We start from the raw sequence: 210,844 nt of genomic DNA on the forward strand, positions 1-210,844 counted from the left end.
CGTTAGCATTTAGCGTTAGCATTAGCGTTAGCATCCAGCACGCAACATTAACAAAAACATAAAAGCCTTCAAATAAAATCATTTACCTTTGAAGAACTTCTGATGTTTTCAATGAGGATACTCTCAGTTAGATAGCAGATGCTCAGTTTTTCCAAAAAGATTCCTTGTGTATTAGAAATAGCTCCGTTTTATACATCACATTTGGCTACCAAAAAAAATCCATAAATTCAGTCCTCAAAACGCAAACTTTTTTCCAAATTAACTCCATAATATCGACTGAAAACATGGCAAACGTTTTTTAGAATCAAGCCTCAAGGTGTTTTTCACATATCTCTTCATTGATACATCGTTCTTGGACACATGCTTTCTCTCCTGAATCCCAGGAGAAAATGACCGCACCTGAAGATTACGCACAAATTTAGACAAAGGACACCGGGCGGACCTCTGGAAAATGTAGTCTCTTATGGCCAATCTTCCAATGATATGCCTACAAATACGTCACAATGCTGCTAAGACCTTGGGCGAACGACAGAAAGTGTAGGCTCATTCCTTGCGCAATCACAGCCATATAAGGAGAGAATGGAAAACAGAGCTTCAGAAATTCTGCTAATTCCTGGGTGATGCATCATCTTGGTTTCGCCTGTAGAATGAGTTCTGGGGCACTTACAGACAAAATCTTTGCAGATTCTGAAACTTCAGAGTGTTTTCTTTCCAAAACTGTCAAGAATATGCATAGTCGAGCATCTTTTCGTGACAAAATATCGCGCTTAAAACGGGAACGTTTTTTATCCAAAAATGAAATAGCGCCCCTAGAGCTCTAAGAGGTTAACAATCATTTTCCCACCTCTCCCACACTAACTTTACAAAATTCAAACACTGCACTGCTTTTCTTTCCGTATTTGTTTTTTATACATACATATAATTGCTCACTTTTTGTTGTGGGCATTTCCTGCCTAAGTTTGCCCACTTTGCAAATTAAATAATAATTAAAATAATTGGCAACATCAAATGGTTTTGTGATGAATAAGCCATCTGATTCGATAAAAGACGGAGTTGAATTTGTCTTTCTGCCCATAATTTAATTTAAAGTTCAAGTTTTTTCCCATTCTTTATATCATTGATCTTGGCTTCATAACAAATGTTCTTCTTTTTGTTGAGTTTAGTCACAAAATGTCTCAATTTGCAGTAAGTAAGCCAGTTAGATGTACAGGCAGACTTATTAGCCACTCCTTTTGCCCCAACTCTTTCAACCATACAGTTTTTTAATTCCGCATCAATCCATGGAGCCTTAACTGTCAGTTTCTGAACAGGTGCATGTTTATCAATCGGAAGAAGCAATTTCATAAATGCATCAAGTGCAGTGTCTGGATGCTCCTCAATCACATCAGACCAACAAATATTTTTAACATCATCCACATAAGAGTCACAGCAAAATCGTTTGTATGATCTCTTATACACTATTTTAGGCCCAGCTGTTCGAAATGTGGCTTTCCTGGATATAGCCACTATATTGTGATCACTGCATTCAATGGGTACGGCTATAGCTTTAGAACAAAGTTCTACAGCATTAGGAAAAATGTGATGGATACATGTTGATGATCTTGTTTGTGTAGTGTTTGTAAACACCCTGGTAGGTTGATTAATAACCTGAACCAGATTACAGGCACTGGCGACAGTAAGAAGCTTCCTCTTGAGCGGACAGCTTGATGAACACCAGTCAATATTCAGGTCCCCAAGAAAGTAGACCTCTCTGTTTACATCACATACACTATCAAGCATTTCACACATATTATTTAGATAGACTGCTAGCACTTGGCGGCCTATAGCAACACCCCAAAAGAAAAGGCTTTAGATGTGCCAAGTGAACCTGCAACCACAACACTTCAATAACACTTGACAAAATATATTCTCTAAGCATTACAGGGATATGGCTCTGAATATATACAGCAACTCCTCCCCCATAAGCATTTCTGTCTCTTCTATAAATGTTATATCCTTGTATTGCTACTGATGTATCATCAGCAGCAATTGTGTGTAGGCCAGTGACCAAAAAAATCTAAATGTTATACATTTCAAATTCAGCCTGTAATACAACAACATTTGGAAAAAGTAAAGGGGTGTGAATACTTTCTGAAGGCACTGTATAAAAAGCAGGCATACAGGCATCCAGTTACTGTTCGATTGAACGTTAGAATGGGCAAAACGAGTGACCTAAGCGACTTTGAGTGCGGTGTAATCATGTGGCAGGTGCACAGGATCCAGTATCTCAAATGGTCATGCTCATGGGTATTTCACGCACGACAGTGTTTAGGGTTTACAGAGAATGGTGCGACAAACAACATCCAGTTAGCGGCAGTCCTGTGGGAAAAAACTGGTCATTGATGAGAGTGGTCAAAAGGATAATGGTAAGAATCGTGCAAGCTAATAGGCGGGCCACAAACAGACATAATAACGGTGCAGTACAACAGTGGTGTGCAGAACGGCATCTCGGAATGCAGAACTCACCGATCCTTGACACGGATGGGCTATCGCATCTGATGACCACACTGGGTTCCACTCCTATCAGCTAAAAACAAGAAGCGGCTCCAATGGGCACGCAATGGCGTACACTGGAAAATTGAGGAGTGAAAAAACATTGGCTGGAACACGACAGCAAGTTCAGTTTAATCGAGTGGCCTGCGCAGACCCCAAACCTCAACCCAATGGAGCATCTTTGGGATGAGATGGAACGGGCTGTTCACAGCATGAATGTGCTGCTGTCCAATCTGCAGCAACTGCGTAATGCCATTGCATCAGCTTGGACCAACATCCCTGTGGAATGTTTCCGACACCTTGTAGAATGCCCTGAAGAATTCAGACTGTTAAAGAGGGAAAGGGGGGTCCGACCCGGTACTAGATGTGTACCTAATAAATTGTCCGGTGAGTGTGTGTTGCATCCATGTTGAGAAAAACAACTCTGCAAATATTTTTAATATTTAAAACTACTGAAAATGTTCACACAGTTGGTTCACTAAATTATTTTATTTCTGTCTTTGATGGGATGAACTCAACATTGTAAAGGTTGACTATTATTGACATATATAGTGGCATTTAAGTGCAATTTAAAAGTTGCATTTAGCAAACTAATCATGTCAAACTTCTGTTGTGGGTTAAATGATAACAGAGCATTCAAATGACTTCTTCAAACAATAAATAAATGGCATAACAGGCCTCAGAATGACATTTAAAACTGTGAAGATATGAATATTACAGGTCAAATCAAGCACCTTAGAAGTTGAGAAGCTACTAATTCCTTTGGGGCAGGCCTCAGGGTGGATACTTGCTGCTGCGGTGCTTTGTCGCTGCTCTGGCAGTCAGTAGCGAGTGCCAAAGCCATGGATTTCCAGTTTGGGGATGTCCCTCTCGTTAGAGAACTCGGCGTGGTCAATGCGTGAGCTGGGACTCCCCACCTTACTCAGCCACACCTTCCTACGGAAAGAGAGAGAAAAGGCCCACAATTCCGAGTCAAAACAACACCTCACAAACTGTCACTGGTATTCAAAACCAGGACTATAAAAGACACGCAACATGATTTTCAGTTTCAGGCAATAATCTCTTCTGATAATATTGTATGTAGTTCAGGTGTTTTAATGAGGCTTTTGGGACTACTCCATTGATTCCATTGTACTGGACTAAACAAAATAAAGGGCAGACAATGTATTAAACAATCTATTTGACCCAGGTCTGGTGTCAATGCATTGACAGACATAACAATAAATATTGCCAGCTACAGCCAAGATTTGGCTGTAATAGGCCATATGTTTTGAGTCCCCAGCATAACGCAAACACAATGGGAGCAATTCATGTTGGTGATAATCTTCTCCTGGGTACAAGCGATGAGCTACCACCAGAGGACCTATGTTCCCTCTCCTCGCAGTCTGTACGCTACATCCCTCATGCTGTATTCAAGTGAATCAAGAGGTCACTAAATGCATTATGGTCCTCTGAAGGCCCATCACTCCATTCTTATTGAATGAGTGCGAGCAGGAAGGCGCACCGGTTGGCAGTCGGAAGCTTTTTTTCAAGGTGCGTCTGTGTTGAGACTGCCGGGAAACATCTTGCGTTGGAGGCTAAGATGGCGGAAATTGACTAACAACCAAAGAGAGATGTATGTGTCGTTGCCATGGAAGAGATGTCTCATTCTCTCTTACAAGGGTGCATTGATATTCCCTTTCAATGAAATACAAGTAATTCTACTGGTGGTTCACAAGGCTATGTATTATCAAGTTGAGCACAGAGAGTGTCTGAGCTTTGGGAATACAGGATTTTTTTAAAAGCCTAGAAAATACAGACTACCCAGTAATAAAAAAAATGCTATCTAGTTAACTCTGAGAATGTTATAATGCTGTCAAATATGTTGATTATTGTGCATTGTCCCTGACATAAACTATATAAATAACTCAAATGTTATCAATACTGACATTGTAAATATAGGATACACACCAAGGTGTATAAAATAGAAAAAAAAACACTGAAAATTACAAATCTACTAAATAAAAAAATAAACGCAACATGTAACGTGTTGGTCCCATGTTTCATGAGCTGCAATGAAAGGTCCCAGAATTGTTGCATACGCAAATCTGGCTTCTTCACCTGCGGGATCATCTGAGACCAGCCACCCGCAGCTGATGAAACTGAGGATTACTTATATCTGTAATAAAGCCCTTTTTTGGGGGGGAAAAAATAGCCATCCCCTCCCATGGCTGCGCCCCTGCCCAGTCATGTGAACTCCATAGATTAGGGCCTAATCAATTTATTTAAATTGACTGATATCCTTATATGAACTGTGTAACTCAGTAAAATCTTTGAAATTGTTGCATTTATATTTGTTGTTCAATATACATTGACAAACTACTATAGCACATTTCTGAATCACAGACCACACACACACACAGAGCATTTTAAATAGGTACCACATTCAGACACAGGCTATTACAGTATTATACACAATGTATTAAGTGCATAGATCTGCCCAGTTTTTCAGGAAACTAAACCCTAACAAAAGAAAACAGGGAAATTTGAAAATAATTGCACTTGCTAGCTGCCGAGGGAGGGAGGTATTTAGTCAAATGAATCCTTTATGAACACCCACCCTTGCTTGTTTACATTTCCCTATCTCACATATCTGAGTGGTCGCCAGAGGAAGACCTTTATTGGATGTCTATAACCTTTCTTTCCCCTTTGCGTTTTCTATAGAGGTGTGAGTAAGAGCTTTGAAAACATGCTCCTTCTCTCTCACTCTACCACATCCGCTGGTCAATAACACCCCCCCCCCCCCCCCCCCCCATGTATACACAGTGGAGCCCATCTGTGTTCTCAAGCGCAGGCTGCTACTCATTGTTTTCAAGGGAAGAACTGGGAGGTTCCAACCCTCTCACTGGTTTGGGGAAGTTAGATAGCATTGAAAGTAGTGGGGGGGGGGGGGGGTTCCCACATTGCTGTTCCTGTAAAGTGCCTTCATCGTAAAGTGGTACCATTACTTTGTGTACTGCTTGACAAGAGCTCTTTGAGACATAGCTAGATCTAACATTCCAACAACATCTTGGATTAGTTCAAATTAAGCTAGCCTTATCTCCACACTACTGAAAAGGATCAATTCAGATACAAGGCCCCAAAAAAAACAGATAAAGTGATGAAGTGGTAGATATCAGGACTAAGACATGGAACAAAAGGAGTTAAGTCAGCAGACTAGCAATTCCAACCCTGCCAAAGAGAGGTGGAAAGTAAGACAGGGGAAATATTTATTGTTCATGAAAGAGAGAAAAAAGAGGGGGGAATGCAGGCAGACTCCAGCAGATTCCAACCCCGCCTGCTCTGTCTGTTTCAATATTTAATGACCAAACACATTTCTGTTCTCACATCTCGTGTTCGCAGGCCGGAGTGAAAAGGAACACTTTTTTTTTGTGCAGCAAAAGCTCAACCCTCAAAAGGCAATGTCAGGCACAGTTGAATGACTACAAACACTGCAGTGTGTACATAAAAAAAATACACATACTTCAAGAGGAACCCTCCCCCCAAATTTCAGAGCTAGATAAATACTATATAGCCAATGGGTGGAGGAGCTGCCCAGAGAGATTCATGTTAAGGTAGTTTAGGGTAGTTTTTATAATGTACCATTTTTCATCACGTAGCACATTTACCATTATGTAAGTCACAATACAATAGAAATTAGAAACAAGCCAAAGGATTTGGAGGATCCATTGCAATCAATCTCTCTCTCTCACACACACACACACACACACACACACAGTGAAAGGAAATACTCCCCTGCTGGCCGGACCCTCCTCCAGCTCTCCAGTACATCTTGTTCCCATTTCCCAGTTCGTAGAGAACCTGGTGATGTAATCCACAGCTCGACCCAGGCTGACTTACTTTCCCATGTACCTCGGTTTTAGGAACTACAGGCTGAGCCACACCCACCAAACAGGTCAGGGAAGTAGTAAGATGAAGTTGCCCCTCAACACTGATCTGAAGTCAGTTTAGCGTCCTTTAGTTTTGTGCAAGCATGGGCAAAAGGGAGTTCCCTGAGATAAACAAATGAGAAGCCGGCACACGGAATATTGCTGCTCCCCAGTGCTTTATTTCTGCACCCAAATACTAATTCCTTTTTCTCAGTAATATCCATTAGTCCAGCACCGGTATTCGCAAGTTTAGGATGTGCATATCACCCTTCTTTTCTTCAAGAGGGAGTTTCTACCATACACCAGTCTATTCCTTTTAAATCCATGAGGGGGAGTTTGTGAGCGCACCTTTTGGGGATACACAATCAGACCACAGCCTGTGACTAGGCATGGGAAGCTCTATTCTAGAGTATTCCATGGGGCAGGGATCATCAACTAGATTCAGATGTGTGCCAATTCCTTCTTGAGCAGATGGTCAGGGGGCCCGAACATACTAAAAAAATATGTTTTAGACTGCAAATTGCCCGCAAGAAGCACAAACAGATATAACATTTGACTAAAACATAATCCTTTCAAACATTGCTTACATTTGTATATGATCACATATATCTCTCTATTAAATCCCCCCCCAAAAACCCACCAGTTGGGGAACCCTGGCATTTGGTAAGGCTGGGCATATGATGACACCTACTGGCAAAGTACTACTTTGCATTCTCAATATACAAAGGTATTATCTCTAGTAAAGACAGTAAGTAAGTAAAAATGTATGTCCTCTGTTAAGCTCTCACAAGTGTGATGATATTAAAGTAGCTGCATGGTGTCAGTGATACTCTTGCCTGGTTTCAACCAATGTAACTGCTCTGAGGTATGCCTACATTTTATTACGTTTTTTTGCACTGATTCTTGCATAGGCTCGATGTACACTCACTGGACTCTCACCACACACTCACACATACTACACTGACTAACACACACACACACACACATTGAAGCCACACACACTCAAAAATTCACACTCTTCACATACGCTGCTGCTACTCTCTGTTTAGCTATAGTCACTTTACCTCTACCTACATATTACCTCAATTACCTTGACTAACCCCGTACCCTTGCACATTGACTCAGTACCCGTACCCCTTTTATATAGGCTCATAATTGTTATTTTATTGTGTTACTGTTTTTCCTTTAGTTTATTTAGCATATGTTTCTTACTTTATTACAACTTTGCATTGTTGGCTAAGGGCTTGTAAGTAAGCATTTCACAGCAACCTGCATGTGCAAAAAACTATTTTATTTGATACATGTAGTATAGCTATCATTAAACACTTTACTTACATGTATGAAGCGGTATTAGCTGTTAAAAGCATGTATGAGCCTTTATGATTAGAATAAGGCTTATAATATGTTCTCTCTCTGTGTGGCAACCAACTCAAAAACTGTCTTTAAATGGTAATGCAAAATAAAAAATATTGAGTGTTGTGATGCTGATGGCTAAATTCCATTGAACCAGCATTGCAGTATCATATAAAAATTCCCCCAACAGATTGGGGTGCTGTAAAAAAAATTTAAAAAAATAATAATAACAGGTAGACCCACCCCTCAGGTAGCTGATTTGTTTATAGAATAAGATGTGTTCAGCAGAGGAGGCTGGTTTGACGCCGTTCCATTGATTCCTTTACAAACATTTCAATGAGCCCTTCCTCCTACAGCTCCTCCCACCAGCCTCTTCTGGTGTGCAGTAGTTTGTAAACCAAGGCATTGCTTAATGCAGTAAAATGGAATGATTCATTGAATCGTGTCCTGTCTAATGAATTGTATTGTCTATCTCAGAGTGGACTTACATTTCCTTGACCTTGTCATGGGGCCCCTGTAACTGGCCAACCACGGTTCCTTCTCTTGTGTTCTTCACCCAGCCATTAACACCCAGCTTCTTCCCCTGGTCTTCTGTGTACTGGAAAACAAAGGACCAAAAGAAAGGAAGGAAAAATGGCACGGGGGTGTCATGTCAGTGCAGTAACTGGGGTTATCTTCTTATAAAGATAACACTGTACAATGTATTTTAGAAACGGAACCAAAGATTCTCTACACTGTGTGTGGGCTACATGAAAATGCTAACACACTTCACTTTATCAGTACGTATGGAACACAGAATTTAAAAATAAGAGTACAGTTAGATGAAAGAGGGGAAAATACTAACACATTGCAAATCAAAATGGAATGTGATAGGTTTTAAAATATATATTTTGTTCTACTTTTATTTGATTGTTTAAAAAAAACATTTTCCTCAACATGTAAAAGGCTAAGTGAAGTTGCTCACCATTCTGAAGCAAACACCTGTAAGAACAAAAGAAACATGAAAAGAAATAGGGGTAATTCATATCCAAATATTCCCGATTAGCTATATCTTGCTTTATTGACTTGATGACCTGATCCTTTCAAGAGACTAGTAACTGTAGAGAATCCAAAGGGCCATACACTGTCCTCTTTGGATCTCATTCAAACCATTGACCACAGCACGGCCAATGTGTACAACAGTCCTGACGCGTGTAATACGGTTTTGGAAACATCAGAAATTCTACTTTCATATCACGCCCAAATATTTTTTTCAAATGCAAAATATACACTTACTGTGCACCGTTTTAACACAGATTATAATTCCCTTTACCTGAACTATGACACTTCCTGAGCTAATGGAATCAAAGGCAAACCAAAATTATAACATTGTCTCGAAGCTATTACACTTCTTCCCCTGGTCTTTTTTTGTGTATCTTTTATATTTGTGAAGTTATTTTGGGATGATAATTAAATTCGCAATCAAGGATAAATTGTTTTTAATTAAGAGCATTTCATGCCTAGATCAATTCCCCTCAACAATATTCATGGGCTAACTTGCACCGTGCCATAGGAGGAAACAATTGCATTTGAAAATATGGATAGCAGCATGCTATGTTTCGGTTGCACAGTGAAAATTGTTACCAAACTTGCCTACTCAGTGAATCTACTTCAGGCAGTGTGCATTGTGTGAGTTGACCATTTTACATACAGGCACAGGCTCACCCCCCAAGGCAGACAACTAAACATGCGCAGGGTAGCCTAGTCAGCCTACCTACCCTGGACGTTCCCGAATATCTCGAAATCTACAGAGGCAAGCTTTTCACCTCCAACATCAACGTTGGTAGACATGGCAAGTAAAATAACCACTAAGGATAAAACTAAACTATATAGGCTTTCCACACTACCCATGCAATAAACCCAGGCCCTCTCCCGGCTAACGGATGTAGCTACTTTAGTTGCTTTCCTCAAAGATAAGTCTGAGCTATGCCCTGCTCACTGCCACCATTTTTTCTTCTGTTTATGCGTCTTCTTCTAATTTAAGCAACTTTAGTGGTGAATTACTACCACCTACTGGACCAGACAGAGAAGGTCTAAAACCTGCCTAATCTCGGAAACCCTGATCTTAAATCATGCGTAACTGCGTCAGATCCTCCATACTGTCTGTCCACGAGAGGTTAAACCCTGTGATAATATTTGTTTTTGTGGGGGGCCTATATTTGTCCTGTTACTGGTAATGTATTATTTTGCATATCCCAACTCCCCCTGAGACACCCACAATTATAAAGGACCTCTGGGGCAATTAGGACTAAAGGCCATGCTCAAAGGTACAGCAAAATAAATATCTACATATATTTTTTTCCTTTGTCTGCTCCAGTATTCAAACAGCAACCTTTACAGTTACTGGCTCAACACTCTGACCTCAAGGCTACCTGCCATCCCTTATTCTGATGTTTAGCTGATGTTTAGCTGACACTGAGTTTGTGCTCAAGTACTCAAATTTTAATGTTAGCTGTCCCCCATGGCGGAAGCACCCCAGCTGCTGGTAGAAAAAGGTTGAGAAACATTGATTTAGCATACATATTGGACGGTACAAAACTATCTGTAGATGAAGTCTCAATAAAAGGATGGAAAATATTTTATTTAGATCTTCATTCTTTATGCATTAGGGTTCTGGTTGGCTCAGTTGGTAGAGCATACAACTTGCAATACCAGGGCTGTCGGTTCAGTTGCCATGGGGGCTCAGTATGAAAATGAATGCACTTACTACTATAAATTGCTCTGGATAGAGTATTTACTATAATGTTTTGAAGGTACAGTTGGTTCTGTAGATCAGTGAAACAAAATCCTAATTTAATGAATTTACGTTTTATTGTATAAGGTCACTAAATGTGAGTAATTTCAAACAGTACATTGGAATGGATATTTTACAGTAATGTGCATAATTCTCAACTCATAGGTAACAGCTTTGAACATGTTCCAACATTTGTTGAAAAAATAAACAGGCTACAGTATATTTTCACGTATCAGTATTACCAGTACTGCAAATAACACATATAATTTTTCAAGTTTACAGTATATTTTGCCTCCTGTGTTAAAAAAAAGTATTTTATTGCAGAGATGTCAATCCCAACTAGGGCTTGAACCCACGACCTTGAACCTGTCAACCCAACAGCATAGCCGTTACGCTAAGAGATATAGATTTCTTCAATATAGGATGGGTTGTCTGTAGAATGCTTCACTGCTCCACGTACCTCGAGAGGGCCACAACCAGGGGCCCATCCCATCCACTACTTACACGGATGTTGCAAATGGCGACAGTGCAACGTCCTATAGGTGTCTCGAAAGGTCTCCTAAATAGGATTTACCCACTTGGGGAGATCATAATTAGGGTCCCTACAATATTATGATGGCGATTTATCTTGACTGTGAATGCCAATGTGGATATATGACTCGTGATGAGCAATGTGGCCTATCAATCTTAAAATAAGCCCCTTTGACACTTGTTCAGGAGGGTCGGCCACAAATATTTGGCCATGTGCATTTTCCGAAAGTAAAAAGAAACTATCTGATCAACAGTCTATTCCCACCACCATTTTTTTTTAAACTTAGAGTTACGAGAAAATAACTATTTCTTAAGCAATCATTTTGCTAGGACTGTCTGGGAGGGGTCTGAGTGAGGAGGGGAAAACTGAAAACTAGCTGTTATTGACAAAGAGGTTTGGAACTCTCTTTGTTATTGATCTATTAACCAATTTACCGCTTGGTGATCTCACCATGGAAAGCCGAAACTTCTGCACATGCAAACCTGCTGATTAGAAGGTCCTGTGTATATTGTATTTCCAAACAGCAACTAACACTGATCAAATTCAGTCACACTTTTACAGTGTTAGTTTCATCAGCTGTTGTACAATATGAAAAAAATGAATTTTGACTGCACCGGTCTTTTAAAATAATACTCAAACTGTGCAGCACCTAGCTCAAATCAACGCTATTGATCAAGCAGTTTGTGAGAGGGTTGGCAAAGGAATGGTATTGTGGTTCAGTTTTGTTGTATTCCTGCCCCTGCAGGAGTAAAGGGAAATGATAGAGTAGATCTAATCACAAAGGGTGCAGTGAAAAATAATATAGTGGATCCGTTGGGTAGAGGTGTGGTAAAAACATTGATTAAAAAAGACTGGGTTGGATTGCTGGCAGAGACAATGGGATTTGAGTAGTAGACATTTCAATAGTATAAGGACATCTGTACGGGAGGTAGTGTCATATATTGGTAACAGAAAGGAGGAAGTTGTCTTGTGCAAGATGAGATCTTACGGGATTAAACTCTTCTTTAAATGTATACTGAAACAGGACACTGGAATGTGCAATGGGTGTATGATAGATACAACTTTTGAGAATGATTGATTATTGTGAAGTGTATTAGCGAGCAGGCGCTCCACGTTAAACGAATGGGGACAAGAGAGTTGAAATGTTCTGCTCTTAAGGAAAGGAGAAAGGAGTGATTACTGGGGTATTAATAAATGTGAAAGTTGACCAACCGAAGGGGAAGATTCCCGGTGTTGGTGATGCTCGTCATTAGGTGTCGTGAGAGGTGAAACAGAAGAGCTGTTGTCTTTTGAGTTTTGATGTTGTCTTTTCCCGACAAAGTGATGTTAGGATATATAAGTTATTCTGTATGAGCTTTTGTGCCGAATACATTAAGTTGTTACAGCTGTCAAGCTTAGGGGCATGTGGCAGCAGTGTGTAGGAGGGAGGTTCCCACATGTGAGAAGTGTGCAGAAGGGCATGAGACAAAGAAATGTGTGGCATTGGGGAATGTAGTGGTATGTGTTAATTGTAGGGGTGCCCATGGGGATGGGTATCAGAAATGTCCAGTGCGAGAGAGGCAGGTTGAGGTTTCCAGGGTTAGAGTAGTGCAGAAGTTGTCACATGCTGAGGCAGTGAAGAAAGTAAAGGAAGATGGGTCAATGGGGAGCGATCCTGAGAGTGGTGTCAGTAGTAGATATGTACCAGTACAGAGGGATATATATGCCAACAAGTGATATATGCTTCAATAAGATTGGATGTTTAGCGTTTTATAGCAATGGTTATTAACCAATGGAACATAAGTCGAAGAAAATTGAGGGTGTGGTGGCAGCTGCATAGAGGTATTTGGGTGTATGAGACTTGACGTGAGAATAGTTACAGGGTGTGTTGAGTGGTGGTGTGCCCTCTTTTCAGGCTGTTGGCCCGAGGAAGGACTAGAGAGATTTAAATAGTGGAGTAGGGTCGTGGGATTTTAGTGAGTGTAGTGTATTTGTTGATTTATTTAGTTTTTTCAAGCAAGGTATAGGGGACTTGTATGGAATGCTGTTAAACCTCAAAGAAGTAGTTTGGGACAGAGCTTAACAATATATTTATTTAACTAGACAAGTCAGTTAAGAACAATTTCTTATTTACGGCCTACCCCAGCCAATTGGGCACCACCCTATGGGACTCCCAATCACAGCCAGATTCGATACAGCCTGGATTTGAACTAGGTATTGTAGTGATGCTTCCTGCACTGAGATGCAGTGCCTTAGACCAACCACTGTGCCACTTGGGAGGCCCTGTAGTAAGAGGCTAGACCTGCTATCTCTTTAAGGTTCAGGTGTTACTTGTTTTTATAGCCTTTTTAGTATATTCTATCCCCTTTGTCACCCCATCTGTTTTAAATCATTTTTTTATTACTTTTGAGTGTAGTTGTATTTTGAACTTATGTGTTTGGAGTGACTGCCAGCTCCGTCACAGATTTAGATTGGAGAGTTAGTTTGATAGGGTCAGAGAGGTTGGCCAGGGATAGGATTTGGGTGGGGGATTAGTAAGGTTTGTAAGGCTTTATTTTATTAGAAATACTGGGTTAAGTAAGAATGTGGCGATAGAGTTATTGGATGTGTGGAGTGGTAATGTGTTTTCCTTTCAGGTAGGTGGCGATGTATGCACCTTTCAGTTGGTTACGATCCACAAGTGCACATTTTAAAGAAGAAGAATCAGCTCGCGAGCTACTTCCTTCTACAGAAGCCAATAAGAATTTAGTAAATGGGCACGAGGCATCTCCTGACTGAAGTTCATGGTCTGTTGTCGTTGCAGAGCGTTAGTAAGTTGTTTCAAAATTATCCTACAAAGTTATTTTTGCCCTGACGAAACAGCATGTATCACTCATATGAATAGTTACATATTTAATTGCAAATATAACGTTATGTAATGAATCTCCGTTGCACACGTTTGCTGTGTAGATCAATATAGTATTTGCTTGAAACAACAATTTTGCACGCTGAATAGTTAAAACAAAAGAGTATGATTCTAGCTATTGAATTAACTTGCAAATGAATAACAAAGTACGATAGGAAAGTGTTTTTTAAAGGAAATGTCATGCGAGGAAATGTCATGGTAAAAAAGAGATGAGGTTGACATGCCTTCAATTCTTGTCAAACCTAGCCCAATATGGTACTAAAGGAGCCTAACATTACTCCTTAGTCCAAGGACCGCACCTCAGTTTCTAGATGCACTATGCAGAAATCGCTCAGCCATTTCCTGGTTGCTAAAATCTAATCGTTTACCTAATCTCAGTTTATGTAACTAACAAGAAAGTACAGTAACTCAGTAAAATCTTTGAAATTGTTTCATGTTGCGTTTTATATTTTTGTTCAGTATCTAATTTGCAACTATAGTTTGATGCAGGTAGATTCTCTTCTGTCATAACTTGTTGCCCCAGAAGACGAAAGTAGTGCTCACCAGAATGTCTTACATCGATGAAATGAATGCATTAGTAATCTAATTGACACCTGTAAAGTTGTATGTTTTGTTTAGGGACCGGCGGAGAACGCAATAACTCAAAAACAGTGGAAAGATGGGTCCTGTGCAAAATGGTAAAATGTCATCAGTTTGACCAGTTTTAAGGAAATTTAAAAGCTGAGAAAATTAAGAAACGTTTTTGATTAGACTTCTGTTAGTTTTGGGTGCATATTTTGTGGTTGAAATACTGTCTGCTTCCATAAGTGTCAAAGATAACACATTACACGCAGATTCATATTTTCTCTAGAGATGCTGAAAGAATGAAATCATATTTCTCCACTCATGTTCCTGAGATAATCAACATTTGTATAGTTTTACTGCAAGAAATGCATAATTCTGCTGGAGTTAATATTATATTACGATATGTGAGAGGTTGTAGGCCTACAGTCAGTCTGTATTTCAGTTACTATTCCATTTAACCCATATACATTTAAATGACTATTCTGCAAAGGGTGGCTACTTTAAAAAATCTCAAATATATAATAGAAAATAGTAAAAATAAAGAAAAACCCTGGAATGAGTAGGTGTGTCTGAACTTTTGACTGGTACTGTATATTTGCGCACATCTGACCTAATCACCACAGTGACCTAATCCATTTCGGAGGCCTAGACTAAAAGCCAATTTATGCTTGATCTGAAAATGTGGTCGGAGGCTCCATATGAAGGGTGTGACGCATTTGCTGAGCCTTCAAAGGCATGCAGATGCCAAATCGAGCTCCGTACCGCATAGCTATGTGCTTCCCAAATGTTCTAACAAAGCGGAGGGCTCTGTATAGCTCCGCATTGACATGCTTGGATCCTGTATGAACACAAACTCACTTTCTTGACAACAACTCTGCACTGCTCAGTGAAGCAGGAATGCCCTGACTTCTACTGAGGCCATATCACCTTAACTGCTGCATGGCCAATGCAGATGTCGGATTGAACATGCACTCAGATGCACAATGCACTTCTCTCTCCAGAATGTGCTCTCTCCCGCCAATTTGTGCACATTCATTGTTTCATAACTTCATTGTGTGAATTTTTGCATTTGAGTGTTAGTGTATATCAATTCCCTATTACACACCACCGTTAAACCCTATGATTTCTAATCTACAATGTTTGTTACTCTGCTTACCATAATTTATTTGAATGCATTCAATATTATTATTCCAGTCTTCCCGGACACATTGTATGCTGAGTGGACACATTGTATGCAGAGTGAGAGACCTATGCTACACTTGTGAGAAACATTCCATTTACGAGTTTTGTCAATTTAGTCATTGTCTTTTGTTTGGACCTCTCCTGTCAATGTTAAGTAAGGACGCGCATGCATAGAAGTAGGCCTATAGGTTACCTGGCCTGAGTGCAAATGTAGGCATATAAATGTGCACATTTGGGGATCTGATAATATTTCTGATTGGCTTAACACACCACCACACACCACCTGTGAAGCTTCTCAAAGTAATGTTTTCTTTACCTCACAGCAAGCAAACAGTATGTTTTTACATCCATTGATAATTACAATAGTTCCTCAATGTATTTGAAAAATCTTTCCAGCTCTCTCCCTTTTGATAAATGTCATAAAATAAGTTACTTATTAGTGCTTGACTTGGACTGAAATAAGTCCCTGTACTCATGTTGGGTGCTGGCACTGTTTATTTAGATGCAGGAGCTCCACAATACTTGTGAACTAATATTCTATAAGAGTAACAGCAGTAGACAATTTGAGGTGATGGTAATCACTTCCGGTGAGCTCCTGCCCAAGTCAAGCACTGCTTCTTATCCCTTGCGCAAATAGCCTACAGTTGTCTGTCCCGAGCTAACTGGTGCACAAAATCTGAGGGCCCAGAATATTTATTCAATGTTGCAAGTTCCCTCGTGCAAGCTTTGGGCTGGACCCAAGTTAATAGTTGATACAATATTAAACATTTTGTTACACATTTTCAACTATGTGATTTATAAGATATTTATTTTTATCAGGATATTTTCTACATCAGACAGCAAGTTTTTAGTTGTTGGCAATAGAAGGCACTTTTTAGGTTTGTGTCATTTGGATAGAATTTTGATTAACCACATGACAATGATTATGAGATATGAAGACGTTCTAATAACTTTTTCACAAAATTTGCACATGAACACCATAACTGGCATGCAGATCGTTAGAAATGGTAAGATAAATTGGCATTCAACATGAGAATGCAGATTCCTTGTGTAGCCTATTACTGGCAACTTCAGGAGAGTAATGGCAGAATCTGCGAAAGCCAGCAAGAGCGGAAGGAGAATAGTTGGTTAAGGATAAGTTTTTTTTTTTTTTTTTTTCTTCTCTTCTGATTATCTACATCTCTGGTGCCCTCTTGAGGCATTTGACTTATTTAATCAAACCTCAAAGCATCAGACAAGCTCAATGTATGTAGTTGATTTTATTAAAACACACAGGATGTCTATCAAATCAACTTTTATTTGTCACATGTGCCAAATCCAACCAGTGTAGACCTTAGAGTGAAATGCTTACTTTTACCAGCCCTTAAACAACAATGCAGTTTGAAGAAAAATAAGTTGAGTAAAAAAATGGATAAGTTAAAAATAACAAATATTTAAAGAGCAGCAGTAAAATAACAGTAGCGAGGCTATATACAGGGGGTACCGGTACAGAGTCAATGTACAGGGGCACAGGTTAGTTGAGGTAATATGTACATGTAGGTAGAGTTAAAGTGACTATGCACAGAAAATAAACAGATAGTAGCAGCACTGTAAAAGGGGGTAGGGGGATAGTCTATGAAGCCATATGATTAGCTGTTCAGGAGTCTTATGGCTTGGGGGTAGAAGTGGTTAAGAAGCCTTTTGGACCTAGATTTGGTGCTCCGGTACCACTTACCCTGCAGAGAACAATGTTTATGATTAGGGTGGCTGGAGTCTCTGACAATTTTTAGGGCCTTCCTCTGACACCGCTTGGTATAGAGTTCCTGGACTGCAGGATTCTTGGCCCCGGTACTGGGCTGTACGCACTATCCTCTGTAGTGCCTTGCGGTCGGAGGCTGAGCAGTCGCCATACCAGGCAGTTGCCATGCAACCATTCAGGATGCTCTCGATGGTGTAGTTGTAGAACGTTTTGAGGATCTGAGGACCCATGCCATATCTATTCAGTCTCCTGAGGGGGAATAGTTTTTGTCGTGCCCTCTTCACAACTGTATTGGTGTGTTTGGACCATGATAGTTAGTTGGTGATGTGGACACCAAGGAATTTGAAGCTCTCAACCTGCTCCACTACAGCCCTGTCGATGAGAATGGGGGCGTGCTTGGTCCTCTTTTTCCTGTAGTCCACAAATGTCTCCATTGTCTTGATCACGTTGAGGGAGAGGTTGTTATCGGTGATCAGGCCACTGTTGTTTCGTCTGCAAACTTAATGATGGTGTTGGAGTCGTGCCTGGCCATGCAGTCATAGGTGAACAGGAAGTACAGGAGGGGACTGAGCACGCACCCCTGGGGGGGGCTCCAGTGTTGAGGATCAGTGTGGCAGATGTGTTGATACCTACCCTTACCACCTGGGGCGGCCCGTCAGGAAGTCCAGGATCCAGTTTCAGAGGGAGGTGTTTAGTCCCAGGGGCCGTAGCTTAGTGAGATTGCGTCATCTGTGGATCTATTGGAGTGGATCTAGGGTTTCTAGGATGATGGTATTGAACTGAGCCATGACCAGCCTTTCAAGCACTTCATGTCTACAGATGTGAGTGCTACGGGTTGGTAGTCGTTTAGGCGGGTTACCTTGGTTTTCTTGGGCGCAGGGACTATGGTGGTCTGTTTGAAACATGTTGGTATTACAGACTCAGTCAGGGACAGGTTGAAAATATCTGCGCCAACACTTGCCAGTTGGTCAGCGCATGCTCAGTGTACACGTCCTGGTAAATCGTCTGGCCCTGCGACCTTGGGAATGTTGACCTGTTTAAAAGGCTTACTCACATCGGCTACGGAGAGCGTGATCACACAGTTGTCCGGAACAGCCAATGCTCTAATGCACGCTTCATTGTTGCTTGCCTCAAATTGAGCATAGAAGTAATTTAGCTAGTCTGGTAGGCTTGTGTCACTGGACAGCTCGCAGCTGTATTTCCCTTTTGTAGTCTGTAATAGTGTTCAAGCCTTTTCACATCCGAGGAGCGTCTGAGCCGGTATTGACGCTTTGCCTGTTTTATGGTTCGTCTGAGGGCATAGTGGGATTTCTTATAAGCGTCCGGGTTAGGGTCTCGCTCCTTGAAAGCGGCAACTCTACCCTTTAGCTCAGTGCGGATGTTGCCTGTAATCCTTGGCTCCTGGTTGGGGTATGTACTAGAGGTCGACCGATTATGATTTTTCATCGCCGATACCGATTATTGGAGGACCCAAAAAGCCGATTTCGATTAATCGGCCAATTTCTTATTTTTTTACATTTGTAATGATGACAATTACAACAATACTGAATGAACACTTATTTTAACATAATATAACACATCAATAAAATCAATTTAGCCTCAAGTAAATAATGAAACATGTTCAATTTGGTTTAAATAATGCAAAAACAAAGTGTTGGAGAAGAAAGTAAAAGTGCAATATATGCTATGTAAGAAAGCTAATGTTTCAGTTCTTGCTCAGAACATGAGAACATATGAAAGCTGGTGGTTCCTTTTAACATGAGTCTTCAATATTCCAAGTTAAGAAGTTTTAGGTTGTAGTTATTATAGGAATTATAGGACTATTTCCCTCTATACCATTTGTATTTCATTAACCTTTGACTATTGGATATTCTTATAGACACTTTAGTATTGCCAGTGTAACAGTATAGCTTCCGTCCCTCTCCTCGCTCCTCCCTGGGCTCGAACCAGCAACACAACGACAATTAGCGCACGCTAACTAGATAGCCATTTCACTTCGGTTACACGAGCCTCATCTCGGGAGTTGATAGGCTTGAAGTCGTAAACAGCGCAATGCTTGACGCACAACAAAGAGCTGCTGGCAAAACGCACGAAAGTGCTGTTTGAATGAATGTTTACTCGCCTGCTTCTGCCTACCACCGTCAGTCAGATACTTAGATACTTGTATGCTCAGTCAGATTATATGCAACGCAGGACACGCTAGATAATATCTAGTAATATAATCAACCATGTGTAGTTAACTAGTGATTATGATTGATTGTTTTTTATAAGATACGTTTAATACTAGCTAGCAACTTACCTTGGTTTACTGCATTCGTGTAACAGGCAGTCTTCTTGTGGAGTGCAACGAGAGAGGCAGGTCGTTATTGCGTTGGACTACTTAACTGTAAGGTTGCAAGATTGGATCCCCCGGGCTGACAAGGTGATAATCTGTCGTTCTGCCCCTGACCAAGGCAGTTAACCCATCGTTCCTAGGCTGTCATTGAAAATAAGAATGTGTTCTTAACTGACTTGCCTAGTTAAATAAAGGTATAAAAAAATATATTTTGGCAAATCGGTGCCCAAAAATACAGATTTCCGATTGTTATGAAAACTTGAAATTGTCCCAAATTAATCGGCCATTCCGATTAATCGGTCGACCTCTAGTATGTACGCACGGTCACTGTGGGGACGACATCATCAATGTACTTATTGAAGAAGCCAATGACTGATATGATGTACTCCTCAATGCCATTGGAATATGTTCTGGGATTCTTCCGGTCTGTGCTAGCAAAACAGTCCTGTAGCATCGGCGCCATCTGACCAGTTCGTTATTGACCGAGTCACTGCTTCCTGCTTTAGTTTTTGCTTGTAAGCAGGACTCAGTAGGATAGAATTATGGTCAGATTAGCCAAATGAAGGGTGAGGGGGAGCTTTGTACACGTCTCTGTGTGTGGAGTAAAGGTGGTCTAGAGTTTTATTTATTTAAAAAAAAAAAAATTCTCCTCCCCTCTAGTTGCACGTTTAACATGCTGGTAGAAATGAGGTACAACGGATTTTAAGGCCACCAGGAGCGCTGCCTCGATTAGCGTTTTCCTGTTTGTTTATGGTCTTACTCAGCTCATTGAGTGCGGTTTTGGTGCCAGTATCGGTTTGTGGTGGTAAATAGACAGCTACGATAAATAGTGTGGTCTAAGCTTATCATGAGATTCTCTATCTCAGGCGCAAAACCTAGAGACTTCCTTAATATTAGATTTCGTGCACCAGCTGATTACAAATATACACAGACCGCCACACCTTGTCTTACTGGAGGTGGCTGTTCTATCTTGTCGATGCAGCGTAAACCACTCCAACTGTATGTTATTCATGTCGTTGTTCAACTATGCCTCGGTGAAACATAAGATATTACAGTTTGTAATGTCCCGTTGGTAGGATATTCTTTATCGTAGCTCGTCTATTTTGTTGTCAAATGATTTTACGTTGGCTAATAGGACTGATGGTTGAGGCAGATTACCCACTAGCCGTCGGCTCCTTAGAAGGCACCCCGACCTACGTCCCCGATATCTCTTTCTCATGCGAATTACAGGGATTTGGGCCTTGTGAGGTGTCTGAAGTAAATCCTTTGCGTCCGACTCGTTAAAGAAAAAATATTTGTCCAGTACAAGGTGAATAGTTGCTGTCCTGATATCCAGATGCTCTTTTCGGTCATAAGAAGAAAAAAAACACACACAATAGCACAATTGGTTAGGCGCCGTAAAACGGCAGCCATCTCCTCCGGCGCCGTTCTTTCACTTTATAGAAAAATACAACCCTAGCACCTTTTCCCCCACTTTTATGGAATACAACATTGTATTATAAAGTCATACAAGTTTTACTGTGCAATGAAGTTTCAAATGCATTCTGTCATTACTAAATGTGTAATGTGATAGGTATTTTGACATAAAAAAGACAAACATTTAATGAATAAAATATTGAATCAGTCTTCATCAAATGAAGGGAATGATACAATCTTTAGTAGAAGGGAATCTGATTTAATTGGTCCTCAACTCGCGGCTCAGACACATCATTCACGAAAAATGTTGATAGCGCTGAGTTAACCTGGGCCAGAGTAGTTTATTTCTGAAGGATTCGTTGCCCTAGACATTGACCTGGCTAAAAGGTGAGCCACTTTTGTGGTGCTGGTTGTCCCAAGTTGAACTCCGATTTGACTAAAGTTACCTCGCTAACTCTAACCAAGTACGTAGTATAGGGCTTTGGGGTGTGAGAATACCTGCTGCAGCTGATAATGCAATTTTACCCAACCAATAAACATCTTTCACACACAAACATCAAACATTTCACAATAATAAAGCATTATGTTGCCTAAATGTGTATTTAAGACCATTCCACCACTGTTTTGGGGTAATACATCCACCACGGCAACTTCAACTCTACCTTGACTGTGATCTTAACAACAATAATGACATTGTTTTTGTTCATATGCAGAATTACCTGTAGAATTAAACACTGCATCATCATGGGCCGCCTGGATGGGAAAGTCATTGTGTTGTCAGCAGGAGCCCAGGGCATTGGAAGAGCTGCAGCCATTGTAATATTTACTTAATTTACCATTCACCACACAGCTAGGCTACATTTGCTAAACAAGTATACACTGAGTGTACAATACATTAGGGACACCTTCCTAATATTGGGTTGCACCCCCTTTTGCCATCAGAAGAGCCTCAATTAATCGGGGCATGGACGCTACAAGGTGTTGAACGCGTTCCACAGGGATGCTGGCCCATGTTGACGCCATTGTTTCCCACAGTTGTCAAGTTGGCTGGATGTCCTTTGGATGGTGGACCATTCTTGATACACACAACTGTTGCGCATGAAAACCCATGCAGCGTTGCAATTCTTGACACACTCAAACCAGTGCGCCTGGCCCCCACTACCATACCCAATTCAAAGGAACTTAAATATTTTGTCTTGCAAATACACAATCCATGACTCGAGGCTTAAAATTACTTCTTTAACCTGTCTCGTCCCCTTCATCTACACTGATTTGAAGTGGATTACACAAGTGACACCAATAAGGGACCATAGCTTTCACCTGGATTTATCTGGTCAGTCTGTCATGGATAGAGCAGGTTTCCTAATGTTTTGTACACTCAGTGTAGATATGGTGAATTACATTTTTAAGGCTCTCAGAAACACCCTCTGACGGGGGTCGGCAACAAGCAGCCCACTTGCCAAATTCGTCCTATTAGCATTTTGTTTAGGCCTCCCAAAGACTGTAACCAAGAATTCCATTCCAAACTATTCCCACAAATGGAGACCTATGTGATCATGTCTCAATTGAGGTATGATATTTTTGCATCTATTTGGGTTTACTTGCAGTCAATTTACACGGCTAAACCTAGTTGCCTACCCCTACTCTAAGACTTGTACAATGATGTAAAGTATTCATGATGTATTCATTTGAACATTTTACTGATATTGAGTGAACTGTAAATAACCATGAAAGTAATATTCTGTCATTTTAACTGTAGGCCTTTGCCAAAGAAGGAGCTCAAGTCACCGCAACAGATATCAATGGAGAGAAGCTGAAGGAACTGGATGGCCACCCTGGTACAGTTTATTTTTGTTTACTACCTTTCAATTACTGGGCATCCTAAGAATTAAGATGTGCCCTTCATTCATATCAAATCTTAAAGACATTAGTTTGAATGCAATACCCCCAGTACACCCCAATGAATGTTCCTGTTCTATAGAGTCTATAGAGTCCTGCCACTGTTTTGGTGAACTGCTGAGAGATGGGGCTGGAGAAATGTAACTACTCTCAGGTTCATAGAAGGAACTATGTGAGGATTGACCATCCGTGATATCAAAAGTATAGTTTTAACCATGTTTGTTTACAAATTACATTGTTTACAACAAAAAAATGTAATATAAAGCTTATATTTGGGGTTCTGATGGGGTATCTATATTATACCGTGAGCCACAAAATTGCAGTGGGATGGATCTCCTACAATTTTGCTTACATTTTCTTCATTTTAGGCTCAAAAGAAGCATGTCATCTGGGGAAATGCAACTGGCCACGTTGTTTTGAATTGCAGTCTCACATTTTCAAACTTTTCTTTAGACATATTATACATTTGAAAGGAGGTAAAGAGGGGAGATAACCTGGAAGGGTTAACTCTGGAAAGAAACCCCGGTCTCTGGCGGGGAGTTGCATATGTGATGAGCACAGGGAGAGTTACCACTCAGCCATAGTTAAATTTTCAACCATATAATTGTTCAATATTGCAAACACAGGGTGATATTTTTACATGAGCAAATGAACCATAATGTTTTAAATAAACCGGAAGTTGCAAAAAAGCTTATTAGCAGCCTGAACTTGTGCTTTGCAGTGGGGGCTATTGAGTGAACGATTCTGTGATGGTTCCAGTCCACAAAGATGAAATGACATTGAATTGGATTGGAAAGGATACGTTTATTAATTTAAAAGTGCAAAATTGATGTACCATTTGCAAATTTCCCCTTTAAGTTATTAACGCTTACCTTTTGAGGATAGCAAAACCCAGGTGTTTTCAAAGGCTACATTAAAACAATGTCCATGGTTTAATCTCTAACCATACTGTTTAGGTGTAATGGGTAGTTTTTTTTAGGGGTTATGAACTGCTGTTATTACAATACATTCCAATGCTTAAATGCATTTCTACGACACATGTGCAATGATCACAGTACATGACCCAACCATGCTTATGTTTGAGGCATGGGTGTTTAGTTATGGTAGATATTCCTCCCAAAGTGAGTTACTTAAAAGGGACAGTGTACTGCTTTTCTTCCGTGCACGTTCATCTTCCCACACTACTGATGTATTAAAGAGATGCAGCGGGATCTTTTTCAAATCTCGCGATTTGGACATGAAGTGCCTATGTATGGTTCATACATGCATTATATACCATCGGGTGTCCTGTCCTAGTGGATCAAGCTACTCAACATTTCATGCTTGTGCCCTACACGTTCGTTCCTTCCAATTTGTGGCTGCGCTCTGAAGGTACACTGGGTTGTCCACATGCTTAGATATTTTGGATAACAGCGAGAATAAATGGATAAAATGAATGCAACAGAAGTTAGAATGCTGCCGATATTAAAGTTATAGTATATCTATAGTATACAGATTTTGGATAATTAAATACTTATCCAAAATGTACCAGCCTGTGGGCCTGAAAGCAAAAAGTAAATCAATTATATAATTTGTGTGTGGGGCTTTAGCTGGGATTGTTCTTTAGAGTCAAGTATATATGTCAAGGCCTCAATTGTTCCTTGATTAGCACCATTCATTCTCGCTGTCGATAATTGTTATAACGTCTAATAGTAACTGTATCCACTTTAAGAAACATAATATATGCAAAGTATTGAATATTTAAATTTCTAAATTAATTTTTACTTTGCCCCAGAAGAATTTAACTAAAGGGCACTCCCACTTAAATACAGTGTGCGAACAAACTGAGCATTTTATAAATGAATGGTTGGGATTACGGGATGCCAAGGTAATATTTTTCCATATTCTGTTCCAGTTAAAGGGTTGTTCCGATTCAATTAGATCTGTGGAACATACTTTTTTTTTAATGGCTAGCTCATAATGAGCTTTCCAGATGTTTATATATTTTTGAGATCAGTTATTTCGGGAGCCCAGAGTTTATTTATAAAACCAATAATTGGATGGTTCGGTAGTTTGGTTTCCCAAGGGACTCCATAAGCCAGTGTAGCTGACCTAAGTTGTCAATATAGAAAAAAGGAGTTGTCTGATAATGTGCATGTATCTTTCATATCTTGGAATGTTCTCAAACTATTACTGTCCATGATATCGGTAAGTGTACTGATTCTACATTTGGACCAAAGGCCACCCTCCAAATCGCAAGGCATTATTGTGAAATATTGGGAGTATGGCCATGCCATTTTGATTCCAAGTGAAATTGTTTTTAAATTTTTCGCCAAATAGAAATTGTGTTAGCAATAATGGGACCAAAGCGTGATATAGGAGACACTATACTAAGAAAAATCATGTCTAAACCAATTTAGGATGGGGCGAAATGCTCGTGCCTGGAAATACAATTTAAACTTTCCTCCGGATAATCCTCCTACTTCTTTACTTCTGTAAACTACAGAAATTCAGCCGTGACAATATATTCATTTTGACTATAATGTGATGGTTAAAGCAACTGGGTTTATTAAAGTTTTTAATTGTAATTTTTTTTAACCTTTTTCTCCCCAATTTCGTGATATCCAATTGGTAGTTAGTATTGTCCCATCGCTGCAACTCCCGTACGGACTCGGGAGAGGCGAAGGTCGAGAGCCATGCATCCTCCGAAACGTGACCCTGCCAAGCCACTCTGCTTCTTGAAACACTGCTCGGTTAATCCGGAAGCCAGCCGCACCAATGTGATAGAGGGAACGCTATACAACTGGAGACCAAAGTCAGCATGCATGCGCCCGGCCCGCCACAAGGAGTCGCTAGAGCACGATGGGACAAGGACATCCCGGTCGGCCAAACCCTCCTCTAACCCGGACGACGCAGGGCCGATTGTGCGCCGCCTCATGTGACACAGCCTGGGATTGAACCCGGGTCTGTAGTGACACCTCTAGCAATGCGTTGCGGTGTCTTAGTCCGCTGCCCTTCTCGGGAGGCCCCCTGTTAAAGTTTCTGCCAATGGTTTTATCTAAGGAAGGAAATGTATATGGGTTTTTCTATAAATAATGGGGCCAATATGTGACATTGTGATCCACATTTGTAAATGGTTTGGAACTAAAATAAGGATTTTCATGCAGTTCCACTGGTGTACTTGCAAATTGGCCCATAACTCCACCTGTACAGCCTAGGACTATACATCCTTTAAGTGGTGTTCATACAGACATTGACAAGTCAAATTCAAGGAGTTTCAGAGATATTTTCAACCACTTAATTGTAATTCAAGGACCTCAATGTTATATAATTGTACATAAATAGGGCCTAATACACCCCCAACTTTAAGAATATATATATTTTGTAGGCCTTGCCAATGTATTGATATTTAAACAGTGGTGGTTGGTGCCGTTTAAGTTAAGGGAGGATGATACTTTTGAGCATGGCCTTATTTTTATTACAGCATGTTGGATGACAGTCATTCATATTCCATTCAATGTAACATCGATAGGTTTAGGCTACTACATGATACTCAAATTGTCCCAGCAGCTATCATGAGGTTGCTACAACCTAGCCTATAAATGAAAGTTTACAACATACAGTTTGTACAGAATTGTACATACACCTTAGCCAAATACATTTAAACTCAGTTTTTCACAATTCCTGACATTTAATCCTACTAAAAATTCCCTGTCTTAGGTCAGTTAGGAACACTGCTTCAGCTTTTTTTTCTTTCGTCACATTCAGTGGGCAGAAGTTTACATACACTCACTTAGTATTTGGTAGCATTTATTTACAGACAAGATTATTTCACTTATAATTCACTGTATCACAATTCCAGTGGGTCAGAAGTTTACGTACACTATGTAGACTGTGCCTTTTTTAAACAGGTTGGAAAATTCCAGAAAATAATGTCATGGCTTTAAAAGCTTCTGATAGGCTAATTGACATAATGGTGCACTTCACGAAATAGATGGCATCATGAGGCATGAACATTGTGGATTTATTGAAGCAACATCTCAAGACATCAGTCAGGAAGTTATAGCTTGGTCGCAAATGAATCTTCCAAATGAACAATGACCCCAAGCAATCTTCCGAAGTCTTCCGAAGTTGTGGCAAAATGGCTTAAGGACAACAAAGTCAAGGTATTGGAGTGGCCGTCACAAAGCCCTGACCTCAATCTTATAGAAAATATGTAGGCAGAACTGAAAAGGCGTGTGCAGCAAGGAGGCCTACAAACCTGACTCAGTTACGCCAGCATTGTCAGGAGGAATGGGACAAAATACACCCAACTTATTGTGGGAAGTTTGTGGAAAGCTACCCAAAATGTTTGACCGAAGTTAAGCATTTTAAAGGCGATGCTACCAAATACTAAGTGAGTGTATGTAAACTTCTGACCCACTGGGAATGTGGTGAAAGAAATAAACGCTGAAATAAATCAATTCCTCTACTATTCTGGGATTTCACATTCTTAAAATACAGTGGTGATCCTAACTGACCTAAGACGGGGAAGTTTTTTTTACATGTCAGGAATTGTGAAGAACTGAGTTTAAATGTATTTGGCTAAGGTGTATGTAAACTTCCGACTTCAACTGTAATTTATTCCAACATTTTAAATAGACCATAGGAGGAATACTGTCCCAATCAGGTAATGTGCCTTTATTCATGCTATTCAATGCTCTTTTGAGTTTGAGAAAGGTGGCTTCCTCTGTTGAGAGTTTTGAATTATTTTAGAAAAATACTTAGTTTTGCTTGGTATGGATATACAATCAGAGGTTTAGTTATTTATAGGAGGAGAATCTTAGATTAATTATGGTTGTGATAATAATTCCCCTGTTTTAGTAGTTGCTATATTAGCTCATTGCTCATTACTGCATAGCTTGTTGTCCAGTAAACAACTGGTTACCGTGGAAGTAATGGTTGAGTCTTACTCGATGGATGGTAAATTCGTCTCTATCTTATCAATAAAATGAAGTTCTGTCTTGACTTTGGAAAGCGTAATAGCTACCTGGTCTGAAAAGTGTTTGTCGAGAACGCTCCAACACAGTTAACATTTCCAAATCTATGTAGAACTTTTAAAATCTAGACACATCACTTCACGTGATCCAGCCCGCATCCACCTATGGTTTTTGTGGCTAATCTGACGTATATCTCCTAGGTATCAAAACTAAGGTGGTGGATGTGACCAAGAAGGACCAAGTGGAAGCGCTGGCCAAGGAGTTTGACCACATAGATGTGCTGTTCAATGTTGCCGGGTATTTTTTATGTTTTTTCCTGTTCCTTTTTCACTTGTATCTTTATTTATGTATTTTGAGGGATTGATTCAAGTATATCGATGACACACTGAATTAATTAAAGTCAGATCAGATGTGTTGTACCATCACACACCATTTTCCAAAAGGTGCCCCCTGTACCGAAGTAGCTAGGGCACTATCTACATTTTATTTTGTGTAAACCAGGAAAATTATTTGTCTTCACATTTTCCCTCTCCACGTAGGGAACCTGCACAATTTCAACAGGTCACATTTCACACTTTTTAAGACTACTGCAAACACAATTTAAAGGGTTACTTCGGGATTTTGGCAATCCAAAATTGACCACTACCCATCACCCCTCCCAGGTTTGTCCATCACGGCTCCATCCTGGACTGCGAGGAGGCGGACTGGGACTTCACCATGAACGTCAACGTCCGCAGCATGTACCTCATGAGCAGGGCTTTCCTACCCAAGGTGACCAACCATCCCGCCGCTTTACTCCACCGACCTCTGACCCCAGAATTAAGGAAGACACAGTCCTCACCATATGAATTTCAACTGTGAAGCTACAGTGCCTTCAGAAAGTATTCATAACCCTTGACTTATTTTACATTTTGTTGTTACAGCCTAAATTCAGAAACAGTCCTGTAGCTTAGCATCTGCTTCATCTGACAACTTTTTTGTATACAGAGTCACTGGTGCTTCCTGCGTTAATGTTTGCTTGTAATCAGGAATCAGGAGGATAGAGTTGTGGTCGGATTTACCAAATGTAGGGAGAGCTTGGTGCGTGTCTCTGTCTCAGCTATTCATTTTCTTTATCAATATATATTTTTCAAATCTACAAACAATTCCACTTTGTCATTATGGGGTATTGTGTGTAGATCAGTTACCCAGTCTAATACATTTTAAATTCAGGCTGTAACACAACAAAATGTGGAAAAAGTAAAGGGGTGTGAATACTTTCTGAAGGAACTACATTTATTTTATGCCAATATTTTTAATTTGAGATTAAATTATGAATATGAGATGACTGTACAGAATGTCACTTTTTTTTAAGGTATTGTCATTTCTATCTGTTTTACCATTTAGAAATTAAGGCACTATGTATGAAGTGTTTCACCCCCCTCCCTGAAGAAATCACAAGTATTTGGATAACTTCACTTATAGTATGTCAAGTAATCCAAAGAATTGTATTTGATCCTTATGGTGGATGCGTGGATCCCTTGCACACAATGACTGCATCAAATTTGTGACACTAGGGCCTCCCGAGTGGCACAGTCTAAGGCACTGCATCGCTGTGCCACTAGAGATCCTGGTTCGAGTCCAGGCTCTGTCGCAAACGGCCGTGACCGGCAGACCCATGGAGCAGCGCACAATTGGCCCAGCGTTGTCCGGGTTAGGGGAGGGTTTTGTATGGGAGTTGTAGCGATGGGACAAGACTTTAACTACCCATTTGGATACCACGAAATTGAAAAAATATATAATAATACAGGAAAATAACTTAAATGTTTCTAAATACGAGTCATCGGATTATCTCTCATTCCATGATGGGTATATAGCCATGGATTTCTGTAATGTAACATTTTTAGTAATTTAGCAGACTCTTATCCAGACCAATTTACAGGAGCGATTAGGGTTAAGTGCCTTGCTCAAGGGCACAGACAGATTTTTCACCTAGTCTACTCTAGGCTACCTGCCAGGTTCTGGCTAAAATTATGTCATAGCCTACATACTGTAGATAAAAAAAATGAGATGTCTGCTCACTGTTTTGCTGCTGCCAAAAAAACTTTTAATAAAGCTTTTGTGATTTAAGATTTATTTCAAAGCGGTCTCACGAGCCAAACCCTTTATCGATTTGTTTTGACTACTTGGCGAATGCATTGGCCATGATCGTGTAGGGGCATTCTTTTTGTAGTTACTGCAGCAGATATTGTAGTGGAATTGTCTTTTAAATTGGATCACTTACTTGGATAACACTGTCCTGTTGATCAACAATTTTTTTTCTCAACTCAGATGTTGGCCAAGAAGTCTGGGAATATCATTAACATGGCGTCTGTGGCCTCCAGTATAAAAGGTAAGGATTTTTTTTTTTTTTGTAATAATGAACTAAAATTTAAATGCAACATGCAACAAAGTTGTGCACAACATTTGAAAGAAGATTTTTGTGCGTATGGAACGTTTGTGTACAGGGTTGGGTAGGTTACTTTCTAAATGTAATCTGTTACAGTTGCTTGTTACTTGTCCAAAATTGTAATCAGTAACAACTTTTGGATTACCCAAACTCGGTAACGTATTCTGATTACATTCTGTTACTTTTAGAGTTCTTTCCCCTTAAGAGACATTAGAAGACAAAAATGTATGTTACCAATTAAACGGTACATATTGCAGGATAAACCAATGTTAAAGTTTACATAGCTGGCCATATATGGATGTAAAATTTTACTTTATGGGTTGGTTATGTAGGCTTCTTCTAACCCATCGCTTTCTACTAATTATAACAATATGATTTAAATTATATCTTTACATTAAAAACCAAAGTCGATCAGAATTCCAATAAATGTTATACCCCTTGATCTTCAAGAATAGGACTTGGAAATATGGAAGTATAGATTAGTCAAATTGTTTTACCTGAGCATAACTACTCTGTTTATGATTTTGTTGTTATGGAGGACTGAATGGGCTCATTGATTCAAGTTAAAAAATAACTGCTGCGTTCATGGAATGGCATTCTTTGAGCACTACTGAAAGTGCTATTTACACTGGGAAAAGAAATGCCATATGTTTACTTTTTTGTTGGTGACAACAAAATATCTTCATAATATGAAGTTGTTTAAAGGGCAAATCCACAGATGAAACAGTAACATAACGGTCGCCCCGCCTCTGTTTTGGTAAAAAACTGAGGGATGGGACTGGATAAATGTAACCATTCTCAGATTAATAGACAACTATGGATGCAAGGACTGACCATCCATTATATCAAAATGATTGTTTTCACCATGTTATGAGGCTACACAGTGTTTGTTTACGTTTACAAATATTGGAGAAAAACTAGCTTATATTTTGGGTTTTCATGGAGTGTGACAGTTGAACTAAGCTCATGAGGCATTTAAGTTATATTCCTCAAGTGTGTGTATGTATGTATGTGTATATACACACACACACACACACACACACACACACACACACACACACACACACACACACACACACACACACACACACACACACACACACACACACACAAAAAAAAAACTGGTCAAAAAAATAAAGGGAACACTTAAACAACACAATGTAACTCCAAGTCAATCACACTTCTGTGAAATCAAACTGTCCACTTAGGAAGCAACACTGATTGACAATACATTTCACATGCTGTTGTGCAAATGGAATAGACAACAGGTGGAAATTATAGGCAATTAGCAAGACACCCCCAATAAAGGAGTGGTTCTGCAGGTGGTGACCACAGACCACTTCTCAGTTCCTATGCTTCCTGGCTGATGTTTTGGTCACTTTTGAATGCTGGCGGTGCTTTCACTCTAGTGGTAGCATGAGACGGAGTCTACAACCCACACAAGTGGCTCAGGTAGTGCAGCTCATCCAGGATGGCACATCAATTCGAGCTGTGGCAAGAAGGTTTGCTGTGTCTGTCAGCGTAGTGTCCAGAGCATGGAGGCGCTACCAGGAGACAGGCCAGTACATCAGGAGACGTGGAGGAGGCCGTAGGAGGGCAACATCCTCCAGCATGACCGGTTTGGCGGTGGGCCAGTCATGGTGTGGGGTGGCATTTTTTTGGGGGGCCGCACAGCCCTCCATGTGCTCGCCAGAGGTAGCCTGACTGCCATTAGGTACCGAGATGAGATCCTCAGACCCCTTGTGAGACCATATGCTGGTGCGGTTGGCCCTGGGTTCCTCCTAATGCAAGACAATGCTAGACCTCGTGTGGCTGGAGTGTGTCAGCAGTTCCTGCAAGAGGAAGGTGTTGATGCTATGGACTGGCCCGCCCGTTCCCCAGACCTGAATCCAATTGAGCATATCTGGGACATCATGTCTTGCTCCATCCACCAACAGACTGTCCAGGAGTTGGCGGATGCTTTAGTCCAGGTCTGGGAGGAGATCCCTCAGGAGACCGTCCGCCACCTCATCAGGAGCTTGAACAGGCGTTGTAGGGAGGTCATACAGGCACGTGGAGGCCACACACACTACTGAGAGCCTCATTTGGACTTGTTTTAAGGACATTACATCAAAGTTAGATCAGCCTGTAGTGTGGTTTTCCACTTTAATTTTGAGTGTGACTCCAAATCCAGACCTCCATGGGTTGATAAATTTGATTTCCATTGATAATTTTTGTGTGATTTTGTTGTCAGCACATTCAACTATGTAAAGAAAAACAAAAAAGTATTTAATAAGAATATTTCATTCAGATCTAGGATGTTATCCTAGTGTTCCCTTTATTTTTATATATATATAATTCGTCCAAAAATGGATGTAGCAACTACAGATTGCCCCTTTTTTAAGTCTATCAAAAGTGTGCGAGTTTGAGCATGTGTCCATTAGGCCTATGCTTTTTTTTTTAATCAGACCCACTTTTATTTCATAGGTTGGGATCCACACTATGCAGCTGTTGCAAGAGCGCATTTTTCTCTGGTTGTCCACTGGTTTAAAAAACAATGATTGATGGGCAGCTTAAACTTCTTGAATTCAACCATTATTGGGTTCAAATACACATTTAGATTCGTGAACGGACATCCACAACAAGCACAATTCATGAGGTGCAAATAGCTAAATGAGAGAACAGCAGTGTGATTCACATCAATGCGCTATGTAGATATCAATAATAAGTGATATCCGTATCGCCGCACACTACACCTTACCATCCTTTATTCAAATTGGATAGTCATTGAATGCCGACAGCAGTCGCACCATTGGAAGCCATAGCTTGGACTGTAGCCTACAAAAGCCTATTCATGGTCTTTTCCCGCGATCCATCAAACACATTTGGTGTCATCATAGTGGTCTCTGACTTGTGGTCACACTCACTCAGGTGGAACAAACTTAAACTTGTGCCTTTTTTCAATGCTGATTTGAATGTCATTTAGAAACAGAATTGCCAAAGATTTTTTTTCAGCGAACATCCTTTCTGGATTTAGAAGTAATCCTCAAAGTAATCGTATAGTTTTTCAAAAGTATCTGTAATCCGATTACAATATTTTAGCTGGTAACAGGTTAGTTACCATTTTTTTGTAATCCCTTACATGTAATCCGTTACTCCCCAACCCTGAGTATGTATTTATGTATGGTAATTCATCTTGAACATCCAATGAAATTTGGTCACAGTCCACAGTCTACTCTATCCAATCCTCTGACTATGTATTTAGTCAAGCAAAACATGTGGTTGCGTGTGTTCCCTCCATAGGTGTGGTGAATCGATGCGTGTACAGCACCTCCAAAGCTGCTGTCATTGGGCTCACCAAATCTATAGCAGCCGATTTTCTCGAGCAAGGCATTCGCTGTAACTGCGTATGTCCTGGTAAGCACTGCACCCTACATTCCTTGTGTAAAATCTGATTAACATGCCTTTCCTTTTTAATCATACCCTAGCATGACTCACGAATGGCATGATCTGTGTTAGATTATAACACAAACACTGCTTACAGGCCCTGCTTACAGGAATGCTATACTGGACAGGGAACTTTTGTCAATCATGATACGCTCCCATTTATTTAAATGAAACCTGGGCATAAGCCGTGTGGCTCTGCGAGTGGCTCGCGCTGCTCAGCTTAAAATTACGCTCGGGTTATATTTTCAAGAATTTAACATGCCGCTCACACCAAAGACAAGTTCACAGTACAGAGATGTCTCCCTGTGAAAAGTGTATTGTTTTTTGTTTAATCATTGTGATCTACCATTCACTGTATAAAGAATAGGGATTATGTGCAAAATGTAAGTGTCCTCTCTGCTAAACAGGGACCGTGGACACCCCGTCTCTGAGGGGGAGAATCCAGGCTCAGCCTAATCCAGAACAGGTACTCTCTATCTTCCACAACTACTGTCATATTGTTTTAGTGTATAACAGGACAGCCTAAAATAAGGTCACTGTGCACCATATGTCTGTGCATTAATTGATAAATAAATAATAATTTACAGATTTGTCAGTGTTGCATGTACAAAGTACCAACGCTGACTAGATTCGATGGCTATTTTACGTGGCCCTTTTAACCCACCGCGGGAAACGCTCCATTAGAAAGATGCCAATAGTAAATATATTTTACTGCTTCATCTCTGCAGGCCCTAAAAGACTTCATGGCGAGACAGAAGACGGGACGAATGTGCACTGCCGAGGAGGTGGCACACCTCTGTGTCTACCTGGCCTCAGACGAGGTGAGCGCATTCATGGTCTGCAGAGCCCACAGCAACACCAACAAAAAGTATCTGAATGTTGGGTTAATGTTTTTTTTGTTACCGTGCGTTAGCATGCCACTGGGTGCTTAATGACAGCTGATGTAGCCAGGGGTTTAGTTATGTTCTTCAACAATTTATTTGAAACATCTGTTAAGCTAAGTTATGACGTTGTCGCCCTTATGACTGCTTCCAAGAAGGCTCAAGGTCATTGGCCACAGATGAAATTACATCAAATGATGTTATATGTACAGTAGATTTGATTGGACTGATCATGTCCAAGTAAAGTGTAACTGTTTATTCCACCTCCCTCTAGTCTGCCTATGTCACTGGAACTGAGCATATCATTGATGGAGGATGGAGGCTCTGAAGAACCTACGGTACAGAGCACAAGGAAGCTCGAGAAACCTGCCACGAGTTACTGTTAGTTACAGTAATAGAAATTTCAGTGGCCTATGCCTTATATGGAATGCCAAAATCTTGACTTATTTTGAAATCATACAGAAGCTGCTGACATTTTTACAGATTTTTCAAATTTTTCATGAAGTGTTTGATTATGTGGTGTACATTCAATATAGTCTCTAAGAATAATGACTTCTGGTTTCCTTGTTTTGTAGCACCAAAAGTACCTCGTAAGTGTACAATAATATACTGTAATCAACTAGTTTTAAACATCCATCTCATTGTACATGTGATTTTGAGCTCATTGACACAATGATTACATATAGCTAATAAACACAATGCAATACTTGACTTACTTTTGTAACTTTTTTTTATTTTTTTATTTAATGTGTTGTAACTGCTCATTTGTGAAGCATAATCACTATTGTTTTTAGTGTTTGGGTCTTTGCAAGCAGTTGATTGGCTGAGTGAAACCAATCATGTGACAACCGCTATCCTGTGCCGTCACACTGTGTATAGCTTTAACGTTTTTTTCTCTGTGATCCTCTGTGTGTGTGAAAGTTACTCCAGCTTATAGCGTCTCAACCCAGCAGCCTCCTGCTCCAGTTGTTCCAGGAGTCCTTTAGTCAAACTCACTTCAGTCTTCTCCTGGGCTCAGAGCGCCTTCTCTCAATAGTGCTGATCAGCTCAGTAAAGATCCTCACAGTTATCCACTGCTGCCTGTGCAGAGCCTTTCAAGTGCCTAGCACACAGCTCAGATACCATGCATCAAATCAAGTTTGTCACGTGTGCTGAATACAACCTTACAGTGAAATGCTTACTTACAGGCTCTAACCAATAGTGCAAAAAAGGTATTAGGTGAACAATAGGTAGGTAGAGAAATAAAATAACAGTAAAAAGACAGGTTATATACAGTAGCGAGGCTATAAAAGGAGCGAGGCTACATACAGACACCGGTTCGTCAGGCTGATTGAGGTAGTATGTAGATATGGTTAAAGTGACTATACATATATGTTGAACAGAGCGTAGCAGTAGTGTAAAAGAGGGGTTGGTGGATGGGACAATGCAGATAGCCCAGTTAGCCACTGTGCGGGAGCACTGGTTGGTCGGCCCAATTGAGGTAGTATGTACATGAATGTATAGTTAAAGTGACTATGCATAAATGATAAACAGAGTAGCAGCAACGTAAAAATAGGGGTTGGGGGGGGGGGGGGGGTCTCATGCCCCACGACATGACACCAGGGGTTTCTTTCCAAGTCCAGAACAAACTCTGGGAAACGCACAATATTACATAGAGCCATGACTACATGGAACTATATTCCAAGCAGTAAAATCAGGTTTAAAATGTTTTAAAACTATTTCTTATGGTACAATGCGGACTGTGAAGAGACATACAGGCGCACACACACAAGCGTACGCACTACACACACACATACATTGTAATGTTGTATTATACATTTTGTATTGTAGATATGTAGTGGTGTAATGTGTTGTATGATGTACTGTTTCATTTAGATTAAAGCATTTTTTATTTATTTTTTATATCTTGTTTGGACACCAGGAAGAGACGGCAGAAAATAGAATGTGACATCATTTGAAAGCTACAGCCCTTTTGGATATTGAACTCAAATCATACTGCTGGCGATGTAAGAATCCCCCCCCCCCCCAACGGTCATAAATCGTGCGCATGATCATAGTCATAGAGTATGCAATGTAGGTTAAGTCACCAAAAGAGCAAACATTTAGTGTGCATGGAAAGGGTACACCCTTGGTGGTCATCGTAAAGCAACGCATTTACTTCTCCATCCACATTACCTTGTATGCACCGTTGATTTGATTTATTAGGATCCCCGTTAGCCGACGCCAATGGCGACATCTAGTCTTACTTGTGTCCGACAAATAACGAACGACAATACAGACCAAAGTTGTTTACAATAGGAAAGTGAATGCGAAAATAAGTTAACTCACTTGTAAATGTCTTATTTTTTGTTATTCAGTAACTTGAAACCTAATTTCAGGCTTAAATCAATTGGACAACCTTTTCTGGCGCAAAGGTGTTTTAGGGACCGTCGTAAAAGTGCAATACCGGTGATTGCATGTAAGCAAATAAATGTTTTGTCTTTCCCATCGAGGAGGATTAGCCCTATACGAATATTACACACACTGTAAAGGAACTTCAGTCGCTAAATGGCCCAAATTGTTTTATTGGTTACCTGTAACTACTGCTATATTTGACCCATTTACAAGGATACTATTCAAAAGCTTCCTATCCATTGGAGATGTAAAAACCACAATATGAAGTCACTGACCTGCCCCCCCCCCCCCCCCTCCACACACACACACGCACCCTAGCCATGCTACATTCCTTAGAATTCCAATTCACCACTTCCCTGATTTCATAAGCATATTTCTTGTGATAGGTCTGCAGTGCCTTCAGAAAGTATTCAGACCCCTTGACTTTACTCACATTTTGTTAGGTTCCAGCCTTATTCTAAAATTGATTAAATAGTTTTTTCCCCTCATCAATCTGAACACAATACCCCATAATGACAAAGCAAAAACATTTTTTTTTTAATTTCTGGAAATCTGGGGATTTTTTTCAGCGGCAGGGACTGGGAGCCTAGTCAGGATTGGGGCAAAGATGAACAGAGCAAAGTACAGAGAGATATTTGATGACAACCTACTCCAGATCTCTCAGGAACACAGACTGGGGCAAAGGTTCACCTTCCAACAGGACAACAACCCTAAGCACACGGCCAAGACAACGCAGGAGTGGTTTTGGGACAATGTTTTTGAGTGGCCCAGCCAGAGCCCGTACTTGAACCCGATCGAACATCTCTGGAGAGACCTGAAAATAGCTGTTCAGCGACGCTCACCATTCAACCTGACAGAGCTTGAGAGGATCTGCCGAGAGGAATGGGAGAAACTCCCTAAATACAGGTGTGCCAAGCTTGTAGTGTCATACAGAAGACTCGAAGCTGCCAAAGTTGCTTCAACAAAGTACTGAGTAAAGGGTCTGAATAATTATATAAATGTAATTTTCAGTTTTTTTTATTTTATACATTTGCAGAAAAAATAAATGTTTCTTTGTCATTATGGGGTGTTGTGTAACAAAATGCTGAAAAAGGGAAGGGGTCTGAATACTTTGCGAATGCACTGTATACAGTGGTGACCCGTCATTCAGGGCAGAGCCCCACCTGTTTTGAGCCCCACATTTTTAGCAAAATAATAATAAAATAAAAATATCCATACTTTTTGGGGGGAGGCTTGTCTGTTTTGCATGTTATTTTGGCATTAATACATATCAAATATCAGTTTACAAACAATGTCAAAAACAATCATTCAGTTATTAAAGCTGCATACACACATGGTCTCTTTTTTGTTTTCTCCAGTAAGGCAGCTCCAAAATGCAGGTGTTTCAACATAGCTTAATGCTTTTGTGGTGGTGGGGCGAGCCAGCAGAAAATGTAGGCATTGACCGTGATTGGCTCAGTGTTAGGTATTTGGTATTTTATTAGGATCCCCATTTGCTGTTGTACTCTTCCTGGGGTCCACACAAAACATGAAACATAATACAGAAAATCAATAGACAAGAACAGCTCAAGGACAGAACTACATACATTTATTTTAAAGGCACACGTAGCCTACATATCAATGCATACACACAAACTATTTAGGTCAAATAGGGGAGAGGTGTTGTGCCGCAAGCTGTTACTTTATCTGTTTTTTGAAACCAGGTTGTCTGTTTAATTGAGCAATATGAGATGGAAGGAGGTTCCATGCAATATGGGCTCTATATAATACTGTACGCTTTCTTGAATTTGTTCTGGATTTGGGGACTGAGAAAAGTCTGGCATGTCTGGCATGTCTGGTGTTCTGTCACTCATTGGGATAGTACGTCATCACCAAGTTTAAGTCCTTTGTAAGGGTAGACATCCAAATTGTCAGCCCTTTGTGTCCTGCCATAGAGTTATATTACAAGTGACCTTCCAAGAAGGCTCAAAGTCATTGGCCACAGATAAAATGACATCAAATTACGTTATATGTACAGTAGATTTGATTGGACTGATCATGTCAACATCTTACTTTAAAGTCTTAGCTAGCAGTCATCATCATGAATCAAGTTGATAATCTACTGGCAAATTATTTTTTATCCCTGTCATATGAAGAGAAATGATGAAGAGAAATTATAAATAACACGTATCCGTGCTCATCGGCCAGCGACAGAATTCAGAACATGGGCCGTTCTTACAGTGTACTCCCAGTACAACAAGTCAGAACCATAGGATACATAAAGGGGGCATGTAAACATACAGTATGTTGAAATGTACAAACTATGGCATAAGCGGACGACAAGTATTTTACTGTACTTTATATGATGATTTAAGAGAAACCATGTTTGAAAAAATGCAACAACAAAAAACAGAACTCATTTTATTTCTAAAGCTTGGAAGGCGTGACAAGATAAGTTGTTTGGCTGAAATGTTTTTGTTTTGCTTTTCAATTGTTTTAATTTCAGTAGGAATGCAATTAGGTATGTAGGTATGTGTGCAAATAAAAGTATGATACTTTTATTTGGATACAACAATACAACAGTGTCTTATTAGCCCGTGTGGGCAGGCCATCATGAAGATGCATGACACTATAATAAAATCATTCAATCATATATTTCCTACCTAGGTTTTTTTTCTACCAATTCCAAAAGATTCTACCAAATCTTTACCCTCTTGTGATTTGTGTTCTATTATTTTTTTGCCACTAGGTGGAGGCTTTGACTACAGTACCGCTTACCCTGTCGACCTACTTGTATTGACAGCCAAACCTCTGTTTCCTTGCTTAAAGTCTTCCCTTATCCCTATGACCAATGTACATTTCCATTCCGCCTGTGTCATTGTTTTGACGAAGGCCATTGATGAATCCTGAAACATTTTGCTTAAGTTTTTAATGGTGAACGAGCTCTGCGCCTTTCCTTTTCCATTATGATACAATAGTCAATATACTCAAATCAAATCACATTTTATTAGTCACATGCGCCGAATACAATAGGTGTAGACCTTACAGTGAAATGCTTACTTACGAGCCCCTAACCGACAGTGCAGTTTAAAAAAATATGAATAAAAATAAGAGAAAAGTATCTAGTAATTAAATTACTCGCTTTTTTTTTCGCCTTCCACTTCTTTCCACATTTTAAAACGAACATTTCATAGTTTAAGGTCACTATGACCACTCTTAAATTCCTTCACCCCAAATGCTGACTTGCCTCTGCATGAAGTGAACTGTGCAGACTATATGGTTAGACATTTAGTATTACACACCAAATGGTCCTGGAAGTGGTGTATGGTCTAATCCCAAGTCTACCCCTAGACCCTATACCCTATAGATCTGAGTGGATACCCTATAGAACTAGTGTATTTGCTCGAGTAGGTGCAACAATTTAGTTAAGTTACCTCTCCCCACCCCAAGTGGTTGCACCCCACAATTTGGTAAACGATGACTCAGTGGATAATGACTCAATTCAAAAGGAATAGAGACAAGGTAGTACAAAGTGTGCATATGTTTATTAAACTTTAAAGTACCTAATACACATTATAAATTGGGTGGTTCGAGCCCTGAATGCTGACTGGCTGACAGCCGTGGTACATCAGACCGTATACCACGGGTATGACAAATCATTTATTTTCACTGCTCTAATTGCGTTGTGCTTAAGAACAGTCCTTGCCATGGTACATTGGCCATATACCACATCCTCTCGTGCATTATTGCTTAAATAACCTATCAATTTGGGAAATAAATATACTAATAAATATCAAATACAGTAATTACATAAATGTCACACATTTCTAATTTAAAATCACAAAATAATCTGAAAACCTACAACAATCCTTTGTAAATTCACATTAATGTCACATTGACAATGTCACATTAACAGTTGGGTGTAAGTCTTCATAAACATGTTGAAATTTAGCAATAGTAAAGAAAAGCCATATTAAACACCAACTCATCTAACAGTCATTCTGCATTCTGGCTACTTATTAAACCCCCCTAAAGATTGACTTTAAAACCACTCAAAATATAAATCATAGCATTTATATATTCACTGTAGGCCTGCCTATAGATGTTTTGCACATAAAACATTTTGGAATTCAGGAAAATAGAATGCAAAAATGTTAATTGCATATTAAATTGTAAATAACTACTTAAATTCAATGAGTAAATTCAATGTGTGCTATACCTTTGAAACTTCATCACTGTGTAATTGTAAAAACATGTTGATGGCACTATTTCACTTTCTAGCTCTCATTAAACGTACAATTTCTGGCTTTTTTGTTGGTGGTTCCGAAAAAAAGATAGGACAATGTCGGGGAAGCTACTGTGAAAACATAGTTCACCAAGCTACCAATTACTTCATACTGGAAAAATGTATACACTAAAGCTAACCTTGAAAAAAATGGTTTACTTCTTAAAGTTCATTTTAAAAAGTAGTACATCCAAAATACTTTCTGATAAATTATCATATTGAAATCTGAAATGCCAAAGACCACACTCATGTCATTTGGACAGGAAGCTATTGAAAAGGAAATCTGTACATTAATTAATAACCACAGGTCAGGAATTGTGAAAAAACAAAAGGTGTACCCTTTATAAGAGAGGTCGAAGAACCCACCACATTGTAGATCTATAGCTCATATGGACAGTGATCTCTTGAAAATGATATCTATCACAGGAAATATTAATGGGAAATCAGTTAATAAATGAAAAATTGCATTTCTAATGGGTGCACTATGGAGGAGGGAGGTCAGTGACCAAACATCAAGTGGTTATACATGTACAGTTGAAGTCGGAAGTTTACATACACCTTAGCCAAATACATTTAAACTCAGTTTTTCACAATTCCTGACAATTAATCATAATACAAAATCCCTGTCATAAGTCAGTTAGGATCACCACTTTATTTTAAGAATGTGAAATGTCAGAATAATAGTAGAGAGAATTATTTATTTCAGCTTTTATTTCTTTCATCACGTTCCCAGTGGGTCAGAAGTTTACATACACTCAATATGTATTTGGTAGCATTGCCTTTAAATTGTTTAACTTTGGTCAAACGTCTCGGGTAGCCTTCCACAAGCTTCCCACAATAAGTTGGGTGAATTTTGGCCCATTCCTCCTGACAGAGCTGGTGTAACTGAGTCAGGTTTGTAGGACTTCTTGCTCGCACAGGCTTTTTCAGTTCTGCCCACCATTTTTCTATGGGATTGAGGTCAGGGCTTTGTGATGGCCACTCCAATAGCTTGACTTTGTTGTCCTTAAGCCATTTTGCCACAACTTTGGAAGTATGCTTGGGGTCATTGTCCATTTGGAAGACCCATTTGCGACCAAGCTTTAACTTAACCTGACTGATGTCTTGAGATGTTGCTTCAACATATTCACAAAATGTTCCTACCACATGATGCCATCTATTTTGTGAAGTGCATGAGTCCCTCCTGCAGCAAAGCACCCCCACAACATGATGCTGCCCCGTGCTTCACGGTTGGGATGGCTTGCAAGCTTCCCCCTTTTTCCTCCAACAAACATAAGGATGGTCATTATGGCCAACCAGATATTTTTGTTTCATCAGACCAGAGGACATTTCTCCAAAAAGTACGATCTTTGTCCCCATGTGCAGTTGTAAACCGTAGTCTGGCTTTTTTATGGCGGTTTTGGAGCAGTGGCTTCTTCCTTGCTGAGTGGCCTTTCAGGTTATGTCGATACAGGAGTTGTTTCACTGTGGATATAGATACTTTTGTACCTGTTTCCTCCAGCATCTTCACAAGATCCTTTGCTGTTGTTCTGGGATTGATTTTCACTTTTTGCACCAAAGTACATTAATCTCTAGGAGACAGAACGTGTCTCCTTTCTGAACGGTATGACGGCTGCGCGGTCCCATGGTGTTTATACCTGCATACTTGTCACGCCCTGGTCTAAGTATTTAGTGTTTTTCTTCATGTATTGGGTCAGGCCAATGGCATGGGGTTTTTGTATTGTGGTGTGTTTTGTCTTGGGGTTTTGGTGTGTATGTATTGGGATTGTAGCTAGTGGGGTTATCTAGCAAAGTCTATGGCTGTCTGGAGTGGTTCTCAATCAGAGGCAGGTGTTTATCGTTGTCTCTGATTGGGAACCATATTTAGGCAGCCATATTCTTTGAGTTTGTTGTGGGTGATTGTCCTTAGTGTCTTGATGTCCTTGTGCTGTGTGTATGTGCACCAGTATTAGGCTGTTTCGGTTTTCGTAACGTTTATTGTTTTGTAGTGTTTGTATTTAGATTCATGTTGCTTCAGTTTAATAAACATGGATCGCAATCTACACGCCGCATTTTGGTCCGACTCTCCTTCACAAACAGAAAACCGTGACAATACTATTGTTTGTACAGATGAACGTGGTACCTTCAGGCGTTTGGAAATTGCTCCCAAGGATGAACCAGACTTGTGGAGGTCAACAATTATTTTTCTGAGGTCTATGCTGATTTCTTTAGATTTTCCCATGATGTCAAGCAAAGAGGCACTGAGTTTGAAGCTAGGCCTTGAAATACATCCACAGGTCCACCTCCATTTGACTCAAATTATGTCAATTAGCCTATCAGAAGCTTCTAAAGCCATGACATAATTTTCTGGAATTGTCCAAGCTGTTTAAAGGCACAGTCAACCTAGTGTATGTACATTTCTGACCCGCTGGAATTGTCATACAGTGAATCATAAATTAAATAATCTTTCTGTAAACAATTGTTGGAAAAATTACCACAAAGTAGATGTCTTAACCGACTTGCCAAAACTATAGTTTGTTAACAAGATATTTGTGGAGTGGATAAAAAACAAATTTTATTGACTCCAACCTAAGTGTATGTAAACTTCTGACTTCAACTGTATATGTTGGACTGGAAGCTATTGAAAATGTGATCTGTACGTCAATTTATAGCCATAGCTCCAATAGGATAAATATTTTTAGAAAATCAAAGAGGATTCATTTTGAAAATTCACTATAATAACAGAGGTCAAGGAACACAACACACTTCTCTGTAGATCTCTAGCACATGTGGATCAGAAGCCAATCAAAATTATATATATTTATAATCTGTTAATTTTAAAATGGGAATTCTAATGGATGCATCATGGATTAGGGACATCAGTCACTTTGCTACAATTGATTTTAGCTCTCTAGGTCATGCAAGTAGGCTGCAGTAGTTTTTGTATGAGTGAGAAAGATCATATTTATGTTTTTTGAGTTCGTATTTTTTCATAAAATCAATTACAAATAAACAATCACATTTTTAAATGTAATTATTGTGGGGGTTAAAAGGCTGTACCTTGCTTTCTATCATCATCTGATTCTAGATAATTCACCCTAATCATCTTAAAACCGCCCGTCAAAAAGGTATTGACGAGCTAACTCCGAATATCAAACCAATATCCCCAATTTGTTTTTTTACTGCGATACTTTCTTGGCCGCTTCATTAAGCAACAGTAACGCTGATTTTGTCCAGTTTATCTTCTACACAGAAAGCCATTTGAAATCTTCAAATGTGTAAAACGAAGACAAGATTGAATTCTAAATATCTGTTTTATACAGTGCATTCGGAAAGTATTCAGACCCCTTGAGTTTTTTCACATTTTGTTACGTTACAGCCTTATTCTAAAATGGATTAAATTCCCCCCCCCCCCCCCCCCCCCCCATTAATCTACACACAATACCCCAAATTTATAAAAAATAGAAAAATTCAATATCACATTTACAAAAATGTAAAGCCAAACCTTTAATATAAAAATTCTTATGAAATAAGAACAAAGGATGTGCAGCATGTGTCTCTCCCTTCTGAACAGTTTAAAGTTGGTTTGAAGTTTCTAGGCGATGTCAGGGCTGGCCATAGACATATAAGCGATATAAGCGGAACTCAGTCAAGGTCTCAACTTACTCTTGAGAGTTAGAACAATAGAATACACAAGGTGCAATTTAAAAATGTGGTTGTGCATCAGTCACTTAATTAGCCCATGTCTGCTAAAAAAATATGAAATGTTAAGTTAGTCTAGCCAGCTATCTAATCATGTCCGAATTACCGACCGAGCATGAAGGTCATGTGCCCAGCGACTTCCAGCGGGCCCCCATTGATTTTGCTACTCACTCTTACTCAGATATCATATTAACAGGGCAATAGTCATGGCAAAATGTGTAGAATTTCAGGAAATTAGCCTTAAAACTGCAAAAATCCCCATGACAAAATGTGTAGAATTGCAGAAAACTTGCTTTAAAACTACAACATTTTCTCTACGCAACATGGCAAAATGTGTAGAATAGCAGGACATTTACTTTAAAACTTAAAGGGCCAAATGCAGCCATTTTTATATTAATATCAAAAAATTTCTAGGTAACAAGGAAGTACCTTACTGTGATTGTTTTCCATTAAAATAGTTCAAAGAGCAATTTCTCAAGCAAGAATTTCACTAAGACTGTCTGGGAGTGGTCTGAGTGGGAAGCGGAAAACTGAAAACTAGCTGTCATTGGCAGAGAGGTTTGGAATTTTCTTTCTTATTGGTCTATTGACTAATTTACTGCCTGGTGTTGTCACAGGCTTTCAAACATATCTTACACTAAACTGGGATTATCATCACTTTCACAATTTCACAGTATTATTCCAACCTCATAGTGTGGAAATATATATAAAACACTGGAAAATCTCATTTTTTACTGCACTTATCTTAAATGTTCTCTTCCCTGTCAAAGGCTAGGGTGATGTGGTCAAAGGGTTATTTAAATGTAACATTGTGATCTTGCACTTTGTTGACGGTCCCTAACTACACTGAAAAAAATATATAAATGCAACATGTAAAGTGTTGGTCTCATGTTTCATCAAATAAAAGATCCCAGAAATGTTTCATTTGCAGAAAAAGCTTATTTCTCTGAAAATGTGTGCACAAATTTGATTACATCCCTGTTAGTGAGCATTTCTCCTTTGCCAAGATAATCCATCCACCTGACAGGTGTGGAATATCAAGAAGCTTGTTAAACAGCATGGTCATTACACAGGTGCACCTTGTGCTGGGGACAATAAAAGGCCCCTCTAAAATGTGCAGTTTTGTCACAAAACACAATGCCACAGATGTCTCAAAATTTGAGGGAGTGTGCAATTTTATTTTACTAGGCAAGTCATTTAAGAAAAAATGCAGCGATTTTTATATCAATATCAAATCATTTCTAGGTAACAAGGAAGTACCTTACTGTGATTGTTTTCCATTAAAATTGTCAAAAATTAACTAAAATATAATCTAAGCAAAGATCAATTTCTCAAGCAAGAATTTCACTAAGACTGTCTGGGAGTGGTCTGAGTGGGAAGCGGAAAACTGAAAACTAGCTGTCATTGGCAGAGAGGTTTGGAATTTTCTTTCTTATTGGTCTATTGTCTAATTACTGCCTGGTGCTGTCACAGGCTTTCAAACATATCTTACACTAAAAGGGGATTATCATCACTTTCACAATTTCACAGTATTATTCCAACCTCATAGTGTGGAAATATATATAAAACACTGGAAAATCATTTTTTTTTACTGCACTTAGCTTAAATGTTCTCTTCCCTGTCAAAGGCCTGGGTGATGTGGTCAAAGGGTTATTGAAATGTAAGCTTATTTCTCTGAAATTTTGTGCACAAATTTGATTACATCCCTGTTAGTGAGCATTTCTCCTTTGCCAAGATAATCCATCCACCTAACAGGTGTGGAATGTCAAGAAGCTTGTTAAACAGCATGATCATTACACAGGTGCACCTTGTGCTGGCCACTCTAAAATGTGCAGTTTTGTCACAAAACACAATGCCCAACCGGCCTCACAACCAAAGACCACGTGTATGGCGTTGTGTGAGTGAGCGGTTTGCTGATGTCAACATTGTGAACAGAGTGCCCCATGGTGGCGGTGGGGTTATGGTATTGGCAGGCATGAGCTATGGACAATGAACACAATTGCATTTTATCGATGGCGATTTAAATGCACAGAGATACCGTGACGAGGCCCATTGTCGTGCCATTCATCCGCCGCCATTACCTCATATTTCAGTATGATAATGCACGGCACAATGTCGCAAGGATATGTACACAATTCATGGAAGCTGAAAATGTCTTAGTTCTTCCATGGCCTGCATACTCACCAGACATGTCACATATTGAGCATGTCTGGGATGCTCTGGATTGACGTGTAGGACAACGTGTTCCAGTTCCCGCCAATATCCAGAAACTTTGCACAGCCATTGAAGATGATTGGGACAACATTCCACAGGCCACAATCAACATCCTGATAAACTCTATGCAAAGGAGATGTGTTGCACTGCATGAGGCAAATGGTGGTCACACCAGATACTGACATTTTTATTTCTGATCCACATGGCTTCCTTTTTCTTTTAAGGTATATGTGACCAACAGTTGCATATTTGTATTCCAAGAAATCCATAGTTTAGGGCCTAATGAATTTATTTCAACTGACTGATTTCCTTATATGAACTGTAACTCAAGTGAAATCTTTGAAATTGATGCATATTGTGTTTTTTAGTTCAGTATAGGTGCATTGACTTATGCGTACACCGTAGCCATGTTATTACAAGCTCGGTTCAGAATTGGGAAAATAAGACCTGAGCAATAATGTACACTTTTTTTCACTTCATGAAGAGCCCAATCTGAGGTCTGTACCTTTGAATGCTCGAATGTCCGGAGAATATTGAATATCAAATAAACGTTTTACCACGGTAAAAAAAAAACTTACATATTTCTAAGCTACAATGAGTGCTTGTTCATAATTTAAAACAATTATAATATTAAAGTGAAATTAGTTGAAACGTATTAAAGTTTATTTTGTCCCAGGGCAGGCTCAAGTCATCATCTTCATGCCACACCTGCGCGAACCCAGAGAACGGGCAGTCGTTGCCTGGTAACGGGATGCGTTTCCTTGGAGTGTATGAATGAACAACATGCAGAGAGCTAGCTTAGCTACTGGAGCTAGCCAGCTGTCAGTGTCCTAACAAATGAGTCGCAGACATTTGGAAATAACAATCTTGTGTATTATAACTAAGCGCTTTTGACTAACGGGACAGGAAACATGGAGGTAAGTTGTGCTGGTTTGTATAGCTAGCTAGATAGCTAAACGCTACGTTTTGTTTTGCCAAAACAAAAGCAACAGTGCAACAGGTGCCAAATTACTGTACGTTAGCTAACTTTGTCTTCCGCTGGGTAGTATTCATTAGTGGACACAGCAGAAAAACGTTTAGCAAAGGATAACAAACACAAGGCTTTCTTGTTGGAAAACTTCAGTCGGTTTTCTGGCGTCTAGTTGGTGACGAGTGAATAATCACCTACTGTATCGTGACTGTCTGTACTCTGTGTGTGCAGAAAGCTCTCAATCTGATTCAAACTCCATTCACCAGCAGCAGCTCTGTAAGCGTTCGGCCTAATTCAAAATACTTTCGTTGATCGCCAAATATGAAGTTTCGTGGAGCAACTATATTAATTTAAGGCCGGTATGCACTTCCAAAAAAAGGTCTACATAAAAAATTGACAAGCAATGCCTTTTCAGCACCTCCAATGACAGTACATACCGGTCATAACATGTAAATTAAGATAATTGCTTAGCGAAACTCCATATTTGGTGATCAACGACGAACGTATTTTGACATTAAAACGCATACAGCGCTGGTGAATGGGAGTTTGAATCAGCTTTCTGGGCGAGAGGTCTCTAACGCACAGAAAGATAGATACTGGTTCGGGATTGCAGTATGTTGACGTTGCAGAACTGTCAAGATTTCTTCGTTAACTTTATTTTTCGTCCAATAATTTTTATTCATGTCACTGCATTTCTATAATAGGCTTATAGTAACTAGTGACAGTTAAGAATCAATATATCTTTATTGTCACAATCAGGTCATGTGTAGTATAGTCAGGGCAAAAAACAAGATCAACTGCAACAGATACACATAAGATGAATAGAAAACAGATCAGCTACAGTAGTTATTGCAGGAGTGAAACCATACAGAGAACATAATGTGTCAATTTCAGTGCCTTGCAATTAGCTTACTCTCTCAGATTTGACAAGTGCTTGATTGCAGTTTGTGTGTCCTTTCCCAGGATAAAGGTCAAAAGCCAGAAGCAGATGAGAACAGTTTTGAATCACTGGAGAAGGAGTTCCAGGAGGTTCTCGATGAGCTGGTGGGAGACAAGAGCCTGGACAAATTCCGGGTTGAATATGAGAAACTGACCAATGCCCTGAAGAAGTCCCACGAGAGCGAGAAGAGGCTGATGACAAAATGCAGGGAGCTGAATGCAGAGATAGTGTCCAATTCAGTAAAAGTTGCTACTGCACTGAAGTTGTCCCAGGAAGATCAAACAACTATAACTTCTCTGAAGAAGGTAGGCCTTTTATGGTGAAAACATGAGTAGCTGCAGAGATGTGTAATAGGCCTACAGCCTAAGGTTAGGACGAAGGTTGTCATTAGTGTTGTTGCCAATAAGCTCTTGTAGGCTATTATGGAGTAAAATATTCACACTTCATTTTGAGCAGAATAGAGCAGTGTTTTAGAGTTGTGCTTTGTTTCAACATGTCCCAGATTTGTCATAGTAATATGGCCATACTGTACAATTGAACACTTTTTTTTCTTTTAGGAAATAGAAAAGGCTTGGAAAATGGTTGATGCAGCCCACGATAAAGAGCTCAGAGCAAAAGAGACAATTCAAACATTGAAACATGAAATTTCAAATCTAACAAAACTTGTTGAACAAGGTGCTGGCTTGTCCGTGGGTCAAGAACATGGGTGAGTTGAGTTGTGCACACTCACACTGTAAATTGTCCACTTCCTTTGAATTAACCAATTCACTAGAGATTATTGTCATACCTGAAGGCCTACATACAATGCTTAATTTGAGCCGAATCCTGCCGGAACAAGATCCCGCAGTTTTGGACTGCTTCGTTTTGGCACCTCTTTGCCTGGATCCGGTACCTCATGGCATGACAAACATTTCCTCTATTTGCAATGTAAAAATAAAAATATCCTAGTTAGGCTATATCAAGTTGCCTCAACGTTAATTCTCCTGCCCCCTAAAAAACGTTATGGAAAAACTTAGATTTTCAGCCTGCACTTATTCTGAGAATTGATTCGTGTTGGGCTGGGTCCGGGTTTAAGTTTGTACAACATTGTAGCCTATGTTTTGGGACCAACCCTTGTCCATTGCTGTGGTGAGAGAGAGAAGCATGCACCTGTATCTCTCACAGAACTACATTGAGATTCTATTTTTGTGATCTCTCTGCTCTGATAGACATGTGTCTGTAACTCTCCATCTTGCCAGCATTGCACTTCATCATAAAAATATAAATAGGCCCTATTATAAGTATTGTAATTGAAATACAAGTTCAGTATAATGACTCTAGGGGGACAACACTATTTTACAAAGTATCTTGAGAGATAATGGCACGAGTGCATCGGCCATTACTGGTGAGTGCACATCCACTAGCCTATCTTCATCATTGGGTGGCTCAGTCGTTTATATTGATCTCAGTTTGTCAATGTCAGAGTAGCCTGTCATATCGGTAATTTCTGTGGTCCAAAAAAAAGTTATGTCAAATGATGTAGAATTGCATGAAATGCACTTATAAAAGGACATTTTTGTGTGCAAGAAACGCTTCTGCTCTAGGCTACTCTATGCCACGATGCAAATATGGCATAGAGTGGATGTGCTTCTATGGATGTGCAGGATTCTCTATTTACACATAGTCTCTGGTCTACTCGTAGAGAACAGACTACTCTGGAGAATATAGTGCTCGTTTGATAAAGGTCAATCAAAGCTGAATCAATATCTGCAAGATCACATAATGCCAAATATAATAGCATAGTATAAAGCTACTGTAAGACAAAAAACACCACAGAACACGATATTTCCACGGTGACGGGAAGGGGCGGTTACCTACGGATCCTCAGCCTACAAATTAAGCACTGCCTACATCTCTAGATAACGATAACATTAGAGGAGTTTCAACTGAAATCTAATTTGTTTTTCAGTGTAAATGATCTGCTGAAAATCAAAGAGGAACTAACCAAGGAAAGAGATGAACTGCTTACGGAAGTGGTGACACTACGAAAGAATCTAACAAAGGCCACCGCCAGTCAACAAGAGATGGAGGTTCAAAAAGAAAAGGCGATGGAAACCATATCTCAGGTAATGCAGAAACTCAACATCACCATTTTTAAAAAATGTATGTGGTGCATTTGCTTTACCTTCACTTAACTGGCAGGTAAGGCTTTAGTTATTAGGTAGGTATTATGGCCATACACTTGGTAGTTGTCTGGATCCTGACTCTGTAATTGTTTATAATTTCAGTCCTCATTTCCATTCGGTTGCAAATAAACCAGTAGGCTTTATTTGCTGTACAGTGTGTCTTGGCACATCTAGCCCTAAATTAAGTGGGGCCTTATTATATAGTAAGTCCACTCCAGTGCCTGCTTTCTGTCAAAATACTTGCTAGTAACAACATTGTTTTTATCCTATATTCTGTCCAACATAGCTCCAGCAAGACATTCAGGTTCGTCAGAACGAGTGCTCGCGGGAGACACGGCGGAAGGAGAAGCTGGAGAAGGAAGTGAAGCAGCTGCACACAGACCTGGACACCAAGCAGTCGGACATTAAAGTGCTGAACCTGCAGAGCCAGCGCAGCAAAGAGGAGCAGCAGAGGCTGGAGCAGCAGCTGCGGGAGCAGAAGGTGAGGCCGTGACCAGGGGTGATGTCCCACCCGCCCTCCCTGTCCACCGGTCCTCTCCCTTCCCCTCCATCCTCCAATCTTTTCACAGATGGGCTGGCGAGGGAACACCAACTTGAGAGATGGTGCCAGTCGTACACACATGGAATACAACTTTTACATGTATGCTTTAGGGGGATTAGATTTAATGTGTGATTTGATTTGTGCCGTTTGTCCCCTCGCAGATTCTCAATGAGCGGGCCACAAAGGAGCTGGAGCAACTGCAAGTGAGAAACACCAAACTCCAGCAGGAGAATGAACAGAATGCCCTGAGTTTGGAGCAGCTCTCCCTCGACACACAGCAAAGGGCATCTGACCTTAAGGTAAAGTGTGTGTGTGTGTGTGTGTGTGTGTGTGTGTGTGTGTGTGTGTGTGTGTGTGTGTGTGTGTGTGTGTGTGTGTGTGTGTGTGTGTGTGTGTGTGTGTGTGAAGCTCCACATATGACAGAAACCAATAGAGAGCCCTCACAAAGTGCTGCCTACTGTTGATCGAAACATCATTCCAGTAAAACCTTTTATTAATCATGGGACCCTGTTTTTCGCACACCATTGCAAGGCAGCACATATGGGCCCATATTCACAAAGTGTGGCAAAGTAGGAGTGTAAGGATCGATGCTGGAGACGAGAAGCAGGTACAGGGAGTAAACATTTAATAAAACACGGACATGAAACAGAACAGGAACAGCGTCTGGACAGGGGCAAAAACAACAACATCAATGCTGACATAGGGAACAAACTGAGGAGCAGACAGATATCGAGGGGATAATCAACAAAGCAATGGAGTCCAGGTGAGTCCAATATTGCATAATGATGGTGACAGGCGTGCGTAATGAAGGGCAGCCTGGCGCTCGAGAGGGGGAGCGGGAGCAAGCGTGACAGTACTCCCCCTCTAGGGGCGGCACCCGGCGTACCACCTGGGCGAGCTTGACGGGATGGCCGAGGCATGGGCGCTGGACAAGCTGGCTGAGGCGTGGGAGACAACGAAAATTGGACAGGAGCCCTAATGTCAGCAACACAATAAATACCTATTCTCTCTCTCTCTCTGACCCCCCACCCCCTCTCTCTTTCTCTCTCTCTTCTCATCTCTCTTCCTCCCTCCTTTTGTTCCCACCTCCTCAGATGAAGGAGGAGGAGGTGAATCAGATGCGTCAGGAGATTGCCAAACTAACAAAGATGAGAGAGGCCACTCAGCGGAAGTTCCGACAGACGGAGGATCAGAAGTTGGAAGTGGAGCAGCAGAGGGACATGCTGAAAAACCAGATCGCTGGCCTGGAGAGAGGCAAGGATACACACACACTATGCACACTCACAGGACAATAAATACACACTATATACACACTCACACAACACCACACATGCACACATATACAGTGCCTTGCGAAAGTATTCGGCCCCCTTGAACTTTGCGACCTTTTGCCACATTTCAGGCTTCAAACATAAAGATATAAAACTGTATTTTTTTGTGAAGAATCAACAACAAGTGGGACACAATCATGAAGTGGAACGACATTTATTGGATATTTCAAACTTTTTTAACAAATCAAAAACTGAAAAATTGAGCGTGCAAAATTATTCAGCCCCCTTAAGTTAATACTTTGTAGCGCCACCTTTTGCTGCGATTACAGCTGTAAGCCGCTTGGGGTATGTCTCTATCAGTTTTGCACATCGAGAGACTGAAATTTTTTCCCATTCCTCCTTGCAAAACAGCTCGAGCTCAGTGAGGTTGGATGGAGAGCATTTGTGAACAGCAGTTTTCAGTTCTTTCCACAGATTCTCGATTGGATTCAGGTCTGGACTTTGACTTGGCCATTCTAACACCTGGATATGTTTATTTTTGAACCATTCCATTGTAGATTTTGCTTTATGTTTTGGATCATTGTCTTGTTGGAAGACAAATCTCCGTCCCAGTCTCAGGTCTTTTACAGACTCCATCAGGTTTTCTTCCAGAATGGTCCTGTATTTGGCTCCATCCATCTTCCCATCAATTTTAACCATCTTCCCTGTCCCTGCTGAAGAAAAGCAGGCCCAAACCATGATGCTGCCACCACCATGTTTGACAGTGGGGATGGTGTGTTCAGCTGTGTTGCTTTTACGCCAAACATAACGTTTTGCATTGTTGCCAAAAAGTTCAATTTTGGTTTCATCTGACCAGACCACCTTCTTCCACATGTTTGGTGTGTCTCCCAGGTGGCTTGTGGCAAACTTTAAACAACACTTTTTATGGATATCTTTAAGAAATGGCTTTCTTCTTGCCACTCTTCCATAAAGGCCAGATTTGTGCAATATACGACTGATTGTTGTCCTATGGACAGAGTCTCCCACCTCAGCTGTAGATCTCTGCAGTTCATCCAGAGTGATCATGGGCCTCTTGGCTGCATCTCTGATCAGTCTTCTCCTTGTATGAGCTGAAAGTTTAGAGGGACGGCCAGGTCTTGGTAGATTTGCAGTGGTCTGATACTCCTTCCATTTCAATATTATCGCTTGCACAGTGCTCCTTGGGATGTTTAAAGCTTGGGAAATCTTTTTGTATCCAAATTCGGCTTTAAACTTCTTCACAACAGTATCTCGGACCTGCCTGGTGTGTTCCTTGTTCTTCATGATGCTCTCTGCGCTTTTAACGGACCTCTGAGACTATCACAGTGCAGGTGCATTTATACGGAGACTTGATTACACACAGGTGGATTGTATTTATCATCATTAGTCATTTAGGTCAACATTGGATCATTCAGAGATCCTCACTGAACTTCTGGAGAGAGTTTGCTGCACTGAAAGTAAAGGGGCTGAATAATTTTGCACGCCCAATTTTTCAGTTTTTGATTTGTTAAAAAAGTTTGAAATATCCAATAAATGTCGTTCCACTTCACGATTGTGTCCCACTTGTTGTTGATTCTTCACAAAAAAATACAGTTTTATATCTTTATGTTTGAAGCCTGAAATGTGGCAAAAGGTCGCAAAGTTCAAGGGGGCCGAATACTTTCGCAAGGCACTGTATCCCGGGATTGAACCCGGATCTGTAGTGACGCTTCTAGCACTGTGATGCAGTTCCTTAGACCGCTGCTCCTCTCGGGAGGCCAAATGCACTCTTTTTGACAGGAAGATGCCATTTTTTCTTACCTTTTAGTAACTCTGAAAATATTAAATGTAGTGGTTCCGTTGTGGTGGGGTTTGTGTGCAAGGTACATCAATTATGTATACAGAATTTCTGTCATTCTCTCTCACTCAAAAACATTAACCATGTGAACAGAAATGGAGTCCTCCAAAAAGCAGATGGAGATTGACAAGAAAGGCATTGACGAACTGGTGCGGGAAAGAGACATCCTGAACAAGGTATGTAGAGAATAATATAATTTAGCAGACACTTTTATTTGAAGCAACTTGCAGAACTGTCAACATTGACAGTGACAAACATCCAGTGTGTACCCCATGCAGAAATCAAACCGACAACCCCGGCATTGCCAGCACCTACTACTACATGACATTATGTGCATAGCCTATCATGTTGCAGGTCTTGTTTAGCATGATTTGTTTCATTAGACACATCTTAATGTGACAAACGTGCACCAAGCACACTCTCATCTGCTCATAACCCATTGTTAAAGTGTGTTTGTGTTTGTTTGTGCATGTACATTTGTGTGTGTGTGTGTTTGTTTTGTGCGTGTTTGCATGCACGTGTGTGTGTACATTGTAGAACATGATCAAGGCAGCTAATGCCACGGAGAAGCAGCTGAATGTAGTGAAGCTCCATGAGCAGTCCAAGAAGAACCTGGACCAGGAGATCATGAACTACCGCGACGAGGCCCAGAAGCAGCGCAAGATCATCTACCAGCTAGAGAAGGAGCGTGACCGCTATATCAACGAGGCCAGCGACCTCACACACAAGGTGCACTAAGATAGCTCAGGGATGAGTGGAGAGACCAGGGGCCTCATTTATAAACGCTGCATATGTACAAAATATTATATTTTGCGTGCAAAACATAACATGCACCCGTTTTCAGTGCATTTATAAAAACTGAACTTGCCTGGAGAATGTGCTTACCTCCACGCAAAGTTCAGACCATCCAAAGCACAACTTCTTGCTACTTAGAGTAATTATTGCATTGCAAGCAGGCAAGTAAGTACTTTGTGCAAATGAGGAATGGTTAGGTTGACACGCTGTTCATAAAACAACAACAACAGAAAAACATAATGACAAAACAAATGCTTTTTGTCGTTACTAAGAAGAGCGAACATCTATTTACTTTATATTTGCAATCTAATTGATAACTAGGAATTATTGAACCTTTATTTAGGCTGGGTAGTTCCATTGAGACCAAGGACTCTTTTACAAGGATGCCCTGCCATGACAAGACCAAGCAGTTAAAAGCCGTTTTACTTATATCTGTGGTGACAAAAGGAGTTTCAAGATTTATCCATCCCTTTGACTGGATATGGTATCTCGTACATCTATTAGTAACGACAAAGACAGTACAGTATGAAGATAGGCAGAAACTGCTTTTCCAATAGAAATCCCCAAAGATGAAAACATTGTGGTAACACTTCCAAAACATTTGATAGAATGTGCCATTGCTTGTTTTTGGTGAAACTGTTCTGGCTTAATTTCAGTATACGTCCAAATTATACAGAAAATAGGGTGTTATTAATCACCATAAAAGCTGAAAGTTTTCCTGGCGAATAAATAATGCTCATTCACATGCACACAGTTTTAGGACGGGGCTGATTTTATAGTGAGAAACATGCGTATGTATGGTGTACGCCAAGTTTATGAATCTCAAATGTTTTTTTATAAGTAATGGGTTTTCAGAAATGGGTGACGTAGATATTTAGTGTGAGAATTACACAATGCTTATCAATGAGGTGCCCAGAGTGCTGGCAGGTCTTATTCGTTGTGATCTAAAGGGCATAGCTGATCCTAAATCCACGTTGGATACATAACAGCCCCAGGGATTTAGGCTCAGTTACATACTGTACCAGTAATGTAGCACTAGCATTAATGTTGATGAAGCAGAGAAAATGGGAGGGAACTCCATTTGAACATTGCAGTTTATCAATTAGGATTTCAACACAGAAGACGAGATAATGTGATATGCGACGTGTGTTGCAACAGACTAAACATTGTTACATGTGGAGAAAATTTGAACATTACAGTTTATCATTTAGGACTACAACAAGCCGGTATTGTGTCTAGGTTGTCTTTTATAAACACTTAGCTATCAGCTTCTGGTTACGTAAGCCCATGTGTTATATTAAGTCCCAAACTAAACCCCCTCTTGGGATGATTTTTTGTTCTCTCTGTTCTTTTCTTCCACAGGTGCTCCAACACATGGAGGACATTAAAATGAGGGAGATGCAGATCTTTGAGTACAAGAAGAAGATTGCAGAGGCAGAGACCAAGCTCAAACAGCAGCAGAACCTCTATGAGGCGGTCCGATCTGATCGGAACCTCTACAGCAAGAACCTCATCGAAGCCCAGGTTGGATTTACATAGGAGTAGTCAGTCGTGTGGACAGGCAGGCAGGTGATTGTCCGGTCTGTCGACTCACTCATTCACTCTCCGCCCTCTCTTTCAGGATGAGATTACAGAGATGAAGAGGAAACTGAAGATCATGAACCATCAGATTGACCAGCTAAGGGAGGAGATCAACAGCAAAGAGTCTGCCCTGGTCAAGGAGCACCTGGAGTTCCAGCGAGTGGAGAAAGAGAAGGAGGCTCTGAAGGTAATTTACTATGCCGTGCTCACTGTGTGAGTGGCTGAAGTAACTACTGTGCAAATGTACTTTTTAGTCTGGGAACCCATTGGTGTAACTAGTCATTGAGCATTTTGTTTTACTCAAATATTAACACCAACCTGCTTTAGCTCTTTCAATCACACCAGGGTGACACCCATCCTGCCTTCTTGAAGCAAATGCTGCATTCCAAATGGCACCTAATTCCCTTTTATAGTGCACAACTTTTGACCAAGGCCCAAAGTGTTATCTTTTTCTTTACCCCTCATTTACCTCATTTTCAAATTCAAATTTTAAGTATAGGCCGTCTTTCCATTCCTCCCATAGGCCGAGCTCCAGAAAATGAAGCAGCAGGCTCAGGAGACTAAGCAGTTTATCGACAACCAGGAGGCCGAGGAGAGAAAGCTGCTCAAGATCATATCCGACGCTGATGCTGAGCGGCTCAGACAGAAGAAAGAATTGGATCAGGTAAGGGACAGAGAGAGGGATGGAAAGGTGGCTGGCTGCCTGCTTTCACTGAGAACTCACTGCCCATTCAAAGAGACAAATAGTACTGTCATAGCGATAAAATAGTGCTGATTTGAATTAAGGGGCGGGCCCTTCCAGTAGAGGCCTGGGATGGAGAGAGATGTTTTCATCAGCCAGCAGATCTGTCATGCCTTGGTGGTCACGCATCACATGTTTCAAAAAACATTGTGTTGATGTGGCTGCAGAAGGTGACAGAGGTGCAGCTTTTCATTTCTTCCTAATGAGGTTTGTCTTTGAATGTATGAGACCAAGTAAAACATTCTATAAATGTGACTTTCTAGGAAATAGCAGGTCATTTAGCAGGTCATCTACCAGTATCCATTTAGATGGAAAATAATCAAACACGTTATCACAAAGGGCCAATATCACAAATATGTTTTATTTCTAAATGTATTTTTACAGTCTTTGATCAAAGTAACCTGAGGTTTTTGTTGTTTGCTCTTTTGCCATCACCGTCTTGTAGGTGATCAGCGAGCGAGATATCCTGGGCACTCAGCTGGTGCGACGAAACGATGAGCTGGCCCTACTCTACGAGAAGATCAAGATCCAGCAGTCCATGCTGAACAAGGGAGAGATCCAGTACAACCAGAGGGTGGAGGACATTCGCCTCCTCAAGATGGAGATCAAGAAACTCAGACGGGAGAAGGGCATCCTGGCCAAGACTGTGGCTAATGTGGAAGACTTAAGGTGAGATTGAAAGAGGAAGAGAGAGAGGGAGTAAGAGAAAGACAGAGGTAGAGAGTGAGAGATTGCAAGACAGCAAGAAAGTGAGGGGGCGAGACAGAGGGTGGGAGACGCTGATATAGACAGAGCGCAGGGGGGACATAGGGAAACAGAGGAAGATTGAGACAAATTTCACTTGGACTCCGAAGAAAGCTCAAGCTAGATTTATTCAACCATTTGATGATACAAGCACATATATTTCTAACCTACTAGGCAGGGTCAACTCCTTGCACATCTACATAGCCAATGCATCTACGTTGCTAGGCAGGAACTAACTTGGTTCCTCTCAACTGGTATAGTCATGGCCTTGCCTGATGCTAGAACCTTTGTAGGCGTGGAAGTGAATGTGTGTGAGATAGGACTGTAGTAGGATGGTTGTTGGGGTGGGCCCCTCTGGCCCCCCTCCAAGAGGTTTCTTCTCACTTCTTCTGTTGACTTGGACCTCAAGTCGAATGCCTCGCTCCTCCCTGGTTCCGCAGCTGGCCTGCTTTATCAAAGACTAACTGTTGCCCTTCGCCTCCCTCATTAACTTTCCATACACGTTCCTTATTCACCTTTCAATGACACAGAACATAACCTTTTATTGCTAGGGGTTCCGCTACCAGAACATTTCAACAACATCTGGTGAAATGGCAGAGCGCGAAATTCCCAAAGAATTATTCGAAATATTTAACTTTCATACATTCACAAGTCCAATACACCAAATTAAAGCTTAACTTCTTGTTAATCTAGCCACCGTGTCAGATTTCAAAAAGGCTTTAGGGTGAAAGCAAACCATGCAATTATCTGAGGACAGCACCCCATCAAACAAACACATGACAATCATAATTCACCCTGCAAGGCGCGACACAAAAGTCAGAAATAACGATATAATTCATGTTGGCACTCAAATATGTCCCATAAACATCATAAATGGTCCTTTTGTTCAATAAATTCCGTCGTTATATCTCCAAAATGTCCATTTATTTGGCACGTTTGATTTAAAAAAAAAACACTGGTTCCAACTCGCACAACATGACTACAAATGATCTAATAAGTTACCTGTAATCTTGATCCAAACATTTCAAACAACTTTCCTAATACAACGTTAGGTATTTTTTAACGTAAATAATCAATAAAATTTAAGACTGGATAAACTGTGTTCAATACCGGATGAAAACAAAGTGGAGTGAGCTTTCAGGTCGTGCGCCCCAACCACAACAGTACACTAGACTCGACCCTCGTTCTGAACAGCCATACTTCTTCATCACCCAAAGAAAACATCAACCAATTTCTAAAGACTGTTGACATCCAGTGGAAGCGATAGGAACTGCAAGCAAGTGCCTTAGAAATCTAGATCCGCATAGAAAACCCATTGAAAACACTGTCACCTAAAAAAATATATATATCTGGGTTTCGCCTGCCAAATAAGTTCTGTTATACTCACAGACATTATTTTGACAGTTTTAGAAACGTTAGTGTTTTCTATCCAAATCTACCAATTATATGCATATCCTAGCTTCTGGGCCTGAGTAGCAGGCAGTTTACTTTGGGCATGCTTTTCATCCAAAGTTCCGAATGCTGCCCCCTATGCTAAAAAAGATAAACAGTTATCATATATGTTATGTAATCAATAAGTTATTATATAGTGACAGGAATAAGTATATTTCAAATTAGAACCCAACACCGTTCGAAGAGCACAGCACACTAAACTCCTAATCAATGTCTGTAATTTGTGCAAAATTCTTAATAACTTTTCTTTTCACATTATTTCACTATTTAAATTGTTTTTGTGGTACAAAAGTGCACAGATCTGTGCAGCAGGAATATTTCTGCATTGCTCAGTTTACATTGCTGTCTTATTCATCGGCATTGATTTGCTTTATTGTGAACCTGTTGATATCTGCAGCCCACAAAAGGTCACCATAGTGGCATTTTCTGGACATCTGCCATGAACAAAAATTTGAATTGATACAGGCTTGCCAATGTTTTTACATCCTTAATGATTAATGAAAATAATGGAATTGAAGTCTGTTTTCAATCTATTCTCCACTTGAATTTGTGGTCATAAAATATGTGATGAGGAAATGCCATGACATTTGATGCCCTTTTTGGGGTTTTGTGACAGACGTGAGGTTTACCACATGCAGAAGGAGCTGCTCAAAGAGAGGACAAGGTGCAGAGCCTTGGAGGAGGAGCTGGAGAATCCTATGAATGTACATCGTTGGAGAAGGCTGGAGGTGTGTGTGTGTGTGTGTGTGTGTGTGTGTGTGTGTGTGTGTGTGTGTGTGTGCATATTTTGTGAGTGCTTGGGCTCAAAAACATTTAGACCTGTTTCAGTACATTAACTTCTTAATGCTTCGGCCTAGCTTCTGTGAGACATAGCCAGAGAACCTATTTAGGGTTATACATTAATTCCTCTTATTTGACTTTCTTCAGGCCAGCGACCCAAGCACCTATGAGTTGATCCAGAAGATTCACTCTTTACAGAGGCGTCTGATAACCAAGAGTGAGGAGGTGGTGGAGAAAGAGCTTTTATTACAGGTAAACTCCAGATAAATCTGTCTTATCCTGTTGGCTACCCAAACACCAGGTGCTCCCACAGGGAGTAGGTTGGGTCACTGCAGAAATCAATGGAAGCCTGGGAGAATTGTTTCACTACTTCTTAATCATAACTTTCAGAAATTAGCATGGACTGCATACACTGAGTATACCAAACATTAGGAACACCTTCCTAATAATGAGTTGCAAGTTGCAACCCCCCCCCCGCCCCCCTTTTGCCCTCACAACAGCCTCAATTCGTCGGGACATGGTTGAGTGAAAAACCCAGCAGCGTTGCAGTTCTAGACAAAAACCAGTGCGCCTGGCACCTACTACTATACCCCGTTCAAAGGCACTTAAACCTTTTGTCTTGCCCATTCACCTTCTGAATGGCACACATGCACAATCCATATCTCAATTGTTTCGAGGCTTAAAAATCCTTCTTTAAAACCCTTTCCTGGAGTCAAATGACCTAGTGGCCTTATTTTTCATAATTTCTAAATTAATAAACATTATTTATTTTTTTACGCTGAAAATCTGGTGTTTCTATGTCAAACAGTTTTGATATATTTCTGTCCTCTGTGATATATAAAGTGTAATATTAGAAAGCAAACTAAAAATGAAGTACATTTCAACTCTATATGTGACATGGTATACAGGTGTCTTATTTTTTGTAAGGCCATAAACACCATGTTTATGGCTCACCATGTGTTTATTTTATCTTTATTTAACCAGGCAAGTCAGTTAAGAACAAATTCTTATTTTCAATGACGGCCTGGGAACAGTGGGTTAACTGCATGTTCAGGGGCAGAACGACAGATTTGTACCTTGTCAGCTCGGGGGTTTGAACTCACAACCTTCCGGTTACTAGTCCAACGCTCTAACCACTAGGCTACCCTGCCGCCCCAAATGTGTGTGAGGTGTATACTTTTGTTTCAAAGTAGATTTCTTTAAGACTGCCAAGAGACACTGATTTAGCCCACTGCAGTAAAATGTTAACCTGTCTCCTCTCCTTCATCTACACTGATTGAAGTGGATTTAAGTGACATCAATAAGGGATCATAGTTTTCAGCTGGATTCACCTGGTCACTCTATGTCATGGAAAGAGCAGGTGTTCTTAATTTTTATATACTCGGTGTAGATACAGTATGCAAATATGTAAATAATGGGTGGGTCGAGAGCTGGTAAGGAGGCGCCCAGTGGGATGTGTGCACATTTTTAAAGAGCCCATCTGAATGTTTCGCTGCCTAACGTCCCCTCTCTTCCACTTAAATGCTCAGGAGAAGGAGAAGCTGTACGTGGAGCTGAAGCACATTCTGTCCCGGCAGCCTGGACCGGAGGCAGCCGAGCAGCTTCAAATCTACCAGCAAACACTGAGGCAGAAGACAAAACAGCTCAAGGTCCTCTGTGCCTTTCATCTTCTTTTTGTACATCCCTCGTCTGTCTGTCTGCCTCTCTCTCTCTCTCTACTTCCAAGCAGCTCTGACCACTGGCAGAGAAATGGCCACTTCAGATACAGCAGGACCATGCACAGGCTTGCGAGCCAAGCTCACAGGCCCAGTGTAACTTTTTCCCTGCTATGTCATTTTCAGTTTAGTCCTATGCTGCTGCTTGAAGTTGATTTATTTTAGATGTCCTTTTAATCCCCCACATCCAGGCTTTGTCATCAGAGCTGAACATGTATGAGTCCCAGACACAGGAGTACAAGTATGAGATTGAGAGACTGGCCCATGAGCTGCAGAACATCAAGAAGAAGTACCTCAATCAGAAACGCAAAGAACAGCAGTGCAGGTAAAGATTATCCTGGTATAGTACTTACCAACCACGTGAATCACACTTGAGCTCATTCTGGGGTTTCTGATCTAAACTGATTGAACTGTTCAAGTAGGGCTTGGTGATATATCAAATTAATTTGAGTGTATATTTTTGTGCGATATTCCAAATGCCTGTATCGCAAGAATCAAGGTTTTGTTATTTTTCATTTTTATGATTGTTTATGTCCGCTTGTTCTCATGTTTTATTTTTGGTCTCATCTCCTTTACTCCTCTGTGCTGTGTGCACCTTCCCATTTGCACCAGAGATCTGTATATAATGACGAGTTGCACATCTCCGCCCTAACAATGGGAGTTGTTGTCACAAAGGTGGGAAGGCAGGTGACTAGCTTAGGTCCAAAATAAGCCCATAGAAACACATTGGCCTTATTTTGGACAGATTTTAGCGAGAGTGGAACCTCTCGCTTTGCCTCTTGCTCTATGGTTTACACACACACCAAGCCCCTCTCCCCATGCCACTCACGCCAACAAAGTTCAGAGATCACATCTTCTCTGACAAGTGGTTTCAACTCGCTATTTGTATTTGAGGTTTGGTCCAACAGAATCGGTCATCTGGACACCAAAACACATGTAGACATTATTTTACTAAAATAGAGAAGTTAACTTTTTGAACAATATCCTTTTTATGTTTCAACTACTCAAATTGCGCACAGAGCAGACACTACTAAAACAAGAGTATCAATTAACATTGATTTGCGAAAATGAATACTCAGTTTGTCGCAGGACATTAGGGTACCGCTTGCAGCATTTTAACCAAATACTGTTATACTAGCTGGCTAGTCTGTGTTTTATAAACCTGCAATAAGCATAAAACACAATTATACAGTTGAAGTCGGAAGTTTACATACAGTCGTGGCCAAAAGTTTTGAGAATGACACAAATATTAATTTTCACAGTCTGCTGCCTCAGTTTGTTTGATGGTCAATTTGCATATACTCCAGAATGTTATGAAGATTGATCAGATGAATTGCAATTCATTGCAAAGTCCCTCTTGCCATGCAAATGAACTGAATTCAAAAAACATTTCCACTGCATGTCAGCCCTGCCACAAAAGGACCAGCTGACATCATGTCAGTGATTCTCTCATTAACACAGGTGTGAGTGTTGACGAGGACAAGGCTGGAGATCACTCTGTCATGCTGATTGAGTTCGAATAACAGACTGGAAGCTTCAAAAGGAGGGTGGTGCTTGGAATCACTGTTCTTCCTCTGTCAACCATGGTCATTGCTTTGCACAAAAAGGGCTTCACAGGCAAGGATATTGCTGCCAGTAAGTTTGCACATAAATCAACCATTCATCAGATCTTTAAGAACTTCAAGGAGAGCGGTTCAATTGTTGTGAAGAAGGCTTCAGGGCGCCCAAGAAAGCTTCTGATAGGCTAATTGACATCATTTGAGTCAATTGGAGGTGGACCTGTGGATGTATTTCAAGGCCTATCTTCAAACCTAGTGCCTCTTTGCTTGACATCATGGGAAAATAAAAATAAATCAGCCAAGACCTCAGAAAAATAATTGTTGACCTCCACAAGTCTGGTTCATCCTTGGGAGCAATTTCCAAATGCCTGAAGGTACCACGTTCATCTGTACAAACAATAGTACACAAGTATAAACACCATGGGACCACGCAGCCGTCATACTGCTAAGGAAGGAGACGCCTTCTGTCTCCTAGAGATGAACGTACTTTGGTGCGAAAAATGCAAATCAATCCCAGAATAACAGCAAATGACCCTGTGAAGATGCTGGAGGAAATGGGTACAAAGTATCTATATCCACAACAGTAAAATGAGTCCAATGTCGACATAACCTGAAAGGCCGCTCAACAAGGAAGAAGCTACTGCTCCAAAACTGCCAAAATAAAGCCAGACTACGGTTTACAACTGCACATGGGGTCAAAGATCGTACTTTTTTGGAGAAATGTCCTCTGGTCTGATGAAATAAAAATAGAACTGTTTAGCCATGATAACCACCGTTATGTTTGGAGGAAAAAGGGGGAGGCTTGCAAGCCGATGAACACCATCCCAACCGTGAAGCATGGGGGTGGGAACATCATGTTGTGGGGGTGCTTTGCTGCAGGTGGGACTGGTGCACTTCACAAAATAGATGGAATCATGAAGTAGGAAAGTTGTGGATATATTGAGGCAACATCTCAAGACATCAGTCAGGAAGTTAAAGCTTGGTCGCAAATGGGTCTTCCAAATGGACAATGACCCCAAGCATACTTCCAAAGTTGTGGCAAAATGGCTTAAGGACAACAAAGTCAAGCTTTTGGAATGGCCATCACAAAGCCCTGACCTCAATCTCATAGAAAAATGGTGGGTAGAACTGAAAAAGCGTGTGAGAGCAAAGATGCCTACAAACCTGACTCAGTTACACCAGCTCTGTCAGGAGGAATGGGCCAAAATTCACCCAACTTATTGTGGGAAGCTTGTGGAAGGCTACCCAAAACATTTGACCTAAGGTAACCAATTTAAAGGTGATGCTACCAAATACATATTGAGTGTATGTAAACTTCTGACCCACTGGGAATGTGGTGAAAGAAATAAAAGCTGAAATAAATCATTCTCTCTACTATTATTCTGACATTTCACATTCTTAAGAAACAAGTGGTGATCCTAACTGACTTAAAACAGGGGATTTTTATTAGGATTAATTGTCAGGAATTGTGAGAAACTGATTTTAAATGTATTTGTCTAAGGTGTATGTAAACTTCCGACTTCAACTGTATAATTTATGGTACAGTATGTCTGAAGCCATCACTGATCACCCACCTCACATTGAAGGTCATCATCAGTTAGGATCATGCATTCAAAGACACTCACTTCAATTTCGCAACCCTTGTACATAGGGCTGGGTGATACGGCTTAAAAATCATATCTACATTAAAAAAAAAAATGTTAATGACCCCAACCTAAGTGTATGTAAACTTCCGACTGCAACTGTATTTAGTATAGTTCTATAAGAAAAAATATAACTTTTTAAACGTTTTACAATTTTTATTTTTCTGAAATTCACTGATGAGACTCAACTGCTCAAATCAAAAATGCTGGGAAGACGACCAGAGAATCAATTAGCTAGAGCTTAGGGCGACCTTACCGTGTGTGTGTGTGTGTGTGTGCGTGTGTTGACGGAGCAACTATTAAATGCTTCTGCATGTGTCTGTGTGACAGATTTCCTGGAACTCTCTTGTGTGTCCGCAGGGAGAAAGAGAGGAGCCTGGCCCAGGTGGGACAGTCGGTGATCCTGCCACAGCGCAGCGATGGTCCATGCTTCACCGGTGGAGGCTTCAGTCTTAAACAGCCTGGCAAAATCACCACCTAGAGGGAGAGACAAGAAGCTCCCTCCAGCCTTACAACGTCTTGACACACTGCCTCTTATTACCACTCATAGGACACTCATCGTTGTCGATACTGTTTTTAAGAGCTCTTATAAAGGAAAAATTAATATTACCAGAGTTGGACTGTGATTTTATTCAATAAAATCTTACTTCACGTATCAGTCTGGCCTCCAATATTTGTTTGAAGTTAGAAAATGGCGAGTCCAGTCAGCGTTCTCTCAGAAAGAAATGTGTGGGTTTAGGATAACCTCGGAAACCCTGAACTAAAATATTGTGTAATTGCGTCAGATGCTCCATTAGGTTCTGGAGAAAGGTGAATGAGAAAATTATACTAACGAGACTAGTGAAATCTCCACCCTGCTAAATGGAAACTCTCAGCCAAAGCCCTCAACCACTTCTGAAAACTTTGTTTGAAATCATTGCTTGAAATCCCCATCCCCACTTTAAGCACCACATCACACAATCGTAATATGTCCAAATAACCAGTGATGTAAAAACCAAAGCACAGGAAATACTGCACTTTAGTCGTCACATCAGTCTTTTGACAGACGTTACGATACCATTTATGTAATCTCTCCTAATCTCTGTCCACGAGAGATTAGGTTTAGGACAACAACCCACACAGCCAAATACTGCACTTTTAAATATTGGTTAAAGGTGCTCTAATCGCTGACAAATTAGTTTTTAATAATGCCCCTCATTACAAGCGTGGGCTCTTAGGCTGATACTGTATGTGAAGTGTACAGAAAGGTGAGTAGCTAAACTTATTTATGACAATTTCAAATTCATAGTTTTCCTGAATTATGAAAAGCAATTTGGAAGTGTTTGCACTACAGAGGTAGCCATTATGGTTCTGATCCTGCTGGTTATCTATTAAAGTTTGAATGTATTTTTGTGTGCTCCATCCTGTTGTGGTTATCAGTCTGCCAAGCATGCACACCATGAACTGATTAACAATCTGGCCTTAATGGAAACATGTACTCTTTATCTCTACCCGGTACAACCAGAAGAGGACTAGCCACCACTTAGAGCCTGCTTCCTCTTTGGTTCCTTCTTTCTAGGGTGGTCACTTAGTATCTGCTTCTGTATTGCTTGCTCTTTGGTGTTTTAGGCTGGGTATCTGTAAAGCACTTTGTGACAATTGCTGATGTAAAAAGGGCTATATAAAGCCAATTTGATTGATTCAAGGGGAAATGAGCAGTTGCTACATTTTTGGATTTATATATTAATGATATGTACCCATTTGATTTTTGAAGAATATAATTTATAAGTATATCATAATTCAAACCATTGATGATGTTCTTTTCTACACAGAAGATCATTCACAATTATTGCCTGATGATTTTCCTTGATGTTTTCCTGAACTTCCCAATAACTTTCGGGAAGCATTTCAGTTACTGCTAACCATACTTCGGACTGAAATATGAAATACTGTCAAAAATATTGTCAGACTGATTTGTAATAGACTGCCATAGCCTCAAACAAAAGGAAATATTGGCTGTTGATTACATTCTTTTTTTCACATGGTGGGGTCATGATAAAGTTCTTATATCAAAAAAGTTTGGGAACCACTGTTCTAGCGGTTCGTGACAAACAGCGCCAGATACCATTACAAGCCAGTAGAGATTACCTCAACACTGTCATGCCTAGATAGAATAAAGCTTATATCAAATTGACGTCAGAAGTGGAAATGTTTATATTTTAGCTAACACGAACCCTTTTTCCTAATCGTAACCTAATTATCCTAACCTTCTACATGAATTATCCTAACCTGCTGCGTATATTCTCCTAATCTTGCCTGACGACTCGCCCTGAATTTAATTCCGCTGCTCTATTGATCGCTACACACTGTACAGTACATTTGTTCAGAATCTGCCACCCTAGAAGTATTTTGTGTGACTTCAAACTGACAAACACAAATTCATAAGCGTTTGGATTGTCTCTAACAAACTGGCTCTGGCCCAACCCATCAGTTTCTGGGACCAATTAGAACAGTCAGAATGTATTCACATTCTAGAAATCGTAAGGGCTCTCCTCATGGAAAGCGATGTGGAGTCAATTCTGACAAACTGTATACTATTTAGTCACAACCCCACAACCCAGATAACCCCTGATCGAAAAGTGAATTATACAGTCTTTTGAGCAATGTTATTTTTTACAAGTTTTAAGTTTGTTTTGTTTTACGACAGCAAGTGTTTATCAGCATCACCGTGTTCCAAGTTTTTTTTTTTGTCAAAATCCGTGTGAAGGCTGATTTGGTTGATACTAAGATCCAAGCGACCATGATTCTCCGATCCCAAGAACTGAGTTACTAACACCCATTAGACTTGATAGGCAGAACTACAGTACCAGTCAAAAGTTTGGACACACCTACTTTTTCAAGGTTTTTTCTTTATTTTTACTATTTTCTACATTATTGAATAATAGTGAAAACATCAAAGCTATGAAATAACACATGGAATCATGTAGTAACCAAAGAAATGTTAAATCAAAATATATTTTATATTTGAGATTCTTCAAAGTAGCCACCCTTTGCCTTGATGACAGCTTTGCACATTATTGGCATCCTCTCAACCAGCTTCATGAGGTAGTCACCTGGAATGCATTTCAATTTAGGTGTGCCTTGTTAAAAGTTCATTTGTGGAATTTCATTCCTTCATAATGCGTTTAAGCCAGTCAGTTGTGTTGTGACAAGGTATACAGAAGATAGCCCTATTTGGTAAAAGACCAAGTCCATATTATGGCAAGAACAGCTCAAATAAGAAAAGAGAAATGACAGTCCATCATTAAGACATGAAGGTCAGTCAATCCGAAGGAATTTCAAGAGCATTTCTTCAAGTGCAGTCGCAAAAACCATCAAGCGCTATGATGAAACTAGCTCTAATGAGGACCACCACAGGAAAGGAAGACCCAGAGACATCTGCTTAAGAGGATACATTCATTAGAGTTACAGTACCAGCCTCAGATTGCAGCACAAATAAATGTTTCACAGAGTTAAAGTAACAGACACATCTCAACATCAACTGTTCAGAGGAGACTGCGTGAATCAGGCCTTCATGGTCGAATTGCTGCAAAGAAACCACTACTAGAGGACACAAATAATAAGAACAGACTTGCTTAGGCCAAGAAACACAATGGGCATTAGACCGGTGAAAATCTGTCAAAATGTGAGATTTTTGGTTTCAACCGCTGTGTCTTTGTCAGATGCAGAGTAGGTGAACGGATTATCTCCGCATGTGTTGTTCCCACCGTGAAGTATGGAGGAGGAGGTGTGATGGTGTGGGGGTGTTTTTTTAGTGACACTGTCTGTGATGTATTTAGAATTTAAGACAGACTTAACCAACATGGCTACCACAGCACTCTCAAATGTATGAGAGAGCTTCCTACTGCCTGAGCTATGTTGTTGATGTAAATTGAGAAGGCCGTGGGGCCTAGGATCGAGCCTTGGGGTACTCCCTTGGTGACAGGCAGTGGCTGAGACAGCAGATTTTCTGACTTTATACACTGCACTCCTTGAGAGAGGTAGTTAGCAAACCAGGCCAAAGCCCCTCAGAGACACCAATACTCCTTAGCCGGCCCACAAGAATGGAATGGTCTATCATACCCAAGTCAATAAAAATAGCAGCAAAACATTGCTTAGAATCAAGGGCAATGGTGACATTATTGAGGACCTTTAAGGTTGCAGTGACATGTCCATAACCTGAGCGGAAACCAGATTGCATACCAGAGAGAATACTATAGACATCAAGAAAGCCAGTCAGTTGATTATTGACAAGTTTTTTCAACACTTTTGATAAACAGGGCAAAATATAAATAGGCCTATAACAGTTAGGATCAGCTTGATCTCCCCCTTTAAATAAAGGACGAACCGTGGCTGCCTTCCAAGCAGTGGGAACCTCCCCAGAAAAGAGAGACTGAGATAGGCTTGACGATGATAGGGGCAGCAACCTTAAAGATAAAAGGGTCTAAACCATCTGACCCAGATGTTTTTTGGGGGTTAGGTTTCAGGAGCTCCTTTAGCACCTCGGACTCAGTGACTGCCTACAGGGAGAAACTTTGTAGTGGGGCAGGGGAAAAAGAGGGAGAAGCATCGGGATAGTCGCATTAGAAGGGGTGGGAGATGAGGAAATGTTGGATGGGCAAGGAGGCATGGCTGAGTAAAATAAGAATCCTGATTTAATGAAGTGGTGATTAAAGAGCTCAGCCATGTGCTTCTTGTCAGTAACAACAACATCATCAACATTAAGGGACATGGGCAGCTGTGAGAAGGAGTGTTTATTCTCCAGGTCTTTAACCGTTTTCCAGAACTTCTTGGAGTTAGACCCACAGAGAGAGAACTGCTCCTTAAAGTAACTAACTTTGGCCTTCCAGATAGTTTGAGTGCACTTATTTCTTATTTGCCTGAACGAGAGCCAGTCAGCCTGAGTATGCGTGTGCCGAGTAACTCTGCAAGATCACGGTCGAACCAGGGGCTGAACCTGTTTTTAATTCTCATTTTCTTTATGGGGGCGTGGTCGTTAACAATACCACTGAAAATATCAAAAAAGAAGGTCCAAGCGTCTTCGACAGAGTGGATAAAGCTGATTCTATACCATTTTACAGAGGCCAGTTCATGAAGGAAGGCTTGCTCATTAAAGTTTTTTAGCAAGCGTCTATGACAAATCAGGACAGGGCATTTCACTGAGCAGCCATTAGGATTATTTGTGGAGATAACCTTTTCTGGGTGTTTGGAGTCATACCTTGTGGGATTGGAAATAATCTGAGAAAGATTTAGGGAGTCCCATTACTTTCGGACTTGGTCAAGTGGTTTAAGCATGTCCCAGATTAGGCCACCTAGCAAGACAAATTTACTTAGTGCAAGGGGCCAGGAGAGAGCTTAGGGCAGGTAGGGTACAGACCGGTGCTGATGGAGGACGATAGCACCCAGCAACAGTCAACAAAGAGCTATTTGAAAGTTGAATGCTTAAAACCAGCAAATCAAATTGTTTGGGGACAGACTTGGTGAAGACAACCGAGCACAGTAGGTGATTTTTGGTAAATATTGCCACTCCCCCACCTTTGGAAGATCTGTCTTGCCGAACAAGGTTATAGCCAGAAAGGTTAACATCAGCATTCAACACACTCTTCCTTATCCACCTCTGTCATTTTTTTTTTTTAACCTTTATTTAACCAGGAAAAGCCCATTGAGACCTAAAGTCTCATTTTCAAGGGAGACCTGGCAAATAATGCAGCAACTACTAGTACATTACAGAATTAAAACATACAACAATACAATACAACAACATGATCCAGCCAAAAAAAGCATTTAGACTCCTCGGTAACAGAGTCTCCCATCAATATTTTAAATTAATTCAGTGCCACTAACATATCTAGATGAAGCATGGATTGTAGATTATTCCATGCATCTGGTGCACAAGAAGAGAAGGCAGTCTTGCCTAATACTGTGAATGTCCTGGGGATTTTAATAAGTAGCAACCACCTAGCAGACGGGTATGGTAACTGCTGGTGGTGAAGGAGACCAGACTACAGAGGTAAAGAGGGCATTCACCCAAAAGGGCTTTGTAGATGAACACATACAAATGTATCTTTCTATGCATATAAAGTGAGGTCCAACCCACCATTTGGTACAATGTGCAATGGTGGGTGAGTGACTTGGCATTTGTAATAAAGCGCGAGGATGCATGATTAACAGAGTCCAGTCTCTGTAAGAAGGAGGAGGCTGCATATGCATATACAACAAGTCACCATAATAAATTACAGAGAGAAAGGTGGCCTGAACAAGCTTCTTTCTAGCCATAAGCGGGAAGCAAGCCTCATTACGAAAATAAAAACCCAATTTCAATTTAAGCTTTGTCACAAGATTATCCACATGAACTTTAAAGGACAACTTGTCATCCAACCAAATACCTAGGTATTTGTAGGATGACACTTTCCAATGGATAAGCCACCAGATGTGACAATTTTAACATTCTCTGGCAGAGTTCTAGCTCTGGTAAAGGTCATGAATTTAGTATTTTGTATATTCAAGACCAGTTTGAGACCATAAAGGGAGGCCTGCAGTGACTGGACAGCAGTCTGGAGCTCTTCAACAGCCTGAACCAGAGAAGGAGCACATGAAAATATAACTGTATCATCTGCATATAGATGTAACTTTGCTGGTTACATCCCGTTTCCAAAATCATTAATAAAAATTGAGAACAACACAGGAGCTAAAATTGAACCTTGGGGCACACCTCTATTAATCTCAAGAAAGCTAGACTTATGATTGTCAGTATATACACATTGTGTTCTGTCAGAAAGATAGTTCCTAAACCAATTTACTGCCCCTTCACTGAGACCAATGTTTCTGAGTCTAGCTAGTAACAATTCATGGTCAACTGAATCAAAGGCCTTTGATAAATCCACAATGTTGCTTTTTATCAAGACCATTAATGATGTCGTTTGCCACTGCCATAGCTGCAGTTGTGGTGCTATGCCCCGATCTAAAGCCAGACTGCTTCAGTGTCTTTAGATATTTTTGTCAGATGTTACTATGAAAGTATAATTACAAGCATTTCATAAGTGTCAAAGGCCTTTATTGACAATTACATGAAGTTGATGCAAAGAGTCAATATTTGCAATGTTGACCCTTCTTTTTCAAGACCTCTGCAATCCGCCCTGGCATGCTGTCAATTAACTTCTGGGCCACATCCTGACTGATGGCAGCCCATTCTTGCATAATCAATGCTTGGAGTTTGTCAGAATTTGTGGGGTTTTGTTTGTCCACCCGCCTCTTGAGGATTGACCACAAGTTCATTTTGACTTGTTTTAAGGACATTACATCAAAGTTGGATCAGCCTGTAGTGTGGTTTTCCACTTTAATTTTGAGTGTGACTCCAAATCCAGACCTCAATGGGTTGATACATTTGATTTCCATTGATAATTTTTGTGTGATTTTGTCGTCAGCACATTCAACTATGTAAAGAAAAAAGTATTTAATAAGAATATTCCGTTCATTCAGATCTAGGATGTGTTATTTTAGTGTTCCCTTTATTTTTTTTGAGCAGTGTATATAGCTCCAACTGTTTATAACTATCAAGTCAATGTTATCTCATTTGTCAGTATTCTCAAGAGGTATTCTTTTTAAAAATAACATTTTAGTTAGGGCAAGCACACAGAAAAATTATATTTGATTTTGCACTTCACTTGGACATTAGCACACCTAAAGACCTTTCTCAGACAAGTGTAGGTCAGGAAATTATTTCAGGTGCAGAGAGCGTTTCATTCAAGCATTACAATATTTTTTCTAGAGTCTAACCATATGTAATGCACCCAAAATAAAGTACGGCCGCAAGGCCACCTATTCAGACGGCCATGACAAGTATTTCAGTGATTGCACACAGACTGCACACCTTTACCTTTGACCTTAGATGAGCTGCCACCATGGCCCTCTGTGCAGAGGAGATGGCGGAAACGGATGTTTTATTTGAAACCGACGGTGCTTCAGGTGAAGATGAGAGCACAGAGTGAGAATAAGTGGGTTACAGTTGTGAAAAAGAAAGGAAACGAGAAGTAAAGGAGTGTTGAAATCCAAGCCTAGTCTAGATACGTTTTTGGATTGTGTGTCTGCGGAGCAGAAGAAGTGTGCTGTGCATCTCAAAAAGATATCGTAGTGGAATGTTTTGTGTATGGATTTTCTAAGCAGGGCACATATCAAGAGGGTTATCTCTGGGATGGGGCATGAAGTAAATGCAGATTGTATAACTGAAGACCTTGATGGAGTGCTTGGTGCACATCAACTGACCCATATGGTGGATGGAGTAAAGACATTTGCCTCATCAAACTATTGTTCTTTGATGAAGAGTCTCTCCTTTCTCATGTAAAGTTAGGTTTCATGAAATACCCTGTAAGAGCTTTCGTGCACAAGCCCCTTCAGTGTCATAACTGCAAAATATATGGTATTTTGTCAAGTGTGTGCAGATGGGAAGAGTATCGTATGCCAGCTGAGTTGAAATGCTGCAATTGTGGTGACGAACATACGCTCAAAGGAGACAGAGGTGGTAAGAGTAAGTGCTCTCCAGAGGGTCTCCTATCTGGACGTGATGAGAAGAGGGAAGGAGCGAGTCGTGGTGAAGAAACAATGGTAGTAGAGACACCACCAGTGAAGGTTTCACACCAACTAAGGGATCATGATACATTAAATGTTAAAAGGGTGGGATTTGTGTCATTTATTGCAATAGTCATCAACTGTAAAGCACAGGAAAGAGTCAGAGAAATTGGATTGGACTGTGACTGAATGAGGGGGGTGGGTTTTGCTTGTTGAAGCCCTTGTCTATTTTTGTATTTTGTATGATATCGTTTCCCCCTTTTTTCGGCAATGTTTGGTATTTTCTCGCTCAACAGCCCATCCAGTTGGTGGCGGTAATGCCCCTTTAACATTTGATGCCAACCGCCGTTAAACTCCACCGAAGAAGAAGAGCTGCCAACATGGCGGCGCACATGAGACGCTTGACACATTGGTACAGAGCAGTGATAAACAATAATTTAACATCACTTTCAAGCGTCAGAGGATATTTATCAAGGTCATATTCTCAGGTTCAAACAGACTTTTCGTCTAATCGTGTGCGGCGTACGTTCACAGATTTTTTTCATGAACTCTACCAACACATAATTGTGCCATCCTCCCCTGTTCGTCCGCGGGGAGACCCGAGTCTCCTGTTTGTCAACGCAGGCATGAACCAGGTAAATTGAACAATCATCGGTCGGTTTTCACATGAAGTATTATCTATATTATTGAATACAGTAGACACTAATTTGATTATTGGCAAGGGGCTATAGCGAAGAAAGCTAGCCTCATGCATGACACTGGAGATTTGACACCTCTGACAGTTCTGTTGCTCTATGGGTGTACAGTCCCGCGTGAACAACAGCATTGAGCGAGTGTAGACAATACATAGGCCTACTAGCTAGCTATCTAAAGGCAATTCCAGTCAAATGCAGATTTGTGTATTGTTGACTGTCAGCTGATTTTTTTGTGTATACATACCATACCTTTGGCCATGCATCAAATGCCTTCATAGCTTTTTTGGGGTGCTTCAACTTCACTGGCTCTGAGTTGGAATGATGCCTCTCTTCTCCTCTTCACTTAGTTCAAGCCTATTTTCCTTGGAGCAGCAGACCCGCGCAGTGAAATGGCCACATACCGGCGGGTGGTGAATAGTCAGAAGTGTGTCCGGGCTGGGGGTAAACACAACGACCTGGAAGATGTTGGTCGAGATGTCTACCACCACACCTTCTTTGAGATGTTAGGAAACTGGTCCTTTGGCGATTACTTCAAGGTGTGTGACATACATGTCGCTGTGATCTATGATGCCATAGCAGTTTAAAAGGCAGGTTTAAAAGTGTCTCTGTGCAGGAGGAAGCGTGCATCATGGCTTGGCGTCTACTCACAGAGGAGTACAGGATTCCTCCAGAACGCCTCTACGTCTCATACTTTGCCGGTGATGCCACCTCTGGTTTGCCAGCAGATGAGGAAACGCGCCACATCTGGCTAAGCTTGGGGTATGAAAGCCATAGTTTCCTCTCCAAGATAATAACAACTTCCTGACTCATTTGTGTTTTGATCCTTTGCCATTCTCTTTTTTGGTTGATGTTTTTGTTTGTAGAGTGCCCTCTGATCACCTCCTGCCATTTGGGATGAAGGACAACTTTTGGGAGATGGGGGAGATTGGCCCCTGTGGCCCCTGCACAGAGATCCACTATGACCACATTGGGGGCCGTAACGCAGCCTCGCTGGTCAATGCAGACAGTCCTGATGTGGTCGAGATTTGGAACCTGGTCTTCATGCAATACAACAGGTGCTATACCTACTACCAGGGGCTTATAGTTTGGGTTTTAATTAACCATACTAAATGCTATTTAGAACATGCTGTTTAGTATAAAAACTTTGCAGGAAGCAACAAATATCAACATTCTAGACTCATTCATAGGAATGCATCATCTAATGCACAACTGCGTTGTTTCCCACCGTGTGTACATTTTGGTACAACTCATCCTCATTACTGAATATAAATAGTGTACAGTGAATTCATACTAAATGAAAAGCTTAAATTAGTTTGACTTCCTGGCATTTAAAACATAATACATTTTTTGTCATGTAACATGCTATAAAAATTTATGTTTTTGCATACCCAATCGAAGTAGTATTTAGAATGCAAGTTTGGGTATTCGGACAAGCCCACTTGCGAACTCATTTCATTTTTATTTCAGCCAAGGTCTCATGTATCAAAGATAAACAAACACAAACACTTTTGGCACACACAGCTTGCTAGTTAGGAACAATTTCTGCTAATGCTCATGCACTCTAACCTTGGCAGAGGATGGTAGCAAGACGATAACATCTTTACATTATTATGTGATGAAAATATATTCCATCTGGAGTTCACTCTACTATGGACTGTTATACTTTTTCCATGACTGAATCAAATTACTAGGGTGGATTGTGTGTCTGTGTTTATAAGCCTATGTCTGACTCCTTGCGTTTGGCTGTTCCAGAGAGGCAGATCACAGCTTACGGTCACTCCCCCAGTTCAGCGTGGACACTGGCATGGGTCTGGAGCGACTGGTGACCGTTCTCCAAGGACAACGTTCCAACTACGACACTGACCTCTTTACCCCTCTGCTGTCTGCTATACAACAGGTAAGTTTAGTTTGTTTGCAGATAATTAGGTACAATAAGATAGAGGATTGAATAAAAACATTTAAGAAATTAAACAAAATACATGTGCAGGTGAGGAAGAGAAGCCGTCATTTTTATTTAACCTTTATTTTATCTGGGAGTCATACTGAGATCAAGGTCTCTTTTACAGGTGAGCCCTGAATTACATAAATTACAGAAAACACACACATCAAAATCTAAATACAAAATGCAAGCAGGAAGAAAGAAAAACACGGCCATAAAAAACGAACACATTCATGAGTAGTAAGATCCTTAATCAGCTTTGTGAATTGCCCCCAAAGGCACCATAACATAAAATGTAAGAACATTTAGAAGATTGTTCCACAGATAAGGTGCAAGGAAACAACTAAAAGCTGATTTACCTAACTCAGTATAGACCAAAGGAACTTCCAGAGTTAACCATCCCTGAGACCGGATGTGGTAACTTGTATGTCTAAAGTTTAGTAACGATGTTTTTGTAAAAGTTCTTTAAAAATGAAAACATAGCAATGTATCAACCTACTTGACATCAAAGAGGGCCTTTCCAACTTTCTGGTAGAGAATGCAGTGATGAGTACTAAAATTGTAGGGCGTGCTAAAGCGCAGTGCGCTATGATACACTGCATCTAACGGCTTTAATGAAGTGGCGTTCATATAGATTATGTCGCCATAGTCTACCGATAGGAACGTCAAATGAATAATCTGCTTTCTGCATTTTTTTTCCCGAGAGGCAGGACCTATTTTTATTGAAGAATCCCATTTTTATTCTCAGCTTCTTAACTAACTCATCAATATGCTTTTTAAAATACAGCTTTTCATCTATCCAGATGCTAAGATATTTTTAAGCACGGACACGATCAATATGGACACCATCCAAAGTACATATGCTTAAATCATCAGACATATTTTTATGTGCTCTAGAGAAAAACATATACATAGTTTTACTTGCATTCAGTACTAATTCTGGTTAATAAAGTTTTTCTGTAATACAATGAAGGCAGACTGTATTTCAGACCAATCGTGGGGGACAATAGCATACACAACAGTATCATCGGCATACAAGTGCAGGTTACAATTATTTACAGACAAAGTTGATATTGTTAATGTAAAAAGTACAGGACCCAGAATCGACCCCTGCAGGAAATATCCAGGAAACCTGATTTAACGCCATCTGTAGATATACATTGAGTTCTATCTGTCTAGAAATGATTATATATTACCAGTCAAAAGTTTGGACACACCTACTCGTTCCAGGGTTTTTCCTTATTTGGACTATTTTATACAATGTAGAAGACATCACAACTATGAAATAAAACATATGGAATCATGTAGTAACCAAAAAAGTGTTAAACAAATCGAAATATATTTTATATTTGATATTCTTCAAAGTAGCCACCCTTTGCCTTGATGACAGCTTTGCACGCTCTTGGCATTCACTCAACCACCAGCTTCACCTGGTGCAGAAGCCGGATGTGGAGGTCCTGGGCTGGCGTGGTTACACGTGATCTGCGGGTGTGAGGCCAGTTGGAAGTACTGCCAAATTCTCTAAAATGACATTGAAGGCGACTTATGGTAGAGAAATTATCAATCAATTATATGGCAACAGCTCTGGTGGACATTTCTGCAGTCAGCATGCCAACAGCGTACCATTTGCATGCTCCCTCAAAACATCTGTGGCATTGTGTTCTGTGACAAAACTGCACATTTTAGAGTGGACTTTTTTGTCCCCAGCACAAGGCGTAATGATCATGCTGTTTAATCAGCTTCTTGATATGCCACACTTGTCAGGTGGATGGATTTACCTTGGCAAATCAGAAATGCTCACTAACAGGGATAAAAATACATTTGTCCACCAAATTAGAGAAATAAGCTTTTTGTGCGTATGGACACTTCTGGGATATTTTATTTCAGTTCATGAAACATTAGACCAACACTTTACATGTTGCGTTTATATTTTTGTTCAGTATAGAATACATTTCAAAGATAAGAAGGATCTTAGCTGAGAATTAATCAAGATTACATTTTTGGCAAGAAAGATAATGAACTAAACCTTCCCTACATAGGTAAAGAGAAAAAAAAGTTGCTCAATTTGTATCTGATTGTCCAAATTATGTGTCATAATTAATTTCACAATGAACTGCTATGGCTCTGTTGCTCCCACGGGATTAAATGAATGTTCACTGACGTCTATATCTTTCTTACAGGAGAGTATTCGTGCCAACTTATTTGTCTGTTTTGTAGTTTGGTTTGTTTCTTTTTCTCATTTAGTTATCATCTAAATCCATCTAGCGCTCCAATTGCCCTGAGTATAGAGGGAGGACTGGAGAGGCGGATGTGGGCAAAGTGGACATGGCATACCGCGTTGTTGCTGACCACGTGCGCACCCTGTCTGTCTGCATTGCTGACGGAGTCTACCCGGGCATGTCTGGGGCCGAGTGAGTCAAACTGCTGTTAGTCTCTTGCTGCACCATGCGCCGATTATGGCTCATGCACAACAGGCAATCTGAAAAATGCCAGACTTACTAAGCATTTCCACTTCATTGAGGAAGGGAATGATAACACCTAAAGGTATAAAAAAAACACGGTAGTTAACACTAGAACAGCCTGGCCTTTGAGCCTATAAGTACCCGCTAGAGAACGTTGAGTGTTACTAGGCATCCCCGGCGTCCCCTTTAGCATCAGATGCATATCAACCCGCAAGGTGCCCAAATATAAGCACCAACGGGTGATAAATAGAGCATAAACAGTTGTGAAGCATGAATAAATATTCATGGGAATATATCCATGTAAAAAATATAACAACTGTTATTTGTTTAGATAGAGTCAAGGATATGTTTTGTGTAATTCTACAAAGTTTGAGTGAGAAATATGCTATTGGAATAATATACACTTGGTTGTGTTTATAAAGGCCTTAGGCAACATTAGAATACTAAAAAGCTATTATTTCAAAGAACATAATAGCATTTTCCCTTGTTTATTTTACTCTAGGCTATAAGTTAAAACTAAAAACCACTAGTTCAAGTCCATCACAAATAATTCCTTTTATAATTTCATTTTGGCAGATTAAAAGAAACATTGTGTAAAATAAGAAAATGTATTTAGAAAAAAAACAACAGAATATCATATTTTAAGTTTATTATGTTACTAGTGTTGTGACGTTGTATCGACGTTGTACTGCTGTTCATCGAATGATTAACTGTTTATAATTATGTGATTAAATGAATCAGGTCATCATTAACTCAGTAACCTGGGGCACCATGGGAAAGTTTGTTTTTATTGAGTTTCCATTTCCCAAATTAACTCAAAAGAATATCAATATCGATTTTACAACAGTCGCTAATTAATCGATTTCCTCTACAGTCTCATCCTGAACGTCGCATAATCCAGGAATCTGTACAAACCCGAGTCCCACTAAATGAGTCCTTACCACACCAATTGAGATGATTATTTATTTACTAACAAGCTAAACTGATAATATAAGATACACAAACACACAGTCTAGGCTATTGATTAGAACTTAGTACAATGAAATAGGTCCCCAGCAGGCCAACACAATATGACACACAAAATGTGAATATAGAAAGAGAGAGTGCATGAGAGAAAAGCACACTTGGATACATTTGTAAACTATGCTTACAAATTACCCCTAACACCTTGCCCCGAACTGCAGCTCTTATGGGTCAGAATATAACGATGTAATTATCTCCTCGTGGACCGAGTTCCGACTTCTCCTCTGATGACGACACTTCTGTTGTTACCGGGTGTAAGTCTCTGATTGTCCACACGATGTCAGTGTCCTTTCTCTTAATGGTCTGTTTCCTCACGCTTGTTCTGTAAGAGGGTCTTCTGAGGACGATCAGCCGTGTAGATGGTTCCAGCGTGGGAATGAAAGCAGTGTAGGCACACGATTCATTGGAGAGAATAACGGGGTGGTCCTGCTTGAATTCACCTTAGATACAGTTACAGTTACTCAACCGTAGCATTGATTTTTTTTGAGTTTCTTTTGTCTTCTTCAACCTCGTGTTGCGTTTTGGGGTTGCGACTACTCGGACCTTGGCTGCAGTGCGTGGTTACCTAGTTTGATATGTAAATTCTTAACTCACGTGTTTTATACCCTCGGGTCAGAAAGTGGCTTTTCCGTCTTTATGGCAAATTCTCTTGGGCGTCACTAGTTACGAGTCAAGGTCTGAATTTGACTCAGATCCAATTTAGTCAACTGACTTCACATTTCATCTTTAAAAAAAACATTCTCTTTGATCTGGACATTTTCCACATAATGTACAGTATGCAAACATCAGGTACATATTATGAAAACTCTTCAAGTTACAATGTTTTCGTTATAATGTTGTCATTTAACTTTTAATAACATAACAAAAGCGACATTAATTTTCATATTCCATCTATCGTCGTTACCACCATTTTGGCTGACGAAACATATTGTCCCCAAGTCCATTTATTGCATGTGACTGTTCTGAGGTAGGTTCTCCATAGGCCCATCATACATTCCATTCACACTGAGAGGACAAAGGGATTTTGTCTGCCGCCTTAAGATTTACAATGAGCGTGAGGTGTCATAAAACCCCCCCACCTCCATATCTCTTGATTTCTCTTGATCTCTCCCCCAGAAAGATGTCTCTGTAGGATTGTGGTCCACAGTAACCTGATCCGAACAGGCCAGTAGAAACTGCAGAATATGCTCTTTCTTATAGAAATCAAAACGTTTTACCTGCATGTGACTGATGGAGGATTTGATAGTGATGCTCCTTGCCCTGCGTCTGTCAATTACAAGATGTAATTCTTCATGTACAATTTGACAACTGATAGTATTGTCACTCATCAGACTATTGTCAATTGAATCTTGTCTATAGGCTTACTGTTATCATGTGTTAAATGAGTTTCGGTATAGTTTGTGTAGTTTCGGTGGGCAGGCTGAGTGGCATCATTTATTTTCCCTCGCTCCTCAACTTGGATAGAGTCAAGGATATGTTTAGCATTATTCTGAAGGCCTGCTGCAACACGTAGCATGTTATTATTTCCCTTACAATAAATGTGATTCACAATAGAGTTATAGTTAATCAAATGTAAAAGAGAATAGTATCAACCCACAAGGTGCACGGGGGAATTATTAACATGAGCGCCAACACTGATAAATAGACATAATACAAACTCATCATTACACTACTGTTGTTCTAAATTAACTCAACTACGTAACCCTCCTTATCATTCAAATTTTAAATTTGACCGTGGAGTAATGTGCACAGTTATTACCCATTCATCCATTTGTCATTCAGTGGGCTGGCATCGTTTGCTTCCCTTCGCTCGTCAACTCAGATAGTCAAGGATATGTTTTGCCTTATTCTGAAAGGCCTACTGCAACACATAGCGTGTTTTTGTTTTCCCTTACAATACGTTTGAATAATTATAGTACATAGTAAATATAAATAAAGTAATAAATAAAGTAAATAAAACAGTCCCATAGCAGCTTATTTGTACAAAGTAAAACTTCAAAGAGAATGATATCAACCCATAAGGCTGATGAATAGGCATAACACAAACTCATCATTACAGTATTGTCTTTGTAATTTAAATCAACCTCTTCACCCTCATTATCATTCAGTTTGGCCTAATTTAAATTCCATTGTGAAGGAAGGTGAACAATTATTGCCCATTCATCCATTTGTCATTCATTCAGTGAGGAGAGAGAGAGACACGTCAGTGCCTGGCTGTGTACCAATGTCCTACAGCGCATTGTTTCGGCGGGTTAAGTTGGGAATAGGTGTGAATAAAACAGGCAAAAAGTCTCTAAAGGCTGTTTCTGATTTCAAAATTCGGACAAATGACCAATGTAAAATACAAATATTTAGGATAAGTCAGGGGAGTAGCAGGACTTACTTTTTCCGGGGGGGGGGGGGGGGGGGGGATTTTATTTTATTTATAAAATCAAACGTCAGTGGCCATTGGCATATGGCGGTTCTAGAGTTAAAGGTTAAATTAACTGAGAGTAATATTTCAATCTAAAATTAACATATCTCAATCCCAAAGATTGAGAAAGAAGATTGAAATGTTTGGGATTGAGACATATAGCTGAATCTACAAAATAGACTGTGGGGAGGTCTGAACACATCTGACAATAATCTGACAATTGTCATTTTCATTCTCTTTCAATTATTGTGTTTGTGCGTGCTTTTGTGTGTGCCTGCTGCAGATTGGTTTTACGCCGTATCCTCCGGCGAGCTGTGAGGTTCAGCACTGAGGTACTGCAGGCCCCTGAGGGAGCGCTGGCAAGCCTGGTACCCACAGTTGCCCACATCCTGGTGAGTTGGGCTGTGATATCAGACTTGTGTCATTATGGTCTTGATCCTCTCTCATCCACATCTTTTCTACAGGGTGATGCTTATCCTGAACTGCATAAAGAGTCAGATAGGGTAAGTGATTACCATGAAATGAGAGAAATTACATCAACAACACGTTTAATGACGGTTATACACCAGGAAGTAAAGTTCTTGCAAATAAAATAAAGTCTTGCATATACAAACTTCCTGACATTTCGTACACAGCCATTCACTTGAGACACTTTCTCAGATGAGTGGCAAGGAAGGTAAGGAGTGGCAAGGAAGGTATCTATTTGATTTATTTTCAGATCATGGATATAATCAATGAAAACGAGGCCCAATTCCTGTCCTCTCTGAAGCAGGGGCGCAGAGTGATTGACAGGACACTCCAGAGATTGGAGAACAATGCCACTCTATTCCCAGGTCAGCTTCAGTACTAGGATACAGTACTGGGATAGGGTATGGTTTGTAAAAGGGTATTTGTGGTATACATTTTTGGGCCAATTTATTTCAGTAGTCAATCCTTGTGTGTGTGTGTGTGTGTGTGTGTGTGTGTGTGTGTGTGTGTGTGTGTGTGTGTGTGTGTGTGTGCTTATCTCCTAGTGCCTGTGGCCTGGTCTCTGCATCGTAACTTGGGCTTTCCTCTGGATCTCATTGGACTAATGCTGGAGGAGCAGGGCTTGAGTGTTGACCAACGGGCCCTTGATGTGTTGGCCATTGAAAATGAAAATGTAACTACAGTCAGTGCTTTTCCTCTCCTTTTCTATACATGAAGCCAATATTGCTAGTCTAATCTAGCTTAATGAAGCTGCATAGCAAAATACTAAAAAGTAAATGTCCAATGTTTCCAGATGTCTATGAAATATCACATGTTATTAATTACCCTGAGGGAAATAGTTTCCCTTCCAAAAATGGGTAATTAAGTATTTCTGTGTTTGAATGGCGGGGACATACCCCAACAACAGTATGGTGGGCGTATAACGGTCATTAAAAATATTCATGTGAGGAGACTGCTGATTGATGAGCCAACATGACTTCATGTGCTATGAGGATATTGCAAGCATTTTTGAAACGGCCTGTTTGAGATTCAACTTTGAGGTGGAGTTCTTGTGTCTTTTCTCTAATTTATGCTTTGGCCACACGAGTCAAAAACAATATTTGGGTATGAGTTGAATGTGAGATTGTCACTGGACAGTTGCTTCAAACATTACACTTTTATGATTTTATCATACATTAGTTTGTTCCTTTACTCAACACTGAATTATTTAATGAGTACTACATTTTACATTAAAAGCTTGAATTAATTCTTAATAAAACATTATTTATGGTTTTAAACTATTGAAACTAAATGAGGCCGTCCAGCTTTTTCCGAAACCCTTGCAGATAAGTATATTTTCAGTATATTTTTACTGAAAAGGATCCACCCCATTCCATGGCTGTCTCTCCTCTCCCCACCACCAGCTTAGGTGTCAGGTGCAGACCTCTGTTGGGGATACGCTGGTCCATCTGGATCTGCACAGCCTAGCCCAGCTGCAGAGTGGAGAAGTTCCCCACACAGACGACTCTCCCAAGTACCACTACAGCTTGGCACAGGATGGCAAATATGGTATAGATGAGTTCTCGAGATTATAAACAACATGCTCACTCACAATTACAGTAATTAGTCTAAAACGGTTGGGTGCTGGATCCACGCTAGTAAAATCCTTAAAGAATGAGTTAGACAGCACTCCAAAGGATAATCTTCAGTTAATATATTATATGCAGGTCAATTATCCTCTGTTTTGCTGTCCATTTTATTATCTCTGAAAGGAGCCCTGTGTCTTTTCTTCAGTGTTCCAGCCCTGCCATGCTACCGTGCAGGCCCTGTACTGTGGACAGACTCTTGTCTCGGAGGTGGCCGGGGGCCAGAGGTGTGGTGTGGTGCTTGACCGGACCTGTTTCTATGCAGAGCAAGGGGGGCAGTCCCATGACCAGGGCTACTTCATCAGAGATGGACTGCCGGTCAGCATTAGCTACACCTTTTTTAAGACACCATGTTTAAGTACACTGTGTCACAACGTGTGTCTGTGAGCTGCTTGTTAGGGATGTACCTGAAAATGTGGGGTCCATACATTGATTGTTTCTGATGTCAACTTTCCTGTATATGAATGTCCTATCCTTCAGCAACATTTTTACTAAGCTATTGAAACTACATTCATTGAATCATTCCATTCATAGTATATTTACTAGCCTAGTTGGGATGGTGTTTGTGTTCCCTCAGGATGTCCTGTACCCTGTTGAGGCTGTGCAGCTTGCTGGGGGATATGTGGTTCATCAGGTCACCGCTGCTGAAGTGCTGAGAAAAGGGGACCAGGTCCAGCTCTACCTGGATGAGGTATAGCATTTTCTACAGGTCGACTCTTAGCTTACACAATGGACCTTATTTACACATCAGTCATGATCATTTGAAATTCAGGCTAGTCGGGTCATAGGAAGAAAAAGTGTTATTTTGAAGTCTATGGAAAGTAGTGGTGAAACTATCCTCACGTTCAACATTTAAATTAACAAAAAAGTCATAAATCAACAGAGTATCTATAGTCACACTGTATTTGACTGCCAACCCTGTTTAAACATATGTTGGTTACCATGGACCAGGGGTGTCAAACTCATTCCATGGAGGGCCTAGTGTCTGCAGGTTTTGGGGTTTTTCCTTTCAATTAAGCCCTAGACACCCATGTGTGGGGAGTTCGTTACTAATTAGTGACCTTAATTCATAAATCAATTACAAGGGAGGAGCGAAAACGCACAGACACTCGGCCCTTTGAGGAATGTGTTTGACACATGCCATAGACAAACGCAGTATAGCTTATAAAATACATATTTATTCATTAGGCTTCTGCAACAAATTAACTGCGGGTGTGTGTTATTTGTGAGATGTGCTCTTTAAAGCTATTTGTGAGATGTGCTCTTTAAAGCTATTTGTGAGATGTGCTCTTTAAAGATATTGGGGCAAAAACTGGTTGAATCAATGTTGTTTTCCACATAATTTCAACCAAAAAATACAATATGAGGATGTTGAATCAATGTGGAAAACTGATTGGATTTACAAAGTCATAAACGTACGGGAATGTTGTATTTTTTTCACCCAACTTTTAACCTAAATCCAATGACGGGGACATTTTTGGTTGATTTCACGTTTAATTCACATGAACGTAAATCAAAACTAGACGTTGAACTGAAGTCTGTGCCCATTGGGATGTTTGTGACGTATACTTTGTCATAAATATGATTATGTTAATGGCATATTACATGTCATAATTTAATTTGCTAATAAGGAAATGAATGTTTATTCACATCCAGCCACAGAGACTAGCCTGCATGGTCAAGCACACCGCCACACACGTCCTCAACTTCGCCCTCCGTCAGCTGCTGGGTTCTTCTGTGGAGCAAAGAGGCAGTCATGTCGCTGCAGACCGCCTACGCTTTGACTTCAGCGTCAAGGTATACAGTATGATCCGTGAATTTCATCATCTGTCGTTGTCCAACAATTCAATTATATACATTTTCAGTAACTTTATTTTGATTTATTGTTACTATTTCATCCTTCCACAAGATATAGTCCCAACACAAATCTAGGGTTGCTACCCAAGCCGGCTGGTCTTTCGTTCTATCGATTCGGTTGCCAGAGACGTGACCCAGTCTTTAAATCTTTGGTCTAAAACTATGGACTCGACCCAGTCGTTTGTTCTAAATGTTCTGTTGCCATGATGGCTGGCAACATTCTTATCCCTTGCATGCTAGCTAGCCTACTTTGGCTAACACAGTCATGTCAAACAATGGAGCCAGAATAATAGCAAAGTAGCTGCATTTTCTTATGTTTAAGCTGTTTTCTAGTTATTTATTTTGGGGGATGGAATACATCCATAACAATGATGTGCAATTTCACCTGTAGAACATTTGCCCTCTTGCCAGGCCACTGTTCGGAAGAGATAGCCAACTACACAGCTAACACAATCACTTCAAACTGAAGTTGGAATGACAGAAAAATTGCTGCATCTCGTGTTTTTTATTGACATTTCTTTGTATACAGTATATCCATAAAAACTATGCTGATTCATGATTTAGACTGGCTGAGAAAAGCTGCCAGCCGGTCTGTCTCGTCCCGTTCATTACCGTTCATTACCATAGGACAGCTAGAGATCGAATTTCAATATTGAAACAATGTTGCAAATGTCGGGGAGGCAGATTATTACTAATCTCCGCTGTTGAAAACCGAATGCTATTCTAAAAGAAATGGAAGATAATGTCTAGATGCTTTGTACAGTACAGTGCCTTCGGGAAGTGTGCAGATCCCTTGACTCTTTCCAAATGTTGTTACTTTTCAGCCTTATTCTAAAATTGATATTTTTTTTAAATCCTCAGCAATCTACGCACAATACCCCATAATGACAAAGCGAAAACAAGTTTTTAGATATTTTAGCAAAATGTATTATAATATCAAAAGTAGAAATACCTTTTACATAAGAATTCAGACGCTTTGCTATGACACTCTAAATTGAGCTTTAGTGCATCTTGTTTCCATTGATCATCCTTGAGATGTTTCTACAACTTGATTGGAGTCCACCTGTGGTAAAATCAATTGATTGGACATGATTTGGAAAGGCACACACCTGTCTATAAGGTCCCACAGTTGACCGTGCATGTCAGAGCAAAAACCAAGCCACTAGGTCAAAGGAATTGTCGTAAAGCTCCTAGACAGGATTGTGCCAAGGCACAGATCTGGGGAAGGGTATGAAAAAATGTCTGTAGCATTTAAGGTCCCCAAGAACACAGTGGCCTCCATCATTCTTAAATAGAAGAAGTTTGGAACCACCAAGACTCTTCCTAGAGCTGTCCACCCGGCCAAACTGAGCAATCGGGGGAGAATGGCCTTGGTCAGGGAGGTGACCAAGAACCCGATGGTCACTCTGACAGAGCTCCAGGAGTGGCTTCGTGACAAGTCTCTGAATGTCCTTGGCCCAGCCAGAGCCCAGACATGAACCTGATCGAACATCTCTAGAGAGATCTGAAAACATGGTGCATCAACTTTCTCCATGCATCTTGACAGAGCTTGAGAGGATCTGCGAAGAAGAATGGGAGAATCTCCCTAAATACAGGTGTGCCAAGCTTGTAGCATCATACCCAAAAAGACTTGAGGCTGTAATTGCTGCCAAAGGTGCTTCAACAAAGTACTGAGTAAAGGATCTGAATACTTATGTAAGTGTGATATTTTAGTTTTTTATTTAAAAAAAAATCTGAAACAAACTATAAAATCCTGTTTTTGCTTTGTCATTATGGGGTTGTGTGTAGATTGCTGAAAAAACAACAACAATTTAGTCAATTTTAGAATAAGGCTGTAACCTAACAAAATGTGGAAAAGGTCAAGGGGTCTGAATACTTTCCGAAGGCACTGTAGATCTAGTATATACTGTACATAGCCTGGCTGAGCTGATGAGACAGTGCTTTGTGTAGTCAGATAGAACAGAGTAAATAGGCATTTCGTCATAGATTTAGCCTGTGGTAACTTGTGGGATAGACACCGTCTGGAATGCGGTTTTAACCAATTATTATCTAGGATTAGACCCACACGTTGTATAATAACACTGTAATAGTAATAATATATTGAATATATAAGGCCCCTGTAGCCTATTTTTATAAACATGGATGACTTAAATGTTGTTTTTCTAAAACACAAAAAAAGACAATAACCAAGCCAATTAAGTATTTTAATTTAATTGATTGTTTGCTGTTGTCCTGCTGCTCTTACATCCTTCACTATATGCATAATGGTCCCGACATTTCAACAATACTGTTGATTCAAGGAAATCATAAGAGAAAGTAAAAATTATTGTAAATTGGTCTCCATGTTTAAGCTAGTAGGGTTTTAATGCCGACAGTCCCAGAATTCCAAAAAACATTCTGATACATAAAAAAATAAAATACATTGTGAAACCCAAACGTATTCTGTGGAATTCTTCCAAACGCACCAGAGAACAGCACCAGGGTAACACATTTCATGTGACTACGCCCTTAGAGTAATCACATCCGTTATGAATAATGTGAAGTTAAATGCATTGCCAAAGTCCAGTAGATAATCAAAAAAACTCACTTTTGTATAGAAGCATGAAAACGCTTTTTGGGATGTAATAATAATAATTGATTTTTGGTGGTCACTCTGTAGGGATCATTGAGTATTCCCCAGCTCCAGGAGATTGAGAGGAGCATCCACAACATTATCACAGAGAATAATGCGGTGTACATGGAAGAGGTTCCCCTGGCCCGGGCTAAAGACATCCCAGGTCTAAGGACTGTGGATGAGGTAACTGTGTGTTGATTCAGGGACACTCCTAACCAGATTAAAAGGAATAATGTTGATAATAACTGTGTTTTGTAAAGTGTTGTTCAATTCTCTTAGCAACATACATTGTTAATGTATTATAAGTGTCAACCCAATGGTTGCAATTTGTAAGTGCAAGATATTCTGCATAATAGTGTGTTGGCATCGGAGGATTCCTGAATCCTCTGTAATTATTCCTAGGTGTACCCTGATCCGGTGAGAGTGGTGTCCGTGGCAGTTCCCGTAGCAGACCTGTACGATTCTCAGACGGACAGATGGACGTCAGTGGAACTCTGCTGTGGGACGTAAGTTTTGTCTGTCTGTCTCTCTCACTCAATCACTCTTTCTCCCTCTCTATGATAGATTCAAAATGCATTTTTAAATGTAGGACTTAACATTACTTGTTATTTACCATAAGATATTACGAAATGACAATATGCACTGCCTCACCTTTCGGCACGTGAGGATGTGGCAAATTGTTCAATATACTGTAAAAGAGCCAAAATGAGAAGAGACAGTAGAATGTATACGTTTTATCGTGGGTTAAGGTTAGAAACGGTTCATATATTTTGGAGGAGTAGATTTGCCAATTCCTATAGTTGTGAACAATGCTAAATATTTTATGTTCATTGCTGTTTCTAAAGGGCTACTAGACCAAGCGTTTTTCTCTTTTTCAGGCATTTACTGACAACCGGGGAGATCGGGGATTTGGTTATCATTTCCGAGAGGCAGATGGTTAAAGGGATCAGCCGTATCGTGGCAGTCACTGGAGACGACGCCAGAGAGGTGTGTTATATAAAAGCAAGAAGGCATAAAACTAAATAGGTCGTGACTTATTGTGAATATGCCAGAGATGCATAGTAGCGGACTATATAATCACGTCACTTTATCCCAAGTATTCTCATGTTTTACAACACCAGTTAGTCCCTCGCTCAAGACTTTTGTGCTGCTGATTCAGTATTAATTTTGTACATTTTCCTATTTAGGACGCCATGTATCACTGATCTTTTAAAAAACACTCCATGATCAAATAAGCATCGGATTGTTGGAGGCATGGGCTTGTGGGAGTTTTCACCATATTTCTTAAACCAGTCATTTCCTTTCAAATTAGTGAAGGGGAGTGAATAAGTGCACACTTTGGAGGAAGGAGAGATAATTGGGACGTAGCCCAAGTTGAGAGTTTTACAGAATCACAAGTAGCTTTCAACGAGATTCATTCTGATATTTGTCGTTGTTTTGTTGGCTCACAGGCTCGAGAGGCGGGTCAGGTCCTGACCCAGGAAGTGGAGTCTTTGTCAGCACGTCTTGCAACGGTCGCCAGCCCCTCCCTCGCAGATGCCAACCGGCTGGCCAAAGAAGTGGGCATACTGACAGATGTATGTATGCTTTTCCACTCCCTCCCTACTGACCTAACTGATGGTCATTAGACAGACAATATTGGAAATGCTCCAAAAGGCAATTTCAGACAGTATTAAATGATTGCCTAAGCGAGAGCATGGGACCTGCATTTTTTTATTTTAGTTATGAACATAGCCTTGTTCTGTTCAATGTTCTCCACCTATATAGTACTCTAAATACCCCAATTCATGTTGTTAAGGTCAAAAGAATACAAGATAAAAACTGCTTACACCATTCAAACCAATGATGGTTCGAAACTTTAAAGGCAATTTACTCAGAATCATCTTATGGCAGATATAACCTTATAGTCCCAAGCTACCGCATTACTTTAAATAGTTTGAATTAAATGCGAATATGACACAAATCCTTAGGCCTTATATTTGTGTTTTGTCCCAGGCAGTGGATTGCACTGCTATACCACAGTGGAAGCGGAGGGAGCTTCAAACTCGCCTCAAAGGTCTACAGAGGACAACCAACACAAGCATAAGGAAACTGGAGACCAAAGAGGTATCACAAGCACACAACCCCATTGTCCTTTCAAACGTGTATTATATCCCCCACAATAACTATTTCATGTGACAAGTAAAAATACATGAACATGATCAAACTTTTTGTATGCAGGAAGACACATGAGTCACAACAGCATTATAAAACAATCACAATAGTTAATGCATGATAAATACTGCATGATAAAACATTATACTAATTTGTATTTTTAACTACTTTCTCTTTCTTACTTACTTTTGTTCCATTTTCAGGCTGCTGTGAAAGCCCAATCACTATTCATAAAGAATAGCAACAAGAATATTGTAGTGGACACTGTGGACACAGACTCTATATCAGTATGTTTTTCATCTGAATTTCTGATGAGGCTCAGTAGTTGTTTAACATCCACAATTAGATCATTTTGCCCCATATAAAACTAATGCATCAGTATTGACAGAGAGTGATTTACTGTATTTTATCAATCACTTTCAATGCAATCATCGTTTTTTTGGAAACACCTTAGATTCTAATGATGCACTTACCGTTACTAAGGCTCTGGGAAACTGAGCCTCAATGTAGTTGATCCCATTGCTCTCATTGTAGGTGCTGATGAAGACAGTGAACCAATACAGTGACAGAGCCCCAGGGACCCTGATCATGCTACTCTCCCACCAGCAGCCATCGGGGAAGGTCCTGTGTGCGTGCCAAGTGCCCAAGGTATAGGGTCTAGCTCTTACATCACTGTATTTACTGATATGGCATTTTCTCTCAATATGTCAAGTAGAGGTCGACCGATTATGATTTTTCAATGCCGATACCGATTATTGGAGGACCAAAAAAGCCGATACCGATTAATCGACCGATTTAAAATAAAAAAAAATCTATAGAATCATTTTTTTTATTTGTAATAATGACAATTACAACAATACTGAATTAACACTTATTTTAACTTAATATAATACATAAATAAAATCAATTTATCCTCAAGTAGATAATGAAACATGTTGAATTTGGTTTAAATAATGCAAAAACAAAGTGTTGGAGAAGAACGTAAAAGTGCAATATGTGCTATGTAAGAAAGCTAACGTTTCAGTTCCTTGCTCAGAACATGAGAACATATGAAAGCTGGTGGTTCCTTTTAACATGAGTCTTCAATATTCCCAGGTAAGAAGTTTTAGGTTGTAGTTATTATAGGACTATTTCCCTCTATACCATTTGTATTTCATTAACCTTTGACTATTGGATGTTCTTCTAGGCACTCTAGTATTGCCAGTGTACCAGTATAGCTTCCGTCCCTCTCCTCGCTCCTCCCTGGGCTCGAACCAGCAACACAACGACAACAGCCACCACATCGAAGCAGCGTTACCCATGCAGAGCAACGGAAACAACCACCCCAAGGCTTCAGAGCGAGTGAAGTTTGAAATGCTATTAGCGCGCGCTAACTAGCCAGCCATTTCACTTCGGTTAAACCAGCCTCATCTCGGGAGTTGATAGGTTTGAAGTCATAAACAGCGCAATGCTTGACGCACAACGAAGAGCTGCTGGCAAAACGCACGAAAGTGCTGTTTGAATTCATGTTTACACGCCTGCTTCTGCCTACCACCGCTCAGTCAGATACTTAGATACTTGTATGCTTGTATGCTCAGTCAGATTATATGCAACATAGGACACGCTAGATAATATCTAGTAATATCATCAACCATGTGTAGTTAACTAGTGACAGGCAGACTTCTTGTGGAGTGCAACGAGAGAGAGGCAGGTCGTTATTGCGTTGGACTAGTTAACTGTACGGTTGCAAGATTGGGCCCCCGAGCTGACAAGGTGAAAATATGTCTTTCTGCCCCTGAACGAGGCAGTTAACCCACCATTCCTAGGTCATTGGAAATAAGAATGTAAAAAAAATATATCGGCGCCCAAAAATACCGATTGGCCCTAATTAATCGGCCATTCCGATTAATCGGTCGACCTCTAATGTCAAGGGTGGGGAGACTAAATACATAAAGTGCTTTCATTTCTTAATGGTAAAAAAAGATGAGGGAGAGTGGGGTAAGTTGTGCCAAAGGGTTAGTTGAGCCACCCCTTGTTTCTAGGAAACCATACACAAAATGAATAGTGTGACCAAATATTTAGGGAGAGGTCATTATTTCATGGAGTCTGTGAAGGAAGAAAACACATGGGAAAAGTGGTAATCAAGTTCGGTCCAAAAACCTGATTTTCACAAAGTCAAATTGATTTGTTTTATAGGTTTCATGATTATTTTATCTAAACCAAAGTAGATTGTTTTAAGACTGTTTTGTACATCAGTTGGGGTCTCTATAAGCTGTAATATGAGGTCCTAACCCTAGCATGAAAGTGCATCCTTGTAGCTCTATGAGCTAATATAGTCAAAATTATTGCTTTGTGGGTATTTGATCTAACGGCTAATCAATATACCTCAAATTAAGATTACATTTTGGCAGTTTTATGCATAATATGCATAATATTTTGAAGACAGCTCGCGTTCGTGTGATTAGTCAAGTTCAAATGATGAAAAACGCCTTCCTCAGTTGGATTCGACCCCCTCTAGGCCACAATTTAAGTATTTTCTTCCCAGGTGTAATGCAGGGCATTATCGCTGGGATATGAGTTTACACCAGGACCTGAGTCTATGACACATTTTAGAAATGTGTCCCTATGCTAATCCTGTCCTTTTGCTAAATTTACTCCATAATCAAGGTAAGTTGTGCCAAGAGACCACTTTTTTTGGACAACTATGTTTTCAAAACTGTTATGTTTACATGAATTCTGATTATTTTCAGGGATGAAAAACATCCTGAAATATTTGTAGATATCTATGTTAGAAAGAATAGTATATTTCCTTTGATATAGTGATGCTGAATGTAAATAATGGCTCAACATACCTCTCACCTACAATGCATATGGAAAAGTATTCAGACCCCTTGACTTTTTCCACATTTTGTTACGCTACAGCCTTGTTCTAAAATGGATGAAACTATTTATTTTCCTCATCAATCTAAACACAATACCCCATAAAGATAAAGCAAAAACAGTTTATTTCTTTATTTTACCAAAAATTAATAAATACCTTATTTACATAAGTATTCAGACCCTTTGCTTGGAGACTTGAAATTGTGCTCAATGGCATCCTGTTTCCATTGATCATCCTTGACATGTTTCTACAACGAGATTGGAGTTCAGTTCACCTGTGGTAAATTCAATTGATTGGACATGATTTGGAAAGGCACACACCTGTCTATATAAGGTCCCACAGTTGACCGTGCATGTTGCAGCAAAAACCAAGCCATGAGGTCGAAGGAATTGTCCGTAGAGCTCTGAGACAGGATTGTGTCGAGGCACAGATCTGGGGAAGAGTACCAAAACATTCCTGCAGCATTGAAGGTCCCCAAAAACACACTGGCCCCCATCATTTTTAAATAGAAGACATTTGGAACCACCAAGACTCTTCCTAGAGCTGGCCGCTTGGTCAATCTGAGCAATCAGGGGAGAAGGATGTGACCAAGAACCAGATGGTCACTTTGTCAGAGCTCCAGAATTCCTCTGGTGATGGGAGAATCTTCCAGAAGGACAACCATCTCTGCAGCACTCCACCAATCAGGTCTTTATGGTAGAGTGGCCATGCGGAAGCCACTCCTCAGTAAAAGGCACATGACAGCCCACTTGAAGTTTGCCAAAAGGCACCTAAAGGACTCTCCAACCATGAGAAACAAGATTATCTGGTCTGATGAAACCAAGATTGATCTCTTTGGCCTGAATTCCAAGCGTCACGTCTGGAGGAAACCTGGCACCACCCCTACGGTGAAGCATGGTGGTGGCAGCATCATGCTGTGGGATGTTTTTCAGCGGCAGGGACTTGGAGACTAGTCAGGATCAAGGGAAAGATGAACAGAGCAAAGTACAGAGAGATCCTTGATGAAAACCTGATCCAGATCACTCAGAAGCTCAGACTGGGGTGAAGGTTCACCTTCCAACAGGACAATGACCCTAAGCACACAGCTAAGACAACGCAGGAGTGGCTTCAGGACAAGTCCCTGAATGTCCTTGAGTGGCCCTGCCAGAGCTAGGACTTGAATCTGATCGAACATCTCTGGAGAGACCCAAAAATACCTATGTAGCAATGCTCCCCATCCAACCTGACAGAGAATCTGACAAACTCCCCAAATACAGGTGTGCCACGCTTATAACGTAATACCCAAGAAGACTCGAGGCTGCATTTGCTGCCAAAGGTGCTTCAACAAAGTACTGAGTAAAGGGTCTGAATACTTATGAAATGTAATATTTAATTTTCTAAAAACCTGTTTTTGCTTTGTCATTATGGGGTATTGCGTGTAGATTGACGAGGGGAATTTTTAAAAAAAATCAATTTTAGAATAAGGCTGTAACGTAACAAAATGTGGAAAATGTCAAGGGGTCTGAATACTTTCTGAATGCACCACATGAAAATACTCTCAAATAATATTTTTTTTGTTTGTTTTGTTTTTACTGTCGCCTTATATGAAACATTTGATCTCAAATCCAAAAATGCTGCAGTACAGAGCCAAATTAAAACATGTAGCTTCACTGTCCAAATATATGTGTATATTCACACACTCTTACCCACCTGTTATCTCTCTCTATCACACCAACACTCACTCCTCATCTTTGTCTCTCCATAGGGCTTTAGTGCTCTCTCTGCCAGTGACTGGGCCCTGACGGTGTCTGCTCGCCTGGGAGGGAACGCAGGTGGCTCTGCCACTGTGGCAAAGGGCACAGGGAGTGTGGCCAACCTCACTGAGGCACTCAGGTGTGCTGAAGAGTATGCACAGGACAAGACCCAAAACGGATGCTAAGTACAAACGTCAAGGGATCACAAGCCCACATTTACCATAGGGTGTAGGCAAAATACACCACTGTTCAATGGAAAAGTTCTCCAACTGCCACATGGCGGGTTGATGACAAAAGTACATATTACAGCATACTACAGGTTGGAAGAACCTACCATTTTCGGGGGGGGGGGGGGGGTGTGACTGTGAGAAGTTCAGTTCGGGTGACTTTTAAAAGGACAGCCTATTGAAATGAAATGATACTGACATCTAAGATATAATTTCCCCTGTTGTAGCATAGTAGCTATAAATAAATAGACTGAGGGTTGCCCATCTGCATTCACCCCATTGGGCTAATCATTAGCGAGATCACAAACTCTAAACATTATCTTGTTGCTAGTTAGCAACATATTGATGATTTGAATGTCCCACTGGCACTCATCCAAGGATCATGTACTGTGAATACCACCTGCCCCATGGTACGTTTAGCCCTGGTCTTTCCTATGCATTCAACACCATTGGCGAGTGCCAACAGGCATAAACCATGCCATTGCTAAAAACTCTGGTTCTAAAATGGTGCAGTTCACAAATTTTGGGTATTTGAGAAATACGTTGAGTAAAATTAGAACGCTCTGTGATCCTCTTTTAACAGTGGCCATCAAAACTGATTTAAAATGTGTGTTTTCCAGCGATTACATTAAGAATGTTGTAGGCCACAATGACTTGGCATGCATGTTTTTCTCCATGTTGTTCTCCACTGCAATTTGAAAGCACTTTGAGAGGGATTTTCTTTTCTCTCATAGAATGCGACGGCCCAATTTAACCCCTGCTCCTATTTATTATGGATGCAAGTGTCTGGAATTTCTGTCAGGACTCAGTATGTACATGTGTATGATAAGCATTATGAATAGGTAGTCAAGACAGTGTTTGGAGATTTGTATTGTGCTTCTGTCCTAAGATTATGGAGAATAAGGAAAGTCTAGTTTGTCCTGCGATGTACTGAATGACAGCCTTGTAATAATTAACCATTTTTGAGTGTAAGGATTATGCATATTCCAGTTGTCTACTTTCTTTGTTTTAGAAGGAATAAAGACATTTGAGGTAATTTCTTATTGTACAATTTTCACTAATTATTCACTTGATAACCTTGAGTAACTCGAAGCTCACATTTTTACAATAGGTATAATTGTTTATTTAAATCGTTAAGGCATAATGGCAGTGTTATTGAATCCTAAATTGTTGTACAACAGTTACACTTTTTTTTTTGTAATTCTCTTGTGCTGTAAAATGACATAGAAACCCATCTCTAAAACTCCACATACATTGAATTCATATACTAGATGGATATTCTCATGTGTAAAGCCTGTGTCTATGTATGCTGATGACTCAACATACACGTCAGTTACCATTGAAAGTGCAATCACTGCAACGCTAAACAAAGAGTTGCAGTCAGTTCTAGAATGGGTGGCAAATAATAAGCTAGTACTAAATATTTCAAAAACTGAAAGTATTGTATTTGGGACAAACCATTCATTAAACCCTAAACCTCAACCAAATATTTTAATGAATAATATGTAAATAGAGCAAGTTGAGGAGACTAAACTGCTTGGTTTAACCCTGGATTGATAACAGTCATGGTCAAAACATGTTGATGCAACGGTAGCTAAGCTGGGGAACCCAAGTTCTGTCTGTAATAAAGTACTGTTCTGGTTTCTTGACATGGCTATCAACAAAACAAGTCCTACAGGCCCTAGTTGTCGCTCCTGGAAAACTGCCCAGTCACATGGTCAAGTGCCACAAAGAGGGACATAGGCAAGTTACTGTTGGCCCAGAGCAGCACAGCTGGCCCTAAATGTACACTGAGAGCTAACATCAATGACATCAATCCTCAAAGTAGAGGAGAGATTGACTGCATCACTACTTGTCTTTTGTGAGAAGTATTGACATGTTGAAAGCACCGACCTGTTTGTTCAAATGCCTTGCATACAGCTCGGACAAACATGCATAACCCACAAGACATACCACAAGGGGTCTCTTCACAGTCCCCAAGTACTGAACAGACTCTGGGAAACGCACAGTACTACACAGAGCCATGAATACATTGAACTCTATTCTAGCCTTTCTCAAACCCCGGTCTGTGGACCAGCGTTGCTCCATGGAGGAATGCTTGCCGTTCCGTGGCATATTTGTCTTGAATATGATTGCTTTTTTGGGGGGATCCGCAGCATATTTGAATCTAATAAATCTTGCCATACTTGCCATAGGCCTACTTCACTGAGGTATAATAAGAACTGGAGACTGCGTCCAAGGTGTGTCGGCCTGTGGTTTTCAAGGTCATCTACTCATATTTGTATACACTGATTCATGGACCGTTTATATCTGGGTTGTATCCAGTTTATACGGACCAACATCACATGAGTACTAACACTCAGCGTGCACGGGGAGCAGCACGAGCAGCGACGACATCATCACATCATCCAAAAACATGGCAGACATTGGATGAATATAAACTGTTAATGTCTTCAGCTGTGAGTGATAAAAACAAAATCGTCCTCAACTTCAATTATACACTGAACAACAATATAAAGTCAACGTGTAACAATTTCAATGATTTTACTGAGTTACAGTTCATATAAGAAAATCTGTCAAATTGAATTAAGTTTATGACCAATTGAATATGTAAACTATTCTACTATGGAGTTGTCTGATTTTGGTGTTGCTTTACTTGTGTTGTTGGCAGAGGAAAATTAAATGCGGACAACAATTTTTGATTAGATAATTCAGTATTTGCATAACCAAAGGTACCGGGTCACAGCTCGGCCTGGCTCTCATTTGGATCATCGGTACTGGGCCTCGGACCCAGCGTGATCCGGCCCAATTGAACCCCTGCTCCTATTTATTATGGATGCAAGTGTCTGAAATTTACATGTGTATGATGAGCATTATGAATAGGTAGTCAAGACAGTGTTTGGAGATGTGTATTGTTGTATTGTGCTTCTGTCCTAAGATTGTGGAGAATAAGGAAAGTCTAGTTTGTCCTGCGATGTACTGAATGCCAGCCTTGTAATAATTAACAATTTTTGAGTGTAAGGATTATGCATATTCCAGTTGTCTACTTTCTTTGTTTTAGAAGGAATAAAGACATTTGAGGTCATTTATTATTGTACAATTTTCACTAATTATTCACTTGATGACCTTGAGTAACTCAAAGCTCACATTTTTACAATAGGTATAATTGTATATTTAAATTGTTAATGACTGACCACGAGAATCCAAATAGATCAGGTTTGCAATGAATAACTTCAATCAGACCCCCTCTCACCCGTAGAGGGGGAAGGCAATAATTGGTGGGGATTAACAACTCATGCCCTGTTGTTAATCAAGGGAGAAGATCCAGGCCTGTGCTCTCCAAATTCACCAAATAATGTGCTTTGTCTCAACAGACCCTTTGTCTACTTACAACCTCAAATTAAAATAGATTTTTTTGGCGAGGGTTGTATCATTTGATTTACACAACATGCCTACCACTTTGAAGATGCAAAATATTTTTGATTGTGAAACAAACAAATAAGACAAAAAAAAACTTGAATACTTGAGCATGCATAACTATTTACTCTCCCAAAGTCAATACTTTGAAGAGCCACCTTTTGCAGCAATTACAGCTGCAAGTCTCTTGGGGTATGTCTCTAAAAGCTTGGCACATCTAGCCGCTGGGATTTTTTCCCATTCTTCAAGGCAAAACTGCTCCAGCTCCTTCAAGTTGGATGGGTTCCACTGGTGTACAGAAATATTTTAAGTCATACCACAGATTCTCAATTGGATTGAAGTCTGGGCTTTGACTAGGCCATTCCAAGACATCTAAATGTTCCCCTTAAACCACTCGAGTGTTGCTTTAGCAGTATGCTTAGGGTCATTGTCCTGCTGGAAGGTGAACCTCCGTCCCAGTCTCAAATCTCAAGAATTTCCCTGTATTTAGTGCCATCAATCATTCTTTGAATTCTGACCAGTTTCCGAGTCCATACCGATAAAAAACATCCCCACAACATGATGCTGCCACCACCATGCTTCACTCTGGGGATGATGATCTCGGGGTGATGAGAGGTGTTGGGTTTGCACCAGACATAGCGTTTTCCTTGATGGCCAAAAAGCTCAATTTTAGTCTCATCTGACCAGAGTACCTTCTTCCATATGTTTGGGGAGTCTCCCACATGCCTTTTGGCGAACACCAAACGTGTTTGCTCACTTTTTTCTTTAAGCAATGACTTTTTTTTCTGGCCATTCTTCTGTAAAACCCAGCTCTGTGGAGTGTACGGCTTAAAGCGGTTTGTGTGCAAAGTATATGGTTACTGTAGGTGAGAGTCGTTTCTGAATGTGGCAATGTTAAGTGTCTCTTTCCCTCTCTCTCTCCCTCTCCATATTTTATTTTACCTCTTAAGGATGTCTACAGATCGGTGTCCCACCCGCAGGACGGTTGAGCTCCTGTGCGCTAATGCGATTAGCATGAGGTTGTAAGTAGCAAGACAATTTCCCAGGACACAGACATATCTGATATTGTCAGAAAGCTTAAATTATTGTTAATCTAACTGCACTGTCCAATTTACAGTAGCTATTACAGTGAAATAATACCATGCTATTGTTTGAGGAGAGTGCACAGTTATGAACTTGAAAAGTTATTAATAAACAAATGAGGCACATTTGGGCAGTCTTGATGAAACATTTTGAACAGTAATGGAATGGCTCATTGGATCAGTCTAAAGATCTGTACATACACTGCTGCCATCTAGTGGCCAAAATCTAAATGGCACCTTGGCTGGAATATACACTGCTCAAAAAATAAAGGGAACACTTAAACAACACAACATAACTCCAAGTCAATCACACTTCTGTGAAATCAAATTGTCCACTTAGGAAGCAACACTGATTGACAATAAATATCACATGCTGTTGTGCAAATGGAATAGACAACAGGTGGAAATTATAGGCAATTAGCAAGACACCCCCAATAAAGGAGTGGTTCTGCAGGTGGTGACCACAGACCACTTCTCAGTTCCTATGCTTCCTGGCTGATGTTTTGGTCACTTTTGAATGCTGGCGGTGCTTTCACTCTAGTGGTAGCATGAGACGGAGTCTTCAACCCACACAAGTGGCTCAGGTAGTGCTGCTCATCCAGGATGGCACATCAATGCGAGCTGTGGCAAGAAGGTTTGCTGTGTCTGTCAGCGTAGTGTCCAGAGCATGGAGGCGCTACCAGGAGACAGGCCAGTACATCAGGAGACGTGGAGGAGGCCGTAGGAGGGCAACAACCCAGCAGCAGGACCGCTACCTCCGCCTTTGTGCAAGGAGGAGCCCTGCAAAATGACCTCCAGCAGGCCACAAATGTGCATGTGTCTGCTCAAACGGTCAGAAACAGACTCCATGAGGGTGGTATGAGGGCCCGACGTCCACAGGTGGGGGTTGTGCTTACAGACCAACACCGTGTAGGACATTTGGCATTTGTCAGAAAACACCAAGATTGGCAAATTCGCCACTGGCGCCCTGTGCTCTTCACAGATGAAAGCAGGTTCACACTGAGCACATGTGACAGACGTGACAGAGTCTGGAGACGCCGTGGAGAACGTTCTGCTGCCTGCAACATCCTCCAGCATGACCGGTTTGGCGGTGGGTCAGTCATGGTGTGGGGTGGCATTTCTTTGGGGGGCCGCACAGCCCTCCATGTGCTAGCCAGAGGTAGCCTGACTGCCATTAGGTACCGAGATGAGATCCTCAGACCCCTTGTGAGACCATATGCTGGTGCAGTTGGCCCTGGGTTCCTCCTAATGCAAGACAATGCTAGACCTCATGTGGCTGGAGTGTGTCAGTAGTTCCTGCAAGAGGAAGGAATTTATGCTATGGACTGGCCTGCCCGTTCCCCAGACCTGAATCCAATTGAGCACATCTGGGACATCATGTCTCGCTCCATCCACCAACGCCACTTTGCACCACAGACTGTCCAGGAGTTGGTGGATGCTTTAGTCCAGGTCTGGGAGGAGATCCCTCAGGAGACCATCCCCCACCTCATCAGGAACATAACCAGGCGTTGTAGGGAGGTCATACAGGCACGTGGAGGCCACACACACTACTGAGCCTAATTTTGACTTGTTTTAAGGACATTACATCAAAGTTGGATCAGCCTGTAGTGTGGTTTTCCACTTTAATTTGGAGTGTGACTCCAAATCCAGACCTCCTTGGGTTGATAAATTTGATTTCCATTGATAATTTCTGTGTGATTTTGCTGTCAGCACATTCAACTATGTAAAGAAAAAAATATTTAATAAGAATATTTCATTCATTCAGATCTAGGATGTGTTATTTTAGTGTTCCCTTTATTTTTTTTGAGCAGTGTACATTATGCCATTTCTCTTGCAAAGAGGATGGTACAAAAATACAAAAGAATGGTTGTTTTTTTCTTTGTATTATCTTTTACCAGATCTATTGTGTTATATTCTCCTACATTCCTCTCACATTTCCACAAACTTCAAACTTTCATTTCAAATGGTACCAAGAATATGCATATCCTTGCTTCAGAGCCTGAGCTACAGGCAGTTCGATTTGGCTATGTCATTTTATGCGAAAATTGAAACAAAGGGGCGGATCCGTAAGAGCTTTTAACAAGCATCCATGTTGATGTCATTCCGCTAAGAACCTGTTTTCAGTGTGTTAAGTCTCCAGTCAATAGCCGGTGCAGAATGTGTGTGTTTATCCTGTGTTCCCTTTTAATTAGCTATTAAATAAATCATTAAACCAATTTGTGTAGCACTGTATCATGAGTAGGGCTTGGGTTTTTGCAGATGCAAGGAGGTAACGACTGTTCGGAATGATGATATGATACGAGGTTTTGATTAATAAGTTGACTGTTTATATATGTGATAAGTAAAGATCTTTTTATAGTTTAATTCGGGAGATGTTAACTCTTTAAAGAACCACTCTAATGAGTTAATTGTTACATTATTAATTTAATTGGGTAGCAATTACTAACTGTCTTCAGATTAAGTCAAGTCACGACATATTGGTGCCCCCGTGTGAGGAATCTAAGACAAAAGTAGGCCTTACTGTTGAATTCAGTCATCAGGAATTGCATAGCAAATTATTTTTAAAAAGCAGTAGGTAGGGTTGATGTTGAGTGGTGTGTGTTTTCTTTCGACCCAAATACCAGGGAGAGATTGTCACCTGTGTGGTATATCTGACAAAGGTTCAGAGTGTTTACGGTGAATTATACATTTTTCAGAGCTAGGACATAAGAGCCAGCCGATTTAAGGATGTTTGAAAAAATATATTTGCTTGGCAGAAGCGTAGTATTATCTCTCTGTCTTTCCGAGTATTTCTTTGTTATTGCGTGCTCCGGTAACATCACTAGCAAGAAACGCAGATTGGGTTGAACGTGAGACATCGTTAGTAAACCCCCATTCCCAAATTGAACAGGACCTTTTTGTGCTTGAAGTGAACATTCTTGTGCAAGAGTGGTTAGCTTTGTATTAGAAGCTAAGCTAACAGAGAGAATACATTTTTCTTTGTTTACAGCGGACATCCCAAGCTTTGGGCGACTGAAGTCCCACCTTTGCTGGAATCCTGTGTGATTTCAGTTTTCAGGGTCAGTGACCCCTTGTAGTGAAGAATCTGCTATTTTTGGGGGGGAATAATTGTTTTTCCAATGTGAAGGCAAACATCTTCTCACATCTGTAAAATCTGGTTACACTTAATAATATCCAACCAATCTCAACTGATTGGATATCGTGTCTCATATGATTTAACAAGGAAGGTAAATTGCCAAACAAACCTTTTTTCCCGGTTAATCATTCGGATAAGGACCAAATTAATTTGTTCCAACCAATGAGACATTTTAAACTTGTCAATCTTAACCTAGATACAATGACGCTTTCAGGTTAATTAAACTTGAATTCCCAGATAGCCTATACATGTATGATTAATCATTAACATTGCTAAATCAATTAAGTTTTGCTTTTGCAAGTTCATTGAAGTCCAACTCCCACATTACTGATCCAGTATTAATGATGCATTAACATCTATACATTGATTCAAATCGTTTTTGCAGTTTCCAACGAGTCAAAACACAAACTTTATAAAATAGTAATAATAATAATAATGAGCAAGCTATCAGAGGTGGTGCCTCCCATTCCCTTGCTAATAAGTGAACCCTCACCAATGGACGCAGCGTACGTAACGATATAAACCCAAACTATGCCAAAACGGAGATATCTCTTTCTCTAAACAAGGTTCTGGGCATACTGCCAAATTGCAGATAGTGAAGATTCGATCAATCAGTCACTTGCATGAACACATAAATTGGTTATTAGAAAAGAAAATGAATATAACACAGAAATTGGATGTTAGAAAAGCACAAACATAAAATGTTCAATCACACATGTTTATTCTGTATAGGCTTCCTGCATTTCATTTAGGTAAGTGTTGTGGAGTAACTACGATGTTGTTGATCCATCCTCAGTTTTCTCCTATCACAACCATTAAACTCTGTTTTAAAATAACCATTGGCCTCATGGTGAAATCCCTGAGCAGTTTCCTTCCTCTCCAGCAACTGAGTTAGGAAGGATGCCTTTTTATTTGTAGTGACTGGGTGTATTGATACACCATCCAAAGCCTAATTAATAACTTCACCATGATTAAAGGGATATTCAGCATCTTCTTTATTTATTTTTTACACATCTATCAATTGGTGCCATTCTTTGCAAGGCATTGAAAATCCTCCCTGGTCTTTGTGGTTGAATCTGTGCTTGAAAGTCCCTACTCGATTGAGGGACCTTACAGACAATTGTGTGGGGTACAGAGATGAGGTAGTGTCACGGTTGTTGTAAGAATGGGACCAAGACGCAGCGTACGTAGAGTTCCACATCTTTATTTTGAGGACTGAAACCAAATGGGAGGGTTAGGGGGGATGACTAGTGTCGGTGGCGGCCCCGGTGCGGGTCGTAGCCCCCCCCCAGACCCTGGATCCGACCATGGCGCCGGGCTGAACGACGTGCCTGTACTGGGCATCGGCGCAGAGAAGGGCTCTGGCCATAGAGCTGGGCTGAACGCAGCAGCCCGGAATGGGCAACGGCGCAGAGGAAGGCTCTGGCCTTGGAGCTGGGCTGGTCACCGTGTCTGGACTGGACACCGGCGCAGAAGAGGGCTCCTGCCATGGAGCTGGACTGGACGCCGTGCCTGGACTAGACACCGGCGCAGAGGAAGGCTCCGGCCATGGAGCTGGACTGGACGCCGTGCCTGAACTCCGGACCGCTGCCCCTCGCTGGAGGTTCTGGACCGTTGCCCGTTGCTGTAGGTTTCAGACCGTCGCTGGAGGTTCCGGACCGTCACTGGAGGTTCCGGACCGTCACTGGAGGTTCCGGACCGTCACTGGAGGTTCCGGACTGTGGACCGTCGCTGGAGGTTCCGGATCGTGGACCGTCACTGGAGGTTCAGGATCGTGGACCGTCGCTGGAGGTTCAGGATCGTGGACCGTCGCTGGAGGTTCCGGACCGTGGACCGTCGCCGGGGCTTCCGAACTGTGGACCGTTGCCGGAAGCTCTGGACCGTAAATCATTCATGAATGAATTCATGCAACTTATTATGTGATTTCATTTTTACTCCTGAACTTATTTAGGCTTGCCATAACCGAAGGGTTGAAGCTCTGAACCGTCACCAGAAGCTCTGGACTGTGAATGTGCACTGGAGGCCTAGTGCGTGGAGCCGGTACAGGTAGCACCGGACTGGTGACACGCACTTTAGGGCGAGTGCGGGGAGCAGGCACAGGACGTACCGGACTGGGGAGGCGCACTGGAGGCCTGATGCGTGAAGCCGGCACAGGTGGCACCGGACTGATGACCCAATCTTCAGCCCGCCTGCGCTGCAGCCTACTCTTCGCCAACATCATTCTCCGATATCCCTCTTCACACTGCTCCATCGATTCCCAGGCGGGCTCTGGCTCTCTCCTTGGGTTGACCGACCACCTCTCTATCATCTGCTCCATGTACTCTGGCTCCTCCCGCGGCTCAGACGGCCACCCCCTGTGCCCCTCCGCCAAAAAACTTGGGGTTGTCCTTGGGCTTTCTGCAAACCCTGGCGTTGTCGCTGTCCTCCATTATTACTTTCCGTCTGCCTCCAAGGAAGGGTTTCGTATCCACCCATCACTTCTTCCCATGTCCAAAACTCCTTTACCTCGTAGATACGCTGCTTGGTCCTCATTTGGTGGGATATTCTGTCACGGTTGTCGTAAGAACGGGACCAAGGCGCAGCGTACGTAGAGTTCCACATCTTTATTATAAAGTGAAACTTAAGCAAAACAAAAACAAATGAACGAACAACGAAACGCGACTACGTGGTGCACATGCACAAACACAAAATAATATCCCAACAAACACAGGTGGGAAAAATAGCTACTTAAATATGATCCCCAATTAGAGGCGATGATTACCAGCTGGCTCTAATTGGGAACCAAACCAAAACACCAACATAGAAATTTTAAACTAGAACACCCCCTCATCACGCCCTGACCTACTACACCATAGAGAAACAAGGAGGTGGTCAGGGCGTGACAGGTAGTCGTTCAAAAATCATGTTAACCACTATTACTGATCACAGAATGAGTTCATGCAACTTATTATGTGATTTCATTTTTTCTCCTGAACTTATTTAGGCTTGCCATAACCGAAGGGTTGAATAGTTATTGACTCAAGACATTCCAGCTTTTCATTTTTTATAAATTTCAAAACATTTCTACAAACAAAATTCCACTTTGACATTGTCGTATTGTGTGTAGAGATCAGTGTTACAAAATCAAAATGTTCAAAACTGTTAAATCACCAGGAAATCTGCTCTAAGTGATTTTATTTTAGGAAATCTATATATGTTGAGTCAATTTGCAGTGTACAAATTATTTATAATTCTGTACCGGTAATGACACGTGCAATTAAATAATATGTATGAGTATAGCGCTAGAGCGATATTCGATACAGAATATATTTTATAATTGCGCTTTAATTCCAATTGAATTCTTGAATTTTAATAAGGCTATATGTAGAATATGAATTGGAATGAAAGGAAACTGAATTGATTGAAATTAAAATGTCTTATTTATTTATTCTATACAAGTATTTGTGATACAGTGAGCTACAAAAGTGTTGGGACAGTGACACATTTCGTTTTTTGGGCACTGTACTCCAGCACTTTGGATTTGAAATTATACAATGACTATGAGGTTATAGTGCAGACTATCAGCTTTAATTTGAGGGTATTTTAATTCATATCGGGTGAAGCGTTGATAAATTACAGCACTTTTTGTACACAGTCAATAGAAAGGTCAATAATGTATTGTCTCTTTTTGGAGTCACTTTTATTGTAAATAAGAATAAAATATGTATCTAAACACTCCTACATTAATGTGACTGCTACCATGATTACGGATAGTCCTGAATGAATTGTGAATGACGAGTGAGAAAGTTAGACGCACAAATATCAGACCCTCAAGACATGTTAACCTCTCATCATTACAATAACAGGGGAGGTTAGATTTTTGGGGGGTGGGGGGGTAGGATACATGTGCGTCTGTATTTTATATTAATGTGGATGCTATCATGATTACAGATAGCTCTGAATGAATCGTGAATAATGAATAGTCATGATTAAGGATAGTCCTTAATGAATAGGGAATACTGAGTGAGAAAATGACAGACGCACAAATATCATACCCCCCAAAAATGCTAACCTCCTTATTGTAATGGTGAGAGGTTAGCATGTCTTTATTTTTTGCATCTGTAACTTTCACTCATCATTATTCCCTATCCTTAATCATGGTAGCATCCACATTAATGTAGAAGAGTTTAGGAACATATTATATTCTTATTTACAATAAAAGTGACTCAAATGACACAATACATGATTTACCATTAATTTCTATTGGGCACAAAATCATCTGAAACACAACCAAAACATACAGAAAATGCATCCAACAAGTTTGTGGAGTCATAAGCTTGATGTAATCATTGCGTGCTAGGAATATGGGACCGATACTAAACTTTTGACTACTTTAATACACATACAGTGTAAGTGAATTGGTCCCAATACTTTTGGTCCCCTACAAGTGATGTATTTTCTTAACAGTTCACCCGATATGGATGAAAATACCCTCATATTAAAGCTGACAGTCTGCACTTCAACCTCATAAGTCATTGTATCATTTCAAAAAACAAATTGGCACAGTCCCAATACTGTTGGAGCTCACTGTATATCATGAATATAGTTACAACCTAACATCTAAAAAAACGAAACATAAAATAAACATATTTAAGTGATAATCAAGTTATTATTTTAAATGCTATATTCAATATTTTGCAGTGATATGGCTAGTCGCAGATGCTTTTAGTAATATGAATGAGACTTTTCATGTCTCAATTCAAATTTCAATTCTGAGTTGAAATTAATTACATGTACGGGCAAAACAAAATCCATGTTGTAAGAATGTTTCAGAGGAACTACATGTTCCCTCATTAGATGGTTCTTTGGATGCCATCTACCATTGTGCCTTTCGGTTTGTTACAGGTGACAGTTGTGATACTCATCACTGCAGACTGTATCAATAGGTTGGCTGGACTTCGCTAAAGATCCGTAGATCTCTACATTACTCCGTTTTCGTTTACAAGGCCCCATTTCATAAACTTCTAACTTATCTAACTTTTCTGTTGAAGTGTAGACACATGAGTTGCCTAACTTGTTCACAGGATTGGTTAAATCTTGAGGTTCCTAGGGTCTCCACCAAGCTAGGTAAATCTGATTTTTACATTTAAAGCACTGTGCTGCCTGGACAAAATTCAAAATACATTTCGTCTTAATATTCTGGTGCTTTTCGGGGCAGTTTAGAGTATTGACCGGGGACTTAATTGTGTAGGAATGTAACTGTTTTTCTGCGTGATTTGTGATGTTTTACTTGTGCTTCCCATAATGTGTATATTTTTGTTGTTGTATTGCGCAGGGCACATTTGAACAAGAGACCTAGGTCTCAATATGTCTTATGGTAAAATATAAAATATTTTTTCAATCTGATTGACCCCAACCCTGGTGTAGAGTGATCCATAGGCTATTGTAGACAAGAGCCCTATAAAGTATTTTGTCCAAGTCTCATTCAATAAAAGCAACAGTAAAATAACACATTGAGAAATCTTAGCCGTAAAGTCCAATGCAATTGAGTTGTATGTCTTCATCTGTCCCTGTAGTAGATTATTATCTCTGGAATCTTAATTGAGGCCCAGGCAGACCCACTGAAAAACATGAAAACAAACACAAATCGTTCAGAATTGATTGGAAACAATTTCAGGAAAATATTTATTAAATTAACAAATTAAAGATTAGATGTGAAGACATACCTGCAATGCATCCAATTCGATCTTCCCACTGTCATGTTTGTCAAGTGTTTTGAACATTTCTAGTAGAGAGAGAGAGAGAGAGAAATACAAGGTGATTCTGACTCTGAGAATCTGTCTGCCCATAACATGTATTGCTAATACCTTTAATTTGATTGTAGTAACTTTATAAATGTTAATTTCAAACAATATCCTGTGCACACTCAGTTCATGGGCTTTCCCCAGGTAGTTTTTTTATTTATTTTAAAGAATGATAATAATAATGGTCATGGAACAGACACTTTTATCCAAGGCAATTTATAGTGCACAATATCCAGAGATGCAAGCACCATGCTCTGGATTGACTCATTGGAACCACCTCTATTACAAGACATTATGAAGTCAAAAACCACTCACTAAATAGCATTTCCAGTCGTATCAGGCAGCCCATGAAGCAGTCAAAGTCCATGGAGTACTCTGAGTTAGCGTAGCGGGACACAATTAGCTGGAGCACCTCGCTGTTAAGCTGAAATCCTGCGACAATAATAAACACAATAATAAAATCCTGGCCCAGCATTTCAACCAAAGTCCTAATACAACAATTCGTTATTGACTGACCCATGTAAATGTTGTGTGACATGGGGGTGAATGAAACATCGTAATGCTGCATTCTAATAAATATTTGCAGTTAACAAACAAATGCATTTGAATTGATAATATTACAATATTACAATAGTAAGAGCCCCTCCGGTAGTAGTAGTTGTGGTAGGGGTAACATACAGTAGGTAAGAGGTAGCCGCATTGATGTGACTTTAAAGGGATACTGCGAGATAGCATACACAAGCAGCTAGCATACACTAGCGTACCTGTAGACTTCCAGTCATTGTGCTAACACCAGTTAGCATTGGCTTGCGAAACTACCACTAATTGCCGGAATCTCACACCTTTAAATGTGTTTTAAAGAAGTTCTCCATGTGTTCTATTGACCCTGATATGTCTGTGCTAGTGTACAGTTGGCAATGTTTTCCTGCAGGGCAATACAAAATTTTCTCATTGCTGCAACTCCCCAAAGGGAGAGGTGAACGTCAAGTGTCTTCCGAAACATTACTTGCCAAGCCACGCTGCTTCTTAAGATTTGCTTGCTTAACCCGGAAGCCAGCCGCACCAATGTGTTGGAGGAAACAGCGTTTAGCTGAAGTCAGCTGTCAGGCTTACAGGCGCCCGGCCCTCCACAAGGAGTCACTATTGCGCAATGAGCCAAGGAAGCCCCCCCAGACGAATTGTGCACCGCCCTATGGGACTCCCGGTCACAGCTGGCTATGACACATATGCTTTAGACCATTGCGCCACTCGGGAGGCCCAAACATAGGTAGATTTCTAATACTCTTCTGTTTAACTACACTGAGTGTACAAATCATTAAGAAGACTTTCCTAATATTGAATTGCACCCCCTTTTGCCTTCAGAACAGACTAAATTTGTCAGGGCATGGACTCTACAAGGTGTCGAAAGCGTTCGACAGGGATGCTGACCCATGTTTACTCCAATGCTTCCCACAGTTGTGTGAAGTTTGCTGGATGTCCTTTGGGTGGTGGACCATTCTTGATACACACGGGAAACTGTTGAGCATGAAAAACCCAGCAGCGTTGCAGTTCTTGACACATTCAAACCGGTGCGCCTGGCATAGCCACGGGTAGGGGTGCTGAGCACCCCTGATAAATTACAATTAAAACAATAATTCATATATATTTTTTAATTATTATAATAATGTGAGAAAAAAATCACATTTAGTGCACTAGGCCTTTATTACTCATGTATGAGCAGAGAATAATTGTTGTCAGCAGAGTAGGGAGAAAAATACCCCCCAAAACATGTTCCCGTGGCCATGGCGCCTGCAGCTACTACGATAGCCCAACTGGCACCTACTGTAAATATTTTATCTTGCCCATTCACCCTCTGAATGGCACACATACACAATCCTTCTTTAAACGGTCTCTTCCCCTTCATCTACTGCACTGATTGAAGTGGATTTAACAAGTGACATCAATAAGACGTTTCACCTTGATTCACTTGGTCAGTCTATGTCATGGAAAGAGCATGTTTTGTACATTGTAAATTAAATGGTTAAATAAGTCAATGTTTCTTAACAATACCTGCTTCAGTCAACGCCCCCCTCATCTCGTGGGTGCTCATCGTGCCAGAGTTGTCAGAGTCGTGACTTTTGAAGATTTCCTATAGGACATCGAAATTATTGACAGACTCGAATACGAGTAATAATACCAGTTTCAATGCTGTACACTCAGCACAGTCTCTGCCTTTAATCTTACCAAATACTTCTGGATCTTAGTCCACACAGTATGGAACTCAACCAGGCCCAACTTTGCATTGCCATCCATCTGATTGTGGTCAAGACAGATATAATATATGCCAGTTAGCAGACACTTTTATTCAAAGCGGCTTTCAGTAGTGCATGCATACATTTTCCCCTGTGGGAACCGAGCTCACGACTTTGGCGTTGCAAGCGCCATGGTCAACCAACTGTGCCACACAGGAACAATTTCCTAATACCACATGTTGAAAAGTAAAATATGCATTTTTCCATATCATATTGAGAATGAATGGCTCATGCTACTGTAGGAAAGGATACATCCAACAGACTGATGATGTGACGACAGGTCTCGAGGCTAAATCCATCGGTTTTGACGTGAGATCCTTGAAAACAGAGTGGCAACAAGTAAAGCTAATATACCGTACTGTTAACACATACTGGGACCATACTGGTGAATATTTAAGTTGACATTTTATCTGTCTCAAAATGCACATCAGCCAATTCAAAAAATGTTGTTGCACGTGATTTAATACTACATGTGCATTTTAGTCAGTTATCCAGACCAACTTAAGGGAACATCAACAGATTTTTTTACCTAATTGGCTCAGGGATTCAAAGCAGTGACCATTCAGTTACTGGCCGACGCTTCCCATAAGAAAACCTGGCATATTTATTGTTTCTTAAAATAGGTCCATTTGGCCACCAGAGGGATATTTTAAACCTCCAAATGAAAGGTTTACTTTTCTTTCACTTGGTCTGTAAAGTGTCGTGTCCCAATATTGCATGACGAATCCTTGACTAGGCTACTAGCTTCTAACGTTAGACAAAATTAAAAAGGTATGTTTTTTCGCATATATGAAAAAAACAATCACACGTTTTTTCTTATCCGTTTCACACACATTCATGTGTTTTTACAGGAAAAAGATAAAGGAGGTCTACACAACATTTCAGTTTATCGTACATTGTATATATTTATTTTTTTAAAGCTGTCATGTACCTCCATTACAATCACTGCCAGGTGGCATACATGCTAAACTGGTTGACTGTGAATCTGTGGGGTACAGTATCAGTTGGTTCGAGGCCCACTCGTGTCAAGCTTTTTTGTTAAGGAAAAAACTGTTCTCTGCTGGTCCTCGATGATCGATTCAAATAGGCGATGAAATGGATGATTATAATGCATGTATAATGTTGTAGGTGTAGCCTACATAAGAAATTAAGACGTTTTGGTCTAACAGTAACGTTATACTATGCTATTATGTTCAGTATATTCGGCATGCTAGGCATAAAGAGAATATTAATTCATCCTTAAAGTTAAGTGTCCAGTGATAATCTCACTTTTAAAAGTTCATATTCTTTTAACTCATACCCAAATAATGTTGTTGACTCGTCCTATACTCGTATTTGTGGCCAAAGCATAAACTGGAGAGAAAAACCCACACCTCAAACATGTATCTCAAAAACACTGTTTCAAAAATGCTTGCTATTTCGTCATAGAGTATGATGTCATACTCCTGAGAAGGATAAACTGGCCAATCAGCATTCTAGAGGTGGATGAGCTGGCCAATCAGCTGTCTACTCTGATTAATATTTTTAATGACCAGTATATACCCATACCATTCTTTTGTTGGGGTATACCTACACCATTCCAACACAGAAAAGCTGCTTTTTAATTACCAATTTTAGGAAGAAAAACTATTTCACTCATATTGTAAGTAAATAGAGGTCATATTTCATAGAAATCTGGAAACACTGGACAGTTACTGTAGGTGATCTTGCGAGACATTGATTCTGCTTTGATCTAAACTTTATTAAACAAGCACCATTCTGAGAAGCGTCGCTTCGGTGCACATCGGGAGCACTAACGTTAACGTTACACCACTGTAGCAGTAGCTTACATGTTGGTCTGCAATAGGAAGTCCAAGAAGCTCCTCATTAAATATATTTGTAATCTTCATTTACAAGGTTTTGGCCGTACTTTAGATAACACTATCACAATAAATGTAATTCTACATTTCAAATTAAAAAACCTCTCCAAGCTACACTGTGAGCTTATCGTTTAGTTGAGATTTTGCGTGTTTTTTAGTAACCGTTTTTTAATTATTATTTTTTAAACTTCTGTTAAGAACATTTTCATGAAAAAGTGTTAAATCACGTCCACCTACGTCAACATTTGTAATTGGCTGCTGAGGAATTTGTGACCGGACATAATCACTGCCACCTGGTCAGGTTAGCATAGGGTTAAATGTGCCAGGTTATGTAATGGGAACAACTAAAATGTAGCGTTTTATCACGTGCAACTACGTCAACAATTTTAATTGGGATGGAGAAAAGGTTTCAATTTAAACTTTTTCTAATGTTGGTAAATATAGACCCACTGTGTCTCATCACAGATGATGCATCACAATGTATATAAATCTCCCTTACTCACTCTGAGTTACCACTCTGTTTAAAATCTTTTGAAGTTCAAAGGCAGAAACTTCGGAATCCTGTCAAGATTAAATGAATATATTAGAAAGAAAAATAAGATTGTTATGTGACTGATTTAAATAAAGAACAAAAATAATATAGAAATACATACGCTTCCAGCAATCTGCAAGAATAGACGTTTGAAGTAGGGATCCACATCACCCTCTGTAATATCAGGCTAGAAAGGGTAAACATATTTTTTAAACGTTCATAAATCTCGGTTTAAATATTATGTTGCACTTGGAATGTCCAGCCGGAAACATACCTCAGTAAACATGAAAACAAAATTGTGTTGGAAGATGTTGAGATCAAAAGACAAGAAATAACTATGATGTACCTCGTCAACTTCCACACTGATATCCTCTTCCATTGGACTGCAACAAAACACATAGAAAGATATACATATAACATACACCATATGATAAACACATCACGTTTGTACATATGTTTGTCATTGTGCCCTGGAAACAAAGCTACATTTTCAAATGGAATGAAAATGTATGATCGAACTCATGTAAGTGGCAATAATGTCACGTTGCTTCCTTAGCGAGTACCACTTCCTCCTGATTCGGCTCATACCGAGGCTCGAACCCAGGACCTCTCTGCCTCACAAACACACGTGACCGCCCTGCTGAAACGTCTTACCCAGCCGTACAATAAAACAAATTGTCAGCACGAGTGGATCCCCATTCGCTATAAAGGCCTGCATTATTTTTAAAAACACTACAGTGTTTGCTACATAGGCCTACATTATATAAAATGTTACAGTGTTCACAACAGCATCTAGAAACATAAAACCAAGAATGTTAAAAAAACAATAAGACACATATGGATCTATTCACATGCCTTACGACTTAATAATGTAGTTCAAATAATCACTATAAAAATGGTATAGTCCCACTCTATTGCAGGCTGTATAACCTCTTCATAAATGCGGGGCCCACCTGGTGGCAGCATGCTTCTCGGCGAAGACTCTCAAGAGGAAGCTGCCCTTCTTGTGCGGCTCAAACGTGGAGGGGATGATGACGTACTCCCCGGGGGGCAACTTGAAGCGGTCACAGATCTCCCGCAGGTTGATGAAGGTATTGCTCATTGCCACAGACTTCTGTCTCAGCAGCACATCTGGGCCCAGGTGGATGTTGGTGCGGCCCTTATACTGCCATCAAACACAGAGGATAGGGCCTTTTTACTGTAGTCTACCTTGTGGCATTATACATTGGTTTCAAACAACATATTACCTTACTTTTTGTGCATTAGACACTGTACTCATATTTTGGCTCATAATAAGTTGAGAATGTGATATGAACAGATCAGCATGAAAATGGCCTTATACTGTATCTATAATTATGCTTGAGTTTCTTTCTTTGTATGTGTTAATGTACCATACATACCTCATCAGGAACCTGGAAAACAAACAAAAACAAAACAAACATCAGAATATTAACAGATTTGACCATTGTATTTTAAAATGGATTAAGTCAGGGGTAGCCAACTCTCCTCTCTGAGAACTACTGGGTATGCATGCTTTTGCTCCAGCCCTGCTCTAAAACACCTGATTCAGCAAATTCATGATATCATAAACAGCTTATTTGTAGAAAGAAAAAAAAATCTGTTTTGTATCATATTGTACAACAGCTGATTAAACTAACGCGGTAAAAGTGTAAAACAAATATGATCAGTGTTATTTTCTGATAGTTGCTGGTTGAAAACAACATTTTAACAGGACCTTCTAATTAGCAGGTTTTGCATGGGTGGAGTTTTGGCTTACCTGGTGACATCACCAGGCGGTGTAAGTTTATAGACCAATAACAAAGAGAGTTCCAAACCTCTCTGCCGATAACAGCTAGTTTTCAGGTTACATATCCCTCCCATTAGGCCCCTCACTCAGACAACACCCAGACAGTCCTAGCAAAAGTCTTGCTTGTGAAGTCGTCGTCGTGTCGTCCCCCCCCCCCCGACAAAAATGCTGTTTGTTTATTTTTGAACATTTTAATGGAAAACTATTACACTAAGGAACCTCATTGTTACCCAGAAATGATTTAACATTGAGATAAAAATGGCTGCATTGGCCCTATAAGGCAGGGCTGGAACAAATGCCTGCATACCCAGGTGGAGGGTTGGCCAGTTATGGATTAAGTGAATAAATTCACTCTGGGGTGGTGATGTTGCACCTGGTATATTGAAAAGCCAATGGTGTTGAGGTCCCGGCTGAATCTCCTCTCTTTGCGGCCGTCTTTTTGCATGAGGCCCACCAAGAAGGTGCAGCCATCCTTGCCATCATGAGGGTCATCATCCACATCATCCAATTTAATGGCAAACTGGGGGTTTGAGCAGAATGTGGCTGCAGAGAAGTGGGTGAGAAAAAATATTTGTGAAAAAGGATTAGTGACTAATCGAGGCAACACTCAGAGTTGCCAGGTTTAGCTACAATGTCCAGTCTATGACCACTCAAAACCTGCACAAAGGCCTGAAAACTAGCCTCAAGAGAGGAGTTGCCACATGTATCGAATAAGTGTCTCCATATTAGCTAGCTAGTGCCGCCAGTTCGTTGTTCTCACATTACTTGTCAAGGTGTGAGCGCACGTGCTGCTTTCCTCATTTACGTGATTCAGCTGCCTGCTGCCAGTGATGCCAATTTAGCTATTTGTTTGCTATATTTAGCAACTTTTCAGACTACCCTGGCAACTTTTTTTTTCAAACAGCACCTAGCAACACATTTATCAAAAAATTGTTTGGAACTTTTAGCAACTTTTGAAAAGTGACTCAAATGCTAAAATGCACACATTTTCCCTCTGAATGACACAAAAACGATTTTCTCTCAGTCACAACACACGTGCCTGGCTGCAATAGTGCGTTGTGAGTGACGTCAGCAGCAGGCGCTCAGCTCGTGTACAGGCAGCAGCAGGCAATTGGGCAAATTGGGCAAATTGCCAATCATTGTTGTCTGACTGCGGCAGGAGCTAAACCCAATGAATATAGTTGGTCACAAATGTTTGATCTTGAACAGAACTTACAACATCAATCAACATATCCCAATCAAAAGCGTACAGCCAGAAGTACAGAAAAGAGTGGGTGTCTGTACCTGAACAAATGTCAAATCATATTTTTTTGCCGAGATTTTTGCCAGTCAATTTGAGAAACGTTATTGTGTATTCTACGTAATGACGCAGTTTTACGTTATCACGCAATGACATCACAACGTCATTTAGCAACTTTTAGCAACAAATCAACCTGCCTCTAGCAATTTACCCTGAAAATGTGTTGGCAACACTGCCTGCTGCAGCGCTCGTCTCAACACACACACACATACAGTAATCTAACACACACATACATTCATCTGGCCCACACACTCACTCAGCAACTGCCTGCCTCATTGTCTGATAATCAGAAGCAGCAGGTCACAGTAAAATTAATAGATACAAAAAAATAAGAGAAATGCCATGGTGGACGCAGTGCAATTTAGAAGTAGCCCAAAATCCCGCAACCCATGACAAATACATTTTCACTAGCAAAATTTTCCCGAAAAATCGTGGACATGGCTACCCTGAACACAATACACTTTTTACTCTAACCCAGTGCTTAATTTGAGCCTTTCCGTTTTGGAGTTTTTCTTCCAGAAACTATTTGTCTGAATCCCGTACCTCTCGTGGCATGGATTTATTTTCTCTCACCTTTTTGCAATGTAAAAAGTAAAAATAAAAGCAATCAAAGTTCATTCGAGTTGCCTATTCGTTCATTATCATGCCCCCACAACAGAACGTAATGTGAAACGGTTGATTTTCCGCTGGTGCCTAATATTCTAAGAGTTGATTTTGGTTGGGCCGGCCCGGGTTTATAGTTTGCGCAACATTGTAACCTATGTTTGAGACCAAACAGACGTCGCTGTGTGAGAAACGCGCCAGTATCTCTCACATAGGTAGAATGAGATTCACTTTCTATGATCTGCTCTGATAGACATGAGTGAGCCTGCAACTCTCATCTCTCTAGCGTTGCACGTCATAATTTCCTTATAGAATCATCGCCACGCGAAGGGTTCTGAAGTAACTGCAGCACCCCTTATGCATTGAAATACATTTGCCAAAGCTTTAGAATTTTAGAACTGCTGTCTGTTCAGAAATAAATGAAATAATTCAGAATAGCCTACTACACAATGATATGGCCTATAATTTAGCCACAGAGGATCAATAGATTCTTCCTGACTGGAGAAAATCTGTCAGTGAAAAAACAGACCTATCAAATCAAATCCAACTTTATTTGTCACATGCGCTGAATAGAGTTAAGAAAATATTTACCAAATAAACTAAAGTAAAAAGTAACTAAATAAAATAACAATAACAAGGCTATATACAGGGGGCACCGAGTCAATGTGTGGGGGTACAGGTTAGTCGAGGTCATTTGTACAAGTAGGTAGGGGTGAAGTAACTATCCAAATGTACTGGGCCGTACGCACTACCCTCTGTAGCACCTTACGATCAGATGCCGAGCAGTTACCACACCAGTCGATGGTGCAGCTGTAGAACTTTTTGAGGATCTGGGGACCCATGATAGTTTGTTGGTGATGTGGACACCAAGGAACTTGAAACTCTTGACCCGCTCCGCTACAGCCCCATTGATGTTAATGGTGGCCTGTTCAGCCCACCTTTTCCTGTAGTCCACGATCAGCCCCTTTGTCTTGCTCACATTGAGAGAGAGGTTGTTGTCCTGGCACCACACTGCCAGGTCTCTGACCTCCTCCCTATAGGCTGTCTCATCATTGTCGGTGATCATGCCTGTCACTGTTGTGTCGTCAGCAACCTTAATGATGGTGTTGGAGTCGTGTTTGGTGTTGGAGTCGTGTTTGGCCTTGCAGTCATCGGTGAACAGGGAGTACAGGAGGGGACTAAGCACAGACCCCTGAGGGGCCCCAGTGTTGAGGATCAGCATGGCAGACGTGTTGTTGCCTACCCTTACCACCTAGGGGAGGCCCGTCAGGAAGTCCAGGATCCAGTTAGCTCAGTGATGAGCTTTGTGGGCACTATGGTGTTGCACTCTGAGCTGTAGTCAATGAACAGCATTCTCACATAGGTGTTCCTTTTGTCCAGGTGGGAAAGGGCAGTGTGGAGTGCGATTGAGATTGCGTCATCTGTTGGGGAGGTATGCAATTCGGAGTTGGTCTAGGGTATCCGGGAGGATGCTGTTGATGTGAGCCATGATCAACCTTTCAAAGCACTTCATTGATGAGTCACTGATGTGATCTTCCTGTCTGGGTTGGCGCCCCCCCCTTGGGTTGTGCCGTGGCGGAGATCTTTGTGGGCTATACTCGGCCTTGTCTCAGGATGGTAAGTTGGTGGTTGAAGATATCTCTCTAGTGGTGTGGGGGCTGTGCTTTGGCAAAGTGGGTGGGGTTATATCCTTCCTGTTTGGCCCTGTCCGGGGGATGGGGCCACAGTGTCTCCTGACCCCTCCTGTCTCAGCCTCCAGTATTTATGCTGCAGTACCAGACTACCTGGCATGATGACTCCTTGCTGTCCCCAGTTCACCTGGCCGTGCTGTTGCTCCAGTTTCAACTGTTCTGCCTGCGGATATGGAATCCTGACCTGTTCACCGGACTTGCTACCTGTCCCAGACCTGCTGTTTTCAACTCTCTAGAAACAGCAGGGGTGGTAGAGATACTCTTAATGATCGGCTATGAAAAGCCAACTGACATTTACTCCTGAGGTGCTGACTTGCTGCACCCTCGACAACTACTGTGATTATTATTATTTGACCATGCTGGTAATTTATGAACATTTGAACATCTTGGCCATGTTCTGTTATAATCTCCACCCGGCCACCCCTCATAGCCTGGTTCCTCTCTAAGTTTCTTCCTAGGTTCTGGCCTTTCTAGGGAGTTTTTCCTAGCCACCGTGGTTCTACACCTGCATTGTTTGCTGTTTGGGGTTTTAGGCTGGGTTTCTGTAACAGCACTTTGAGATATCAGCTGATGTACGAAGGGCTATATAAATACATTTGATTTCATTGCTACCAACGTGACTGCTACAGGGCAGTAATCCTTTAGGCAGGTTACCTTCGCTTCCTTGGGCACAGGGACTATGGTGGTCTGCTTGAAACATTCAGGTATTACAGACTGGGTCAGGGAGAGGTTGAAAATGTCAGTGAAGACACTTGCCAGTTGGGCCGTGCATGCTTTGAGTACACGTCCTGGTCATCTGGCCCCGCAGCTTTGTAAATGTTGACCTGTTTAAAGTTTTCACAATATTTTAAATTGAGGGAAAACACAGGTTGTAAAGCAAATGGCTACTGCTGAAAAGAGAAGACTATGCTTTAGGTTACCAACATATTTGATCAACTTCCAAATATTGTTTGACATAAGAGAGAGAGGCTCTTGGCATGAGCGCATCGGCCATCACCAGCACGTGAGCTGCGCATCATTGGGTGAGTCAGTGAAACTGGAAAGCATTTTTAGGGCAATAATTTCCTCTTCATATTGTAGCCTACGATATGTGTCTCTATGCACCTGGGCCTTGGCTATTGATGGATTCAAGACAAGGTCGTTTTTATTTATCTCATATTTTCTGTTTGTCAGTGTCAACGCAGCCTGCCATTTGAATTATTTTTTGTGCTATTAAAAAAAATTCTGCTGAAGTCTCCAGTTATGTAAAATAACGTAGAATTGCATGAAATGCGTTAATAAAATGCCACATTTTTCCCGGACCCTAGAATACTAAAAATGTTATCCATGTGTGTAACTTCTGTAAGTGCCTCTACTCTACTGCTCTATTCCACTACGCAAATGCGATGCTATGCATGCAATGGTTTATTATAACGTTTTTAATGCATTCTGGTACCTCAGAACTCCCCAGGTCACCCCACTCTCGCTCACTTTTTGTTCCGGAACCTCCCGATTTACAAATTAAGCACTGCTTTTACCATAACCGTAAACATAATATAACTCAGCTGTCCATGAATATTGCAGATAGGATTAGTGCAAATAGGCAAGCAGCACAAAATCTCTTACAAGTAGTTTTAATACCTACTGAATATAATGTTATATTATTAGAGATTGACAGGTTCTGTACCTGCATGGTTCCTGCATCCTCCAGCGGTAGAGCCTACCCTCCACATCCCCTCAAACTGGTAGTGGTTCCAGCGACCCACTTCATCACTGACCAGCGTGTCTGGAGTCAGGTTGCAGATCTCCAGCTTGGAGTACTGCCTTAGGAAATCAGAGTAGGCCATCCTGGATAAGGAACAAGGAGTAGGTTGCTACCATGTACATAAAATATAAAGGAATATATATTTTATGTATGACATTTGAAAGAGACAATAATGGAAATAAACACTTTTTTTTATGTTACAATCAAAAGTTATTTTTATGCCAGCTGTTAGACAATATCATTCTATTGAAAGTGTTATACTGTAGCAAACAATATTATTGGGGTGTTTAATACACTGCAATACCAATAGAAAAAAATAACAGTTTCACCAAAACTCTCCATCTTCTGCAGAGTGGTCTAGCTTGGATTTCTCCTCCGGTCGTACGCCATCCCATTCCCTGGAACTATTGAGAGAAAGAGTTTAAGCTTGTCACGTGGCTTCCCCAAGCGGTATTACAACATCAGGGAATTTCACAACCAAATAAATATGCTTTCTTGGAGGCTTACCTACAGCTTTCTCCCAGACATTGTCAACACAGTATCACCATTTTTAAAGCTTACAGTGCATTTGGAAAGTATTCAGACCCCTTAACTTTTCAAATCAAATTTGATTTGTCACATGCGCTGAATACAACAAGTGTATACCTTACAGTGAAATGCTTACTTACAAGCACTTAACCAACAATGCAGTTTTAAGAAAAATAAGTGTTAAGTAAAAAATAGATAAGTACATTTAAAACATTTAAAAAAGAAAGTAACAAATAATTAACAAGCACAAGTAAAGTAACAGTAGTGAGGCTATATACAGGGGGTACCGGTACAGAATCAATGTGCGGGGGCACCGGTTAGTAGAGGTAATTGAGGTAATATGTACATGTAGGTAGAGTTAAAGATAATAAACAGAGAGTAGCAGCAGCGTAAAAGCGGGGGGCAATGCAAATAGTCTGGGTAGCCATTTGATTAGCTGTTCAGGAGTCTTATGGCTTGGAGGTAGAAGCTGTTAAGAGGCCTTTTAGACCTAGACTTGGCGCTCTGATACCGCTTGCCGTGCGATGGCAGAGAGAACTCTGCTCCCGAATGGCGCAGGGTCTAAGGTACTGCATCTCAGTGCAAGAGGCATCACTGCAGTCCCTGGTTCGAATCCAGGCTGTATCACATCTGGCTGTGATTGGGAGTCCCATAGGGCAGCGCACAATTGGCCCAGCGTCGTCCAGGTTTGGTCGGGTTAGGACATCATTGTAAATAAGAATTTGTTCTTAACTGACTTGCCTAATTAAATAAAGGTTTTAGGGCCTCCCTCTGACACCGCCTGGTATAGAGGTCCTGGATGGCAGGAAGCTTGGCCCCAGTGATGTACTGGGCCGTACACACTACCCTCTGTAGTGCCTTGCGGTCGGAGGCCGAGCAGTTGCCATACCAGGCAGTGATGCAACCATTCAGGATGCTCTTGATTGGTCATCTCCTTTGTCTTGATCAGGTGGAGGGAGAGGTTGTTTTCCTGGAACCACACGGCCAGGTCTCCTCCTCCCTATAGGCTGTCTCATCATTTTCGGTGATCAGGCTGTTGTGTCATCTGCAAACTTAATGATGGTGTTGGAGTTGTGCCTGGCCATGCAGTCATGAGTGAACAGGGATTACAGGAGGGGACACAACCCTGAGGGGCCCCCGTGTTGAGGGTCAGCGTGGTAGACGTGTTGTTGCCTACCCTTAGCACCTTGGGGCGTTCCGTCAGGTAGTCCAGTTGCAGAGGGAGGTGTTTCGTCCCAGGGTCCATAGCTTAGTGATGAGCTTTGAGGGCATATTGGTGCTGAACGCTGAGCTGTAGTCAATTAATATCATTCTCTCACATAGGTGTTCCTTTTGTCCAGGTGGGAAAGGGCAGTGTGGAGTGAAATAGAGATTGCGTCATCTGTGGATCTGTTAGGGCGGTATACAAATTGGAGTGGGTCTAGGGTTTCTAGGATAGTGGTGTTTATGTGAGCCATGATCAGCCTTTCAAAGCACTTCATGGCTACAGACGTGAGTCCTATGGGTCGGTACCCTTTTGGTACCCTTCCCCAGATCTGTGCCTCGACACAATCCTGTCTCGGAGCTCTACGGACAATTCCTTCGACCTCATGGCTTGGTTTTTTCTCTAACATGCACTGTCAACTGTGGGACCTTACATAGACAGGTGTGTGCCTTTCCAAATCATGTCAGGTCAATTGAATTTACCAAAGGTGGACTCCAATCATGTTGTAGAAACATCTCAAGGATGATCAATAGAAACAGAATGCACCTGAGCTCAATTTGGAGGCTCTCTTGGCAAAGGGTCTGAAAACGTATGTAAATAAGGTGTTTCTGTTTTTTAAATTTAAAACATTTGCAGCAATTTCTGAAAACCTGTTTTCACTTTTTTATTATGCTGTGTTGTGTTTAGATTGATGAGGACATAAAAATAAAAAAAATCAATTTTAGATCAAGGCTGTAATGTAACAAAATGCGGAAAAAGTCAAAGGATCTGAATACTTCCAGAATGCACTGTATATACCTGCAATTAAGTGTTGTATAATTGTTTGTTGTGTGTGTGCCACAACAATCCAAAATTGTTACATGGTCAATAAAGTTGCTCAACACTGCTACTAATTGAATTATTTACTCACTCATCGCTCCAGGCACCCGTCCACTCCACCTGACCCCAGGGGTTTCTGATCCTCACCAGCTCAACTGGAGTCCCATGCAGGTGTACCTTCACTCAACACGAAAATTCGACAGACTGTTACGATTGACAAGAGGCTACCTGGCTATCTTATCTTGTTGGAAAAACACACGCCATCTACAAACTTCATGCATCACGCACGATCTGTTGTCTAAAATACGTATTTTTTAAAATGATCTATGTGTCATGTGTCATAAAATGACATAGTAATAATAGTATGTCAATTAGAATACTACTAATGATATCATAGTCGTTTTTATGACATTGTTGTGGAGACAACATTAAGTGTAATGTTACCAAAGCAGTCTTTTTAAAACAGGTCAACTCATTGAACTGCTAAAAAGGCTGACCACATTATATGAACTTATTTTACTTCTCCTTGATAGTTTTATGTACTGAGAAAAGGCTTATTCTTACCTCTTCTGCTGCAGTGATTGAGTACGCATGCCCCTTCACCAGCTTCTGACCAGTAACTGCCTCCGTCTCGTACGCACTTGTTATCTACAGTAGCCCAGAGCACTACATATCAAACATGTTTACCGCTACTGCACACTCTAATTTATTCATGTAGGACCGATCCAAACAGATGTATAATTGTATAATTTGTCTTCTCATGTCAATAAGAGATGTATGTAGTTACACATGCCAATCTTAAGGTAGGGTTTCGACCTTTCCTTTGTCTGACATATAAATAAATAAAAAACAGTCATGACATCAACCCTATATTCAAAAAACTGTTACTATGGACATTACTATGGATTTCTGGGATCAAGGTGTATAGTCTGCTCACAATTAAAAAGCATTTCGGTGTGTCCCAAAGGTACAGTAACACGTCAGGACCTTGGCAGCATTATATTTCTTGGTTCTTGTAATGTACAACTAGAATATTATGTATTTAAAGATGACTCATCAAAAACACCCTTACATCAATGGAGCAGCCCAATAGAGAACCCAGCCCCAGGGCCTTCTTCATGATTTTGAACAGGCACTGTGGGGCATTGCTAAGATTATATGTCTCAGCGATGCCCCCAGTGAAGTCCTCAAAGCCTTCTGTGGTGGAGCCCCCAGACAAGGCCTCATAGGAACTGTTGACTCTACAAAGAAAATAAGAGTTTTATTATGTTTGGCTATATAAAAATCAAATACAATGTCATCAACACAACACATTTCTTGAAAAAAAAAAAAAAAGTAAGAATCCATCTCTGTTTAAAAACTCACATCAAACAAAACAGGTGATTGAATTTATTTGATTTGTTTAGCACGTTTTTGGTTACTACATGATTCCATATGTGATATTTCATATTTTTGGTGTCTTCACTATTATTCTACAATGTAGAAATAGTCAAAATGAAGAAAAACCATTGAATGAGTAGGGGTGTCCAAACTTTGACTGGTACTGTATATATATATATATATATATATATATATTTGTCTCAGGACAATATTGGGGTTTTAAGCTACTTTTTTTTGCCTCAGTGCAACGTTGTGCAGTTAGGCTACTTTTCAGGGCAATTCAGTATCATGCTCAATGAAAGACATGTAATTTGATGTAAAAAAATAAATAAATGTGCCAACACAGCCCCTGACATTCACAGGCAATGGACACAGGGACGTTCTATGGGCGAAAGGAGCCTAATCGAGCAGTTAGGATCGTACCCTCTGGTAGTGAGGACAGTGAGCTTGACGACCACGACAACGATGAAGAATGGACCCCAGAATCAGGTTTGAAAGGCTGTGAAATATTAGTTTATGCCCAACTTGTATTATTTCATGAAAAGAGTGCTTGTTTATGATATTTCTATTTTTATTTTTTTATTTCACCTATATTTAACCAGGTAGGCCAGTTGGGAACAAGTTGTCATTTACAACTGCGACCTGGCCAAGATAAAGCAAAGCAGTGCGACACAAACAACAACACAGAGTTACACGTGGAATAAACAAACGTACAGTCAATAACACAATAGGGGAAAAAAGTCTATATACAGTGTGTGCAAATGGCGTGAGGAGGTAAGGCAATAAATAGGCCATAGTAGCGAGGTAATTACAATTTAGCAAATTAACACTGGAGTGATAGATGTGCAGATGATGATGTGCAAGTAGAAATACTGGTGTGCAAAAGAGCAAAAAAGGAAATAAAAACAATATGGGGATGAGGTAGATTACAGATGGGCTGTGTACAGCTGCAGTGATCGGTTAGCTGCTCAGATAGCTGATGTTTAAAGTTAGTGAGGGAGAAATAAGTCTCCAACTTCAGCAATTTTTGCAATTCGTTTCAGTCATTGGCAGCAGAGAACTGGAAGGAAAGGCGGCCAAAGAAGGTGTTAGTTTGGGGATGACCAGTGAGATATACCTGCTGGAGCGCGTGCTACGGGTGGGTGTTGTTATCGTGACCAGTGAGCTGAGATAAGATGGAGCTTTACCTAGCAAAGACTTATAGAAACCCTTGAGCCAGTGGGTCTGGCAACGAATATGTAGCGAGGGCCAGCCGACGAGAGCATACAGGTCGCAGTGGTGGGTGGTATATGTGGCTTTGGTGACAAAACGGAAGGCACTGTGATAGACTGCATCCAGTTTGCTGAGTAGAGTGTTGGAGGCTATTTTGTAAATGACATCGCCAAAGTCGAGGATTGGTAGGATAGTCAGTTTTACGAGGGTATGTTTGGCGACGTGAGTGAAGGAGGCTTTGTTGCGAAATAGGAAGCCGATTCTTGATTTAATTTTGGAGATGTTTAATATGAGTCTGGAAGGAGAGTTTACAGTCTAGCCAGACACCTAGGTATTTGTAGTTGTCCACATATACAGTATTTCACTTAATAAATGTTCTGAAAATATCAGATTTTACTTGGTGTTTTAGTAAAATCCACCCTCTGGTGGTATGGATAACTTATTGTGTCTCCAGAGAAACCTAGATTCAAATAAAGGTCACATCTATCAAATTATTACAGGCGTAATTAGGTGTTTTTAGCTGGGGTCAAAATGACCCCAAAGTTTTAAGTAAGAACAAGGTTATTGACAAAGTCCGGAAAAAGTTTAAGAATTGAATAAACCACCTTTGAGCTATGATAATAAATATGCCTCTGTGCTAAAATGACCTCAGTCGGTAGTATGAGGGTTAATAATAGTTAATTCTGTTAAATGAATCGTTTTACAAAAAACTAACTTTTTTTAAGAAGCTAAAATAACTAAATTAAAATAATAGCAATAATATTGCTAACCAAAAGCCATGCTAAGAAGGTTTTCAAAATACTGCAATAGGTGTTGAGGTTTTTGTACAGGGATGTTTTGTAAAATATATGACAAATGATACAATTTAGAGCATAATCGGGACTGGCATAACAAACACAGTAAGCAAAGAAGGTGAGGGGAGCAATCTGGTGGCATGTTTACATTTGAGGCTGTGGCTGGTGGCTACAGGTACACTTCAATATTTATTCAACAGTCACTCTATGACTAAAGCCTCTGCTGGTCACCACAATGGTCCAGATCAAAATTATACTATAGTGAATGTTCTGTAATTCATTCGGAACAGTTCTATTTAAATCCACGTCCTTTGTGTTATTCCCTTTGTGCAGGTTCAATGCCTTGGGCCCTATTTAATCAAACCTAGTCACTGGGTTTACAGGATAAGTCAAAGCCACATTTTCTTGAATTGCAGGGATGCATATTTGAATAAATAAAATAAATCTGTCTGCAAAGTATTTATAGACTGACAACAACAAAAACTGTAAGAAAATGTGTTTTTATGTGTGGCTATCAATTCTGATTGAATAGGACCCCAGTTTACTAACCATGACGGGTGAATGATGTTTACTCACTTAGCATAGGCCTTCTCCAGCAGGGCGCTCCAAAACTCTGAGCCCTCAGCTGAGTGAACAAACAGCAGTTTCCCCTCTCTTGTGGGCAGCCTATCGTCAATCACAACATCCACCCACTGTCCATACTGCCAAAACTGTAAACAAGGAAATCTGAGCAGAGGTAGAACACAACTTCCCCTTCCTGTTCAGCTTCACCCTTTAAGTACTTTTTCCTCTTTACCACTCTTCACAAATAAATCATTAAATGTTAAACATTTCTCTGAGTGTACAATAACATCTACCCTACTCCCCCAATCCTAACTTTTGGAGGTAAAAAGGGGGTAAAAAAAGACAAATTGATTTTAAATCAGCACTTATGAATAACCTCATCCATCACTACTAAAAACACATTGCTCACCTGGAAGTGAAAGATGCCAGCATAATTCTCCTCAAAGCTCTGCCCAGGGGGTACCACTCGAGCCAAGATGTCTTTGTCCAAGGTAAGAGAGGCAAGGGCTGCCAGCAACCAACAGTCACCTGTATACATACACCAGTGGGAATAAGAATATGTTTACTCTCTATATTAAATAAGTAATACAAAATGTGTATACATTCTTATGAATGTTTTATATACCGGGAACATTCTAGAGAACTTTAAGATTCTTCTTGATATTCATTTGTTTATTTTTATTTTGATAATAATCCAACTTTATTGAATAACTTAATTTGTTAAACACTTCATATCTTACACTCAAAGTGCTAATAGTAAAAACATTGCATTTGAATACTTTAGTGTGCTACCAAGAAATGGGTATGTGGCTTGGTAGAGTATTCAAGTATAAACTACCAAAGTTACCATAGATTGCCATAGATTACCTGTTAATTACCAAAATTACAGAACATTTAGGTAACTTTGGTAAATTACTGGTGGTTTTGTATCCCTTATTATTATATTAATATATTATGAAATACTAATATTACATGATGCAATATAGTGAAACATAAATGCTGAATAGTTTAAGACTGCAGAAATATCAGCTCCGGGTATCAATTTTGGAGAGCGAAATCAAAGTAACTGTACAAACTTGAACAGTAACAGCCAAAGCAAAGGGAGTGCACAAAACAGTGAGCAAACATTCTCAGCATGAGTAATTCTTCATGACTATATGAATAGGTGTATACCACCCTATATTGTAATAGAAATTGAGTCAAATCTGTAGCTAGCTGTGAATAAAATCTTGTTTGTTCAGCGTTGCACACTTGAGTCTTCCATGTCTGTGTAAATTAGGGGTGGTGTATGTTTACTACAAAGGGCGAACCTGGTGTATCATTTCTTCAAGAAGCAGTATAGTAGTCAAATTATACTAATGTGTACTGTAGGCCTTTACATGAATGTAACATTTTGTGAACATTACTGGGACACTAAAGGGAAGTGGGAACCTACCACATACAACAGGTGTATAGACACTATTTGAAAAGTAAGAGGTTTTGAACAATTGGTGCCACTTCCCATTTCATTCCCATTGATGACTCGATGACTACAGTGACACACACCTTTGTCATTGAATACAGATAAACATACAGTACGTGAGATAACTTATCCTTAATAACCATGCTTTGGGATGTACACTACAGTATGTTGTCTGGAAGTGACAATGTCTGGAAGTGACAATATGTGGTTTAATGTATTATTAGAAATGTTGATTTAATCAAAATGCATATCTGTAGTAAAGGTGGCGTTTGGATATGTAAAGCAAATACATTTTCAAACAAACAATAAAATATAATATCGTTACACCCTATCCCATGCTATGGCAAACATACAGAGCAATATACATATGGGGGTTAGGTGTCAAACTCACCCAAAGCCCCTTGGCAGATGTCAGTTCTCGTGGCTCCTTCAACAATGAACTGAGGGTTTGAGCACAACTCCTGTTTGGAAAATGCATAGGTTGTTTAACTAACAGAATGAATAGGAGGAATTCGGTTCATTTAAAAAATACTAAGCAATTGGTACTTTGCTCCACATGATGCTAAATGGCATTTTATTGTTTCCCGACATTAAGACCAAATGTGTTGAATGGAGTGTAATTTGTTTCAAGGGCAGAGCAAAAACAGTGACAGAATATAGGGACGGTTCATGGAATTTGCGTGCTTGAGACAGGGTGCCAGCACAAATACAGGCAGTAAGTTGCAATGACATTCTTTATTTTGCCTTCCATTCTTTTAATTTGCCTTCCAATCAGTCTTAATTATTCCCTGCACTATGGTTAATCTTCAATCAAGAGTTTTGAGACATAGAGTGGAGAAATGTCACCCAAGATCACATTTTCAGTTATTGACTAAATCAGAATTAGGCCTATCTATGCCTGAGTATATTCCACCTGTCTGTGAAAATAAGAAATTGGGGCATAACATAGTCCCTTTCATGACTGCCACCACCCCTATATGCTCCATTGCAACTTCTTCGAAACTTGAACTATGAGGAGGTTACCCTGGTGACGTGGACAGTAGGAGTCAAAAGACACACACAAGTTATTTGGGAGGAGGAGGGGTTGGGGTGTTAATGGTTCCAATTTATAGTTTCATTTTAATCTGTCAATTGTGGGAAGAAAATGTTGTCCATCCGTGTATTTTTGTGAACAAATCCTGACCAATCCCAATACACAGAATATTAAATAAGCACACAGAAAGTAAGAGAAGGGAAAACAATGGGCCCTTCTAAAACAAAGTAAAACCAAAGCCTAAATCAACTTAATAATCCAAAAGACATACTGTGAGCTCGATACATGTATCTTGATGAAATTGCAAGAAGTACCAAAGCAAGAATCTCATTGATAAGTGCCTCTGTTACTGCACACCTAACAAATCACTAAAGCAGAAATGGCTAATATCATGTGAGACGTGGTTAGCCTACCACATCCTTGTGGGATATACCTCCTACAGCTATCCTCCTTACACTGAGACAAAGTCCTTACCTTTGGTCTTTTCCACTCCACGCCCCGGGTTTTTGAAGAGTAGCGACCCAACTCATTGTACCCAAGAGAGTTCCAATCAGCAGGGAAAGATGTGTCACTGAAGAGTTTCCCGCTCTCCAGACACTCTCTCCTCAGGGTCTGGAAGTCTTGCTTGTTAAAGGGGATGGCCTTGTCGTTGCTACCTTCACCTTCCTCCCTAGCTTTCCTCCTGGCCAAGTGGTTAGCTATACTGGACATGGTGCTGTGAACTCAGATGGCTGCAGTGTGTGAAGTGTGACTGTGTGAACTGTGCCGTAGTTGCTTCTGTGTGTATACTAAAAGGCTTTTGGGACTGGGGAGGTAGATGTGAAGGGGTGGAGTCAATTTACCTGCAGTCTATAAAGACAGAGGTGGAGGTGTGGCATCTGCTGCCTGCCCCATACAGGTACTGGCCTAAGAAGTCTCAGCAATATTGAGGAACACATTCCCAGGGGATAATTGTAGATGACATACGACAACAGCAAGAGCGGAGTGCTGTGTGTGTGTGTGTGTGTGTGTCCTTCAAAGGGACCCCTTTTATGCAAAGTAGACTAGTTACTATTAGCCTAGACCAGTGGTTCCTAAACTTGTTATAGTCCCGTACCCCTTCAAACATTCATCATTGCAAGCCTGCCACGCACACACTATACGATACATTCGTTAAACATAAAAATGAGTGTGAGTTTTTGTCACACCCCGGCTCGTGGGAAGTGACAAAGTGCTCTTATAGGACCAGGATACAAGTAATAATAATAATCAGTAATGTTGCTCTTTATTTAACCATATTACATACAAAACCTTAACCTTATTTGTGAATAACTCACCACATGTTAATGAGAAGGGTGTGCTTCAAAGGATGCACATAACTCTGCAATGTTGGGTTGTATTGGAGAGAGTCTCAGTCTTAAATCATTTTCCACACACAGTTTGTGCCTGTATTTAGTAGTCATGCTAGTGAGGGATGAGAATCCACTCTCACATAGGTACATGGTTGCAAAGGGAATCAGTGTCTTAACAGCACGATTTGCCAAGGCAGGATACTCTGAGCGCAGCCCAATCCAGAAATCTGGCAGTGGCTATTGATTAAACTCAATTTTCACAGGACCGCTTGTTGCAATTTTGATGAGGCTCTCTTGTTCAGATATCGATAGGTGGACTGGAGGCAGGGCATGAAAGGGATAACGAATCCAGTTGTTTGTGTCATCTGTTTCGGGAAAGTACCTGCGTAATTGCTCACCCAACTCACTCAGGGGCATCGCTATATCACATTTGACATTGTCCGTAAGCTTGAGTTCATTTGCACACAAAAAAATTCATACAGTGATGGAAAGACCTGTGTGTTGTCCTTGTTAATTCAGACAGAGAAGAGCTCCAACTTCTTAATCATAGCCTCAATTTTGTCCAGCATATTGAATATAGTTGCGGAAAGTCCCTGTAATCCTAGATTCAGATAATTCAGGTGAGAAAAAACATTACCCAGATGTGAGAAACTCGCCATCATGCAAGCGGTCAGACAAAGTGAAAATGATGGTCAGTGAAGAAAACTTTAAGCTCGTCTCTCAATTTAAAAAACTCTCAATTTAAAAAAACAGCACACTTCTGTATGTTGTAAAAGCATTGCATGGTCGCTGCCCATATCATTGCATAGTGCAGAAAATACACAAGAGTTCAGGGGCCTTGCTTTAACAAAGTTAACCATTTTCACTCTAGTGTCCAAAACATCTTTCAAGCTGTCAGGCATTAATTCCCTTGGCAGCAAGAGCCTCTCGGTGGATGCTGCTGTATAGGTGGATGCTGCAGTATAGGTGGATGCTGCAGTATAGGTGGATGCTGCAGTATAGGTGGATGCTGCAGTATAGATGGATGCTGCAGTGTACCCAAGTGGCGTCGGGGGCAACTGCTTGCACGCTTAACACTCCACTATGTCTCCCTGTCATGGGTTTTGCGCCATCAGTACAGATACCAACACATCTTGACCACCAAAGTCCATTTGATGTCACAAAGCTGTACTTTTAAAATATCCTCTCCTGTTGTCCTGGTTTCCAGTGGTTTGCAGAAGAGGAAGTCTTCCTTAATTGACCCCCCGTAAATGTAACGGACATATACCAGGAGCTGTGCCAAGCCCGCCACGCCTGTTGACTCATCCAGCTGTAATGCATAGAATTCACTGGCTTGTATGCAAAGCAGTAATTGTTTCAAAACATCTCCTGCCATGTCACTGATATGTTGTGAAACAGTGTTGTTTGATGAAGGCATTGCCTGTATAGTTTTTGGGGCGTTTTCCCCCAGCATTGTTCCAGCCATATCTGCAGTAGCAGGAAGAATTAAGTCCTCCACAACAGTATGGGGCTTGCCTGTCCTAGCCACTCAGTAGCTCACCATATAAGACGGTTCTAGCCCCTTCTTATTAATGGTATCTGTTGCTTTTATACACGTCTTACTACTCGGAAGTCGTCTTAATTCTCACTCAAAAAACTCCTGTGGCAAATTTTTCAAATTGGCATGTTTTGTTTCTAAATGTCTGTGCAAGAGTGAAGGTTTCATCGAGTTGTGAGATAGTACTTTAGCACATATAACACACTGTGGCTGAGGAAAGGCACTACTCCCAATATAAGTGAACCCCAAATCAATGTAGTTCTCATCATATTTGCGCCTCTTCGATTGGCTACATATGGACTGTTAGTGGAATTCCCGCTAGAGAGTAAAGGTTAATGTGATTGGATGTTAATTATATGACTATGCTACCTGTATTTGACATTGTGTTGTAATTTCGCTGAACACTAGATGGTTAGATGTCAGTGAAACAAGGCTACTCAGGCAAGAAAAAAAAAACATATAGCCCCATTGGAAAATATAAATGGACTGTTTGAAAATGTGGAGAATGTTTTTTTTAAAATATTTTTAATTTTAAAAAAATATATTAAAAAAATGTGAATACCTGGCCTAGACTATTATTAGTTGACTTTGTTAATGGAAAGGCTAGTAGTGTTGGCTACACTACAAAGAACGTTCAATTCATGTCAAATGCCCAATGAATATTAGAGATGTCTGATTTCTAAAATATGTGTTGTTAATGTGCAATTAAAGATGTGAAAATTGTATGGAGATGTTCAATTGAGCTCTTTCTTTTCCCCGTAAGAGATGTTGAGAAAACACGCATTAACTTGCGTCTGACAAGCCACGCCTGTAAAAGTTTTGGGCGGAGAGTCACAGCAAAACTTTCCATTAACATCTGTAGATTTTTTGGTGATAACGACGTTGTACAGCATCTCACTGATAATGTCTGGAATGGCGTCTAACCTAGCTAAAAAGCGGGCATTGGCTGCAGGGTTTGGCACTAATGCTAATGCGGTGAAATATCTCAATCAGGATTTTGAAGCGCTTAGGGCGCAATGTTTAAATCGAGGAGGGCTATTCTCGGATCCAACTTTCCCAGCCGCACCCGAATCTTTGGGCTTTAATGAACTCGGACCAGGCTCGTACAAAACTAGAGCAGTGCAATGGAAAAGGCCAGGAGTAAGTCTATTTTTTCCACCCATTAATGTTACATGTTTAAGTTTATTTAGAAAGTTTTATTTTAAACATTATAAAATATATGTATTTCCAATTTCCCATCATACTTGCTCCGTTCATTTTGTTGCTCCGTGCGTTTTAAACTACCCGTGCATCATTTGTCCTATAGCCTATTCTGTGATTATTTTCTAAAATATTAAGTAGAGGGGCTTTTGAATCAAGCTCAACTCATCTGCGTCAATAGTCTACTCGTGCTGCTGAGAAAAGATTTGTCCAACGGAGGCCAGAATAAAACAAAGCCAAGCGTTGATTTATGCAGTTTAATGATTCTTAAGAATGCTTGTAAAGAATTTGGAATTTGCGACAGCTTGACACTATTGCATATACTATGTAGATTGTGAATTTCTTAATATATAATTTGAAATTGTTACTTGATTTATCAATTTCTCCTTTGCTTTTACATTAGATATCCTAAGCATAGAAAATGCTCTTGGCTTTGTTGTTTGTTTTCTGCTCTTGTGGTTAATGCATGGTTAAATGTGACATAATATCCTCAGGAGTTGTGCTCAAGTCCAGAGTTCATTGTTGGAGGAGCCACCAGAACAGACATCTGTCAAGGAGCTCTAGGTAAGTTATGTCACACTCTTATAGGCTCCACTGCAAAGCAATTTTTATTTGAAAAACTGCCTTTGTAAAAAGCCCCCATTGCATCAAAACGCGAGTTGAACTAGTACAGTCCCTACACTCATGGCTTAAAACATTTACATTCTTCATGCACTGCATAAGAGCTCCATGACCTTACTCAGCACTGTTTATTGTAGAGTCCAGTCTTCTGCCAAATAAATAATACAAACCACCTGAAACATATAACTGTGCCTTTTCTAGTATATATTCAGGAAGGGCAATCATCTAAATGGGATAATAAAGTTTTTTGGCCTTGAAAAAATGCAGCTGAAATTTGATATCATCCTCATACCACAGAAAGGGGTTTGGCCATTGTTTGTCACTGGTTTAATCAACGGCACCATATGCTTTTAAGGAGACTGTGCCCAAGTGGGAAGTGAAGACCACACACACACACACACACACACACACACACACACACACACACACACACACACACACACACACACACACACACACACACGTGGGCACACACACAAAGTCTGCCTTTCTCTGTTGTAACTAGTTTGCAGAATTGGAGAATATAATTGTTTGTTTTTCACAGGCTGGCTCACCACTTGTGTGCGTGCCTCTGTAAAACCACACCAGAATTCTAGTTTATCTTTTTTCAAAGCTACCACTGTGAAAACATGCATGCCCGCTAAGCTTTCTTTTTGTAAACTGACAGCTTCAAGGCCAATTTATAATGCTTCTTTTAATCTTGATATGTTCTGAGCGTGTATAACAGACTGTAAGTTGTTTAACTGTTTCAACTTAGTTACCCTGCTGATGTGAAATATTAAGTTAAATTAACTTATATATTAAACATGTTTTCAATCGCATACAAGCATTTTTTAGAACAGTGTTGATTTTCAAAACAGAAAATACATGAATCCATCGCAAATACAATCCTTAAAAGAACATGACTTCCTGCAAAAGGATTAACACAACATACTGACAAAACAGAAAGTTAGTCTGTCTTAAAAAAAATCAATATATTTTCTTTGTAGTCACTTATTGATCAAATTGGAAATTCAACTATCAAGGTGCTATATTATGGCCAATTATTGTCCTTTTATGCGTTTTTCACCAAATAAATTCATATACATCAAGTTAAATATTGTTTCTAATCAAAAAGAAAATGGAAAATAGCATTGTGTGCAGGATATATTAATCGGTATCATCAGAAACCAATTCCATGTATATAATAAGTAGGCTGGTCTACGTATACCTTTGTAGCCTTTCCATCACCAAGCAGACAATCCCCAATAGAAGTAACGAAATGTAAATACAGTGGAGAAACACAACTTATATGATGAATGTATAAGCCTCAACACACACCAAAGAAAAATGCTGTAATAGAAGGTCAAAGTGTTGGAAATGACGACTTAGGACTAAACCAAAGTTACTTAGAAATAACCCAACCTTATTCTCTGCACCTCTGCATGTCCGCAATGTTGTTAAAATATGGAACTGATGGTGATTTAGAATTTTGTGCACTATTATTTACTGATGATGGCTGGCAACAGTGAACACAATCAAACTTATTTATTTTCTGATGAAAATGTGAAATGATTTAGAGAACAAAACACTTAACAGTGAACTTGACACCTAGTGTCATAACACGTTATATGTCATAACAGCTGACATAGCGTGTCGTCTGTCGCAATATGGTCATAACAGTGTCATGACACATATATTTAGACCTGTTGTGACATATGTTGCATTGTTTCATGGCTGGTTATGGCACCTACATAAGAGTGTCAAAACCCACATCACAAGGCAAAACATTCAATTACACCATAGCCTATTTGTCAACAGTAATTATATGTTGTAAACATTTTCTGAAATTGACCATATTGAATTATCATTGTAATTGCGCACACACTGATGTCAAACATGTACCTACCCCAATTCTCTGTTGCTGATGACTGGGATGAATGCAGGAGCAGACTGATGATTGACATAAGGGCATGTACGTAATAGGCCTATCTGGCTTATATGATTCTGACGGTCATAATGCTTCTTGACAGTGTCTTAAAGTGTATTTTCTTAGTCCAAGTAAAGTGACACAGGATGGTCATAGTGCTTCTTGACAGTGTTATAAAGTTTAATAACACGACTTTAAAGAATTCTTTACAACAACAACACAGGACTTAAGAAACACACATCAATTTTCTTGGCAGGGAAAAAAACACATTTGAACGTAGGTGTCATAACCAGCCATAAAATAACGCCATATATGTCACAGCAGGTGTTAATATAAGGGTCATGACAGTGTTATCACCATATTATCACAGGTTATCACAAGTTATGTCAGCTGTTATGACACCTTATGACATGGTTATGACCGTATCATAATGTGTTATGATGCTAGGTGTGAAGTAAAGTGTTACCAAATGTTGTGTTCACTGATTTTTATTTATTTGTATTTATAGTTTTGCAAAAGGGCGTCTAAGATATGCAATCCAGATACAAAGACGAAAAAGTGATCAGAAGTTTGTCAAATTAATTTGGCCATTTGATCATTGTTGTTCTGCTACAGTTACATTTGTCCACAGTTCTGGGGAAAAAAAACGCTTGCACGCGATTGAGAAAAACGTTATAATATAACTAATATTTTGTTACCTAGTTTTGTTCATTGGATTTCCTCAATTGACTTAACTTGACAATTTGACTCAATGGCCTATGTCCTCATAACAAACTTTATGATAGGACCCTAGTATACAAAATTGTTTGTCTCCAGTTAATGGTTCGCCTTACATTGCAAATGTCACAACTGCATCGATAATATAATAGATAACCCAAAATCAACCAGTTACACCACTTAGAACCAGTTATTTTATTGTCAAGTGACTGTTGGCTTTTCGCTTTCTGCTGTTCTCTGGGTGGACTTAACAGATCTGTTTATTGTTCCCTGTCCCCATTGGAAACTACATAACATGAGAGGAGGTTAGCTACAGACATATCCTTCCAGTGTGTTGCCACGTCACAATGCACTCTTGTTTGCATTGGGCAATAGCTTGGTGCACTCACTGCTTGTGGTTAAAATCATAATGCAAGTATTCCCCTAAAGTACACAACCGTAATCTATATAAATAATGCAAATAAACCCAAATATACAAACTTAGATTCTGTTCTTTTTTTTTAATTTAGGTGACTGTTGGCTTTTAGCTGCCATTGCCTCTTTGACACTCAATGAAGATGTCATGGCTAGAGTGGTCCCCGTTGGACAGAGCTTTGGGGAAAGTTACGCTGGCATTTTTCATTTTCAGGTAAAATAAAAGCGAAAAAAGCAAAATAATGTTAGGCTTCTGTTTGTAATCTATGTGTACTCTGTGTACTCACCCAAAATACAAATAGGTAGCTATGTGTACCTTTAATGTAATCAAAAATATGCTACATGTGTTTAACCATTTAAATCCATAGGTTGAAAATACACAAGGTCTAAACTAAATCTAAATTATGGTACGCAATTGTATGTATTAATTTCTGTCCCCCATTACACAGTTTTGGCAGTTTGGGGAGTGGGTGGATGTTGTCATTGATGACAGGCTGCCCACAAAAGATGGAGAGCTGCTGTTTGTTCACTCAGCTGAGGGCTCAGAGTTCTGGAGTGCACTGCTGGAGAAGGCCTACGCCAAGTGAGTCTATATACTTGCGCTGCCTTAATGATTAACTGCCGGTGTAAGAATACAATACTTTCTTTAGGCATTGTAGGGGAAACCATTGTGTGACCTATTTTAAACATGTGTGATTTAGTATTTTTAATTTCAGTCTTTCTGCCTTGCCCACAGGGTGAATGGCTGCTACGAGGCCCTGTCTGGGGGCTCCACCACTGAGGGCTTTGAGGACTTCACTGGGGGCATTGCAGAGAACTACGACCTGAGGAAACCCCCTCCGAACATGTTCCAGATTATTAAGAAGGCAATTGAGTCAGGGGCTCTGCTTGGCTGCTCCATTGACGTAAGGCTCTCGTTTCTGTCCTTTTCACTCTGTTTATTTTAACAGCACAATTATCACCATAGACCGTTAAAATATATATATTTTTAAAATATCATTCAAATATATGTTTAAAATTATCCTTTTGGATAGTGTGTTGGGTATATAGGTTTACTTGCACAGTGTGTGCGTTTAGAAATGGGAAATCAATGTGTGAAGTACGTTACGAGAGGTAGAGTAGAAAGGGGTGAATGTGTAACATAAACAGATCAATCAATCAATCAAGTTATGCAGTTATTTTTTAAACACATTTGTTACAAAGTGCTTAACAATAGTAACCTAGACCTAAGCCAAAATACCTATCAGGGGTGTCAGTGGCAAGGAAAAAAGCATCTTGGTAGGAAGTAACCTGGTCAAGTTGAAGTTCAAAATATACTGAATACAATATTAGCATCTAGGTCTTGTGTAACTATTCAGTTCATAGTTCATTCCAAGTTTTTTCTCACACCCCTACAATTCTTTGGTCTAATCCTAGTTTTCCTGTGTTGGTGCAGATAACCAGCGCCGCTGATTCTGAGGCAGTCACACGACAGAAGCTGGTGAAAGGGCATGCCTACTCCCTAACAGGGGCAGTTGAGGTGAGACCCAAAATGAAAGTAGATGATGTACAGTTGAAGTCGGAAGTTTACATACACCTTAGCCAAATGCATTTAAACACAGTTTTTCACAATTCCTGACATTTAATCCTAGTAAAAATTCCCTGTCTTAGGTCAGAAAGGTTCACCACTTTATTTTAAGAATGTGAAACGTCAAAATAATAGTAGAGAGAATTATTTCTTTCAGCTTTTATTTCTTTCATCACATTCCCAATGAGTCAGAAGTTTACATACACTCAGTTAGTATTTGGTAGCATTGCCTTTAAATTGTTTAACTTGGGTCAAACGCTTCATGTAACCACAATGTAGCCACAAGCTTCCCATAAGTTGGGTGAATTTTGGCCCATTCCTCCTGACAGAGTTGGTGTAACTGAGTCAGGTTTGTAGGCCTCCTTGTTCGCACACACTTTTTCAGTTCTGCCCACAAATTTTCTATAGGATTGAGGTCAGGGCTTTGTGATGGCCACTCCAATACTTTGACTTTGTTGTCCTTAAGCCATTTGGCCACAACTTTGGAAGTGTGCCAGGGGTCATTGTCCATTTGGAAGACCCATTTGCGACCAAGCTTTAACTTCCTGACTGATGTCTTGAGATGTTGCTTCAATATATCCACATAATTTTCCTACCCCATGATGCCATCTATTTTCTGAAGGGCACCAGTCCCTCCTGCAGCAAAGTGCCCCCACAACATGATGCTGCCACCCCAGTGCTTCACGGTTGGGATGGTGTTCTTCGACTTGCAAGCCTCCCCCTTTTTCCTCCAAACATAACGATGGTCATTATGGCCAAACAGTTCTATCAGACCAGAAGACATTTCTCCAAAAAGTATGATCTTTGTCCCCATGTGCAGTTGCAAACCGTAGTCTGGCTTTTTTTATGGCGGTTTTTGGAGCAGTGGCTTCTCCCTTGCTGAGCGGCCTTTCAGGTTATGTTGATATAGGACTCGTTTTACTGTGGATATAGATACTTTTGTACCTGTTTCCTCCAGCATCTTCACAAGGTTCTTTGCTGTTCTTCTGGGATTGATTTGCACTTTTCACACCAACGTACATTCATCTCTAGGAGACAGAACACGTCCCCTTTCTGAGCGGTATGACGGCTGCGTGGTCCCATGGTGTTTATACTTGCATACTATTGTTTGTACAGATGACTCCAACCTAAGTGTATGTAAACTTCCGACAACTGTAGATATGTGGAATTTTTTAACATTTTGGTCAAAAAAATAAATAAATGATAAATTACTACATTCTTCTAACTATAAACATTCTCGTTATGCCATAAGGGCAACTTAATGTAATGTGTCACCCAACTGATAATGACTGTGAAGACGCAATCATTCCCCCACCCACATGATCCCAATTGATGGTCCATGAGGGTACTTAAGTGTAAGTTGTGCATGTGTTTTTAGGTGACCTATCGTGGCCGTAAGGAGAAGCTGATCAGGATACGTAACCCTTGGGGTCAAGTGGAGTGGACAGGGGCTTGGAGTGACAGGTGTGCCTTTATCAGAACAATAGCTCAGAGAAATGAAGGTTCCTTGTACCTTATATGACCTTTCACTGCTTTGCCCTCCTTCCAGCTCCTCAGAGTGGAACTCCGTTGATGATTCAGAGCGCCAGAACGTCAAAGCTGATGATGGAGAATTCTGGTACAACAATTTTAGTTATTTAGAGTTGATAACCTTGTGTCTAATACTAAGAAATATGGGTAACACATTGAGCTACGTATCTTACGCCAAGTTACAAACTTTTCAATAATGTGTGTTATGAGGTGATTAATACTAGTTTAGATAACCTTGTCCTTTTAATGCTTATTGTTGAAGAGTTTCCAAATAAATCAAGCTGCCAAATTATATTGAGGTTTATGATAAGTTTTGCACATAATGGTTTTGCATTACAAAAATGTTGCCCTTATGTCATGGGCAGGATGTGAACCCTGGTCTCTCACAGGAGAAACCCACAATATTTCCTGTTGGGCCCAGAGTGACATTGATTTTGAAGTCGCTTGCACGCGGGGATACCCCATTACGAGACTATGAGCCGGACTCATGTCCGCTACACTTAGGCCAACATTTCTAGATGTAGCCAAAGCCTTGAACCCTGTTAGTTAAAATGTTTTACCTGTAGTCAAAGCATTAATAAACCTGTTAGGCTAAAATTGCTAGCTGTAGCCTTAAGACATATGTTATGTTATATGCATTCGCTTAACAGTAACTATTGTGCCAGACAGTGGTGAAAAAAGTACCCAGTTGTCATACTTGAGTAAAAGTAAAGATATCTTGATAGAAAATTAATCAAGTTAAAGTGAGTCACCCAGTAAAATACTACTTGAGTAAAAGTCTAAAAGTATTTGGGTTTAAATATACTTAGCCAGGGCACACTCCATCACTCAGACATCATTTACAAACTAAGCATGTGTGTTTAGTGAGTCTACCAGATCAGAGGCAGTAGGGATGACCAGGGAATTTATCTTAGTAAGTGCTTGAATTTGACAATTTTCCCATCCTGCTAAGCATTCAAAATGTAATGAGTACTTTTGGATGTCAGGGAAAATGTATGGAGTAAAAAGTACATACTTTTCTTCAGGAATGTAGTGAAGTAAAAGTAAAAAAATATAAGTATTAAAGTACAGATACCCATAAAAGCTACTTAAGTAGTACTTTAAAGTATTTTTACTTAAATACTTTACACCACTGGTGCCAGAAGATGTTTTATGTTATGACCAATGAAAGGTGCATTCTGTAATTTCCAGTCAAAAGTGCTGCCCCTGTTTTTGTTTCTAAACTGAAGGGTGGATCGTAGCAAATGTAATTTTTTTGTTAGTGTTTCTGTTTTGTTTTTTTCAGTTTTATCTTTTAGTTAAGCTTCTTGCCCAAATGTGTTTATAGTACCTGAAATGAAAATTAAATGAAAGTTACAAAATGCATTTACCTTTAAAGTGGATCTGTCCCCTTTAATCTATCAACTGGTATCAGCTAAGTATTCCACCCATTCTTGCCCATGTGCAGGATGTCATTTACAGAGTTCCTGCGGCATTACTCTCGCATAGAGATTTGCACTCTGACCCCAGATACACTAACGGATGACTCTGTGAAGCACTGGAGTGTGTGTAACTATGATGGTAGCTGGAGGAAGGGTTCTACTGCTGGGGGGTGCAGGAACCACGCCTGTGAGTACAATTGCTGAAGTATTCAAAAGTGACCATATTCGTCTCTCTCTACTTTCACATTCACTTAGAGAGCAGAGAACCATTCATTTCAATGGAACCTATTTGATATGCATCAATAGTGCAAAAGCCAGTACAAAAGCTGGAATTATATTGAACTCATAGAAATGTTTACGCAGTGTTTTTGTTTACAAAACAACTGCCTGTGTACAGTGCTTGTTCAGTGGTGTCAGTGGTAGTTGTTACAAATGCTGTACACAACATTGTATTGAATATTAGCACAACATTCCAAGGATATTTGAAAGTAGACTATAAATAGCACTTTGTTTGTGAAATTATATAATGCTATTGTTTGTTTATAACCTAAATAAAAATGAATAATGGGATTGTTAGCTAATACTAGCTGGGAATGTCCTTGGTTTTCTGGGTGTACAGTTACTCTGTCTTGTGCTTGTATTCAACCTCATTCAGCGTAACACTCCTCAAACAAAACACTTTCCAAGTAAACTCACACTATTTCATGCTTTAAAAAAGTATATTCCATGACCTCCCTCCCAACTCCAGACACCTTCTGGATGAACCCCCAGTTTGTGATCAGGCTGGATGAGGAGGACGATGACCCTGATGATAACGAGGTGGGCTGCAGCTTCGTGGTGGGCCTGATCCAGAAGAACCGGCGCCGGCTGAGGAAAGTAGGCGAAGACATGCACACCATTGGCTTCGCCATCTATGAGGTGAGGAAGGTCTTTCTCAACCCCCTGCGGTGTGGCTTGAGGAAGGGGGGTAGGTTCTAGTGGGCAAAGCAGTTTCACTAAAAGTTCCACATACTCCATACTCCTCGTACAAGTTGAACTAGATAGTGTTCAAGGTGTTTAAGTCACAATTAAAAGGCATCTGACATGCTCTGTTGACATTAGCAAATGCATTTCAATGCTTTGTTTTGTTTTTGGCATTTATATATTTGAATGTATATATTTGGATAACTGTTTATTTCGATGCTGTAATTTTTTAACTGACTGAAAATATCTGTTATTAATTCAGGATTTCATTGTCATTATGAGATGATACTAAGACTATATAAGGGGGTCATACATGCTTATCAGAAGTTTTATAATGATTATAACTGCATCACAATAACAGATATTGGCAGAAAACGAATTTGTTGATATGAGGTGAAAATATAGTGATTTTTCTTTTGTTTCAGGTTCCATCACAGGTGAGGGATTAACCAAAGAGACCTTGCAGTGTGTAAGGACCAATAGTCAACAAAGGTCTGCTACATATGTTTACATATGTTACAGTTATCTCATTTAATTGTATTCTGTACCAGGGGTTGGAACTGGTTCAGGGAACAGAACCAAAATCTGGAAAATAATTGTAAAAAATTTAGGAACAGAACCAGAACTGAGAATGAAAGTGATCTCTACTGTTCCGGAACAGAACTGTTATTTTAAAAACATGGGAACCGGTTAATAACGTTATTTTACGTTCCAGGCATTTTTTTCCAGTCCCACAAAAAAATGCAAAGCCCTCACTGTCACTCAGAAACGTATTCCAGTGTCTGCTTGCCAGCTGAAAATCTTTGCCAGTGTGTGTGTAGGCTTCCTGCCCCTCCCCCTCCCGCCGAAGCATGCATAGTCTACTGTGGCTGATGAATTTACAGGCATGATTCCGAAATTAGGGATAGAGATTTTTTATTCGAGAACAATAGATTTACTTTTTCAATGCTAGTTAAGGAAACTACAGTTATCACGTTTCCCATTGGATTTATTAACTACAAAAAGGTAAGATGTGTTTTTATTTCAATTCTAGTGCCACTCTGCACACACTTCGGTGGTTAGAGTGTTGGACTTGTAACCGAAAGGTTGCAAGATCGAATCCCCGAGCTGACAAGGTAACAACAAGGCAGTTAACCCACTGAACAAGGCAGTTAACCCACTGTTCCTAGAAACTTCAATGAAAATAAGAATTTATTCTTAACTGACTTGCCTAGTTAAATGAAGGTAAAAAATAATAATAAGCTTGTTAGCTAGCTCTGGTCTAGCTCTTGAAAACTCTAGGTGGCATTATGTGTGGAACTGATGGAATGAGAATTATGATCAAGGTGATCATGGTAAAATGTTAGTTAAGCCAACTCAAAGACATTCAAAGTTCCTTCATAGAAGCTGCTCCTCCGTAGGTAAAGTTTTGTAGGCCTAATTCAGATAATGCACGTTATAATAACAAGATGCCTAGCGCTTCATGCCTAGCACTCTCCTCACCCGCATCATTTCAGTCGCATGTCGCACCCTGCATTAGTTACACTTGCCTGTCCAATGCATCTACATAGCTTGCCCGCTCCATAGCGAGCTGCTCTATCCATTGGTAAAATTATGTAATGTCGAGCTAAATGTAAAAAAATATGCTGATTTCAGAGGTTGAAAAGGAAACAATATAAATTGCTTTTTGGTTCAAACCGGTTTAGAATATTATTTTGCTTTTCGGAACAGTGGAACGGGACGAAAAAAATATTGGTTCTGTTCAGAATGAAACAATTAGAAAATAATTTTGGTTCCAACCCCTGTTACTTTAAATAACCTTTAGGAATGCCTTTTATTTGTTTGTTTCTTAAAATACACCCTGCATCTTTCCGTGATTGGTTCGTTCTCCTGTCAGTTTCATGGTCAGAGGGAGGTTCACCTGGACAAGAATTATTTCCTGACACATGCTCAAAAGGCCCGGTCTGAGACCTTCGTCAACCTTCGGGAGGTTAGCACCCGCTTCAAAATGCCCCCCGGGGAGTACCTCATTGTGCCCTCCACCTTCGAGCCGCACCTAAATGGTGACTTCTGCATCCGTGTTTTCTCAGAGAAGCAGACTGAGACTCGGTAATGCTCTCACCTTTGCTCAGGTTTCATACATTTTCAGGGCCAAGTGATAAAATGACTCCTGCACACACAATGACCTCTGACATACAGTATAATGTGTTGGTAGTCTGACTTGTTACTGCCTGATGTCAACTTTTTTTTATGTTGTGCTATTTAGACCATGTGACGATCCTGTCAAGGCAGACTTAGATGATGTGAGTAGTGCACAGAATGTTTTGGTTTCATTTTATTTTATGCTATTGTTTCCTCTAGTATTTACTAGGAAATTGGGTAGTAACAATGCTTAAGGTACTTTCTGATACTTAAGACAATTGATAACTAACCGTGCCTAATAGTCCTTGTTTAGAAGAATCCCAAAGAAACAAACATGTGATTTCAACTCAGGTTTCTTGGTTTATTGTGAGTATTGCTCTCATATCTTTACATGTATAAACATTCCAATTATGTTCTAATATCAACTATTTTATTTTTTAGGAGACTGTATCTGATGCTGAAGTCGACGCAGGATTTAGAGGCTTGTTTACAAAGCTTGCAGGAGATGTACATTCATTTTTACACATCATTCTTTTGACACTTTTATCAGTGCATTACAACCTCCTAACCACCTCATCCACTTACAAAGGATGTTAAAGAGGGTGAACCTAAACAACATTCACCTGGAAAAGGATTCTCTTTGCGGTTCTTGGGAGTTCTGATTTCTATAGTATTCAAAATTGTGTAAAAAAAAAACATTTTGTATTTTATATGTATTGTTTATTTATTCAGGACATGGAGATCTCTGCAGCAGAGCTGAAAACCATCATGAATAAGATTGTCTCCAAACGTAAGTAAAAGTTTTGTTTTGTGGATCTGAGGCAGATGCAAATTAAATCAAATCAAAGTTTATTTGTCACGTGCGCCGAACAAAACAGGTGTAGATCTTACTGTGAAATGCTTACTTACAGTTTCTAACCAATAGTGCGAAAAGTAGGTATGTGTGTGTGTGTGTGTGTGTGTGTGTGTGTGTGTGTGTGTGTGTGTGTGTGTGTGTGTGTGTGTGTGTGTGTAGGTAAGTAAAGAAATAAAACAACAGTAAAAAGACATTTGAAAATAACAGTAGCAAGGCTATATACAGACACCGGTTAGTCAGGCTTATTGAGGTAGTATGTACATGTAGGTATGGTTAAAGTGACTATGCATATATGATGAACAGAGAGTAGCAGTAGCGTAAAAAGGGGAGTTTGTGGGTGGTGGGACACAATGCAGATAACCCGGTTAGCCAATGTGCGGGAGCACTGGTTGGTCAGGCCAATTGAGGTAGTATGTACATGAATGTAGAATTAAAGTGACTATGCATATAAGATAAACAGAGAGTAGCAGCAGTGTAAAAGAGGGGTTGGGGGGCACACAGTGCAAATACTCCGGGTAACCATTTGGTTAGATGTTCCTTTTGTCCAGGTGGGAAAGGGCAGTGTGGAGTGCAATGGAGATTGCATCATCTGTGGATCTGTTTGGGCGGTATGCAAATTGGAGTGGGTCTAGTGTTTCTGGGATAATGGTGTTGATGTGAGCCATGACCAGCCTTTCAAAGCACTTCATGGCTACGGACGTGAGTGTTATAGTTCTGTAGTCAGTTAGGCAGGTTGCCTTTGTGTTCTTGGGCACAGGGACTATGGTGGTCTGCTTGAAACATGTTGGTATTACAGACTCAATCAGGGACATGTTGAAAATGTCAGTGAAGACACCAGCCAGTTGGTCAGCACATGCCCGGAGCACACGTCCTGGTAATCCGTCTGGCCCCGCAGCCTTGTGTATGTTGATCTGTTTAAAGGTCTTACTCACGTCGGCTACGGAGAGCGTGATCACACAGTCGTTCGGAACAGCTGATGCTCCCATGCATGCCCCAGTGTTGCTTGCCTTGAAACAAGCATAGAATTTATTTAGCTCGTCTGGTAGGCTCATGTCACTGGGCAGCTCGCGGCTCTGCTTCCCTTTGTAGTCTGTATTAATTTGCAAGCCCTGCCACATCCGACAAGCGTTGGAGACGGTGTAGTATGATTCAATCTTAGCCATGTATTGACGCTTTGCCTGTTTGATGGTTCGTTGCAGGGCATAGGGGTATTTCTTGTAAGCTTCCGGGTTAGAGTCCCGCACCCTGAAAGTGGCAGCTCTACCCTTTAGCTCAGTGCAAATGTTGCCTGTAATCCAGGCAACAGTGTTGGATACGCAGTGCTGGATAGCCCATTGTACAAGTGATTTCACCCGCCCTAAGATCTAGTCAACTGTTGCTCACTCCGGTTACACGGTTGACTTGAGTGACAAGGTGTTGTTGGGACCATTGGATCGTCCAAGGATTGCTGTTCAGGGTTATTCTCTGTTACTCCTACTACCTAGAAAGCACACAGCTTCAGATGGACCTGAAGGCTATTCCAGAAAGATAAATAAAGCAAATGCAAGCTTTTATTATGTAGGTTACACTCATTGATGCCCTAGTACAAATGTATCAGTGCAACAAACAACTAGCAAATTCATCCACATTTTGTCTGTCACTGTGTCACATGTTGGAAGAGTGACATGATTCTTGGAAGAGGTAGGACATTTGATTTGATTGGTTGAGAACTTGTGAATGTAGCCACAAATTCAGGATAGAGTTGAGTTATCCTTTTTTGTGGATGATTCGTTGCCATCGTTTCAGCTCTCTCTGGCGCAGAACATTCTATCTAGAGCAGCGTTGATTCAAGATCTGACAAATTTGCTGGCTAACTCATTAATCTCCCTTTTCTGGAACATCCCTCAATAGTCCTTTTTATTGTTTTGCAGGAACTGACATCAAAACAGATGGCTTCAGTCTTGAAACCTGTAGAATCATGGTCAACCTCATGGATGTATCCTTTCTTTCTGTCAGTATTCCCAGACTAAATGTGGTTTCCATATGTTTGTTGTGTTTGATACCGTTCAATTTATTAAATTCCAGCCATTACAATGAGCCCGTCCACCTATAGCTCCTCCCACCAGTCTCCTCTGTTCTATACTATAGTATGTCAATCTCCTAACTTATATCACATTAAGTAAAGCAGTGTTTTCATCTGCTGGCCAGTGGTACAAATTTGCTTAAGTTCCATGTTAAACCAATTATACGATATGGTGTGCTCGTACTGAAAGTTTGAATCTTAACTCTACAGCAGGACAGTGGGAATGGAAAATTGGGCCTTGGGGAATTCGCTACTCTGTGGAAGAAAGTGCAGAAATACCTGGTAAGATATGTGTCGAGAAGGGTTTGAATTTGTACCCCGAAGATATGTGTCGAGAAGGGTTTGAATTTCTACCCCGAAGTGGGTGCCCTGATTGCAATTTTCTATTGGTAGTTCCTGGCAATTTCTCCAACAGGTGTCACAGGTATGACATAACATGCTCAACCAAAAACAATGATGAGATGCATATCTGAGATTAGTTACACAAAGAAAAGAGGAGGGTCTTGACCTCTGTAATACTCTCATATTTATTACAAATAGAAGGCCATCGTTTCGGCGGTAGGTAGCCGAGCGGTTAGAAAGGCGAGCCAGCAACTGTAGGATTGTCAGTTCCAATCCCGGGTCTGATGGAAGAAATCTGTTGGGAAGTGAGTTGGCAACCCGAAGGTATCCTATATGCCAATGTGTGCCCTTGGGCAAGGCACTTAAAAACAACAGCTATCTGGGCACCCCGTGTGGCAGCCCCCCCCTGCATCTCCACCTGTATGTGAGTGAATGTGTGCTCTCGGAGGGGTTGGGTTTTAAGCAGAAGTCAAACAAACCAACTAAATACTACTTAGAAATAATGGTCAATGTATACAATCACACATTACATTTAAGTTGGAAATAGTGGATGTAGTACTTACCCATGCTGATAATGTGGAGCATGCTATGTTTTACCTGGCAGCAGTGCAGAAGACGTCATTGTTATTATGAGCATATATAACAAAAAAATATTTAATTGGGTAACGTGCCGTTTGTTCCTACAGGGTATCTATAAGAAGAATGACATGGACAATTCAGGCACCATGAGTACTCCAGAGATGCGTATGGCCCTGAAAGAAGCAGGCGAGTCTCTTGGCATTTTCTGATCCTGTGACTACTTTTTAATTGAGCCTATCTTTTTGGCTTCCTTGGAGATGTCGCTGATCTGACAGATATGGGTTGGTGAAAGTGTTCACGCTTAAGTAGAAGTAGATAGGGGAAAGGACAACTATCAATGGTGTTGTAATGAGGCACCCGATTTGGAAAAGGACTGGTGCTCGTAACCATAGCGTTCAAATTCCAGAAATTGAGCCGTTGAGCAAGGCCTAAACTGATTGGTCTTCGAAGTGAATAATGTATGTGCATAACAGACTAAAAACCCATTGAAGCAGTTTGGAGTAAGGGGAATTGAGCTGAACTGAAGGTGTTTGCAACAGAAAGAAACTCTTAGGTACACAGGCTGTCATTGCACTCAATGCTTCACTGCTCAGTTTCTAACAAGGAAACGCTTCTTTTCCTTCCTCAGGCTTCACTTTGAACAATGGCATTTATCAGATCCTCGTGGCTCGCTACGCTGAGCCAGACATGACCATCGACTTTGATAACTTTGTGGCCTGCCTTATGCGTCTGGATATGATGTTCAGTGAGTATAGTTGGCTTTCTCAAAATCCCAAACCATAAAGATTTCCTGTTGTTCAATAGTCATCATTTCAGTTAACGATATAGTCATTTATTCTTGAGGGATTTAACTTACAGTTGCTTTATCTGTCTTACCGTATCATAACCCAAAGCCTGTAGTTTCACTCCAAACAATGTCGTTTGTTCTCTTCCAGACTAAGTGGCTGTTTGGGCTGAAACACAAACTTCAGTTTGTAGTCATTTTAAAACTAATGAAGAAACAGTGTTTAAAAACTTTTCAATTATATAAAATCTAGCTAATCTAACACCAGGCACTGATTTCATAGTTTGAGCTGTAACCTGTGTGTTTTTTTTTTACTGTAAACAATGGATAACTACTCTTATTTTATACAGGAGTCTTTATGAAGATTGATGCTCATGACAGTTTTTTTTACTGTAAACAATGGATAACTACTCTTATTTTATACAGGAGTCTTTATGAAGATTGATGCTCATGACAGTGGCTCCATTGAGCTCGACTTCCATCAGGTCAGTGAATGAATTATTCAAAGAAACAAGGATGGCTGCTCAGACTTGAATATGATGGATATGGTACTGCAGATAGCTTGGATTCACATCACAGGTAGGCCTAATGCAATATGATGGTCTGTTCTTTTTGTTACAGTGGCTAACATTTACGATGATCTAGAAGACCCCTGTTCATTCCGAAGAAAAATGTGCAAGTTAAAAAAACAAGTATTAAATTCATTATTTAATGGAATTTTTTAGATTTTTATGTCACATTTTTGTATGTATTTTATTCACTGCTGCATGATATTGTGTATTCGGTTAGACATTACTAGCTGTGGTATGGTATTACTGTGGTAGATTTCATGTGAATGTCATTCTGTAAGAGGAACAAGGATATATTTGTTCGCAAACCACTGCAATCTGTTTACTTTTTGTATTAGAAAATATGCCTTGTAGAGATTGTGAAATTGCTTTTTATTTTGGCCTGTTTTATGGAATGTCCACATGGAATTCCATGCAATGCTCAAATAAAGATTTCTTATATTCTAATAATGTTAACAGTCGGAAATGAATCCATCGGCTATATGTAGGCTTTTAGGTTATAAACCAACGGTCTACGACTGTCTATAGGCCTATACGGCCTATGATGCCCAGTTGCGCACCAACTATACACGGATCTTGGCCCTTCAATAATACGCTAAATACGATTGGGTGGAAAAGATTGGCTTGGTTGATTCATTTATGCTGAGCCGCGGGGCACCGCACATAGGCACTATACTAGGCACTATACGTCATCGGGCGAAAAGGAGGCGCTCCTTTCTCAAACCAAACAGTAATCTGCCTCGCTCGGTCATTTTGGCATCAAGGCAGCATGGTGCATCGTCCAGAAACACATCTCTTTTCCATAAAATAAATGTTTGAATTTTCTATCTATTTTTCATTAGGAAAGCAGATAATGCGTTTTTATCTAACGCAATCCCTTTTGCATGGGAAAGCACAGAATCTTAGCTTCATTGCGTCACTTTTGTTTTGAACTGCATCACATCCGGCGGTGATTGGGAGTCCCATAGGGCGGCGCACAATTGGCCCAGCGTTGTCCTGGTTTGGCCGTAATTGTAAATAATAATTTGTTATTAACTGACTTTCCGAGTTAAATAAAGGTTAAATAAAAAATGAACCAACTTCGCCGTGGGCTTTGAACGGGACTCCTGGCTCACGCCCGGGAGGCAGTCCTGTTCCAAATCGAATGCAATCCACTTTTAGCCGTCGCAAAACACGCCTGTCCGGGCGGGATTAATCGAACCCCCTCATTTTGATGCTGCTAAACCCCTCCCACCGGAATGGGCTGGGCAAGACACTGCAGTAACAACACTGATTGCATCTTTGTTCTGGCCTTCACTCATATGACATGATAGATATATTTACACATATCGGTTAACAGAGACACTGAACGTCACCTCGGAAAGTGTCTAAAAAGATTCCGGGTCAGTGGTAAGTTATGTCTGATCTATGATTTGGAATGCAAGATGCATGTCTCTATGTGATTGTTTTATTGAATTGGGACTAATTACCGAAATTAAATGCGCTGAAACTCAGCATAACAGCATATATTGCATGTTACCATGCTTCATTGCAATGGTAATCTATGTGAAGCATGTCCAGTCATGGAAATTAGTTTTGCGGGTTTGGATGATGCAATATGATGTGATGAACTGCTCAGTATCAGCTGATTCCTCCAAACATGGCAGGCGACTCTCTTCTTTGAGAGACGTTATCCTTGATCCTTGATATGATTTCTAAAACAAAATAAATTCTCTCTGAAAGGCTCCATTACTGTCATACACCCTTCATGGTCAACACTTGACATGCTGCTCTGTGGCATTTTATTTATACAACTATAAAAAGATCATGAGCTCATTTGATCCATTGAAAACAACATGAACAAATGTGATATGCACAGGGATTATTGCAGAAAGTTAAGTAGTCTACAGGCCTATACTTTAAATGACTCGCAACCATGTAGATTGTGGTTCAATGAATTGTAATAAGGAGGCTAACACAGTGTTATTGAGGGTTTATTTTAAAGGTGATGCAGCTTTCTGGAAGGGGTGTGAACCTGACTAGACTGAAATCAATACTCAAAGCAACAATTTGATCAGTTTGATGCAGGCTTACAGCATAGGCTGTTGGATTTATCCAAGAATATGAAATGATCATTCAACGTTTTCTTGATGACCATGAAATGAACAAGAAATGCACATTTAATTCCACATAGTTAACTATAGTGTTGGCAGGCAAATTGGCGTTAGTTCCAATGGACTTGCCACAAGCATTTCAGTTTCAATCAACAGTATTGATTCAAATGTATTGTTGCAGCCTTGTTTATTGATATATCAACCCAAACAAATGCCTTGTTAGACTTTCTTTCTGGTTACTATGTAAAATGTATATATGAAGTATACCCCATAAAAATGTATTTTATTGGTAATAGAAGAAGACGAGGGCTGTTTATTGTATGAGTGCAAAAACAAAAGGGGATTCCAACTGTTTGAAAATTGAGCATCACTACCAGTTTATTGAAGTGTGTTTGATTTCCACAGCAAGTGTCTTTGGATGGAGGAAGGGAGTCATTGTCTGCAACAATTGAATTCTGTTTTTAGGTCCTACGTTGTCATGTACCATACAGATCTGCTACAACGATCGACTATTGTACCATAAACCTTTTTCGTTATGAGACTCAGTTCAGCGTTCAAAAACAGTTGCTTCTTGTTATAAGTCTGTGATGCTACAGTGCCGCTGTGTTCAAAGCAATCCCCCGTCTAGTCAATTAACCTAGTGAATGACATGACATACTGTACCATCCAGCTCTATAGGTACCCATAAGAGTTCTCTACCAGCTGCTGTCCTTATCAATCTCATGTCAGTGAAATGTACAACACGGACAACGTGGACAACGAACAGTGCTTCTTGCTTGCATGTGTGTATAGCTCACTGCTTTGCTATACTACAGTGAAATTCCAGCTATGTATGCATGTGACTGCGCCTGTGAAGACTGAATCCTAAATTAACTGGACTTTTGTTTTCCCAAGCCTGCTGCCTCCCACACTGAAGGACTGAAGGTACAATAATATATATGTGTGTTCTTGTCATGGTCTGTTCAGTGACTGGAGTCTAATGTACAGATTGGAATTGTAGTCCCTTCTCTAACTTAACCATCAAATAATGTTTTATGCTGCAGTTTCAGTTTTGTGCCTAACAGAATTGCGTTGATGGACACAGGGTGTCCTTCCTCTGTATCCAATTATGTTAGAGCATGATCACCTTTTTTAGGGCAGGCCAGGAAGAATGCCTCTTCAAAGTATTTGAGCATAGTGATTGTTCTACCCTATAACTATCCAGCCATATAAACAAAAATATGTTTTATATGGCTGGATATAAACATACTGAAAGTGTATGATCAATAGTCAAACTGTATCTGCAAAAGGCTATCATCCCACTTATTAATTTACATGAATATACCAGTGGAATTCCAGACAATCCAAACGCCTTTACATTGTGGCACTCAGTTTTACCTATGAAATATTCAGACAGCACTCAGAGAGAGTGTCCTACCCATGGCCACTCTGGGCCCATCACGGCTCCTAGTTCTGATACATTATCTCCATTGTCATGAGTAAAAAGCGTTTACTGATAATGAGCACAGTGTCCCCTCTCATTTGAAACAATGTCCCTCTGCCTGCACGTTTATTCTGTTGGGGCTATTTATATGCTAGCTTCCAGTAACCCACCTCTTAACACACACCCACACACCCTCTTATTTCTTCCATCCCAGCATGTACCCATTCGGAGGGGTCTCTGCGCGCATCCAGAGGGAGAGACTACACGCCGAGGGAATGGGAACCAACGAGCGGGCGCTGAAGTTCCTCAACCAGGACTACGAGGCCTTGAAGCAGGAGTGCCTGGAGAGCGGCTGCCTGTTCGAGGACTCCTGCTTCCCCCCCGAGCCACCCTCCCTGGGCTTCAAAGAGCTGGCCCCCCACTCATCCAAAACCCAGGGCGTGGAGTGGATGAGGCCCACAGTAAGAGACTGATAGGAGTTAGTGTTCCAAATGAATATTGTATTTGAAGCCATACAAGATATACACATACAAATCCCTTGGTTGTATCAGCCCTTTGGGCTCCTGAGTGGCACAGGGGTCTAAGGCACTGCATCTCTGTGCTATAGGCGTCACTAATGACCCTGGTTCGATTCCAGGCTGTATCACAACCGCCGTGTTTGGGAGTCCCATAGGGCCATGCACAATTGGCCAAGCGTCGTCTGGTTTAGGGTTTGGCCGGGGTAGGTCGTCATTGTAAATAAGAATTTGTTCTTAACTGACTTGCCTAGTTAAATAAAGGTTAAATAAAATAAATGCAGATCTCAAGTAAGGATTTGTCCCTAAACTCATAAATGGTATTGCAAATAAGTGTGTAAGCTATTCTTGTGGTGTCTAAATGGCTTTTACTCCAGCCTCTGAATCAAACCCTTGTTCCTGTGTGGTTAGACTGCAGGATGTGCACAGTATGTGCTACTTGCAGACACATGGAACTCTAGATATATTTTGTGCCTGTGCTGAGAATTAAATTGTTATTTTGGCATGGAGAGGCACAATGAATGGCATGTCATGAGAAAAAAAACAGCTGGTCTTTTCAACAAAGAGGGTTAGGGTGTTGAGAGTTAGCTTTTATGGTTAGCATTTCACCAAACCTAAAAAGGTGCTGTTTAAGATGAGTCTCTCATTGTGACTTCTGTGTCCTTACCAGTAATTCCTCGGGAAGTGTTGAACAAACAGTCTAGAGGCCTACATGCCAGACATATCTCCTCCAACAGCTGCTGCTTGTGTATACTAACGAACAGCACAAGCTGCTAAATTATTTAAATAACTTAAGGCTGAGATGGCAGCCTTGCTCTCTCACACTAGCAGCTTTTCACTCCTCAAATCATGCTTTGGTGTCATTTGACTCTGTACCGGTACCCCCTGTATATAGCCCCGCTATTGTTATTTACTGCTGCTTTTTAATTATTTGTTATTCTTATGTCTTTTTGGGGGGGGGGGTTTCTTAAAAATTTATTGTTGGTTAAGGGCTTGTAAGTATTCGGCACGTGACAAATAACATTTGATTTGTTGAGAGAGTAACAATCTACTTTTGACACACATTTTGAAAGCTTGAAAAGTTTGACCAAAGATACTTTCAGTGTCAGTCCAAAATGGCCATGGGTTAAAGTTGCAAAATCCTAAGTAGGGGTACTGTAATTACACAAGCTTTTGCACCAGATTTAAAAACATCAGCCACATTTTCATTCATGATATTTGTCTCGATGTGTACTTATTTGTGTGTCTTTAAAATACTGTTTCTGATTTAACTTCATTTTCAATAGGAGTTTTCAGATAACCCTGAGTTCATTTTGGGCGGTGCCACAAGGACTGATATCTGTCAAGGAGCACTGGGTGAGTATCAATGTGCTTAGGTGTCAATGTGCTGTAATAGTTTGACACTAAAAGGGGGCTTAATGGAAGGCCTTAAAAATCATGTATTTCTGTTTTCTGCAGTGTGGTACTCCAGGAACTACAGTACTACTATTGTAATAGCTCAGACACACTTGTAGGATTGTCAAACTTTTGCTTGCCGACAGTACTTAGCACCTCTGAACAGAGTGTTGGCAGTCGATCTCTTTTGTATTCACACAGCAAAGACCTTGAAGTCATCAGCTACTCAGCCTTGTTAAAATACTCCAGACCAGAAGGTGGCAGTAGCCTTGTTTGGCAATGCATATCCATGTGAGTTGCTTCATGGTCTAGCCAATGTTACTTAGCTAACTAGCCAACTGCGCTAATGTTGCTATTGTTGTGGAAAGCCATTGTTGATACCAGCCAGCTGGCCACAGCTAGTTTGGCAACAGCTAAATAATAGCTAGTAAGATGACAAAGAAACTATTTAATTTACTCTCACATGGACAGTCCATAGATAGATGTTTAGCTAGCTGGCTAACGTTAGCTAAATTGTTAGCATGATTCTCTAGATAGCTAGCTAGCTGTTGTGCTAGCTAGGTAATGTAAAGATGCTGTATTGACTCTGGGCAGCCAGCTACAGGCTGCTGCTTCATGGAAATGAGTCCATTGTGATTTCATTATGTTACTAGCTACAGTGGCCAGATAGCTAGCTTGGTAAAGCATTTAGTGTTGTGTGCATTGTGCTGCACTTATTACCACCCCATTCATTTTATATGAAGTGTGTGTGACTCCCTTGCTCAGTTAGCAAGCTAACGTTAGCTATCCATCGAACTAATAAGCTAGTGCACATTAGCAAAAAGTACTTATTCGAGCACAAAACTCCTTAGCTAGACGTAAAAAAATATAAAGACTTGCTCTACAAAAAAAATATGTATTATACAGCTTTATTGTTTTATTTAGAACACTCTGACGAAAAGGCTGGATTAGACCAGAAAAAGTGCCCTATTTTTTTCCCCCCTTGTCACTCCTGTTGGCTCCCCCATGTGGAGGTTTGTGCTTTCTGATTGTCTCAAAGTCAAGTTGTCGGCTACTGCCTAGCATTGCGATTCTACAAGTAGAAACTGTAGTTTTGGCGGTACCAGGTCGATACTCAGCAGGTATGTATTTTGTACTAGCAAGAAAAGGAACGGCCTCCTTCTGTGATAAGTACCTATTGGGAGTCTATCTACACTCAGATTTGCTGTGTGTTTCTTGCTTAAGCGGTTTCTGGGAGAAAAAGTCCCTGTTATAAAAAAAAACTTGTTGCTTAACAGCAGTGTCCCTCCCCCTCCCTCTAATGTGTTGCAAGTTTTCAATGTGAATGTTATTTTCCTTGACAGAGCACTTAAGTGAAACCAGAGGACTAGAAAAACTAACAAAATTACTGCCTGCATGGAACAGTGAATAGCTCTTCCCTCATTATGAGACATACAGTAGTTCATTTTGCTCCATAGAACAGAAAAACAAGTAATCAATTCTTGCCAGACCTAACTTGCCTAGATGTGCAAGTGGGATAGATTACAATTATGGTTTTTCACATTCCTTGGGAGTGGTGGGAGTTCTGTGAATCGAGTAGTATACAGCATTGTATGAGATCTTCCGTTTCTTGGCAATTTCTCAGAACAAGAATATACTGACGAGTTTCAGAAGAAAGTTCTTTGTTTCTGGACATTTTGAGCCTGTAATCGAACCCACAAATGCTGATGCTCCAGATACTCAACTAGTTTAAGAACACCAGTTTATTGCTTCTTTAATCAGGACAACAGTTTTCAGCTGTGCTAACATAATTGCAAAAGGGGTTTCTAATGATCAATAAGCCTTTTAAAATGATAAACTTGGATTAGCGAACACCACATGCCATTGGAACACAGGAGTGATGGTTGCTGATAATGGGCCTTTGTACTCCTATGTAGATGGTCCATTAAAATAAGACATTTCCAGCTACAATAGTCATTTACAACATTAACAATGTCTGCACTGTATTTCTGATCAGTTTGGTGTTATTTTAATGGACAAAAAATGAGCTTTTCTTTCAAAACCAAGGACATTTCTAAGTTACCCCAACCTTTTGAACGGTAGTGTACATATATACATACAGTACTAGTCAAACGTTTGGACACACCTACTCATTCAAGGGTTTTTCAGATTTTTTTACTAATTTATACATTGTAGAATAATAGTGAAGATATCAAAACTATGAAATAACATAGTAACCAAAAAAGTGCAAAACAAATCAAAATATATATATTTTTTTATTTTATTTTATTTCACCTTTATTTAACCAGGTAGGCAAGTTGAGAACAAGTTCTCATTTACAATTGCGACCTGGCCAAGATAAAGCAAAGCAGTTCGACACATACAACGACACAGAGTTACACATGGAGTAAAACAAACATACAGTCAATAATACAGTATAAGGGTGGCGCAGTGGTTAAGGGCGCTGTACTGCAGCGCCAGCTGTGCCATCAGAGTCCCTGGGTTCGCGCCCAGGCTCTGTCGTAACCGGCCGCGACCGGGAGGTCCATGGGGCACAATTGGCCTAGCGTCGCCCGGGTTAGGGAGGGCTTGGTCGGTAGGGGTGTCCTTGTCTCATCGCGCACCAGCGACTCCTGTGGCGGGCTGGGCGCAGTGTGCGCCCAGGCTCTGTCGTGTTTCCTCCGGCGCATTGGTGCGGCTGGCTTCCGGGTTGGATGCGTGCTGTGTTAAGAAGCAGTGCGGCTTGGTTGAGTTGTGTATCGGAGGACGCATGACTTTCAACCTTCGTCTCTCCCGAGCCCGTACGGGAGTTGTAGCGATGAGACAAGATAGTAGCTACTACAACAATTGGATACCACGAAATTGGGGAGAAAAAGGGGTAAAATTCAAAAAATAAATAATAATAATACAGTATAAACAAGTCTATATACGATGTGAGCAAGGAGGGAGGTAAAGGCAAAAAAAGGCCATGGTGGCAAAGTAAATACAATATAGCAAGTAAAACACTGGAATGGTAGATTTGCAATGGAAGACTGTGCAAAGTAGAAATAAAAATAATGGGGTGCAAAGGAGCAAAATAAATAAATTAAATACAGTAGGGAAAGAGGTAGTTGTTTGGGCTAAATTATAGGTGGGCCTGTACAGGTGCAGTAATCTGTGAGCTGCTCTGACAGTTGGTGCTTAAAGCTAGTGAGTGAGATAAGTGTTTCCAGTTTCAGAGATTTTTGTAGTTCGTTCCAGTCATTGGCAGCAGAGAACTGGAAGGAGAGGCGGCCAAAGAAATAATTGGTTTTGGGGGTGACTAGAGAGATATACCTGCTGGAGCGTGTGCTACAGGTGGGAGATGCTATGGTGACCAGCCAGCTGAGATAATATACTATACGATAATATACTTTACCTAGCAGGGTCTTGTAGATGACATGGAGCCAGTGGGTTTGGCGACGAGTATGAAGCGAGGGCCAGCCAACGAGAGCGTACAGGTCGCAATGGTGGGTAGTATATGGGGCTTTGGTGACAAAACGGATTGCACTGTGATAGACTGCATCCAATTTGTTGAGTAGGGTATTGGAGGCTATTTTGTAAATGACATCGCCAAAGTCGAGGATTGGTAGGATGGTCAGTTTACAAGGGTATGTTTGGCAGCATGAGTGAAGGATGCTTTGTTGCGAAATAGGAAGCCAATTCTAGATTTAACTTTGGATTGGAGATGTTTGATATGGGTCTGGAAGGAGAGTTTACAGTCTAACCAGACACCTAAGTATTTGTAGTTGTCCACGTATTCTAAGTCAGAGCCGTCCAGAGTAGTGATGTTGGACAGGCGGGCAGGTGCAGGTAGCGATCGGTTGAAGAGCATGCATTTAGTTTTACTTGTATTTAAGAGCAATTGGAGGCCACGGAAGGAGAGTTGTATGGCATTGAAGCTTGCCTGGAGGGTTGTTAACACAGTGTCTAAAGAAGGGCCAGAAGTATACAGAATGGTGTCGTCTGCACAGAGACTCACCAGCAGCAAGAGCGACCTCATTGATGTATACAGAGAAGAGAGTCGGTCCAAGAATTGAACCCTGTGGCACCACCATAGAGACGGACAGCAGACCCTCCGATTTGACACACTGAACTCTATCAGAGAAGTAGTTGGTGAACCAGGCGAGGCAATCATTTGAGAAACCAAGCTGTCGAGTCTGCTGATGAGGATGTGGTGATTGACAGAGTCGAAAGCCTTGGCCAGATCAATGAATACGGCTGCACAGTAATGTTTCTTATCGATGGCAGTTAAGATATCGTTTAGGACCTTGAGTGTGGCTGAGGTGCACCCATGACCAGCTCTGGCAACAATTTTGGCAGATAATTTTAGAAAGAAAGGGTCCAGATTGTCTAGCCCGGCTGATTTGTAGGGGTCCAGATTTTGCAGCTCTTTCAGAACATCAGCTGAACGGATTTGGGAGAAGGAGAAATGGGGAAGGCTTGGGCAAGTTGCTGTGGGGGGTGCAGTGCTGTTGACCGGGGTAGGAGTAGCCAGGTGGAAAGCATGGCCAGCCGTAGAAAAATGCTTATTGAAATTCTCAATTATGGTGGATTTATCAGTGGTGACAGTGTTTCCTATCTTCAGTGCAGTGGGCAGCTGGGAGATGTTCTTATTCTCCATGGACTTTACAGTGTCCCAGAACTTTTTTGAGTTAGTGTTGCAGGAAGCAAATTTCTGCTTGAAAAAGCTAGCCTTGGCTTTTCTAACTGCCTGTGTATAATGGTTTCTAGCTTCCCTGAACAGCTGCATATCACGGGGGCTGTTCGATGCTAATGCAGAACGCCATAGGATGTTTTTGTGTTGGTTAATGGCAGTCAGGTCTGGGGAGAACCAATGGCTATATCTGTTCCTGGTTCTAAATTTCTTGAATGGGGCATGCTTATTTAAGATGGGTAGGAAGGCATTTAAAAAAATATCCAGGCATCCTCTACTGACGGGATAAGATCAATATCCTTCCAGGAAACCCCGGCCAGGTCGATTAGAAAGGCCTGCTCGCTGATTTAATATATGAGATTCTTCAAAGTAGCCACCCTTTGCCTTGCTCTTGCGTTTCAGCCAATCAGCTGTGTTGTGACAAGGTAGTGTTGGTATACAGAAGATAGCCCTATTTGGTAAAAGTCCTTATTATGGCAAGAACAGCTAAAATAAGTGAAGAGAAATGACAGTCCATCATTACTTTAAGACATGAAGGTCAGTCAATCTGGAAAATTTCAAGAACTTTGAAAGTGTCTTCAAGTGCTGTCGCAAAAACCATCAAGCACTATGATGAAACTGGCTCTCATGAGGACCGCCACAGGAATGGAAGACCCAGAGTTACATCTGCTGCAAAGGATAAGTTCATTAGAGGTACCAGCCTCACAAATTGCAGCCTAAATAAATGCTTCACAGAGTTCAAGTAACAGACACATCTCAACATCAACTGTTCAGAGGAGACTGCGTGAATCAGGCCTTCATGGTTGAATTGCTGCAAAGAAACAACCACTAAAGAACACCAATAATAAGAAGAGACTTGCTTGGGCCAAGAAACACAAGCAATGGAAATTTGACCCGTGTGAATCTATCCTTTGGTCCTAATTTTGAGATTTTTAGTTCCAACCGCCGTGTCTTTGAGAGACACAGAGTAGGTGGACGGATGATCTCCGCATGTGTGGTCCCCACCGTGAAGCATGGAGGTGATGGTGTGGGGGTGCTTTACTGGTGACACTGTCTGATTTTATTTGGAATTCAAGGCACACTTAACCAGAATGGCTACCACAGCATTCTGCAGCGATACGCCATCCCATCTGGTTTGGGCTTAGTGGGACTATCATTTTGTTTTTCAACAGGACAATGACCCAACACACCTCCAGGCTATGTAAATGGCTATTTTTTACCAAGAATGAGAGTGATGGAGTGTTTCATCAGATGACCTGGCCTCCACAATCACCCGACATCAACCCAATTGCGATGGTTGGGATGATTTGGACCGCAGAGTGAAGGAAAAGCAGCCAACAAGTGCTCAGCATATGTGGGAACTCCTTCAAGACTGCTGGAAAAGCATTCCAGGTGACTACCTCATGAAGCTGGTTGAGAGAATGCCAAGAGTGTGCAAAGCTGCCATCAAGGCAAAAGATGGCTACTTTGAATAATCTAAAATATATTTTGATTTGTTTAACACTTTTTTTGGTTCCATTATTCCACATGTGTTATTTCATAGTTTTGATGTCTTCACTATTATTCTGCAATGTAGAAAATAATAAAAAATAAAAACCCTTGAATGAGTAGTTGTGTCCAAACTTTTGACTGGGACTGTATATCTCTTTTGTAATAGCTCTGTGTGTAAAATAAGAATGACCCTGACTAGGCAGCTGACTGTTTGGGTGTGGCAGAACCCATTTGTGAGTCAGGGAGACACTGGAAATGATTCACAGAAAGGCTAATAGCGGACACGCCTACAGAGAAAGCGTGCTAATGGATCTTGGCTGATGTCCCATGCAGCAATCTTTGGCGTATGTTTGCAAAACAGGGTGGAGGGAGGCGGATAACGGACCTAGCCACTGGAATGGAATTCAAGATAAAAGATTGTTCAATCAGCGAGCTATCAGTTGTGATTAATGCCATGATCAGCTTCCTTTTTAACTAGTGAGAAAATGTTGTTGTGAGTAGATCACAGGATATGGCCCAAAAAAAGCCCAAAACTGTTCTGTTCTTGGGATCTCATAAGTCTTGGTTAAATTTTTCTCACATCTCTAGTCTAGTTGGAACTGAAAAGGCAGTCGGATGTGTAATTGTTATACACACGACGTTCTGAAGACCCAGCCCACAAACAACTTCTCTCTTTCTGTCTTTGGCAGGAGTTGACTCTCCTGTTATGTCATGGCCTGTGGGCTCCCCCTCTGTTTGTTTTGGGGAATTATCTTGACTGAGTTATGTAGCCTTTCAAGTATTCTATAAGGCTCGTCAGGTTGAAGCTAACCAGTGCTTGAAATGTAATAGAAGATGTAACAATGATTGACAATCTGATAATTCTCCTCACTATAAGGTCCATACTTGAACTTTTTCACCAGAAAGCAGTGCTAAGCTTATTAAACATATCTACTTCTGAGTATACACTTATATGGATAAGGCTGCTGTCATATGCACCCACATTACAACCCCGACACACTAGAATTTTATGTTCGAGAATTTCGTATGAAGCCAATGCTTTTTGAAGTGGTAATTTTGACAAAAACGGACAATGATATTGGTCATACACAATTTAATCTGTTAATGCGTTTGAGTGTGGCCTTAGCCTTAGGATTTCAACCCCTCAGTCGATAACAGCAGTTACACTTAAAAGAAAGGGAGATTTTAGCAAGACCTTGAGGCCAGAGCAATCCCCAGTTGTGACATTAGGGACGTTTTGAAATTGCATTAGCAATCCCCATAGCTCTCACTATAGGGAAGTAGCTAATTCTTACTCCCCACACTAATTCAGTTACAATACATGGCCCCTTAAAGGCTGAATACATTTACATTTGAGTAATTTAGCAGACGCTCTTATGCAGAGCAACTTACAGTAGTGAGTACATACAATTTCGTACTGGTCCCCCGTGAGAATCAAACCCACAACCCTGGTGTTTCAAGCGCCATGCTCTACCAACTGATCTACACGGGACCATAATAGTTTAGGTTGCCTCATGGTTTTAACAATGGTGGGAATAAGCCTTTGACATGTTCAGCTGTTCTTGCTGCATGCCATTGATAGTAGTCTACTGATGGTATATGATTTCAGTTAAAGCAAATTGGAAGCGATTTTCAAAGAGGAGTTGAGGTTTTGGAAAACCAGAACAAATGTTTGAAGGCTTGGCTCAGACTGGCCAAAATGCATTAGGTTGGCTATTCACTCACTACTAAATGCTGAACAAGGGTGATTTGAGCTGAGTGCTTGAAATGAGTTAAGTGTTTTGTTTTCTACTAACAGCAGCCTTCATTTAAAGTGGTGAGATAGAAACCGCACCAGCCAGTGTAAATGTTGTGTTTTTAAGACACATGGGTAATATTTTAGAAAGATGCACACATTACTAATTTAGGCTATGGTTCCTTTTTAGATTTTGAATGTTAAGGTTTCTGTATCGTTATTTGGTGTTATTTTAAGAAAACATTTGAGGCTCAGCTAAGCTAGCTTAAATTTATTCACCCTCTCTCACACTTTCACCCCAGATTGAAATTATTACGTTTGAAAATGCTTTAACTATCTCCCTCTTCTCCCATTTGGGCCAGGTGCTTCTATTCTGAGCCTGGTTCCTCTCTAGGTTTCCTCCTCCTCGTAGGAAGGTTTTCCAGGCCACTGTGCATCTGCTTGCTCTTTGGAGTTTAGGCCAGGTTACTGTGAACCACTTGGTGACAACCGCTCAGTGTTTTAAAAGTGCTTTATAAATACATTTGATTAATTTATTTTTTACTATTTTACCTCTGGTTAGGTGACTGCTGGCTCCTGGCAGCCATTGCTTCCCTCACCCTTAATGAGAAGCTGCTACACAGGGTGGTCCCTCATGGTCAATCCTTCCAAGACAACTACGCTGGCATCTTCCACTTCCAGGTCCATTCAATCAAATACAATAGAGGAAATTGAATAGAAAAACCTTTTAATGAAAGATAATATAATGATACAGCATTGTAGCCTAAATATGTATGAAAGAATGACTTGCCATATTCAGAAGTTTGATTGGAGGGATTTTAAAACAACCTTTGTAGGAGGCTCAATTCCTGAATTATCAGGTCACAGTGCTTTTCCACAAAATAATTCCCAGAGAGACAACAGTTCTCGCATTTATTATTAGGTGATTATGGGGAGCACTTAGAAACATATGCTGGAGACGTTATTTAGCTTCATAGGGGAGCATAAAACAATTATAACCTTCGTGTCTGACTCCAAACTGTTTTGTTTGTTCACAGTTCTGGCAGTTTGGAGAGTGGGTGGATGTTGTCATTGATGATCGACTGCCTGTCAAAGATGGCGAGCTCATGTTTGTTCACTCTGCTGAGGGTAACGAGTTCTGGAGTGCTCTGATTGAGAAGGCTTATGCCAAGTATGATTTTCCTAATATTAGCTATTGTCCGTGTCAAAAGCTTTAAATGTTTTTTAATGGTACCGTAAAACAGGCTTTAATTCAGGTATACAGTGCATCCATCTTAGAATATAATTGTATTTTTTCTAAGTTTAATTTGCTACACCAAGTAAACAGTGGGTAACAATTGAATGTTCATAAAGCATACATGTCACAAGTCCAGTTAGCTCTGACTAATGTGTAATTGCATCATACATTTCTTAAGCTTTCATAAATCTATGTAACTATAATGTTATGTTTATTATGTTTGTTTTATGAACATACATTTCATTTACGAATATTGTAGATGGCGAATACTTTTACATTGTTGCATGAAGGGATATAACTATTTTCCAGGATTGACACACTGTGACATTTTTGTGTTAGACTGAGTGGCTCCTATGAGGCCTTGTCTGGTGGCAGCACCACAGAGGGCTTTGAGGACTTCACCGGTGGCGTGGCAGAGTTTTACGAGCTACGTAAGGCACCTAAGGATCTGTACCGGATCATCGGTAAAGCCCTGGAGAGAGGCTCCCTTCTGGGCTGCTCCATTGACGTAAGTGGCGTCCCTGTTACATGACACACACGACAACCTGCAGTACACATATGCAGTCCTCTCAGATGGGGGTTGTTTCTGGATGGGACCTATGTCACTGGTTCTAATCTAGGTTGACATTTTTCCCCATTCAGCTTTTAAATTCCCCAAAACAACAGAATCACTCACAACATTAATCTTGGCTTATTTTAAAACAACCTATCTTTCCACATAATGGAATTGTGAGCTGCAGTATGCTCATCGTTTGCCTCTGGGGATGGTTTGAGCCAAAAGTGGTCCCCTAGAATGGACAGAAATATTGGTTTAGACATTGCCTCATTGGACAGAAATGGGCACATCTTCCCATGCCCATGGACATAAGGTATATTGTTAGCCTGAAGCTACTTAAGAAATTATTTATATTGTAATATGTGTATATGAACCACACAGGCAACACTCAAGCCAACATTTTAGGTAAACAATAACTAAACATCCATGCAGCCTCTTTAAAGTGGAGAGAAAAAGAGTCTGTTGTCACAATTGTAGTTTTGGCCAAAGATGTCATGTCCGAAGTGTGTGTGGTAACAATTGGAAATGTATGATGACATCTGTTTGCATTACCAGATCACCAGTGCCTTCGACATGGAGGCAGTGACCTTTAAGAAGCTGGTTAAAGGCCATGCCTACTCTGTCACAGGTCTGAAGCAGGTGAGTGAGTGAAAATAAGGCTTTGTGGAAAATGTGCATCTTCCTGCGGGCCATTTCAAGCCTTAGGCGATTGTGCCTGATTCATACTAAAGGGCAGACCCGAACCATACTGTAATAGCTCAGATTTTTCATTTTCACATTGTCCTTTCCAGCATGGTTCCATGGTGGATTCGTAAGCAGGCCAGCTACAACTTAGCATATAGCGTGGCTCAGCTTGACCCTAGTGTGAATCTGGAATTGGAGGAAAAGGAGTGGTGAAAACAGGAATATAAACGTCAACAAATTACAAAAAGCAAAATAAGAAGCACGTATTCTCCTCATCTTTCAGTAAACAGGCAATATTTTACAGAAATGACTTATTTCCAAATGAATAGTTATACGGGCATCTGTGACTATCAAACATCATGATTGAGAAATTCTACTCTCAAATTGGAATGTGGCAAGTGGTTAAAATTTCTAAGTAAAATCTGACCCAAATTTTGTGTGTCTGTCTATCATCATAGGTGGATTTCCGGGGTCGCATGGAGAGGTTGATCCGTATTCGTAACCCCTGGGGTCAGGTGGAGTGGACCGGGGCTTGGAGTGATAAGTGAGTTCACATCACAACCATCATACTTTTCTTGACAGCGTAGGGCTCCGTGGCTCAGTCGGGTATAATAGTCAATGTGCATCAGCAGTTTTTCTCTTATGTCAGTCACTGACAGTCACTCAATTAGCCATGTCAGCTAATATTTTCTAAGATTGCTAGGTAAGTTAGCCAAGCCAGCTATATCTAAACCTTCATGACTGTATTACCTACCGGGCATGAAGGGCATGTGCCCAGGGGCCCTGATCTTCAGGGGGCCCCTGACCTCCAGGGGTCCCCCATTGATTTTGTTATTCACCCAGATATCGTATGAACATGGCATAAGTCAAGGCAAAATGTGCTTTAAAACTGCAACCAAATCTCACTTAGGGCCCCCAAAAGGCTGCGTGTGTGTCTGTGTACATCTGTTTGTGTGCACAAATTCGCTATTCAATTTTCACGTTTTATTAGACGTATGTACAGGATACACATTGTATACACCATCCAACGAAATGCTTATTTGCATGTTCCTTCTCGACAATGCAACAACAATAAGAAATAAGAAAAGTTAAGGATACGAACATAAAGTAAATTACTATTAGAATAATCATTTTAGCATAAGTATAGTAGAGGAAACCACAATTTATAATCTAATATTTACACTTGTTTTGGGGAAGGGGGGATTGGGGGGCAAGTGTTTTAAATTGTGCAGTATTTAGCAATAATAATAAGAGTCTGTTTGTTAGCTGTGTGTGTGTGTGTGTGTGGCATGAATGTATCTATGTGTGTGTGTGTGTGGCATGAATGTATCTGTGTGGTTGGGTGTGTCCATGAGTGGGTGCTTGTTTTATCTGTCGGCCCCAGCCGCACTCAGGCTCTGTGTGTATTTAATCCGACCCTCCCTGCCTAGTCAACGCCATTTTACCTGCTGTTGTTGTGCTAGCTGATTAGCTGTTGTTGTCTCACCTACTGTTTAGCTAGCTCTCCCAATTCAACACCTGTGATTACTGTATGCCTCGCTGTATGTCTCTCTCAAATGTCAATATGCCTTGTATACTGTTGTTCAGGTTAGTTATCATTGTTTTAGTTTACAATGGAGCCCCTAGTTCCACTCTTCATACCCCTGATACCTCCTTTGTCCCACCTCCCACACATGCAGTGACCTCACCCATTACAACCAGCATGTCCAGAGATACAACCTCTCTCATCATCACCCAGTGCCTGGGCTTACCTCCGCTGTACCCGCACCCCACCATACCCCTGTCTGCGCATTATGCCCTGAATATATTCTACCATGCCCAGAAATCTGCTCCTTTTATTCTCTGTCCCCAACGCTCTAGGCGACCAGTTTTGATAGCCTTTAGCCGCACCCTCATACTACTCCTCCTCTGTTCCGCGGGTGATGTGGAGGTAAACCCAGGCCCTGCATGTCCCCAGGCACCCTCATTTGTTGACTTCTGTGATCGAAAAAGCCTTGGTTTCATGCATGTCAACATCAGAAGCCTCCTCCCTAAGTTTGTTTTACTCACTGCTTTAGCACACTCTGCTAACCCTGATGTCCTTGCCGTGTCTGAATCCTGGCTCAGGAAGGCCACCAAAAATTCTGAGATTTCTATACCCAACTATAACATTTTCTGTCAAGATAGAACTGCCAAAGGGGGAGGAGTTAGCCTGCAAAGTAATGTCATACTTTCCAGGTCCATACCCAAACAGTTCCAACTACTAATTTTAAAAATTACTCTCTCCAGAAATAAGTCTCTCACCGTTGCCGCCTGCTACCGACCCCCCTCAGCTCCCAGCTGTGCCCTGGACACCATTTGTGAATTGATCGCCCCCCATCTAGCTTCAGAGTTTGTTCTGTTAGGTGACCTAAACTGGGATATGCTTAACACCCCGGAAGTCCTACAATCTAAGCTAGATGCCCTCAATCTCACACAAATCATCAAGGAACCCACCAGGTACAACCCTAAATCTGTAAACAAGGGCACCCTCATAGACGTCATCCTGACCAACTGGCCTTCCAAATACACCTCTGCTGTCTTCAACCAGGATCTCAGCGATCACTGCCTCATTGCCTGTATCCGCTACGGAGCCGCAGTCAAACGACCACCCCTCATCACTGTCAAACGCTCCCTAAAACATTTCTGTGAGCAGACCTTTCTAATCGACCTGGCCCGGGTATCCTGGAAGGACATTGACCTCATCCAGTCAGTTGAGGATGCCTGGTCATTCTTTAAAAGTAACTTCCTCACCATTTTAGATAAGCATGCTCCGTTTAAAAAATGCAGAACTAAGAACAGATATAGCCCTTGGTTCACTCCAGACCTGACTGCCCTCGACCAGCACAAAAACATCATGTGGCGGACTGCAATAGCATCGAATAGTCCCCGCGATATGCAACTGTTCAGGGAAGTCAGGAACCAATACACGCAGTCAGTCAGGAAAGCTAAGGCCAGCTTCTTCAGGCAGAAATTTGCATCCTGTAGCTCCAACTCCAAAAAGTTCTGGGACACTGAAGTCCATGGAGAACAAGAGCACCTCCTCCCAGCTGCCCACTGCACTGAGGCTAGGTAACACGGTCACCACCGATAAATCCATGATTATCGAAAACTTCAACAAGCATTTCTCAATGGCTGGCCATGCCTTCCGCCTGGCTACTCCAACCTCGGCCAACAGGTCCGCCCCCCCCGCAGCTACTCGCCCAAGCCTCTCCAGGTTCTCCTTTACCCAAATCCAGATAGCAGATGTTCTGAAAGAGCTGCAAAACCTGGACCCGTACAAATCAGCTGGGCTTGACAATCTGGACCCTCTATTTCTGAAACTATCCGCCGCCATTGTCGCAACCCCTATTACCAGCCTGTTCAACCTCTCTTTCATATCGTCTGAGATCCCCAAGGATTGGAAAGCTGCCGCAGTCATCCCCCTCTTCAAAGGGGGAGACACCCTGGACCCAAACTGTTACAGACCTATATCCAGCCTGCCCTGCCTATCTAATGTCTTTGAAAGCCAAGTCAACAAACAGGTCACTGACCATCTCGAATCCCGCCGTACCTTCTCCGCTGTGCAATCTGGTTTCCGAGCCGGTCACGGGTGCACCTCAGCCATGCTCAAGGTACTAAACGATATCATAACATCCATCGATAAAAGACAGTACTGTGCAGCCGTCTTCATCGACCTTGCCAAGGCTTTCGACTCTGTCAACCACCATATTCTTATCGGCAGACTCAGTATCCTCGGTTTTTCTGATGACTGCCTTGCCTGGTTCACCAACTACTTTGCAGACAGAGTTCAGTGTGTCAAATCGGAGGGCATGCTGTCCGGTCCTCTGGCAGTCTCTATGGGGGTGCCACAGGGTTCAATTCTCGGGCCGACTCTTTTCTCTGTATATATCAATGATGTTGCTCTTGCTGCGGGCGATTCCCTGATCCACCTCTACGCAGACGACACCATTCTATATACTTCCGGCCCGTCCTTGGACACTGTGCTATCTAACCTCCAAACGAGCTTCAATGCCATACAACACTCCTTCCGTGGCCTCCAACTGCTCTTAAACGCTAGTAAAACCAAATGCATGCTTTTCAACCGTTCGCTGCCTGCGCCCGCACGCCTGACTAGCATCACCACCCTGGATGGTTCCGACCTTGAATATGTGGACATCTATAAGTACCTAGGTGTCTGGCTAGACTGTAAACTCTCCTTCCAGACTCCTATCAAACATCTCCAATCGAAAATCAAATTTAGAGTCGGCTTTCTATTCCGCAACAAAGCCTCCTTCACTAACGCCGCCAAAATTACCCTAGTAAAACTGACTATCCTACCGATCCTCGACTTCGGCGATGTCATCTACAAAATTGCTTCCAACACTCTACTCAGCAAACTGGATGCAGTTTATCACAGTGCCATCCGTTTTGTCACTAAAGCACCTTATACCACCCACCACTGCGACCTGTATGCTCTAGTCGGCTGGCCCTCGCTACATATTCGTCGCCAGACCCATTGGCTCCAGGTCATCTACAAGTCCATGCTAGGTAAAGCTCCGCCTTATCTCAGTTCACTGGTCACGATGGCAACACCCACCCGTAACACGCGCTCCAGCAGGTGTATCTCACTGATCATCCCTTAAGCCAACACCTCATTTGGCCGCCTTTCGTTCCAGTTCTCTGCTGCCTGTGACTGGAACGAATTGCAAAAATCTCTGAAGTTGGAGACTTATCTCCCTCACCAACTTCAAACATCAGCTATCTTAGCAGCTAACCGATCGCTGCAGCTGTACATAGTCTATCGGTAAATAGCCCACCCATTTTTACCTACCTCATCCCCATACTGTTTTTATTTATTTACTTTTCTGCTCTTTTGCACACCAATATCTCTACCTGTACATGACCATCTGATCATTTATCACTCCAGTGTTAATCTGCAAAATTGTAATTATTCGCCTACCTCCTCATGCCTTTTGCACACAATGTATATAGACTCTCCTTTTTTTCTACTGTGTTATTGACTTGTTAATTGTTTACTCCATGTGTAACTCTGTTGTCTGTTCACACTGCTATGCTTTATCTTGGCCAGGTTGCAGTTGCAAATGAGAACTTGTTCTCAACTAGCCTACCTGGTTAAATAAAGGTGAAATAAAATAAGGTGTGGAGAATCAGAGGCTGCTGTTCAGTCCAGTTCAAGTGTTCAGCAGTCTGGTGGCTTGTAGATAGGAACTGTCTTTGAGTCTGTTGGTATCAAATTGTATTTGTCACATACACATGGTTAGCAGATGTTAATGCGAGTGTAGCGAAATGCCTGTGCTTCTAGTTCCGGCAGTCTATTGCTCCGATACGTCATGCTCTTTACAACCCGCTGAAGGGCCTTGCAGTCGTGGACGGAGCAATTCCTGTACCAGGCCGCGATTCAACCGGTCAGGACGCTCTCGGTAATGAAGCTGTAGTATTTAGAGAGGACCCAGGGTGGCATGCTACATTTCTTTAGTCACCTTAGGAAGTAGATATGCTGTTGCGCTCTATTGACAAGAGTGGTGTTGGTGTTGGTTATTGTCATGTCCTTGGTGATGTAGACCCCGAAGAACTTAAAACTGCAGACTCTTTCTACTGCAGTTCCGTTGATGTGGATCAAATCAAATCGAATTTATTTATATAGCCCTTCGTACATCAGCTGATATCTCAAAGTGCTGTACAGAAACCCAGCCTAAAACCCCAAACAGCAAGCACTGCAGGTGTAGAAGCACGGTGGCTAGGAATAACTCCCTAGAAAGGCCAAAACCTAGGAAGAAACCTAGAGAGGAACCAGGCTATGTGGGGTGGCCAGTCCTCTTCTGGCTGTGCCGGGTGGAGATTATAACAAAACATGGTCAAGATGTTCAAATGTTCATAAATGACCAGCATGGTCGAATAATAATAAGGCAGAATAGTTGAAACTGGAGCAGCAGCACAGTCAGGTGGACTGGGGACAGCAAGGAGTCATCATGTCAGGTATTCCTGGGGCATGGTCCTAGGGCTCAGGTCCTCCGAGAGAGAGAAAGAAAGAGAGAATTAGAGAGAGCATATGTGGGATGGCCAGTCCTCTTCTGGCTGTGCCGGGTGGAGATTATAACAGAACATGGCCAAGATGTTCAAATGTTCATAAATGACCAGCATGGTCGAATAATAATAAGGCAGAACAGTTGAAACTGGAGCAGCAGCACAGCCAGGTGGACTGGGGACAGCAAGGAGTCATCATGTCAGGTAGTCCTGGGGCATGGTCCTAGGGCTCAGGTCCTCCGAGAGAGAGAAAGAGAGAAGGAGAGAATTAGAGAACGCACACTTAGATTCACACAGGACACCAAATAGGACAGGAGAAGTACTCCAGATATAACAAACTGACCCTAGCCCCCCGACACATAAACTACTGCAGCATAAATACTGGAGGCTGAGACAGGAGGGGTCACGGCATGTTCCTTCCCTTGCTTCCTGAAGTCAACAATCAACTACTTTGTTTTGCGGACGTTGAGGAAGACCACAATGCCAGTTCACTTACCTCCTTGCTATAGGCTGACTTGTTGGTGTCATGCAAAGCCACGCAGTCGTGGGTGAACAGGGAGCACAGAAGAGGGCTGGGGGCCCTATGTTAAGAGTCAGTGTGGGGGAGGTGTTGTTACCAATCCTCACAGCCTGTGGTCTGCCTGTCAGGAAGCCCAGGATCCAGTTGCAGAGCTTGGTGTCGAGCTTGGAGGGAACAATAGTGCTGAACTGTAGTCAATGAACAGCATTCTCACACAAGTGTTCCTCTTGTCCAGATGTGTTAGGGCCATGTGAATAGTGATGTAAATGGTATCTTCTGTCGATCTGTTGGAGAGGTTGGCAAATTGGAGTGGGTCCAGTGTGTCTGGCATGCTAGCCTTGATGTGGGCCATGACCAGCCCCTTGAAGCACTTCATGATGACTGGGGTGAGTCTGACGGGGCGATAGTCATTTGGGCATGTCAACTTGTTTTTCTTGGGCACTGGTACGTAATGTTCTCCTTGAAGCATGTGTGGTCTACAGCCTGGGACAGTTTGAAGATGTCAGAGAAGATGCCCCCCAGCTGGTAAGCACTAGGACTGGGATGATATCGGAATATTTTTTTCCATGGCAAAAATGAAAAAACGAAGCAGAACAAACTCTTTGGTCCTTTAAAAACCTTCTATATGTAAAATATTGTCTGCTATAGCTTGGAAAATAAATAAATGTGACTCTGGATGACAACGTGATGATGATTGTTACCAACATTAGGGCTGTTTTCCTAAAGAAGGTGAATCTGCTTTGTGCTTTGGTTCCTTGCCACGATACTAACGAGTATCGTGTTACTGGTATCATCCCAGCCCTTGTCAGCACTCATCTGGGCTGGTGGGTTTGAGTATTCACTCATGAGTTGTCCTCGCGTCAGCCTCGGAGAGCAAAATCACCTGGTCATCCGGAGCAGCGAGAGTTTTCCTGGATGGCTCGGTATTGGCTGCCTCGAAGCGAGCATAGAATGTGTTAAGCTCGTCTGGGAGGTGGGCTTCGGTGGGCACCACACACACAGCTAGATTTGCCTGTGATAGTCTGTAGTCCTTGCCACATGCGTCGTGAGTCTGAGTTGTTGAACATCAATTCAAGTTTGAGTCTTTGACTTTTTGCGTCCCTAATGGATTTGCGGAGCTCGTACCTGCTTGCCTTGTAGTTAAACAATGCTCATCACTGTCTCTCTTTTTCTCTCTCTCTCCGTGTCTCTCTCTCTCGGATATTGCTATTAGTTCGTCTGAGTGGAATGCGATTGATCCAACAGAGAGGGAGGACATGAATTGTCACATGGAGGATGGGGAGTTCTGGTGAGTTCACATTCTGAGATATTACCTTGTGTGTTTTCCACCCACAACTCTGTTTTCTATGGTGTCCTGTTTGTCGAGGCTGGACCCTGTATACCATACCGGCACCTGATAATAATCTAACCCAACCCACACCTGACCCAAACCAGATGTAAATATTCCAATTGTATCAAACAGATTCCATCTGTCTCCTTTTTCCCTGCTCTCTGAATATCCAGGATGCCCTTCCAGGAGTTCCTGCGCCAGTTTTCCCGGCTGGAGATCTGTAACCTGACAGCAGATGCTCTGAGTGATGACAGCCAGAGTTTCTGGAACACCATCAAGTTTGACGGAGGCTGGAGGAAGGGCAGCACGGCTGGAGGTTGCCGGAACCACCCAAGTGAGAGAGCACCATGACCACCACACTACACCCACTACCTTGTAGGCCCTTGTGTAGTCCTGAGAGGATTGGATAGTTGTAAGCAATATGATATGGTAACAATTCCACCTAGGTGGTAGGGGCTAGGAGTTGATTTCGGATTCAGGGATACACTTCAACTTCATCAGTCACTGACTGCATGTCTTTTGTTTATCACATGAGTTGCATACATTGTTCATGGATTGCATATGTTGCTGAATACAAATATCCTAGTGAGAACATACCATAACATATTTTATAAGGAATATACTGATATTTTGGTGTAATGCTTTCAAATACCTAGTTATGACATTAGGGGGTGCTGTAGGATCATACAGAATCAGATAAAGGAGAGAATTGAACAAGTACTGCAGTCGGAGAGACGTGATCTAAGATATTTGCCTGTTTGTTTGTTTTCTTCACGTGGCAAAGTCACTATACAGACCATATCAACAGCGAAGGTTGGCTAATCTTAAAACCTTTTGCAGGCAATGTCCATGGCTCGGACCTGCATTGCAATTTAGGCTATGGAAATGCGAATGCAATGTGTAGGCTAGTTTTCCCATGTTGAAGGCAATTACCTTTTGTGAATAACTGGGTACTGGGTACATGTAGGCCTATGACGTTTAATAAACAGTCTTCAATGGATAGGACGCACAGCCATGCCTTCCTAATGAATTGGAGTTCATGACAACGGAACATCAAACCCCGTAAATGCACAACCACATTAAAAGCTTCAGAGCAGGTTTTCATTGGCCAGTAAGTGGTCAAGCCCTCGTTACACCTACAACAAATTAATGAAAAGCGTGCCTCTACACTACCACCAGCTGTTGTGCCCATAATTCCCGCTGTCAAAACAACAAAAGTATTTCTGACACACCCACAGCACTGCGCGAGTGTGCTAAGATTTGCGTTTGGTTTGATAAAATAGAGCCCTGAGTTTAGTTAGAATTGACTGCAGCCGTTTTTACTTGCTATGTTCAAAAGGAGGCATTATCATGACCTCTGCCTTCTGTCCTTGTTAGACACCTTTTGGATCAACCCTCAGTATAAGATTACCCTGCTGGAGGAGGACGACGACCCTGAGGATGAAGAGGAGGCCTGCAGCTTCTTGGTGGCTCTCATGCAGAAGGATAGGCGCCGCTACCGACGCCAGGGGCAGGACATGCACACCATTGGCTTTGCCATCTACGAGGTGAGGGGTCAAAGGTGACATGCCAGTAGCAGAGGAGAAAATTAAGCTGCAATAAAAGTTGATGAAAGGTAGAATAAACTAAAGATACATTTAGCCAAGTAGAGGTAGATTCTGTGTATAATGTCTGTTTATTTGATGTGATACCCAGTGACCAAAGAATCAACAGTAGACCAAAACAAAATGTCCCTAAAACTGACCTTGTCCTTTCTATCATTACAGATTCCAGAAGAGGTATGTAACAGTTTCAGTTACCCACATAAACACACACACAAACTAGCCCTATCTACCCCCTGTCCTTCTCTCAGTTTAAGGGTTGTCAAAGTGTTCATTTGAAGAAAGACTTCTTCTTGAAGCACTCATCATGTGCACGTTCTGAGACCTTTATCAACCTGAGGGAGGTGAGCGCACGGCTGCGCCTGCCACCCGGGGAGTACCTGGTGGTACCCTCCACCTTCGAACCTGGGAAAGAGGCTGACTTTGTCCTCAGAGTCTTCACTGAGAAGCAGTCGGAGACACAGTGAGTACAGTATAGAGGTACTTCAGGGATGTGCAACTTAAATGGAGAAATACAGTTCTGTTAGCAGCAAAATTGTCAATCCTAAATAATTTCTCGTCTGGTTTTCTCATTACACCTTAATGAGTTGTTGGTAATTATGTACAGATGATGGGTCTTAAATTGACCCATTTTGTCGCAGGAGAAAATAATCCTGCACTAGGAGGATTTGAATGTTTGAGGAAATATTTAGAATCGCAGCCAGGTGGCAGCTGGAAGCTGCGTTTGTATACAATGCAGTATCGTACCTACATTTTAGGCCTACTGGCCTGAACTGGGTACCAGTTCAACTGGTTTTAAGATGTCCTTTTTTTTGATAATATATACTGTAGATCTAAAAAGGTAGCCTACGCAATGGCTCATGAAAACCTATGATTTTTATGACCATGGGGGGAGTAATATCGTTTCATATTTAGTTTGTATTCACCTGTGGGCTGCCACTCGAAAAAATAAAAAAACATTTATAAAAAAGTACATATATACAAAGTATTGATCCTGTTGATCACAGAGTTTTAAAAAACTATACATTTAGTATGTAAATGAAAATAATGAAAAATAAGTGAGCCTTGATCCCCAACCCCACATTTCCAATAAGACTCCATCCAACCAACCACCCACAATATATATCTGTGTTATTAAGCTATATAAAATGACAGTTGTTGATGAGTATGGCTGCATTTCAGATACATTTTTGTACATTTGAATGTTGGAGTAATGGACCTGGGCCTAGCGTTTGACTGGAGAGAAAAATACAACTTTTCAGGGAATCACATTTGAATTTCCTGATGCAGTAGGAAAATTCTCAGTGACAAAAGAGTGATCAAGTTAAGATTTGACATCTGTATACCACTGTAGCTTCTAGACATTGGCACAATTTGGTAAAGAATTGGAATAAGAGTCTGTGGCTATTGTATTGTATGGCTATTACTGAATGTAAAAAAAGCAGCTTTGGTATAATCTAAACATTGCATGTAAACATTTATGGAATTTATTTTTAAATAGTTGCTATGTCATTTCAGAGAACTGGATGATGATGTGGTGGCAAACTTTGAAGATGAGGTAAAGAGTCAAGCTTAGATGTTCAAGTGTCAACTCCCTTGCAATAAGTGCTTAACCAAGAACTTGACTCAGGGGTGCGAATACTTATGCAATTGAGACATTCCATTTTTTATTACGGGAAAAATACACTTATTTTTCTTTAAGTTTGAAAGTGTGGAGTAGGTTGTGTGTGTGTGTGTGTGTGTGTATATAATATATATATATATATTTTTTTTAAGTTACTGCAACATGTCAGAACTTTGCAAGGAATTAAATACTTTCACAAGGCACTGTTATTTCACTTGTTGACCATGTATCAACATGGATGGACAACTGAGTCTTTATCTTCACAGGAGGACATCTCAGAGAGTGACATTGAGGACTCATTCAGGGCCATGTTCGCTCAGTTATCTGGGGAGGTGAGTTTCAAGTTTGGTTTTGCTCCGAAACGCATTTGAGTGCAAAGATAATGTGTTTTATGTTTAAGAACATGGAGACATTTTGAGTACAAAACCATTATCTGCTTTATATTTTAGGACATGGAGATCTCTGTCCGTGAGCTCAGGACCATTCTCAATAGGGTGGTGACCAAACGTAAGTACTGTTCATTCAATGCTCTTCAGGTCCAGGGGGTTTAGTGACTCATTGTCCATTCAATGCAATTTCTGAAATGTGGTCTGTTATCCTATATTCAGGTAAAAGGGGCATACACCTTTGAGGTTTTAAATCACTTTTAAAACCACACCTTTTTAGCCGGGCCTTTAATAAGTGATTATTTTACACATCTTCTGTGATTTTATTTTATTTATCCTCTTTAATTATTGAACTTTTTTTTTCCATTTATTGCTTTAATGTAAAGTGTGTTGTGATTTTAAATTGGATTTGATTCCCAGACAGGGACCTGAAGACTGATGGGTTCAGCATGGAGTCCTGTAGAGGCATGGTCAGCCTATTAGACGTATCCTTCCTCAGCTAATCACTTCAACACTCCCTACCCTTCATTTCAATACATACTCAACTTTATTTGGGAAAGGATATATTATGGCAGTATTAATGAAAAATACAATACATACATAACCAATTGTGTGATCACAAAAAAAGTATCATTACTTTTTTGATATGTGACACTAACAGACAAATGTTACACTCCATTTCCAATTGCTATCATGACACCTTGACTCACCTGTCACGCAGAAAGATGGCAGCGCTCGCCTTGGTATAGTTGAGTTTCAGATTCTGTGGAATAAGATCAGGAAGTGGCTGGTGAGTTGAAATATGCTGATAATTGTATGACAATATTTCACTTCTGTAATAGCAAAATTGACAATGGCATGCAAGAATGCAAGGCTCTAATCTCTTCTTTTCCCAGGGAATCTTCCGCCAGTTTGATCTGGACAAGTCTGGATGTATGAGCTCCTATGAGATGCGTCTGGCCTTGGAGTCTGCTGGTGATTACTCTATCTTCGCACTACTGGATTGGTGTTCAGTAGACATGAAACAGGCAAAAGTATTATTGAATAGAGTAAAACAGAGATGTACTAGCTACCTGAACTTGAAAATAACATGTAGGTTTTGCTACAGTGTACCTACTGAACACAACCCAAGGGCTTCAATTAAACAGCTGATAACGATAACTTATGCACAACAACACATTATGAATTGCAGAGTTGATACTGTCAATTACGTCAATGACATTATAGGTAATTCAGTACTGTTTATCACAGGAGGTTGGTGGCACCTTAATTGGGAAGGACAGGCTCGTGGTCATGACTGGAGCTGAATAAGTTGATGCCATCCCATTCGCTCTGTTCCAGCCATTATTATGAGCCGTCCTCCCCTCAGCAGCCTCCACTGGTCGATATCAATGGATAACACTGCTTTCATCTATACAGTCAGACTACTGTAGCCTGGTCCCAGATCTGTTTGTGCTATCATGTCAACTCCTTGTCACTTATTGCCATAGCATTACTATGACTTGACATGATAACACAACCAGATCTGGGACCAGGCTTAGACAACCGTATGTGATATCGGAAAAAAACGTTGTTTTTCATGCTTTATGATCTTCACAGGATTCAAACTGAACAACAGGCTGAACCAGGTGCTTGTGGCCAGATACGCTGAAAACGAGGTCATCGACTTTGATAACTTTGTCTGCTGTCTGGTCAAGCTAGAAGCCATGTTCAGTATGTATTTTTTTGTCTTTGACTACACAACCTGGTCCAAAAACAACATTTAGTCCTGAAAGTATTAGGTATATGTACGCTCCTCTATGCCTGATTGGAATGGTTAGTGGAGCCATTTTCACAATTTTGCATACATATCTGATTCTTCTACATCTGCAAAGGGGGTGAGGGCTAGGCCAGTGATTGTTTCTGGACTGTGATTTTGTGATTGAATTCACATGATAATTTCATAACTAGGACCAGGGGAAATTCTTGACTTCTGTCTGTACTGCTAGTTCTGTCCTCCAGCACCAAGACATTGATGTAATGGCCTCTGAAGCTTACACTCATTCATCACATCTTCATACCTTAATCATTTCCATTAATATTCTACTTATCACACATTAAAGGGATACTTCAGGATTTTGACAATGAGAATGCTAGCAAGTACCCATAGACTTAGTCTTTGTGATAACGCTAGTTAGTATTGGCTAACAAAACTACCTCTACCTGCCTTCATACTGGACACAGAGACATAAAAATGGTATCCACAAGTTCATCCAACTCTGGCGAAGTAGAGAAATGGCCTCATTGCCAAAATCCCGAAGTATCCCTTTAAGCTTCTATGCATGTGAATGGTCCATGCAGTCTTCTATTAACTGGGGCATTTATATTACTTCTGCTTTCCAACATAACAAAAAAATGGTTCAGCAATGGTGTTTCTTTTGAAAAAAGCAAGCAGGGAAATACTTTCACATTTCCCGGGGGGGGGGGGGGGGGGGGGGTGCATCGAATTACAGGTTAAAGATGTCATTGGTCAGATGGTCAAGAAAAGTTAATGGCCTTAATTACAGGTAGTGTTAAAGCACAATTAAAAATATATATATTTCCCCTTATTTTCACAGAGGCCTTCCAGACGTTGGATAGAGAAGGCGCTGGAACTGCTGAAATGAATGTCACAGAGGTGAGACCATTTGAATTTCAATGCTTTGTGTCTTTTAATCACTGATTCACTACGGATAACGTAACCTTATCCACTCTGTCTTTGTCTCTCACAGTGGCTGTATATGACCATGTGTGGTTGAAGTGTATGGTGATCTAGTATCCTGTAGAAGAGGACAACCATAGCCTCAAAGAGTCTCCAAAGCATCTCAGTGCACCCAACTAAGGCTTGCATCATCTCAAACAATCCCAAAGAAAATGCTACTCCCTGCATTTTAATAACCACCACAAATACTTTGCTGCCTCTGCTCAATAACTTGGCAATTGCATTTAACCTGGTCAATTACACGTGATGAAAATGAAATGCTCTACTAAGGGAGTCGCTGCATATAAATCACTGCACGCATTATACAATGGCAAAGTTTTCAGGGCATACCGCTATGCAAAAAATACATGTATTTTTAAAGTTCCATTTCAAACCTCTTAGGTTTTCCTCTCTTTTGTTTAACCATCAAATTCAGATGTTAGTCTGTCATAAGAGATGATGACATCGTACTCTGACATTATGTATTTTTTGCTACCTTTCACAGGATCTTGGATTCTAGAAAGTATGTATTGCTTTAGGCTGTTAATAAACTGCAAATTGTACTGATGCCTTCGTCTTTAGGATACCTCAGTACAGTAAACTACATCAGTTAAAGACAGAAATATAACTAATCTTTTTCTCAAGATGGCAATTTTAGTCTAAAAATTGGTGAGGGTACTTTCAATTAAAACACTAAATGTAGGAAAGGGATTCCTCAATGTGACAAGGTAAAAAGTAACTTCGATGCATATGCTGAACTGCACATTTTAATTCTACGAATGTCACTGAATAAAAACTGACTGATCATGTACCTTTTGAGTTATTCATTTTCTAAAGATGATTAAGAACATGGTTAATGCATAGTTATAATCCCTAATGCAAACAAGGTATGAATAACCTTTTATTTACCTTTCATATTAACGATAAATAAGGTCCTTTTGCTTCCAAAACTGTACTGCAAGAGATGCATGTTAATGTTCAGACCGAGCGTGTGGGATCTTTAAAGAACTCTCCCCTACAGAAGACACCTTCGTCCAATGATAATGTAATGAAATTTAAGAGTCATGATCAAGCGCTACCCCCAACACTTGGTTTGTTGAGAGGTAGGATGGGACTGGAGAAATGTAACCACTTTCATATTCAAACATTGACATGTAAGGATTAACAGTCCATGAGATCTTTGATTAAACATTTGAAAGCTACAACCTTATTTTGGGTTATGATTATACATGACTGTTACTAAGCATGAGGCATTTAATGACTCTTCCAGAATAAATGGGAAAATTAAATGACCATTTAACATGGATGTAGCAGATTTCTCAAGATGAAACAAACATTACATTTGGATACATTTATTGTTCAAGCTCTCAGTTACAAATGACAATGTGGGAATAGTGACATCAACAAGAAAAACTGTCCTCTGCAGGGGCAGGTCTATTGGTCGGAGGAGTCAATGCTGTTCTACTCTTTGGTCTTTGCGTCCTTGCTCTCGATCAGTCCAAGAAGAAAGGCATCTGCTTCTAGTAGTGTTGTGTCGGTGTTCGCACCTAGGAAGCGAGATGTGAGCTCGAGGTCCTCAAGACGCAGACGTACCCTGCTCCCCCTCTGGTACTTCTCGCCATCCACTGTCGGTCGTTTACATACACAATGGAACTTGGCACCAAAGTCAATGTATAAATCGTCTTTGATTATGTGAAAGATCTTCCCGATTACCATTTTGTCCTTTGCTGGTCCCATCTGCATGAGAGGAGAATTTCGTAGCAATGACGCAAATGATTTTTCATTTCTTGTTGACCCAAGTCTGACAGTAGTTCCCGTCTGATTTTGTCTCTGCTGAAGGTCTGTGTGTTGTTCATATGCTGCAGCGAAGCCACTTTTCACCTTGTCGGCTGCTGGTTTTTGCGTTTCTTCCACCGCTTTTCCTTCCGAGGTCTCCTCGCTATCTGTGCTGTATAAGGACTTGCAAATATCAATTGCGCGTTTTGGAAACACACATGCGCCAGTCCTCAGACCTGCCACGACCTTGCACAAAGCTGCCATGTTGGTGCGTCTGCCGCAAAGGACGGTGGGTGTTTTATTTGTGTTACATTTAAATGAAAAAGGAAGGAATACCACAATAATCCAATTCGCACTGTGTATAACAATAACGAACTCATTACATTTGTGGTGGCAAAATTAGTTTAAAAAAACAAAGCCCTTAAAAAACGCTACATCGTCACGTGGCATAAAACATTTTGACGTCAGCGTAAATATCCGGTATTAGCTCGTCAAAGTATCCTTACATTTCTGTTCTCTCTTTGGCAACATCATGGAGTTGTTTCTTTCTGGTCCACTTCTTCATTTTTGCAAAGCTTCTTTTCCTACTGGAGCATCTGTTCGTGATCTAGTTGATATTTTTACGAAAGAAAAGGTTAGTATCAAAATGGTCGTGTTATCAATTCAACTGAAATATTACTTCATAGGTTCTACATCCAACAAGCTAGCTACTGGTAGCTAGATAACTAACGCGGTATTAGCGGAAGCTAGCTAGCTAGCGATCTAGTTTAACACACTTTGCCAACCAGGATTTGAACATACGTAATTTTTTCTGCGCTGTACTTTTCTTTAGAACTAGCTAGCTAGTACTGGCATTCCTAAAACTAGTAGGGATGTGCGTATTTTCCTTTCAAGACGATTTGATAGGCATTTAACGTTCGATGGGCTCCGATTCAATAACGTAAAATTTTTCAACATTTTAGTCATTTAGCACATGGTTCCCAAACTTTTTGGTGGGTTTATAAAGAACTCCGTCCGGCGTTAAACGTACTCTTGAAAGTTGTAATAGTAGAATGTGCAATTTCGAAATTGAGTAGTGCACCATCAGGTCCTCCTGTCATGTTTGTCATTGCACACCTTTTTAGGTAACCATTTATAACTTGTCAGTAGTGCTGTTTTTTTTTTTTTTTTTTTGCCCATAGATATTGTTGTAATTTTTTTGTCACACAAATATTACATGAATACACATTAGACATGGGGGGGGGGGGGTGGTGCAAGTACTGGTTCAACAACCCTCATTTTAATATATAAAAAAGGAGTACAGTAATGAGATTTATCCACCAATCCAGATGAAGGATAGGCTGGAGCTAGACAGCCCGCTGTGCCTCTTTGCGGACCACGACCCATTATTTGGGCGGAGAGACATGTATCTTGTCAGTATATCCATAATCTTTGACCAAGGTAATCACAATTGTTAATAAGATTACGTTTTATATAGCCTAGGCAGCCGATAGTGGGCGCTAGATCTGCACAATCATCTAGGATTGATGTGCGTTCCTGGTACTACACTTGCGTACCCCGTGGACCGGCTCGTACATAAAGCATCTTCTGTTCGGGTTGCAAAGGCATAATTTTCCTCCTTTGCTTTCTATAATGGCGAGCCACCGGAAATAAAACAGGAAAAATATGTGTCCTGTCTTAACACCTTCCACCACCATTTTCGTATTTTCTGACAATTTAGAATGTTGCACACCGCTTTCGAAAGTGCACACCTAACTTTTCATCTGAAATCATCATCAGATGTAAAGTGTTAGAGATAGTAATGGGTCAATATATATATATATATATATATATATATCTTTAAAAAATATTGACGACATAGTCAATGAATAAATGGCATGAATTTGGATTTCACCCCCGTCTCATCAAATGTTTTAGACCGTTTGGAAGTGTTGATACACCTGATTGAGCTTCTCTTCTCCTGCTTCAACCATGAAGTGCTGGTAACTAAATAAGTCATATCCAAGAAGACTTGAGTCTTAATTGCTGCCAAAGGTGGTTCAACAAAGTAAAGTAAAGGGTCTGAAACTTATGTAAATGTGATATTTTAGTGTTTATTTTTAATAAATTAGGAAACATTTCTAAAAATCCAGTTAAAATCCAGAATAAGGCAGTAACATAAAAAAATGTGGAAAAGTCAAGGGGTCTGAATACTTAAAGGTCACTTTTTTTTTAAAACTAGGCAAGTGAGTGGAGAACAAATTCATATTTACAATTATGGCCTACCCCGGACAACGCTGGGCCAATTGTGGGCCACCTTATGCGACTCCCAATCACGACTGGATGTGATACAGCCTGGATTTGAACCAGGGACTGTAGTGAAGCCTCTTGCACTGACATACAGTGCCTTAGGGCGCTGCACCACTTTTTGTGTGTGTGTGTGCACTGTTTTCAAGTGACACCATTGCTGATGGTGAACCTGAACAATCAAAGTAAAATCGAATGTAATCTCCATCATGTGTGTATCCTGATGAGTTGTCTCCTGCGGTAGCTTATTCTGGTAACAGCACGTTTGATAAAATAACCTAGCAAATTATGTACTCATCTAATAAAGCCTATTATTGCGCAAGCCATTTTACAAACATTTGAATGCTAAAGGTGACGCATAGATGTGCCAAATCAGGAATAAGCCTACCAGTTGGTCAGCGCGCAAAGCTGCATACAGCGTGCGATTTGACTCGGCTACTGATATTGCCTGGGTTGTAGCTCAATGACTGTCAACACAATTAAATGCTTAGCTCTACACTGAAGGAGAGAAGGCAGTTGTTACCAAAGATGAGTTATTTTCCGAAGGTAGAAAGTCACTTGAGCAACAACAAAAAATGGAACTTGGGATTCGTAACGTTTGAATCGATTTCCTGGCCTATTCTACATTTGGATCGGTTTGGAGTCCTGAAGACCAACCGCACTCATATCTTTCACATCGGTCTCCGGTTCAAATGTTTTTTCAATCATTACGTCCCTACTAGCTAGCTACTTGCCTAATGTTTCTTCTATACTTTTCAGGGAATCCCATCATCGGATCTCTATGTCAAGAATAATGGACGACTATCAGAGCTGGATGAGAAATTGCAGGCTGGAGCGGTGTATCGACTGGAGCCTCGTCTCTGTGGAGGGAAAGGAGGTAACTAAGTAGTTTTTAAAGTCTGCTTGTCCCTTAGACTTACAGTAACAGGTTCATTACTATAACTTCTATTTAGCTAGCTGTTAAGCCTAAAGTTAGTGGACAGGTGTGAAATGTTGCTTACATTATTCTGAATAAGTGAGTAAATGAAGAACTAACTGTTCCATTATTTGTAACTTGCAGGCTTTGGGTCTATGCTTAGGGCTCTTGGGGCACAAATTGAGAAGACCACAAACCGCGAAGCCTGCAGAGACCTAAGCGGAAGGAGACTAAGAGATGTCAACCATGAGAAAGAGTAAGATGGTCACCCACAGACTCACATTTTATCTGGTATTTGAATAATTTTTCTAAATAGGGGTTTTTGATGAAGCTCACCTGTTGGATTTGATCGTCACTTTTAGTACAATGGGATGAATAAATAGGTAATGAAAATGTAGTCATATTGTGTGTGTGTCTTCAGGATGGCAGAGTGGCTTAAGAAGCAAGCAGACCGCGAGGCAGAGAAAGAGCAAAGGCGTCTGGAGAGACTGCAGCGGAAGCTGGCCGAGCCCAAGCATCACTTTACAGACCCGGAGTACGAGAAGCAGTGCCACGATCTCTCAGAACGCCTGGAGGACTCCGTTTTAAAAGGCACAAATTTCAAATGGTTATTTAGAATGAAATGGTAGAATAGTATGTTTATTGTCCATTTGTAAGAATGGTAATGTTTGTTTTTCACCCAACCCCTCTGAGACACACGGAAGCTGCACAGGGCCAAACAGTGCAGAGCCCCTGGTGTAATTTTTATGGAGATATATTTATATATACACTACCGGGCACAAGTTTTTGAACACCTACTCATTCAAGGATTTTTCTTTATTTTTTACTATTTTCTACATTGTAATAATAGTGAAGACATCAAAGTTATGAACTAACATATGTGATCATGTAGTAATCGAAAAACTGTTAAACAAATCAAAATATGTTTTAGATGTTAGATTCTTCAAAGTAGCCACCCTTTGCCTTGACAGCTTTGCACGCTCTTGGCATTCTGACAACCAACTTCATGAGGCAGTCACCTGGAATGCATTTCAATTAAGGTGTGCCTTGTTAAACGTTAATTTGTAGAATTTCTTTCCTTAATGCATTTGAGCCAATCAGTTGTGTTGTGACAAGGTAGAGGGGGCTTTACAGAGTCGAACCAGAGTGTATGTAGTGACGCCTCTAGCACTGAGATGCAGCGCCTAGACCTATTTGGTAAAAGACCAAGTCCATATTATGGCTCCTGAGTGGCGCAGCTGTCTAAGGTGCTGCATCTCAACAGCTCAAATAAGCAAAGAGAAATGACAGGCCCTCAGTCACCTCTAAGACATGAAGGTCAGTCATTATGGAACATTTCAAGAACTTAGAAGGTTTCTTCAAATGCAGTCACAAAGACCATCAAGCGCTATCATGAAACTGGCTTTCATGAGGACCGCAGGATTGGAAGACCTAGAGTTGCCTCTGCTGCAGAGGACAAGTTCATTAGTGTTACCAGCCTCAGAAATTCCAGGCCAAATAAATGCTTCACAGAATTCGAGTAACAGACCCATCTCAATGTCAACTGTTCAGAGGAGACTGAAATAGGACCTCATGGTCGAATTGCTGCAAAGAAACCAACACTAAAGGACACCAATAATAAGAAGAGACTTGCTTGGGCCAAGAAACGCATGCAATGGACATTAGACCGGTCTGATGAGTCCAAATTGGAGATTTTTGGTTCCAACGGCCGTGTCTTTGTGAGACGCAGTGTCGGTGAACGGGTGATCTCTGTATGTGTATTTCCCACTGTAAAGCATGGAGCAGGAGGTGTTATGGCTTGGGGGTGCTTTGCTGGTGACACTGTCAGTGATTTATTTAGAATTCAAAGCACGCTTAACCAGCATGGCTACCACAGCCTTCTGCAGCGATTGAGAAGAATCTCAAATAGACAAATCAAAATATATATTTTTTTTAACACTTTTTTTTGTTGCTTACTACATGATTCCATATGTTATTTCATAGTGTTGTTGTCTTCACTATTATTCTACCATGTAGAAAATAGTCAAAATAAATGAAAACCCTTGAATGAGTAGGTGTATTCAAACTTTTGACTGGTGCTGTATATACGTTTCTTAATGATCTGTGCTGTGGAAAATGATTACACTGTAAAGAGCTGTTTGTTCCATAGAACTAATTCAAGGGTGAGTCTAACAGTCTGTTTTTTAGGAATGCAAGCCTCTTCCAGCGGACTAGTGAAAGTAGACGAGGCACCGAAACGCAAAAAGTCACCTCCAAACAAAGGCCAAGGGAAAAGCAAGAAGAAATGCTTTTGGTGAATGAGCTTTGTCACCTTGGTTTAACATTTTTTTGTAAATAAAATAAATCATAATAATTTTTAAAGCCTCTTAAAAAATTCAAACATTCCAAAAAAATGTAATGGGGACAGAACTGATAGTGAAATGTTTTCGATATTACAGGACGGGTGTTGGTGGCCTGGATGACCTCGACAGCTCTGAGGATGACAATGATGCAAGCGACAGCGGGAACTCTCCCTCCACATCTTCTTCAGGTTCAGGGGTGCCCGATTGTCCCGTAACGGGAGCAACGTCAGCTCACACATCAGCCTCTCAGAGCAGAGCTGAACAAACGGCAACTCCGGAAGCTCCTAGGGCAAGCAGCAGCTCCATCTCAGGACCCAGCTCTCCAGAGAGCCCAGCCGAGGTGCAGACACAATCTCAAGCAGAGGCAGCAGCTTTTGCTACCGGTGGTAGTGGGGAGCAGAAGGAGGTGGTCCCCACAGAAGAAACATTCCCAAAGACCGACAATCTAAGCGCAGCTCAGAGTAACGTCAACCAAGCCGCTGTGAGTTTCTTAATGTTCCACTCAAGATTGGTCCTCTTGGGCCTTGTTACTTCATTATTTCATGTTTTCCATTTTCATTATCCACCCATACATGCTCCTTCATTGTTCTGGGTCATCCCAGAAATTAAGCAGCTTTCCTTGTGAGCATAATGCAAATGAGATGTTGGGATGACCAAAGATGTTTAAAGACCAACTGCAGTCATGCAAAATAGAACAGTGTAATGAACAGTTACTTTTAAAGATGAACTCATGTGTGTTTCTCCCCTGGTATGCAGTGTGAAGATGGGCCCTTAGACCTCCAGGCAGTGCACTCAGACAAGGAGTTGGAGACTTTGGGGTTGGACAGGCTAAAGGCAGAACTGATTGCACGGGGGATGAAGTGTGGGGGAACCCTGTCCGAGCGCGCTGCTCGCCTTTTCTCCACCGTAGGGCTTTCTGCAGAGGACATCGATCCTGCCCTATTGGCCAAACCCAGCAAGAAGCAATGACTGCCTAGTGCCTATTACAGCACCGTATAATAATGAGTCTTATGCTAAATGGACTCCTGATATAACTATGCCATGTGCCCCAGATTCAAAGTGTGATTATTTTTGTTTGCCCCATATAGTGGACACAATTAAAGATTGTCCCAGCTATTGGATATATCCCAGAATTATCCTGTTCTCAATGCATTTCTGACATTTTTTCTAGAGTAGATTTTACTTTTTGAAATTCTTAAGTCAGTGTACTGTCCCTTATGTTGGATGAAATGTCAAATTAAATTAAGTTTCTCTTTATCACAGTAGCTAGGTTTTTATCCAATTGGTGACAGATTTTCATGCAAATTTTCTAAAACGATGTGTGCATTTTCCAACGAGATGTTACCATCACGTGACTCCAAGTTTATTTTGATATGATGGTTATTATATTAACATTTGAGTATGAAGGTGTTTCCACTGCCAGTTCTTGTGTAATTAATTTTCCAGAAACAGTGTTCCCACCTTGTCTTGCCTTTTGTGTTTTGTTGACATTTGGAAAGTTGTTAACACAATTTGCTGTTTCCAAAAGGCCTGTTGTGACTTTTTTAAATCCAACGTTCACATAAAAAGGTTGGATGGCAACCTGGTTAGTGAGTGGTTGTTCTCACAACCAACATCTTTTTAGGACAGAGAAATTATCTTTGGCTTAAAAATTAGGTTCATAACTCTGGAAATGGCTATCTTGTTGTTCTGTGGTCTTATATGTACCTATGTTCCTTATGTGGATATATGGTTGAATAAAAGGACTTACTGTATTGTTTTAATCTCAAATACGTGAATGTGACTTATTTTTTTTAAACCATAAACAAAATTATAACCATGATGGCGCAATCAACATTTGCGTCATCTCTGTGTACCTCAGAGCCGCTGGGCAATCCGGGGCTATCAATATGATTGACAGCCCGGCTGGTCTGAACCAGTAGATCTGTCTCCAACTCTAGGAGGTTGATGGGGCGTCCCGAGGGAGGCCACACACCTTCGACCGCCTGAGCCTGGCATGTCCCTCCCCATCCAGTCAGACAAGTGCCTGTAAACACTGGAATGTAGGAGGACACTGCCTATTGGAACCCCTTGCGTCTTCAATAGTGCAGGTTCGCGCTGCGCAAGAGGGGAACTACCAACAACCGACGACAATGCCTCACTTAGTCCAGTCGTAGTTAGGCAAACCATCGCTGTGTTCTGCGCATGTACAGAAGTCCCAGCGGAACCACAGAGTGGCCAGACGACATGAGACCCAAAAGTGTGCGCTGTCACCATGTCATTCGGATAAAACTTTCGTAGGGCTAGCAACAAGGCAGCCAGCTGAGGATCTGAAATTCGAGCCTTCATAGTCGGTGTCTAGGTGTAACCCCAGGTAGACAATCCGATGACTGGGCCAAGGCACGCTCTTTTCCCAATTCACAGCGAACCTCAGACGTGTGAGATGAATCACTGTCTGTGTCGTGTGTGTGATCGCCAGCTCTGCTGACGTGGCGACAACCATTAGGTCTTCTAGGTAGGCTAGTAGTCTTATCCCCTGACGATGCAACGGTTCCAATGCCGCCTCCACGCATTTGGAAAAGGTGCGGGGTGCCAGGACGTACCCCAATGGCATCATTGCATATTCCTATGCCACCCCTTGACAGGTGAAACACAGAAACTTCCTAATAGGTGGATGCACCGGCACATGAAAGTACGCGTTCTTTAGGTCTATACTTACACAAAAGTATTTGTTGTGGATACATTCCAGCAGACGTTTTGACGTAAGCATTCGAAATGGCCTTTTGACTACGATCTCATTGAGAGTGCATAAATCCAAAAGTCGCCTCATTCCCCCCATCCTTTTTGGCACTAGGAAACAGGGCGAATATAGCCCGCTGTTCCTTTGGTGTTGGGGAACTACTGTAACCGCCTCCTTCGCCAAAAATTCCGTAATCTCTTTTACAAGAGCGGCAACTTTCTCTGGAGTCTTCATCGCCGTCTCCACCAAGCCCGAAAACGGGGGAGGAGTTCGGTGGAATTGGATGGCATAACCATTCTCCAGTGTCCGATTTAAATCGGAGGAGAGGGTGCAGCTTCACTGCCACTCTCGAGTAATGCTCTGAGAGTGGGAGAGCGAGAAGCTGTGGTACAGACATTAGGAAGGACCTGTATTCCTCTATGGCGAAAGCTGCCGATGTCCCTCGAAACTGAAGTGGTGGGACAGGTCAGGGTGGGCCCCCCTCGAAAGGGGGAGGAAATAGTGGCGCCTCCTGTGAGAAACGGGGTCGCCAACATTTTGCCGGCAGGTAGCCTAGTGGTTAGAGCGTTGGACTAGTAACCGAGCTGACAAGGTAAAAAATCTGTTCTGAGATGCACTGACTGAGGCACCGGTAAACCAATAGAAAGAGAGCTCCACTATGGAGCGGAGCTCCAGATATAGAACATTTTAGCCCTGAAGGTTTTGGATATATGTACGCTCCCCTATGCCTGATTGGAATGGTTAGTGGAGCCATTATCACAATTTTGCATACATATCTGATTCTTCTACATCTGCAAAAGGGGATGAGGGCTAGGCCAGTGATTGTTTCTGGACTGTGATTTTGTGATTGAATTCACATGATCATTTCATAACTAGGACAAGGAAAATGTATTGACTTCTGTCTGTACTGGTAGTTCTGTCTTCCAGCACCAAGACATTGATGTTGTGCCCTGTGAAGCTTACAGTCATTCATCACATCTTCATACCTTAATCATTTCTATGAATATTCTACTTATCACACATTAAAGGAATATTTCTGGATTTAGACAATGAGCATGCTAGCAAATACCCATAGACTTAGTCTTTGTGATAACTCTAGTTAGTATTGGCTCTGGAAACTACCTCTACCTTCCTTCATACTGGACACAGAGACATAAAAATTGTATCCACAAGTTCATCCAACTCTGGGGAAGTAGATAAATGGCCTCTGCCAAAATCCCAATGTATCCCTTTAAGCTTCTATTTAAGCTTCTATGCATGTGAATTGTCCATGCACTGTTCTTTAACTGGGTCATTTATATTACTTCTGCTACCCACCATAACAAAAAATTGTTCAACAATGGTTATTTTTCATTTGACAACAGCAAGCAGGGAAATACTTCCAAAGAGATGTTTCGTTAACAGTCTTGTTCGTTGTGAACAAACGGGGGGAGCCTGCAGTGGTGCAGCCAAATACAGGACCATTCTGGAAGAATTCTGCAAAAGACCTGAGACTGGGACAGAGATTTGTCTTCCAACAAGACAATGATCCAAAACATAAAGCAAAATCTACAATGGAATGGTTCAAAAATAAACATATCCAGGTGTTAGAATGGCCAAGTCAAAGTCCAGACCTGAATCCAATCGAGAATCTGTGGAAAGAACTGAAAACTGCTGTTCACAAATGCTCTCCATCCAACCTCACTGAGCTCGAGCTGTTTTGCAAGGAGGAATGGGAAAAAATGTCAGTCTCTCGATTTGCAAAACTGATAGAGACATACCCCAAGCGACTTACAGCTGTAATCGCAGCAAAAGGTGGCGCCACAAAGTATTAACTTAAGGGGGCTGAATAATTTTGCACGCCCAATTTTTCAGTTTTTGATTTGTTAAAAAAGTTTGAAATATCCAATAAATGTTGTTCCACTTCATGATTGTGTCCCACTTGTTGTTGATTCTTCACAAAATTACGTTTTATATCTTTATGTTTGAAGCATGAAATGTGGCAAAAGGTCGCAAAGTTCAAGGGGGCCGAATACTTTCGCAAGGCACTGTACCTTGCTGCCTCTGCTCAATAACTTGGGAGTTGCATTTAACCTGGTCAATTACACGTGATGAAAATGAAATGCTCTACTAAGGGAGTCGCTGCCTATAAATCACTGCACGCATTATACAATGGCAAAGTTTTCAGGGCATACCGTTGTGCCTGTATTTTTAAAGTTCCATTTCAAACCTCTTAGGTTTTCCTCTCTTTGTTTAACCATCAAATTCAGATGCTAGTCTGCAATAAGAGATGATGACATCATACTCTGTGACATTATGTATTTTTGACTACCTTTCACAGGATCTTGGATTATAGAAAGTAAGTAGAGCTATAGGCTGCTAATGAACTGTAAATTGTACTGATACCTTAGTCTTTAGGATACCTCAGTACAGTAAACCATATCAGTTAAAGACAGAAATATAACTAATCTTTTTCTCAATATGGCAATTTTAGTCTAAAATTGGTAAGGGTACTTTCAACTAAAACACAAAACATAGGAAAGGGACTCCTCAAAATGTGACAAGGTAAAAAGTAACTGCACAAAAAGTATGCTGAACTGCACATTTTAATTATGCGAAGAATGTCACTGAATAAAACGGACTTATATAACTTTTGAGTTATTCATTTTCTAAAGATGATTGAGAACATGGTGTGGGATTCTGTATTTTACATTATAGCCATTACCATATATATATATGATTAAATATTATCTGATGTTGGCTGTGTGAAGTATCTGCATTTGTGCACTTGAGCATCATCATGAGATTAAACAACTGCATCTACTTGCCTGTTTGTGTGTGTGACAAGAACTGAGTAAGATGGTGTGACCTGCATGTTGTAAAACTGTAGATAACAGCCCAGCAGATGCTATGTCCTTGTGTTTGAATGTAACAATATTGAGCACATGGTGTGACTTGCTGTATCTTACAAAGTTGTGGTTAAGCAGGCATAGGGAGGGGTGGTCATCACAAGGTTTAACTGAGATGGAAAAATACTGAACAACACAATAGCAGGAACTGAGCAACTGTTATAACTAGGCTGCGATACCAGAACAGTAAGAATCTATACATCGACGGAGGGAGGACTCCAAGAAGCGCCAAGAGGCGGCGACCCGCCTGAGCGCCTGCAATAGGCTGAGCAAGTCTAAACCACGCCCAGCCTCTACTGTGATAGGCCAACAGACGGGTTGGAACTATGTCCATCACAGTATAAGAACACTGTTTACATACATCCTGTCAGTTCCCTGTTCTTCCCTGCGTGGTATTACAGTGAGCCCATATATACGAAAGTTGCATTTGCCATTTATTGCTTAGTTAATAAAAAATACATAGTATACAATCGGTGACTCATTGTCATATTTATCCTGATACCAGATTCGAATTTACGCAACTCTAACAATGGTTAATGCATAGTTATAATCCCCAATGCATACAAGGTGTGTATGAATGTAACATTTTGATACTAATTATTATTGATATGAAAGATAAGGTCATTTTGCTTCCAAAACCGTACCGCAAGCAATGTTAATGTTCAGACCGAGCGTCTGGGATCTTTAACTCTCCCCTACAGAAGACACCTTTGTCCAATGACTTATAGTATAATGAAATTTAAGAGTCATGATCAAGCGCTACCCCAACACTTGATTTGCTGAGAGGTAGGATGGGACTGGAGAAATGTAACCACTTTCATATTCAAACATTGACATGCAAGGATTAACAGTCCATGAGATCTTGATTAAACATTTGAAAGCTACAACCTTATTTTGGGTTATGATTATACATGACTGTTACTAAGCATGAGGCATTTAATGACTCTTCCAGAATAAATGGGAAAATTAAATGACCATTTAACATGGATGTAGCAGATTTCTCAAGATGAAACAAACATTACATTTGGATACATTTATTGTTCAAGCGCTCAGTGACAAATACCAATAATGTGGGAATAGTGACATCAACAAGAGAAACTGTCCTCTGCAGGGGCAGGTCTATTGGTCGGAGGAGTCAATGCTGTTCTACTCTTTGGTCTTTGCGTCCTTGCTCTCGATCAGTCCAAGAAGAAAGGCATCTGCTTCTAGTAGTGTTGTGTCGGTGTTCGCACCTAGGAAGCGAGATGTGAGCTCGAGGTCCTCAAGACGCAGACGTATCCTGCTCCCCCTCTGGTACTTCTCTCCATCCACTGTCGGTCGTTTACATACACAATGAAACTTGGCACCAAAGTCAATGTATAAATCGTCTTTGATTATGTGAAAGATCTTCCCGATTACCATTTTGTCCTTTGCCGGTCCCATCTGCATGAGAGGAGAATTTCGTAGCAATGACGCAAATGATTTTTCATTTCTTGTTGACCCAAGTCTGACAGTAGTTCCCGTCTGATTTTGTCTCTGCTGAAGGTCTGTGTGTTGTTCATATGCTGCAGCGAAGCCACTTTTCACCTTGTCAGCTGCTGGTTTTTGCGTTTCTTCCACCGCTTTTCCTTCCGATGTCTCCCCGCTATCTGTGCTGAATAAGGACTTGCAAATATCAATTGCTCGTTTTGGAAACACACATGTGCCAGTCCTCAGACCTGACACGACCTTGCACAAAGCTGCCATCTTGGTGTGTCTGTCGCAAAGGACGGTGGGTGTTTTATTTGTGTTACATTTAAATAAAAAAGGAAGGAATACCACAATAATCCAATAAAAATAACAAACTCATTACATTGGTGGTGGCAAAATTAGTATAAAAAACAAAACCCTTATAAAACGCTACATCGTCACGTTACGTTTTTTTTTTTTAAGCTCTCCGGCTTCCGTAGCATAAAGCCTTTTGACGTCAGCGTAAATATCCGGTAGTAACTCGACAAAGTATCCTTACATTTCTGTTCTCTCTTTGGCAACATCATGGAGTTGTTTCTTTCTGGTCCACTTCTTCATTTTTGCAACGCTTCTTTTCCTACTGGAGCATCTGTTCGTGATCTAGTTGATATTTTTACGGAAGAAAAGGTTAGTATCAAAATGGTCGTGTTATCAATTCAACTGAAATATTACTTCATAGGTTCTACATCCAACAAGCTAGCTACTAGTAGCTTGATAACTAACGCGGTATTAGCGGAAGCTAGCTAGCGATCTAGTTTGTTAAACTTTGCCAACCAGGATTTGAACATGCGTAGTTTTTTCTGCGCTGTATTTAACAAAAATATATAACTAGCTAGCTAGTACTGGCATTACTAAAACTAGTAGGGATGTGCGTATTTTCCTTTCAAAACGATTCGATACGCATTTAACGTTAGATGGGCTCCGATGCGATTCAATAACGTAAATTTTTTCAACATTTGAGTCATTTAGCACATGGTTCCCAAACTTGTTGGTGGGTTTATAAAGAACTCCGTCCGGCTTTAAACGTACTCTTGAACGTTATAATAGTAGAATGTGCAATTTCGAAATCGAGTAGTGCACCAAGAGGTCCTCTTGTCATGTTTGTCATTGATCAACTAGCCTATGTCAGCAGTGTTTTGTTTTTAATGTTTTTTTTTTTTTTTTGCCCATAGATATTGTTGTAATTTTTTTGTCACTCAAATATTACATGAATACACATTAGACAGCAAAATGTATAGAATTGCAAAACAAAAAGTAGCTTTAAAACTGCACTTTGTTTTTGTGAGCCACATGACAATTTGTATAATTGAAGGAAAAAAGTTTTAACCTTGCAAAATAATTTCCACCAACAAGAGGGGTGTGAACGGTTTGTGTCATGGACTGTGCTTTTGCTGATAGAAATAGACGTGGGGGGCGCGGGATGTTACCCAATGCTGGAAGTGTGGGCCCCAATTGGAAAAGGTTTGAGAACCCCTGATTTAGCAGATGCTGTAATTTAGAGTTATTTACATTTAGTGCTTTAATCCTAAAATAGCAATGGGCGACAACCACATATCACATGCATATAAATGAACATTTTCCTCAAAGTAGCCATCATTAGAGTCAGAGCTAGAAAGGGGGGGGGGGGGGGGGGTGCAAGTGCTGGTTCAGTTGTTTATTTTTTGTTAATCTCTTGTGTACAGATGAAACAGCAATAATCTGTCAAAGCCCAAGTAGAACAACATATGCTCGGTCCAAGACTTGCTCTTTTCTGATAAATTATGGATTTACTCTTTTTCTTGATTTTCTTTTTTAAAACATTTGACATGGTTGAACACCCTTATTTTCTATCCTTTGGAGCTTTATGGTTTTGGAGGAAAGTTCAGGAACATGATTAGATAATTTTTATCAAAACACTAATAGCTCAGTGTCCTTAACACTAGGGACTTCTCCACGATTTGACATAAGTCGTGGAATTCAACAAGGCTGCTCTATTTCACCATCACTCTTATGTCTGCTGAAATTTTGTCAATTCTTATCAAGAATTCTGATATTGAACAGCTGAGTTTTTGATGACCAGATTTTCATAAATCAGCCGGCAGTTCATTTGAGAAATATTGTCCAGGTTCCAAAAGCTCTCCGAACCATAAAACAATTTCCCAACGCTTACGTTTTACACCTTCAATTAAGGAAGTGTGAATGAATGGCTATTGCATGACTGTCACCTTGTGGTGGCTCATGATATTCCAATTAAATCCACAGACAAATATCTAAGTATACATATTACCAAAGATGTCAAGATAAGTGAAACTTTCAGTGTCTGGAATAATTTGGCTGAATGCAAGGCCAGACTTAACAGATGGATGCAAAGAGATGTCTCTATTTGGTCGCATATATTTAACTAAAATAGAAATTCCAGGTGCATTTATCCAGCTTACTCTCTTCCCATCTCAAAGAAAGCCATGAAGGCCATTAACCAGTTTACTTTTGACTATCTAGGAAAGGAAAGTTCATTTATGTGACAAACTGTCTTGGTAAAGGAATATATGTTATGCCTTATTGTATTTGTACATTGACAAAGCATTTTTAATAAAGAGCAGCAGTTTTTCCTGGTTTCGGATTTTCGTCTCTGATTATTTGGATGAATCAGGATTGGGCGAAGGCGGTGCTTACACTGATGTCCACTAGAATTCACAGCCACAAAGTCAAAATAGGCTGTATCGTAAAAATTATTGAAAACACAAATGTTTTGGGGGGCCATGGTAAACATGGGTGACATTAGCGGAAGAGATGGGTTTAGCCAAGAGTTTGTAAGGGAGGAGACTTCACTTCCTTTCTTTGCACAAAGGCAGAGAGGCCCATCTCAGTGGAAAATATGTCTCCCTCCAGCAGGTGGTGGTTTTTGTTGTTTTACCAATCAAGAAAGTAGATTTTCTATGGAGGTCAATGAGAGTTTTTGGTCACATTTTTTTTTTTGGGGGGGGGGGGGGGGGGGGGGGGCTTATTTGGTATGTGACGTTATTTGATCAAATAGTTTCGTAATGCACAAATTAAGAGTGTACTGATTGATATAAGTAGGACATGTGGCATCCCATCAACTTTTAGATAAAACACTGTTGGAGTTGTCTCTAAATTGCTATGCATATTCATGTATGCTAGTAGCATAGCATCTCTCTCCATTGAATACAGGCGGTTGATGTCACAACCCTCATTTTAATATCTAAAGGAGTACAGTAATGAAATTTATCCAGATAAAGGATAGGCTGGAGCTAGACAGCCCCCCCATGCCTCTGAGGACCACGATTCCCATTATTTGGGCGGAGAGACATGTATCTTGTCAGTATATCCATAATCTTTGACAAAGATAATCACAGTTGTTAATGAGATTACGTTTTATATAGCCTAGGCAGTCGATAGTGGGCGCTAGATCTGCACAATCATCGAGGGTTGATGTGCGTTCCCGGTAATACACTCGTGTACCCCGTGGACCGGCTCGTACATAAAGCATCTTCCATTCAGGCTGCAAAGGCATAATTTTCCTAATTTGCTTTCTATAATGGCAAGCTGCTGGAAATAGAACAGGAAAAATATGTGTACTGTCTTAAAACATCTTCCACCACCATTTTTGTATTTTCGGACAACTTGGGATGTTGCACGCCACTTTCGACAGTGCACACTCCTGACTTTTCAGCTGAAATCACCATCAGATTTAAAGTGTTAGAGATATAAATATTGATCCATTACTCTTTAAAAAAAATAATTGGTGTAGCTATGACATAGCCAATGAATAAATGGCATGAATTTGTATTGACACACTTGAGTGAGCTTCTCTTCTTCTCCTGCTTCAACCACGCAGCTTCAACCAAGTCATACCCAAGAAGACTCAAGTCTGTAAATACTGCCAAAGGTGCTTCAACATAGTAAAGGGCCTGAAACTTATGTAAATGTGATATTTTAGTGTTTATTTTTTTTAATAAATTAGCAAACATTTCTAAAATCCAGTTTTTGCTTTGTCATAATGCAGTATTTTGTGTAGATAGAGGGGAATAAAAAAGACATTTTAGAATAAGGCAGTAATGTAACAATGTGGAGAAAGTGAAGGGGTCTGAATACTTAATAAAGGTAACTTTATTTTTTTATTTTTTAACTAGGCAAGTCAGTTAAGAACAAATTCTTATTTACAGTGACGGCCTATCCCGGCCAAACCCGGACGACGCTGTGCACCACCCAATTGTGCGCCACCCTATGGGACTCCCAATCACGGCTGGATGTGATGCAGCCTGGATTTGAACCAGGGACTGTAGTGAAGCCTTTTGCACTGAGATGCAGTGCCTTAGGCGGCTGCGCCACTTTCTGAATGCACTGTGTGTGTGCACACACTCTGTTTTCAAGTGGCACTATTGCTGATGGTGAACCTGAACAATCAATGTAAAGTCGAATGTAATCTCCAAGTGTGTATCCAGATGAGTTGTCTCCTGCGGTAGTTTAGGCTACATTTATTCCGGTAACAGCACGTTTGATAAAATAACCTAGCAAATTATATACTCATCTAATAAAGCCTATTATTGCGCAAACCATTTCACAAACATTGGAATGCTAAAGGTGACGCATAGATGTGCCAGATCAGGAATAATCCTACCTCTCGTTGGTCAGCGCGCAAAGCTGCATACAGCGTGCGATTTGACTCGGCTACTGATGTTGCCTGGGTTGTAGCTCAATGACGGTCAACACAATTAAATGCTTAGTTCTACACTGAAGGAGAGAATGGAACTTGGGATTCTGAACGTTTGAATCGATTTCCTGGCCTATGCTACATTTGGATCGGTTTGGAGTCCTGAAGACCAACCGCACTCATCTTTCACATCGGTCCCCGGTTCAAATGTTTGTTCAATCATTACGTCCCTACTAGCTAGCTACTTGCCTAATGTTTCTTCTATACTTTTCAGGGAATCCCGTCATCGGATCTCTATGTCAAGAATAATGGACGACTATCAGAGCTTGATGAGAAATTGCAGGCTGGAGCGGTGTATCGACTGGAGCCTCGTCTCTGTGGAGGGAAAGGAGGTAACTAAGTAGTTATTGAATTCTGCTTGTCCCTTAGACTTACAGTAACAGGTTCATTACTGTAACTTCTAGTTAGCTAGCTACTTAAGAAAATGATAATTTACTGTTAAGCCTAAAGTTAGTGGACAGGTGTGAAATGTTGCTTACATTATTCTGAATAAGTGAGTAAATGAAGAACTAACTGTTCCATTATTTGTAACTGGCAGGCTTTGGGTCTATGCTTAGGGCTCTTGGGGCACAAATTGAGAAGACCACAAACCGCGAAGCCTGCAGAGACCTAAGCGGAAGGAGACTAAGAGATGTCAACCATGAGAAAGAGTAAGATGGTTACCCACAGACTCACATTTTATCTGGTATTTGAATTATTTTTCTAAATAGGGTTTTTTGATGAAGCTCACCTGTTGTATTTGATCGTCAGTTTGCACTTTTGGTACAATGGGATGAATAAGTAGGTAATGAAAATGTAGTCATATTGTGTGTGTGTCTTCAGGATGGCAGAGTGGCTTAAGAAGCAGGCAGAACGCGAGGCAGAGAAAGAGCAAAGGCGTCTGGAGAGACTGCAGAGGAAGCTGGCCGAGCCCAAGCATCACTTTACAGACCCGGAGTACGAGAAGCAGTGCCACGATCTCTCAGAACGCCTGGAGGACTCCGTTTTAAAAGGCACGAATTTCAAATGGATATTTAGAATGAAATGGTAGAATAGTATGTTTATTGTCCATTTGTAAGAATGGTAATGTTTGTTTTTCACCCAACCCCTCTGAGACACACGGAAGCTGCACAGGGCCAAACAGTGCAGAGCCCCTGGTGTAATTTTTATGAAGATATGTTTATATATGCACTACTGGGCACAAGTTTTTGAACACCTACTCATTCAATGATTTTTCTTTATTTTTTACATTGTAATAATAGTGAAGACATCAAAGCTATGAAATAACATATGTGATCATGTAGTAATCGAAAAACTGTTAAACAAATCAAAATATGTTTTAGATGTTAGATTCTTCAAAGTAGCCACCCTTTGCCTTGACAGCTTTGCACGCTCTTGGCATTCTGACAACCAACTTCATGAGGTAGTCACCTGGAATGCATTTCAATTAAGGTGTGCCTTGTTAAAAGTTAATTTGTGGAATTTCTTTCCTTAATGCATTTGAGCCAATCAGTTGTGTTGTGACAAGGTAGAGGGGGCTTTACAGAGTCGAACCAGAGTGTCTGTAGTGACGCCTCTAGCACTGAGATGCAGCGCCTAGACCTATTTGGTAAAAGACCAAGTCCATATTATGGCTCCCGAGTGGCGCAGCTGTCTAAGGTGCTGCATTTCAATGCTAGAGGCGTCACTACAGACACTGGTTCGACTCTAGGCTCTATCACAACCGACTGTGATTGGGAGTTCCATAGGGCTGCACACAATTGGCCCTGCATCGTCCGGGTTTAGACGGTGTAGGCCGTCATTGTAAATAAGAATTAGTTCTTAACTGACTTGCCTAGGTAAAATAAAAATGTCAAGAACAGCTCAAATAAGCTAAGAGAAATGATAGTCCCTCAGTCACCTCTAAGACATGAAGGTCAATCATTATGGAACATTTCAAGAACTTAGAAGGTTTCTTCAAATGCAGTCACAAAAATCATCAAGTGCTGAACTGGCTTTCATGAGGACTGCAGAATGGAAGACCTAGAGTTGCCTCTGCTGCAGAGGATAAATTCATTAGTGTTACCAGCCTCAGAAATTCCAGCTCAAATAAATGCTTCACAGAATTCGAGTAACAGACCCATCTCAACGTCAACTGTTCAGAGGAGACCGTGAAATAGGCCTTCATGGTCGAATTGCTGCAAAGAAACCAACACTAAAGGACACCAATAATAAGAAAAGACTTGCTTGGGCCAAGAAATGTGAATGGACATAAGACCGGTCTGATGAGTCCAAATTAGAGATTTTTGGTTCCAACGGCCGTGTCTTTGTGAGACGCAGTGTTGGTGAACGGGTGATCTCTGTGTATTTCCCACTGTAAAGCATGGAGCAGGAGGTGTTATGGCTTGGGGGTGCTTTGCTGGTGACACGGTCAGTGATTTATTTAGAATTCAAGGCACGCTTAACCAGCATGGCTACCACAACCTTCTGCAGCGATACGCCATCCCACCTGGTTTGGGATTAGTGGGAATATCATTTGTTTTTCAACAGGACAATCACCCAACACACCTCCAGGCTGCGTAAGTGCTATTTTACCAAGAAGGAAAATGAAGTGTTGCATCAGATGACCTAGCCTCCACAATTACCTGACCTCAACCCAACTGAGATGGTTTGGGTTGAATTGGACTGCAGAGTGAAGGAAAAGCAGCCAACAAGTGCTCGGCATATGTGGAAACTCCTTCAAGATTGTTGGAAAAACATTCCAGGTGAATCTGGTTAAGAGAATGCCAAGCTTTTGTAAAGCTGTCATTAAGGCAAAGGGTGGCTATTTGAAGAATCTCAAATAGACAGATCAAAATATATTTTATAACACTTTTTTTGGTTACTACATGATTCCATATGTTATTTCATTGTTTTGTTGTCTTCACTATTATTCTACCATGTAGAAAATAGTCAAAATAAATTAAAACCCTTGAATGAGTAGGTGTATTCAAACTTTTGACTGGTGCTGTATATACGTTTCTTAATGATCTGTGCTGTGGAAAATGATTGCAATGTAAAGAGCTGTTTGTTCCATAGAACTAATTCAAGGGTGAGTCTAACAGTCTGTTTTTTAGGAATGCAAGCCTCTTCCAGCGGACTAGTGAAAGTAGACGAGGCACCGAAACGCAAAAAGTCACCTCCAAACAAAGGTCAAGGGAAAATCAAGAAGAAATGCTTTTGGTGAGTGAGCTTTGTCACCTTGGTTTAACATTTTTTGTAAATAAAAAAATAATCTCTAAAGCCTCTTAAATTAAAACATGCCAAAAAAATGTCATGGGGACAAAACTGATAGTGAAATGTTTTGGATATTACAGGACAGGTGTTGGTGGCCTGGATGACCTCGACAGCTCTGAGGATGACGATGATTCAAGCGACAGCGGGAACTCTCCCTCCACATCTGCTTCCGGTTCAGGGGTACCCGATTGTCCCGTAACGGGAGCAACGTCAGCTCACACATCAGCCTCTCAGAGCAGAGCGGAACAAACGGCAACTCCGGAAGCTCCTAGGGCAAGCAGCAGCTCCATCTCAGGACCCAGCTCTCCAGAGAGCCCAGTCGAGGTGCAGACACAATCTCAAGCAGAGGCAGCAGCTTTTGCTACCAGTGGTAGTGGGGAGCAGAAGGAGGTGGTCCCCACAGAAGAAACATTCCCAAAGACCGACAATCTAAGCGCAGCTCAGAGTAGCGTCAACCAAGCCGCTGTGAGTTTCTTAATGTTCCACTCAAGATTGGTCCTCTTGGGCCTTGTTACTTCATTATTTAATGTTTTCTATTTTCATTATCCACCCATACATGCTCCTTCGTTGTTCTGGGTCATCCCAGAAATTAAGCAGCTTTCCTTGTGAGTATAATGCAAATGAGATGTTGGGATGACCAAAGATGTTTAATGGCTCACAATGCACCATGAATAGGACTTTGCTACAAGACCAGCTGCAGTCATGCAAAATAGAACAGTGTAATGAACAGTTACTTTTAAAGATGAACTCATGTGTGTTTCTCCCCTGGTATGCAGTGTGAAGATGGGCCCTTAGACCTCCAGGCAGTGCACTCAGACAAGGAGTTGGAGACTTTGGGGTTGGACAGGCTAAAGGCGGAACTGATTGCACGGGGGATGAAGTGTGGGGGAACCCTGTCTGAGCGCGCTGCTCGCCTTTTCTCCACCGTAGGGCTTTCTGCAGAGGACATCGATCCTGCCCTATTGGCCAAACCCAGCAAGAAGCAATGACTGCCTAGTGCCTATTACAGCACCGTATAATAATGAGTCTTATGCTAAGTGTACTCCTGATAAATCTGTTGCCTTATAATTGTCACCAAGTTAACTATGCCATGTGCCCCAGATTCAAAGTGTCTGATTATTTTTGTTTTCCCCAAATAGTGGACACATTTAAACTATTTAACAGCTATTGGATATATCCCAGAATTCTCCTGTTCTCAATGCATTTCTGACATTTTTTCTAGAGTAGATTTTACTTTTTGAAATTCTTAAGTCAGTGTACTGTCCCTCATGTTAGATGAAATGTCAAATTAAATTAAGTTTCTCTTTATCACAGTAGCTAGGTTTTTATCCAATTGGTGACAGATTTTCATGCAAATATTCTAAAACGAATCGCGCATTTTCCAACTAGAGATGTTACCATCACGTGACTCCAAGTTCACTTTGCTATGTTGGTTATTATAATCAACATTTTAAAGTATGAAGGTCTTTCCACTGCCATTTCTCATGTAATTAATTTTCCAGAAACACAAAGTTCCCACCTTGTCTAGCCTTTTGTGTTTTGTTGACATTTGGAAAGTTTACCGACTCTTATTTGCTGTTTCCATCAGGACTGTTGTAAAAAAATGTTTTTATCCAACGTACTTTACTCAGGTAAAAAGGTTGGATGGCAACCTGGTTAGTGAGTGGTTGTTCTCACAACCAATATCCTTTTAGGACAGTAATTCTTTGCCTTAAAAATTAGGTTCCTAACACTGGAAATGGGGTTTCTTGTTTTTTTTGTGGTCTTATGTTCCTTATTTGGATATATGATTGAATAAAAGGCCTTTCTCAAAGTTTCAAGGAGTTATTGTATTAAGTAAAAGTTCATCAATGTGACTTCAATTTTTTTTAAACCATAAACAATATTTTTCTCCTCCTAGAACGAAAGGGGTTATCGGATGTTTTAAATCAAGCTTGACTTAAAAAAAATAAAAAATAATTATTTTTTTTAAATGATCAAGCCATCATATTCCTTTGTCTGAAGTCAGAAATCACAAATGTAGTTAACAAAGGTGAATTAATTTAATGCCACAACCTGCCATTTCAACAGCCTGCCCCTGCCACTTTGTTTGGTAAGTTGAGGGATGGGGCTGGGGAAATGTAGCCATTCTCAAATTCACAGAGAGCTGGATGCAAGGATTCATAGTTTGAGATTGGCATGGTGGTTTTAATTTTATTTAAACTACATTGTTTACAAACACTTATACTGAACAAAAATAAGACGCAACATGTAAAGTGTTGGTCCCATGTTTCTTGAGCTGACAAAATATCTTTGAGTTTTTCAATGCACTCAAAAAAAATATTTAACTCATTTTGTGCACCCTTTTGTTAAACAGCATGATCATTACACAGGTGCACTTTGTGCTGGGGCCAATAAAAACACAAAGGTGCAATTTTATCACAGCACAATGCCACATATCTGAGGGAGTGTGCAATTGGCATGCTGACTGCAGGAATGTCCACAAGAGCTGTTGCCAGAGAATTTGTTCATTTCCCTACCATACATACATATTTCCAATGTTGTTTTAGAGAATTTTGCAGTACATCCAACCGGCCTGACAACTACGTGTAACCACACCAGCTAAAGACCACATCTGGCCACCAGCTAAAGACCACATTGCGTTTGTATTTTTGTTCAGTATATATGACTAAAAACAATGGACTAATATTGCCTAAGACATTCTTCAAGAATCAATTGGTATATGTTATTACTTGAAATGACCAGTCGCCTGTGAACAGCAGGAAATATTCTAGACTTCAAAAAGACATCACAAAAATCAGATTACCTGCATAGAGAACAAAGATAATTGTCCAAAGAATAGGATTATATCTACACTTTGGTTTTGAAAAGCTCTGTCTTAAGTAGCCCTAGACCAATCAATCAAATGTATTTATAAAGCCTTTTTACATCATCATACAGAAACCCAGCCTAAAAACCCAAAGAGCAAGCAAAGCCCTGTGGCTTGGAAATACTCACTAGAAAGGCAGGAACCTAGGAAGAAACCTATCGTTCTTCAAGATGTTCAAACATTCATAGATGACCAGCAGGGTCAAATAATAATCATAGTGATTATAGAGGGTCAGCACCTCAGAAGTAAATGTCAGTTGGCTTTTCATAGCCGAGCATTCAGAGCTTGAGACAGAAGGTACGGTAGAGAGGGAGAAAGAGGGTCAAAACAGCAGGTCAAGGTAGCACGTCCAGGGAACTGGTCTGGGTTTCATAGCTGCAGGCAAAACAGCAAAAACTGGAGCAGCAGCATGACAAGGTAAACTGGGGACAGCCAAGAGTCGTCAGGCCAGGTAATCCTAAGGCATGGTCCTAGGTCCTCCAGGAGGGGAGACAGAGAGGGATGGGAGAATTAGAGGGAGCATACTTAAGATCATACAGGACAACAGATAAGACAGGAGAATTACACCAGATAGGATAGACTGACCTTAGCACCCCGGCACAAAAACTATTGCAGCATAGATACTGGGGACTGAGACAGGGAGGGCGCAAAACCAGACAGGAAGATCACGTCAGTGACTCAAGCACCCCTCCTAGGGATGGCATGGGAGAGCACTAGCTAGCCAGTGACTCAGCCCTCGTAATAGGGACAGAGGCAGAGAATCCAAGTGGAGAGAGGGGAGCCTGCCCCTCTATTTTACATTGACATAGAAAATTGCAATGAGAAAATCGACATTGAAGTCTTCAGCCTACCCTGGAAGCCTGTGTTTACAAACATTTCTAAGAACCTGCTTTCACTTTGTCATTATGGGGTATTGTGTGTAGATAAATTATCAAAAAATATATTTTAGTGGTGAAGGGGTCTGAATACTTTCCGAAGGCACTGTTTTTTGAATATTTGATACCTATCTGATCTTTCCCTAATGTGTAAACAGCAACAAAAATGTTTAAGTTCAGATTTATACCTCATCCATATGTGGATCTAAATCCTAACACAATTCTAGTGCTCCATATTTGACCTCAGTCTGGACGGGCAGGTCAGATTTCTTTTCTCTGACCTCTTAAGCCTCATAAGAACCATCCTGGGCGTTTATTTCCCGATAGCAATGCCACTCTTCTCGGAAGGCTTTCCACTAGTTCTTGGAACATTGCTGCGGGAATTGCTTCCATTCAGCCACTAGAGCATTAGTGAGGTCGGGCACTGATGTTGGGCGATTAGGCCTGGCTCACAGTCGGCATTCCAATTCATCCCAAAGGTGTTTGATGGGGTTGAAGTCAGGGCTCTGTGCAGGCCAGTTAAGTTCTTCCACACCGATCTCGACAAACCATTCCTGCATGGACCTGGCTTTGTGCATGGGGGCATTGTTCTGCTGAAACAGGAAAGGGCCTTTCCCAAACTGTTGCCACAAAGTTGGAAGCACAGAATCATCTAGAATGTGGTCTGGGGCTGTATGCTGTAACATTTAGATGCCCCTTCACTGGAACTAAGGTGCCTAGCCCATGAAAAACAGCCCCAGACCATTGGTCCTCCTCCACCAAACTTTACAGTTGACCCTATGCATTCGAGAAGGTAGCGTTCTCCTGGCATCCACCAAACCTAGATTTGTCCGTCTGACTGCCAGAAGCTGAAGCGTGATTCACCACTCAACAGAACGTCTTTCCACTGTTCCAAAGTCCAATGGCGGTGAGCTGTACACAACTCCAGCCGACGCTTGGTATTGCGCATGGTGATCTTAGGCTTGTGTGTAGCTCTTCTGCCATGGAAACCCATTTTATGAAGCTCTTGACGAACAGTTATTGTGCTGACGTAGCTTCCAGATGCAGTTTGGAACTCGATAGTGAGTGTTTTAACCGAGGACAAGTGATTGTTATGCACTAAGCGCTTCAGCACCTGGCGGTCCCGTTCTGTAAGCCTGTGCAGCCTACCACTTCGCGACTGAGCCATTGATGCTCCTAGATGTTTACACTTCACAATAACAGCACTTACAGTTGATCGGGGCAACTGTAGCAAGGCAGAAATTTGACTAATTAACTTGTTGGAATGAGCACTATGACGGTGCCACGTTGAAAGTCACTGAGCTCCTCAGTAAGGCTAGTCTAATGCAAATGTTTGTCTATGGAGATTGCATGGCGGTGTGCCTGATTTTGTACACCTGTCAGCACGAGTGTGGCTGAAATACACAAATCCACTAATTTGAAAGGGTGTCCACATACTTTTGTATATGTAGTGTATACAGTATATTCTCCAAATCTATGCAAATTGTTATTGTTCCTAAAGATTTTAAAATTGCCAAAGTTATCCCCCTCTATAAATCTTTGGATCCAAGATCTTTTACAAACTATCTCCCAATATCTGTACTACCATGTTTTTCTAAAATCCTAGAAAATGTGTGTATAAGAGAATGTTGAAACATTTAAATCAACACCATATTCTTAATGAGCACCAACATGTTTTTTGTAATAACTACTCCACAGATTTGTCTCTTTTGCAACTCATGGATAAAATCTTTACAGCCCATAACAACATTTTTTAAAATCTATCCAAAGCGTTTGACACGGTTGACACACTACCTTCTAAATTGCATTATTACTGTTATATAGTTATGTTTATGCTAGAGAACAATTTGTTTATGCAAACAGCTGTGCATCTACCAGGGCCAAGATATCCTGTGCTGTGCCACAGGGTTCGATAATTGGATCTTTGTTATTGATGACCTTGCTGCTGTGTCTTCTACTGTACTTCCCATTCTCTTTGCTGATGACACCAATTTAATTTTATCACACAATCATTTTGATTTACTAATTAATGAAGCCAACTCAGGTATGGCCAAATTTTCTGAATGGTTTCAGATAAACAAATGTCCATTAAATGTTAAAAATCAAACTTTATTCTAAAAACTAGTAAGAGTGAGACATATTGTAAAGAAAAGAGACATAATCTCAATTGGTGGGAATGAAATGGAACAATTCACATCCACTAGATCCCACTAGTTCTAATTGATGAAAAGTTATCCTGGAAATGTCATATTACATTTGTCTGTAGCAAAGCAAGGAAATCTGTTATCATCAGAAAGATTAGTGGTTTGGTTCATCAGGCTTGCTTCCTAACTCTATACTATAGCTTCATTTACCCATATCTCATTTACTGTAATATTGTCTTGGCCAGCACATATGCCTCCTACCTACACAAATTACTCATCATACAAAGACATTTGCAAGACTAGCCACCTCCTCTAATTACTTAGCTCCATCTGCAACTTTGTTTGAGAAACTCAATATATTGTCTGTTTACAACATTAATGTACGCCAATTATGCACTTTTATCTACAAATACTCATACCTCCCAGACAGTTTACCTAAACCCTTCAATGGATTCTTCCAGGTTAATTCTGAAATCCATCTATATAGCACTGCGATAACCTTCCCCCTCCCCACCCCTCACAAAGTAAATTCTCTATCAGATACAGAGGAACCATACTCTGGAATTCTTATCTTCATATTGCCAAAACCTCATCATGCCTCAATAACTTCAAGCGATGAAGCCTGATGAACCAAACTACTCAATAATCCCCTCCATGTAGCCTAACTCTCACACTCACACTCATACTCACACTCCCCCCCCCCACACACACACACATGTATAATCAAACATGTTTCTTCTTGTATGCTAAATATATAATGTACAATTATAGTTAATATGCTTTGTTTAACTGATATATATATATATTTTTACATATGGATTCTTTAGGCCTTTTGCCATTTGGTAGGCCGTCATTGTAAGAATTTGTTCTTCACTGACTTCCCTAGGTAAATAAATGTTCAATAAAATTTACAAAAATAAAGACATTCAGAAAGGTGGAAAAAATGAAAATAGAGAGCCACTCTACAAATGATCACTAACCTAAACAGGTCTATAATAGATAGTAAGACAAAATATGTTACAGCTTCCCCCAGTCTCCCCTTACTAATAGTGAGCG

At 40.8% G+C, this 210,844-nt stretch overlaps 11 protein-coding genes across 18 annotated transcripts; 7 read left to right on the top strand and 4 right to left on the bottom strand.

Moving 5' to 3' along the window:
• Positions 1–3,006: 3,006 nt before the first annotated feature.
• Positions 3,007–9,866, bottom strand: LOC110493815 (acylphosphatase-2). Its single transcript, XM_021568315.2, has 4 exons — positions 9,551–9,866; positions 8,758–8,774; positions 8,282–8,391; positions 3,007–3,468 (listed from the first exon to the last, which is right to left on the bottom strand). Exons 1-4 carry the CDS (start codon positions 9,681–9,683, stop codon positions 3,354–3,356), a joined length of 375 nt encoding a protein of 124 aa, XP_021423990.1. The 5' UTR covers positions 9,684–9,866; the 3' UTR covers positions 3,007–3,353.
• A 3,864-nt stretch (positions 9,867–13,730) lies between these two features.
• bdh2 (3-hydroxybutyrate dehydrogenase, type 2) lies at positions 13,731–35,520 on the top strand. 2 transcript variants are annotated; one of them, XM_021568316.2, is made up of 10 exons: positions 13,731–13,887; positions 21,931–22,033; positions 22,977–23,055; positions 28,275–28,371; positions 28,737–28,845; positions 30,385–30,445; positions 33,785–33,898; positions 34,336–34,394; positions 34,657–34,749; positions 35,084–35,520. In XM_021568316.2, the coding sequence occupies exons 2-10, from the start codon at positions 21,962–21,964 to the stop codon at positions 35,135–35,137; spliced, it is 738 nt and encodes a 245-aa protein (XP_021423991.1). In that variant the 5' UTR covers positions 13,731–13,887; positions 21,931–21,961; the 3' UTR covers positions 35,138–35,520. The 2 variants fall into 2 exon arrangements, with proteins under 2 accessions (XP_021423991.1, XP_036805692.1); XM_036949797.1 differs by lacking the exon at positions 13,731–13,887 and adding an exon at positions 15,789–15,807.
• Positions 35,521–48,049: 12,529 nt separating this feature from the next.
• On the top strand, positions 48,050–66,773 carry cfap58 (cilia and flagella associated protein 58). The gene is made up of 18 exons (XM_021568317.2): positions 48,050–48,279; positions 49,296–49,577; positions 49,830–49,978; positions 51,221–51,377; positions 51,724–51,918; positions 52,140–52,277; positions 53,073–53,232; positions 55,198–55,280; positions 55,642–55,833; positions 57,262–57,423; positions 57,521–57,667; positions 58,004–58,144; positions 58,668–58,891; positions 61,035–61,146; positions 61,346–61,450; positions 62,728–62,847; positions 63,105–63,238; positions 66,476–66,773. Exons 1-18 carry the CDS (start codon positions 48,274–48,276, stop codon positions 66,594–66,596), a joined length of 2,628 nt encoding a protein of 875 aa, XP_021423992.1. The 5' UTR covers positions 48,050–48,273; the 3' UTR covers positions 66,597–66,773.
• An 8,284-nt stretch (positions 66,774–75,057) lies between these two features.
• Positions 75,058–99,851, top strand: aars2 (alanyl-tRNA synthetase 2, mitochondrial (putative)). 3 transcript variants are annotated; one of them, XM_021568318.2, is made up of 22 exons: positions 75,058–75,333; positions 75,741–75,929; positions 76,007–76,152; positions 76,257–76,448; positions 77,146–77,290; positions 79,598–79,743; positions 83,514–83,622; positions 83,695–83,733; positions 83,949–84,063; positions 84,244–84,380; positions 85,102–85,246; positions 85,472–85,641; positions 85,901–86,014; positions 86,980–87,120; positions 89,840–89,977; positions 90,197–90,300; positions 90,673–90,781; positions 91,246–91,371; positions 91,790–91,900; positions 92,152–92,235; positions 92,483–92,596; positions 96,553–99,851. In XM_021568318.2, exons 1-22 carry the CDS (start codon positions 75,079–75,081, stop codon positions 96,724–96,726), a joined length of 3,003 nt encoding a protein of 1,000 aa, XP_021423993.2. In that variant the 5' UTR covers positions 75,058–75,078; the 3' UTR covers positions 96,727–99,851. The 3 variants fall into 3 exon arrangements, 2 of the variants coding, with proteins under 2 accessions (XP_021423993.2, XP_021423995.2); XM_021568320.2 differs by having other exon boundaries at positions 84,244–84,371; XR_005036967.1 differs by lacking the exons at positions 86,980–87,120; positions 89,840–89,977; positions 90,197–90,300; ... (4 more) ...; positions 92,483–92,596; positions 96,553–99,851 and having other exon boundaries at positions 84,244–84,371; positions 85,107–85,246.
• Positions 99,852–109,687: 9,836 nt separating this feature from the next.
• Positions 109,688–131,808, bottom strand: capn8 (calpain 8). The gene is made up of 21 exons (XM_021568321.2): positions 131,484–131,808; positions 130,368–130,437; positions 128,924–129,042; positions 128,527–128,660; positions 125,637–125,805; positions 125,129–125,212; positions 124,656–124,741; positions 122,343–122,417; positions 121,936–122,096; positions 117,049–117,218; positions 116,269–116,280; positions 115,822–116,033; positions 115,215–115,251; positions 114,990–115,055; positions 114,840–114,897; positions 112,730–112,794; positions 112,410–112,478; positions 112,236–112,314; positions 110,502–110,618; positions 110,109–110,167; positions 109,688–110,003 (listed from the first exon to the last, which is right to left on the bottom strand). Exons 1-21 carry the CDS (start codon positions 131,718–131,720, stop codon positions 109,980–109,982), a joined length of 2,103 nt encoding a protein of 700 aa, XP_021423996.2. The 5' UTR covers positions 131,721–131,808; the 3' UTR covers positions 109,688–109,979.
• A 2,943-nt stretch (positions 131,809–134,751) lies between these two features.
• LOC100135837 (m-calpain) lies at positions 134,752–151,979 on the top strand. Its single transcript, NM_001124229.1, is given in 21 exon segments — positions 134,752–135,017; positions 135,572–135,641; positions 138,834–138,952; positions 139,188–139,321; positions 139,475–139,643; positions 140,174–140,257; positions 141,684–141,769; positions 141,855–141,923; positions 143,283–143,443; positions 144,005–144,174; positions 144,645–144,656; positions 146,096–146,307; positions 146,465–146,501; positions 146,782–146,847; positions 147,073–147,130; positions 149,107–149,171; positions 149,472–149,540; positions 150,287–150,365; positions 150,808–150,924; positions 151,390–151,448; positions 151,585–151,979. Coding segments are annotated over 21 exon segments (2,097 nt in total). The 5' UTR covers positions 134,752–134,780; the 3' UTR covers positions 151,609–151,979.
• Positions 151,980–152,600: 621 nt separating this feature from the next.
• LOC110493821 (calpain-1 catalytic subunit) lies at positions 152,601–182,351 on the top strand. Of its 4 annotated transcripts, none has more exons than XM_036949800.1 (23): positions 152,601–152,914; positions 154,520–154,549; positions 155,263–155,509; positions 156,850–156,919; positions 165,401–165,519; positions 165,876–166,009; positions 166,415–166,583; positions 167,187–167,270; positions 167,774–167,859; positions 175,094–175,168; positions 175,384–175,544; positions 176,588–176,757; positions 176,977–176,988; positions 177,063–177,274; positions 178,330–178,369; positions 178,702–178,767; positions 178,885–178,942; positions 179,242–179,306; positions 179,543–179,611; positions 179,718–179,796; positions 180,421–180,534; positions 181,419–181,477; positions 181,572–182,351. In XM_036949800.1, the coding sequence occupies exons 3-23, from the start codon at positions 155,264–155,266 to the stop codon at positions 181,596–181,598; spliced, it is 2,115 nt and encodes a 704-aa protein (XP_036805695.1). In that variant the 5' UTR covers positions 152,601–152,914; positions 154,520–154,549; position 155,263; the 3' UTR covers positions 181,599–182,351. The 4 variants fall into 4 exon arrangements, with proteins under 4 accessions (XP_036805695.1, XP_021423998.2, XP_036805696.1 ...); XM_021568322.2 differs by having other exon boundaries at positions 152,603–152,921; XM_021568323.2 differs by lacking the exon at positions 154,520–154,549 and having other exon boundaries at positions 152,601–152,921.
• A 524-nt stretch (positions 182,352–182,875) lies between these two features.
• On the bottom strand, positions 182,876–183,611 carry LOC110493824 (28S ribosomal protein S28, mitochondrial-like). Its single transcript, XM_021568327.2, has one exon. It carries the CDS (start codon positions 183,578–183,580, stop codon positions 183,002–183,004), a length of 579 nt encoding a protein of 192 aa, XP_021424002.1. The 5' UTR covers positions 183,581–183,611; the 3' UTR covers positions 182,876–183,001.
• Positions 182,877–196,349, bottom strand: LOC110493826 (28S ribosomal protein S28, mitochondrial-like). Its single transcript, XM_036949802.1, has 2 exons — positions 195,593–196,349; positions 182,877–182,980 (listed from the first exon to the last, which is right to left on the bottom strand). Exon 1 carries the CDS (start codon positions 196,190–196,192, stop codon positions 195,614–195,616), a length of 579 nt encoding a protein of 192 aa, XP_036805697.1. The 5' UTR covers positions 196,193–196,349; the 3' UTR covers positions 182,877–182,980; positions 195,593–195,613.
• LOC110493822 (replication stress response regulator SDE2) lies at positions 183,789–205,716 on the top strand. Of its 2 annotated transcripts, XM_021568325.2 has the most exons (8): positions 183,789–183,950; positions 186,362–186,479; positions 186,663–186,774; positions 186,940–187,109; positions 188,706–188,811; positions 188,957–189,341; positions 189,617–189,877; positions 204,938–205,716. In XM_021568325.2, the coding sequence occupies exons 1-7, from the start codon at positions 183,849–183,851 to the stop codon at positions 189,827–189,829; spliced, it is 1,206 nt and encodes a 401-aa protein (XP_021424000.1). In that variant the 5' UTR covers positions 183,789–183,848; the 3' UTR covers positions 189,830–189,877; positions 204,938–205,716. The 2 variants fall into 2 exon arrangements, with proteins under 2 accessions (XP_021424000.1, XP_021423999.1); XM_021568324.2 differs by lacking the exon at positions 204,938–205,716 and having other exon boundaries at positions 189,617–190,630.
• On the top strand, positions 196,415–205,713 carry LOC110493823 (replication stress response regulator SDE2). Its single transcript, XM_021568326.2, has 7 exons — positions 196,415–196,582; positions 200,881–200,998; positions 201,205–201,316; positions 201,489–201,658; positions 203,741–203,846; positions 203,981–204,365; positions 204,677–205,713. Exons 1-7 carry the CDS (start codon positions 196,481–196,483, stop codon positions 204,887–204,889), a joined length of 1,206 nt encoding a protein of 401 aa, XP_021424001.2. The 5' UTR covers positions 196,415–196,480; the 3' UTR covers positions 204,890–205,713.
• Positions 205,717–210,844: the final 5,128 nt, after the last annotated feature.

The sequence above is a fragment of the Oncorhynchus mykiss genome, chromosome 17 (assembly GCF_013265735.2).
Source record: "Oncorhynchus mykiss isolate Arlee chromosome 17, USDA_OmykA_1.1, whole genome shotgun sequence".
Taxonomy (NCBI): Eukaryota; Metazoa; Chordata; class Actinopteri; order Salmoniformes; family Salmonidae; genus Oncorhynchus; species Oncorhynchus mykiss.

Excerpts from the sequence above, each read along its gene's own strand:
- LOC110493824 (XM_021568327.2), bottom strand. The coding sequence starts at position 183,580 with ATGGCAGCTTTGTGCAAGGTCGTGGCAGGTCTGAGGACTGGCGCATGT.
- LOC110493815 (XM_021568315.2), bottom strand. The coding sequence starts at position 9,683 with ATGGGTAGTGTGGAAAGCCTATATAGTTTAGTTTTATCCTTAGTGGTT. Across the intron at positions 3,469-8,281 it reads CATGACAAGGTCAAGGAAAT|GAAGGTGTGGCTGAGTAAGG; the intron begins GTAAGTCCACTC and ends CTCTTTCCGTAG.
- LOC110493821 (XM_021568323.2), top strand. The coding sequence starts at position 155,264 with ATGTACCCATTCGGAGGGGTCTCTGCGCGCATCCAGAGGGAGAGACTA. Across the intron at positions 178,768-178,884 it reads TCGCTCAGTTATCTGGGGAG|GACATGGAGATCTCTGTCCG; the intron begins GTGAGTTTCAAG and ends TTTATATTTTAG. Across the intron at positions 179,307-179,542 it reads GCATGGTCAGCCTATTAGAC|AAAGATGGCAGCGCTCGCCT; the intron begins GTATCCTTCCTC and ends CCTGTCACGCAG.
- aars2 (XM_021568318.2), top strand. The coding sequence starts at position 75,079 with ATGGCGGCGCACATGAGACGCTTGACACATTGGTACAGAGCAGTGATA. Across the intron at positions 79,744-83,513 it reads CCGGGCATGTCTGGGGCCGA|ATTGGTTTTACGCCGTATCC; the intron begins GTGAGTCAAACT and ends TGCCTGCTGCAG. Across the intron at positions 91,901-92,151 it reads GGAAACTGGAGACCAAAGAG|GCTGCTGTGAAAGCCCAATC; the intron begins GTATCACAAGCA and ends TTCCATTTTCAG.
- LOC110493823 (XM_021568326.2), top strand. The coding sequence starts at position 196,481 with ATGGAGTTGTTTCTTTCTGGTCCACTTCTTCATTTTTGCAACGCTTCT. Across the intron at positions 200,999-201,204 it reads TCTCTGTGGAGGGAAAGGAG|GCTTTGGGTCTATGCTTAGG; the intron begins GTAACTAAGTAG and ends TGTAACTGGCAG. Across the intron at positions 201,659-203,740 it reads GGAGGACTCCGTTTTAAAAG|GAATGCAAGCCTCTTCCAGC; the intron begins GCACGAATTTCA and ends TCTGTTTTTTAG.
- capn8 (XM_021568321.2), bottom strand. The coding sequence starts at position 131,720 with ATGTCCAGTATAGCTAACCACTTGGCCAGGAGGAAAGCTAGGGAGGAA. Across the intron at positions 117,219-121,935 it reads AGGATGCAGGAACCATGCAG|CCACATTCTGCTCAAACCCC; the intron begins GTACAGAACCTG and ends ACTTCTCTGCAG. Across the intron at positions 115,252-115,821 it reads GAGAAGCATGCTGCCACCAG|TCCAATGGAAGAGGATATCA; the intron begins GTGGGCCCCGCA and ends GTTTTGTTGCAG.
- LOC110493822 (XM_021568325.2), top strand. The coding sequence starts at position 183,849 with ATGGAGTTGTTTCTTTCTGGTCCACTTCTTCATTTTTGCAAAGCTTCT. Across the intron at positions 183,951-186,361 it reads ATATTTTTACGAAAGAAAAG|GGAATCCCATCATCGGATCT; the intron begins GTTAGTATCAAA and ends TATACTTTTCAG. Across the intron at positions 186,775-186,939 it reads GATGTCAACCATGAGAAAGA|GATGGCAGAGTGGCTTAAGA; the intron begins GTAAGATGGTCA and ends GTGTGTCTTCAG.
- LOC110493826 (XM_036949802.1), bottom strand. The coding sequence starts at position 196,192 with ATGGCAGCTTTGTGCAAGGTCGTGTCAGGTCTGAGGACTGGCACATGT.
- bdh2 (XM_036949797.1), top strand. Across the intron at positions 28,372-28,736 it reads GTGCTGTTCAATGTTGCCGG|GTTTGTCCATCACGGCTCCA; the intron begins GTATTTTTTATG and ends CACCCCTCCCAG. Across the intron at positions 28,846-30,384 it reads GCAGGGCTTTCCTACCCAAG|ATGTTGGCCAAGAAGTCTGG; the intron begins GTGACCAACCAT and ends TTCTCAACTCAG.
- cfap58 (XM_021568317.2), top strand. Across the intron at positions 51,378-51,723 it reads CGATGGAAACCATATCTCAG|CTCCAGCAAGACATTCAGGT; the intron begins GTAATGCAGAAA and ends TGTCCAACATAG. Across the intron at positions 51,919-52,139 it reads AGCAGCTGCGGGAGCAGAAG|ATTCTCAATGAGCGGGCCAC; the intron begins GTGAGGCCGTGA and ends GTCCCCTCGCAG.